The sequence below is a fragment of the Coenobita brevimanus genome, chromosome 20, assembly GCF_032717465.1.
Source record: "Coenobita brevimanus isolate Jiangsu-jjx chromosome 20, ASM3271746v2, whole genome shotgun sequence".
Lineage (NCBI taxonomy): Eukaryota > Metazoa > Arthropoda > Malacostraca > Decapoda > Coenobitidae > Coenobita > Coenobita brevimanus.
Genome location: NC_136973.1, coordinates 11,880,315 through 12,152,619, shown reverse-complemented (window position 1 = coordinate 12,152,619; position 272,305 = coordinate 11,880,315). Strand labels below are relative to the sequence as shown.

Here is a 272,305-nt window from a genome sequence, read left to right as displayed (position 1 = left end):
GATGGTTGGAGACTTCTTGAGCACTCACAATAATAATACCTGTACAGGGGAGGACAGAGATGTGAACAAAATGAGGAGCAGATCTAAGTGGCAATGATGCAGAGACTGAGCTCATTATATAGGTGCTGGCAGAGCTTGATACAACTTGTAAGAGGGACGCGCAAATGAAGCCATGGGGACAGAGAGCTGAAAATCCCGCAAAGTATAACAGAGAGAACGACTTACTCTACTATAACGGTAGAAGGGGGGGACTGAGGCAGAACACGCTCGTGATCAAACATGCAGCAACTGTGCGTTAATATTACACAAAGGATGATGAAATCATAGGCTATGTAACACCTCCCCACAAAGAAAAAAGAAATTTACAAAGGAAATTTCTTATTACTCTAAAACAATCTGTACATGGCATTACAGAACATGCAAATGTCTTTCCTAATGTTACAAAACATGAGATCTCCCTAGCACGTTCAGTCATATGTACTTGCCAGTATCCCTTTAACAAATCAAACTTACTTATGTACCTAGCCTTTCCGATCTTGTCTATGCAATCTTCCACACGAGGGAGAGGGTAAGTGTCTGTTTTGGTTATCTGATTAACACGTCTGTAGTCAAAGCAAAGCCTCTGTGACCCACCTGGCTTAGGGACTAGAGTGACAGGAGAACTCCACTCGCTCTGACAGGGCTCAATCATCTTGTGGTCCAACAGGTAGCCAAGCTCCTTCTGGATGAGAGGAACTTTCACTGGGTTCACACGGTAAGGAGGCAATTTAATTGGCTTTGCGTCTCCAACATCGACATTATGCATCAACACAGTGGTTCTTCCTGGAGTAGCACGGAACACTTGCGGGTACTCCTGCAGTAATGCCGAAAACTCCAGCCTTTCCTTGGGAGGTAGATGAGAAAGCTTAGTCTGGAGATCATTCATGATATCAGGATTCTTCCCCAAACTATCACTCAGGCTCATACTGCATGGGAGAGCTTCACTTGCAGACTCGGGTGGAACAGCTACAGTGCAGACTGGATTATTTTCGTCCCGCCTGTGATATAACTTTAGCATGTTGATGTGACATAGTTGCTTGCTCTTTCTACGATCTGGTGTGGCGATGACATAGTTGACATCACTGAGTTTCTTCTCCACGAAATAAGGGCCACTAAACTTGGCTTGAAGAGGTTGCCCATGAACTGGTAGCAGAATCAAAACCTGATCTCCTGGCTGAAAGTGGCGTAACCTGGACTTCTTATCATACCAAGTCTTCATCTTCTCCTGAGCAGCTCCTAAATTCTCTCTCGCTAGCTGTAAAGCAGTGGACAGCCGTTCTTTGAACTTCATCACATACTCCAGCAGCTTGACGTCATCTTCCTCCGACAGCCAGCATTCCTTGAGTAGCTTAAGGGGTCCTCTTACTTCATGGCCAAACAGTAGTTCAAAAGGTGAGAAGCCCAGTGATTCACTTGGAGATTCTCTTGCAGCAAACACAACGAATGGAAGACCTTTATCCCAGTCTTTCTGATGTTCCAAACAGTATTTCTTGAGCATCGATTTGAGTGTTTGATGATATCTCTCCAACGCTCCTTGGGTCTGGGGATGGTAAGCTGAAGACGTGATCTGGGTGATGCCCAACTCTTTCAGAGACTGCTTGAAAACGTTTGACATCATTATCCTCTAAATCACCAGTAACTTTAGACTTAGCCCTAGTGACAGCACATGCAGGGAACACATCAGGGACATCACAATCCTGGGACGCAGCCACTGGCTCACTAGACAACTGAGGAGCTGGACACACTTGACTTCCACCAATATCATTTCCAAGTAAGAAAGTTACACCTGACATTGGGAGTGTCTCAACCAACCCAACCATAACAGAACCATTAACAAAACCAGACTCTAAATTCACTCTGCACAGAGGAACAGAGAAGTAATTATTCCCTACACCTTGTAAGATTACAGTTTCATCAGAGGAATTAAAATTAGAGCCTAGAACACTGGTCAGCATAAGGGATTGGCAAGCACCTGTATCACGATATATTTGAACTGATTTCCTGTCATTACTGTCCAGAGGACTGACAAAACCATCAGACAGGAAATTAGCACATGAACTCTTGAGAGTGTCACCCACGTTACTGCTCAAAAGAGGAGCTCCATCATGAGAATTTAAGTTACCCCTCAAAGCAGGTTCAGTTAACTCAGTTAAAGAATTCTGGGAACTCTCAAGAGTGGACACTAGATCAATTGACTGAATATTTAAAGACTCCTTTTTGTTCACATCACGTTGTCTCCTGAAACATCTCTCCGTAGTATGACCAAGCTTACTACAATAAGTACATTTACTTTTCTGAAATCTAGAGGTGAAGCTGGTATTTACTTCCTGAGAAACATCATCCTTATTCTCTTTCCTGTTACCTGTACTCTGAGTAGAGGCAACGTACTTACTCTCAGCTTTCCCTTTTGCTCTAGAATATCTCTTGTGAGTGAGAACATACTCATCAGCTAAAACTGCAGCATCAGACAAATTATCTATTCTTTTCTCATCAAGATATAGGCTTACATCTTTACTAATACATCTTTTGAAATCCTCCAGCAAAATCATCTGCTTAAATTTACCAAAATCAGAATCCACATTCTTAGAATTTAACCACTGCTCCAACAAATCTTCTTTGATTTTTGCATACTCAACATGGGATTGCTTATCTTGCTTGTAAGTTGTCCTAAATTTTACTCTATAAGCTTCAGGAACAAGCTCATAGGCCTTAAGAATCAAGCTCTTAACTACATCATAATTATCAGATTGATCCTGAGGCAAAGATGCATAAGTTACTTGAGCTTTACCGGTGAGAACAGTTTGAAGGAGTACTGGCCAATACTCCTTAGGCCAATTAAAACCTGTAGCTACCCTCTCAAACAACTGAAAATACTTTGTTAAATCAGATTCATTAAAAGGAGGGACAAGTTTAACATTTTTAGCCACATCAAAATCATCAGAGCAAGATGATCCAGTTCCACCTTGTTTCATGCGATACTCATGGTCTGCCTGAATCCTAGCAATTTCAACTTGTGCCTCAGCCTCCCTATCACGGGCCTCCTGCAGGGCTAGCTGTAACTTAGCTAATTCAATCTGCGTTTGCTCATTTGGAGGAGTTACATAAAACAAGCTTTCATTAATCATATCAACAATCTGATCTTTAGAATGATGAGAGCGAACAACAATTCCCAATTGTTGAGCAACAATCTTAAGTTCATTCTTTGTTCTGTTTTCTACATCACACACTGTTTGCACATTTGACAAAAAATCTTTGGCTTCATCAAGTGTAGAAATAGTAGCCATCATGAATATATCACAGTCACAAAATATCAAACAATATCCTTATGATAATATCCTGAATATCCTGATGAGAGGTCGCCAAATTTATGTTACGAAACAGAGAAAGATAATGTACACTTTAAGTGAGAATACGAAGAGTCACTACTGTCCCGTAAAGTTCCAGGTTCAAAACAAAAGAGTTAGGTAAAATTACAAGTTAAAGTTTAATGCTTAAATTAACAACAAAATATTCAGGACTCATAAGGATAATGTAATGGCAAATAAACAGGTTAAATATATGGTTAACTGCAATAGCCTCTATTAACACGAAATTAGCAAGAATAAATTTATCTAAGTCAGCCCTGATAAAATGAGATACCAGATAATACTCAGTGAATGCCAGATAAATAATTACAGATACAAACTATTATCAAAAATGACTGACATAAAGAACCCCACACGAATTACAAAAACTTCACTAGGCCTACAAATTAAACTTATGCTATACAGTACAAGAAAAAATGCAACAATTATACTCAAATTACACACAGCTGCTAGATGGTTGGAGACTTCTTGAGCACTCACAATAATAATATCTGTACAGGGGAGGACAGAGATGTGAACAAAATGAGGAGCAGATCTAAGTGGCAATGATGCAGAGACTGAGCTCATTATATAGGGGCTGGCAGAGCTTGATACAACTTGTAAGAGGGACGCGCAAATGAAGCCATGGGGACAGAGAGCTGAAAATCCCGCAAAGTATAACAGAGAGAACGACTTACTCTACTATAACGGTAGAAGGGGGGGACTGAGGCAGAACACGCTCGTGATCAAACATGCAGCAACTGTGCGTTAATATTACACAAAGGATGATGAAATCATAGGCTATGTAACAATATATATATATATATATATATATATATATATATATATATATATATATATATATATATATACAGGGTGGGCCAAAAGTTATTTTCCCGCAATGTTATTTGACTAACACAGTTATATTACAACTAAAACTCAGTTATATTTCAGCCTTCATATGCATTTGAGCTTTATTTAATTTGGATGCAAGATGGTGCACCTCCTCACTATGGTAGGAATGTGCGAGAATTTCTCGGTAACACTTTGGACCCATGGGATGGAAGAAGGGTACCGTTGACCTCCTAGGTCACCTGACCTAACACCATGTGACTTAGTCTGGGGGATGATCAAAGAGGAAGTTCACAAGACAAAAGCCTACAAGTCTTGAAGAACTGAAAGAAAGAATAAGAGCAGAGTTTGTCAACTTGAAAAATAATCCTGAGCTGAGAAGAATTTGTCACTCTGTTGAGGTGCCAATTCTGTTTAAGGGAAGAAGGGGGTAAATTTGAACATTTAACTTGATTTTTAACTTAATTGATGAACACTTCATTTAGCTGAAATATAATTGGTGTAAACTTTATTTAGTTGAAATATAGCTGTGTTAAAATATTATGGTAAAATAATTTTTGGCCCACTCTCTCTCTCTCTCTCTCTCTCTCTCTCTCTCTCTCTCTCTCTATATATATATATATATATATATATATATATATATATATATATGTATATATATATTAATCCCTCCAATATCTGACGTAATAGGGCCATCGGCAGGTCCGGATAGTGGTCCTGTCCGGATATTGGGCCCCAGCTTATGGACTTGTACTTATGGACCCTAACTCAGAGAAACACCTATACAACTCCCTCTGGACATGCATAGCACCTATTTAAGACCCAAATCACACCAATAAGGCACATAAAAGACTGAAATAAATGCAAAAGAAGCATAAAATGAGGGTTTTGAGGTAGGTTCATACAATATTAAACATTCTGGGTACTTACAAGTGCCTGGCTCCTGGACTGGTACTTATGGACTCTAACCTAGCCTAACTCAGAAAAACACCTTCCTACTGCACATGCATAGCTCCTAACACCCTATTCACACCAATAAAGGACATTTTAGAGTGAAATAAGGTGTTTGAGTTAAGTATAGTATGGAAAAAAGTACAGTATGAAACATTCTGCCTACTTACAGCAAGTCCATGGCCATCTCGATGAATAACCGCCTCCTCTCGGACTCTGACAGTAAGACGGATTTCCTGAAGCACTTCCAGTACACTGTTCATGAAGTCTTGCACTGAACTTAGTCAATCGCACTCAGAAGTCCGTTCTCTTCACAGTGCGCACTCTTGTCTAACTTATGCTCCATTGTAACTTACTAAGTGTTGCACTCTGCACTTTAACTTTTCCCACTCTTCTAACCATTTTCTAAAGCAAAAACAAACAAGTCTATTTACGTTAAATTTTGTCCCAAAATTGTATTCTCACTCACAACTGTAAATACTTAACAAAACACACTGTTTTTTTCACTGCACAACACTGTAAATTCCCGTGTGGTCTAGTGGAAAAGTTCTTGCTGTTTAATCACTGTCAGAGTCTCAGAGTATCACTGGCAGGTGACCTAGGGGTGCGTCGCTGGGTCATGGTGATGGTGTACCCACTGCAGACGACTCTGAAGACAGATGCAAACTCATGTCGAGCGGTGACTCCACCGTGGCTGATGTGCTTGGCTGTGGCTCGGAGCATGAGGGCCTGTCTTGGGGAGGCAACGGAGTGGAGCCAGGGCTGGGCACAGCGGGGGTCATGGGCCTGAGAAAACTGTCAGTGGTTGATTGACACAAGGACCGACAATTCTGACGATTGATGATGCGCTGCCTGAAAGCTCGCACTTCCTCCACAAGTCCCAAGGGCCCCATCTCTCTGTCACAGTCCAGGTGTTCCAGGTAGTCGAGAACGAACTCTAGGTGTTCCCGGAGTGCGCTCAGCTTGGGGATGGCTGGAGTAGTGTCATGCTGAGAGGAGTCCACATCATCGTCACCGTCCTCGTCGGAATCTTCAAGCTGGGTACTGACACCTGCAACTGAAGATGTGATCTAGATATCAGACAATGTCTGATACCCAGGATCGCCCTCGTCATCATCCAACCACTCACGCACATCGTCCACATCAACATCGTCGCCATGCGTACGTAGCCGTGCATGGAAGTCATCCACGTCAAACCCTAGAAAACTGTACTCCACATACGTTCCGAGAAGCAGACGAGACCAACCATTTTCTAGAGTCTTGACAGAGACTTCCTTCCATGCACTGGCCCAGTTGTAGATTGCAGACTTGATGTTGTAGCGGCGAAGGTTTTCCAAAGTCCGTTGGCCTCGCGTGTCCCGTCCCTCCCTGCGCTTGTCCTCGTCCTCGAGAACAACCATCACCTTGTCCAGGAAGTTCCGTCAGTATAGGCGCTTTGTTGCCACGATCACTCCTTGGTCCATTGGTTGGATGAAAGCAGTCGTATTAGGTGGCAGAAACATGCACCTAATCCAGCCATTCTCAGCCACCAAGTCCTTATCGCATGGGTGGGCAGGTGCATTGTCGAGGAGGAGGGCCTTTATCTGGTCACGCGGGATTCCCAGTGTCTTCGTCTGGTAAGGTATGACCTCCTTGACGAAGTGGCGGTGGAACCAACCTTTGAAGATCTGGGCTGTAAACCATGCCTTCAAAGAATGGTACCAGACGACAGGAAGGACATCCATCACCCCACGAAGACACCAAGGCTGCTTTCCACGGCCAACGATAACGGGCTTAAGCCGGTGCATGCCGTTAGCATTGGCACAACACAAAGCAGATATCCGTTGCTTGGAGAGCTCGCGGCCAGGTACACGCTTCTCCGTCTCCTCGGCTAGAGTGTTCGTTGGCAAAGAGCGATAGAATAAACCAGTTTCGTCACCATTGTAGACTTGACCGAGAGTGAGGCCCTCCCTGTTGATCAAGCCCTTCACCTTGTGCCGAAACTCGTCAACTCCATCCTCGTTAGCGTCCAAAGCTTAGCCATGAGCTTTATGGTTGGTAAGGCCATGCCGTAACTTGAATGCGAAGAGCCAACCCTTGGATGCCTTGAAGTCTAGGGCATCGTGAAGCCTGGCAAACTTAGCAGCAGCCTTCAGCTCCGTACCATGTACCATCACACCAGCAGCACGTTGCTGTCAATACCAAATCAATGTGGAGCGGTCGATTTCAGCAAACTTGGGAGTAAACATCACCTCCCTCTCCACGTTGCGTTTGCTTCTCGATGAGAAGTCAGCCATGTACTGCATGAGTTTATCTCGGGATCTCTTGATATCGAACAAAGTAGATTGGGCCAGGTTGAATTCGTGGAGGATGCGGGAAGAAGACCACCCCGATTCTACTTTCTCCAATATCTCCCGTTTCTTCTCCAGAGTCAACACCACTCTCTTCCTCTTCTCAGGCGGCAGGGCCATCATCACACACACTAAGAGGCACAAGAGCAGCAGGAGTGCCTGCAGCGGGTAAGGAACCACCACAAAAGTGAGCACATGGGCAGCCATGATGACGAGCGTGCACTCGCGGCGAGAGACAGTCGGAAAGTGGGAAGGATGCAGGGGCGCTCTATCGGACGTCGTAGGAATGACGCACCACAACAAAGCTGTCCGTGCCACATGCGCCAAGTTCAAATTAAGGGCAGGAAAAATTAGTTTTTTTTTTAATTTTTTGCGGATTTCGGACCATTTTGGGAATATTGGATCCTGGTACGATTATGTCCGGTTAGTGGAGGATGTTCGGATATTAGAGGGATTACTATATATTGTTACATAGCCTATGATTTCATCATCCTTTGTGTAATTTTAACGCACAGTATGCTGCATGTTTGATCACGAGCGTGTTCTGCCTCAGTCCCCCCCTTCTACCGTTATAGTAGAGTAAGTCGTCCTTTCTGTTATTCAGTGCGGGATTGTCGACCGTTTGTCCCCATCGCTTCATTTGCGCGTCCTTATTACAAGTTGTATCAGGCTCTGCTGGCCCCTATATAATGAGCTCAGTCTCTGCATCATTGCCACTTAGATCTGCTCCTCATTTTGTTCATATCTCTGTCCTCCCCTGTACAGATGTTATTATTGTGAGTGCTCAAGAAATCTCCAAACATCTAGCAGCTGTGTGTAATTTGAGTATAACTGTTGTATTTTTTCTTGTACTGTATAGCATAAGTTTAATTTGTAGGCCTAGTGAAGTTTTTGTAATTTATGTGGGGTTCTTTGTCAGTCATTTTGGATAATAGTTTGTATCTGTAATTATTTATCTGGCATTCACTGAGTATTATCTGGTATCTCATTTTATCAGGGCTGACTTAGATAAATTTACTCTTGCTAATTTCGTGTTAATAGAGGCTATTGCAGTTAACCATATATTTAACCTGTTTATTTGCCATTACATTATCCTTATGAGTTCTGAATGTTTTGTTGTTAGTTTGTGCATTAAACTTTAACTTGTAATTTTACCTAACTCTTTTGTTTTGAACCTGGAACTTTACGGGACAGTAGTGACTCTTCGTATTCTCACTTAAAGTGTACATTATCTTTCTCTGTTCCGTAACATAAATTTGGCGACCTCATATCAGGATATTCAGGATATTATCATAAGGATATTGTTTGATATTTTGTGACTGTGATATATTCATGATGGCTACAATTTCTACACTTGATGAAGCCAGGGATTTTTTGTCAAATGTGCAAACAGTGTGTGATATAGAAAACAGAACAAAGAATGAACTTAAGATTGTTGCTCAACAATTGGGATTTGTTGTTCGCTCTCATCAGTCTAAAGATCAGATTGTTGCCATGATTAATGAAAGCTTGTTCAATGTAACTCCTCCAAATGAGCAAACGCAGATTGAATTAGCTAAGTTACAGCTAGCTCTGCAGGAGTCTCGTGTGAAGGAAGCTGAATTTCAGGCAAATGCTAAGCAGGCTGAGTCTCAGGCTAAGGAGGCGGAATCTCAGGCACGGATTCAGGAGGCACAGATACAGGCACAAGTTGAACTTGCCAGGATTCAGGCAGACCATGAGTATCGCATGAAACAAGGTGGAACTGGATCATCTAGCTCTGATGGTTTTGATGTGGCTAAAAATGTTAAACTTGTCCCTCCTTTTAATGAATCTGATTTAACAAAGTATTTTCAGTTGTTTGAGAGGGTAGCTACAGGTTTTAATTGGCCTAAGGAGTATTGGCCAGTACTCCTTCAAACTGTTCTCACCGGTAAAGCTCAAGTAACTTATGCATCTTTGCCTCAGGATCAGTCTGATAATTATGATGTAGTTAAGAGCTTGATTCTTAAGGCCTATGAGCTTGTTCCTGTAGCCTATAGAGTAAAATTTAGGACAACTTACAAGCAAGATAAGCAATCCCATGTTGAGTATGCAAAAATCAAAGAAGATTTGTTAGAGCAGTGGTTAAATTCTAAGAATGTGGATTCTGATTTTGGTAAATTTAAGCAGATGATTTTGCTGGAGGATTTCAAAAGGTGTATTAGTAAAGATGTAAGCCTATATCTTGATGAGAAAAGGATAGATAATTTGTCTGATGCTGCAGTTTTAGCTGATGAGTATGTTCTCACTCACAAGAGATATTCTAGAGAAAAAGGGAAAGCTGAGAGTAAGTACGTTGCCTCTACTCAGAGTATAGGTAACAGGAAAGAGAATAAGGATGATGTTTCTCAGGAAGTAAATACCAGCTTCACCTCTAGATTTCAGAAAAGTAAATGTACTTATTGTAGTAAGCTTGGTCACACTACGGAGAGATGTTTTAGGAGGCAGCGTGATGTGAACAAAAAGGAGTCTTTATATATTCAGTCAATTGGTCTAGTGTCCACTCTTGAGAGTTCCCAGAATTCTTTAACTGAGTTAACTGAACCTGCTTTGAGGGGTAACTTAAATTCTCATGATGGAGCTCCTCTTTTGAGCAGTAACGTGGGTGACACTCTCAAGAGTTCATGTGCTAATTTCCTGTCTGATGGTTTTGTCAGTCCTCTGGACAGTAATGACAGGAAATCAGTTCAAATATATCGTGATACAGGTGCTTGCCAATCCCTTATGCTGACCAGTGTTCTAGGCTCTAATTTTAATTCCTCTGATGAAACTGTAATCTTACAAGGTGTAGGGAATAATTACTTCTCTGTTCCTCTGTGCAGAGTGAATTTAGAGTCTGGTTTTGTTAATGGTTCTGTTATGGTTGGGTTGGTTGAGACACTCCCAATGTCAGGTGTAACTTTCTTACTTGGAAATGATATTGGTGGAAGTCAAGTGTGTCCAGCTCCTCAGTTGTCTAGTGAGCCAGTGGCTGCGACCCAGGATTGTGATGTCCCTGATGTGTTCCCTGCATGTGCTGTCACTAGGGCTAAGTCTAAAGTTACTGGTGATTTAGAGGATAATGATGATGATGATGTTATCCTAGCTGACACTTTTCTTGCTAATTTGGACCACTCACCAGATGAGGCAGTACCCCGTAGTGTTGATAATTTGTCTCGTCAAGAGTTGGTTGAGTTGCAGGTTGCTGACCCTGAGTTGAAAGGTCTAGCTAACTCTGCTTGCAGTGAGGAAGAGTCAGCCGGTGCTTCTACTTGTTATTATGTAAAGTCAGGAGTACTTATGAGGAAGTGGAGACCCCCAACAGCATCAGCCGACTGTGAATGGGAGGTTGTACATCAAGTTGTCATCCCTCGTGTTTGTAGGCAGGATATCATTAGAGTGGCTCATGATTCCAGTTTGGCAGGACACCTTGGAGTGAGGAAGACTGTGGCACGCATTTTGAAACACTTCTACTGGCCAGGTATCTTCAGGGATGTTTCCTGGTATTGTAAGTCTTGTCACACCTGTCAAGTTGTGGGGAAGTGTAATCAGACCAAAAAGGTTGCACCTCTAGTTCCCATTCCTCCTTTTGAGGCGCCTTTCACCCGTGTGTTGGTGGATATTGTGGGCCCTCTTCCTAAGACTTCTTCAGGATTTTCTTATGTGTTGACCATGATTGATATGGCTACTCGTTATCCTGAAGCCATTCTACTTAGAAACATCTCAGCAAAGAACGTGGTTAAGGAAATGCTGGGGTTCTTCACAAAGTTTGGTCTGCCTAAGGAGGTACAGTCAGACCGGGGAAGTAATTTCATGTCAAACGTTTTCAAGCAGTCTCTGAAAGAGTTGGGCATCACCCAGATCACGTCTTCAGCTTACCATCCCCAGACCCAAGGAGCGTTGGAGAGATATCATCAAACACTCAAATCGATGCTCAAGAAATACTGTTTGGAACATCAGAAAGACTGGGATAAAGGTCTTCCATTCGTTGTGTTTGCTGCAAGAGAATCTCCAAATGAATCACTGGGCTTCTCACCTTTGAACTACTGTTTGGCCATGAAGTAAGAGGACCCCTTAAGTTACTCAAGGAATGCTGGCTGTCGGAGGAAGATGACGTCAACCTGCTGGAGTATGTGATGAATTTCAAAGAACGGCTGTCCACTGCTTTACAGCTGGCGAGAGAGAATTTAGGAGCTGCTCAGGAGAAGATGAAGACTTGGTATGACAAGAAGTCCAGGTTACGCCACTTTCAGCCAGGAGATCAGGTTTTGATTCTGCTACCAGTTCATGGGCAACCTCTTCAAGCCAAGTTTAGTGGTCCTTATTTCGTGGAGAAGAAACTCAGTGATGTCAGCTATGTCATCGCCACACCAGATCGTAGAAAGAGCAAGCAACTATGTCACATCAACATGCTAAAGTTATATCACAGGCGGGACGAAAATAATCCAGTCTGCACTGTAGCTGCTCCACCCGAGTCTGCAAGTGAAGCTCTCCCATGCAGTATGAGCCTGAGTGATAGTTTGGGGAAGAATCCTGATATCATGAATGATCTCCAGACTAAGCTTTCTCATCTACCACCCAAGGAAAGGCAGGAGTTTTCGGCATTACTGCAGGAGTACCCGCAAGTGTTCCGTGCGACTCCAGGAAGAACCACTGTCTTGATGCATGATGTCGATGTTGGAGACGCAAAGCCAATTAAATTGCCTCCTTACCGTGTGAACCCAGTGAAAGTTCCTCTCATCCAGAAGGAGCTTGGCTACCTGTTGGACCACAAGATGATTGAGCCCTGTCAGAGCGAGTGGAGTTCTCCTGTCACTCTAGTCCCTAAGCCAGGTGGGTCACAGAGGCTTTGCTTTGACTACAGACGTGTTAATCAGATAACCAAAACAGACACTTACCCTCTCCCTCGTGTGGAAGATTGCATAGACAAGATCGGAAAGGCTAGGTACATAAGTAAGTTTGATTTGTTAAAGGGATACTGGCAAGTACCTATGACTGAACGTGCTAGGGATATCTCATGTTTTGTAACACTAGGAAAGGCTTTTGCATGTTCTGTAATGCCGTATGGTATGAAGAATGCACCAGCCACATTTCAGAAGCTCATGAATGTTGTAACAGAGGGTTTGGCAGGGTGTGTTGTTTATGTTGATGATGTATTAATCTTCAGTGACAACTGGAAAGATCACCTATGCCATGTCAGTAAATTTCTTGACCGTTTAGTTCATGCTAATCTTGTAGCTAATTTATCAAAGTGTGAGTTTGGTCAAGCTAAAGTTCAGTACCTTGGGTATGTAATTGGTGATGGACATGTTGCACCACCAGGAGCTAAGGTTCAGGTTATAAGTGATCTTCCCAGACCTAAAAGTAGGAAAGAGCTACAAAGATTTTTGGGAATGGTAGGTTATTACAGGAGATTTGTTCTTAACTTTTCTATTCTTGTATCACCACTTACAGACCTACTGAAAAAGGGAGTTAAATTTGTCTGGACCGATAACTGTGAATCCTCTTTCAACAGACTTAAAGCTATTCTATTAAGTCAGCCAGTGCTCGCTACTCCAAATTTTGCTAAGCCTTTTAAGATGGCTGTTGATGCAAGTGATACAGGAGCTGGGGCTGTTTTGCTGCAAGAGGATGATCAGGGTATTGAACACCCTGTATCTTACTACAGTAAGAAGTTCACTCCACCTCAAAAGAACTACTCCACTATTGAGAAAGAGCTTTTGGCCTTGATTTTGGGTTTACAGCATTTTTCATTTTATTTGTGTTCTGGTTTTGACCCCATAGTCATTTATACCGATCACAACCCACTGAAATTCCTTAGTAAGTTTAAAGATAAAAATCAGAGATTGACAAGATGGGGTCTACTTCTTCAGGAGTATTCATTAGACATACAACATGTCAAGGGGAAAGAAAATGTTATTGCAGATTGCTTATCTAGACTTTAGACAGATTGTTTTAGAGTAATAAGAAATTTCCTTTGTAAATTTCTTTTTCTTTGTGGGGAGGTGTTACATAGCCTATGATTTCATCATCCTTTGTGTAATTTTAACGCACAGTATGCTGCATGTTTGATCACGAGCGTGTTCTGCCTCAGTCCCCCCCTTCTACCGTTATAGTAGAGTAAGTCGTCCTTTCTGTTATTCAGTGCGGGATTGTCGACCGTTTGTCCCCATCGCTTCATTTGCGCGTCCTTATTACAAGTTGTATCAGTCTCTGCTGGCCCCTATATAATGAGCTCAGTCTCTGCATCATTGCCACTTAGATCTGCTCCTCATTTTGTTCATATCTCTGTCCTCCCCTGTACAGATATTATTATTGTGAGTGCTCAAGAAATCTCCAAACATCTAGCAGCTGTGTGTAATTTGAGTATAACTGTTGTATTTTTTCTTGTACTGTATAGCATAAGTTTAATTTGTAGGCCTAGTGAAGTTTTTGTAATTTATGTGGGGTTCTTTGTCAGTCATTTTGGATAATAGTTTGTATCTGTAATTATTTATCTGGCATTCACTGAGTATTATCTGGTATCTCATTTTATCAGGGCTGACTTAGATAAATTTACTCTTGCTAATTTCGTGTTAATAGAGGCTATTGCAGTTAACCATATATTTAACCTGTTTATTTGCCATTACATTATCCTTATGAGTTCTGAATGTTTTGTTGTTAGTTTGTGCATTAAACTTTAACTTGTAATTTTACCTAACTCTTTTGTTTTGAACCTGGAACTTTACGGGACAGTAGTGACTCTTCGTATTCTCACTTAAAGTGTACATTATCTTTCTCTGTTCCGTAACAATATATATATATATATATATATATATATATATATATATATATATATATATATATATATATATATATATATATATATATAAGTGAATTTGTGTAACCAGTGATTTTATGAAATCCCTAGCCAATTCGTGAAACGAGTGTGAATTGGGATGAATTAATTTAGATTGCAGGTAGGTTAGGCTGGGATAACAAGCTAGGTTAGGTTAGATTAGGCCATTTGGCGTCCATTTGAATTATCCAAACTAGAACATTGATTATCCCAGCCTAACTTAACCGTAGCCTTCATTAACCTAGCCTAAATTAATCCAACCCAATTCATACTATGGATTTCATGATATATATATATATATATATATATGACTAGGAAGTTTTGCTGATAATAAAAATAATTACTGAAAACTTAGAGTTGGCAAAGTTGACTGTACATTTTCCCACTTGCTAATCACAGAAAATTACATTAAAACAATAAACAGTGTCAGACAGGTCAGGTGGGAATATCAACATTTTCTGTCCATGGCCTACTTAGCCTAACCGGTAGTTATGCGTTAAGAATATGAACAGCAGGACACCGATCCCTTGCCGGGGGATTTGAAAGTATACGTGGAGCACCGGCCGTCCCCCGTTGGTCTGCATTGCGGCCGGCGTCTCTCCTGGAAAAGAAAAAGAACTGTAATGCCCACACTGCATCATATAAGCAGCATGCAAGGGAGGATGCTGGGTAAATGGAAGACATAACAGGATGAAAGTAACGACATAGAGGAAAGATGAGGTGAAACAATGTGTGGAAGGATAGAAGATAAAGTTACAGGATGGGAATTCGAGCAATGGAGGATATGGAGGGACAGACAAGACAGTTGCGAGATTAGAACTGTAAAGAAAAGATATCGATCAGAGAGACTAAGAAATAATCAGTGAGGAGCTTGGAAGAAGGCTGGGTGTAAACTGAAAGGAATGTAAGATTCTGTTTTGGAAGGGGGTCAAGAAAGTAAGAGGGTGTGATAAGGGTGGTAATAGGAATACGAAAAATAATAATGGTATAATGCTGGTGAAAATAAAAATTGAATATAGAGAATGAAAAGAGTAAAAGTGGTTGTCGAATGAATAGGAGGGGGGACAACATGAGATGAGCAGTGCCATAGAAAAAATGAGTTGGGCACCAAAGAAAGTTTAATTGAGGAGTGCACCAAGACCGAGGATGAGGTGGAGGGATGAAGTTGAGAGGTATATGAGGGAGGGGGGGTGAGTTGGGGGGAGGGTAGTCAAATGGTGGGTTACAGAGCGACTTGGAGGCGTTTTGTCTGCTGCCACCCTTTGCGGGATTACGGCGTTGGGCTATAGATAGATAGATAGATAGATAGACCAAGAATCGTAAAAGTGCGTGCCAATATACTGAGAGAGAGAGAGAGAGAGAGAGAGAGAGAAGGCAAAAGATGCGCACATTGGTCTGGGCGAAGTGCACTGTGCTGTTGCGATTGAGGATCCCTTCCTGCAGAGATATCTATAACCTGTAGATATGTCAAAGAACCACACGTTCCATGTTTTATTATCGCACACCTTTAGCAGGTGGGACGACAATCTTTTTGCCTTCCTCTGTGTGTCTGTCGGTGTGTTTATCTTCGTAATAATTTTTTTCTTTTGAAACACTGCCTTTGCATGGAACAAAAATATCCCAAAAATTGAAGAAAAAATGAATAATACATGGTGAATGAAGGGATGCCGTGGGAATTGAGCCACTTGGAGTGTAAGGGCAGAGCTGTCGTCTTGTTTAGTTTTGAATCTCACCGGAAGGTAACGAGGCAACCAACCATAGAGCTGCACACACACCTACCTTAGTTTTCATTGGCTGAATCCATAGAAACCGTGAACGCTGTCGTCTTCTACGAGAGTGTAGTTAGCATCTGTATGGTTGGCAACTAAAACCGAGACCTGTGCTGTTTGTCGATGCTTGGATCTGAGGTAATTTTCCCACATGATTTTCTACCCTATTTGCTGTGTCTATTTGTTGTTATATCCACTGCTAGCTATTACAGGATCATTCACATTAGTGGTAGGTTATCCATCACGTAACGTAGTTTGGCCTCGACGACGTTTGCCGTTGTTTGAATGGCTGACTCCTTATACATACATACATTCATATATATATATATACACAGGTATATATATCATTCATTGTCTAATCCAGTGTTGCCCTATGGGCAGCGTACGAGCCCGGGGCTAGGCAAGTTGGTCCTGACCTTTAAGATCAGTGACCAGCCTCACTCATTCCTGAGTGGCATTAAGTGAGCAATAAACCCCAACCACCACATGGATGTAAACCTTCACCGGCTCAATCCGACTGAAGCGCCTTCATTGCCCACTAAACCACCAGGCACCTTAATTTGGTTATATGGTTACCATCCAGCGTAATAAATGGTTTCCTGGTGTACAGGAAACCATTTTGCTTGTCACTCAGTATTAAGTCACCAGTAGACAGAAGGAAGAGGAAAGAATGAAAGAAAGAGAGACAGATGAGGAAGGATGGAAAGAAGGAAGGAAGAGTGGAAAGGGTAGGCACCCGTTGGCAGCACTACGTCGTGTGAGTGGATGGTGAGTGCCCCCACCTACCTTATCCATCTATATCTATCTATCTATTTATCTATCCATCTATCTATTATATATATGAGCGAGAGAGAGAGAGAGAGAGAGAGAGAGAGAGAGAGAGAGAGAGCACCTTCTTTGGTTGTATAATTATGTACTCCGTATACCCTTACAACAATAAATATTTCAATCAATCATTCGTTAAAGAAATACAGAATAGTGCCGCGGTGGCTGGGTGACCAGCGTCCTTGCCTGCGAAGCTGCCGGCCTGTTAACACCATGATTCGAGTCCTGGGGTCAGGTACTTGAAAGAATTTACGTTCAAGTTTCTCCCCAAGTTCCACGTATGCGAGTTCTTAAAGGCTATAATCAAAATATGGAGGGCACCATGTGTGGCTGTAATTACCTGCTGTGTCTTATAAGGGGTTTTACAACCCATACTCATAACAAAAGCGCCGCCATTTTGGCCCGTGGCTCATGACTGTACATTCCTGCAGGGTAGGACTGCTGTAAGTCCATTTATGTGCAGGACCAGTCCCTCCTCGGCCTTATTTAAGCCCTTTTATGCCGAATACAGGTGTCCGCTGACGACGACTGCTGGACTTAAATTCCTAGGATAAAATCCCCCTTGAACAAAAGTCCATTAGCTCATTCTACACAAAACCTAATCTAATATTACCGTACCGTGTCGTACCCTGCCCTACCTTGAACACTGCCCACCCTTCCCTAACTTGCCAAGCCTAGCCTAGCACAACCTAACCTAACCAAACCCAACCTCACTTAACCTAAAAGGGGACTTTGTTATAAGTTATGTTTAAGAGGCTTTTGTCCGAACCTGAGATGCCTGAAATTTCTTCTTGAAGCACTCCATATTCATTTCTGCTATATTTGTGGCTTTACCTCTAACTTTCTCTATGTCCAGCACCACCTCTCCTCCATTAAACTCACCACCTCTTCTTCACCGAGACTCAGCTGTCTGAGGCGACCGACAGCAAACCCTTCTCGGGTAGGCTATCCTCCTAATTTCTCAACATTCACTTCAAAGTCAGAGGTGGCTGTTGTGAACTTGAATTTTCTGGTTTCTCTGCTTTCTGGCTTCGGCTATTCTGTCATTCTCGAACTAAATCTATCTGTGTTGTGTTCTCCCTAAATATACTGAGTTTCAAAAATTCTTTGACTATCTTACTTCTAAAATGGAACATCCTTTCAGTTCCTGTTTTCCCTGAAATCTCCATTCTAGGTGAATTCAATGTTCACCATCACCTTTGGCTCTCCTCTCCTTTTACTGATCCACCTGGTGAAAAGCCTACCTCTTTTCTATACTTAATGACCCATAACAGCTTGTATAGCTGACTGCCTTCGAGAGAGTTCTAACATACTTGACCTCTTCCTTACAACCATTTTTTCTGCTTACGCTGTTAATCTTTCCCCTCCACTGGGCTTCTCCGATCACAGCTTTATCTCCTTCTCCCGTCCTAATGCTCCTGTAAGGCCTGTGGATCCTCCAAAGAAGAGGCGGCTGTGGCACTTTGGAGCTACTGATAAGGAGGCCCTCAGGCAGTGCTTCTTTGATTTTTCCTGGAATTTTTATTGCCTCCATGGACGAGAGCCATCTGAGCAGGCACCTTGCATTACAGAGGGCATGAGAGCATACATTCCTTCCCCCAATCTTGTGAGTATTAAAAAAAAAAAAAAGTTTAATCACACTTGTTTTAAGGATGTTCACAACAAAAAGCTCACAAAAGGTATATACTGCAGTCAGTCTAAATATGAACATCATTTCTTTAATGTTTCTGCCCGAATTGTGGTAAGTCTATTTTTCGTGCTGCTAAATTAATTTCATCCATACTAAATGCTCTGATGTCTCAAACTCAAGTTGTCCCTGCTCCCTCTGGCACCTTGCCAAAAACCTTTCTAAAACCTTTACATCATCCTTCTCTCCTCTTTTCTGCTCTCATTGCTCTATAGCCATTTCTTTTACAAGTAAAGCAGAACTCCTTGCTCAGACTTTCTCCTCCCATTTCACCTTTGACGATTCTGATGCTGTTCCCCCATCACTTCCTACCTTTGATTTCCTAACGGCTGACCTTAAAATTCATTCAGCTGATGTATTTTCTGCCATCACTGGCCTCAATATTAACAAGGTATATGGGCCTGTTGGGGTCCCTGCTTTTGTCCTCAAGAACTGTGCTTCTGTGCTTACACCCTGCCTAGGTAATCTCTTTCACCTTTATATTTCAACTTCTATCTTTCCTCCTGGCTGGAAGTTTGCTTTCATTCAGCCTATCCCAAAGAAAGGTGACCATTCCCAAGTTTCTCACTATCGCCCAGTTGTTGTAACATTCTGTATTTCTAAACTTTTAAAATCTGTTCTTAAAAAAAAAAAAAATAAGTGAAGTACCTTTCCCTTCACAACCTTCTTTCTGATCGTCAGTATGGGTTCCACCAGGGACGCTCCACTGGCGATCTTCTCACCTACCTTTCAGACTCCTCGTATCATCCTCATTTCGGGACTTTGGCGAACGCTTTGCCGTTGTATTTGGCATCTCAAAGACTTTCATAGATCGTTAATTTCCACACTGCCCTCTTATGGTTTCTATCCTTCTATCTGTCCTTCATCTTTAGCTTCCTTCCTGGTCGTTCTATAGCTAATTTTGTAGACTATCATTCTTCTAGAACTATCAATGGTGGTGTTCTTCAGGGCTCTGTTTTATCACCAACTCTCTTACTTCTGCTCATCAATGACTTTCTATTCTGTACATCTAACAACATCCATTCATTCACTGATGACTCTACCCTTCACCTTTACACTGGCTTCTTGCAACGTCCATCTCAGAAGTTACTTCAGCAAACAAAGGATGAGGTTATGGTACACCTAATGTCTGACTTGGGGTATATTGATGTTTGGGGTAAAAGTAATCGTCCTTAATGCATCAAAAATGCACCAAAAACTCAGTTCTTACATCTTTCAACACGCAAAACTTTTCTGCAGGAGTATCCTCTGATTTTCAATAGTATCCATCTCAATTCTGCATTATCTTTCAACAACCTTGGAGTTTCATTCTCTCGGGATTTATCTTGGAAATATCATATTACCTCTCTTGTAAAATATGCTCCCAAGAGATTAAATGCTAAGCTGCCTTTTTGCCTCCTTTACCCTTGCACAGTTATTGACTTCATAGTTTTATATACCGATATATATATATATATATATATATATATATATATATATATATATATATATATATATATATATACACACATATTGCTAGACGCCTCAATCCCGTACAGGGCGGCCACAAACAAATCGCCTCCACGTTGCCCTGTCCCCCGCCATTTCACTGCCCTGCTCCAAACCCACACCCCCCTTCTCTGATATACCTTTCCATTTACATATATATATATATATATATATATATATATATATTGCGAGACGCCTCAATCCAGTGCGGGGTGGCCACAAACAAATCGCCTCCACGTCACCCTGTCCCCGACCATTTCACTGTCCTGCTCCAGCCCCAGACTACCCCTCTCTCATATACCTCTCCACCCCATCCCTCCATCTCATCCTCGGCCTCCCCCTCCCTCTCCCCCCCTCCACCTCACTCACATACACACTCATCGTCAGTCTCTCACCCTCCATCCTCTCCACATGGCCAAACCATCTCAGTGTGTTCCTCCTAATGCTTCCTATCACATCCACATCCACACCACAACGCTCCTTTATGTCCTCATTTGTCAGCCTGTTTCTCCATGTGACTCCACAGGCTCCTCTTAAATAACTCATTTCCACTGCTCTCACTCTTGACTTGTGTCCTTCCAACAACGTCCAAGCTTCACTTCTATAGGTTAGAGTTGGTATCACAATACTGTCATGTAGTAACTTTTTCACTTCCATGTTCACTACCTTGTTTCTTCTAACTGCTTTCAAGGAACCAGCAACCTTTCTTCCTTGTTGTACCCTTTCAAGCACTTCACTCTCCAAACTTCCAACCTTACTCATCACACTACCCAAATAACTTAAACGTACTCACATTTTCCATTTCCTCACCATCCAACCTCACTGTACATTCACTGACTTCACCTCTCTCAAAGACCATCACTTTACTCTTCCCTGCATTCACCTTTAGATTCCGTTTCTTATGCACTATGCCAAACTCATCCACCAGGCCTTGCAGCTCCCCCTCGTTTTCACTCAACAACACAATATCATCTGCAAACAACAGTACAGGGAGTTTCCAAACACTATCCTTTCTCACCAGGGCCACTCCAACATCCACTGCCCTACCTTGTATCCCTTTTATAACCCCATCCACATACAGATTGAACAATCATGGAGACATGACACATCCCTGTTTCAACCCAATCTTCAAATAGAAAAATTCACTCAGTTCACCAACCATATGCACTGCAGCCTTAGCACCATCATACGTACTCTTCACAGCATTCAACAACTTGCCATCTACTCCATATATTCTTAATACTTTCCACAATCCTTGTCTATCCACCCTGACATATGCTTTCTCCAAATCCATGAAAGCCGCATACAATTTCTTCCCCTTCTCTAGAAACTTTTCCACTAAAGATCTAAGAATTAATATCTGCTCTACACAACCTCTCCCCTTCCTAAATCCTCCCTGTTCTTCTCCAACTAATTCCTCTGTTCTTTCCCTAACTCTGTCAATAAGTATCCTACCATACACTTTTCCTATTACTCTAAGAAGACAAATGCCCCTATGATTACCACACACTTCTTTTTCCCCTTTTCCTTTGTACAAGGGAATAATTATACCTGACTTCCAATCCTCCGGGACTCTACCTTCCTGCCAGGCCAATCTGCACATCTTCCACATCCATTCTACTACTATATCTCCCCCATGCTTCAGCATTTCACCACACACTCCATCAGTTCCTGGGGCTTTCCCCAAATTTGACTTTCTTCATTGCTTCCACAACTTCAATCCTACTGATTTCTTCCTGTCTTCTCACCTCCCTCTATCTCCCAGCAATTCCCCAGCCACTTATACTCGCATTACTTCCATCCTGTATGTTCAACAATTCCTTAAAGTGTTCCCTCCATCTGCTCACTTTTTCTCCCTTCTCCACTAGTAATCTACCATTTTTATCTTTCACTCCCCTGCTAACTTCAATGCCACCCTGTCTTACTCTCTTCTCCTCTTTCCAGAACATTTTCTTACATTCCCTCCACTTTACACTCAAATTCCTTCCGAATTCCTCATCGTCTCTCTTCTTACTCTCTCTTACTAATCTTTTCACCTCTCTCTTCCTCCTCTCAACTTCTTCCACTCCCCTATTTCTCATCAATTCATTGTATGCTTTCTGTTTTTGTGCCACAGCCTGTCTCACCTCTCCATTCCACCATGCTGTTCCTTTCACCCCCCCTCCGTCTTCTCTTCACCCTACACACCACATCACATGCTGCAGATATTTCTTCTGTGAATATCCAGCACACACCTTCCATGTCCCCCATCTGCTCCAATTCATATTTACCCAATCATTCTGCTACTTCTCTCTTATACTCTACCTTTTTCTCATCCACGCTCCTTGCCACTACTCCTTCTTCACGCCCTTCCCTTCTTCTATTTCTCCATCTTGCTTGGATCTTGATACTGGGCACCACCAAGTAGTGGTTAGAAAGTCCACTCCCCCAACCTCTATAAGCTCTTGCATCCATTACACATTTTCGCATCCTTTCATCCACACACACAATCATTCATTGCCTTCCTTTCATTCAGTTCACCACCCACCCTTCTCATCACTCGCCATGTATACCTGTGGATCATTTTGTGCCTGAAGAGGGTATTGGCTATCACTAACCCCCTCCCAGCACTAATGTCCACTAACGCACTCCCATTCTCATCTATCTCAGCAGGCACACCCCAATCACCAACTATTCCATCCACATTCACATTCCCTACTTTACCATTCAAATTCTCCAATCAAAAACACTCTCTCAATCCTTCCAAACTTTTCCATGCACACTTCCACATTTGTCCAGAACTCTTCTCTCACTCTGCTTGCATGATCTTGCGTTGGTGCATACACGCAGACAATCGCCCACATTTGTATTCCAACTTTCAATCTTACCCACACAATCCTTGACCCAACTGACCCATACTCTCATATGGTCTTCCATCTTTTACTCACAACAATAGACACTCCTTCTTTTGCCCTCTCATTCCAACCTACTCCTGCACATATACCCCATCCATACTCCCATTCTCTCACACTCTCTCCTCTCCATTTAGTTTCAGTTACTCCACGTACATCCACTTTCGCACCCTCAAGCACCTGGACAATCTCTCTCACTTTCACCTCATCATTTGCACCCCTTACATTCCATGTTGCGATCCGTACCATGTCCATTGTCCGGTCTTTGGTCATCATCTTTTGGTCAGTCCTTGTCCGAGGCTTCTTGTTCGTCCTTTTAGTTAGCTGTTTTTTTCCAGGAAGGGTCACTAACCCTCCACCGACCCTTCTAGTTGCCTCGTACGACAAGCAGGGATACTGGGGGAGTATTCTTGAAAACCCCTCTACCCCCAGGGGGGTAGGGGTTTTTCAAGATATATATATATATATATATATATATATATATATATATATATATATATATATATATATATATATATATATATATATATATATATATATTCGCCCGTGTGGAGTACAACGCTCATGTTTCTCAACAAGGTGGAGTAAAAGGCTTTTCTGATTAACTCTTACTCGTTCCCCAGAACCCTGTCACTTCGCTGCACTACTGCATCTTTATCACTTTCCTATTGCCATGGCCTCTGTTCTTCTTAACTGTCTGCTTGCATCCCTGCACCACTAGGGTGGGCTTCTGGCATCTATCTAACATCAAACTCTCATCTCTTTTCTGACCAACTGTCTATTGCGAGAGTTAACCGTTACTGTCAGTCCATCATGTATGCCACAGATCAGCTCAGGAACTGTCTTCCTCTGTTTCTGTATTTCCTACACCCTACCATCTTCAGTCTTTCAAACGCAGTTTGTCCATGCATCTTGAACTGAGTCGATCTTACATTTACCTCTCTGCTTTCTTGTTTTTGTTTTTCCTCGGAGGGAACAAGCTTGAGGGTTTCTAGCCATTGGTTCCTTCTTCCTTGCGTTAAAAAAACACCAGAAATTCCATGACCAACCCTTGCTATGTTTCACAGTTAAGAGTAAGACTATTCAAACTCCTGGGTTTAGAGATATATATATCCTTTATTAACCCATTCACTATGAGCGGTCTTCCTTGATTTAAGTATAATGCAAAGCATATGTGATAATTTAATTCCAATATTAAATCAGTGCCGTGCAATTTTTTCTCTTAATTTCATGCAGAGGTAATAAGAACGGACGACGATGTTTAAAATATTCGTTTCGAACTGCCTTTATAGTAATTTTATTTAGCTTAAATTCTATTCTTTTAAATTACGAAACATAAAAAGAAAGAAAGGACATTTTATTAAACTGGTAACACGTGTCTTACTTTCCGACAAGAGAAGAAACCAATGGGCAAAATCATAATTCATGCTTCACAGCCTGCTCCCTGGGCTAAGTAGTCCTCATACATACCATAAACCTCTACATGTCACCACTTCGGCGTTAACACCCACCGTCCATATTGAATACATGCTAGAGCTGTCTCATACAGGACTGGTGTATTGGTATTAGCAGGGGTATTTGTACGACATGTCGGTGTGTCTTCTGGTAGCTCAGTAAAGTCTGATTTAATGAAATTCAAATCCTCAAACTGTTCCCTGCCCCAGCGGGGATTGGAACCTGGGTCCGGCAGGACTGCAGGCCACCTCTCTACCGACTGAGCCACCGCCTCAAGAAGGGTGGCCATTTTCAACCCTCTAACTATCGCCCAATTGCTTTAACATCCTGTGTCTCAAAAGGTTTCGAGTCTATTCTTAACAGAAATATTTTAAAGCATCTTTCCTATCACAACCTTCTTTCTGATCGTCAGTATGCGTTCCATCAGGGACGCTCCACTAGTGATCTTCTTACCTACCTTTCAGACTCCTGGTCATCCTCCTTTCGGGACTTTGGCGAAAGCTTTGCCAATGCACTTGACATCTCAAAGGCTTTCGATCGAGTCTAGCATAAATCTTGAATTTCCAAACTGCCCTCTTACGGTGTCTATCCTTCTATCTGTGCCTGCATCTATAGCTTCCTTTCTGGTCGTTCTATAGCTGCTCTTGTAGACGGCCACCATTCTTCTAGATCTATCAACAGTGGTGCTCCTCAGAGCTCTGTCCTATCACCAACTCTCTTCCTTTTATTCATCAATGACCTTCTAAGCTGTACATCTAACCCTATCGACTCATATGCTGTTGATTCCACCCTTCACCTTTCCATTCGGTTCCCACAACATCAATCTCAGCAGTAACTTCAACCAACAAGGGATGAGGCTATGGCACACCTAATTTCTGACTTGGCTCGTATCTCTGACTGGGGTAAGAATAATCTTGTTGTTTTTAATGCATCAAAGACTCACGTCTTACACCTATTAACCCGACAAAATCTTCCATAGGAGTACCCACTAATGTTTAATAATATCCAGATCAAACCTGCATCATCCTCAAACATACTTGGGGTTTCATTCTCTCCGGGCTTATCTTGGAAAGATCATATTACATCTCTTGTAAAATCTGCTTCCAAGAGATTAGGTGTGCTAAGCTAACTCTGTACCTTCTTTACCTCTGCTCAGTTGTTGACTTTATACACGGGTTTTATTTGCCCCTGGGTAGAGTACAACTCTCATGTGTGGGCAGGCTTTCCACATAGGGCTCTTCTCAATAGGGTGGAGTCAAAGGCTTTTTGTCTCATTAACTCTCTTCTTACTGGCTACCTTCAATCTTTGTCTCTATGCTTTACTGTTGCATCTTTATCTCTTTTCTATCGCTACTTCACTGGTCACTGCTCCTCTGAACTGTCTGCTCGCATCCCTCCCCGTCTACAACAGGTGCATAGCACCCGTCTAGCAACAAACTCTCATCCCTTTTCTGTCCACCTCTCTAATGCAAGAGTTAACTGTTACTCCCAGTCCTTCATTTATGCAACAGGTCAGCTATGGCACTGTCTCCCTCTGTTTGTATTTCCTGCTTCCTATGATCTCCAGTCTCTCAAATGCAGTGTGTCAAGGCATCTGAAATTGAACAGATCTTGAATTTGGCACTCTTTTCTGTTGTTTTTGTTTTTTTCTTGGAAGGAATGGTTTGTAGGCTCCTGGCCTTTCGTTCCTTCTTCTTTGCATTAAAAAAAAAAAAATGCCTTAATTACTTGTTTCATCCCCCCTGTCAGGTGTGACACTGTTCTGCTACTGGCAACATGTCACGTAATGTGGTACGACCTGTTTCATGGTCGGTTTGTTGGTGCCTAATCCAGCAACCTCACTGATCTAGGCCAGCGAGAAAGGAAATTAGACACCCCACAGTACTGCGAACAAAACCTGTGAAAGGGCAGATGAAATACTTAAGCCAATAGCCATCTAAGAGGGTCAGCGGAGCTCGTTAGCCTTGGTTGGCAGTCCTCCTAGGAAAGGAAAACTCTTAATATAACCTGGATAGCCCTTGTAAGGGATTTCACGTCCCTGCCCAAAGGTTTGTGGCCAGTCCTCCCTTGACTTGAGAGGTTTGGGTAGGCTTTGCGTCTTTTCTCGGGAAAAACTTACATCTTCCATAACTTAAGAAGTAGAAGAATGATCAAAGTCAGAACAGATTGCCTGACCCAGACCCAGTTTTGCTGGGGGATCCCTCCTTGTATACCAGCCTGACAGGGCTTTTGAGGCTGTCTTTCTGGCACCAATTATGGTGGCTGCTAGGTAAAGCTTAGAGGATGTAAGCAGCTGGATGATGAGGGAGAGGGGACTCTCAAGCACCTATCTTGTGTTTGACTTTCACCATGGTGGTGCAGAGGACACACAGCCCCAAAGAATCCCGATTGGGTTTACCCTTTGGAAGGCACTCCAAGTGGGGGCCTGGATCGTTCAAGCCTTTTGAAGGATGATTGACCGAGTTTGTTGTCATGAGATTTGGTGTGATCCTGGGTTGGCATCCAGTAGCTGCCCTGTCTGAAGTGAGGCGGCCTAGTCACGGCAAGATAAATAACAATGGTTATACATACTACTGGTGATGAGATAACTGTGTCCAGCTTAGAGGTGTTTCTGTTGCAGATGCTGCTCGTTTTGTCTCTTGTGTCGACAGGGTTGCTCTGGTTGCTCAGCCTATGATGCTGATGAGTTGCATCACCCATAGGGCTTCATCTCACTTATTGCCATGCATGCTCCAACTGAGATGAGTGATCTTGAAGAGAAGGAGCTGTTATTTGCCAAATCTGACTCAGCTGTGGAACATTGCCCCTTGCGGTATACACTCTTGGTTCTGGGTGAGTTCAGTGTGGTTACTAGCACTGACATGGAAGGCTTCGAGAAAAGTACACATCCCCATGGCTCTGGAACCAAGGAATACAGTAGTTCTAATTTTCTCAATTTTGCAAAGTTTTTTAAGTTGAGAATTGCTGGATCTTGGTTCCATTGGCCAGATCTTCACTACCGCACTTGATATTCCAATACCAGACAGGCGGCAAAGGAGACTGAAGGAAGACACAAAGAACCAGTCCCTTGAGGATACGAGTTCTCGACTTTCTATACAAAGTACAGCAATGCCATAGACCCGAATTGAGTGAATTCACAACCCTGTAGGCCAGACCAATGTAAAGAGAAATCTGAACGTCCGACGTATCGTTGTTATTTAACCACACTACCAAGATGACTGAATTATTCCAAGACGTACACATTCTCATGCATGCTAGGAGAGAATGAACTGCTTGATCCAACAACCCACCAAATGCCTAGACCTTGGTCTTGGCCCAAGAGACCTTTAATTGGCTTTAGATTCTCATGAAATATCTCAATGGGACTCAGTACTCTGCTAACTTCACCATCAGCAAAGTCATGGCCAGTAACACTGAAGTTGTCAACTGATACTCTACTGTACAGTGACTTCAGCTCACAGTGTGACAAAGTACCCTGTCCTTCCACGTGTTGAAAAGCATGGAAGCAGGGATACATCCCTATCTTACTCCAGTACTTACTAGAATGAAAGCAAATGTTCCTCCTCCATACTTGACAGCAATTTTGGTGTTTGAATACAGGCCAGTGGTCAGTCAGATTATTCCTGTGGCGAAGTTCCCATAGTACCTCCAGATTTACTGTGTTAAACGCCTTCTTGAGATCCTCGTAGTTGTAGGCAGACCTTGTTGATACTCAAGGCGGCATTCCGTGAGAACTCGAATAGCTAGGATGTGGTCAATTATGGACTACCTGAGTGTGATTTCGGATTGTTCAGGCCTCTGAAACTCTAGCAAATGGTCCCAGATTTGCATCAGGAGAATATGAGTAAGAACCTTGGCCGGTACACTGGGCACTGTAATACCATGTTGGTTACTAGTGTTGCATTAGCCTTCTTTCTCTATCCAAACAGGGATGACAAAACCCTTTGTCCAGTCAGGAGGAATGATACCAGTCCACCAAATGTCTTTTATGGCTCCTTGTAATGTCCTGATCATGGCTTCATTCCCAGCTTTGATCAGTTCTGCTGGGATGCCACAAACATCATCTGCTCTGTCACTTTTCAACCCAACCGCTGATTTCCTCTTCAGATGACACAGTATCATCAATTGGTGGGAGTGAGTCATTGGTTGTACAGCAGCTCATGGAAGCTGTCCACTGGGAGGTTCAGCCATATACAGCTGCTCAAAGTATTTAGCACAACGAGCCCCATGCTCACTCACCCCCAACACAAGCCGTCCATCTGGTTTCCGAACAGAGTTAACCTGAGTGGCAGATTTAGAGTAGAGCTTCTTCAGGGTTCGGTAAGTAGGTCATAGGTTATTCATATGAAAATGGCCTTCCACCTCCTCAGTTATTTCCTGACATATTTCTCCTTGTCCCTTCTCAGCAAAACCCATGCCTGTCGAGACAAAAGTCTGTGCTGCTCCTGATGCCCAGCCAGTCTGGCAGCACAGCTCTCCTTAGCTGTGGCCAGTGTTCCCAGTGAGACAAAACCCCTACTTAAATTCAGGGGGTTTCCAGTGCACTCACCAGCTACTGCCAGCAGAGAATATTGAAGGTATTCCATCGCTCAAAAGGGTCCTCAACAGTACTGAGCACTTCAAACTGATCTGAGACTGCCACTGCATACTCTGCAGTACACTTTTGATTCTTGAGTTTTTTAAGATGGAACAAATTTTTGGTTGGATATTGAGCTTCTCTTAGTTTTAATTTGTAGTCTTAGAGTGGCAACAACAAATCTGTGATCACTAGCAAAGACCTTTGCACTCCTAAAACCCTCGCGTTTCTGAAGGATCCTCCAACGAGTACTAGCAAGGATGTGGTCTATGGCTGTGAGACATGGAAACAAAACATTGATCTGAAGTGGTGATTTGACTCTATTTGTACTAGGTGCCTTCCCAGAATCATGGGATATTGCTGGTGCGGCCAGGTACGTAAAGAGCAACAACTCCCTGACAGTGAGTCGTGGCCTATAACTCATATAATACGCCTGAGTCATATCCAATTATATGAACACGTGGCCTGCTTTCTTGAGGCTGACCCTGACCACAGGGCGATCTCTGAGAGAGTTAACCCAGAGTGGAAACGACGCAGAAGGTAGCGAAACTTAAGGATGGAGCAGGGTGATTATTCACGTCTGGGTATAATTACAGAGGGGGGAGTGGCTGCCTGGAAGACTGCACGCAATGATTTGTGGGTGGAGTCGGAGGGTAAGAGTGCCCCACCACGTACCCCACCACCATGATGATGATGATGATGATGATGATGATGATGATGATGTCTTTCCAGGTTAAATATAGTTCTATATCAACTTATCTCCTGATGGTGAAAACTGCATTTTTTCCTCTTTTCTCCACTGCTTTAGAGAGTTACCTTTGAATACTGTTGCTGCATTAACATAACATCAATATATTGCCTTATTCGCATTTTATCAGGATTCAAAAGCGAAAACACACACACACACACACACACACACACACACACACACACACACACACACACACACACACACACACACACACACACACACACACACAACAGCAATGACAGCCTAATAAATGTAGGGCACAGTTACTTGATTTTTTTTTTTTACGTGAAAGTGAAATTTGTGTCTGGTGATATTTTAGTGAGCCCTGAAGGTTCTCACATACTTGGACAGTTACTTTTCAATAAATAATGAACACAGCCATGGTCAGGACTGCACTAGTACTCTGTTCCATCTGGCCCCAGACGATTTTGTTCAACCGTTTCCTGGTCGAAACAACTCCAGTATTCTGTTCCAGCTAATGCCAGATGATTTAACTCAGTTGAGAGTGTGTCGTAAGAACCTGGCAGCGGTGCATGGCAGTGTTTCATATTAACACTTGTGATCCAGACATCTTATGTAGTACTGTATGCCACCCACCAAAAGCTATTCCATTTGCTAAATGAGTCACAGGAATTTGAAAATTGATGCTGCTCTGCATATACCTTGATGGCATGATTTGATTGTATGCCGTGGCTCAGTGGGTTAGAGCGCTCTGATCGAAGGGTCGGAGGTTCGGTCCACCCAAGGATCATTGGTAGACATCAGGAAGGGCATAAAGTGCTACACGTTCCAAAACCAAAGTCCTCTACCCAGGGGCAACGCCTTAGCCCTTACCGAAAAAGAGGACACAATGTAAAACTTAAAAAAAAAAAAAAAGCCAATCAGCCTTTTTTATGAATAGTCCTGTTAAGGACATTTTTAGCATTCTCTCACAACTAACACACTAGACAATTTTGTTAATGCCAGAAAGAGTCATAGTAGCCTAAGGCCCTAATGCAAGAATGAGGCTTGAGCCGGACTTGGGGCTTGAGTCGGTCTTAAGTCAGACTTGAGAGGCGCCCGCCAAAAACCGTCATGCAGAAACAAGACTTCGATCTCGCACAGGTGGAGCCAAAGCTCTTGAGTCCATACCACCTCTGAGTGGCCTTGAGACGGACTTAAACGTTGAGAATCTGTTACTTAACGATTATGTAGGGAAGATTTACTTTTAAAACGATGATTAATTTATCAACAAGCCCCAGTACAAGAATAAACGGTGGCTGTGAGGCCGTTGGCAAAATATATTTGATTTTTTTTTTTTTTTAAATAAAAATGTTGGTTCCACTTTTTATACTTATAAAAATTTCACTAGAATAATCTTCCATCGGTTGATATTGCATAGAAGTGTTGTTGGCAACGCCTTATGATATTCATATTTGTATTACGATGGCATCAATACTGATGTACATTACCGAGTAAGTTTGGGTGTTATGTCAACTATATTGTAGATATTATTATACAACTGCAATTAGTATTCAGGTTATAATAGCTTTAATGTCTAGTATAGTTCGTATCATGAAGACAATGAAGTACCACTTGGTTAAGAGTTCCCTGAGTTTCATCATTTCTTATTAAACATGTTGCCTGCCCTGGTTTGTACAGTAAACTGATGAATAATTTTGATGGTCAATTCATTTCATTATACTGTAGGTCCTGTTTTGCAGTTCTTATTCGACGCATTGTAACTTGTATTGCGGTAGCAATGTAGGTTTTACTATACACTTCTTGTATACACTGCCCATGACGGTTGCAATTTGCACAACACAAATGGAATTGGCATAAAATATGTCATGTAAATTTTTGCTTTTCTTTCAAGGGGGTAGGGATGGCTTCCACAAGCAGTCGCTGTAGTGCTGCTGGTGTACATAGATTTGTTATTATTGGTGGGTAAATGAATCACACATTATGGCTGCTTGCCGGAAGATGCTGTAGAGGCAGTTGTCAGCTATTAAGGCGAAAAGCTCTAATGATGCTATCGCTACAGCTGTTGGTCAGAAAGTGGTGGTGGTACCGCCTTTGCAACTAAGCACGGATGGCATAAACTTTAAGGGGGCATGGCCAAAGAAGATTTCCAGTTGGAATGGACTGTACACAACAGTTATGTAACGTGTTTATAGTCTCTGTTCATCTTTCCTACCTTACTAAATTTATTAATCAAAAGTAGGCTCTATGACGGGCCACTTTGAAAGTAGTCGAAGGTTTGCCGAATATTCTCGACTTCAGCCCTACTTTGTGAAGTCTGACTTGAGCCTCGATTCAGCATATGGCTGACTCAAGCTGGCTGAGCCCGACTTGTGTAAGCCATGAGCCTGGTCTTGGAAGCATCCCAGGACAGACTCAGAAGTCCGAATCAAGCCTCGTCTACCATGTGGGCCTTAGAGAGTTAGTATTGGTTCTTCATAGACCAAAGCAGCTTAAGTTAAATGTATATTTCAAAGCTAATCTTTCATATGGTTGGGACAGAGCCAATATTCTACTCCATTTAACACTAGTGTGTGTGTGTGTGTGTGTGTGTGTGTGTGTGTGTGTGTGTGTGTGTGTGTGTGTGTGTGTGTGTGTGTGTGTGTGTGTGTGTGTGTGTGTGTCCAAAAGCAGAAAAAAGGATTTGATGAAACTAAGTAGGATGTTTGGAACTGAGTCCCAGATGAGCCAGTGTAAATTTCATGTCAGTTGCTAAGTTTAGAAGGAGTATTTTGTACCCTAATAACTTTCCTCATTGGTATTACGCACGTGGAGGAGACAATGGGAAAATTGTGTAGTTTCATGTGTTTTTGGAGAGAGAGAGAGAGAGAGAGAGAGAGAGAGAGAGAGAGAGAGAGAGAGAGAGAGAGAGAGAGAGAGAGAGAGAGAGAGAGAGAGAATGTTGTACAACTACAGTCCAAAGGCTAATTCTTTACTGATGCCAAGAACAGGCAATGTTACACTGCAAAATAAGGCCACAGATATGGTGGTGGTTGCTATGATGATGATGATGATGGTGGTGGTGGTGGTAGTGGTGGTATCTCTTGTTGTTGTTGCTGATGTGGTAGTGGTGGTGATGGGGGTGGAGGTGGTGATAGCTGTGATGATGATGGTGGTGGTGGTGATTGTGGTGGTGGCGGCGGTAGCTTTGGTGGTGAAGGTGGTAGTGGTAATTGTGGTTGTGGTAGTGGCGGTAGTGGTGGTGGTGGTAGCCGTGATGGTGGTGGTGGTGGTGGTGGTGGTGGAGATGTTGCTGATGGTTGATGTGTTGATGATGGTGTGATGGTAACTGTGGTAGTGGTGCTGCTGGTAGGTGTGGTGGTGGTGGTCCAATCGGGCCACAAAGCACTTGCTTCAAAGCGAAGCATGGTTTAGAGATGGCTCTAATTTGGAAAAGTGTTGAGCGACCGGATAAGGCCACGAAGCTCATGTATTTACCCACAATGGGTAGTTACGCTAATGATTCTTCTGAAGTCACTAGATCTATTTGTTCATATGAACACGCGATGTCTTTGTTTCTCCTGAAATTAAAAATAATGTATATTTGTCCACATTGCACGCTCCCTTCTTTCTGAAATGGTGGTAAGCCCACAAGATCTTTTAGGTGATTTCCTTCTCATTTGTGTTCCATGTATCACTACGCATTTTCCTACATTCTTGGGTATGAACTGACTGGCCAGTTCATTTTTCTCGTTCTAGTCATATATCTTGTTTCGTAGGCTATTTGTCTTTTTCCTTGCTCGTTAAGGGACTGAAGCGGTGCCATGCTTTTCTTTTCAAGCTTTGGATGAGTCACTAGTCTGCTTCTTTCGTATGTTCTTTTATCTTCATATAATGATCATCCCAAGTTTCTGTCAGTTTCATGTCCCCAACTCCTGCTTCCTTCTCTCTGCATCCTGCACTTCCCTCTCCCAAACAGAGATTGCGGAAATGAATGATTAACCTTTCCTTCAATTTTTCCTTTCCTTATTTCTCTCATTCTTCTAACTTTTCTCAACTTTCATCCTAAACTTCCCTCTCCTAAAATAACAGCCACTAAGATGAACTTTCTTGCAAACGCTCCTCTCTTTGTTCTCAGCTGTTTCCCTGCACCGCTGTTCCTACTGTCATCCTTCGAATTTTCTGTTTAAAAACGTTTATTTTTTTATTCCATTATGCACGTCGATCCCTTTCCTACCACTCTGCCTCTTGTGGTTCCCGTCCGGATATGTACACAGGTTGTTCATCCCTCGCTACCCTTACCCTTTCCTATTTCCTATACATGCTTTCATTCTCCAGAGTTCATATCACCTTCAGTCGTATTTTCGCAGGTTTGGGAACCTTACAATGGTCAGACTTATATCACCTGACGAGACCGGTGAATCCCACAACTTGAATATTAACCCATTTCCGCCTAGTGTAGTCAGTATAGGACGGAACTGAGCATATTCAAAAGTAATAAAGTAAGGAATCCCGGGATGGGAACCTCTGAACGTCGAAGCTGTGAGCCGATAGGTAGAGGGCAGTAAGCTCAGTGCCCTCTCGGCACAGTCCCTCACACAGGGACCCTGGGAACTAATGGGTTAAATTGCCTATCTATCTATCTATTGTCAGACGCCTCAATCCCATTTGGGGTGGCCACAAACAAATCGCCTCCACGTCGCCTTGCCTCCAGCCATGTCACTGCCCTGCTCCCAGTTCACACCCCCCCTCTCTCATATACCTCTCCACATCATCCTTCCATCTAATTCCTTGGCCTCCCCCTCTCTCTCTCCCCCTCCACCTCACTCACATACACACTCCTCGTCAGTCTCTCACTCTCCATCCTTTCCACATGGCAAAACCACCACACTGTGTTTCTCCTAACGCTTCCTATCACACCCACATCCACACCACAACGCTCCTTCATTTCCTCATTTGTCAGCCTGTCTCTCCATGTGACTCCACATTCTCATCTCAAATTACTTATTTCCACTGCTCTCACTCTTGACTTGTGTCCCTTCAACAACGTCCAAGCTTCACTTCCGTAAGTTAGAGTTGGTATCACAATACTGTCATGTAGTAACCTTTTCACTTCCATGCTCATTTCCCTGTTTCTTATCACTGCTTTCAAGGAACCAGCAACCTTTCTTCCTTGTTGTACCCTTTCAAGCACTTCACCCTCCAAACCTCCATCCTTACTCATCACACTACCCAAGTACTTAAAGGTACTCACATTTTCCATTTCCTCATCATCCAACCTCATTGTACATTCACTTCTTTCGAAGACCATCACTTTACTCTTCCCTAAATTCACCTTTAGAATCCGTTTCTTACATATTCTCCCAAACTCATCCACCAGGCCTTGCAGCTCCCTTTTGTCTTCACTTAACAACACAGTAACCTCTGCAAACAACAGACAGGGAGTTTCCAAACACTGCCTTCTCTCATTAGGGCCACTCCAACATCCACCACCCTACCTTGTAACTCTTTTATAACCCCATCCATATACAGATTGAACAACCATGGAGACATGACACATCGCTGTTTCAACCCAACCTTCAAATAGAAAAACTCACTCAGTTCACTATCCACACGCACTGCAGCCTTAGCACCCTCATACATATTCTTCACAGCATTCAACAACTTCCTGTCTACTCCATATATTCTTAATACATTCCACATTCCCTGTCTATCCACCCTGTCATATGCTTTCTCCAAATCCATGAAGGCCGCATACAACTTCTTTCCCTTCTCTAGAAACTTTTCCACTAAAGATCTGAGAATGAATATCTGATCTACACAATCTCTTCCCTTCCTAAAACCTCCCTGTTCTTCTCCACCTAATTCCTCTGTTATTTCCCTAACTCTGTCAATAAGTATCCTACCATATACTTTTCCTATTACACTACGAAGACAAATGCCCCTATAATTAACCCACACTTCTCTTTCCCTTTTTCCTATGTACAAGGGAATAATTATACCTGACTTTCAATCCTCCGGGACTCGACCTTCCTCTCAGACCAATCTGTACGTCCATTCTACTACTGTACTATCTCTCCCCCATGCTTCAGCGTTTCACCACACACTCCATCAATTCCTTTGGCTTTCCCAATCTTGACTTTCTTCATTGCTTCCACAACTTCCATCCTACTATTTTCTTCCTGTCTTCTCACCTCCCTCTATCTCCCAGCCATTCCCCAGCCACTTATACTTGCATTACTTTCATTCTCTATGTTCAACAATTCCTTAAAGTGATCTCTCCATCTGCTCACTTTTTCTCCCTTCTCCACTAGTAATCTACCATTTTTATCTTTCACTCTCCTACTAACTTCAATGCCACCCTGTCTAACTCTCTTTACCTCTTTCCAGAACATTTTCTTACATTCTTTTCACTTTACACTCAAATTCCTTCCAAATTCCTCATCCACTCTCTTCTTACTGTCTTACTAATCTTTACACTTCTCTCTCCCTTTCGACATATAACTCTCTCTTCCGTCTCTCAACTTCTTCCATGCCTCTATTTCTCATCCATTCATTATATGTTTTCTTCTTTTGTGCCACAGCCTGTCTCACCTCTACATTCCACCATGTTGTTCCTTGCACCCCCTTTCATCTTCTTTTCATCCCACACACCACAGCACATGCTGCACATATTTTCTTCTGTGAATATCTTGCACACATCTTCCACGTCCCCCATCTGCTCCAATTCATATTTACCCAATCGTTCCTCCACTTCTCTCTTATATTTTGCCTTTTTGTCATTCTCTTGTAACCTTTCCACTCTCCTTGTATCTACTTCCTCCCGTCCTTCCCCTCTTCTATTTTTCCATTTTACTTGAACCTTGATTCTGACCACCACCAAGTGGTGATCAGAAATTCCACTCTCCCAGCCTCTCTATGCTCTTGCATCTGTTACACATCTTTGCATCCTTTCATCCATGCACATGTAATCAATCACTGCCTTCCTTTCATTCAGTTCACCACCAACCCTTCTCATCACACGCCATGTATACCTGTGGATCATTTTGTGCCTGACGAGAGTATTGGCAATCACCAACCCCCTCCCGGCGCAAATGTCCAGTAAAGCACTACCATTCTCATCTATCTCAGCAGGCACACCCCACTCACCAACTACTCCATCCACCTTCACATTCCCTACTTTACCATTCATATCACCAATCAAAAACACTCTCTCATTCCTTTTCAAAGTTTTCCATGCACACTTCCACATTTGTCCAGAACTCATCTGTCACTCTGCTTGCACAATCTTGCTTTGGCACATACACACACACAATCGCCCACATTTGTATTCCAACTTTCAGTCTTACCAACACATTCATTGAGCCAACTGATCCATACTCTCTTATATTCCCCTTCCATCTGTTACTAACAACAATACACACTCCTTCTTTTGCCCTCTCATTCTCACCTACTCCTGCACATATTGTATATCCCATCCATACTCCCATTCTCTAACACTCTCTCCTCTCTATTTAGTTTCAGTTAATCCACATACATCCACTTTTGTCCTCTCAAGTACCTGGACAATCTCTCTCTCTCTCTTTCACCTCATCATTTGCACTCCTTACATTCCAGGTTGCCATCTGTTTCATGTCCTTTGTTCGATGAATGAATCTCCTTGGGTTACTAATCGAATCAGCCCTCCATTCTGATGGCACTTGGCCAAGAACTAATTTAAAATGGGTTTAAGTCCTTCTCCAGGTTGGAACAAACGCATTATGACACCTCTTTCCTGATGTATTGTATTTTAGTGGTAGGTGGGGGCGCTCACCACCCACTCAGTCGATATAGTGCTGCTCTCGGGTGACAGCACTTTCCTCTCTTCCTTCCTTCTTTCCTTCCTTCCTCTTCTGCCTTTCTTTCCTTCATTCTTCCCTCTTCATTCTGTCTATGAGTGATTCTACACTGATTGACAAGCCAAATGGTTTCCTGTACACCAGGAAATCATTTACCACGTTGGGTGGTAACCATATAACCAAATTATGGCGCCTGGTGGTTTAGTGGATAATTAAGGCGCTCCAATTGGACTGAGCCGGTGCAGGTTTATGGCCAATGGGTGGTTGGGGTTTATTGCTCACGTAATGCCACTCAAGGATGAGTTAGGCTGGTCACTTTCATCTTAAATGTCATCACCAACTTGCCTAGCCCTGGGCTCCTAGGCTCCTCATTTGACAACAATGGATTGGATGATGTATGAGTGTATGAAACACCTTGATGTTCTCAACAATACGTACCGGGTATCAAAGCCTTTCCATATCGTGAGTGAATCTGAGTCATGGGCGAAGATATTACGGTGCTGTGCCCTATGCAGTAATGTGATGGTAAGGAAGAGGTGGTAGACAGACTCCAATGCTCACTATAGCACATTAGTTATCTGAAAAAGATCTCAATCTCCTTTCCCTCAGTTGATGACCAAGTGTAGTTAGATGGGAGGGGCGATCTGACCAGTGACAAGACACATTCCTCCCTCAAAACTAAGTTTCATCGAATTTTATACAACCAAGACATTATATTGAAGTTATAGGAGAGACCCAGTTCTTGCAGCTGAAAACAAAGTGCGTGATAAAGCCCGTTATCTCATTTTCTTTATTTTCTTCCTGCCACATTTGTTATCAGTTTATATATATATATATATATATATATATATATATATATATATATATATATATATATATATATATATATATATATATATATACTATTTTCATGGAAGATGACGAGAGGAACAAAAATATAATTATGTAGAGAGAGAGAGGAAAAAAAAAAAAAAAAAAACAATACAGGTGTCCTTTTTTCTTCAACCAACTGTGAAAGTTGGACTTCAACTGCTGTGGATTGTAGTTTATGGGGAAGCTAATCTGGGGAAGCGAGATCCACATACAAGCGGTTAGAGGAATAGACCACTTCTCTTAGGCAGCATTTCTGCAATATGGCAACGTGACAGTCATCATGAACGCTTTCAGATGCCAGTGTAGCTTGGGGGAAGGCGTGGAGGGGTGGCAAATGGATACAACTTATCAAAGCATTTGCCATAAATCTATCTATCTATTGCCAGACGCCTCAATCCCGTTTGGGGTGGCCACAAACAAATCGCCTCCAAGTCGCCCTGTCCCCCGCCATTTCACTACCCTGCTCCCAACTCACACCCCCCTCTCTCATATACCTCTCCACCCCATCCCTCCATCTCATCCTCGGTCTCCCCCTCCCTCTTCCACCCTCCACCTCACTCACATACACTCTCTTCGTCAGTCTTTCACCCTCCATCCTCTCCACATGGCCAAACCACCTCAGTGTGTTCCTCACAACGCTTCCTATCACATCCACATCAGCACCACAACGCTCCTTTATATCCTCATTCGTCAGCCTGTCTCTCCACGTGACTCCACAAGCTCCTCTTAAATAACTCATTTCCACTGCTCTCACTCTTGACTTGTGTCCTTCCAACAACGTCCAAGCTTCACTTCCGTACGTTAGAGTTGGTATCACAATACTGTCATGTAGTAACTTTTTTACTTCCATGCTCACTTCCCTGTTTCTTATCACTGCTTTCAAGGAACCAGCAACCTTTCTTCCCTGCTGTACCCTTTCAAGCACTTCACCCTCCAAACCTCCATCCTTACTCATCACACTACCCAAATACTTAAACGTACTCACATTTTCCAATTCCTCACCATCCAACCTCGCTATACATTCACTGACTTCACCTCTCTCAAAGACCATCACTTTACTCTTCCCTACATTCACCTTTAGGTTCCGTTTCTTACACACTCTCTCAAACTCATCCACCAAGCCTTGCAGCTCCCCTTCATCTTCACTCAACAACACAGTATCATCTGCAAACAACAGTACAGGGAGTTTCCAAACACTATCCTCTCTCACCAGGGCCACTCCAACATCCACTACCCTACCTTGTACCTCTTTTATTACCCCATCCATGTACAGATTGAACAACCATGGAGACATGACACATCCCTGTTTCAAACCAACTTTCAAAGAGAAAAATTCACTTAGTTCACCATCCACACGCACTGCAGCCTTAGCACCATCATACATACTCTTCACAGCATTCAACAACTTCCCATCTACTCCATATATTCTTAACACTTTCCACAATCCTTGTCTATCCACCCTGTCATATGCTTTCTCCAAATCCATGAAAGCCGCATACAACTTCTTTCCCTTCTCTAGAAACTTTTCCACTAAAGATCTAAGAATGAATATCTGATCTACACAACCTCTTCCCTTCCTAAAGCCTCCCTGTTCTTCTCCAACTAATTTCTCTGTTCTTTCTCTAACTCTGTCTATAAGTATCCTACCATACACTTTTCCTATTATACTAAGAAGACAAATGCCCCTATGATTACCACACACTTCTTTTTCCCCTTTTCCTTTGTACAAGGGAATAATTATACCTGACTTCCAATCCTCCGGGACTCTACCTTCCTCCCAGGCCAATCTGCACATCTTCCACATCCATTCTACTACTATCTCTCCCCCATGCTTCAGCATCTCACCACACACTCCATCAATTCCTGGGGCTTTCCCCGATTTAACTTTCTTCATTGCTTCCACAACCTCTATCCTACTGATTTCTACCTGTCTTCTCACCTCCCTCCTTCTCCCAGCCATTCCCCAGCCACTTATACTCGCATTACTTCCATCCTCTACGTTCAACAATTCCTTAAAGTGTTCTCTCCATCTGCTCACTTTTTCTCCCTTCTCCACTAGTAATCTACCATGTTTATCTTTCACTCCCCTGCTAACTTCACTTCCACCCTGTCTTACTCTTTTCACTTCTCTCCAGAACATTTTCTTACAGTCCCTCCACTTTACACTCAAATTCCTTCCAAATTCCTCATCCACTCTCTTCTTACTCTCTCTTACTAATCTTTTCACCTCTCTCTTCCTTTCCACATATAACTCTCTCTTCTGCCTCTCAACTTCTTCCACGCCCCTACTTCTCATCCATTCATTGTATGCTTTCTTCTTTTGTGCCACAGCCTGTTTCACCTCTTCAGTCCACCACGCTGTTCCTTGCACCCCCCTCCGTCTTCTCTTCCTTCCACACACCACATCACATGCTGCACATATTTCTTCTGTAAATATCTTACACACACCTTCCACGTCTCCCATCTGCTCCAATTCATATTTGCCCAATCGTTCCTCCACTTCTCTCTTATACTCTGCCTTTTTCTCATCCTCTTGTAACCTTTCCACTCTCCTTGCAACTACTCCTTCCTCTCGTCTTTCCCTTCTTCTATTCCTCCATCTTACTTGCATCCTAATTCTGGCCACCACCAAGTAGTGGTCAGAAAGGCCACTCCCCCAACCTCTATAAACTCTTGCATCCAATATACATCTTCGCATCCTTTCATCCACACACATAATCAATCATTGCCTTCCTTTCATTCAGTTCACCACCCACCCTTCTCATCACTCGCCATGTATACCTGTGGATCATTTTATGCCTGAAGAGGGTATTGGCTATTACCAACCCCCTCCCAGCACAGATGTCCACTAACGCACTCCCATTCTCATCTATCTCAGCAGGCACACCCCACTCACCAACTATTCCATCCACCTTCACATTACCAACTTTACCATTCATATCACCGATCAAAAACACTCTCTCATTCCTTCCAAACTTTTCCATGCACACTTCCACATTTGTCCAGAACTCTTCTCTCACTCTTCTAGCACGATCTTGCGTTGGCGCATACACACACACAATCGCCCACATTTGTATTCCAACTTTCAACTTTACCCACACAATCCTTGACCCAACTGATCCATACTGTCTTATGCTCTTCTTCAATCTTTTACTCACAACTATACACACTCCTTCCTTTGCCCTCTCATTCTCATCTACTCCTGCACATATACCCCATCCATACTCCCATTCTCTCACACTTTCTCCTCTCCATTTTGTTTCAGTTATTCCACATACATCCACTTTCGCATCCTCAAGCACCTGGACAATCTCTCTCTCTTTCACCTCATCATTCGCTCCTCTTACATTCCATGTACACATTACCAAGTCCTTTGTCCGGTCCTGGGTCGTCAACGTTTGGTCAGTCCTTGTCCGAGGCTTCTTGTTTGTTTTTTTAGTTAGTTGTTTTCCGGGGAGGGGCACTAACCCTCCGCCAACCCTTTTAGTCGCCTTTTACGACAAGCAGGGATACTGGGGGAGTATTCTTGAAAACCCCCTACCCCCTACCCCCAGGGGAGGTAGTTATTATTCCTGGCTTATTAATTACTCTAAAAGCTTTGTTCTGAATTTGCCCAATTGTTTTAGTGCAACCAAACCACATTCATTCCACAAGGGTGAGCAATATTTCAGATGAGAGTGCACATGACTTGTAAATTATAGCTAAGTTCTCTTCATTGGAGAAGTTATGGACTCTGTACAATAATTCAAGTTTCTCTGAGGCGATATTAACAAGTGATCTAACGTGAGATGTCCAACTGACGGTACTGGTAATAGAAACACCGAGATTTTAAATGTTGTTAAAGATTGGAATATTGGATGCAATCAAGGCATTACAAGAATCAGACAATACGTCTTCATTAGTAAACCTAATGTGTTTGGGTTTCCTGGCATTAAGAGAGAGAGAGAGAGAGAGAGAGAGAGAGAGAGAGAGAGAGAGAGAGAGAGAGAGAGAGAGAGAATGAAGCTGGTTTACTCGATATTATCACTGTGATAAACAACTAGAAAGCGCTCAGAGATCACATACCTCTGCCAACGTCATTGCCATTAAAGAGGACCCAGATCCGTGGATATAAGATCCGGATCTGGAATCGGATCCGCCGTCAAATTAAATTAAGTCTTTCTTGGTCCATGGCCCACCTGTCCACGAAATTTAATTGACGTCCATTGAGAACTTTTGGACATTTTCCGGGATACTCCGGATCCGGATCCTGACCCGGCTCAAAATTTAATAATTTCTTCATTCGCCCATGGCCCACTCTTCCACAAAATTTCATCAAAATTCGTTCATAACTTTTAGAGTAATCCTGCTGACAGACAGAGAGACAGACAGACAAACAAAACAACGCGCGGTAAAACATAACCACCTTGGCGGAGGTAATAGAATTCGGAGTAAGATGGCAATTCTCTAAGTTTCCTTCATTATTGCCGCTTCCCTCCGTCTTCTCTCCTTTTATTAACTTGTTTTCTTCGTTTTTCCTCCTACTTTATCCCCTTCTCTCTCTCTCTCTCTCTCTCTCTCTCTCTCTCGTTTTTTTTCCCATTTCCTCTTCCCCAAATCCCTCTTTCTTCCTCCATTTATTTATTCGCACGTCCTCTTTCTGAATCTCCCTTTCCCCATTGTTTTTATTCGCATTTTATTTTCCATTTTATTCCACTTACTGCCTAAACATGTCTGACTGTGCAGCAAAAAGCAATGGACCGTCAACTGGACTAACTCTTTTCTTTCCCTTATATTCCTCTCTTTCTTCTCTATCCCACCCTCCTCTCCATTTTCATTACCCTTTTGACTGCTACGACTTTAAGACCCAAAGAAATCGTCTACATTAAATTACATTAAGAAGATTAGGGCAGGGTAACGTTTTACCCCAGGAATATTCCCTAGAAGAGCCAATATCAGAAAATAAATGAATAATATAAAAAACTAGTGGCCCCCTAAGGAGGGAATCACACCGGCCGCAAGCCGATACATATCTACTGCGGTTCGGAGTATGACCTTGGCCTTGACCTACCTTCATCAATTTCGAACTCGCATGAGATTTTCATCCCTACTACACACCTGTAAAATTATGTGATGTTATCTTGAGCGGTTGTGAAATTATCGTGGTAACAGACACACACAGACCTTGACCTACTCGAACTCGTGATCGATTTTTTTTCCCTACTGCACATCTCTAAAATTTTGTGACGATACCTTGTGTTACTGCGAAGCTATCATGCTAACAGACAGACAGACAAAGTGAAAACAATACCAGCTTCTTTATCGCAGCTGGTAATAAAATAGATAAAAATAAGACAAAAAAAAAACGAGTTTATCGGCCACAGCGAAAGGGTCAATCTCATCCCCACTTATTCTCATTTTTCCCTGGGTAACACTGTCCTCAGCTTAAAACACTGCTTAGCATTTCCTCTTTTGCATTTTCTTTAAAAATCCATCTTATATCTTTCCTATTCTCCGGTACAGTATAAACATCATGTTCTTATATCGATATGTTTTGCATAACTTGCAGCAATTTGTTAACTTGTCATATACAGAATTACGCTGTCAGGAAAGAGTTGATGTGAAGCCTCCAGACCATACAGTCAGGGGACATTTCGTGTTACGTGTATTTTTGTTATCCACAGACGGTTTTATCGAGGTTACAAGAGACATTTCGAACTGGAGAGTTTAGATATATACTTAATAAACCCCTTCAAGATAGAAGGTCTTTTCCAAATGATGAATGAGAAAGAACACTTTACACAGTGCAACTCGCACACTCACCGAGTGGTCGACCGGCCGAATACTTGACTTTGCTCTGTGGCTCTGGCCTCCGACAGATTACTTTCGAAGTAAAATTACTTCATTCTTCCCGAAACCTTTAACCTTCCACCAACTCTGATTCATATCAGATCAAAATTGTTGGAGCTGACTTTGCCAAGTAATCTTTACCTTGGCTTTCTCCACGACGTTCATCTTCGACTGATTGTTCTCAAACTCATCTATCCTTGTCCTACTGTTATATGAACACATCCAGCATTAGTCAATATCGCATAAAAACTGCTTAAGCTGGACTTCCATTGTGACCTTGACCTTTGACCTATTGTTAAAAAAATCAACAGATAATCTTCTTTGGTGATCCTCAGCGCATCCACCATGTGTGATACAAATCATATCAAAACCATTTTCGTTATTTTCTTCACACACAGACACACATGTCGTACCTTGCACTGGACCGTTGACCTTTGCCTAATTGTTCTCAAAAGTGAGTGCCTTCATTCTTGTCTGATTCTTAACAGTTTGGTTCAAATCATACCGAAGCTGAGCTACCCTGTGTACGTGCCTTTTGACTTTTTCAACTGACATTAGATTTAACTAACATTTTTGCCTTATCAACAACGCTTTCACAATGTTTGTTGTAAATTGGATTGCTTAAGTTTATCTTGATCTTTGACCAATTGACCCCAGACAAAGAAAGAAAAAAGAAAATCTGTCTGATCCTAAAATATTCCACCAAGTTTGGGTAAAATCGGATAAAAAATTATTTCGTTAACAATCCTAGTAATCCTGATCTCTGACCCACTTCATTCTCGTCTTACACTCAACTCTCTTGCCACTCAGCCACATCCTTCGCCCCTTTGCTCCCTCTGTCCCACCCTGTGTTCTCACCTCACTCACCATTGAGGACGTGTACCCTTAGCGTTGCTAGCGCTGTATTGGACGGAACACAAGAGTAGTTACCCGTGTCCGAGGCCTTAGCGTCCTGTACGGGAGAGACATCAGGCTCATATTAGTAACGTAAGAAGCATGATAATTATTTTCCTTAAACTAGTGCCGTCATTATCACCATCATCATCATCAAGTACAGGTAATTTTCGTGTTCCATATAGAAGAGAGAGATCAAACTAAATATGATCTCAAAAGAAAGTAATCAGTGTATGCTTAGGTGTTCTCGTTGTTAGACAAAGTTGTATTTCTTTGTGTTGTCATCGGCCTGTAGATTACTCCCTCAATATGAAGGGGGTAAAAAACAGTGACGACTACAACAACTTAGAGGAAAACACCAAAAGCACAGAACCCACGTAAAATTTCACGTTTCAACTCCATCAGCTTTCAAAGAGGAAAGACGGGAGAATTGTTACAACATTTACAGGTAATGTTTCAAAGTATATTCACAGAGCAGGAGCTGAAATTCCAGGACCAGAAAGAGTCACTGATGATTTGGTAAACTTAAGGCTGGAGTGTACAGAAATCCTTGACTGGAATGTGGACAAGGCTATGTTGAGAGACGCTTCTTCATGAATAACGGAAGGATAACTAAGCACCAGTATCACATGAGGAAATTCAGTCTATACGTTTATATATGTCGTCACTTTACAGAATTTGTAATCCTACTTCGGAAAAAGGGAAAGGGGAATGAAGTGGGATATCTTAATAACAAGAGATGATGGGGGAATACAAATTGAATGATTAGGAAAAGGAAACAGTAAGTTGATCATATAATTAATCTTTCAGGAAGTTGGATTCGTTATCAAGAGAAACGTTCGGTAGCCCCAAGAAGTGATGGCAGAGTATCCAGAAGGTTTCGATCAGTGATACTGCACAAACATTTCCTTACATCATCGAATGTGAAACTGAGATTCCAAAACTCTAACAGGAAACAATAATTAAGACGCCAAAATACTTATGTACAGTATTTCAATCTGTAGGAAGTTATTAGTTAATTACGATGTTATGAAATTCTCTAAAGAAACTACTTGAAATTTTAAAAGTATCGTTCTGGGACCGTCAGGCATAAGTTGCGGAGTTTAAATCTATAGTATGGTAACAAACACATACAGTAATTCTTTAACATCGTAAAACTTGAGAGAGCACATCTTCAATAATTAATTTAAATAATGTTTAACGTTAATTAAACCTTATCTGCTGGGGCATTTATTTAAAACCATACATATGCGTTTCTGCTTTCTCCATGGACGACGGTGAGAAGCAGGAAAGAAAGTATAGTTTTTTTTTTTTAATGGCTCATCAAAAAGCATGCAGCAAGGCAAGTGTGGCCCTTTAACAAGCAGTTATTAGCTTACGCTGCATCTAACCAGTTTTCCAGTAAGATAGATATCTGAATAAAATACCATGAAGAAAGAACCTCCTGAACTGGCCTAGAGTCGGAGATCCTTGGAGGGTGTCAAACTTGTCACAGACTAGCAGCTTCAGTGCCTAACCTATTACAAAAGCAAAAGAATGCAGGAATTCATTTACAAGTTACCGAGTTCAAAATTTACACATACAAATTTTCAATTAAGCAGGAAATAACTGGATAAAGTGAAGGAATAAAACTGTGATAAGAACAAAATACAGAGAAAACGTATGGGCTTTTCCGTTGCAAGGATTTGTAAATTCATGCTGAGATTCTCTGCTGTCCAGAGTATACGAGTAAAATGTAAATTCTGAAATACCTACTTTTTTTTTTTTCTAACCATCGGTGAGGAATAAAGTAACGATAATTTTGATCAACATAAATGAGTGGAAGACAAGGACTAAACGTGAAACATCTAGCAGTAACCTCATGGAAGCTATTTCCTCACAACTACAGTATTTTCCACACTATGAGATCCATAAAGTACTTATGTCATGGCCATAGAATTTAAAAACGAGCGAATATAATGCGATTAGTAAGACTTTTTCTCAATTGGCTTTCGAAACTAGACCAGTTGTGTTTGGAAGCCTAAGACGTACAAACGCTAATAACGTCAAGGTGTAAACTGGCTGGAGTAATGCATTACACATTCAGCTTTGGAAAACTGATTTAACAATGTTAACTTCTGATATATTACTGTCTTCTGTTAATGATTTAACATAATACTGAGCGTGAAAAAAAAATAATAACTTTATCTACGACATGGCCTGAAGGCATACTTTTTTTTTTTTTTTTCAAATATCATTAAAAGTATAGCAATGAGAATGAATGAAACACTACGAAACTCTGCCAGCACTCCTTGTGCCGACTGAAAAATTCTTTATCACCTAAAGCCGAATTCACTACAAGTCAAACAACAAACCAATCTTAAATGTACCAAGAACAGATGCAACACAGCCCAAAGACAAACCAATGAGCCAATTCCCCGACAGTAGTCTAAATACCGTGACTATCGCTTAAAAAAAAAAAAAAAAAAAAATCATTACTTATATGACTTTCGATAGCTTTGACAACACATGCACACAATGAGATATTGGTAGACGCACATTACTACAGTGTAGCTAACTTTGTGCTTCCCCCCATGGGCAGCCACCTTGTCGTGGTGGGGGGGCTTGCGTGTCCCTGTGATCCCACAAACCTGCCCGCAGATGTAACGACATCTGGCAGGGTCTCCCATCCGGGTAGGGTTGTGGGTCTGACTAAGGGCTGTCCGAAACCTAGGTTACCCATATGGGTCATCGGTGTTGCCCTCCAGAGGGATCACCTCGGTGCTCTCCTGAGTTGGTTGGTAGGGTGTCTGGGCTGGGGGGTGTTGGGGAATGAGGTCTTTGCACTGGTGGGAGCGAACTTTCGCATCACAGGGTGTCCTTTTTGGGTCACCCTCTGGGGACGAGGTACCCCGCTCCCATCAGACCACACTTGGTCCCCTCACTTCTGGTAGGCCGTTTCCCTTGGCTCCTGGTGCCATTTTATCTCTCACTAATGTATATATGGATACTTCAAACAATTCTTCAACCACTTGTGTGGTCAGTGACAAGCTACACCAGTTGGCATCACCTGGTCACTCCCTTGGCGATGACATTGTATCCTCCAGGTCATCTGCCAAAACTGCGAATCCAGATGTCCCTTCTATCGAGCTGTTACCTGGTGTCTTTGTGAAATGCTCGTATACAAAATACATAGTACTAAAAAAAGATGATGGTACTTCCTTCCGGAACCTGAATTGTTTTCAGATTGACAGTGGTCTAGTTATGGCATGTGGATTTACCCCCAAGGTCCTCTTGCAGGGTGATGGTTCTCTTTTGCTAGAAGCCAGGAATGAAGAGGAAAGTTCACATATCCAGTCTCTTATTATGGTTGCTGGAATCCAGTATCTGCTTCTCGCCACTTGGTCCTAAATCAGTCCCATGGGGTTGTGTATTCTCGGGATTTGGTCTCCTATTCTGATTCTTCCCTCTTGGAGGGGCTGGCTCCTCAGGGAGTCGTAGGAGTCCAGAGAATTATGAAGAAAGTTGATGAGGTTTTAACCCCTACGCCCACTCTTATCTTGATGTTTGATCGCCTGGAGGTTGTCACTGCTGTGTGGTATAAACTTAAGGTTAAACCTTATGTTCCCCAACCCAGAAGGTGCTATTATTGTCAAAGGTCTGGTCATATTAGTCGTTCTTGCAGGCAGGAAGCATCTGGCCTTCCTGAGGTTTGTGGAAATTTTGGTGGAGTCTCTCATGGAATGGTAGATTGTTCTCAACCCTCTAAATGTTTGAACTATGGAGGAGCGCATGCAGCCTCCTCAAGGGATTGCGATGTATACAAGTTTAAGTATGAGACTACTTCCGTCTGAATGAAGGAGAAAATTTCCTTTTCTGGGGCAAAGGCCAGGGTAAGGGAGAGGTTCATTCACCCTGGGGTTACCTTTGCTGCTGCCTTGTCTCACTCTAAAGGTACCTGGCAGGTGTCCCTGCCATCACACAATGCCCCATCAAATTTTTTGGGTTCTACTTCCCAGCCTTCTCGGCCGGGGGTTTCCACCGAGAGAGTGCAGCCTGGAAGCGGCTGTGATTCCTCTGGGAAGGCGCCTCCTGTCTCTGGGGGTGTCCCCTCTGAGGTGGTGCTTCCAGCATCTGGGAATGCCTCCCCATCCCAGTTCCTCCGGTCCCTCCTGTGACAAACACCCGTGACGATGCTACACCTTGCTTTGACACATTCAAAACTCACAATGTCCTTCCTGTGCATGGTAAGCATCACCGTGGCTCCTCTGAGTACTCAGAGAGTGAAACACTACTACCAAAGATCTCCACAGTGGAGCTCACTACTCCTCCTTGGGATGCTCAGGGGTCGAGGCAAGTGCAGGCTGGGGATGGCATCTCACCGACGACCCAGCCACCACCAAACAATGGTGGTACTCAGGTCATCGATGCACTTGCTCAGCTGCTTGAGTCCTTGCCCTCTCAGAGTTCCAGTACTGTGGGATGCGCTACTGATCATGCTCCTTCTCGTGGTGGCACTGCCTGCTCTCTTCTGGCTAGGGCAGCTTGAGGACCCCTTGCCAAAACATCTCATACCCCACCACAGAAGAAGACCATTGTCTGGCCCTCCTCTTCTTCCTCCAGGTTATCTTCAGCTGGGCACACAATGTACACCATAATGGTGCCAGGCAGTCTCTTTCTAAGGGAAGTTCTAAACAGCAATCTAAATCTGGTTGCTTATCAGGGGCGAGGTTATCTCGCCCCTCAACCTAATTCTTCCTTCGCTGTGGGTACTATGGCATTCTCAGCCAGTATATTATAATGGAATTGTCAAGGAATGTGTGGTAATTGGGAAGAGCTGCAGACCCTCCTGGTTTATTCCCCTTTGTGTGTGTGTGTCTCCAGGAAACTCTTGTAGGGTCTGCCACTCCTCATGCAACACCTGAACACAATGCATTTTACTCAACACCAACCCAGAGTCCTGATGGGGTGGTTCTGTTTTGGTGAGGGCTGACATCCCTCATTGGCCAGTCCACTTCCAGTCTGACCTCCAGTGTGTTGCTGTGCAATTATATGCCCACCGCTGGTATACAGTTTGTTCCATTTATTTACCGCCCAACATAGCAGTCAGTAGGGTGGAACTTGAGAACCTGCTTGGTGAGTTACCTACGTTCTTTCTTCTCTTGGGGGACTTTGATGGACGCCACTCTTTGTGAGGTGACTGTCTTGTCAACCAACGTGGAAGTTTGTTGGCATCCTTATTGGAAGATGAGGATCTTGCCCTTTTCAATATTGGGGCACTTACACATTTTCACCCCTAAATGTAATCGACTTCTCTGTCTGCTCTCCTGACTGTCTCTTGGACTTTACCTGGGAGGTTATGGAAGATCTCCATGGAAGTGATCATTTTCCCATCCTCCTTACTGCAGCAGTATCTAGTCCCTGTTCCCGGCTACCGAGGTGGAGGTTGTATAAGCCAGACTGGTCCCTTTTCTCTTCTCAGATTTCTATTAATGTCTCAGTTGAAGACTTTCCGAATATTGATGAGGCTGTTTCATTCTTTACCTCCATTCTACATTCTGCTGCCCTTCATGCTGTTCCTAAAACCTCTGGCACGTATTGCTGTCGACCTGTCCCGTGGTGGAATGAGGATTGCAGTGTTGCTGTACATGTTAAGTTAGCTTTCTCCTATTATCGTAGATACAGGACAGATCATTATCTTGTTGAGTTCAGAAGGGCACAGGCCAAGGCTCGTCGGGTACTCGAACAAGCTAGACGTGACTCTTGCATGGCTTATGTGTCATCTGTACACTCAAAGACGCCAGTGTCTCAGGTGTGGAAGAGGGTGTGAAAGATCTCAGGAAAATTTACTCAAGGCAGGTCCCCTGTGCTGATGTCTAATGGTGAACCTGTTGGTGACCCTGCAGCTATAGCCGATATTTTTGCATCCACCTTTGCAGCGGTCAGTCATAGGGATACTAGCTCACCAATTTTTGTCAGACAACAGAAGATAGAGGAGGCAAGGGTACTGGACTTCCATTCAGGAAATGTGGAGTCCTACAACCTCCCTTTCTCTTGTCACGAACTCCAATCTGCCCTTTCCCTCTACCGTGACACCTCACCAGGGCCGGATGATATTCCCTATGCAATGCTTTGCCACCTGAATGATGATGCTCTGTCCTTTCTCCTCATCTGGAGGGAATCCTCTCTTCCCACCTCTTGGCATGAAGCCATTGTCTTGCCATTCCAGAAGCCAGGGAAGGCAGGTTACAGTCCCCTGGAGTATCGGCCAATTGCCTTAACATCCTGCATGTGCAACTTATTGGAGAAAATGGTCAACATGTGCCTAATGTATTTCCTAGAAAGGAATGAAAGCCTTTCTCAGTGTCAGTCTGGTTTTTGAAAATGTTGCTCAGCAACATGTGCACTTGTCCGTTTTGAGGCTGCAGCATGTGATGCTTTTGCTAGACAGCAGCATCTGGTGTGCATTTTCTTTGACCTAGAAAAGTGATATGATACTATATGGTGGTCTGGTAATTTCCAACAACTCCATTCTTTTGGTTTAGGTGGCAGGCTACCCCTCTTTATATTAAATTTTCTGCGTGACTCTTCATTCAGAGTTAGGGTTGGTGTCACCCTGTCTTCTTCGTACCCTCAGGAGGAAGGGGTGCCTCAGGGAAGTGTCCTGGACCCTTTTTGCAATAGCATTGGATGGTATTGTGTCCTCTATTCCAGAAGGGGTGTCAGCCTCACTGTATGTTGATGATTTGGCTCTATGCTATGCTGCTTCGCGAATGTCCATGGCTGAACGTCGCATGCAGCTTGGCCAGAACAGGGTCTCTCTGCGGGCCACAATGCATGGCTTCCGTTTCTCCCCAACAAAGATGGTGGCCTTGCACTTCTTCTGCTTGAGAGGAGTTCACCCCACGACATCTCCAGTTATATGGCCACAGGGTGCGGTGTGTCAATGAAACAAGGTTTCTCGGACTTGTCTTTGACAGGAGACTGACGTGGGTACCTCATATCCGTTCATTACGACTCTCATGCCTCCGTGCCCTGTCTCTCTTAAGGACCCTATCTCATTTGTCTTGGGGTGCTGACAGAACCATCCTGCTCTGACTTTACCGTGCCTTAGTTAGGAACAAATTGGACTATGGGTGTGTGGTGTACTCCTCTGCTACTGAGGCACGGTTGCAGCCACTAAATTCTGTCCATCATGCTGGGATTCGTTTGTCAACTGGGGCTTTCCAGTCCTCCCCAACTGAGAGCCTGTTGGTTTATGCGAACGAACCACCACTGGATTTCCGCCGGCAGTCCTTAATGGTGCAGTGTTGGCACCGCCTTCATCATCTTCCAGCCTCACTGAGTTGTAAGGCCATCTCTGAGGTCGCTTTTCTCCCCTTTTATGACACCCACCCTCGCTATCCACACCCGTTTGGGTACAGAGTGAGGGCTGCCATGTGGGAGTTGGGTGTCCAGTCCTCTCCTGTTTGCCCTGTGCATGTCCCCCGAGTGGCTCCCTGACTTCTTCCAGAGGTACAACCTTCCTTCAGAGGAAGGCCTCTCTTTCCTCACAGGCAGCTTTGCCTTATTTTTTAGCACATGCCTCTGCTCACAATGACTCGATCCCTGTATATACTGATGGCTCTAAACCCCGTGTGTGGACAGGCTTTGGTGTCATTTTTCGTTATTTTAGCCATGGTGGGAGTCTCCCTCCTTCTGAATCTGTTTTTACTGCTGAACTTACTGCCATTTTAGTTGTGGTTGAATTGATTTTTAGCTTTCCTCCTGCTTCTTTTACCATTTTTAGTGACTCAGCCAGTGTCCTAGAAGCTTTGTCTCATGGCTTCCTATCACATCCCCTAATCTTGTCTGTCTTGGAGTGGCTCTTCTTATTATGTAGGCGAGGATACTCTGTGCAACTGTGTTGGGTATCTGCACGCGTGGGGCTTTTGGGCAATGAGAGTGCTGACTCTTTGGCAAGAGCTGCTGCCTCTCGCTTTTACGCTCCTCAATATCGTGTCCCATCCGAGGATGTATGTGGAGTCACTGTAGAGGCTGTCCGTTTCTGCTTGCAGAGGTGGTGGGATGCAGCAGGGGCAAACAAACTCTGGGGCATTCGTAGCAACCTAGGCGATGGGGGGTATTTGGGACTGTCCCAACAGTGGGAAACAGCTTTAGCCTGTCTCTGGATCAGACATACTAGGCTGAGGCATGGCTTTTCTATGGAGAGGGAGCTCCCTCCCTATTGTGATGACTGTTTGGCTCCTTTGACTGTGCGGCATCTCCTTGTCAAATGCCCCAGTCTTGGGGACCTTCGTCGGCAGTACCTTTCCTGGTGCCGAGCTGGTGACAGATCGTACTTTCTTTCCTTGGTTCTTGGGGAAGAGGCTTGTGCTATGGGGGGAGGCACCTTCTCTTTTGTGTTGAGATCTAGCCTTCTCCACAATTTGTAGGGCTTTTCCATATTTTAGTTTGTGTTTTCATGATAATGTCCTAATTGTAACCCATATCTTTCCACCATGTTTTTTAGCTTTGGGGGTTTCTTTTATTCTTTTATATTGTTCGTGTGTTATATGTATTGTTTATCTCTTTGCTTTTATCGTTTTCTATATATTTTGACTATCCTTTAATTTTATATTCGGCGGCATATAACCTCTGCTGTTGCGCCGCCATGTCACATTCTCTTTCATTCGTTCATTCATTAACTTTGTGCTGTACTGAGAGAGAGAGAGAGAGAGAGAGAGAGAGAGAGAGAGAGAGAGAGAAATAGGGACATTCCATTTCCCCAGTACTGAAATTCTTTGTGTTTTGCTTTACATCATCCCCAGTTGGACCTCTCAAGTTACACCACTTCCTAAAACAGCTTTAAAGGATCCTGAATTACTGTACAGAATCCATAATTTCTTCACTGACGTGCAGCTAGCTATAATTTACAAGAATTGTGTAAGCTTTTAGTTCGAATATTGCTCACCCTTGTGGAGGGGATGTGGAGAGTTTATACTAAAACAACTGGATAAAATTTAGAACAAAGCTATAATAATATTTAATAACTCAGTAATTTCAGCTGAGCTACCTACCTTACTATTAAGAAGGAATGTGGCCTCCCTTACATTATTTTACAGATTAATTTATGTTTAAATGTAAGATGAAGCTGCATCCACTGCACCATCTCATCGCGCCTTCCACCACGCTACACGGGCATCTGCTAGCACTTGTAAGTTGACCATCACACTCCACACTGCAAAACTGTTTATTAGATTTTTAAAATTCCCCAAACCCCTTCTCTTTGGAATTAGGATCTCCATATTAATTTGTCCCCAAACTTCAACCCACAGCACTTAAAGTCTAACTGTTTCCCCCCAAAATATGAATAGAGGATACCTGTAGTCTGGTGCATGACTTTTTTGTCCGTGTTTTTGCCTTGTTCTGTTCGTTAAAAAAGGAAAAGAAAATGAGAAAAGATCTTTCATTCACATACTGTCGAAATAATCGCTCTTACCTCACGAATCTATTAGGCCTTTTCAATTATATACTGAACATGTACAACAAGACTAAATCTGATATCTACCTCGATTTTTAAAAGGTTTTTGACAAAGTTCCACACAAAAGACTCCATCAGAAGCTAACGGCACATGGTTTCAGTGGCAGTGTTCTCGGGTGGGTAGAAGATTGACTCACCAGACGAAAGCAAAGAGTTGTAATAAATGGAAAAGAGTCAGACTGGAAAAACGTTACAAGTGGAGTGCCCAGGGTTCAATGTTAGGCCCTATTCTTCTCTTTTTTTTAATAAATAAAAGATATTACGAAGGATTATGCTGTAAGATTTCAAAATTTGCTGACGATACTAAAACAGGTAACAGAGCAGATACAGCACTGCAAAGACAGGCCAGTCAGAGAGATCTTCATCAACTGTTTAACTGGGCCCAAGCATGGCAACTGGAATTCAATATCAATAAATGTAAAGTGCTAAACATTAGCAGAAAAATGTAAGAGCTAGGTATGACATGAATAATGTCCAGCTTGACAGGGCAAACCATGAAAAAGACTTGGGAGTTATAATATCAAAAGATATGAAACCAAGCAAACAATGTACAGAAGCTGTGAAAAAAGCCAATGAATTGATTGGATTCATAGGTAGAACATTTGAATATAAATCCGATAGTATCGTCCTCACTCTGTAGAATTCCTTAGTATACCCGCACCTAAAGTATTGCGTTCAATTTTAGTTACCGTATTATGAAAAGGATATGGAGAAACTTGAAAATGCACAATGAAGGATGACAAAGATGATACCAAGATTGAGAAATAAAACATATAAGGAACGTTTAGAAGCCCTGAATCTCTTTACCCTGACTAAACGGAGATTACATGGAGATTTAATTCAAGTATTCAAAATATTCAAAGGCCATGATAACATGGCTGTCGATAATACTACACAGTTCATCACTCGAATTATAGTAGAGGCAACGGGCATAAATAATTGGCAAACAATTCCAGTCGCATGAAGCTAAATATTTCTTCTTTAACAAAGTTGTAAATATATGGAACAAACCGCCCTCCAGTGTAGTAAATTGTAATACAGTACTAACCTTTAAAGGTAGCTTGGATAAGTATCTGTCGTCTAACCCCACCTTAATATGTTTACTCCTGAATAAAACACGTAGGTGTGTGTGTGTGTGTGTATATATATATATATATATATATATATATATATATATATATATATATATATAAATATATATATATATATATATATATATATATATATATATATATATATATATATACAGTGCTGGGCAGGTGTGCAAACACTTGCACAAAGCGCAATTGCGCACCCTTGCGCTCCGGTGAATATCATTTGCGCATTTCGCAACGCACGAGACCATGCGAGACCATGCGCAATATTGCACTTGCGCACATGAAAAGGCAGATGCGCAAGCGCAAACTTGGTTGCACTTGCACAACTAAATTTGTGCTTGTGCACCTGCCTTGCGCACCTGCTCTGTGGATAACATGTGGTCTTCCAAGGGACACATGTCTTGGGAGCTTCCCGCATGGCTGGACAATGGATGGGGGAGGCTTGGGAGGGTCGTGAGGGTGGGTTGGTGGGGGGAGGCGGGAGGGAAGGAGGGTGGTAGGATTTCTTAAAATGCTTCAACAGAGATAATGTATTTTAATATTTTTTAAATTATTATTAGTAGTAAATAATAATAAATATACATTATTTATTAAGAGTTCCATATGCAATTCCTTACAAAAATCATGAAAACATATCATTTAACCCATCACGTCCCGAGGTTTTCCCACCTCCGACATCCCCCAATCCCGAGGTATTTTCGAAAAATTTTTGTTTGGCTAAAAACTTCGCTTTTGGTGAGAAACATCGAAAATTCATAGAGAAATCGCTCACCTGAGGTTTAAAATACTTAATCCAGGTAGGAGTTCCTCCTTACCTGACTGGGTTTTCTAACATGCTGGCACCAAAGAAAACGAGTTCTATGGGAGGGTATCTATTTTATCCACTCATAAACAGTATTTATTTATTTACTTTGTACGAATTTATATGTAGTACAAGAGTATATTGGTTTTTAAACAGTAATATAGGCATTATAAGCATTGTTTCACTCACTAACTCATCACCATTCATGACCTTTTTTTCCCACATTACCTGATCATCATTTCTGACTGTTTCTTCCTCTAATGCTATGTTTACATTGTCCTCCACATTGTCATCGATTGGGGAATCACTCTGGTCCTGAATATCTTTACAAGCCAGGTCACTGGTAACAGGTGAATTGCAGAGACAATGGCGTGAGGGGGGAGGTTATGCGGTGTAAGGCATTGTCCCTGCTTGGCATCTTGTAGAGGAATAGAGGAAGGTGTCCCGTGTATACGTACGAAAAATCACGTGTGAAAATTGAAAATTGTGCAAATTAGGGACCTTGCATTGCTCGACGTACCGGTACGTCGCCAGGACTGGCAAATGCAAATCGTTGCAATGTACCCATACGTCGACGGGACAGGGTAGGTTAAATCAAATATCCACAGCCTAATAATTTATTAGGCTGTGGATATTTGATTTAAATAATATGTTTTCATGATTTTTTATTTTTTGTTAGGAATTACATATGCTATTGTATATCTATAATGAAATATTAAATAAATTGTCTTGCGGAAATGCAGATAAAAGTAAAACTGGCAACATCACAGCCTTTGTTTCCTTGTCCCGCTCTGCACCTCGTTCACTCTGTTTGAACTTCCACGAGTTAACAAGTAACGACGCCTTGCTCCAGTCCTATCGCCTTAGTCACTTAAGCGTGCAGAGTGAATCATTTTATTACACTAAATGTGCACAGTCGAGGTCTGAGTTACAGGAAAATGAAAATAAAAATAATAATAAAAATAAAAAATAATAGAATATAATAATAATAAATCTGAAGGTGAATGTAGGGAAGAGTAATGTTATGCTCTTGGAAAGAAGTGAAGCCAGTGATTGTACAGTAAGGCTGGATGAGGAGGGAATGGAAAATGTGTGTTAAGTGCTAGGGTAGTGTGATGAGTTGATGACTGATGAGTAAGGATGGAAGTTTAGGGGATGAAGTGCCTGAAAGGGTACAACAAGGAAGAAAGGTTGCTGGTTCCCTGAAAACAGTGATAAGAAACAGGGAAGTGAGCATGGAAGTGAAAAAGTTACTACATGACAGTAATGTGAGATACCAGCTCTAATGTATGGAAGTGAAGCTTGTTGGAGGGACAGAAGTCAAGAGTGAGAGCTGTGGAAACAACTGAGTTCTCTGAGAGGAGCATGTGGAGTTACATGGAGAGACAGACAAATGAAATGAAGAAGGGAAGGATCGTTGTAGTGTGGCTATGGATGTGAGGAAGCGTTAGAAGAAACACATTGAGGTGGTTTGGCCATGTGGAGAGGATGGAGAGTGAGAGACTGATGAGGAGAGTGTACAGTATGTGAGTGAAGTGGAGGGGGGGAGAGGGAGGGGGAGGCCAAGGATGAGATGGAAGGATGGAGTGGAGAAGTATATGAGACAGGGGGGTGTGAGTTGGGAGCAGGGCAGTGAAATGGCGGAGGACAGGGTGACATGGAGGCGATTTGTTGCTTGTTTGTGTCCAGTGGCCACCCCTTACGGGATTAAGGCGTCTGGCACTGGAAATAGATAGAATAATCCGTTGGGTCTGGTTAGTACTTGGATGGGTGACCGCCTGGGAACACCAGATGCTGTTGGCATCCCTACGTGTCAAGTGGGGTTGGTGGAGGATTAGTGCCCCTCCCTGTAAAACAATTAACTCTAAGCCCTTGGCCACCCCGTTTGGGTTACATGGCGTCTGGCAATGAATGAATGAATGAATAATAAATAAAAGTAAGTATGCTATTTTATTTAAATATCCCAATATATATTTTACAGTAATTCCCACAAATATATGCAAATGATTTGCGCTAGCACTTTAGGACATTCTGCAAGCTAAATATTAGATTGCGTACTTGCGCAAATTACAAATAATAGAAAATAATCATAATAAATAAAAGTAAGTATGCTATTTTCTTTAAATATCTCAATATTTTACAGTAATTCCCACAAATATATGCAAATGGTTTGCACTTGTGCTTTGTGACATTGCGCAAGCTAAATATTTGTCAGATTGCACACTTGCGCTTGCGCAAGGTAGTAAACTGTGGATTGCGCATTGCGCTTGCGCAAGGTCCTTCTTCGTTTGCACTGCCCACCACTATATATATATATATATATATATATATATTTTCAGATCCTGGATCAATTTATCAAAGGCAAATATAGTATATGCACAGACTAGAATATGCAGAGATAGTCCTGAGTTAATGGTCATACTCTTATTTTCGACCTGTAACGGGCTGTGGATCACTGAGGGTCCCTGTTAGTTAAATGACCACCATCGGGATTTTTCTAATGTACCAGGGGTCGTTGCTTCAGGAGGCAACTCGTGTACTTGTCCCGCTTGGGAAAGTTCCTTGTCAGTGGAGTGAACGGAAGTGGGGCCTGATTGACTGCTGCTTACCTTTAAAGCGCCAGGCAAGGCGGCCACACCACTCCTAAACATCCACACTGTGCAAATTCCACGCTGTGTCTACAGTCGCCCCGTTAACTCAACGTACCCGTGCGTAATGTCATGTGTTATTTATTTATCTATTTGATTATTAATTTTACTTCACTACTTTTTCTTTGAGGTTATTCAAACCGGTAGCTTATAGATAAAGTATTACAGAGTGTAACTTTTCCTTTTCAGTCTTTCCTATGAAATTTCGATGTCAGTTTTTCCATGCCGCATGGTGTTTTTTTCTCACTTTTTCCTGCCAGTTTTAACTGGAGGGTTTGGAGGGGGGGGGGCTTCTTGCTTTACTATCCTTATCCTTCTGCCCATAGAATCAGATTTCGCAGTCATAGTCTACTCTGTAACAAACAACCTCGAAAGGATCAAACTGTCTGTTGCTGTTTGCTTTCATTTGTACTCCTTTGAACAAGAAAGCCGCCAGCCCAACGTTCTGCCAGGGCTGACGAGTTACAGATTAGACTTTTTCAGAACTAATGTCTGCGAGTGTGTGATAGCAGTCATTGTCTTGAAAAAGTCAATATTCGCATGTAAAATGGGGTGTTGCAAATTAGGGGATGGCTTCTTTTTTCCCCTGTCTAGAAGAACTGTTGTGTTACGTTACCTGGATTATTTTAAAAATACAAATATATGTTTAAATTGAAACTTTTATATGGATTTATGTACCCATCAGCAAAGGATGTGCATTTAGTTGTGATCTTATTATCCAGACAATTATATTCATGTAGAGCCCGCAACTAGTGAAGTGATTAATTAAGACAGTATTTTCTGTAACAGTTTCGGTTCAATCTGACTCTTAGACCCTAAGAAGTCTGTAAATATATATATATATATATATATATATATATATATATATATATATATATATATATATATATATATATATATATATATATTGTTACGGAACAGAGAAATATAATGTACACTTTAGGTGAGAATACTAATAATCACTACTGTCCCGTAAAGGTCCAGGTTCAAAATAAAAGAGTTAGGTAAAATTACAAGTTAAAGTTTAATGCTCAAACTAACAACAAAACATTCAGGACTCATAAGGATAATGTAATGGCAAAAAACAGGTTAAATATATGGTTAACTGCAATAGCCTCTATTAACACGAAATTAGCATGAGTAAATTTATCTAAGTCAGCCCTGATAAAATGAAAATGCACTGGGTAATGCTCAGTTAATGCAAGATAAATTATTACAGATACAAAATATTATTAAAAATGACTGACAAAAAGAACCCCACATGAATCACAAAAACCTCACTAGGCCCACAAATCAACACCTTACGCTACACAGTACAAGGAAAAAATGCAACAACAGTTATACTCAAATTACACAGCTGCTAGATGGTTGGAGACTTCCTGAGCACTCACAATAATAACTGTACAGGGGAGGACAGAGATGTGAACAAAATGAGGAGTAGATCTAAGTGGCAATTAATGTAGAGACTGAGCTCATTATATAGGGGCCGGCAGAGCTTGATACAACCTGTAAGAAGGACGCGCAAATGAAGCCATGGGGACAAAGAGTTGACAATCCCGCTCTGAACAACAGAAAGAACGACTTACTCTACTATAACGGTAGAAGGGGGTGACTGAGGCAGAACACGCTCGTGATCAAACATGCAGCATACTGTGCGTTAAAATTACACAAAGGATGATGAAATCATAGGCTATGTAACACCTCCCCACAAAGAAAAAGAAATTTACAAAGGAAATTTCTTATTACTCTAAAACAATGTGTCTAAAGTCTAGATAAGCAATCTGCAATAACATTTTCTTTCCCCTTGACATGTTGTATGTCTAATGAATACTCCTGAAGAAGTAGACTTCATCTTGTCAATCTCTGATTTTTATCTTTAAACTTACTAAGGAATTTCAGTGGGTTATGATCGGTATAAATGACTATGGGGTCAAAACCAGAACACAAATAAAATGAAAAATGCTGTAAACCCAAAATCAAGGCCAAAAGCTCTTTCTCAATAGTTGAGTAGTTCTTTTGAGGTGGAGTGAACTTCTTACTGTAATAAGATACAGGGTGTTCAATACCCTGATCATCCTCTTGCAGCAAAACAGCCCCAGCTCCTGTATCACTTGCATCAACAGCCATCTTAAAAGGCTTAGCAAAATTTGGAGTAGCGAGCACTGGCTGACTTAATAGGATAGCTTTAAGTTTGTTGAAAGAGGATTCACAGTTATCGGTCCAGACAAATTTAACTCCCTTTTTCAGTAGGTCTGTAAGTGGTGATACAAGAATTGAAAAGTTAAGAACAAATCTCCTGTAATAACCTACCATTCCCTAAAATCTTTGTAGCTCTTTCCTACTTTTAGGTCTGGGAAGATCACTTATAACCTGAACCTTAGCTCCTGGTGGTGCAACATGTCCATCACCAATTACATACCCAAGGTACTGAACTTTAGCTTGACCAAACTCACACTTTGATAAATTAGCTACAAGATTAGAATGAACCAAACGCTCAAGAAATTTACTGACATGGCATAGGTGATCTTTCCAGCTGTCACTGAAGATTAATACATCATCAATATAAACAACACACCCTGCCAAACCCTCTGTTACAACATGCATGAGCTTCTGAAATGTGGATGGTGCATTCTTCATACCATATGGCATTACAGAACATGCAAAAGTCTTTCCTAGTGTTACAAAACATGAGATCTCCCTAGCACGTTCAGTCATAGGTACTTGCCAGTATCCCTTTAACAAATCAAACTTACTTATGTACCTAGCCTTTCCGATCTTGTCTATGCAATCTTCCACGCGAGGGAGAGGGTGTCTGTTTTGGTTATCTGATTAACATGTCTGTAGTCGATGAAAAGCCGCTGTGACCCACCTGGCTTAGGGACTAGAGTGACAGGAGAACTCCACTCGCTCTGACAGGGCTCAATCATCTTGTGGTCCAACAGGTAGCCAAGCTCCTTCTGGATGAGAGGAACTTTCACTGGGTTCACATGGTAAGGAGGCAGTTTAATTGGCTTTGTGTCTCCAACATCGACATCATGCATCAACACAGTGGTTCTTCCTGGAGTGGCACGGAACACTTGCGGGTACTCCTACAGTAATGCCGAAAACTCCTGCCTTTCCTCGGGAGGTAGATGAGAAAGCTTAGTCTGGAGATCATTCATGATATCAGGATTCTTCCCCAAACTATCACTCAGGCTCATACTGCATGGGAGAGCTTCACTTGCAGACTCGGGTGGAACAGCTACAGTGCAGACTGGATTATTTTCGTCCCACCTGTGATATAACTTTAGCATGTTGATGTGACATAGTTGCTTGTTCTTTCTACTATCTGGTGTGGCGATGACATAGTTGACATCACTGAGTTTCTTTTCCACGAAATAAGGACCACTAAACTTGGCTTGAAGAGGTTGCCCATGAACCGGTAGCAGAATCAAAACCTGATCTCCTGGCTGAAAGTGGCGTAACCTGGACTTCTTATCATACCAAGTCTTCATCTTCTCCTGAGCAGCTCCTAAATTCTCTCGCGCCAGTTGTAAAGCAGTGGACAGCCGTTCTTTGAACTTCATCACATACTCCAGCAGGTTGACGTCATCTTCCTCCGACAGCCAGCATTCCTTGAGTAGCTTAAGGGGTCCTCTTACTTCATGGCCAAACAGTAGTTCAAAAGGTGAGAAGCCCAGTGATTCATTTGGAGATTCTCTTGCGGCAAATACAACAAATGGAAGACCTTTATCCCAGTCTTTCTGATGTTCCAAACAGTATTTCTTGAGCATCGATTTAAGTGTTTGATGATATCTCTCCAACGCTCCCTGGGTCTGGGGATGGTAAGCTGAAGACGTGATCTGGGTGATGCCCAACTCTTTCAGAGACTGCTTGAAAACATTTGACATGAAATTACTTCCCCGGTCTGACTGTACCTCCTTGGGCAGACCAAACTTTGTGAAGAACCCTAGCATTTCCTTAACCACGTTCTTTGCTGAGATATTTCTAAGTGGAATGGCTTCAGGATAACGAGTAGCCATATCAATCAGGGTCAACACATAAGAAAATCCTGAAGAAGTCTTAGGAAGAGGGCCCACAATATCCACCAACACACGGGTGAATGGCGCCTCAAAAGGAGGAATGGGAACTAGAGGTGCAACCTTTTCGGTCTGATTACACTTCCCCACAACTTGACAGGTGTGACAAGACTTACAATACCAGGAAACATCCCTAAAGATCCCTGGCCAGTAGAAGTGTTTCAAAATGCGTGCCACAGTCGTCCTCACTCCAAGGTGTCCTGCCAAACTGGAATCATGAGCCACTCTAATGATATCCTGCCTACAAACACGAGGGATGACAACTTGATGTACAACCTCCCATTCACAGTCGGCTGATGCTGTTGGGGGTCTCCACTTCCTCAAAAGTACACCTGACTTTACATAATAACAAGTAGAAGCACCGGCTGACTCTTCTTCACTGTAAGCAGAGTTAGCTAGACCTTTCAACTCAGGGTCAGCAACCTGCAACTCAACCAACTCTTGACGAGACAAATTATCAACACTACGGGGTACTGCCTCATCTGGTGAGTGGTCCAAATTAGCAAGAAAAGTGTCAGCTAGGATAACATCATCATCATCATTATCCTCTAAATCACCAGTAACTTTAGACTTAGCCCTAGTGACAGCACATGTAGGGAACACATCAGGGACATCACAATCCTGGGACGCAGCCACTGGCTCACTAGACAACCGAGGAGCTGGACACACTTGACTTCCACCAATATCATTTCCAAGTAAGAAAGTTACACCTGACATTGGGAGTGTCTCAACCAACCCAACCATAACGGAACCATTAACAAAACCAGACTCTAAATTCACTCCGCACAGAGGGACAGAGAAGTAATTATTCCCTACACCTTGTAAGATTAGAGTTTCATCAGAGGAATTAACATTAGAGCCTAGAACACTGGTCAGCATAAGGGATTGGCAAAAACCTGTGTCACGATATATTTTAACTGATTTCCTGTCATTACTGTCCAGAGGACTGACAAAACCATCAGACAGGAAATTAGCACATGAACTCTTGAGAGTGTCACCCACGTTACTGCTCAAAAGAGGAGCTTCATCATTAGGATTTAATATACCCCTCAAAGCAGGTTCAGTTAACTCAGTTAAAGAAATCTGGGAACTCTCAAGGGTGGACACTAGACCAATTGACTGAATATTTAAAGACTCCTTTTTGTTCACATCACGCTGTCTCCTGAAACATTTCTCCGTAGTATGACCAAGCTTACTACAGTAAGTACATTTACTTTTCTGAAATCTAGAGGTGAAGCTGGTATTTACTTCCTGAGAAACATCATCTTTATTCTCTTTCCTGTTACCTGTACTCTGAGTAGAGGCAACGTACTTACTCTCAGCTTTCCCTTTTTCTCTAGAATATCTCTTGTGAGTGAGAACATATTCATCAGCTAAAACTGCAGCATCAGACAAATTATCTATTCTTCTCTCATCAAGATATAGGCTTACATCTTTATAAATACACCTCTTGAAGTCCTCCAGCAAAATCATCTGCTTAAATTTGTCAAAATCAGAACCCACATTCTTGGAATTTAACCACTGCTCTAACAGATCTTCTTTGATTTTTGCATACTCAACATGGGATTGCTTATCTTGCTTATAAGTTGTCCTAAATTTTACTCTATAGGCTTCAGGAACAAGCTCATATGCCTTAATAATCAAGCTCTTAACTACATCATAATTATCAGATTGATCCTGAGGCAAAGATGCATAAGTTACTTGAGCTTTACCGGTGAGAACAGTTTGAAGGAGTACTAGCTACAGGTTTTAATTGGGCCAATTAAAACCTGTAGCTACCCTCTCAAACAACTGAAAATACTTTGTTAAATCAGATTCATTAAAAGGAGAGACAAGTTTAACATTTTTAGCCACATCAAAATCATCAGAGCTAGATGATCCAGTTCCACATTGTTTCATGCGATACTCATGGTCTGCCTGAATCCTAGCTAGTTCAATTTGTGCCTGAGCCTGTATCTGTGCCTCCTGAATCCGAGCCTGAGATTCAGCCTCCTTAGCATTTGCTTGAAATTCAGCCTCCTTAACACAAGCCTCCTTAGCCTGAGACTCAGCCTCCTTAGCACGTGCTTGAAATTCAGCTTCCTTCACACGAGCCTCCGGCAGGGCTAGCTGTAACTTAGCTAATTCAATCTGCGTTTGCTCATTTGGAGGAGTTACATTAAACAAGTTTTCATTAATCATGTCAACAATTTGATCTTTAGAATGATGAGAACGAACAGCAATTCCCAATTGTTGAGCAACAAGCTTAAGTTCATTCTTTGTTCTGTTTTCTACATCACACACTGTTTGCACATTTGACAAAAAATCTTTGGCTTCATCAAGTGTAGTAATAGTAGACATCATGAATAAATCACAGTCACAAAATATCAAACAATATCCTTATGATAATATTCTGAATATCCTGATATGAGGTCGCCAAATTTATGTTACGGAACAGAGAAAGATAATGTACACTTTAGGTGAGAATACTAATAATCACTACTGTCCCGTAAAGGTCCAGGTTCAAAATAAAAGAGTTAGGTAAAATTACAAGTTAAAGTTTAATGCTCAAACTAACAACAAAACATTCAGGACTCATAAGGATAATGTAATGGCAAAAAACAGGTTAAATATATGGTTAACTGCAATAGCCTCTATTAACACGAAATTAGCATGAGTAAATTTATCTAAGTCAGCCCTGATAAAATGAAAATACACTGGGTAATGCTCAGTTAATGCAAGATAAATTATTACAGATACAAAATATTATTAAAAATGACTGACAAAAAGAACCCCACATGAATCACAAAAACCTCACTAGGCCCACAAATCAACACCTTACGCTACACAGTACAAGGAAAAATGCAATAACAGTTATACTCAAATTACACAGCTGCTAGATGGTTGGAGACTTCCTGAGCGCTCACAATAATAACTGTACAGGGGAGGACAGAGATGTGAACAAAATGAGGAGTAGATCTAAGTGGCAATTAATGTAGAGACTGAGCTCATTATATAGGGGCCGGCAGAGCTTGATACAACTTGTAAGAAGGACGCGCAAATGAAGCCATGGGGACAAAGAGTTGACAATCCCGCTCTGAACAACAGAAAGAACGACTTACTCTACTATAACGGTAGAAGGGGGTGACTGAGGCAGAACACGCTCGTGATCAAACATGCAGCATACTGTGCGTTAAAATTACACAAAGGATGATGAAATCATAGGCTATGTAACAATATATATATATATATATATATATATATATATATATATAGATATATATATATATATATATATATATATATATATATATATATATATATATATTAAAAATAAGTCAGCAAAGTGAAGCAATTAAGTTGTTTATGTCAGTGTTGTGTCAAGTCTAAATATTCTTCCCTATGTCTTACTACCCGCCATATTCATACATTCTTTAGTTTTATGACCTTTTGTAATTTGTCTCAGGAAATCATGGCAGGACTAATTACATTTCTATAAGTTAAATATAGGCCTTAATATCGGTGGCTGGGGATGTACCAGACTGATTTCCAGATTCCATGAAGAGAAAAACAGAAGAGGCCATTGGACTCATAACTTGCAGTGCATCTCCCTGAGCGTCCTCCCAGTCTCATGAAATATGAGAGTCAAGTGGCGCTATGATAATGGCCTGTAGGTCGTTTGTCCTGATAACAGAAGGTACTAAAGAGATTGTATTTTTAATACTCGTACAAAGAAAAATGAACAAGACGTTAACACCACAAACTAAGTTGTTCTTTGCAGGGAAAATGAACAACACAGTCAGAATCAAGATCTGTTGATTCACTGTTGCCTGGACACTTTGCGTTTAAAAGACTAGGGCTCAAAGATAGAGCGTAATATATATCGAATGAGGAAGGAAGTTCTATAGCAGACGAAATCTGTTGCAGATAACAAATCAAGAAGAAAACAAGGAAGAGGCATCTTTGGTGTCAGGGAGAGGTAGTAGCTTAAATATTTGTAAGGTTCCATATCTGCAGTGTTTTTCCACTTTCATCATTAGCAACAAGAGCGTTAAAAGTGGCTTCCTTCTGCCAAGAGAAAGCTTCATTTTAGACTGCTATACCACCCATGTGTGTTCTGTGGGCCCTTGAAGAATCCCTCTTCCTTTTCTCCTCGAGAGAGAGAGAGAGAGAGAGAGAGAGAGAGAGAGAGAGAGAGAGAGAGAGAGAGCAACGGAATGACGCACAAAATAAGACATCAGTAAAGGTTATCAAAAGTGAGTCGAGATACGTTATATATAAAAGTCCTTTGTAAGGAAGGAGTTGCTCAACAGTCGATTCAACCTTTTACAGCGTGATGTCTTTTCTGATTTTTCCTTGCTGCCTCCAAACGATTTTATTCAACAATAGTATGATGTCCCATAATCCTCTGGAGGGAACAAAAATACAATAAAAACCGCATCACTGTCTGGAGACATTACCAGTGTGAAGTAAATTAACCTGAATAACAACCAGAGACCCTTTTCATCATCACCATCAGGAGCAGTAGCAACTTTCCAGTGAACATGGGGTGGGAGGGACCCGTATACCAGGATAAAAGAAAACACAAAATAAAATTATAAAATGTCCACAAAAAAATCTGCCACGAATCCATTCACTTGTTACTTCATTCTTAACAGTTAGTGGCACATGAAGCCGTGTTTGGCTATACTCTCCACCCGCCCATTTCCCCCTCCCCCTCCAAGACCTGTTCACACAGTGACAAAATTTCCCCATGATTCAGTTTATTGCATGGAGACCTATGTTCCTTAATGGATCTTTTTCCCGCATGGACATATAATTTCGAATGGACCTATTTTTTCCCATGTGGACTTGTTCTCTCCAGACTTTCCCTTTGGGCCCAGCATCTCCCATGGATCAATTTTGCTCCATGGAACTATTATCCACCATGTACCAGTCTGGCGCCACGGATCTATTTTTACCATGGCACTCGTTCCCTCCATACACATATTTTCCCCCTGTGACCAATCTTTATCATGGACCTGCTTTCTCTCATGATCCAATTATCTACCAAAGGGGAAACACCGAATGCCCAGAGTAAATAATTTCCGTCCATGGCCCTGCTTCACCCACGAACCTATTTTACCCACGTCAATCTTGCTTCCACTTGCGCTCATTTCCTCCGAGCACAAAGTAAACATAAACCTGCTTTCCCACATGAACCTATCTAATCACACGACCAATCATCCTGTGGTGCTATTCCCTAATGAATGCATTTTCTCCCATCGAACCACCAACCTTCCACTCACGCTGTGCACTTTGTCTCAGTAGGAGCACGACGACTCACCAAGATCCCTCCTCTTAAGACACAGAGTCGCAGCAAATTTAATAGTTTACATTAATCCCCCTCCCTTCTCTCTCTCTCTCTCTCTCTCTCTCTCTCTCTCACACACACACACACACACACACACACACACACACACACACACACACACACACACACACACACACACACACACACACACGCACACGCACACACACCTACCTGAATAAGCAGGTATCCGCTGGTCGTATTGCCCCTTTCTGTAACCACCGTAATACCTCCTCTAGGAGAGTCATAGTTCACCGGCTGTGGGGATGAATAGCGAGAAAGATTAGTCAATCAATCAGTCATTTCCTGTGGCACCCTCGGGGATGCATAAGGCCTCGATGAACTCACACCACCACATCCTATCTTGTGCTAACTCCTCAAGATCTCCCCAACACTCATCTCCAGCTTCCCGTCTCATTGTCCTCACCCACGTCTCTTTTGGCCTTCCTCTACCTCTCCTACCAAGTGCCACCCACCCTGGTGTACCTCGTACTATTTCCTGTCTCCTATACACATGTCCTAGCCACTTCCATCGTGAGAATCTAACATATTCATCGATCGGCTGCACTCCCGTTATTTCTCTAATTCTACTATTTGGTATCCTTTCCCACCACTTAACTCCTAATATTCTTCTAAGTGCTTTATTTTCAAACACCAAGAATTTATTTTCCATAGTCACTGTGCTGTACTAAGACTCGTGTCCATAAATTAAGATACTCCTAACCATTACCTTATAAAGTTTGATTTTTGTATGCACAGAGAAATTGTTATTATTCCAAATATTTTTAAGCATTCCCATTGCCTGATTAGCCTTCTTTAACCTTTCCTCGAATTCAAAGTTCAAAGAACCATCCTTGGCTAAATAAGTACCTAAATATTTAAACCTATCAACTTGCTTTACAACCATACCTCCAATTACACATTCCTGCGCATTTTCCATATTCATATTGATTATTTCAGTTTTTCCACAATTAATAACCAAACCCACCTTGCGACCTTCACTCACCAAACAGTCCAACACTCTCTGCATCTCTTCTGGCCCATCACAAATCAAAACTATATCATCTGCATAATCTAAATCCAAAAGTTTCCTGTTCTCTCCCCAAAGTATACCTGCACCGGTTTCTGTTCCAACGCGTTTCATAATGTAATCAATGACCAATATAAATAGTAAAGGCGATAGAACACCACCTTGAATTACTCCGGACTTGACTTCAAACGAATCACTCAGACAACCATCAACCATCACTTTACAAAATGTGTCCTCATGCATGTTCATAATGACCCTCACAAACTCCTCTGGTATTCCATAATGTCTCATGATCTTCCCCATAGTCTCTCTCGAAACACTATCAAAAGCCTTTTCAAAATCAACAAAACAAAGACTTAACGGTACTCTCATTTCATTAACTTGCTGCATCAAATGCCTAACTATAAAGATCTGATCATTGCAACCACGTCCCTTTCTAAAACCAGCCTGTTCATCCCTCAGAATACCCTCAACCACCGGCTCCAACCTATTTAACAACACTCTACTGAAAACTTTCAAAGCTATCGGTGACAAAGAGATTCCCCTCCAATTACCACATTCACTCAGGTCTCCCTTCTTCGGAACTTTAACAATTACACCATTCTTCCAAACTGACGGTAGTAACCCCGTCACCCATATCTTATTGAATAGCTTGGTCAAGATCATTATTAATCTATCCCCCTCCACTTTAAACATTTCCGGAAATAAACCATCCTCCCCTGGTGCCTTATTATTCTTTAACTGTTTTACTGCTTTCTCCACTTCTGCAAGCCTCAACTCTCCTGTTTCTATATTTAAATCTTCCTGAGCAGACGGTATATCCTCTTCTGGTGGTATTGGTCTATTAAGAACTGTCTCAAAATGCTCTTTCCATCTGTTTTTAATATCTCCATCTTTGGTCAATAAATTTCCTTCCCTGTCTCTAACTGGTATTTCCTTGCGTTTACCTGCATTACCACTCAGTTCTCTAATCGATTCATATGCTATTCTTTGACTCTGTCCATCATTTTTGTTTATTAAGATTTCAGTCTCTGCAACCTTTTCATCCACACATCTTCTTTTATCTCTCCTAGCTAACCTTCTTACTTCTGAATTCAAACTCCAGTACGCAGCTCTTGCTAATTCAATCTCTCGTTCATCAACGCATTGCATCTCACTCCTCAATTTAGCCTCACCTCTCTTTTTTATTATTGTCCGTCCCCTCCCTGGAGGGGCTCGGGGATGGGTATTGTTTTCACTCGGTTTGTCTGTCTGTCTGTTTGTCTGTCTGTCTGTCTGTCTGTCTCTCTGTCTGTCTGTTAACAACTTTACGCGAAAACTACTGGTGCGATTTTGACTAAAATTACAGGGATGATGGGCTATGACCTTCTTATCACCTGAGTAATTTTGGGGCCAAACTATGCCAAGGCCCAGGCTGTAGGCCCCCCAAAAATGGTAAAAGAAAACAAATCGTTTCTTCGCCATAACTCCTTTCAAATTCGCCATATCGACATGAAACCTCCCAGTTAGCGGTAGGGAGGTCAGTGTCAGGTGCGTCGTGCCTAAAATTTCAAACGGGCACAAATCGTCAGTTTTCACCTGATTTACTCCAAATCTGATATGTGACATCTTTGACTAGATATCCTGTTGTGTTTACACGCCAGCACTAAAATGACTGCCGGGGACGGGTTTGCTGTGTCTTGGAACCACTTGTTTTTTCATTGTCCGCCTACCAGTATATACAGAGAGAGAGAGAGAGAGAGAGAGAGAGAGAGAGAGAGAGAGAGAGAGAGAAAGAAAGAGCTTCTGTGGTACAGTGGTAAAGTGGGAGTTTTCGTACACTGAAGAACGAGGGTTCGCTCCCCGCCAGGGTAATAAACTTTGAGAACGTTCTTCTGGCCACGTACTGCATTGGTGGACATCAGGGGTGCTGTGGTTGAACCAGTGTCGCATACTATAAAGTATGCTTGCACCCAGTCGGCTTGCGCGGGCCGATTACACTTGGTTCACAGACTACAACACATTCAAAGCCACTCCAACACTACAATACACTTACAAGCACTTCTCACCCTACATACAATCTCAACCAGACAGCCTAAGCCACTTGGTAGAGATACACTGGCTGTATCGTCCCTACATCGGTTGGGATAGGCCGGTCCTGCAGTGGACACTCAAACGGCTGATAAGGTGAGATGATTTTATATATATATATATATATATATATATATATATATATGTGGTAGGCGGGGGCGCTCACCATCCACTCACTCGATGTAGTGCTGCTCTCGGGTGTCTGCCCTTTCCTCTCCTCCATCCTTCTTTTCTTCCATCCTCTTCTGTCTTTCTTTCCTTCAGTCTTTCCTTGTCCTTCTGCCTACGGGTTACTTTAAACTCCCTCTTACGCTTTCTTTCCTTCATTCTTTCCTCTTCCTTCTGCTTGTGGGTGACTCGACACAGTGACAAGCCAGATGGTTCCCTGTACACCAGGAAACCATTTACTACGCTGGGTGGTAACCATATAACCAAGTTTGGGAGTCTGGTGGTTTAGTGGGTAATTATTGCGCTCTAGTCGGATTGAGCCTATGAAGGTTTACATCCAAGGGGTGGTTGGGGTTTATTGCTCACGTAATGCCCCTCAGGGATGAGTGAGGCTGGTCACTCTCATCTTAAATGTCAGCACCAACTGCCTAGCCCATGGTTCCTACGCTCCTCATGGGGCAAAGTAGGATTGGATGATGAATGGATATATATATATATATATATATATATATATATATATATATATATATATATATATATATATATATATATATATATATATATATATATATATATATATATATATATATGTGTGTGTGTGTGAGTGTGTGTGTGTGTGCATACCTCGCAAGGCGATAGGCTGCAATGCTCATCTCCGCCATATATGCCTTTGAGCCTGTGGTCGCTTAATTATCTAATATCCTGAAATACAATGCACTGCATCATCCAGGTCACCACAGGTCCCTCCCCTAAGTGCTCCTACCTTCGGTACTTACTTTATCTACCGACCCACAAAGGGTGGATGGACACGTAGGTCGAGTGAAGTCAGCTGCCATCTGAAAGTTTTCCTAGGATTATGGGTGACTTTTTGAACTGAGTATGCCTTATATAAATCTTCCATTATCTTCAGTAACAGATGTCAGCAATTTGCAATGACTTGCAAAATTTTCTTGGAAAAAAAGGTAAATGGATATAAAGTGTTTATTAGCTGAAGGAGATAACATCGGTTTTGCTGTTACTATGGCAAATAGTCTCAGTGCTAAGCAACGTATAAGAGTATCAAAGTGTACTATGGAGCATAGTCACTGACGATGAAGTGTCACCAAACATTTTTGATTTATGAAACTGTGGCTTTGTATCCTGACGGTCCCTTCCTCTCACGTCATTCTTACTTCTACCACTCCGTCGCAGTGGCGCTGCTCCCATTCACCATCTTCCACCCACCCTATTTCCATTGTTCTACTTAAATAATGTTCAACTTTTCACCACTACCACATGCATGTCTCCAAGACCACACTTTTTATTTCTACAACCATTTCCTCTTCACTCTCAACGTTTCCTTATTCTTCTGCGTCCAGTAGAACTCCGCCCTCATCAACTTCACTTCATGGAATTTTACATCTTTCTCCTTCATTGAAACATATTCTCCTCCTCCTCCTCCTCCTCATCATCATCATCATCATCATCATCATCATCATTATCTTCTTCATCATCATCACACTCTTTTGTAGTATGTGCATCCCGGTACCCGCCATCAAGTCCTTTGTTGAGGTATGAGATAATGTGATTGGGTGGCCCCCCTTCACTGAAATCGCAGCGTCCCTCATGCCTTTCTTCTGTCTGCTTCTCTCTCTCTCTCTCTCTCTCTCTCTCTCTCTCTCTCTCTCTCTCTCTCTCTCTCTCTCCTGCTTGCTTCCCATCCCTTTTTTTTTTCTGTATTCTCTTTTCATTGCTATCTTCCTTCGTGTTATTTTTCCTGCACATACATTCTTTCAGACTCTTTCCTTTTCCTCCATTCTCTCTCTTCCTTACCATCTTCGATCTTTTTGTTTCTTTTAGTTGTTCCATCACTTTATCTTTCCATCATTTCGTTTTATTTTTTTCCTTGGGGCTTCCTATTTTATTCCTGTTTTTAATTATTTTCCCCTTCTAGATTTTTTTTTTTTTCTGTCCGTTGATCCTGCCTTTATTTTACATTTCCTTATCTGCGCTCTCAACTATTTCTCTTGTCCCAACCCTTCCATTATTTACGCATTTCATTGCTCATTACTTCCATCCATCCTTATGACCATGACTCGCGAAGAGACAGTAGGGGGTCATGATTTCGTCAACTTTTGTGTGTGTGTGTGTGTTCAACAAAATAGTGAACAGTTTATATATATATATATATATATATATATATATATATATATATATATATATATATATATATATATATATATATATATATATATATGCGAGGAAGAAGGAACCAAAGGCCATAAGCCCGCAGTAACAGTTCCCTCCAAGAGAAAAACAAAATACAATAGAGAGCCAAATTAAAGATCCGATCATTTTGAGATGTCTGGACACACTGTGTTTGAAAGACTGGAGATCATAGGCAGCAGGAAATACAGACAGAGGGAGACAGTTCCAGAGTTGACCTGTTGCATAAATGAAAGACTGGGAGTAACGGTCAGCTCTTGCATTAGAGAGTTGGACAGAAAAGGGATGAGAGTTTGCTGCCAGACGGGTGCTACACGCCCGTCGTAGAGGTGGAGGAATGCAAGCAGACAGTTCAGAGGAGCAGTGACCATTAAAGTAGCGATAGAAAAGAGATAAAGATGCAAAAGTGCTGCGAAGAGACAGAGGTTGAAGGGAGTCAGTAAGAGGAGGAGAGTTAATGAGACGAAAAGTCTTTGACTCCACCCTATTGAGAAGAGCTGTATGTGGGGAGCCTCCCCACACATGAGAGTTGTACTCCACACAGGGGCGGATAAAATCCCTGTATAGAGTCAACAATTGTGCAGGGGTAAAGAAAGAGCGGAGACGGCTTAGCACACCCAGTCTCTTGGAAGCAGATTTTACAAGAGATGTAATATGATCTTTCCAAGATAAGTCCCGAGTAAATGAAACCCCAAGCATGTTCAAAGATGATGCAGGATTAAGCTGAATATTATTAAACATTAGTGGGTATACCTGTGGAAGATTTTGTCGGGTTGATAGGTGTAAGACCTGAGTCTTAGATGCATTAAAAACAACCATATTATTTTTACCCCAGTCAGAGATACGAGCCAAGTCAGACATTAGGTGTGCCATAGCCTCATCCCTTGTTTGTTGAAGTAACTGTTGAGATGGGCGTTGCGGGAACCGAATGGAAAGGTGAAGGTTGGAGTCATCAGCATACGAGTGGATAGGGTTAGATGTACAGCTTAGAAGATCATTGATGAATAAAAGGAAGAGAGTTGGTGATAGGACAGAGCCCTGAGGAACACCACTGTTGATAGATCTAGGAGAAGAACGATGGCCGTCTACAACAGCGGCTATTGAACAACCAGAAAGGAAGCTAGCGATGAAGGCACAGATAGAAGGATAGAAACCATAGGAGGGCAGTTTGGAAATTAAAGATTTATGCCAGACTCGATCGAAAGCCTTTGAGATATCAAGTGCAATGGCAAAGCTTTCGCCAAAGTCCCGAAAGGAGGATGACCAGGAGTCTGAAAGGTAGGTGAGAAGATCGCCAGTGGAGCGTCCCTGACGGAACCCGTACTGACGATCGGAAAGAAGGTTATGATAGGAAAGATGCCTTAAAATTTTTCTATTGAGAATTGACTCGAAAACTTTTGAAATACAGGACGTTAAAGCAATTGGACGATAGTTGGAGGGTTGGGAGTGGTCACCCTTCTTTGGGACTGGCTGAATGAGAGCAAACTTCCACCAAGAAGGAAAGGTACAAGTTGACAGACAAAGGCGAAAGAGTTTGCCTAGGCAGGGTGTAAGCACAGAAGAGCAGTTCTTGAGAACAACAGGAGGGACCCCATCAGGCCTGTATATATACAGTATATATATATATATATGTCTATCAATCAATCTCTCTCTCTCTCTCTCTCTCTCTCTCTTTCTATTCGTTTGAGCTTCCCCTTCCATTTTCTTTTCAAGTTTCCTCTATAAAAATCATTTATCTTTCTCTTTTACTCAGTTTAATATAGTTTCGCCGTCTTTAGAAGGAAAATCCTCCCTCCCCCTCTCTCATTCCCAAATATCCTCTTTCTTTTCGTCTGCAGTTCACCTAATGCCTCCTGCCCGGTCCCACAGCATATGCCATCTCAGAACTCATCTCTTTTATCGCATCCTTGGATCTCACATTATTCTCCCACTCCTTCATTTTTTCCCTTCTCACCCCAGTTATTCTTTACGTTTCTCTTTTAGTATATTATCACCTCTAATAATTTTTCTTTTTTAACCATTCTCCTTATAGTTTTCATTTATTTATCTATTTTTTGTCTTACTCCATTTTTCATCAGTAATTTTTTAAAACAATTGTTTAAATATAGCCCCTCATTTATTTCTTTTTCTGATACCTTTCTCTTAAAATGATCTTTGCTTTCTTTACTCAATTTTTTCTTTGTATTTTTCTAGCATAATATTCATCCAAACCATACTCCTATTTTCCTCCTATTTCTTGGTATTTTTCATATTTTCTCTGACCGTTCATTTTGCTCTTGCTTTATATCATCATACAGTCAGCTACACTATCCTGTTAGACAGACTCCTCTCACATATTCGCCTTTCAAAATAATTCCTTCCTAGCTCCCTTTTATCTAGCTTTATCATACATTTACCTAAAAATGCTTCCTTGTATCTCTTGCCTCCCCACCTTTCCCACTTTCATACATTCCCCACTCTTTCCTCGGTTCGTCTTATACGTTTTCTCGTTTCCTCCATTATATTTTACCTCCACCAGGAGGTATATGTTTTATCACGCGTTGGTTTGTTTGTTTGTTACTCTCTCTCTCTCTCTGTTGGCAGGATTACTAAAAAAAGCTACGAACGGATTTTGATGAAATTTTTTGGAGGGATAGGGTATGTCCCAGTGAACATTCGATTAGATTTTGGTTGTTATCTGGACTTTTTTGTTTGTTGTTCGCACCACATGTCCAAAAGTTCCCAGTGAATTTCAGTGAAATTTTGTGGACGGGTGGGCATGGGCCAAGAAAGAATTCTTTAAATTTCGGGGCGGATCCGGGTCAGGATTCGGTATTGGAGGAGGTATGCGCTCTCTGACTGCCCCTCTAGTTTCTATTTGTTTATTTCAGCATGCATTTAAGCCTAACTATCTGATCTGAATCTTTCTGGTCTTTCCCATTCGCCTCCCCCCCCCGCTTTTCTTCCCCAACTAATTTTGTCTTTGCATTTTAGCAGCCCTACTCACTTATCTGCGCCTTCACTCGTCATCCCCTCCGTCTCGCATTTTTATTCCGTCCACATTTCGTCACTTTCATCAGCATATTTTCTTCTTGTCCCTTCCTCTCTTTCTCTCTCTCCTTCACTCCCCACATATACCTGTCAGTCCTTTTACTCAGTTATATTAATATCAAAATACTCGCCCTGCCCTTCCATGCAACACTGTGTGAACACTGATTACTTCGAAACCAATTTGCCAATTTATCCTTACTGGTCATGTATTCATTACCGCTTGGCCTTCAGTGGTGTTGTTCCCTAGAGTATTGAAGGTTAAGCTGAATTGTAATTAAGATATAATTAAATAAAAAATCATTACTGCCTATATTCTCTCTCTCTCTCTCTCTCTCACACACACACACACACACACACACACACACACACACACACACACACACACACACATACAGTACACACACACACACACACACACACACACACACACACACACACACACACACACACGGTTTCTCCTCATTTCCCCTCTCATTTTTTTCCTTTGTTCTCTCACATTTTTCCTTTTCCTTTTTTCACAATTATTTTTATCTCAATGCACCTACTGTATATATGATCATATAACCTACCATCATCCACATCCATCCCACATCATACGTTATACTTTCGTCATTTTCTGTTGCTTATTTTCAACATTACTTCCTCCAGACCGAACGCATTTCTCGTGCTTTATCAGCCTCTCTCCGTAGAATTTTCTTTATACAATTGTCCTCTGTTTACTGTTGCTCAACCAGTTCTAAACCCCTTTTCTTCCTTCATCTCTCTCTCTCTCTCTCTCTTGCATCAATATGGGTGCCAAGTAGTGGCATTCGCCCACTTACATCCTCAGTGAGTTACTACACCTTTTAGAAGAATGAGGTCCAAGCTGAATGAGGAGGGACTGTGGGTTGCTATACCTGGGAAGGTGAAATTTTGCAGAGCAGTAGGCCTCTGCCTGGTTCAGATAAGACCCCTGGGGATGGCGGCCAGCACTGGTATGCACGGCCATATTTTTTTCTTTTGCTTACGCTCATGACATTGCACAACGGTTCCACCCCAGACTAGGATTTAGCTAGGGTGACACCCATGGGAGTCCCCTCCAACGCCGGTACACATAGCCTTGGAAAACGAAATGTTGCACACTGATACACATCCACCCGAACCAAGTTTTAGGCAGGCTGGATCCCCTTAAGGCTGTCCCCACAATGAGGGGCAGTCCCCAAGAGTGCCGCCCAGTGCCGGTATTCAGTTCTAGAGTTTTTTCCCTGAATTTTGCACAGCGGTGTAACTCATGGTGGTCCCTTCAAATAGGGAGGGTGTGGGGGTGACACCAGTATGAATGGTAGATAATTTTTACCTAAGAAAACAAAATTTTGCCCAGTGACATACTTTCACTGCACCCTGGGTCACGCTACGGTGGGAATCGCTTAGGATCTTTAGTAATGCTGAAATACACTGTCTTTCTTCTCTACTCAGGAACATAACATTTTGTACAATGATACCCCTTCCACTCAGTGTAAATTTTTGTCCAGCCGACATCCCCTGCGGGTTCCGGCCATTGCTGACATCTGGTAACAGTATTTTTTATACACCTATGAACAAGAATAATTTTTTGTAAAATAATGTACCTCAATCCGGCGCAGGAATTCGGCAGGCCGAGACCCCTGACACCATGGGGAGAAGGGGTGAGGTCTCGGTCAATGCCGGTAAGTATTCCCTAAGGAAAAAAAAAACAATCACTGAGATCAAGCTCAGAATGTGGCTCCACTGTTGTTCCCTCCCGTGCCCATGTAACCTCTGGAGGAAACCACGCCAGTATGAAGGGTTATTATTTTTCCCTAGGGCAACGAAAGTGATCACTGTAGTAGACTTCCATTTGGACTAGCCTCTGGTCAGGGAGGGGTTTCCAAGCACCACTCCCCCTGGAGTGGGCACTCCCTGGAGATCCTGGTCAAAGCCACATGCAACACTCTCTCTCTCTCTCTCTCTCTCTCTCTCTCTCTCACGCAGACGTATGAACGCTCTGGAATTGTGACGCAACGTGATAAAGTAATTGTGACTGATATTCCCATTTCTGTCCACCTAAATGGAAGGATTTAAGAATCTATTTTCTTTACGGTAATTAAAGACCAGATTTTGCAAGAAGAACAGGAGGCGTGGGAAGCTTTTCTCTCTCTCTCTCTCTCTCTCTCTCTCTCTCTCTCTCTCTCTCTCTCTCTTTTCCTTGATGTTCATGTAATAACAAATTCTGGTTACGACATGGGACTCCTCACACAAATGCAACAAATTTAACGTAAGTGACCATTCATCCATCACTGAGTGGTATAATGAGAACACTAAACTTTCATTATTCTTGGGATGTAAACCACTGTAAGTCACATTCGATTTAAGGGCTTTAAACCACTACACCACTAGGCCCTCATTTGGTTCTTTGCTTACCTCCCAGCGTACCCCACAAACCCACTACAAGGAAGCTGCAGTGGTACAGAGGATGGATTCTGTGAGGCTTGGGTGTCAAAAATATGCCTGGATACCATGAACTCTTTTATCTTCTTTCTAATGTCTGCATTCATTTTCATGGTAGTTGTAAATTGGACTGTTCACTATGTTACATTCCTCATTGTTCTCCTCATTTTTCTCTTCAGCGTTCGTCTTTGTTTGTTTGCTCACGCCCACAACAGTTTATAGCACTTGTCAATATTCTCTTTATTCCTCTAACAAGGCTCCTCTTCATTTCCCTCACTTCTACATCAGTTCTTAAGACTCCCACTCTCATTGCAGCCGCGCTGGCTTCCTTCTCACTGTGAGACCCACATTTTTCCTCTCCTGCCTAAAAATTTTTAAATTGCACAGCGTACAGATGTTGTTCTCTCTTTTGTCTATCTCTTTTCTTCCCCTAATGTCAAACTCGTCTTCTATTACATCTGCTAAATTCATGCCCTTGACTCAACATTATTTCCAGCTGCAATTTTCTGGTCGTTTTTCCACTGCCGTCGCTAATGTCGCTTAGTTCCACTTATTTCATCTTTATACCCTCAAAGTTCCCTTTTTTTTTTTTTTTTTTGCACGTTTCACTGTCTATAATCAGTGTTTGATAAATGTCCAACCGTCATCATCAATCTGTTTTTTTTCCCACTCAACGCCGAGGGATATAAGATGAAGTCACACATATTACTCTTGTTCAGTCAATTTTCGGTAATGTTCCTTTAGTCTTTAATCTTAGTCCCAGCATCATAATGCTCTTTACTTCAGCTTCCCTCAACCTTACATACTTACTATTCCTCGTTTGCACAAGCCTCTCTTCACCTTTCAACTGAATATCCCCATACCACCTTACTGTATATGTGATACTACGTCCCTCTTCCCTCTCTGCTACAACTTCTGCGTACATACTTAATTCCGTAATGACCCATCCTCATCTGATAAGACTAACTACTGGGAGTAATCTTTCTTTTTTATAAAATTTTACCTCTTTCTCAGATACTTTGCCCTGATTGGAGATGAGGGAGAATAATGTCGTCTTACCTATTGAAGCATATACCAGTACGCAGGAATATACAGAGTTTATATTTTCAAACTGAATATAAGTTAGCAAGAAAAAGCAATGCAATGAACACATATTACTTACAAGAAGGTACGCATCATCAACCTCGACTCTCCCAACACAAGTGGTTTATTATTGTATCATCTGCATTTCTCTACGACTATTGGGGATGCCGAATACTACTTCGCCCACACTGAATACACTCAGTAATAGTGCTGTAGAAATTTTACCATTAGCTTTGGAATCCCTGCATTAGCAACCAGTGTCTGATGTATTTGTCACTTCAATATCTATGAAACCCACATTTTTAACTGTCCCTCTCTCCCCTCACTTCCCACACTCGGCCCTCTGTGCTGTTTCACTAAGGTGCCGTATAATCTTATACAGCTACACCCGTGTGTCACGGGTTTTTTAAAATAAATGCAATATTAAATGATAATTCTCAATAATAGTGAAGAGCAGGGACAATGAATTGTCTTGCTAAATCAAGCAATGATTACTTTATGTCGGATTGCTTCGCTGATTCTCTCAGAACGAGAATTTTTAAACTTTCTCAACAGTACACAGCAGAGACCAATCACTCACAATTGCTGTTTATTAGTACTGTTAGCCTCTGGAGAAAGTGACTTCACCCCTGACAATAAATAACTAATTCTATTAATAATATCAGATTCTTCCTGAGGCGTTAACTCCTAGAAGGCACAATGGATTTTAAGCTTAATATAACAAGACTGGCCTAAGTACCAGTTATGAATAACAAAGCGTTTATGCAAGCTAGGAGCTATAAGGGAAATAAGCTTAATTATGGAGAAATGAAACACGAGTTTACATTACATTAAGCTCAAAGAAATAGAACTGTTAAATTTATTGATTACAAAGAAATAAATTTAACATTACATTTCATGAATTCAAAATAATGAGATCGCACTCACTCGCTCACTCAGAAGCTAACCTCTTAAACCTAGAAAAATACGAAAAGGAAATACTGGTCAATGTAGCGTATCACCAAGGAAGGGTGGGAGCCTGGAGAACTGTAGTCTAGTGGAGTCTGGGTGCTAGATGACCTCTCTCACTCTCACTACTGCAGCACAGAACCACACTCTGTCGCAACAGACAAAAGACCAGTGGAAGAAGGCGTGGCCAACGGTTGAGGCAAGCAGGGGCGAACAATAAAGAAACAATAATATCGCTCAGTAAAGCACTTAATGATGTGGATTAGATCGGTCACTTTTGAAACAGTGACGAATGTTTTGAAAAAAGTATACCACCGAAATGGAGAGAGAAACGGTTAACTGAACGATACACAGTGAGTTTTCCACTAATAGTTCGTAGTTTCTCACAAAAGGAAAATGTCGCGAATTTGATTCGTGACATTACGCCCCTTCAAAATGAAATTTTTTCCTTATGGGAAAAAATTTGTGGATATATATATATATATATATGTACACATCCTAACTCAGTCACACAAGATTCACACTGTGGTGTGTGTGCTATCCCACTACAGGAGAAAATCACTATCGCCATTGAGCGTAAAAACCTCGTATTTACGTTAATAGAGGCAAGCTTGAGGGAAAAAACTCCGTGACGATGGTGAAAATCCTGTACTCAGGTCAAACTGAGCGAAAGTTCGCTACATTTACGCTGACAACTAATTGTTGTGTAGCGTGGTGTATGTGATACACAGTGTAGGTGTGACAGTTGTAGTGTAACTGTACCTACGTGTAAAATGACACAGTAAATATTAATAATATGGTGATGATGAAGGCAGAGGAGAAGAGGCGGCAGCGTGCGGCAGACGATCAGCTGGCCAGCACAGCAAAACTGCTACATCCGTCGCTGTACCTGCAAAATCAATTAAGGTGGAGCATCAAAAGTGTCAATGAGACAAAAATTCTTATTACATTACAATTACTCTCTCTGCCTAGCAATCAGTACATGCTACAAAAGGTACGCTTTAGCTGAAAAATACGAGTGACAGCCTAAGCTTCGTACATTCGAGGTCTCCATTAATTTACTAGGTACATTATTAACCAGGAAATGTAGTCCCTGGACGCTGTTGGTCTCGAGGACTCATGTAGTTTACTGGTTAAACTTAATTCTACACTTATGATTAGTGTCGGCAAGTTGAGAATCCCTATGCAAACTCAGGCTCGTGTGTCCTCAGACACAGCCTCGGACTGCACACGGGTCCTCAACCTCTGCCTTAAACTAGTGCCTATATTAATATTCGGGAGCTGAGAATGCCTGTGCAAACTCAGGCTTGTGTGTCCACAGACACAGCCTCGGGTCGCCTCTGCGGGGTTCTCTCTCGAACTTCCCCCTTAACCTACAGTACTTATATTAATATCAGGGAGCTGAGAATGCCTGTGCAAACTCGGGCTCATGTGTCAGCAGACACAGTCTCAGGTCGCCTCTGCGGGGTTCTCTCTCGAACTTCCCCCTTAACCTACAGTACTTATATTAATATCGGGGAGCTGAGAATCCTTGTGCAAACTCGGGCTCGTGTGTCCGCAGACACAGCCTTGGACTGCACACAGGTCCTCAAACTTTCCCGCTTTAGCCTAGAGTACACATGTAAATACAATATTGGGGCGCTGAGAATCCTTACGCAAACTCGGGCTCGTGTGTCCGCAGACACAGCCTCGGGTCGCCTCTGCGGGTTCTCAAACTTTCCCCCCTTAAACTTACGGTACATATGTATGTACAGGCCCTGGACATACTGTGTCCTGTGGGGCCAATGGGCGAAACGTCAGGTCTGCACCCACTTGACCACTACCCTATCTCTCAACTGACTCAGAGATTACAGGTGTGGTTACAAACGGCACAGGAAGGACATGTCCCTGATTGGTGTTACATGGACACACATTACAGGAATGCACAAAACTATCTATGTCTCGTCCCACCTCTGGCCAGAAAAAGTCAGCTCGGATACGGCCCTGGGTCTTCCTTTTGCCCATGTGACCTCCTAAGGCCGAACAATGACCCCATTCTAACACTGCTAGGCGGTACTCGGCGGGAACAACAAACTGCAGTCGAACCTCACCCTTGGGTGTTCGTGACTCACGGTAGAGCCGTCCTTGTTTACGAAGGAACTTGGCTCGACCTCCCCGTGAATACTTTATCACTCGACCCTTTTGTTTGTTCCACACGGCAGCAAGTGTCGGGTCATAATGTTGTTCTTGAACAACAAGTTGGCTACACATCAGATCTTGCGGCGATTCAATGGTCACTGGGGTGACACAGTCTGGAGCCTCAGCCATGGCTCGGGTTACTGCAGCCAAAATCTGAATAGCGTCATCATCGGTGCAACTATCCTTGACACAGGGAATGTTGCCTATAATAAGGTCAAATAAAGGTTCTGGCATGACAACTGCGAGTGTCGTACCAGTATAAAATGGAGATGCTACCTGGATACATGCCTCAGGGAACAATCTCACTGATCCATCAATAAGGTTTGCATGGATCTGTTGACCTGTGTACTGCTCAGGCCGAACTAGACTCAGCTTGACAGAGCAACCTGAGGATCAATTATCTCTCATGAGCTTCACAGGGATGCCTCCCACAAACCCTGGCTGAACAAGGAAGGTACTGTCACCTGTGGGAGGCCTGTGGAGGAAGCAGCTACCCGCTCATGAGGCTGCTGAATAAATTATGTGGCAAACATGGTGCCTTGAGAATTAGATACTTGAGGGATCGTACTCACTGCCTGTGGAGATGGAACATTGGCCATCTGTGGAAGGGTGTTCACTGTCGCTGTGGGACTAGTGAACTGTGGGGGAGTACCTGTACTGGTAGGGACGTCACCACCATGCTGCTGCCATTGAGGAATGAAAGCTGCGTTTGCCTCCTGCCTCCTTTGAGCTGGTGGTGAAAAAGACAGTCCCGACGGTCGGTTGCGTGGCTGATACTGCTGCTGGTTAGAGTACCTGTTGTACTGCTTCCACTCAGGTTTCTGAGTGTTTTGCCCCTGGTCCTTCCTCTGTGGTTTTGGACCTTGGCCATTATTCTGAGAATGGCCTTGGTGCTGGGATTCAGTCTGAGACGGCTTCCCAGACTTGGCAGTATCTTTACTGCTGTTCCAGGTGTTTTGCTTACGAGTTTGGTTCCCGTAAGCAGTGAAATATGCGTCAGCCTTTTCCACCATTTGGCTGGCATCTTTCACCTGGCAGATCTTAAGCTGTGCTATGAGCTCAGCAGGCCACGACCTCTCTAGCTGTGTACGCAGCATAAGGTCAATTATCCCCTCACGCGTGGAAGTAGTTTCATCTTTCTCCATCCACTCATTTAAGTAAGCAGTGAGACGGTCGAGGAATTGAACAGCTGTCTCCTTGTCTTGGAGACGAGCTCGCATGAACTGAACTTTGGCGTTGTCTACTGTGAGACCATACGCCTTAATGAGTGCAGCTTTCATCATCTCATACGTGAGATTGTCTCCACGAATTCTGTGGAGAATATCGAGGGCAGGGCCCTCAAGTAAACTAAGAAATTGGAGCCGCTTAGCTGCCTCATCCAGTTGATACATGTCTGCAATGTCCTCAAAACGAGCTATGTACGGCTCGATTCGCTCGCCTTCCTTGTATGAAGGAAGCTTGATGCGTGGGGTCGCCAGGACATGTGTAGGACGCGGCGCTAGTGGAGCTTGGGTTGGCTGCAGCAGATGTGCCTGAAGCCAAGGAATCTCGCTTGAGCTTCAAAACCTCAAGCTCATGCTTTTCTCGTGCCTCACGTTCGGCACGTTCATGTTCATGTTGTTCCCGCTCGTATTCGCGTTGTTCTCGCTATTGTACTAGCTCGAGTTCACGTTGTTTTTGCTCGTGTTCGCGTTGTTGTCGCTCTTGTTCTAACTCGAGTTCGTGTTGTTTCTGCTCGTGTTCGCGCTGTTTCTGCTCGTGTTTGCGCTGTTCTCGCTCGTATTTGCGCTCCTTTTTGCGTTCCTCACGCTGAATTCAACGCTCGTCAAGAGCATCACTCTCGCGCTGCTGTTCGTAATTAAACCGAGAGAGGACGAACTCCTTAATTTCAGTTGGGTCCGTAAGACCCATATCTTTTGCTTCCTGTACATAGATACTGGTCGACATGATGCTAACTCAATCTAAGTACTAGCGACTCAGTACTGACTGTGATTTTTTTTTTCCCCAGAGAGATGCGAATATTCAAAAATAAAGAATATAGGCACAGGTTAGTGGTGACCAGTTTTATCTAATTAAAATGGTAAAGAATAAAGCAAAAATGCGAATGACTGGGAAGACTCAATAATCAACGCAATGGGTACGGCAACTTCCCAGGAGCAAATAAAATCGTCTGGCGTTAACAAGAATAAATTACTAAATAGAGTTAAGTACTCTATGGATTAAAAAAGCAGAAATTCACTTGCTAAACTAACGATAAACACCAGTAAGCTTGTGCTTATAAACTTTAATGATAAATACCTAAATATGAACGAGTGAGTATTATCTCGTGAATAGCTTTAGAGCTAGGAGTTAATATCCTGGAATGAGGTCGCCAATTGTCACGGGATTTTTAAAATAAATTTAATATTAAAAGATAATTCTCAATAATAGTGAAGAGCAGGGACAATGAATTGTCTTGCTAAATCAAGCAATGATTACTTTATGTCGGATTGCTTCGCCGATTCTCTCAGAATGAGAATTTATAAACTTACTCAACAGTACACAGCAGAGACCAATTACTCACAATTGCTGTTTATTAGTACTGTTAGCCTCTGGAGAAAGTGACTTCACCCCTGACAATAAATAACTAATTCTATTAATAATATCAGATTCTTCCTGAGGCGTTAACTCCTAGAAGGCACAATGGATTTTAAGCTTAATATAACAAGACTGGCCTAAGTACCAGTTATGAATAACAAAGCGTTTATGCAAGCTAGGAGCTATAAGGGAAATAAGCTTAATTATGGAGAAATGAAACACGAGTTTACATTACATTAAGCTCAAAGAAATAGAACTGTTAAATTTATTGATTACAAAGAAATAAATTTAACATTACATTTCATGAATTCAAAATAATGAGATCGCACTCACTCGCTCACTCAGAAGCTAACCTCTTAAACCTAGAAAAATACGAAAAGGAAATGCTGGTCAATGTAGCGTATCACCAAGGAAGGGTGGGAGCCTGGAGAACTGTAGTCTAGTGGAGTCTGGGTGCTAGATGACCTCTCTCACTCTCACTACTGGAGCACAGAACCACATTCCGTCACGACAGACAAAAGACTCATTCAAAAACGATGCATGGGGTAATGCACAGGCCAGTGGAAGAAGGCGTGGCCAACGGTTGAGGCAAGCAGGGGCGAACAATAAACAAACAATAATATTGCTCAGTCGAGCACTTAATGACATGCATTAGATCGGTCACTTTTGAAACAGTGACGAATGTTTTGAAAAAAGTATACCACCGAAATGGAGAGAGAAACGGTTAACTGAACGATACACAGTGAGTTTTCCACTAATAGTTCGTGGTTTCTCACAAAAGGAAAATGTCGCGAATTTGATTCGTGACACCGTGCTCATGCAGGAAGTGTGGGTGTTGTTTTTTTATTATGTGTATCTGTGTGTGTGTGTGTGTGTGTGTGTGTGTGTGTGTGTGTGTGTGTGTGTGTGTGTGTGTGTGTGTGTAAACAAAATAAGTAAAGGTTCTGATCTCATTTTAACCACACTTGGTGGAATCGTTGACGGTCGGCCAAGAAGTAAGCCTTTTGTTTTTACAAAATAGGTCAATGACCAGTGTCACAGAGCAAGGGCAACGTCAACAGTTTTTATCAGATTCAGACCAAACTTTGGGCAAAAGTCGCAGATAAGTGAAACCTAAAAGGCTTCTATTTTGAGGAAAACAGTCAAAGGTCATGATTACACGGAATTGTCAAAGACCAAGGTCATCTCAAATAGTATGGATCGGACTGAAACAAATTGGTGGATCGGTAAAGGGTCAGGCTGAAATGGAGGGAATCACTTTTCAGAACAATCAGCAAACAGTCAAGTCACAGAGCTAGGTCGATCGGTGTTTCTGTATGTGAACAAAATAAGAAAAACAAATTTGATCTGATTTGGATCAAACTTTCAGGATAAGTTGGGACTTGCTTTTTTGTCTTAAAACAATAATTCAGTGACCAAGGTCCCATGACTGGGTGTGTTTCAACAGTTTTTACCCAGTGAACAAAAAATTTTTTGGAAAGGATCAGAACAGACAAAATGGTAACAAAGAGATCGAATTTTGACAGCAATCAGTCAAATATCAAGGTCGTATGGAATGGTCTAATGTCAAGGCCACTGGGCAAATCAGCTCAGAGAGTATTGATCCTGTCTGTACGTAAGCTGGTTGAAGGGTTAAAGGGTTAGGCCAGAATAAAGCATATTGATTTAACGAGTAGGTCGTCACAGGTCAGGGACACAGGGCAAAATCAAATGTTTGGTCTTTAGATCACGTGGTCGTCGCAGGTGTTGCACTCTCTGCGTGCTCTTTCCTTCTGCTATTTAAAATGCTCCCATTCATAATTCAAGAGATTTTTTGAACTGGATGAACAAGGCAAATTCTTCAATAATTTGTTCAGTACGAGGGATCTGTACTAAGTTAAATAAACTCGTCTGAAAATATAAGAATTGTATTTGAAAATTTTAAAAAGGCATTTATTTCGAGGAGACAACAGTTTCGTTTCAGTACCTCATTTAATGTATTTATCTTTGAATCTTACCTCATATTCTCAAATTAAATTCTTACCCTGTCACTCTATTATCCGTTTTCCATTTGCTTCTCATATTTCACGAATTTAATCCTTATACTTCACACCCAGCCAGTCACACAAGCAACATCTTTTTTCATCCTTACAACCCACTCTTAGCTCTCTCTGCTTCCCATCTAACACAGAATAATTTCCAAAATCATCCACTCTGCCATTATCACGGCACCTTCCCTAAAACCACAGAAGACTTACCCATATCACTTCACACACACAAACCTCACTTCCTCCACCTCGCTTTCGCAACACACCCATCAGTCCTCACTCTCAATATACACTCATCCCTTGTACCTCATTCTCATGATATATTTACCTCACACTTACCTTATACATCTCACTGGCACAAAACGCACTTGCCTCATGTACCTCACTCTAATAGCACTGACATTCCTTCAATATCATTTTAAAAATATACTTCTAAGACCGTCGCGGTTTCTTCTTTCTATCTCGACTTCTTACTTTTTTTTTTTATAATTCAGCAGCCATGACAACAACCACCACCACCACAAGAACAACTACGAATACAGCCTCCCAGGTTATACATTACTCCATATTTTTAGACCTGACTCCTATCTTTTTCACCTCACCCCTCAATCTGCAACCACACACCACACTCTTCATTCCATAAGCGATCACTCACATCATGCCATCCCTCGCGTCTCATTCCTTGCTCAACCCTCATATTCTCACTTCTCAGTCTTCCCATCTCACTTGATCGACTAAAGCCTTCCTGTCTCCCGCCCCTCATATTAATCCCTCAGATCACACCCTGATCCTCACATCTAACCTCTCATCCCGCTTCAATCTCACCCCATCGCAGTTTCACACTTCACTTGTATGCCATCATACTTTTCACCCCTCACCTCTCACCCCGCTTATCTCATCTTGGTAGCAGACGATGTAGACAGGTAACTCAGGTGTGACCAATGAAGCAGGTGAAGTTGATGGTACATCCCATGTGTAACACACCCGTCATCACTCACATCTCTCTATTTATCTTTCGCCTCTCACATCTACCCTCTACAGTCGCAAGGGCCATTTTCTGGGGTAAGAATTCACACCTTTCACCTTCCAGATTCCGACCATTGTTAACACTTCCTGTATTAAATATTTCATACATCACCGCTCCGTCTCACCTCGTCATTGTGGTACCATATAATATACGCTGGTGGTTCTGGTGTGTGGCTAATTAGGCAGGTGAGGTTGATGGTGGAGCCCATGTCCACGTGCATGTCAGGGGCACCGATGATTGCTGCTTGCGGCGCCGCTGTGGAGGAGAAAGAGGGAGAGAGAGATGAGAGTGAGGTGGCGGAGAAGGTGAACTAAGCTGGGAAAGTGTTTGAGTGAGAGAAGGGGCAGAAGATTACCGGAGAGAAAGATTAAACAAGTTGTGCCAGGCACAACAAATCTCGTCCGACAGCAATTATTTTATTGCAGTAAAATGCTGACTCGTTTCTGCAATTTACTGTCAGTGCACAACTTAAGTCTAAGGTAATGGCGCAAATGTTTTCAAGTTATATCCTCTGAAAATCCATGATCTTGCGTTTGACCATTCAAGGTCACTCAAGGTCAAAGGTCATGCTGCCAAATGAAAGCCCATATGAGACTTCCTACATGTTGGTAATAGTAAATAGCTCTGTCTTCAACGAGTTTCGAGTTATAACCCCCTGAATATCCATGATTCTGAATCTGACCTTTCAAGCTCACTTATGGACAAAGGTCAAGATACCAATTATAAAACCCACATGGGATTTCCTGTATGTTGATAACAGCAAATATCTTTCTATCTTCAACCAGTTTCGATTTATATCCCCTGAATATCCGGGACCTTGAGTTTGACCTTTCAAGGTCATTCAAGGTCAAAGGTCTTCGTGCCAAATGAAAGCCCATATTACGAGTTCCTGTATGTTGATAATATTAAATATCTCTGTCTTCAACTGGTTTCAGGTTATAGCCCTATGAAAATCCGTGACCTTGATTATGACCTTTCAGGGCACTCGATTACCCCTAAAATTTAACAACTTTCTTTGGGGACCAGTGCCCACACTTCCTGAAAGTTTCATGTAATTTCATTCAGCCGTTCTTCCGTAATGTTGCCAACAAACAAAGAAACAAACAAACTCGACCAAAAAACAATAACGCTTCGGACTCCGTCCGCGCGAGGTAAAAACTCAGAGTAGGTGGGATAGAGGTGAGAGATTATAGTAAGATGGGGTACCGTGTGGTTGAGAGAGGAGAGACAGGAGTGGGCCCAGAGGAGTGTACTGTAGTATTGTGCTATACCCTATTTGCCCCATGCATCTGAGATCTATAGCGCGAGCAGAGTCTGTGTGATACTTGCGGCTGTTGATTGACCGCCAGTAACGTCATCGCAACTGACGCCAGATGATAGATAATATTTATCTTTAATTACTTTCCAATGTGTAGGTGGGGATGCTCACCATCCACTCACTCGATGTAGTGCTGCTCTGGGTGTCTGCCCTTTCCTCTCTTCCTTCCCTCCTCGTCTGTCTTTCTTTCCTTCGTTCTTTCCTCTTCCTTCTACCTACGTGTGACTTTACACTCCCTCTTCTGTCCTTCTTTCCTTCATTCTTTCCTCTTCCTGCTGCCTATGGGAGACTCTACGCTGAGTGACAAGCCAAATGATTTCCTGTACACCAGGAAACCATTTACTACGCTGTGTGTTAACCATATATCCAAGTTATGGTGCACGTTTATATCCATGAGATGGTTGGGGTTTATTGCTCACGTAATGCTACTCAGTGACGAGTGAGGCCGGTAACTCTCATCTTAAACGTCAGGACCAACTTGCCTAGGCCCGGGCTCCTACGCTCCTCATGGGGCAACATAGGACTGGATGATGAATTACTTTCCTCATGTGTTCCAGAGAATAAAATATTCGGCTGTTCATCAAAAACACGAAGAATATATTTAATCTGTTCTACTGTTAACCAAGATAACGGTCTGTATGCTTTAATTACTATAATAACGCAAAGGGCACCTGCCGTGATGAATAAATGCACACATCTTTACGTCAATGACAACACTCAGATGCACAGAGCGGGAAGCCATGAACACGACTCTCTCTCTCTCTCTCTCTCTCTCTCTCTCTCCTTTTTACCAGTTGCGATAGCGAAGCTGATATTGTTTTCAGTTTGTGTGTGTGTGTGTGTGTGTGTGTGTGTGTGTGTGTGTGTGTGTGTGTGTGTGTGTGTGTGTGTGTGTGTGTGTGTGTGTGTGTGTGTGTGTGTGTGTGTGTGCTAGCACGATAACTTCACAACCGGTCAAGGTATCATCACAAAATTTTACAGGTGTATAGTAGGGATGAAAATCTTCGACTATTGCTTTCAGTTTGTCTGCCTGTCTGTGGGTCTGTTAACACGATAACTTCGCAACAGCTCAAGATGTGATCACAAAATATTCAAGTGTATATTAGGGATGAAAATCTCCTACGAGTTCGAAACTGGTGAAAGTAGGTCAAGGTCAAGGTATGTATCGGCTCGCGGCTGGTGTGGTTTCCTCCTGAGGGGCCGCTAGTTATGCTATTTCTAATATTAATTCTTGGTTATTGTTTTTTTTTTTTTTTTTTTTAATGACACGTCCAAAGGCTCCTTGTTGTCCCGCGCTAGTTGGAGAATTTACCTCCCCCCCTCCCCTATCCCTTCTCTCTCACTCTCTCTGAGAAGCGTTTGGCAGTACGGCAAGAATATTATGAAAACAGTAAAAGAAGAAATGTGCCCCAGGGTGTGGGAAACAAATGGAATGTGATTATCGCTGTAGCAAGGGAAAGTCACGTAGGTAGGCTATAAAGGAGAGCAGCTGAAATAAGAGAAACAATTTTTATTGAATTTGGCAGAAAGCATCACAACCTTAAGAGTAGGCCATATACTAGAGGATATTATCAGTCTTTCCACTATTGTAGTTATTAAAACTCCATATTTCACTGCCTGTACTGTCATCGCTGCTGTTTTTTTTTTACAAATTCTTCAGTAAGGTGTTCCTCTCCCATAACTTTTTTTTTTTTTTTTCCTGTAGCCAACGTTGTCCGTTTCGTCTCTACTTGGAACCAGTAATTATAATCTCTTTTGTCGACTAAAAGTTTGCCTTTCATGCAAGAAATTGAAAGGATGGTTTATGTTTCTTCCTATGCAAAAGGAAATCCTGCAACGTACTTTTCTAATGATTAACATACATAATAAGTTCGTTCCATTGTTGCAAAAACATTTTCGTGCATGGGGTAACCACTCATTTCGCTTTGGTCAGTGTAGCGTTATATCAACCTTCGCAGTTAATACAAGCATTGCCACATGAACAAAACAAACATTTCGTGATACAATGATAAGTTAACAAAATAAAAGTATTTTGAATACTCCTCGGCGAGTGTTGCCAACGACACAGATCTATCAATCTATCCATTGCTAGACACCCTAATCCCGTAAGAGTGGCAACAGACAAATCGCCTCCATGTCTCCCGGTCCCCCGCCATTTCACTGCCCTGCTCCCAGCTCACATCCCCCTCTCTCAAATACCACTCCACTACATCCCTCCATCTCATCTCTGCCCTTCCTTTCTCTCTCCCCCCCTCCACCTCACTTATATACACTCCTCGTTAGTCTCTCGCTCTCCATCCTCTCCATATGGCCAAACCACCTTAACGTGTTTCTCCTAACGCTTCCTGTCACATCCACATCCACACCACAACGCTTCTTCACTTCCCCATTTGTCAGTCTTTCTCTCCATTAACTCCACATGATCCTCTCAAGTAACTCATTTCCACTGCTCTCACTCTTGACTTGTGTCCTTCCAACAAGGTCCAAGATTCACTTCCATACGTTAGAGCTGGTATCACAATTCTGTCATACAGCGACTTTTTTTTTTTTTTTTTTTTTTTTTTTTACTTCCATGCTCACTTCTCTGTTTCTTATCATTGCTCTCAAGGAACCAGCAACCCTTCTTCCTTGTTGTACCCTTTCAAGCACTGCTCCCTCCAAAACTCCATCCTAACTCATCACACTACCCAAGTACTTAAATGCACTCACATTTTCCATTTCCTCATCATCCAACCTCACTGTATAACCAGTGACTTCATTTCTCTCGAAGACCATAACTTTACTCTTCCCTACAATCACCTTTATATTCCGTTTCTTACACATACTTTCAAACTCATTCACCAAACCTTGCAGTTCCCCTTCGTCTTCACTTAAGTATACAGTATCGTCTGCAAACAACAGTACAGGGAGACTCCAAACACTGCCTTCATTCATTAGGGTAACTCCAACATCCACTGCCCTACCTTGTATCTCTTTTATAACCCCATCCATATACAGATTGAACAACCATGAAGACATGACACATCCCTGTTTCAATCCAACCTTCAAACAGAAAAATTCACTCAGTTCACTATCCACACGCACTGCAGCCTTAGCACCCTCATACATACTCTTCACGGCATTCAACAACTTCCCATTTACTCCATATATTCTTAATATTTTCCACATTCCTTGCCTGTCCACCCTGTCATATGCTTTCTCCAAATCCATGAAGGCTGCATACAACTTTTTTCCCTTCTCTAGAAACTTTTCCACAAAAGACCTAAGTATGAATATCTGATCTATGCAACCTCTTCCCTTCCTAAAACCTCCCTGTTCTTCTCCAACTTATTTCTCTGTAATTTCCCTAACTCTGTAAATAAGTATCGACATAAATGTGAGCATTTATTCGTCACGCCAAGTACTCTTTGCTTATTTATAGTACACAGACCGTTATCTTGTTTAACAGAAGAACAGATTAAATGTATTCTTCGTGTTTTTTATGAACAGCTGAGTATTTTGTTCCCAGCAGCACAATAAAAAAGTATTTAAAAATAAACAAGACTACTCGTCATCTGTGAGCCAGGTAGACTTTAATAATACTGTTAGATGAAAACTTGACGATTATGTATCCATCCTGGATGACCCCAATGCTGGCTGAGTGACATGTGAACTCAGGTTGTGACTCAAAACAACTTTTATTGTAACTTTTTCCCTCTACAATCAATACTTTCTGAAATTTGAGTTTTCGACACAGACACAAATACATTTCTTACAAAAAATAATGACAATCGACTTCGTCTGCATGGCTCAATATTATCGATAATCTGGCATCTGTTGCGATGATATCTTCGTTGGCCAATCAATCAGCAGCCCTGAATCACACACCCCTACTCGCCGCTTAGATCTCAGGTGCGTAAGTCAATCAAATAGGTTATAGAAATATAAGTGTAGTTCAGTGGAGTTATGATCTGAGAATGGTAGGCGAGGTGGGTGGATGTGGGAGAGTGTTGGAGGAATAAGAATGTGTAAATAGTAAACAATGGGGCTGGGGGACAGTGTGGGAGATGGGGGTGTGCTGAGTAAATCTGAAAAGTGTGGAGAGTGTTGGAAAGGTAAAGAAAGCTAGAAGCAGCCTTTGTTAGACAGTCACCTAGTGCTAGTGTGGAAATTAGACGGGGGAGAAAGGAGAAGCGGGAGTAAGCTGCAGCTAAATGAATGAGAAAACAGTGGAGATCTTACAGTGATAAGACTGACCTAGAGAGGGGAGGTTGAAGTAAGGTGAAGCAAGAAAAGGAAGGTGAGAGACTGAAAGAATACACCTGGAAACTGTGTACTACATAAAGATAAGACATAAAGAAAAAGGGACGGTTGAGGAAAACATGATGCTCAGAATAAGCTGAAAAGAACGTCATTTTTATTTTCATAATATCTCTCTGCGAATGACTTCATCAAGATATAGAGAGACTTTTCAATCATGAATGATTAGAGATATCATTCACTGACCCTTTGTGCATGAGAAGTTTTCCTAAATACAGAAATAACTTGGAAGCAGCAACACTCTTCTTTAAGAAGATGTTCAACAAAGTAAAAGTTAGTATATTAGGTCAGTACTTGGAAATATCGTTCCCTATGCACAAACTACTTAGATATGATGTTGAAAAGTCTCATCTACAGTCGAAAGCAACAATCGGTACCCCCCCCCCCTCCGCCAAGCAGGTGAAGCCATGGTCAGTGGAGAGTGGGCGAGCAAACAATCCCTCCCCCTCTCAGCCAAGCTTCGAATAATTACACTGGTCAACAGCCATAATAGTTCTCATACATATGTGTCCCTGACTAATTTGATAGCACTGATTTCAAATCTGATATTCATTTTGCGCTATCAGACCAGATTTCTTGAATATCAGACTGAAAACATATTCAATGTGGCATAACTCGTCTCAACCTTGTAACAGATGTTGAGGCACACACAGATAATACTGTGATGATTTATGGTACAAAAATATGGAAATCCAACGCACATTTTATTAGTAAGCGATGATGTTCTAAAAATACTTCTGCACTTTGCTTTTCCGTTTGTTCAGCCGACTCTCTACACGTTGTAGCATCCAGCAGTAGTCACCCATCATGTTGGGACTGAATCGGCCTTGATACCTGTTCTCCATTATAGCAGTGTCTTGGTGAAACCTTTCACCGTGCTCATCACTCATGTCTCCGAGGTTATCTGGGAAGAAATCGAGATGGGAGTGAAAGAAATGAATCCCCAAGGACATCTGTGTGCCCAGAGCTTGATAACTCCGTAACATGCCAGCCACAATTTCTTCGTAGTTGTCTGCACGATGGTTTCCAAGGTAGTTCTGTGAGACATTCACGAATGACTCCCATGCGTCCCTCTCCAGCGGGTTTAATGCCTTGATGAAGTCACCATCATTAACCAGCATGCGGATCTGAGGACCATTCAAGACCCCTGCTTTCAACTTGGCTTCGGATACCACGCCACCGAGCTTCATGGACAAGTATTGAAACCTAGTACCCGTTTGATCCCTGGCTTTTACGAAATTTTTCGCCAAGCCCAGCTTGAGATGCAGTGGAGGCAAGAATATGTTTTCTGCATCCACAAGGGGTTTGTGAAGACAGCTGAACCTTCCGGGTGCATCTTTTGGCCTTGCCGGCCATTCCTTTCTTACATAATGCTTGGCATTAGTTCTACTGTTCCACAAGCAGAGGAAGCACATGTGCTTTGTGTAACCGTTCTGAAGGCTCGGCAGTAGACTGATCACTTTGAGGTCCCCACATATTTTTCACTGATGCATCTTATATTCGACAGCGGAAAGCACAATCTTCATAGTTTCATAGCTCTTGGTCATCTTCTCCACGTGTGCTATTGGCACGGATGGATGCCGATTACCGTTGTGTAGGAGGACTGCTTTCAGAGTGTCTTCCTGAATCTATAAACAGCCTCCTATCGTTCGGCTTGTATGGATCAGACTTGCAGAGTTGTTGCATGAGAGACACTGCGTCATCGCAATAGCAAAGGTTGTTTGCCATTTTGAAAAACGCAGACAGCTGTCTATGCCGATGACGCGCCAGCAGCGCCATAGTGATGTGCACTCCATCTTCCAGGAGGTTACGCTGCTTCATTCGTGATCTCAGGAGCTCTGCCTTTTCTTTAGACAAATCAAGGTCCCTTATAAGATCATGAAGGGCTCCCTGGTTGAATGGTTTGGGCCCACTGGTTCATGAGTCGTCCTGGTAGTCATCATCCATGGAGCTATGACTGGAATAGAAATTTCTGCAAGAATAAAAGTGGAAGCAATATATGTAACCTGCAACAAAAACACAAATTTAATCGATAGAACTAAACAAACAAAATGTATGTCACATTCTGTGAGCAAGAGACACCGATATACTGGTTTTGAAGAACCAGACCTGATACGTCCATACTGATGCCATATTCGAGTTCAGCAACTTCGATTACCCTAGAATCAAACCATTTCAATTCAGAACCATGAAGTATTTTTTTGTTGTTTTTTGTGGACCAGTGTTATCAACAAGTACTGATAGAAAGCAGGCCTTAGGGTTTCAGCATCCTCAGGACGTAAAATGAGAGAATTAGTTAAATCAATAGTGAATAAAACGAAAAAAGAAAACAATGTTATCTTCAGCATACCGTGCAGTGGATACTCGAAATCGTACATAGGAGTAACAGAACACAAAACAGATACAAGGATGGCAGAACACAAAGCTGACGTGCGGCGTCACAGAGTATCATATTTCCTTGTGCTGCACATAAATCAGCACAATCTTTCGCCCAAGTGGGAAGAAGCTGCATTCACTGAGAAAGATCTGCATAAACAAATGAAAATGGTGGACTCTGGTCTTATTTGTGTGTAAACTGTAACTGACCATAGCGAGGGATTTCTCATCCTGTTGAGGTATACAAGGATAGCCCTAATGGCGCAATCATGGGTGAGGTAAGACGACAGAGTTTTCTTAGAGGTAGCCAATTAGGCTGCAACAAGAGAAGACGGAGGGGATTTCTAGGGGTATAAATGTCTCAGGTCCATCACTTCTTGTTTAGTTTTTTCGAAGACTGCTTCTGTGTAGCCTCAAACGTAAAAAAAAAATAAAAAATAAAAAATAAAGAATTCAAGCTTTAATCTGTGCATCTATCCCACCTGACAGACGTTATGTGTCGGTAGGGAAAAAATTCATGTGCAATAGAAGAGAAGCTGGGAGATAAGATGAAAAGCTGAGGAGATTAATGGGAGGAGATAATAGCCTACAACGAGGTGTTCGGATATAAGCGGGCTCAAGATGGTGGTGATGCTTTTATCCCACGCTAACCTAATGACTAAATTGTAGTCGATTAATTAAATAACTACCACGTCCATGTCCAAGGGTACTTCTTTACGAACTAAGTACAGTCTTTGCCTTGTTACATACCATGATTAGGCCACTGGAGCCTAAATATAATAGTTCCATGCATTCTTTTTTTTTTTTTTTTTTTTTTAATAACAGAACAGTGTTGAGACGAGCAGGTTTTCATGACGTAGCATACTACCATGTTCAAAGTGGTATAGCGTCAGTAAGAGAAGAAAACCTTGAGCTTCATCTCGACAAATGTTTCTGAAACAAAGCATATGAAGAGGCGAAACATTCATCTGGATAATTACTCTTATCTTTTGTCACAAGGTTAATTTTGAATTCCGGTGATTACGAACATAGTCATAGGGCTTATAACGGTACAAATTTCTGCAATCATTGTTGCTATGAATAATGTTAATGACCATTTTTAATGTACGAAATTACGTATGGAATGACATTAATGAGTATATTTTGCATTATATACTTTTTTTTTACAATTTAGCAACTACCGTCGTTTATGTTTCATTCTGTTTGTTGCAGCACTGACCGGTCGTGGAGCGATTGTATCCGAAATGCGATAAGTCACTGCATTTGAATGTTTTCCATATTTTCCTGAAAAAGAAATATGACACAGTTACAACAGACTTCATATTTATCTTATATAAATAAATAAATATATATATTGTTACGGAACAGAGAAAGATAATGTACACTTTAAGTGAGAATACTAAAAAAAATCACTACTGTCCCGTAAAGTTCCAGGTTCAAAACAAAAGAGTTAGGTAAAATTACAAGTTAAAGTTTAATGCTCAAACTAACAACAAAACATTCAGGACTCATAAGGATAATGTAATGGCAAAAACAGGTTAAATATATGGTTAGCTGCAATAGCCTCTATTAACACGAAATTAGCATGAGTAAATTTATCTAAGTCAGCCCTGATGAAATGAAAAACACTGGGTAATGCTCAGTTAATGCAAGACAAATAATTACAGATACAAACTATTATTACCACTGGCTGACAAAATGAATTCTACACAATTTACAAAAACTTTCCAGGCCTAAGAATTAACCTTATGCTACACAGTACAAGAACAAAATGCAATAACACTTATACTCAAATCACACAGCTGCTAGATGGTTGGAGACTTCCTGAGAAATTCACAATAATAATAACTGTACAGGGGAGGACAGAGATGCGAGCAAAATGAGGAGTAGATCTAAGTGGCCATGATGCAGAGACTGAGCTCATTATATAGGGGCCAGCAGAGCTTGATACAACTTGTAAGAAGGACGCGCAAATGAAGCCATGGGGACAAAGAGATGAAAATCCCGCACTGAACAACAGAAAGGACGACTTACTCTACTATAACGGCAGAAGGGGGGGACTGAGGCAGAACACGCTCGTGATCAAACATGCAGCATACTGTGTGTTAAAATTACACAAAGGATGATGAAATCATAGGCTATGTAACACCTCCCCACAAAGAAAAAGAAATTTACAAAGGAAATTTCTTATTACTCTAAAACAATCTGTATATGGCATTACAGAACATGCAAAAGTCTTTCCTAATGTTACAAAACATGAGATCTCCCTAGCACGTTCAGTCATAGGTACTTGCCAGTATCCCTTTAACAAATCAAACTTACTTATGTACCTAGCCTTTCCGATCTTGTCTATGCAATCTTCCACGCGAGGGAGAGGGTAAGTGTCTGTTTTGGTTATCTGATTAACACGTCTGTAGTCAATGCAAAGCCGCTGTGACCCACCTGGCTTAGGGACTAGAGTGACAGGAGAACTCCACTCGCTCTGACAGGGCTCAATCATCATGTGGTCCAACAGGTAGCCAAGCTCCTTCTTGATGAGAGGAACTTTCACTGGGTTCACACGGTAAGGAGGCAGTTTAATTGGCTTTGCGTCTCCAACATCGACATCGTGCATCAACACAGTAGTTCTTCCTGGAGTGGCACGGAACACTTGCGGGTACTCCTGCAGTAATGCCGAAAACTCCTGCCTTTCCTCGGGAGGTAGATGAGAAAGCTTAGTCTGGAGATCATTCATGATATCAGGATTCTTCCCCAAACTATCACTCAGGCTCATGCTGCATGGGAGAGCTTCACTTGCAGACTCGGGTGGAACAGCTACAGTGCAGACTGGATTATTTTCGTCCCGCCTGTGATATAACTTTAGCATGTTGATGTGACATAGTTGCTTGTTCTTTCTACGATCTGGTGTGGCGATGACATAGTTGACATCACTGAGTTTCTTCTCCACGAAATAAGGACCACTAAACTTGGCTTGAAGAGGTTGCCCATGAACTGGTAGCAGAATCAAAACCTGATCTCCTGGCTGAAAGTGGCGTAACCTGGACTTCTTATCATACCAAGTCTTCATCTTCTCCTGAGCAGCTCCTAAATTCTCTCTCGCCAGCTGTAAAGCAGTGGACAGCCGTTCTTTGAACTTCATCACATACTCCAGCAGGTTGACGTCATCTTCCTCTGACAGCCAGCATTCCTTGAGTAGCTTAAGGGGTCCTCTTACTTCATGGCCAAACAGTAGTTCAAAAGGTGAGAAGCCCAGTGATTCATTTGGAGATTCTCTTGCAGCAAATACAACGAATGGAAGACCTTTATCCCAGTCTTTCTGATGTTCCAAACAGTATTTCTTGAGCATCGATTTGAGTGTTTGATGATATCTCTCCAACGCTCCTTGGGTCTGGGGATGGTAAGCTGAAGACGTGATCTGGGTGATGCCCAACTCTTTCAGAGACTGCTTGAAAACATTCGACATGAAATTACTTCCCCGGTCTGACTGTACCTCCTTGGGCAGACCAAACTTTGTGAAGAACCCTAGCATTTCCTTAACCACGTTCTTTGCTGAGGTATTTCTAAGTGGAATGGCTTCAGGATAACGAGTAGCCATATCAATCAGGGTCAACACATAAGAAAATCCTGAAGAAGTCTTAGGAAGAGGGCCCACAATATCCACCAACACACGGGTGAAAGGCGCCTCAAAAGGAGGAATGGGAACTAGAGGTGCAACCTTTTCGGTCTGATTACACTTCCCCACAACTTGACAGGTGTGACAAGACTTACAATACCAGGAAACATCCCTGAAGATACCTGGCCAGTAGAAGTGTTTCAAAATGCGTGCCACAGTCTTCCTCACTCCAAGGTGTCCTGCCAAACTGGAATCATGAGCCACTCTAATGATATCCTGCCTACAAACACGAGGGATGACAACTTGATGTACAACCTCCCATTCACAGTCGGCTGATGCTGTTGGGGGTCTCCACTTCCTCATAAGTACTCCTGACTTTACATAATAACAAGTAGAAGCACCGGCTGACTCTTCTTCACTGTAAGCAGAGTTAGCTAGACCTTTCAACTCAGGGTCAGCAACCTGCAACTCAACCAACTCTTGACGAGACAAATTATCAACACTACGGGGTACTGCCTCATCTGGTGAGTGGTCCAAATTAGCAAGAAAAGTGTCAGCTAGGATAACATCATCATCATCATCATCATCATCCTCTAAATCACCAGTAACTTTAGACTTAGCCCTAGTGACAGCACATGCAGGGAACACATCAGGGACATCACAATCCTGGGTCGCAGCCACTGGCTCACTAGACAACTGAGGAGCTGGACACACTTGACTTCCACCAATATCATTTCCAAGTAAGAAAGTTACACCTGACATTGGGAGTGTCTCAACCAACCCAACCATAACGGAACCATTAACAAAACCAGACTCTAAATTCACTCTGCTCAGAGGGACAGAGAAGTAATTATTCCCTACACCTTGCAAGATTACAGTTTCATCAGAGGAATTAACATTAGAGCCTAGAACACTGGTCAGCATAAGGGATTGGCAAGCACCTGTATCACGATATATTTTAACTGATTTCCTGTCATTACTGTCCAGAGGACTGACAAAACCATCAGACAGGAAATTAACACATGAACTCTTGAGAGTGTCACCCACGTTACTGCTCAAAAGAGGAGCTCCATCATGAGAATTTAAGTTACCCCTCAAAGCAGGTTCAGTTAACTCAGTTAAAGAATTCTGGGAACTCTCAAGGGTGGACACTAGACCAATTGACTGAATTTTTAAAGACTCCTTTTTGTTCACATCACGCTGTCTCCTGAAACATTTCTCCGTAGTATGACCAAGCTTACTACAATAAGTACATTTACTTTTCTGAAATCTAGAGGTGAAGCTGGTATTTACTTCCTGAGAAACATCTCCTTTATTCTCTTTCCTGTTACCTGTACTCTGAGTAGAGGCAACGTACTTACTCTCAACTTTCCCTTTTTCTTTAGAATATCTCTTGTGAGTGAGAACATATTCATCAGCTAAAACTGCAGCATCAGACAAATTATCTATTCTTTTCTCATCAAGATATAGGCTTACATCTTTATAAATACACCTCTTGAAGTCCTCCAGCAAAATCATCTGCTTAAATTTACCAAAATCAGAATCCACATTCTTAGAATTTAACCACTGCTCTAACAGATCTTCTTTGATTTTTGCATACTCAACATGGGATTGCTTATCTTGCTTGTAAGTTGTCCTAAATTTTACTCTATAGGCTTCAGGAACAAGCTCATAGGCCTTAAGAATCAAGCTCTTAACTACATCATAATTATCATATTGATCCTGAGGCAAAGATGCATAAGTTACTTGAGCTTTACCGGTGAGAACAGTTTGAAGGAGTACTGGCCAATACTTTTTGGGCCAATTAAAACCTGTAGCTACCCTCTCAAACAACTGAAAATACTTAGTTAAATCAGATTCATTAAAAGGAGGGACAAGTTTAACATTTTTAGCCACATCAAAATCATCAAAGCTAGATGATCCAGTTCCACCTTGTTTCATGCGATACTCATGGTCTGCCTGAATCCTAGCAAGTTCAATTTGTGCCTGAGCCTGTACCTGTGCCTCTTGAATACGAGCATTTGCCTCCTTAACATCAGCCTTCTTAGCACGTGCTTGAAATTCAGCTTCCTTCACACGAGCCTCCTACAGGGCTAGCTGTAACTTAGCTAATTCAATCTGCGTTTGCTCATTTGGAGGAGTTACATTAAAGAAGCTTTCATTAATCATGTCAACAATTTGATTTTTAGAATGATGAGAGCGAACAGCAATTCCCAATTGTTGAGCAACGAGCTTAAGTTCATTCTTTGTTCTGTTTTCTATATCACACACTGTTTGCACATTTGACAAAAAATCTTTGGCTTCATCAAGTGTAGAAATAGTAGACATCATGAATAAGTCACAGTCACAAAATATCAAGCAATATCCTTATGAAAATGTCCTGAATATCCTGATATGAGGTCAACAAATTTATGTTACGGAACAGAGAAAGATAATGTACACTTTAAGTGAGAATACTAAAAAAAAATCACTACTGTCCCGTAAAGTTCCAGGTTCAAAACAAAAGAGTTAGGTAAAATTACAAGTTAAAGTTTAATGCTCAAACTAACAACAAAACATTCAGGACTCATAAGGATAATGTAATGGCAAAAACAGGTTAAATATATGGTTAGCTGCAATAGCCTCTATTAACACGAAATTAGCATGAGTAAATTTATCTAAGTCAGCCCTGATGAAATGAAAAACACTGGGTAATGCTCAGTTAATGCAAGACAAATAATTACAGATACAAACTATTATTACCACTGGCTGACAAAATGAATTCTACACAATTTACAAAAACTTTCCAGGCCTAAGAATTAACCTTATGCTACACAGTACAAGAACAAAATGCAATAACACTTATACTCAAATCACACAGCTGCTAGATGGTTGGAGACTTCCTGAGAAATTCACAATAATAATAACTGTACAGGGGAGGACAGAGATGCGAGCAAAATGAGGAGTAGATCTAAGTGGCCATGATGCAGAGACTAAGCTCATTATATAGGGGCCAGCAGAGCTTGATACAACTTGTAAGAAGGATGCGCAAATGAAGCCATGGGGACAAAGAGATGAAAATCCCGCACTGAACAACAGAAAGGACGACTTACTCTACTATAACGGTAGAAGGGGGGGACTGAGGCAGAACACGCTCGTGATCAAACATGCAGCATACTGTGCGTTAAAATTACACAAAGGATGATGAAATCATAGGCTATGTAACAATATATATATATATATATATATATATATATATATATATATATATATATATATATATATATATATAAGAAGAACTTTATCTTACGCTTACAGTATTTCTGTTGCTCAAAAACTAAGGTCGGGGTAATTTCAAATTTCACAAAGAAAATATAAACCTTGAGACGTGAAGGTCTTGGCCGAGTACAACGTTGAGGTCTACTAAGTTTTGCCAAGTTATTTAATAAGTAAATCAGTAAAGAAAACGTTGTTGCACGATCAAGACCAAAGTAGAAGACGTGGTTTTACCTATTTTGTCAGCAGTATCTTCCACATAATTTTCGGATTTTATATTAGCCTAACTGTTGTGCGGAAGAAACATATGAAAGGGCCAAAACCTCAAGTGGTGAGCGTCACTTTTTGTTTGCAGTGGGTATGTTCACAGAAACTGAAGACGTCGCTTGTCATCAGTCTTCAGCATAAACAAATAAATAAATATAGATGAACATTATCGATGCTGGTCTGTCTTGTTACATTGGTACATGCTATGAATAACACTGCGGCAATTTTAAATAAAGTGACACGTATATGGTACTGAAAATAATGGCGGCACCTAACGTTAATAAATAAATAAATATAAAGCACTTCCTTCATGTCTGTGTGCCTTCTAATATTGGTAGAGTAACCCCAGTTTGGTTGGTCAAGCAGACCCATCAACCGCAGGCAAGCAATCGCCCCAGCAGAGGTATCTTGTGCAGCAACCTGATGTTCCCTTTCAGTGGACTGAGACTTGGCACAGCAAGGAGTGGGGAAGAGTGCAGTGGTTTGGTTCCTGGATAGACGCTTCATTTGCGTCTTTCCACACCGTTAACAGCAGCATCATAGTAACCTCCACATCACACAATTATTTGATTATATGGTTACCACCCAGCGATGTAATTGGCTTCCTCAGTTACAGGAAACCATTAGGCTCGTCACTTAGTATAAAGACACCTTAGGATGATGTAGGTAGCACAGCATCAGCGAGGGGATAATGATCGCCATCACCTTCCACTTTTGAAATGGACAAATCTTATGAACAACACTACACTAGATTACTATAAAATAACTTATGTAAGTTTCTAGAAAATGCCAAAAGGTAAGTAAATCAAAGGATAAATAAATAAATAAATCCATCCATCCATCCATCATCCAATCCTATGTTGCCTCATGTGAAGCGGAGGAGTCCGAGGTTAGGCAAATTGGTCCTGACATCTGAGTGACCAACCTCACTCATCCCTGAGTGGCATTACGTGAGCAGTAAACCCCAACCACCCTTTGGATATAATCCAAAACAGGCTCAATCCGATTAGAGAGCCTTAGTTACCCACTAAACCACCAGGCGCCATAATTTGGCTATGTGGTTACCACCCAGCTTAGTAAATGGTTTCTTGGTGTACAGGAAACCATTTGGCTTGTCACTCAGTGTAGAGTCATCCCTAGGCAGAAGGAAGGGGAAAGAATGAAGAAAGAAAGACAGAAGAGGGAGTGTAAAGTCACCCGTAGGCAGAAGGACGAGGGAAGAATGAAGGAAAGAAAGAAGAGGAAGGAAGGACGAGAGGAAAAGGCAGACACCCAAAGCAGTGAGTGGATGGCAAGCGCCCCCACCTACCATCAATAAATTAATTAATAAATAAACAATGAACAAAAAACAAAGATGTCAGGAAATTAATAAGAAGGAGCACTCAGAAAGTGAAACACCAACGCTCACCAAAACGTCCAGGGGCCTAATATTTGACTTTGCCTGTGACCGTGGCCTTTGACAGATTATTCACAAGCCCGGATTACTATACAGTAGTCTTGCCCAATCTTAGCCCTTCTACCAGCTTTGGCTCACAACAGATAAAAACTGTTTGAGTTGACTTTCCCAAGTGACTTTGACATCTGACCTTTCCCTGTGACGTTAACCTTTTACTGAATATTCTCAAAGTCGAATCCCAGTATCCATGTTGTCATGCACCCTTCTGCAAACTGCTGGCTACATAACCATTGACTTATTCTTTTCAAAAACAAAACTTGAGCCTCTTAGGTGATCCTCAATTCAACCACCCCATCTGATCTAAATAAAACATAACGGTTTTAGTCGTTTTGTCCACACAGAGGCACAGGGATAGAATGTTGACCTTGCTCTCTGTCTTGACCTTTCACTCGTACAAAAAATGAAGAACTTCGTTCTTGCCTGAACTTAACACTTCCACGTACCGTACTTAATTCGTCATATCAAACTGACCTTCTTCATGACCTTGGAATCAAATATTTTCCTGTGACCTTGATCTATGACTAGTTTCTTTCAAATTCGAACCTGTTTATTCTTTTCTTATTGACAAGCATTATATAAAGTTTGGTCTCTCCAGGATAAAAACTGTAAAAAAAAAAAAAAAAAATCATGGTTCTCAATCATTCCACTTAAAATCGGATCAAAGTGGTTTGATTTATTTTGACACACACACACACACACACACACACACACACACACACACACACACACACACACACACACACACACAGCTCGAAATTTGCCCTTGCCGTGTGACCTTCACTTTTGATTGTGTTCAAAACTGCATCAGTTCAGTCGTGCCTTACTCTGAACTGTACCCCAAACTTTTGTCAAATTTGGTGCATAATTGTTTGTGCAAAATTTGTTGGGTCAAATTCTGACCAAGCCCTGATACCTTGAGTTTGACCTTTTGTCCTCAAAACCAGGTGGCTTTTTCAGGGGCTGTCCTACAACCCTTCCGCCAAATTTGGTAAAAATTGGATAAAATTATCTGTTTTGTTAACACACACACACACACACACACACATACACACACACACACACACACACACACACACACCTAAGCTACGAAGAAAGACTAAATAAACTGAATCTACCAACACTACAGGAGAGAAGGAAAGAGGTGACATGATAATGCTATATAAGTGCATATCAGGAAAGGAGAAAATAGACATAAATGATTGCTTAACATATGGAGAAGCATCAGCAAGAGGACACTGCAAAAAACTGCGTAAGAAGAGAGGTGATAAAGACGTAAGGAAATTCAGTTTCCCAAACGGAGCAATTGATCAATGGAATGCACTACCGAATGAAATAGTGTGTGCCAAAACAATTCACAAATTTAAGGATATGTACGATAAATATGGTTTAAGACACGGGACAGTACGAGCTTGACTTATTCCTGTAAAGATACAATTAGGTAAGAACAATTAGGTAAGAACACACACACACACACACACACACACACACACACACACACACACACACACACACACACACACACCAATTAAAACATAATACTGCGCTTGGCGCAAGTGAAAGAAATGCTGTCACCTAAAATATGTCAATAAATATGAAAATGCGTACTCATTATGACGGTTATGTGGTATCGTAAAATAATACATCCCACGAATAATACAGCCTTAGTTTAGGATTCAGTAGTCCATATAAAAGGGTGCAATTAAATTCAGTACGTATAATAGTGAAACCCCCCTACCCCAGGAAGCACCCATACTAAATAATCGTTAAAATACTAAAGAGAAAATGTAAATGCTTCAGACCATTTCAAGTGTGCTTTCCTTGTCTGTCACTACTGCAACTGGTAGTACGTGCGTATTATATTTAGTTCATTGTCATCCTAGTTTACTCAGCCGAGGGTAAAACCGGCAACCAAGAGAAGCTTTTCGTTTAACCTTTACTCGTTCATAGATCATCCGGTATGATATTTAAGTTGATACCCGACGATTCAGTTGAGCATTTTATTTAATATGTACTGATGCTTCCTCAAATGATTTTTTTCCTCCTTGATGACAGTGTTCTCGCTCTTCTTAACAACGCTCCTTGCCTTGCCGTAACGAAGTGAAACTTGGAATGATTGACCTGAAAATGCGATGCATAGACCTGATACAGGTATCTCGGGACACCATTGGCAGATCTATTGTTTAAGCCTTTAACATGATTTTGTCGTTCAAAAACAACGAGCGCTGAGCCAATAAACAGGGGTGTGAAACCATCAGCCACAACAATAACCATTCCAACGAAGACACGAGTTGCATTCTGTTTCAAACACGACTGTGGTGATGGATGAATTCGATTTCATCGTGCCCTTTGCCCTGTTCGATAAGCGTGAGAGAAAACGGACGAGGTTAGTCTATAAGTGAAAACTATACCAGAAGTACACTCTCGGAAGTGTCATGCTTCGTTTCGGTAATTTTGCCTCTTTAGTGGTTTTTATAATTATTAGTATGTTGAATACATTCCTGGTACTTAAAATCTTGCTATGATGTGGAAAAAATCTAAGTGTACATGCAAATCTAAATAAAAAAAAAATAAATAAATAAAATAAAAAATGCTGAAAAGGTAGTAGACGAGTGGATTTCACGGTGTGCTGAGGTTAAACTAAGGCGAATGTGGGTACATGTAAGAGACGTGGGGTGGGGTGGGAAGCACAGTTTGTAAACTTGTGGAGGGCGAGCCAGTAAGATGGAAGAGAGGTCAAAGTTAACGCGGAGGATATTCACAGGGGGATACGTTGGAGAGAGAGAGAGAGAGAGAGAGAGAGAGAGAGAGAGAGAGAGAGAGCACATGTTGGGAACAAAGAAGTTACCTCCAACAGAAAAAAAAAAAAAAATGGTTGGGAAAATGATTTTCAGAGACCTATAATCTGCGATGTTAAAATTTAGTGTAATATCGTTTTGTATGAATTAGTTCATAGTGATTAGAAAAAGACAGCTTGAGGTGTTTATTAGAGGCCCGATAAGTCAATGAAGAAGGCGTTTGGGGAAAGAATTCACCCGAGACTGTACTTGATATAAGATACTGTACACCTACAGGTAATTGGTCGAGGATACTTGAGATGAATTTAATATTATACATTTAATGAAAATTTTAGCTCAGACTGCAGATCCTACAAACCTTCACTCCATGTGCCCGACCAGAATTCCCCCCCCCAAAAAAAAAAAATAATAATAATAATAACAATACTACTACTACTACTACTACTACTACTAATATAATAATAATACTAATAATAATAATAATATAATAATAATAATAGTAATAATAATAATAATAATAATAATAATCCCTTGCAAATTAAAAGTAGTGGTGGGCATAACCAGTTCTATCTATCTATTACCAGATGCCTTAATCCAGTAAGGGGTGGCCACAAACAAATCGTCTCCATGTCGCCCTGTCCCAAGCCATTTCACTGTCCTGCTCCCAGCTCACACCTCCCTCTTTTAATTACCTCTCCATTCCATCCCTCCATCTCATCCTTGGCCTCCCCCTCCCTCCACCTCACTCATATAACACTCTCCTCGTCAGTCTCTCGCTCTCCATCCTCTTCCTCATGGCCAAACCACCTCAGTGTGTTTCTCCTAATGCGTCAGTTCCCAGGTAACATTTCTCACCAATCGATTATATATCTCAATAATCGATTATCAACCGATTACTTTTAACTTTCGCTGTGAAATACATTATTCCACAAATAATAGTGACGTATGCATTTCAGTGAATTCTGGATAATAATCGGTCAACTATTTTTATATTATTTGTATTAATTTACTTGTACAGACTTCTTTAAAAAAGTAGTTAGCAACGCATGGTTAATATGTGCGAATGGAAAATGATGGTTCCTCAGTCCATTTGTATAATAAAGAAAGAAAAAAGAAAAGTCATCACGCACTAGTGTTCCCCCACATCCATTTCTTGAGTCTGGAAATTGTACTGTAAGAATGTAACTAGTAAAATTTTTGCATCATACAATAAGAACCTTTTCTAAACTTTTTTTTTTTTTTTTTTACGAAACTCGTGTTTTCTGCGAGTTACCTGGATGTCTTAATTCTCTACTTTATCTCCTTTATTATTATCATATACAGTAGTTTTGTAAAGGGAAAAGTAATCGAAAGAGTAATCGATTGCAAATCAATAACTGACCTCAAAAGCCGTACAAATAATCGATTACGGAAAATAATCAAGTATCCCCCGTCTCTAATGGCTGTTAAAGCTAGTTGGCACTAGTTATATACTTGTTCATTGGGCGGGAAAGTAAGTTATGCAAGGGGTCATAATATGTTTTAAATATTATTTCCTATATCACTAGAAAAGTGCAAGGGAGGCTGTGTGCAACAGAAATAAATAGGCATCATTTTTGTGTTCAGCATAACTGAGTTAGGAGACAACACCTTTATCTTTTCAGACCCCCGAAGCAATGTAGACCGTCGATTTACTCACAATGGACGTACAGTTTAATATCTGCGTGACGACATAAATCATTCTGCTTTTCTTCACATCCCTTCACTTTCTTTTCTCTCAGTTTTCTAACATTTTTCCGTATTTTCTTTCTTCCTTCATCATTACAAAGCTTCACTGTTACTGTCCTTCCCTTCGTACTTGTCTGATGCCAGGTTTCTAATTTCTTTTCTATCATTCTCCGAAATTTTTATATCTTTGTATGTCAGCATCTCACCTTGTTACATGTTCTCATTTTTTTTTTTTTTTATTCGCCTGACCACTCCACTTTTTTTCCTTTTGCCTCTTTCTTTGTCATTATTACCTTGTCTTCCTTTAATTTTCAGTCCCATATGCCCAAACATCTTGAAACGAGCACATTGTAACTACAGATATTCTTTTGCTCAGCTCTGTTTAGAAGGAACAGTATCGGAGAGAGAGAGAGAGAGAGAGAGAGAGAGAGAGAGAGAGAGAGAGAGAGAGAGAGAGACAGACAGACAGACAGACAGACAGACACAGAGACAGACAGACAGACAGACTGACAGACAGACAGACAGACGAGTGCAAGAAGGGCCAATGACAGGAAATGGCTGCTTTGACTTGAGCGCCAATGAACTGGAATATCTACCTTTTTTTCAGTGATATAAAGTCCAGTGGCATCAGGTAATTGTGTCAGCAACAACAAACAAATGTTCTAGGCCAAGGTCAGTCATAAAACGGTGCAAGAAGGGCCCAAGTAGACACTGAACCATTCTAGCATTCAGGCTTCCTTCTACTCCTGGAGGCCGTTGAAAGTCAGTGTCAACACTGGACTTTCCTGGACATAACGATACTGATAAAACCATCGACTTTACAGTTCAAAACACTGGTTTATGTGTGTTTTGCTGTTATACAGTTAATTGTAGTATTTGCAGAGAAAGTAGTTTGTCATAACATATGAGAAACGACTTTCGCATGCTTCTGAACACAATCAATGAAGGCCATAAACATGTGTAGCTACTTTTGGCATTACACTAAAAAAAAGCTAAGACAACTGCAAAGAAGATATGACACTCAAGAAGAAGAGTTACCGTACTTGATGGAAGAGGGATGTAAAAGAAATACGAAGATATCCCCAGAAACTGCTTAACATGATTAAAGGCCATATAAACTGATTTTCTGCATACGAGGGTCACTGTGTCAGGTAGGATTCGGAGAGGAAGTATTTAAATTCAAAACTTTCGTTAGCCCGGGTGTGTCGCATATACAACAGACTCACAAGTGATTGGTGTGTTGCCAGAAAATTAATCTGTGTACAGAAAAGTATCCACCACATGGACTGTGGCAGGCGGTTTGCAAAACTGGCCCTGTGGTGCGGTACGATGGAAAATTTAGCAACCATTGAAAATGAATTCAAATGACTATCAGCGTCTGAGGAATGATATGACACATTTCCCCATGAAATATATTTGCTCAACTTACTATACTTACGGGGTTATTGCGGTCGGATATTTCCCAGTTGGCAGGAATCTGGCTACTACAAGACCGAGATTTTCTCATGTCAAACCTGACTGAGTTATCAGCTTGTCAAATAAGCCATAACCTGAGCATGACGTGCTAATATCTAAATTTCTTCATTCCCCCTTCCCTTAATCACTGTCAGCCTATTGCATTCGTTTTTAGCATCAAGAACCAGATGTTCAGATAGGCCTGAGCCAGGGCCGTGCACACGGGCGGGGGTTTGGGGGTTTAACCCCCCATTTGAAAAGAATGAAAAATTCGAAAGAAAATAATACGAGAAACGCAGCTCATTAAATTACTTAAATCCTGTTAAGAATGTTATGATACAAAAATAATAGAAAAAGGGTTAAAAGTTGTATAAAAAAAAAAAAAAGAACGAACGAATTAAGAAGTTTAGCGAAGGTCCTGGAGTGTTTTGTTACCGAAGAGAATAAATGGAAGGTCATGAAAGGCTACTGGAAAAAAATGGAAGTTTGTAGAATGTAGTGTAAATTTCTAGAACGTTTCATAAGGGTACATAAACGACACTTGTGTGCAGAGTGAGTTAGTGTACGGTCAGAAATCAGAGAGTGAAGAAGTGCTATTTTATTTTATTTTATTTCATTTTTTTTTTTTTTTAGTGAAAGATGTCAGGCGAACGACCGAATTCATAGTTTCACTTCCGAGGATCTGTAGTGTTCAGTATGTAAATTGCCATGAGTTTGTACTCCTTCAGTACTTTAGTTAGCTACAGTACTTCAGTTTACCGTATTGCATTACTTAGTTTAGTGGGTAATTAAGGCGCTCCAATCGGATTGAGCCTGTGCAGGTTTAAATCCAAGGAATGGTTCGGTTTATTGCTCACGTAATGCCACTCGGGGATGAGTGAGGCTGGTCACTCTCATCTGAAATGTCAGGACCAACACACCTAGCCCCGGCCTCCTACGCTCCTCATGGGGCAACACAGGATTAATTAAATAAAGTGAATAATCTATGTTGATATATATATATATATATATATATATATATATATATATATATATATATATATATATATATATATATATATATATATGTTAACTTTCCTCCCCTCCCTCTCAAAAATCCAGCACACGGCCCTGGCTTGGGCCTTCCTCTAGCAATAACACAATAGTAAATGGATAAAGAAGTGCATGAATTTAGTCCATCGTTGCTACTGTTCCTTTTTTTCTTGGCTAATTATTTTGAGATGGTAAATAGCGTAATATTCTAATAATCATAATATAGATAGCTCAAGACCCTTATATCCGATAAGAAACTTCCTGGTGTATTGTAAGAAAACCCACTTATCATTATGAAGTAAGCCACGGCCCCTCCAGCAAGCTGACTCGTTATGAAGTAAGTCATACACCACGAGTTATTGGACGCTTAAATCTTGACTTTCATAATCGAGCTCAGGCTACTTGCGAAAAATGTGAAACTGTTAACCTCTGCATTCAAGACAACTGGTAAAGATAAGAAAGTACACATGGAAAAAAAAAAAGCAAAGCACCATGAGGTGGAAGAGATGGTTCATTAGCAATAGAAAGTAATAAGTTCCATTGCTGGAAAGAATACGTAGCTGTCAATGCGCTGGTTAACCTCCTGAATGTACTTCCATGCCTAATATTTCAAACAGCTGTTTACTGCAAGAGACAACCTGTGGTCCAATATCTCCCTCAGCCCATGTCCCGAAACTGCTCTGCTTAAGATACAGACTAGACTCGCAAGTTCCATTCTAAGCAATTTCCCACCCAACAAAGCTCCAGGTCCAGATGGAATTCCTCCAATTGTTTTGAAAAAGTGTTCCCCAGAACTTGCTCCTGTTAAAGATAAATTATTTAGGCTATGCATACGTGCTTCTTAAATCCCAAATTCTTGGAAAGAAGCCAGTATCCACCCAATTCGGAAGTTCCTCTGACCCCTCTGATTACAGATCAATAGCCATCACTTTTCTCTTGGTAAAATATTTAAGATTGGAATTAATAAGTACATTATTAAACATCTTGAATCCAACAGCTTAACATGTGACGGACAGAATGATTTTCGCCACGAAAGATCCAGTCTTGAAATACTCCACCTCCTGACACATACCATCATTCAACTGACCTATGGAGAACCCAGCGCAAAAGCCCGTGATATTTCTAATGCTTTTGATAGAGTGTGGAACCGATCCCTGCCATCCAAACTCCCTTGCTATGGCCTATCATCTTTTGTTCCACTGATTTCCTTATATCTCAGTGATAGAAAGATAAAAGTTGTTGATTCCAATTTCCATTTGATTAATACCGGCGTGCCAAAAGGATCAGTCCTGGCTCCAACCCTATTCCAAATTCATATTAATGATTTATTTAATCTGTCTTTCATAACCCAATTCACTCACATGCAGATGACTTAACACTTCACAGTCTATTCACACTTACACACCCATTCACAAAGTTTAATATGTCTAACTAACAACTCAATCCAACTATCTCAATCAATCATGACTTATCCAAGATCACTGAATGTGGACAAAATAGCACTGTCTCATTTAACACTAAGAAAACCAAATATATATAATTTTCTAACAGACAGATATTGCCTGATACCTATATTACCTTTAATGCAACTATTATTCCCGTCTCTAAAAGTATTGAAATTCTCGTTGTTTCACTTAACAGTGCACTTAGTTGGACCTGTCATGTTAGATCACTTGCTAAAACCGCTTCAAAGAAACTTGAATTATTGTATAGAGTCCGTAACTTCTTCACTGACGAGCAGGCAGCTAAAATTTACAAGTCATGTGCATTCTTAGCTGGAATATTACTCACCCTTGTGGCATGCATTTAGACAGTTTGCATTAAAGCAACTAGACAAAATTCAGAACAAAACTGTTGGAATTATTAATAACCCTGCTATTACAAATAAACTACCTCTCCTACAAGTATGAAGGATTGTTGCCTCCCTTGCATTATTTTACTTTTATGGCAAATGCTCAGACGAAGTTGCATCTATTGTGCCACCTCTCCATGCCTTCCCCGTACTACATGGGCATCTGGTAGAGCTCATGACTGGACTGTCACACTGCCATATTGCAGAGCTTCTGCCTATCAGAAATGTTTTATTCCCTGAACCGCATCTCTTTGGACCTTGCTTCCCCAGAGTGGAGTCCCCCCAAACTTCAACACGAGGCTTTTGAAGTCCAACTGTTACAGATCATTTATGAATGGAGGGCACCTGTAATTTGGTGTAGAATTTTTAAATTTTTGTTCCTTCCTTTGGCCATCTTCTTCTATCTATCTATTGCCAGACGCCTCAATCCCGTTTGGGGTGGCCACAAACAAATCGCCTCCAAGTCGCCCTGTCCCCAGCCATTTCACTGCCCTGCTCCCAACTCACACACCCCTCTCTCATATACCTCTCCACCCCATCCCTCCATCTCATCCTCGGCCTCCCCCTCCCTCTTCCCCCCTCCACCTCACTCACATACACTCTCTTCGTAAGTCTTTCACCCTCCATTCTCTCCACATGGCCAAACCACCTCAGTGTGTTTCTCATAACGCTTCCTATCACATCCACATCCACACCACAACGCTCCTTTATATCCTCATTCGTCAGCTAGTCTCTCCATGTGACTCCACAGGGCCCTCTTAAATAAATCATTTCCACTGCTCTCACTCTTGACTTGTGTCCTTCCAACAACGTCCAAGCTTCACTTCCATACGTTAGAGTTGGTATCACAATACTGTCATATAGTAACTTTTTCACTTCCATGCTCACTTCCCTGTTTCTTATCACTGCTTTCAAAGAACCAGCAACCTTTCTTCCCTGCTGTACCCTTTCAAGCACTTCACCCTCCAAACCTCCATCCTTACTCATCACACTACCCAAGTACTTAAACGTACTCACATTTTCCAATTCCTCACCATCCAACCTCGCTGTACATTCACTGACTTCACCCCTCTCAAAGACCATCACTTTACACTTCCCTAAATTCACCTTTAGATTCCGTTTCTTACACACTCTCCCAAACTCATCCACCAAGCCTTGCAGCTCCCCTTCGTCTTCACTCAACAACACAGTATCATCTGGAACCAACAGTACAGGGAGTTTCCAAACACTATCCTCTCTCACCAGGGCCACTCCAACATCCACTACCCTAACTTGTACCTCTTTTATTACCCCATCCATGTACAAATTGAACAACCATGGAGACATGACACATCCCTGTTTCAACCCAACTTTCAAATAGAAAAATTCACTTAGTTCACCATCCACACGCACTGCAGCCTTCGCACCATCGTACATACTCTTCACAGCATTCAACAACTTCCCATCTACTCCATATATTCTTAACACTTTCCACAATCCTTGTCTATCCATCCTGTCATATGCTTTCTCCGCATACAACTTCTTTCCCTTCTCTAGAAAGTTTTCCACTAAAGATCTAAGAATGAATATCTGATCTACACAACCTCTTCCCTTCCTAAAGCCTCCCTGTTCTCCTCCAACTAATTTCTCTGTTCTTTCTCTAACTCTGTCAGTAAGTATCCTACCATACACTTTTCCTATTATACTAAGAAGACAAATGCCCCTATGATTACCACACACTTCTTTTTCCCCTTTTCCTTTGTACAAGGGAATAATTATACCTGTCTTCCAATACTCCGGGACTCTACCTTCCTCCCAGGCCAATCTCCACATCTTCCACATCCATTCTACTACTATCTCTCCCCCACTCTTCAGCATTTCACCACACACTCCATCAATTCCTGGGGCTTTCCCCGATTTAACTTTCTTCATTGGTTCCACAACTTCTATCCTACTGATTTCTTCCTGTCTTCTCACCTCCCTCCTTCTCCCAGCCATTCCCCAGCCACTTATACTCTCATTACTTCCATCCTCTATGTTCAACAATTCTTTAAAGTGTTCTCTCCATCTGCTCACTTTTTCTCCCTTCTCCACTAGTAATCTACCATTTTTATCTTTCACTCCCCTCCTAACTTCACTTCCACCCTGTCTTACTCTTTTCACCTCTTTCCAGAACATTTTCGTACAGTCCCTCCACTTTACACTCAAATTCCTTCCAAATTCCTCATCCACTCTCTTCTTACTCTGTCTTACTAATCTTTTCACCTCTCTCTTCCTTTCTACATATAACTCTCTCTTCCGCCTCTCAACTTCTTCCACGCCCCTATTTCTCATCCATTCATTGTATGCTTTCTTCTTTTGTGCCACAGCCTGTCTCACTTCTTCAGTCCACCATGCTGTTCCTTGCACCTCCCTTCGTCTTCTCTTCCTTCCACACACCACGTCACATGCTGCACATATTTCTTCTGTAAATATCCTACACAAACCATCCACGTCTCCCCTCTGCTCCAATTCATATTTGCCCAATCGTTCCTCCACTTCTCTCTTATATTCTGCCTTTTTCTCATCCTCTTGTAACCTTTCCACTCTCCTTGCAACTACTCCTTCCTCTCGTCTTTCCCTTCTTCTATTCCTCCATCTTACTTGAATCCTAATTCTGGCCACCACCCAGTAGTGGTCAGAAAGTCCACTCCCCCAACCTCTATAAGCTCTTGCATCCATTACACATCTTCGCATCCTTTCATCCACACACACATAATCAATCACCACCCACCATTCTCATCACTCGGCATGTATACCTGTGGATCAATTTATGCCTGAAGAGGGTATTGGCTATCACCAACCCTCTCCCAGCACAAATGTCCACTAACGCACTCCCATTCTCATCTATCTCAGCAGGCACACCCCACTCACCAACTATTCCATCCATCTTCACATTCCCAACTTTACCATTCATATCACCGATCAAAAACACTTTCTCATTCCTTCCAAACTTTTCCATGCACACTTCTACATTTGTCCAGAACTCTTCTCTCACTCTTCTAGCATGATATTGTGTTGGCGCATACACACACACAATCGCCCACGTTTGTATTCCAACTTTCTTTACCCATCTTCTTTAAAAAAAAAAAAAAAAATATATATATATATATATATATATATATATATATATATATATATATATATATAAATATATTCCCCATGGACCCACTGCTATGATGGATGTATTTAGTACATGGACATATTCCTCATGGACCAAGTTTCCCATTAACCACCCATCTACACTGCCCCGCTAAGGTGTCAATTAGAAGATAAGAACAGAAGGAGAGAAGGCAACTGCAGTAGGCCCGTGCTAGGCAGCTCCTACATAGGTAACTTAACTACTGCAGTGAGGTAAGGGTAGTAAAGAAGAATGCTCTCCCCCGGCGTCCAAATCTTCCAGCCGAAGCTGGCTGGAAAAAGTCGGAACACCACGCAGTATGGTAAAACTGGCGTGGACATTTTATAGGGAAGTGCGAACGGAGAAAAGAGACTATCATAGTGTAACCTGGAAAGCGAAAAGAGTGAATTAGTACTGGCTATTGGTTTTTTTTTAATATCCATCCCTTACTTGTCATATTCATATCCAGGCTACACTTGAAACTCCCAATGGAAAGGGCCGCAACTACCTCACGCTGGAGCTCATTCCATTCCTCGATTACTCAGTTTCCAAACCAGTTGCTACCTACTTCCTTACTAAAACGGACTTTATCTAGTTTGAAACCATTACTTCTAGGTCTATCCTGTACGTTTACCTGATGTACGTTGCTAATATCTCCCTTATTTATGCCAGCTGAAGTAGATGGGAATGGTAGTGCTTTGGTGGACGTCTGTGCTGGTAAGGGGTTGGCAATAGCCAACACCTACTTTCGGCATAAGATGATCCACAGGTATACATGGAGAGTTATGAGGTGGATGGATGGTGAACTTGTGGAACGAAAGGCAATGTGTATGGAAGAGCGAATGAGAACACAAGTGTTGGATGCAAGAGTGTGGAGAGGGTGGGGGAATGGAATCTCGGACCATCACTTAGTGATGGCCAAGGTAGAGCTGCAAAGAAAGTGGATGAGGAGACGAAGGGGAAGACAGGAGGAAACAGCTCCAGTGAGAAGAGTGGAGAAGTTGCAAGATAATGAGAAAATGGCAGAGTATAAGAGCATAGTGGAAGAAAGATTGGGAAGGTATGAGTTAGAGCTGATGGAAGGGGTGGAAGATGTACGTAAGATATTCACGGAAGAGATAGGTGCAGCGTGTGAGGTGGTTTGTGGAGTAAGGAGGAGATGCAGGGGTGTGCAAGGGACAGAACGGTGGAATGATGAGGTGAAACGAGCTGTGGAACATAAGAAGGCATTTAGTGAATGGTTAGCGAGTAAAGGTAAGGGAGAAGATGGGAGAGAGAAGAGAGAGGTATATGTGAGCAGGAGAAGGGAGGTGAAGAGATTGGTGAAGGAGAGTAAGAAGAAAGTGGATGAACAGTTTGGTAGGAATTTGAGTGTGAAATGGAGGGAGAGTAAGAAATTGTTTTGGAAGGAGGTAAAGAAAGTAAGGCAATGTGAAAGGGGAAATAGTAGGGGAGTAAAAGATAGGAATAATAGATTGTTGGTGGAGAAGAGAGAGAAATTGAGGAGGTGGAAGGAGCACTTTGACGATCTGTTGAATGTAGAGAGTGACAGCAGTGCGAGTATACGTGGTTAGGGAATAGCTGGGAGAAGAAGATATAAGAGAAGGCAGGAAGAGATCAGTAGGACGGAAGTAGTGGAAGCAATGAAGAAGATCGAGATGGGAAAGGCCCCAGAAATTGATGGAGTGTGTGGTGAAATGCTTAGGTATGGGGGTGAGATTGTTGTGGAGTGGATATGGAAGTTGTGTAGATTGGCTTGGGAAGAGGGAAGGGTTCCAGAGGATTAGAAATCAGGTACAACTGTTCCTTTATACACAGGAAAAGGGGAGAGAGAAGTATGTGGTAACCATAGGGGTATTTGCCTTCTTAGTGTGACTGGAAAAATATATGGTAGAATACTCATTGATAGGGTTAGGCATATGACAGAGGAGCTAGCTGGAGGGTTTAAGAAGGGAAAAGGGTGTGTAGATCAGATATTGTTCTAAGATGTTTAGTGAAGAAGTATCTAGAGAAGGGAAAGAAAGTGTATGCTGCCTTCATGGACTTGGAGAAAGCTTATGACAGAACAGATAGGCAAGGTATGTGGAAGGTACCTGTATTAAGAATACATGGAGTGGAGGGGAAATTGTTGAGTGCTGTGAAGGTATGTACGAAGGAGCTAGGGCTACGGTGCGAATGGATGGTGAACTGAGTGAGTTCTTTGATCTCAATGTGGAACTGAAACAGGGCTGTGTGATGTCTCCATGGCTGCTTAATATATGCATGGATAGGGTTGTAAAGGAGGTGCAAAAGTAGGGTAATGGATGTGAGAGTGGCTCTAATGAATGAGGGTGAGATTTGGAAGATTCCGGTGTTGCTGTCTGCTGATGATACAGTATTGTTGAGTGAAGATGAATGGGAGTTGCAAGGTTTGGTGAATGAATCTGAGAGAGTGTGCAGGAGAAGGAAGCTGAAAGTTAATGTAAACAAAAGTAAAGTTATGGTGTTTGAGAGGAATGAAGTCACAGAATGTACAGTGAGATTGGATGGTGAGGATATGGAGAGTGTGAGTGCATTCAAGTATATACTTGGGTAGTGTAATGAGTAAGGCTGGAACTTTTGGGGATGAAGTGCTTGAAAGGGTACAGCAGGGAAGGAAGGTTGTTGGTTCACTGAAAGGGAGGTGAGTATGGAAGTTAAGAAGTCACTGCATGATAGTATTGTGATCCCTACCCTGAAGTATGGAAGTGAGGCATGGACCTTGCAAGAGGGGAACAAGTCAAGAGTGAGAGCGGTGGAAATGAGTTATTTGAGAGGAGCATGTGGAGTGACATGGAGGGACAGGTTGACGAATGAAGAAGTAGAAGGAACGTTGTGGGGTGGATGTGGTTGAGAAGATTAGGAGAAATACTCTGTTGTGGTTTGGACAAGTGGAGAGAATGGTGAATGAAAGACTGACTAAGAGGGTGTACAGTATGTAGGTGAGGTGGAGGGAGGAAGAGGGAGGGGAAGACCGAGGATGAGGTGGAGGGATGGAGTTGAGAGGTATATGAGGGAGGGGGGGTGAGTTGGGGGGAAGGTTTTCAAATGGTGGGTGACAGAGCGACTTGGAGGCGTTTTGTCTGCGGCCACCCTTTGCGGGATTAGGGCGTCGGGCTATAGATAGATAGATAGATAGATCCCTTTAAACACCTCAGGTAAGTCTCCCCTTACTCTATGCCCTTTCTTGTAAATGCAAATTTAGTTTTTTCAGTCAATTTTCAAATGAAAGGTAACGAACATCATGTATCATTTTTGTCAGTCTTCTCTGTACATTTTCTAACGAACTGATGTCTATTCTGTAGTATGGACACCAAAACTGCACGGCAGAGTCATTTATGGGATTAAATCTTTCTAGGTCCTCTCTAATTTTATTTGTTAAACTGACTAGCATATTACCGACTATTGATGTTGGACTTATCGGTCGATAATTCGACACAGCTGATTTATACCCCTTTTTGAAAATGGGTCCTATGGTCTCTCCTCCACGCCTCTGGAACTTCTGAGCTTAAAGAATTCCTAAATATCGTTGCAGGTGGTTGACACAATTCTTCCTTGGTTTCCTTTAAAAATTTTGCATTTATATTGTCCGGACCTGGCGATGTATGAGGCTTTAACAAGTAAATTTCTTTCGATACTTCGTCTTTAATAATGGTATTTTACTAAGAAATTGTCCACATTACCATCGCGAATAACTGTTGCATGAGGGATAAGATCTGGATTTTCCTCGGTAAATACTGATGCGAAATAAATAATTACGATAGAGCACATTTCTTTATCGTCATTGGTAATGTTAACTAATTCTGTTTTAAGAGGTCTTATCCTATCTATATTTTTCGTATGATAAAACTGATAAAAACCCTTGGGGTTTTCTTTCGATTCTTGATGAAGTTTAATTTCATAACCTTCCTTTGCTTTCCATATCTCCCTCTTTACTTCCCCATTCAAAATCGCCTACTGGTTACGTAGGTGTTCCTTTTCTCTTTATAATTTTCTATATATTCATTTTCTTTGGTTTATGAGAAATTTTAATCTGTTGTTTAACCATCTCGGCTGTGAACTGTTTGTTCTAAACGCTTCTGAAGAGATATATGCATCCTGGCCTCTGTTTATTATATTTATATATCAAATTATCATATTTCTTACTTTCTGAACGGTCATATGATACCTACCCTGAATTTTTCTCCGTGAACTGCGCTACACTCCCACTTACATCCTTTCCCTCACCTCCAACCTGAGCTTCCCTAGTGATCACATTGACCTCCCCAACTAAATTCTGTCCCTCACCTATGACCTCAGTTTCCCCACTGACCTGACTTTCCCTAAAGGAATCAGTCTCCCCATGGGATACAGTTCTAAAATAAGCTTTTAATCCATCATATCACCAAGACGAAAATTAGGGACTATCGATCAGTTTTCAGTACAAAGGTGAATTCAAATATATTTGTAATAATTTCTTCATGGTCACTTTTCCCAAATCGTCCGTCAACTTTTATTTCACAAATAATGTTTTCTCAATTAGATAAAAGCAAAGTTAGTATACTGTTACCTCTAGTGGGCTCCCTGATATACTGATTAAGGAAATTATCCTACACTATTTCTAGAATTTCTTCTGAATCTACATCCCTGTCTGATTCTCCCAATCTATCCTGGGCAAGTCAAAGTCTCCTACGATAATTACTGAGCTGGACTGTGCTGCTTTCTTAATCTCCTTCCAGAGATATTTGCTATCTTCTCGGCTTAATTTGGAGGTTTGTACACAGCACCTGAGACTAATTTCTCTTTGTTATTATTAATTTTAGTCCAAACACTTTCAGTATTCCGTCAGACTTTAATATTTGCTTTACTGAAACAGTTTAAAGAATCTTTTACATAATTAGCCACCCCGCCCCCCTTTCTTCCCAAGCGGTTAGACTGAAAAATATTTTATTCATGAATATGAGAATCCGCCAAAAATTGGCGAGTCTCATGTATTCATCCACGATTCAATAATAATGGCAATATATATTCTCTCCGTACTTTAGTTCGTCCATTTTGTTGCCTAAGCTGCTACTGTTGGTATAATACTGTACACTTGTAAATTATTACTTAATTTATTACACTGGGAAGCACTTCTCTCGCATGTTTGTATCTGAGGTGCTCGAGTGGATGTAGCTACGCTAATGGTTGTGTTTTCATTGTTGTATATATCTAAACATGATGCTAATGACCAACATTCTTCAGATCACTTTTGTTAGTGAAAATACTGTCTTTTCATATCAAAACTTGAAACTCGCCAACCAAAATGAAATAAAATAACCCTTACCTATATAGTTTTACCTTAAGTTTTAGAAAATTACTCTTCCGTTAACTAATAAGACAAAGGTTGATGAAACATTTCATCTGTCGCAGAATTATCCCACTGGTCGCATATGGAGCATTTTCAAGGCCATGCAGTTGTCAAATGTACAAGTCGGAACACGAACAGAACTGTCCATCACGCTCAATTCTCAGTTGCCTATGTCGCAAACGGCGGTGTGCTGTTACTTCTTATCTACTTACTTCATAGCTATCATCCTAAGCAGATACTACAGTTTCAGCGTAAATAAGGGATACTGATTATTACTGCTTTATATTATTAACATATTCTTCCTTTTAGTTATGTTGTAATCCCATGATTATTTTCTTTTTATTTTAGAGCACCAATTTACCTAGCTCTGAAACATCATAAATGACACGGAATACTGATTTTGTTTTTTTTCTCAGGCATACCTATAATAAAAAAAAAAAATGAAGACATGAGGTAAATCACTGGCACTTGACCTTACCAGTTGGTACAAGCCAGGAGCTTCCAGTATTTGAGCCACCAACAGTGCGAGACATGCTGAGACTAGGATTACTCCTCACCTTCACACTGATTGTCGCTGTCCTCGTGAAAAGAAGATCCCTGGTTTGGAGCCCGCTTTCATTAAGACAGAGAAAACAAAGGCAGGAGGTCAAGGAGGTATGCAGATTGGTTCGGCCGATTATTCAGAAATGAGGAAACTGATTATTACTGTTAAGAAAAATAAGAAAACCCGAGATGGAAGGGAAAAAAAAAAACGAAGAGTGAAGAAGCCACCCAGAGACATGAAAAATTCTATCAAGAGGTTTCTCATTTCTTTGACTGCTTCAAAATGCCATCTGAACCGTTGCCAAAAAAGGATGAAATACAACACTAAAGACCTCCCGAACATTGCCCTTGTCAGTATTTGCCATCATATGGGGCTGCGAGGACTACGGAGAATGCCACTGCCACTTGGATTGATGCAGGATTCATCAATCGAGAGGATACATCCTTAGTGATAGATCATAATAAGCTAAGAAGAGAAACAAGAAAAATAATGAAGGGAGTATCTGATCACCATGAATAAGCTTGAAGAAAGAAGATCTCTCTTGCCTTTTGTTTGATGGAAGAGATGACCCGAAGTTCAATTGGGAGTGGTGGGAATGAACACAAAGTTTTCTGGTCTCATCAGAGAAGAACATTTCCGTGTGTTGTGAACTTAATGGTCGTTATTTGGTACGCGTCCCCGCCCCGGAGGGGCTAGAGGACGGGTATTGTTTTCGCTCGGTTTGTCTGTTTGTTTGTCTGTCTGTCTGTCTGTTTGTCTGTCTGTCTGTTAAGAACTTTACGCGAAAACTACAGGTACGATTTTGAATAAAATTATGGAGATGATGGGCTATGACCTTCTGATCACCTGATTAAATCTGGGGCCAAATTGGATTAAGGCGCAGGCTGTAGGCCCAAAATTTGATAAAAAGGTAAACAATTTTTTTTTTCCCATAACTCCTTTCTAATTCGTCATATCGACCTGAAACCCAAACGCAAACGTGCATCTTTCAAATCTGCATCCTATAACATGCCTCATTACATCAGGGGGGTCACACCCTAGTTAGTGGTAATGTGGTCAATGTCAGGTGGGTCGGGCCTAATATTTCAATTGGGATTAAAATCACAAATTTTCACCCGATTTACTCAAAAGTTGATATGTTACATCTTTGACTAGATATCCTGTTGTATTTAGAGGTGTGTGGTACGTAGGAGGACTACTGGGCCTTGAAAGCAGGCTGTGAAGCCTATGCCCAGAGTCGGTCACATAAAAAAAAAAAAAAAAATTTACACATCAGCACTATAATGGCTGCAGGGGACGGGTTCGCTGTGCCTTTGCATCGTTTCTTGTTTTGCTCTGTTCCTGAAGCAGTACAGGGCAAGAAACATGCAGAAGCAACTGCTAATCAAATGAAAGAAAAGCATTCAGGAACAGAGAGCTAATCACCCTCCAGAATATGCTGTTGGCCAAGTTACAAGCGCGGCCTCCAGGGGAGGGCGGCCGGGGAGGGTGGGAACCCTGTGAGGGAGGCCTGGTCCCCCCCGGGAAGATCAGGAACAGCGCCTCCACGGGGGGGGGGGGCGGCACCCTCCCGGGAGGCCGGACAGAGAAGCCCCTACCTGGGGGGCCTGGGGAATTACCCCCAAGGGGGACCAGGGGCCGCCCCCCTTAGGGAGGGGCCAGAAGATTTTTTGATATCCTGAAGGTTTCATGTTGATAGCTCACGCCGTTCATGAGATATAATGGAGTTAAAGGCGGGTGATCAAAACTAGTTGACCTTTGGCAGCCATTTTGGTGACCATGACCTTGACCCCGACGCCCCATTTTCGAACTCGTCCGAGATTTTGGCCATATCTTGATATCCCGAAGGTTTCATGTTGAACGCTCAAGCCGTTCACAATATAACCGGAAAACACACACACACACACACACACACACACACACACACACACACACACACACACACACACACACACACACACACACACACACACACACACGGGGAAACTACCTTTCCATCCTCTGATCCAGGAGCTTGATGGTCCAACAAAGAGCAACAACAAGTGATCAGGTCTCCTTGGCAACGTGCTAAGTGAAGCAAGGGAGATAGAAATCAATACATGCTATTCACGGGTCAAAGTAGGCCCTCCCCTTCCAATGCTGTCTTTGAATTTTATCAAAAACCTCAGCACGGACTAGTCTTATGTTTCTTGTATTCTTCAAGCAACTATATCAGGAGCATTGCCCCCAGATCTGGCCCGTTAGGAGACTGGACCCGTTAGTCACAGTCGTTGGCTAACTACAGCTACAGTATTCGTTTCTGCAGGATCTGTGTTCCCAGACTTTCAGTGACAGGCAAAATGCTATAAAATTTGATGTTGTTAAATTTGATTTTGGGGTTTATCTTCCCTACTGGTTCAATGTAAAACATAATTCAATATGGACAGAGGGGCTCAATCACATCTTTAATTACAGTTTCTGAGAACTCAAATGAAAGTAATGGTGGACATCATGTCACCTCTAGTGTGAAGGTTTGCTTGGTCTGCTAAGCTTGAGGCAGTTTTGTAAGCAAGCCTCTATGGTCACTGTACCGAAGAGTGAGCTAAGGTTGTGGATATCATTCTAAAACTTAAAGGGACATCATTTGAGGATGTCCAGCTTGGGAACTGCTCAGTTCAGACAAGGAAGATACCTCCGATTAACGCCGGTGCCACAAAACTGTTAGAATTAATTAGTCTGAGCTCGGATGTTTGGGGGCCACCAATGACAACACGTCAAACAATCAATTAGCACAACTTTTAAAAGCCTCAAATGACTCTCTCACCCTCAGAGTATGAAAAGACGTGGAAAATGGTAACAGAAGAAGCTAGTCAAGTTTACACTCACGAGGCGAGAAGGATACATCAAAGTGCAAGTAGCAAGCCGAATGCCCAAGTTAACAAGGAACCGCAGCAAAAAGGACACGATTGCATCGGTTACTTTCAAATATGGACTGTGAAATATATCTGACTACCACTTTAAAGGTTGATGAGACATTTCCACACATTCGTTATTTTACCAAGAAGAAAAATGGGGTCTATACGTGAAACTGATGAAGGCAGCAGTTATATTTTATTGTTTCTGAAGCAAAGATAATATTCTGTATGCCAAATGATTACAGTAAACTGCTAGCATATCATATGATTTTCAGTTTAGCCATTTCGCCCCAAAACTGACACACCCTACTGCCCCATCCTGCACCACCATGCCCACTCGCCCACACAACCCTGCAATCCCATCCACCTACCCTGCTCACATATCCACCCATCCTGCCTACACCCTCACACAACCACGTTGTTCCATCTGGCCCCGCCCAACCCTGTCCACTTGCCCCGTTCACCCTGCCCATCCACAAACCCTATGCCATAATACTGTCTTTTTTTCTTTTTTTTTAATAATGAATGGAGGAACGAAAAACAAACGAAAACAAAGGAAAAAAAAAAGTCCGTGTGCCTAAAGGCATCCTCCATTCATAAAATATTTATAACAACTGGATTTGAATTGAAGTGGATTAATGTTTGTGGGAAACAACTCCCAGGAAGTGAATTCCAGAGAGTAGTAGTTCTGGGGATAAATGAATTTTGATAAGCAGAGGTTCTGCACTGCGGGAGAGAGTGTGTGAATTCATGGGCACTCCCAGCTGCCCGAGAATTTCGGGAGAAAATGTGAAGGGGAGGCACAATTAAAGCCAGTTCGTCAGAGCACTTACGGTAAAAATATCGATAAAATAATGCTAAAGAAGCAACACTCTATGTACTGATAATGGAGGAAGGTCCTGTGTAATGGCAGGATTATTGATTAATCTAATGGCTTTATTTTGAACTTTGTCCAACTGCCTCAATGCAACCGCTCCACATCCACTCCACAGTGGTGAACAGTATTCGATCTGAGAACGCACATGACTTTTGTATACTGTGGCGATCTGCTCGTCAGTGAAGAACTCATGAACTCTGTACATAAGTCCCAGTTTTTGGAAGCATTTTTAGCAAGGGATTTAACATAAGCCGTCCAGCCTAGGTTAGGGTTTAGAGTAACACCTAGGATATAAATTGTAGTGGATATGGAAATACTGACATCATTTAAAATTACGTGAGAGTCTCAAGTATTCGTTCTGTTCGAGAAATTGGTGTATTTAGTTTTCTGAGCATTAAATGAGACCAGATTTGTTTGTCCCTATTGATTAATTTTAGAAAGGTCCTGGTTCAGAGAAATTGCTGTGTTTATTTAGGAATTTTTAATATCAAATTGTGTAAAGGAGGTACTAAATGTGAAAGAACTATGAAGGGTCGAGTCATCAGCATAAGAGTGTATTGGGTTGTGAGTGACAGATAGGAGGTCATTTATATGAATGAGAAAGAGAGCTGGCACCAAAACTGATCCCTGAGGTACGCCAGCATTTATGGAATGAAAATGAGAATAAATTCCATCTACCATGACCCATATTTTTCTATTATGAAGGTAAGAAAAAATTAGAGGAACCAGTGATGCAAGGCCATAGTGTGACATCTTAGACAATAAGGCCTGGTGCCATACTCTGTCCAATGCTTTTGATATATCAAGTACTATTGTGTGTGTTTCACCGTGTTGGTCTATTGTTTTGTTAATCTGATGGGTAAGAAGGCAAAGAATGTCTACAGTTGAACGTTCTTGTCTAAATCCATACTGCCGATCATTGATTAATTTATTGATTTCTAGATGCTTGGTTATGTGTTTGTTAGTGTCTCAAAAACTTTACCGAGAATGGAATTTATTGCAATTGGTCTATAGTTTGATGGATCAGAAGTTGTCCCTTTTTTTAGGAACAGGATGGATATTTCCTTCTTTCGAAGAAGCTGGAAAAGTTGTGGTACGGATGCATAAGCAGAAAAATTTTGCCAATACAGGAGCCAACATTGAGGAGCAATTTTTAAGAAATATTGAAGGAATTTCATCTGGAGCAGTATCTTTGTCTGCTGAGAGATTCTGTAATACAGCTTGTACATATCTGGTGTGAATCATGAAAGGAGGTATTTGAGGGGAATCAAAATCAAGTACAGGAATGTTGTGATTTTCTGTGTTTAGGGTTGAGTTTGTTGAAAAAACGTCAACAAGAAGTTTGGCTTTTCCACGTGGGTCACTTACTAGATTTCCATTGGGGGACTGTAAAGGTGGAATGGAAGAAGTGGTAATAAAGTTAGTTTTGAATGAATTAAGGGTTGCCCAGAATTTTTTATTATCATTTGAGTTGTTTAGTAGTTTGTTAGCCTGTCTATGTAGAAAGTTTGATTTAGAAAGATTGATAATAGTTTTGGCATGGTTTTGATATTTCTATAATAGTTAAAGGCTTCTTTGGTTTTGGTCCTTGTATAAGTGTTATAGGCCATTGTTTTATGTTCTGTTACAGTAGCACAATTGTGGTCAAACCATTTAGGAGAATTACATCTTTTTCTGTAACTACGATGAGGAATAAATGTTTCCATGCCGACTTTAATGAAATCCTGTATATGGCCCAATGTGGAATATGCATCTTGGGAGAAAAAGGAGGTCCAAGGAACATCCATGAAAAAATTATGGAGTCCTTCCCAGTCTGCCCTGTCATAGTGCCATTTAGTCACCACGACAGGTTCAGAGCAGGAGGGTGTGGTAGGTGTTAAAGTGGTGGCTGGATTCAGCCAGTGATCCGAGGATCCGAGAGGGGACTTCACTTTGACATTATAATTATCTGAATTGGTTGTTAGAAACAAGTCCAATAGGTGGGGATTTTGATCGGTGTTGTCTGGTACACGGGTGGGTTGACTGACTAACTGGGTGAGATTAAATGACTCTGCAAATAGCTCACATTCAAGACCAGAGTCATCAGTTCTGGCTGAATAAGTGAGCCATTCAACATTATGGACATTAAAATCACCCAGAATAGTAATTTCTGATGCAGTATTAATGTTGAGGACACTTAGTTGTGAAGACAGAGAGTCAAATAAACTCGGCTCTGGAGGGGCATTAGGGGAACGATAAACACAACAGAAATACTTAACTTTACCAAAAGAATTTAATTTGTATATGGAATAGTCGAAATAAGGACAATTAAATTTAGTAATCTCGTCCAAAGCAATTTCTGATTTAGCAAGGCAACATACACCTCCTTTGGGTCTGAAATTTTGAATCAGGGTACAACCAGGAAAATTCAATCTAGCTAAATCAGAGGTGGAGCTTACTTGTGTCTCTGTGAAAAATAGCAGATCAGGGGATTCAAACTGGAGGAAATTTTGAAGAGAGTTGATGTTGAAGTCCCCTAATATTGCAAAAGAAAATTTTACTGCACTGACGAGCAGATTTAGGGTGCCTCTACACTGGAGGTGGCACCGTCGCTTGATGACGACCGGGAGGGCCCTGTGCAGAAGACCCAGCCCTGCCGGTGGTGGTCACCCAAGAAACCAGCGCACTAATTCCCAGTATAGCAGCAGCCATGGTTCTTTCTATGGGGGGAAAGAGCAGGGATGTGTTGTGAAATGTGTATGATATGTAATGACAAGATTGGTGTTTTATGGAGAGAGGATAGCAGGTTTAAGGCAATGTGATATAATGTGGATGTGTGTGTTGTGTACAGAGGGCAGCCTGATGCCCTCTGATGTTTGAGGCAGAAAGATGTGTAACCAGCTACCAAGGCCTAGGAGAGAAAATGGAATCCAGGCTATTCCTTGAGTTTCCCGTTACCTTGGCGGTAGTACTTCCCTGGGCGGGGCTGCATACCCCTACTACTCTAAAATGAGGTTGCATGAGGAAATTAATTCTCCTACCGTAGTTGCCCACAATGTCCACCAAGTTCACTAGAATAATGACTCAGACAGTTCTAAATTTGTCATCAGGGGCGTCTTCTTAGCAACATTAAATCACAGAAATAAGTTCCTGGTAAAAAGTTACCCCATTTTCAAGATCTTTCACTTTTGTCCTCAGCAACCATCCTTTAGTTTTCTGCTTATGCAACCCAGAAATGCCGCATCCAGCCTTTGTCCTTGACCAGTATGTTTATCCTCTAATCAATCGGCAGAAATGCGAGTCATTTCTTCCCGGAAATACACCAAAAATTTGTCTCTTTTGAACTAAATCAGAAAAGACATCTATGAGATACTTTGTTAACATAAGTCTATACACACATAAATACACAGAAAATGACCCTACTAAAGTAAATATACACTCGGTGTAGATAAAAAATAGATTCAACAACTAAATACTCAACAGTCTCTTGGTCACGTCGTCCCGATACAGCTTTCCAAGCTTCGATGTGTAACACTGGAAAAATAATAATAATAATAATAATAATAATAATATATATATATATATATATATATATATAATATATATATATATACTGTATACACACACACACACACACACACACATACACACACACACACACACACACACAGAATCATTCAACGGCCCAGAAACCTTATCAGTCATTTTTATTACTCTTTTGCTCAGTCTGTGCACCTGTCTGTCAGAACTCTCAAATTTGAAAGCTTAACGTAGAAACTTTGACCATAAATACACTTGCTCGAGTTTATATACGAAAGTAACGGGCTAACGATAAAGGTCACTATAGTAAAAGGAAAGTCACTTCAATCGAGTGGTTGGCTCCCGTCTTGCATGTGTACTAACCATTTGTTTTTGTGGTTTTGATTTCCCAGGCACTCTCAATTTTTCCGCACCATCTTTTTTTCTTCCACTGTTACCACCTCTCTCCAGTCTTATAAATTCCCATCTCTCTTTCTCCTGTCTCCCATTCAATATTGCTCCCCTTCCATTTCCCCGACATAGCCTCTCCACCCCCTCATTTCCTCCATCAGTCCTTTATTCCATACCCATTCTCCGCCAATCCTCCCTCCCAGCTTTCGATCTCTTCATTTAGTCAGAATCCTGACTCACTCTCTTCGTCCCGCCGTGCAGTTTCTTTGTTTTCATTTACTAATTATAATCCATTTCTTACTTAAGTTCTGTGTGTGTGTGTGTGTGTGTGTGTGTGTGTGTGTGTGTGTGTGTGTGTGTGTGTGTGTGTGTGTGTGTGTGTGTGTGTGTGTGTGTGTGTGTGTGTGTGTGCGCTTGTATATATTAGTTATTTTTTTTTATCATATCCCTTTCTCTGTTCCTTTATATCATTTCTGGATGGGCAATATCCTTTTTTTTTATATATATATATTTTCTTCCTTAAACAAAATTGCAGATTTTCGTTATATCTTATTCTGGATGTTTTTCCCTTTTCCAATGACCAAAAAAAATTACAATAGGGAAAAAAGGTCAGTCAAGTTACCATTCTACTAATAATGTTGCTATGTGGCGAAAAATACTGCCACCGTATTCTCTGCGTGTCGTAAAAGGCGACTAAAAGGGAGGGGGTGAGGGGACTAGGGACCCCCTCCTCTGTTTTTTGGTTCCTAAAAAGAGACAGGCCAGAGAAAGGGATGAGGGATTGTGTTATCCCCGTACCCTGAAGATTGGGTCTATGAATGTGCGTGGATGTAGTACGATTGAGGCTAAATGGGAGGAGATTGGGAGAAAGTTTGTGAGAAGAAAGTTGGACGTGTTAGCTTTGAGTGAAACGAAGAGGAAAGGGAAGGGTGAGTCTATGTTTGGAAGTGTGAATGGAAGATTGTCAGGTGTTGATAGATGAAGAGCAAGAGGAGGTGTGGCCTTGTCAGTGAGTCCGGAAGTACAGCAGTGTGTGACTGAATGAAAGGAGGTGTCATTGAGACTGATGTGGGTGAAAGCGAAATTTGGCCGTGAATTGCGGGCGTTTGTGAGTGCATATGGGCCTGGTAGCGAAAGGGATGAAGAAGAGAGGGAGTCTTTCTGGAATGATGTTGATGAGTGTCTGCAAAGTTTTGGAGCGAATGTGAATGTGGTAATGATGGGAGATCTGAATGCTAGAGTGGGAAATATAGCAGTTGAAGGTGTAGTTGGTATGCATGGTGTGCCTGAAAGAAATGAAAATGGGGAACGAATGATAGCGATGTGTGTTGAGCGAGAGATGGTGATTGGAAATACCTTGTTTGAGAAGAAAGATATTTATAAGTATACATGGGTGAGACAGGAGGGTGGAAGGGTTGTTGATAGAGCATTGATGGACTATGTGGTTGTGTCCTGGAATGTTATAGGAAGATTGTTGGATGCGAGAGTTCTGAGAGGGAAGGGTGAAGGTATGTCTGACCACTACCTGGTGGAGGGAAAGTTAAGAGTAGGTAAGAGATGAGTGAGAGCTAGGAGAGTTAGGTGTGGCAGGGAGGTTTTGAAAGTGAGTGAGTTGGATAAAAGAGAGAAAATGATAGAGTATCAGGAGAAATTGAACGATGAGTAGAACGCAGTGAAAGATCAGCAAAATGGCAGTGTGGAGGCGGAATGGCAGTTGTTTAAGAGTGCTGTGGTGGGGCATGCGGAAGAGGTGTGTGGTGTGAGACGAATGGGTGGTGGTGTGAGAAAAGGAAATGAGTGGTGGTGCGAGGAAGTATGGCTGTGGTTGAGAAGAGACATGCATATGAAGTGTAGCTGCAGAGGAAGGATGAGGTGTCATATGAGAGATATGAGGAAAAGAGGAATAGGATGAGAAGGGCTGTGCGTGATGGTAAAGTGGCAGCAGATGAGAGGTGGGGTAGGCGGTTGATTGAGAATTTTCAACAGAATAAGAAAATGTTTTGGAAAGAGGTGAAATGGGTGCGAAAAGGAGTCTGGGAAGGAAGAGCGAGTAAAAGCAGAGGATGGAAGGATGCTAATTGAGATGGATGCAGTAAGGAAGAGATGGGCAGAGTATTTTGAAAGATTGTTAAATGTAGAGGAGGAAAGGGAGGCTGAGATTGTGGCGGATGGAACGGTGCAAGGAATAAATGGGTTGGAAGAGTTGCATGATTCTTTGATCACGAAGGAGGAAGTGCAGGAGGCAGTAAAGGAGATGAAAACAGGGAAAGCTGCAGGTATGGATGGGTGTGCTGTGGAATGCCTGAAAGGTGATGGAGTGACTATTGTTGACTGGTTAGTAGGATTGTTGAATGTGTGATATGTGAAAGGTATGGTGCCAATTGACTGGGCAAATGCTTGTGTGGTCCCGTTGTATAAAGGTAAAGGTGATAAGTGTGAATATACTAGTTTTAGGGGTATAAGTCTGTTGAGTGTTGTAGGTAAGGCGTATGGCAGAGTGTTAATTAAGAGAGTTAGAGAGGGTACAGAGGGGGGTGATTGGTGTGGAGCAGTGTGGCTTTAGGAGAAGGAGGGGATGTGTGGATCAGATGTTTGCTGTGAGACAGGTGTGTGGAAAGTATTTAGTGAAAGGTAAGGATGTGTTTTGAGCATTCATGGATTTAGAGAAAGCGTATGATAGAATTGATACGGAGGCTTTGTGGACTGTTTTAAGATTGTATGGACTTGATGGTAGGTTACTAAAAGGAGTGAAAAGTTTTTATGTAAATAGTAGAGCGTGTGTAAGAGTGGGAAGTACTCTGAGTGATTGGTTTCTGGTAAGAGTGGGGCTGCAGTAGGGATGTGTGATGTCGCCTTGGTTGTTTAATATTTATATGGATGGTGTTGTAAGGGAGGTGAATGCAAGAGTGTTAGGTTGAGGTCTGAGTCTGGTCAATGTTGATGGCAGAGAGAGGAATCTGAAGCAGCGGCTGTTTGCAGATGATACTGCACTGGTGGTTGATTCAGAGGAGAGATTGAGACAGTTGGTAGAGGAGTTTGGAATGGTGTGTGAAAGGAGAAAACTGAAAATAAATAAGAGTAAGAGTAAAGTGATGAAGTGTACGAGGTTGGTAGATGGTAGGAGGATGAATATAGTTTTGAATGGTGAGTTGCTTGAGGAGGTAGAGTGTTTTAATTATTTAGGGTCACATGTTGCTGTGGATGGAAGAATAGATGCAGAAATGAAGTTTAGAATGAATGAAGTAGGAAAGGTGATGAAAGGAATGAAAAAGTGTTCAGATGTCGTTCGCTTAGAATGGATGTAAAGAGAAGGCTGTATGAGGGTGTTGTGGTACCAACTGCGTTATATGGGGCTGAAACATGGGATATGGGTGTAGCAGAGAGGAAAAGTTTGAATGTAATGGAGATGAAGTGTCTGAGGAGTATGTGTGGAGTGACACGTATGGATCGTGTGAGAAATGATGAAGTGCGAAGGAGAACTGGAGTTGTTCGGGAGATGGCTGATCGAGTTGAGTAGAGGGTGTTGTGATGGTTTGGGCACATGGAGAGAATGGATAAAGAGCGACTGGTGAAAAAGATAACTAGATCTGATGTGAGAGGTGTAAGGCTGAGTAGAAGACCACGAATAGGATGGATGGACAGTGTGAATAGAGTGTTGGATGCGAGGGCGATGTCTGTTGATCAAGGAAGAGTGGCTGTGCATGATAGAAAGGAACGGAGAGAAATTGTGAATGAATAAATGATGACGCAGCCCTGGGGGGATATTCTCCCTCATTTGTCTGATCAGCTGAGCAGGCCAGGTGCGGGTAAGGGGATGGATCTATTATGATGTGGTAGGGGTAAACCACCTCTGCTGTCGGGCCCTGCTGCGGCTGTCACTGACTGCACTGGCAGTTGACCCTTGTGCGGTGTTGTGCGGTGAGGATCTGTCCCTTCTCCCCTTTGGGGCTAAGATGCGAATGAATGTGTTTGAGTGGATGAGTAAATTGGGAGTGTGTCGACCTGTCCCAGCTACCTCCCTTTCCTTTGGGGGAAGCAGCATAGGTATATAGATAGATAGATGTGGCGAAAGTTGCTGAACCAGTGACTTCATACTGCATAAAATTTTATTTACTTGGGTGTAGTTAAAAATAAATCATGCGAGTTTGGTGAAAGTCATTTGACACTGGTGATTAATTTTTCGACATTGATTTTTAATCAGTGTAATTAATTAATTCACTCTGGTGCAAGTGGCTACATAATTGTAAACTTTATCATTCATATGATTCTATCTGTTTGGCTTTTATTTTTTTTATTTTTTGTATAGATTTGCGATGGCTGCCAGTTTTGCTAAGAAGTGGAAGTACAATGATGAATACATTAACCACGGATTTACATCAATCACTGCTGATGACATTGACTAACCTCAGTGTGTGCTGTGTTTCAAAGTGCTGGGGAATGATTCTATGAGACCTAGTAAGCTGAAGCATCATCTGACGATAATCCATCCTCAGTATGCGGAGAAAACCCCCAGTTTCTTCAAGCGCCATGAACAGAGTTAGGGAAAACAGAGACTGGATGGGAGTGGTGCTTTCCTGGAACAGAACTTAAGTGTACATTAGTAGAGGCATCATATGAGATTTCCCTTGAAACAGCAAGGAAGAAAAAGGCCACACGATTGGCGAAACTTTAATCACGCTGATGGTCAGGTGGGTTCTTGGTGAGTCAAGTATACATAAGATTCATCAGATTTCCTTGTCAAACGACACAGTGTAACGGAAAATTAGTGAAATGTCAGCTGATATCATGGAACAAGTGATACAGGAGATTAAACTGTCTCGAATTGGATTGTACGCAGTACAGTTGAATGAGTCAACGGATGTGAGTTCTTGTGCACAGCTACTCGTGTTTGTTATTGCCCACCTTTAGAAGGAGGAATGATATTGTTTTTGCCTGCTTGTGTGTGTGTGTGTGTGTGTGTGTGTGTGTGTGTGTGTGTGTGTGTGTGTGTGTGTGTGTGTGTGTGTGTGTGTGTGTGTGTGTGTGTGTGTGTTTTCCCATTATATCTCATGGATGGCTTGAGCTATCAACATGAAACCTTCAGGTTATCAAGATACGGCCAAAAGCTTGGACGAGTTCGAAAATGGGCACTGGCGGTCAAGGTCAAGGTAACCAAAATGACTGCCAAAAGTCAACTAGTTTTTATCGCCTTCCTTTAGCACCATTATATCTCATGAACGGCTTGAGCTATCAACATGAAACCTTCAGGGTATCAAGATATGGCCCAAATCTTGGACTTGGCCAACAGCATATTCTGGCGGGGGATTAGCAGTCAGCTTCCTAATGTTTTTCTTTCATTATGTATGTATTCATGGATGACATTAAAGATGAATGTCTGTTCTGTACACAGCTTGAAAAAGCTACAATATCTTTAGATGTGATGGAAAAGTTTATTCTTTATTCACAGCTAACGGAATAGCCTGGTAAAATTGCAGTGGAGTCTGTAGTGATGGGACTCTGGCGATGCTGGGATCAAAATCGGGGCTACAGAAGCATGTCAAGGATGTAGCTCCAATGAGAAAATAGTTCACTGTATGATCCATCGCTTTACGCTGGCGACAAAAACCCTCTCTGATGTCTTTTACAAGATCCTGGAGGCAGTGGTAAAATGTGTCAACTTTGTGAAATTAGGAAATTTTTACTCACAATTTCCGGAAACTCTGTGAAGACTTGGATTCAGAAAGTGCGATAGCTGTCCAAGAGAAATATTGTGATCAGAGTATTTGAGCTTCGGAGAGAGCTTAAGCATTACCTGGAACCGAAAGGTAAGGATGATCTATTAACTCTCTTCAGCCAGGCGTTGTGGGAGTTACGTCTTGCATACCTGGCTAACATTTTTGAGCAGCTAAACAGGCTGAATCTCAAGCTACAAGGTAAGGAAAGAAATGTATTTCACCTCATGGACTGTATACGAGCATTTCCTGCTAAACTCCAGAACTGATAAAGGCAAGAGTGAAAAAAACTTTTGCCATGTTTGAAAATCTTCCAACTGTTCTTGACGAGTTTGAAGAGGATCACCTACTTGACCCATTACTCAAAAGAGAAATCATTCAGCACTTGAATTCCATGGAAATTGAGCTCAAAATATGCTTCTCAGAATTCACTGAGGAAGAAGGGAAACTGGTGAGCAATCCTTTCTCTGATACTCTTGATATTGCTGCCACTGCCGATGATGTTCAGGACGAATTCCTTGATATCAAGAATGGTTCTCCTCCCAGAGACCTTTATGACAAAAAATCTCTGACTGTGTTCTGGTGCTCCATGCAGTAGTCATATCCAAAATTTAGTGAAATAGCACTTAGAGTCCTCTTACCATTTTCCGCAACATATTTATGTGAATCTGGTTTCTCCTTCCTTCTACACATAAAAAGTAAAAGCCGAAACCGGTTGGATGTGGACCCAGATATGAGACGTGCGTTACCAGTGACTCAACCTCGAATCAGTCGACTGACTGAAAGCAAACAGTGTCATCCATCCCATTGATATGTAATAAAATATGCTTCCTCATTGATAGTTGTAAGGAATAATATAAATGGAAAGCACCAAATTTTTTTTTTTTTTGTCAGTATTTATTAGGGGCTTGAGAGAAAACTGAAGGGGGGCCAAGAGGATGTTAAGAAGCTCAAAGTGGGGAATGAAGTGAAAAAGTTTGAGAAGCACTGATCTATGCAATTATTCATAATACTGTAGATGAAGTCAGAGTCTGTATAACTGTTGGAAAGGTAGTGTATAATACTGACTATGGAACACTGTGCTTGAAAAATCAGTTCATCCTGCCGATTTTTTGTAATACACTCACTTTAATAAGTTCCAGTGTTTGGGTTAGTTAAGCAAATTCGTGTATACCTCCATATCCACCAACTGTCTTCCTTTAGTCTTCTGCAATTTATGACAGCTTTTTTTTTTTATAATTCTTTACTTCCTAATCTTACCTCTGTCATTTTGCATCTTTCGCACCGCACTTCTTGCTACTTTATTTTCTGCTCTCTCTCTCTCTCTCTCTCTCTCTGACTGGTGATACAGTTTTGGTGGGAAATACAATTATGCGGTATGACTAGTGGTGGTATAGGCATTAATACCACAATATTTATTAGTTATAGACATCATATAATTCAAGCACAACATGTAACACTAGCACAATATGTAACAGGCAGGTAGGTATGTCTAGTGCATCAGGAACAGAAACATACACATCCTCTAGCCCACACTATCAAGAATCTCAGGATGTATATAAAAAATATGATGTTGTCAAACACACTCACGAAAGGCAGTCAGTTCACATGATGGAAGCGTGCCAGGCGCTATACACACACACATACGCACAGACGTCAGCAAGCCGGAAGCCAGACTGCAATATATACCTAGTATCATGTGTAAAGAGTCAGATAGAAATTGGAAGGGATTAGAGAAGGAGGTTGAGTAGAGATGACGACGTAGGAGACTGGGGAGAGTAGGATTAGATGTCACTCTCACAATTCTGGTCACGTCACTGTCCATCACACGAACGATATAACTGTGTCACAATAAAACCCCTTAACCCCCGAGTGACTCACTTAGGATACAAGACAGACAGAGTGGGCAGTGAGACAGAGAAAAGACCTGCCTCGAAAATATACAATCTCCACGCTACCCACTGCCTCACGATTTTACATTGGCAGCAGCAGTAATCTACGATCTTCTACGATACCCAACAATGGTTGCAACGATTTTCTATAATATCCACATTATCTACGCTGGTGGTACATACGGTACCCACCTACCTACCTACCTCCCTGTCCACCTATCGACAGTGGTTCCCTTTGCTCCTTCCCTCTTATATTCTTTTTTGTTTTCATGTTTTTTTTTCAGTCGTATATTACCCCTCCTTATTTTTCATTATTCTCTTATTTATATCTTCTCCCTTCTTTTAATTTTTTATATATTATCCTTCGGTCTTATTTCCCTCCTGTTGTCAAGTTCCTTCTTTTTTTTCTTCATTTCATCTCTTTATTCATTCTTTTCTCTTTAGTCATTTATCTGTAGTCTCAAAAGTGTCACATTTCACTCCTATAACCACATTTCTCTTCTATTTTCGTATTTTTCCCCTCTGTTTTACACTCTCCTATTCTCCAGTTTTTATAGCTACATCTTATGTAATTAATTCGGTTTTTCTGTTTGTTTGTTTGTATGTCTGTCTATCTATGTATGTATGTATTTATGCATGCTTGTCTGCCCATTTGCTAGCAATACAAGGAAAGAATTTGTTGGTAGACGTTGTACTAAATTTGTCACAATAGTTGAGGGCGATCAGAGTAACAAGTGGACTCTCAAAGGAACGTGTTGTTATCGCCCGCCTTTACCAAGGCGGAGCGATAATGTTTTTGCCCACCTCTGTGTGTGTGTGTGTGTGTGTGTGTGTGTGTGCACATTCTATCTCAAGAAAGGCTTGAGCTATCAACATGAAACCTTCAGGGTATCAAGATACGGCCAAAATCTTCCGCCGCACCCACCTCAGCCCCCCAGGGGTGGCACCGTCCACGGGCTCCCTCCGGTGTGACGCAGCCTCCTGGCCCCCCTCCGGGGGTAGCGCCGCCCCCGGGCCCTTCCCGAGAGTTGCGCTCCTCGCCCCCCCCCCCCCAGAGAAGGGAGTCGCCATCTGCTCCCCTCCCCCCAGGGAGGAGCGCCGTCCCTTGACCCCCCGGAGGATCTCCGCCCCTTGGAGCCCCTCGGAGGGCCCCACCTCCCTGACCCTCTGGAGGGCGGTAGGCGCTGGCCCCCGGCCCTCCTCGGAGGGCCGCGCTTATACATGGCCAACAACATATTCTGGAAGGCGATTAGGCTAGCACTCGGCCCCCGAATGCTTTTCTTTCATTAAATTATGGAAGTAATGCCGTAGCTAAAAGGACCAAATCAAAGTCAATAAAAACGTGGAGTGTTCAGGTGGGTATGTCTTGGTGGAGGTATGCGCTCTTTGGGTCTTTATGTTTCTTCTTTTGCTTCTTTTCACCATTCAGCATAAATTTTTCGTGCAATAGTGATCTTGTTGTTTTCCTCCAGTATTGTTCCCTCTCACCGTTCGTTCATTTTGCTTTCTCTCTTTATTAAAAAAAAAAAATATGAGAGTGAATGACTGAATGAGACATGAAGGTGAGGGCGAAGGATGGATAAGATGTAGCATTATCTTGAAATCCTTTGCTAACTTCAGACGATTCTTTTCTTCAGTGGAAAGTTTCTCTTAAATGGGCTAAATAATGCTACAGGCAACTTCTGCATTGCTTTAAGGGGAAATTAAAAAAAAAACTCTAAACCTAACTACAAAGCACTCAGAGAGCGCATACCTTCGCCAATGTGATCCGGATCCACCCCTAAATTTAATTAACTCTTTCCTGGCCCATGGACCAACCTTCCACAAAATTTCAATGAAATTCATTGAGAACTATTGGAGATATCGCGTGGACAAACAAACAGACAAAAAAGCTGAATACATATCCTCCTCCAACTTCGCTGGCGGAAGTAATTAAAATAATTAGAAGGAACGAGGATAATTTAGAATGAAGACAGTCACAGCAAATAGGTCAAAGACAATAAGAGAGAGAGAGAGAGAGAGAGAGAGTGAAGAACAAGGTAAAATACTCAAATTCACCAACTCGGCAATATGAGTAAATAGTACAGGAGAGAATGAGAGGAATTCAAGCTGATTGATACTGAGTCAGATAATAAATTTTATCAAGTGGCGGTCTTCCTTTAAAATATGATACTGAAAAGTTTACTAAATATCAAGATTCCCGACTGATAGAGAAATGGAATGACGAAAATTAAGGCCAGCAGTCGGAGGACGTATATTTTAATAGCGTTATCTTGGGACACTATGTTCAGCTTAGAATATTTGCTTACCTGAAGGGTTAACTTGTCCTTTGTAATGCTTTGACATGAGAGGACTCGTCTTACCTAAATTTACTAGCCGAGTTGAAGCCTGATGAACATAACAGATCATCGCGAGGGTTAATTTTACAATACTGTGACATAAAGTACATTTTAAGCTGAAAAAAAAAATGTGAGTAGGATGACGGAGTGGGGTAAATGGCAGGAAACTACATCAGTAAAACGAAAAAGAAATTATTATGGGACGAAGAGGTTCATATACTACCCTTTGCACCAAGTTTCCTCTTCTCTTCCATCTAATCTGCATTCTACATACAGTTACCTCCATAAATGCACACCCACATCTACACCCCCCTAAGAGAGAGAGAGAGAGAGAGAGAGAGAGAGAGAGAGAGAGAGAGAGAGAGTTGCAGTTGAAAAGTGACCACGGCAAAGTGTAGACAAGAGGTGATAGACGGAAAGGTAATAAAACGAATGAAGGACTGGTAACAGCAGGAAAAACAGTAAGGTCCAAATGCTTTCCTTGATTCCTAGCTGTCTTACAACGTATGCTAGGAAAATAAAGGGATGAGATGCAATGATGTGTATATTTTTGCTTTATCCTTTGGTACCACCAGGCGATTATATTGAACTTAGGGTACACCTTAGTAGTGGAGGGGTTAATGACGGTCATATATAACTTCTCCGGTTCAAAACGTCTCTCTTCATCTTAATACAATCGTTTAGTTGTAAAATGAACAAGGTACAAAGCCTGTCATCGCAGTGAAAGGAGAGAAAATCAGAATTTAGATGTAACGAAAAAAAATCAAAGTCAAATACTTACTTTCCACCATGTCCTGTCTCTTCTCTGTAAGTTGCCTTTTCCCCACAATCACCACAGCCTGCCATAAGAGAATAACTGAAAGAAGATATGAAAACATAATGGGGAAAATCTACCAAAGCTCCCTCTCAAAACTGTTTAAACGTTCTTAACAATGACTGATTTTTATGAAATTACGTCTCTTTTCTGGCATTCACATTATTCGAATGTAACAGGATTTTTCACGAATAGGGAAATTTCTCAAAGTCATACAAATCCAGCCACAGACATAAATAATTCCTTTGGAATAATAAAGTATTGCCACAAATCTTCAAGTTTATAATTTATTTTCCACTTAAGTAACAATAAGCAAAAATATTAATTTTACACAGATTATCTGAACGCTGCCAGGTAAGTTGCTGTACTTCCTTACAGCTAAAAAAAAAAAAAAAAAAAAAACACTGACAGACGAAAAAGATGTTTTTCAAAACAGTTTCGGCGACAGATGTCGCCCTCTTCAGTGGATCTACAGACCAAGAATAGACTGTAGCAACAGTCGAACAGGGTGGTACTCCCGAGGTGGATGGCAAGCTGGTGACAAGGAAAGCTGGAACTCCGGTTTCACCAGCCCTCAGGACCTCATCCTGACCATCTCTTTTTGCTTAACATTTTCAGTGCTTTCACTTACACAAACAGAAGGCCAGCATACTCTCATTAATACCTCTACCTTCGACTGTCTACACCATACTACATGCACATAAGATATCACACCTTCTATTTCCATTCCCCCTTAGCAATGGCCGCTGCATTAACATCAGCAAACGCGGTGGTAGCTTGGACTGCCACCACCAGCAGGGTAGGGCTGACGGCACAGGATTCTCCCGGTCGCTATCAAGCAACTACTGCAAGCACAGTTCATGCTCATCAGTGAAGAAGCACAGGTTCGGCCCTATACTTGACCAATATCCGTGGTCTCAGTACCAGTTTGAATTCAGTTCATTTTTTCCTACAGTCCTTATTCCCTGTAGCCCTGCTTCTCACAGAATCCCAAATTTCACCCTCTACTGAAATATCTCCATTTTCTTTTCCTGGTTACCATCTCCTCACAAACTTCCGTAACAAGGATGGCACCTGTTGTTATATCAAATCTGAATTAGCAGTTGACACTGTTTTGAACTTCACACCAACTAATTTTGATTATTCACTGTATAAACAAAACTATCTAAATATTACCAAATATATCTGAGTAGTCTATCGCTCCCCCAATGCTTCTTCAGAACCCAGTGTATTTGACTCCATATCCACATAGTTGTGTTGCCTTAACTTTACCCTTAGAACCAAAATTACCATTTTGAGTGATTTTAACTTACATAATGTTGAATGGTTATTACATTCTGCCAGGACCGACGATACTGGTCTATATGCGAGCTGTTTGCATGATCATTTAATCTCACATAGTTGGTAAAGCAACAAACCAGAATTCCAGATAACCCTGACCATAGCGCCTATCTCTTGGATCTATTTCTGACAAATAATCCAGAACAATACGAGATAGAAGTACTGTCACCACTTGGATCCTCCGACCACAAGCTCATCCAAGCCTCATTAGTCAATTACCCCAAACCTCTCTGTTCTGAACCTGTCAGAGTGACCCGATGGCACTTTGATAGAGTAGACTAGGATGGATTCAGAAATTATCTTGCTGACATTCCATGGCAGTCTTTCTTCTTTAGTGACATCAGTTATACCCTGTCCTACATCAGTGACTTAATACAAGCTGGTATGGAATTGTTCATACCAAGTCAACAGTTCACTAAAAGATCGAACTCCCCAAAATGGTTTGATAGCAACTATGCCAGAGCAACAGCCAATATAACTCTTACTTAAAAAACATCTGAATCACTCAGTGAAATTAAAACTACTAGAAACCATGCAAAAACAATAATAAATCTCGCTATTCAAACTTTCTTCACAACCAAGCATCCAAACTACTAAATAATCCTAATGACAATAGAATATTCTGGTCGACTCTCAGTTCTTTCAATAATAACTTTAACAAGTTATTATCCATTCCCCCACTAAAATCTTCTGATAGTAACATTACAAATGACCTGCGTGGTAAAGTGAATATCATTGCCAGTACATTTGCCAAAAATTTTACCCTAGAGGAAGTCAGCCAGAACGTCCCAGTACTAGAACTTGACTCTCCAGAAATTGCTTTACTTAAAATCCAGACCACTTACGTAAAATCCATCCTAGACAATTCACCAACAAACAAAGCTCCAAAACCAGGTGGAATTCATCCAATTGTTTTGGAAAAATGCTTCCCAGAAGTTGCTTCTGTTCTAGCCAAATTATTCATACTATCCATACATACTTCTTCAGTCCCTAATTCTTGGAAAGAAGCCAATATCCACTCAACTCCAGAGAAAGGAAGTTCCTCTGACCCCTCTGATTACAAACTAATAGCTGTCACATCTTCTCTTGATAAAGTATTTGAAATCGTAGTGAATATGCAGATAGTTAAACATCCTGAATCCAATAACTTAACTAGTGATAGACAATATGGTTTTTGCCACGAAAGACCCACCACTGATATGCTTATTCTCCTGACTCACACCATCCATCAATCAATTGACCAACATGGAGAAACTCATGCAATATCCCTTGATATTTCTAAAACTTCTGACTGAGCGTGGCAACGTTCCCTGCTGTCCAAACTCCCTTGCTATGGACTAACGTCTGTCGTTCCTCTGATCTCTTTGTATTTCAGCGACAGAGACTGAGAAGAATAAAAGTAGATCATATACATATTCCAATTTCCACTCAAAGCATGCCACAAGGATCAGTTCTGGTTCCAATCCTATTCCTAATTCATACTAATGATTACCTTCCTTCACCCATAATCCCATCCATTCATATGCAGAGGACTCAACACTTGACAGTTCATTAATACTTAAACACCCATTCACAAAGTTTAACATCTCTAACTCAGAACTCAGTACAGCCATTTCCATAAATCAAGACTCAACTAGCTTCACTGAATGGGGACAAAACAACCTTGTCTCCTTTAATGCTAGTAAAACCAATTTTATACAATTTACTAACAGACAGATATTGCCAGATTCGTATATTACCTTCAATGCTACTAATATTCCTGTCTCCAAAAGGACTGAAATTCTCTGTATTTCACTTAACAATGACCTGAACTGGACCTCTCATGTCAGATCACTTGCCAAAACCGCCTCAAAGAAACTTGGATTATTGTACAGAGTTCGTAGCTTCTTCACTGATGAGCATTTGGCTGTAGTTTATAAGAGTCATGTGCGGTCTCAGCTGGAATATTGCTCACCCTTGTGGAATGGATGTGGGGAGGTTGCACTAAAACAACTAGACAAAATTCAGAACAACGCTGTGAGAATTATTAGTAACCCTACTATTACAAATAAACTACCTCCCCTACAGGTGAAAAGGAATGCTGCCTCCCCTGCATTATTTTACAGATACTTTTATGGCAAATGCTCAGACGAAGTTGCATCCATTGTACCACCTCTCCATGCCTTTCCCTGTGCTACATGGTCATCTGGTAACCCTCATGACTGGAATATTACAGTGCCATATTGCAGAATTTCTGCCTATCAGAAATCTTTTATTCCCCGAAATGCATCTCTTTGGAACTCGAATCCCAAGAGTTGTTTCTCCTTAACCTTCGATCTACGGCTGTTCAAGTCCAACTGTTACAGATTCTTTATGAATAGAGGACACCAGTAATCTTGTGTATGGATTATTTTTTTTTTATTAATTTGTTTTTCCTTCCTCTGTTCTACTATTAAAAATAAAATAAAAAAACATATAGTTACCGAGATGCTACTTGTATGGAGGGTAACCACACCTGTTTTTTTTTTTTTTTTTTCCCCAAGAGCACCAGATGTGACCTCACCTGACACTCCCTCTACACTATCCACGACCTGAGTGAGGGATTACAAGGGGCGGCAAGGACCTGACCACTATCCCTCTCATTACTGGATCTAATTTATACATTCCTTCACTGTTGTTAAAATTATTATATCTCTATACATACAGCTTCTGCTATCCTACGTTCATAATTAGTACATTTGTACAAAATTCTGTTAGACTTCCAGTCGATTCTATGGTCGTTTTCTGAAGAGTGAACGTACACTGCGTTATTTATGTTGCCTATCATACAAGCACACTTGTGTTCCTTAATGCAAGTGTCCAAATCCCTTCCAGTTTCACCAATATAAACTAGGTCACAGTCTCTACATGAAATTTTGTCCACCCCTGCAGTTTCGTGGGTTTATTCTTTACTAACATTGATCTTAAAGTGGAAGTATATCTAAATGCAATGTTTACATCCAAATCATGACACAGACTTCACCAAGCTAAGATTTGACACATATAGTATTGTGATGTGTGGCTTATTTTGTTGACTTTGTGGTGTTGGTCTGGGTACAAAAAAGGCTTTCCTGGCTTTAAAATATGCTTTTCTAATAAACCAATTGGGATATTTTAGATCTAAAAATATTTTCCATACCTTAGCGATTTCCATGTCCAGCTGTTGGGGACTACTAATTCTGAGTGCCTTAAGGAACTTAGACGATACAACTGGCATTTTGGTGGAACTGTTGTGATATGAATAATAATGTATATACAAATTGCACTGAGTTGGTTTCCTGTAGACCGAAAAGCTGAGTGTCCCCTGTTCATCCCTGTGCATAAATACATCTAGAAATGGATGGTCTTTGGTCATCCATCAATAAGTTTCCCAATGCTTTGACACGGGAATCACTGACGCGTTTAGTCGGAGCGATGGTTGGTAAACAACGCGGCCAGTCGGAGAGATCGTCGGTAAACGCTGCCGCGGGCGACCTGGACGCTTCCTTAAATACCCCCAAAATAGGTGTATTAGGTCTTTTTCCAAACACTTCTTGCAGTCACAATGGAACATTTAACTAGCTGTGTTGTTTATTTACCAAAGTTACTCGTTAGGTAAAGAGAGAGAGAGAGAGAGAGAGAGAGAGAGAGAGAGAGAGAGAGAGAGAGAGAGAGAGAGAGAGAGAGAGAGAATTTTGTAGAAGTAGAAAGAAGTCGTGTAGGTAACTATTATATAATGAACAAATGTGAAGACCAGAAAAAAAAAAAAAAGAATGGCAACATCTGAGGGCAAATGCGTAATACTTTCAAGTTTGCCCCTTATTATCTAAATACAGATCAAGTATTTGCTTCCATTTGTAAATTGTATGAAACAACACACACACACACACACACACACACACACACACACACACACACACACACAGGCTGCAAGACAGAGTCAAAACAAATGTGCTTATTTCATGTGTTTTCCAAACTGAATAAAACTCTTACTCACATTAGGGGGGTTGTTTGGTGTGCTGCCGAGCAGATTCCTTTGAAATTAGTCACGAGTCTAATGAATAATTAATGGCAGAAATAAACACCCACATCCATCCCCCCCCCTCGATATATATATATATATATATATATATATATATATATATATATATATATATATATATATATATATATATATATATCCAACCATGAACCAATGAGGAGCGGAGGAACCCGGGGCTAGGCAAGCTGGTCCTGACATTTAAGATGAGAGTGACCAGCCTCACTCATCCTTGAGTGGCATTACGTGAGCAATAACCCAAACCATCCCTTGGATATAAACCTTCACCGGCTCAATCCGAATGGAGCGCCGCAATTACCCACTAAACAGCTACGCGCCACAATTTGGTTATATGGTTACCATCCAGCGTAGTAAATGGTTTCCTGGTGTACAGCAAACTATTTAGCTTGTCACTCAGTGCAGAGTCACCCATAGGAAGAAGGAACTGGAAAGAATGTGTGTCTATATATATATATATATATATATATATATATATATATATATATATATATATATAGCCCGACGCCCTAATCCTGCAAAGGGTGGCCGCAGACAAAACGCCTCCAAGTCACTCTGTCACCCACCATTTGACTCCCCTCCCCCCAACTCACCCCCCCTCCCTCATATACCTCTCAACTCCATCCCTCCACCTCATCCTCGGTCTACCCCTCCCTCTCCCTCCCTCCACCTCACCTACATACACCCTCTTAGTCAGTCTTTCATTCTCCATCCTCTCCACATGTCCAAACCACCTCAGTGTATTTCTCCTATATATATATATTGTGTGTGTGTGTGTGTAATTCACTGGGTTGGTCAGGATCACTTGATGGTCGTGATCGTCAGCTTTTACCCTCCCGGAAGGGAGCTGAGAGCTCATATAGTCCGATCTAAGGGCAAAGCTGTGACCTTCACACACGCACACACCCGTCCCCTTGCTCAAGGGGGACAGTAACCACCCACTTCGTCAGTGAAACTTTTCGCAACCTGAGCGAGGCGCGAACTCCCGTCCACCAGTTGGCAAGCGAGAACGTTACCACTGCACCAGCGAGCGGTGTGTGTGTGTGTGTGTGTGTGTGTGTGTGTGTGTGTGTGTGTGTGTGTGTGTATCATCATCATCATCAGCCATTGCATGTCCACGACTGGACAAGGTCTCCCCCAACGTTTTCCATGAATTCCTTGAATGAGCCAGTCTCTGCTACATTCTGCATGCAAACCTTTCTACCTCATTTCTCCACCTCCTGTCTGGCTTTTTACTGCTACGGTTGCAGTCTCTCGGCGCCTAGTCAGCCAGTCTCTTGCTCCATCGGTTATCCTTTTTTCCTGCTACATGATATGACAACCTCCATTTGTTCTTTTTTAACTTCTATAATGTCTTCAACTTAAGTCTGCTCTCTCAAAGATATTCCCAACACTGACCTTTCCATTGCTCTTTGAGAATGGATTAGTTGATTTTGTATCGATTTTGTCAATTTCCAGGTCTCACAACCGTACATCATAGCTGTGATTGTACATTTGTTATATACTTTTCGTTTCATACATACTGGCAAGTTACTTTTCATGATGTCTCTATGTTTACCAAAAACTTTGTATCCAATTGTAATGCGTCTTTTTACTTCGTTATTATGGTCTTTCGTTAGTTTTAGTATTTGCCATAATCAGTTGTAATTCCTCAAGAAATTTTTAGCGTATTCTGATGACGCTCTTTGGTGTACTTGGATTAAATAATAGTTTTACTCAGGTTCATCTTTAGCCCTACTTCGACTTTCGCTGTTTGGGTCATTTAACATTTCTTGCAATGTTTCTGCTGTTTCTGAGATTAAGAAAAAGTCAACTCCAAATCTTTAATGGTTTAGCTTTTTTCCATCTACGTTTACTCCTTTGTTCTTCCAATCTAACTTTCTGAAAATTCTTTCCAGGCATGCTGTAAAAAATTTTGATGAAATTTTATCTCCCTGATGCACGCCCTTCAAAATCTATTCTCTTTTTTCTGAGTATTTATGCGATTTAACTGTAGCAGTTCCCTTGTATATATATTTTCGAGCAGTTTTACAATGTTCTCATTTACTCCTTGTTTCCGCAATGAATTCATATTTGCTATGTGCTTCATTAAGCAGAAATCTTTTTCGTAATCAACAAAACCTAGGCACAATGGTTTATTATTTTCTGTAGCTTTCTCTATTAGCTGATTTTTTGTGTGCAAATGATCAGCAGCCGAATACCCGCTTCGGAATCCAGTCTGTTCATAAGGCTGGTTTTCTTCGAAATTTATTTTTATTCCCTTCGTAAGGGCCTTCGTCATGAGTGTAATAAGCTAATGGGTCGATAGTTACTAAGATTCATCGAGTCACCTTTTTCGTAAAGCAAAAAAAAGAAAAAGAAAAATTGCATTACATCATGTTTGGGAATTTTCTGCTTTTTACACTTTATTCAGACTATGTATACGTACTTCTTCATTCCTTAATTCATGGAAAGAAGCCAATATCCACCCAGTTTCAAAGAAAGGAAGTTCCTCTGACACCTCTGATTACAGACCAATAGCTGTCACATCTTCTCTTGGTCAAGTATTTGAAGCTTTAATTAATAAGTACATAGTTAAACATCTTGAATCCAACAACTTAATTAGTGATAGACAATATAATTTTCGCCACGAAAGATCCACCACTGACATACTCAATCTCCTGACTCATACCACTGATCAATCAATCGATCAACATGGAGAAACTCATGCAGTAGCCCTTGTTATTTCTAAAGCTTTCAACAGAGTGTGGCACCGTTCCTTGCTGTCCAAACTCCCTTGCTATGGACTAACGTCTTTTGTTCCTCAGTTTTCCTCATATCTCAGCGACAGAAAAATAAGAGTAAAAATACATGGTGTATATTCCAATTTCCACTCAATTAATGCTGGCGTGCCACAGAGATCAGTTCTGCCACCAACCCTGTTCCTAGTTCATAATGATCTCTTATCTGTCACCCATAATCCCATCCATTCATATGCAGATGACTCAACACTTCACAGTTCATTCACATTCAAACTCCCATTTACAAAGTCTAATACCTCTAACTCTCAGCTCAGTACAGCCATCTCCGTAAATTAAGACTTATCTACGATCAATGAATGGGGACAAAACAACCCTGTCTCATTTAATGCTAGTAAAACCAAATATAAACAATTTTCTAATGGACAGATATTGCTAGATTCGTATATTACCTTCAGTGCTACTAATAGTCCCATCTCCAGAAGTACTGAAATTCTCAGTGTCTCATTAACAATGCCCTCAGCTGGACCTCTCATGTCAGATCACTTGCTAAAACTGCCTCAAAGAAACTTGGCTTATTGTACAGAATCTGTAACTTCACTGACGAGCAGTTAGTTATAATTTTAAAGAGTCGTGTGCTCTCAGCTTGAATCACCCTTGTGGAATGGATGTGGAGAGGTTGCATTAAAACAACTAGACAAAATTCAGAACAAAGCTGTTGGAATTATTAATAACCCAGCTATTATAAATAAACTACCTCCCCTACAAGTAAGAAGGAATGTTGCCTCCCTTACATTATTTTACAGATATTTTTATGGCAAATGCTCAGACGAAGTTGAGTCCATTGTGCCACCTCTCCATGCCTTCTCTCGTGCTACACAGGTATCTGGTGGCGCTCATGACTGGAATATCACACAGCCACATTGCAGAACTTCTGCTTATCAGAATTATTTTATTCCCCGAACTGCATCTCTCTGGAACTCGCTTTCCCGGAGTTGTTTCCCCCCACTCTTCAACCTACAGTTGTTCAAATCCAACTGTTACAGATATTTTACGAATGCAGGATGCCAGTAATCTGGTGTATGGATCATTTTTTTAATTCATTTGTTTTTCCTTACTCTGTTCTGCTATTTACAAAAAAAATAAGTGGGCGAGCCTGTTTTGTACTTCTACTCCCGCATCCGACTGAAAATCTGCTTCCATTTCATCTTCTGGGGCCTTTCTTCTTTTCAAACATTAAAGAAGAATGTTTACTTCGACTGGTGTTACCATAGGTATTTTACTTGTGTCAGCTGAAATGTTAGCTTTCAATACTATTATCTTTGACACACACACACACACACACACACACACACACACACACACACACACACACACACACACACACACACACACATGTCCACATCTCAAAAAACACATACATAAGATTGAAAAAGTATAAAGGGCAGCCACAATGGGTATCAAGCTTAAGTGATCGAAGGTATGAAGAAATTCTAGAAATACTGAACCTACCAACATTACAAGACAGAAGGAAAAGAGGAGACATGATTATGTTGTATAAATGCATCACAGGGAAAGAAGAAACAGACATCAATGAATATATAACCTATAGGGAAGCATCAGGAAAAGGACACTGCAAAAAATGCATAAAAAGAGGGGTGATGAAGACGTAAGGAAATTCAGTTTCCCAAATAAGGCATCTGATCAGTGGAATGCATTACCGAATGAAATAGTGTGTGCCAAAATTATTCATAAATTTAGAGGTATGTATGATAAAAACAGTTCAATACACGGGACAGTACGAGCTTGACTCATTCCTGAAAGATACAATTAGGTAAGAACAGCTAGGTACTTTGGGCATTATCATAATATTTCAAAGGCTTTAATCTGTAATCTGGAACAGATGCCTCGACACTCTGGGTTCTGGTAAATTAAAGGTAAATTTCGGAGAAATCTACATATGTATAGTCATGAGTCTTTTGAAATGTGATTTGGTAGGAAGAACGAAAACGGAAAAAAAAAACAAAAAAAACAAACAAAAACAGAAGCAACATTTGTAAGTAATGTGTTGATATATTGCCTAATTGTGATTCCAGTATGCAAATACATATTATATGTTTGTCTTCATAAAACAGAAAATGAATCAATCATGGAGCAAGCCGTGCTCGAGGTACCATTCAACTGAAACTCACTCTGCACCATTAAAGATTTTGAAGCTTTTACCTGAATGGCTGTATTGGTTTCCGGTGTTATTTCGACTGTCTTTTAATGGTTACTCGACCATTTTACACTTTTAGGGCATTACTGTCAATTATAAGGCCTTTATCGAAATCCTACTGAGGGTGTACGCAGATACCAGTCGCTGGTTATTGCACTGTAACTCGAGACCATTGACCCAAAAGAATAGGTGTGAGGGTGTTGGCATAAGCCGTCAGTAGGACGAACGAAAACACCAGGACCAACCCCAGGAAGAAATTGAGAAACATGTCCTTTCCATTACTGTAACTGAGTGATGCAAAAGACGTAATAGTTACAGTCAGAATGTGATACTGGTGAAAGTACAGAGGAAGTACAGACCCAGTTTCTCTCTCTCCCCGATCTCTTTTCTTCCTAAAGCTTTTTCCTATCTGGCAGCACAACAAACCAGAAAGGAAAGTCCACTTGAGTGCCCGTCCAACATTCCCTACACATTAGTCTAGTGGAAAGTAAACACTTCACCCAGGCAAGTTCAGGCTGTTCTGTTTTTGTGTCCTTAATCCCTAACGCTTGGCTGATGGATACAACTGTCATGAAGCAGGTGTCAGGGGTGGCTTGGATGATGGACATAGCCTTTGTGAATTCCCACCACTGTTTAAAGTCCTGCCCATTTTCTATGGTGCCCAGTGCATGACGTAGGCATACAGGAGGTGGTTGACGTGATGTAGGCATATAGGAGGTGGTTGACGTGATGTAGGCATATAGGAGGTGGTTGACGTGATGTAGGCATATAGGAGGTGGTTGACGTGATGTAGGCATATAGGAGGTGGTTGACGTGATGTAGGCATATAGGAGGTGGTTGACGTGATGTAGGCATATAGGAGGTGGTTGACGTGATGTAGGCATATAGGAGGTGGTTGAGCTACACTGCCAGTCTTCCACGGGAAGCGAGAGGAGTAGGAAAAATCATTTCTGCTTCCTCATAATTCGATCCACTTGCCATTGCTGGCAGCCGCTCATTCCCTGCCACCTCCACCCCTGCCCTACCTCCCACTTGCACAGGGAAGGGGTGGAGTGAGAGCGCATTTGGAAGAGTTCTAGAGATGACAGTCTTCATTATCAAGAGACGACGTCTGAGAGCGACAGATGCGACATAAGAGTTTAAAGTGAGGTGCCCTGGCCATCCTTCACAGATTCCAACCTTCCTTCATATCTCTTTCACAGTGCTAATGCATCACCACCAACCACTATCCATTACGCTCAAACCTAACACTTTCCGGATATGTGTGGGGAAGCGTAGCATACAGCATAAATCTGTACATTAAAACAGAACATATAAATCAATAAGTGATATAGACAAATAAAGAAAAATTCAGTGTGGAAAAACAATGTTTACAAAGGTACGGACTGATATTCGTTTAGTAAAGTAAAACTCATTTGATGAAGTAATTTAGTAATCTGTAGAAGATAAAACTACGGTACTGGAAAGAAGTGTTATGACCAAACGTGTACAGTGACATTGTATCATCCATTAATAAAAAAAAGTTATTGTGAAAAGTGAAAGTGATCTTTTTGGACAAGAACTATACCTACACAGTGGTTCTATATCGTACGAAAGACAGACAAGTCCTGGAGTCAAAGCGAAGGTGATGCTAGAAGGCAAGGAAGACTACTGGTATAAAAGAAAAATGTGCTGAGTAAAAATGAAAGTGACCTTTCGTGGCATATGTAAAGAAGACGTGCTCAGGTGAAAGTGAATGTAATCTTCCGCAGAAAGTACTTTGCATCACGATTACGAGCGAGCGAGAGCAGCAAGCAAAGGGATGTCTACTCGACGTCCAGCTGAGAAATTGGTAGCCCATCACAAGCCGGCCCAGCCTGACACGACACGGCCCCACTGTGATGGTTTTCAGAAGCTAATAACGTTTCTATTATGTGAGATAGAGAAGAGATTCTTTCAGGAAGTAGTACATTCAATAAATTTTAAGCTATATATTTATTCATGAGACCAAAGAAACCTCTTGGAATCCCAGCTTTCCAAAGTAATGTACCGAGGGCTTCAACTGACATGCTCCACTATGAAATTAAATTTAAAATGATTTCCTGTTGTAACACTTTTTTCTTGCACGAATTCTAATAATTAAATATCGGATATTATGCTCATGATTGTACATTAACTTTTTTTCTATGTTTAGGGGGTGAAATCAGCAAGGGTAATCACCCCATTTCTGGGTTTTATCATTCGATCGATTGCCAATCGTTTACCAATGCAATTCGTTGACACAGCAAGTCAGGAGCAGAGAACTGGGAATTGCACGGGTGATAAATGCTACGGCATGTCGCTATATGCACATCAAGAGAGAAAACATGAGAGAGAAAACGTGAGAAGGTAAATATTCTATCTCAAGTATTCTTCTGTTAATGTTCAACTGCCTCACCAGAAAAATACCAAGATTAAACTATGATGATAGGTGTACCTGTATGTGCAAACTCTTGCTCGCTCATCACGCGCTCACAAAGCACACTTTATTGGTGTATAATCCTTGGTATTCTCCCCACCCACATTCCATATAACACAGTGTCACTTTAGAGCAGTTGGAAGGACTGGGCGAATAAGATGAGCAAGCTGCACATTCAGTGTGTGAGAGATTAACTCATGGGGCAGTGACAGGGACAGGTGAAGAGCTTTGGGAAGATCTAGTGGGACAATGAGGAATGCGAGTGAATGTGAGTGGCGCCAGGGTAGCCCGTCTGGTCCCCAGGCCGGAGCTCAACCAGACCACATTAGCCATCGGTTCAACAGCTCATACTGATGCGGCTTGCTGCGCCCCCAAAGTTAACTTCATTCATTAACTCCTACCTCCACGACACCTCAACCTAGAGACCTGAGGATTCTTACAATTGAAACATGAAGGACTGATGAGTATTTTGATCTTTAATTGGAAGTTCTATGTACTGTAGTTACTAAGATGGGTTGAAAACAGGCAACTTTGGGAAGGAAAAAAATCATAAGGGAAGGGCTCATCTTGCTATGCCCTGGGCTTTAAGGGTTAAGTTTACTGATGCCAGAGATCGGTTCTTTTTACAAGTTTACATGCATTAACTATTTTTACCCGCCCCGATAGCGAAGCTGGTATTGTTTTCAATTTGTCTGGGTGTCTGCCTGTATGTGTGTCTGTTGGCACGATAACTTCACAACCACTCAAGCATCATCAAAAAATTTTACAGGTGTGTAGAAGGGGCAAAAATGGATCACGAGCTCAAAACTGGTGAATGTAGGTCAAGATCTGTGAGTTTGTTACCATGATAATTTTGCAACCGCTCAAAATATCATCATAATATAGGACAAGTGCGTAGCAGGGATGAAAATCTACGAGTTCGAAATTGGTGAAAGTAGGTCAAGGTCAAGATCATATTCCGAGCCGTGCTAGATATGAATCGGCTCGCAGCTGGTGTGATTCCTCCGTTGGGAGGGCCTCTAGTTATTTCTCTCTCTCTCTCAGCTAACGTTACCATGCTTTTTCTACTGTGTTTAGATTACTTCATCCTGTTACCCACCTGTTCATGTATTAAATAATAATATTAATATTGATAATAATGGTAATAATAATAGGAACTAAGTTAATAATAATAATTATTATTATTATTATAATTATAATAATAATTAGTAACAGTAAAATAATATTGATAACAGTAATATTGATGATGATGATGATGATGATGGGTTCACAACCACCTGCATTACATTAACCCGCCCCGTCCCGTCGACATATGGGTACGTTGCAACAGTATGTAACTCCCAGTCCTGACGATGTAGGCCTATTGGTACGTCGTGCAATTGCAAGGTTCATAATTTGCACAATTTTCATATTTTGTGCTTGATTTTTGGTACATAGGGTCGCTCGACCTTCCCCTACCTGCCACCAGGCGGGGACACTCGGTGACCCCATGTGACCCGCGCTCACCCTCGGCTCGGTCACTCATCTGTTAGCAGCAGTCCTGCTCAGACATGGAGCATAGAGGTCTCTCGGAGGAGGAAATCCAAGCCGCCCTGGTCGCCTTCACAGGCGATAGTGATTTGCCACTTGATGATGAGGTGGTGGACAAAGATTAAGTCCAACCAGAGGAGGAGGAAACAAGCAGCAGTGATGAGGAGGTCCCGTCCCCCAGGAAGCGGCGCTACATAATGTATATTGCTGCTAGAGAGGGGCAGCCTGCACCAAAGCAGCATTCAACCACCTCCAGGCAGCCCCTATGTGACGTGGAGCCCAATTTCGAGGACGAGGACGAGGATGAGGACAGAGCCGAGGGATGTGCTGCCACGTGGTACGGCCGTGAGGTAAACACTCATCGCGGCCTTGAGCGCACACCACGTCGTACATGCAGCTATGGGCCTAGTGTTTTGTTTGGGGATGGTGGAAGTGGCGTGGAGGGGGTTGGGAGTGAAATGGAAAGTGCAGGGGCGAGTATAGAAAGTGAGAGTGGCGGGAGTGAGTCATCGCTCTCTCTCTCGTGGTGGTGTGAGGCGGCAGGGCGTATCACGTGGGACAGTGAGGGTGCGTGATGAATCACGTAGTGTGGTGATGGAGGGGGAAGGTGAGGAGGAGCCACTCCCCAGCACATCTTATGCTCCCCAATATTCCCAGACTTCCTCCCCACAGCCCCCTGATGTTCCCCAAGGCCGTAAGGGTAAGGGAAAGGGTAAAGGTAAAGGCCGAGGGAAGAGGAGTGCGAGTGGGGAAGCCCTCCGCACTCCTCCCCAACCTCCCCCACCAGCATCTCCTCCCCACCCCAATGAAGGCGACGATGAGGATGATGGGGGCGAGGGTTATGTGATTTGGAATAGGGAGGATGGCAGTGATTTTTTTTCCCCTCATCCACCCCTTCACTGGGCAGGGGCGCGCTGGCTGCACGGCTCCAGGAATTCACCATAATCCCACCAGGCTGGATTTTTTCACCTGTTTTTCAGTGAGGGTTTTGTGGAGCAAATAGTGGATCAAACAAACCATTTCTCTAGGAGCCAGTGCCGTGAGAATGAAAGACTGGGCACAAGGAGCAGGCATTCAGTCATATATGATTACCTTGTCTCCCTTACAGAAATGTGTTTATTTTTTGCCCTGGTACTTTTGATGGGTATTTTACGTAAAAACAGAATTCCTGCATGCTGGACAAGGGACCCTATCATGTTCACATCAATATTTGGCCAAATCATGAGCCGTAATAGATTTCAGCAAATTCTAAGCCGGCTCCACTTTTACGATGCTGATGATCCTGCCAATGCTAATGACACTGATAAGATGAGGCGAATTAGGTTGGTTTTGATCACCTACATCAAATATTGCGTTCCTCATTTTATCCCTATAGAGACCTTGTCATAGACGAGAGTCTCGTGTTGTGGAAAGGCAATATTTCCTTTGGGCAGTACATACCCAGCAAAAGGCACCGTTTTGGGTTCAAGATCTTTGTTATGTGTGACTGTAGGACTGGTTATGTGCAAGACATATTCTTGTACACCGGTGCACAGACAGACATAATAGACGATCGGAGTATTGGACTGTCTGGAGCAGTGGTAAACACATTGATTGAAGACTACTTTCATCGTGGTCACGTCCTTTACCTGGACAACTGGTACACTAGCCCTCTTCTTGCTCGTTATCTACACAGGCATGACACCGGAATCTGTGGTACCGTCAAGGTGAACCGGCGTCACATGGTCAATCTGGGGCGGAAACTAGAAAGAAATGAGATGGTCTTCTTCCAGGCTAACAATATACTAGCAACAGTGTGGAACCACAACAGAGAAGTCAGCCTTTTGTCCACGGTTTACCGCCCCTTGGTGCGCCGTACTGAGTCCGTGGATTACCGCAGCGAGAGGAGGCGCCAGATTTGGAAATCTGAGTGTATCCTTGATTACAACATCAACATGTGCCTGGTGGACCAGTCAGACTCCATGATATCCACTGTCGAGTGTGCCAGGACCATGATGAAGTGGTACAAGAAGCTCTTCTTTCACCTGCTAGATATAACTGTCCTGAATTGCCACCACCTGCAGGCCATGACAACAGGAGTGCAGGAAACCTTTGAAGGGTTTGTCAGGGAGCTTACACGTTAGGTTTTTGCACGGTATGCGGTCGAGAGGCCCCAACACCGCACACGCACTGCCACTATCGCCCAAAGTCCCCTGAGATTATCTGCCAGCCATTTCCCAACTCCTATACCTCCCTAGCCAAATAGACCTAGGCCCCAATGTAGGTGTCACGTGTGCAGTAATTCCCGTGTGAGACCCAACACTCAGAGAAAAAACACCCGGTAAGAGTGCGTTGAGTGTGACGTGGGTCTCTGCATTCACCCTTGTTTTAGTGAGTATCACACCTTGCAGCAATTCTGATATGGTGTGAAAGCGATATGACGCTCATCCTCATGAAGAAATGTGACAAACAGACGCTCAGTGTAATTATAAGGCCCATAAATCTGTAAATAGTAGTATGGAAGTGGAAACGGGTGTAATATAAGTGGAAAATGATTATGTAAGTGTATGAATATTATCTAAGTGGACACATACCTAGCGAGGGTATTTTGATGCGATATTCTGACGCTCAGTGGAATAAATAAGGCCTGTAAACATGTAAATAGTTGTATAAAGTGGAAACGGGTGTAATGTAAGTGGAAAATTAGTATGTAAGTGTATAAATAATATCAAAGTCGAAACATTCCGAGCGAGGGTATTTTGATGCAATATTTTGACGCTCAGTGGAATAAATACGGCCCGTCAATATGTAAATAGTTTTATAAGGTGGAAAAGGGTGTAATGTAATTGGGGAAGTATACTGGGAGTGAAGAAATAAAGTAGGAGTTGAAACACGAGTGGTAACAAGTGTGCTTGCTACGTGAATATGCACTAGCATTTCTCTAAATACCCTTGTTATGAATGTAAATAATTAAAAACATTTACACTGATTGAGGAATGGTTCAATGTAAAAAAAACAATACTATGAAAGTGAAAAAATAATATGGTATGTTGGGATGAGAGTCATAGCGAGTGCGCTGAGTAAGCAGATGTGAGCTATAGTTATGCTACATGTCATCGTAATGAATGAAAACATCTGAAAACATTTACATACGGTAAAAATTGGTAAAATGGCATTGAAACAGTATTATACAAGTAGAAAAAATGATATGTATAATGAAACAAGAAACATAGCAACTAGCATGTGACCGAAATGACCAAACTTGCTATGCTCACGATATGGAACAATGCATATTTTTCTTATATATATCATTGAATACCATTATATTGTTTTTGTGATTGTTTATTAGTTCAATATCAATAAATGTAGAGGTGTTCTTTGTTGTTTCTCCCAAAATTACCTACCATAGAAAATGTGAGAGCCTCGCACGTCAGTGACAGAATATGATACCTGGCGCGGGGGACCTCACTTGTTCCGACCACTTATGGACCCCGGTAAGCCCTTTCTTGGTGATTTTCCTTTGTTTCTCAACAAAAGCGGAGTTTTGAGCCAAAGAAAAATAATCCAAAATACCTCGGGATTGGGGGAGATCGGGGATGCGAAATCAATCGGGACGTGACGGGTTAATCATCAACTTATATTCTGACGTTGCAACTGATGTATACTACCAAAATGACATGTGATTATGTACTAGAAGGCTCATCACGTAACGGAATATTGCTTGTGATTTTTGTTTGTATTGCCACCTGTATTCCTGTATTCCGTGAGTGTGACTTACAGATGATGGCTGGTGATGTTAATGATGATGATAATAATAATAATAATAATAATAATAATAACTAGAACTCTGTAACTTTCCTACGGACAGTCACTAGCCTCCATCTAATGTTTCTTACAGTGACCTTGAACCCACTGGGGAGATTTGGATTTTTTCTCTATCAGCAATGGTTCATGCCAGGACACATAACCTGCACCCTTCAGATTCCTTGTGCAGTCTCTGGTTCTCCTGGAATCGTTGCGAGACTCTCAAGCTGGAATAATAATAATAATACCGGCAAATACAGTAGTCTCCACCCATGTAGTATGTCAGAGGTCGACAACCACTGATGGCTTGGGGGCCATATTTGCTGTGTTAGCTGGTGGGCCAGACGTTTTTAGCGCGCCACCTTGTAACAACAACTTAAATAAATGCATTCCTTTAAAATAGTCATTAGTTATTTAACATATCACACAGGCTTAAATTATCGCACTGGGCCATAATTTTTGCACATCTGCCAGTGATGGATCACTGATCGCTGGGTACAGCATGTCATAGCCACCTAATCTGAGCTCGTCGTATACACACTTTTACAATTAAACTAACTCTAACTAGTGTTTGTCATGGTGATGAACCGCCAGTAAGACTCAGTGATATTTAACCTACTGGGTAAGTGAAAAAGGTAATATTTTTGGGAATTTGTGGAGTATAAAGGCGAGCCAGTCAGATTAGGTTTAAGGGCCGGGTCAGGCCCGCGGGCTGTAGGTTGCTGACCCCTGTAGTAGGTGGAGACTAATAATACCAGTGAAAACAACAGTCTCCATCTATGTAGTAGATGGCGACAAATAATAAAAGGAAGTAAACTCTTAGGAATTGGACCGCCAAGTTTCATATACTGTTCTCCGGACAGTCGTTTCTTACATTGACCTTGACCCCAGTGGGGAGCTTTGGATTTTTTTTTTTCTATCAGCAATGGCCCATGTCAGGACGCATAAACTGGGCCCTTCAGATTCCTTGCACAGTCTCCGGTTCTCCTTGAATCGTTCCAAGACTCGGAGGCAGTAATAGTAATACTATCAGTGAAAACAAGTCTCCATCTGGGTAGTAGGTGGATAATAATAATAATAATAATAGTAATAATAATAATAAATAATAATAATAATAATTATGATAATAACAATAATAATAATAATAAGTTGTGGTGAACAGTTACATCTCGAAGTCATGTGTATTATTAGCACTCTTACTGGATGGATGCACCAATGAATGCTCAGTAGTAGTAGTAATTGTAACAGTAGTAAAAGTACACTGCTGGAGAGTTGGGGAGATATCAATGGCTATAATTTCAAGCAAAAATTAAAACATGGGAGGGGTGACAGTGGTGTAGCTGGAAAAACTCTCACCTCTTTGGGCCAACCAGGGGACCTGAGTACATGGTCTCCTATGCACAAGATTGTTCGTTACCTAGGACTTGAAAAATGGACCAGGATACAAATCGACGGTTGTGTGTCATATTCTGAGGGAACGTTTGAGTGCTTTCTCTGCTAGGTATATTTGTATCTGTTTGTAATTGTTCCCTGTTTACAAAATACTTACCTGGCAATAGGACGTGTACATGGAACAGCTTGATGGGAGATAAAGAGGGTGTTGATAATCAGAGATATGAATGTAAAGGTGGGAATGTCAAGGTAGATGAGGTGACTGGTGAGTGGGGTGTACCCCTGAAGTGGATAAGAATAGTAATGCTTTTGTGGACAATTGTGCAGGGAAGAGCTTGCCAAAACAATACCTTCATCAGGAACAATGATCCACAGGAATACATGGCAAGTGACAGGGAGGATGAGTATTGAGCTGAATGAAGAGAAGGCAATGGCTGTGTGTGTGTGTGTGTGTGTGTGTGTGTGTGTGTGTGTGTGTGTGTGTGTGTGTGTGTGTGTGTTTGCCATGTTAGGTATATTTGTATTTGTTTGTGATTGTTTCCTGTTCACAAATACTTCCCCCATAATCGCATGTGTACTTGGAAAAGTTTGATAGGAGTGAGAGGATTTTTTTTTTTTTTTATGTGAGGAACAAGGAACCAAAGGCCATGAGCCCACAAAACCGTTCCTTCCAAAAGAAAAACAAAATACAAAAGAGAGCCAAATTCAAGATCCGATCATTTCGAGATCCCAGGACACTGCGTTTGAAAGACTGGAGATCATAGGAAGCAGGAAATACAGACAGAGGGAGACAGTTCCAGAGTTGACCTGTTGCATAAATGAAGGACTGGAAGTAACGGTTAACTCTTGCTTTAGAGAGTTGGACAGAAAAGGGATGAGAGTTTGCTGCTAGATGGGTGCTACACGCTCGTCGTAGAGGTGGAGGAATGCAAGCAGACAGTTCAGAGGAGCAGTGACCAATAAGTAGCGATAAAAAAGAGATAAAGATGCAACAGTGCGGTGAAGAGACAGAGGTTGAAGGGAGTCAGTACGAGGAGGAGAGTTAATGAGACGAAAAGCCTCTGACTCCACTCTATTGAGAAGAGCTGTATGTGGGGAGCCTCCTCACCATTGCGAGTTGTACTCTACACAGGGGCGGATAAAACCCGTGTTTAGAATCAACAATTGTGCAGGGGTAAAGAAGGTACGGAGGTGCCTTAGCACACCTAATCTCTTGGAAGCAGATTTTACAAGAGATGTAATATGATCTTTCCAAGATAAGTCCTGAGTGAATGAAACCCCAAGCATGTTCAAGGATGATGCAGGATTAAGCTGAATATTATTAAACATTAGTGGGTACTCCTGTGGAAGATTTTGTCGGGTTGATAGGTGTAAGAACTAAGTCTATGATGCATTAAAAACAACAAGATTATTTTTACCCCAGTCAGAGATACAAGCCAAGTCAGACATCAGGTATGCCATAGCCTCATCCCTTGTTTGTTGTAGTAACTTCTGAGATGGACGTTGTGGGAACCAAATGGAAAGGTGAAGGGTGGAGTCATCAGCATACTAGTGGATAGAATTAGATGTACAGCTTAGAAGGTCATTGATGAATAAAAGGAAGAGAGTTGGTGAGAGGACAGAGCCCTGAGGAACATCACTGTTGATAGATCTAGAAGAACGATGACCGTCTACAACAGCAACTATAGAACGACCAGAAAGGAAGCTATAGATGAAGGCACAGATAGAAGGATAGAAACCGTAAGAAGGCAGTTTGGAAATTAATAATTTAGGCCAGACTCGATCGAAAGCCTTTGAGATGTCAAGTGCAATGGCAAAGCTTTCGCCAAAGTCCCGAAAGGAGGATGACCAGGACTCTGAAAGGTAGGTGAGAAGCTCGCCAGTGGAGCGTCCCTGACGGAACCCATACTGACGATCAGAAAGAAGGTTATGATAGGAAAGATGCTTTAATATTTTTCTATTAAGAACTGACTCAAAAACTTTTGAGATACAGGATGTTAAAGCAATTGGACGATAGTTAGAGGGTTGGGAACAGTCACCTTTTATTGGGACTGGCTGAATGAGGCAAACTTCCAGCATGAAGGAAAGGTACGAGTTGATAGACAAAGGCGAAAGAGTTTGCCAAGGCAGGGTGTAAGCACAGAAGTACTGTTCTTGAGAACAACAGGAGGGACTCCACCAGGCCCATATGCCTTGTTAGTATTTAGGCCTGTGATGGCAGAAAATACATCAGCTGAAGAAATTTTCATGTCAGCCATGAGGAAGTCAGAGGGAGGAAGTGATGGACGAACAGCACCAGAATCGTCTATGGTGGAATTGGAGGAGAAAGTCTGAGCGAAGAGATCTGCTTTATCAGTAGAAGAAATAGCTCCAGAACCATCAAAATAGAAAAGAGGAGGGAAGGATGATGAAGTAAAGTTGTTAGAAAGGTTTTTGGCAAGGTGCCAGAAGGAGTGGGAAGAATTCCAGTTGGAGAGTTGAGAACATTTAGTATGGATGAAATTATTTTTAGCGGAGTGAAGAACGGACTTAGCACGATTCCAGGCAGAAATATAAAAAAGATGTGATTCAGGGGTGGGTTGACTCTGGTACCTTTTATACAGCCTCTCCTCGTTGCGGACAGCATTAGAACAAGCGTGATTAAACCAAGGCTTGCTTGCACTAGTCAAAGGATATGAGAAATGAATGTATGCTTCCATACCTGAGAGAATAACCTCCGTAATGCGCAATGCACACTCAGATGGCTCCCGGCCATGGAAGCAATAATCATTCCAGGGAAAGTCAAAGAAGTACTGCCTGAGGGCCTCCCAATCTGCAGCTCTAAAGTGCCACAGTCGACGTTTCTTTGAAGGGTCCACAGGCAGTACCGGAGCGATAGGACAGGTTAATGTGATAAGGTTGTGATCGGAGGAGCCCAACAGAGAGAACAAATTAACAGTGTACGCAGAAGGATTAGTTGATGAGAGAAAAGAATGTAAAAATGGGGAATGTTAAGGTAGATAGGTGAGTGGTGAATATGGTGTACCCCTGAAGTGGATGAATATAGTAATGCTTTTGTGGAAAATTGTGCAGGGAAGAGTACTCGTAATGCTTTTGTTGACAATCGTGCAGGGACGAGTAATGCCTTTGTGGACCGTTGTTCAGGGAAGAGCTTGCCAAAACAATACCTTCATCAGGCACAATGATCCACAGGTATTCACGGCGAGTGACAAGGAGGATGAGTGTTGAGTTGGATGAGCGGAAAGCAATGACTGCGTGTGTGTGTGTGTGTGTGTGTGTGTGTGTGTGTGTCCTTACCTAATTGTTCTTACCTAATTGTATCTTTACATGAATGAGTCAAGCTCGTACTGTCCCGTGTCTTAAACCATATTTATCGTACATATCCTTAAATTTGTGAATTGTTTTGGCACACACTATTTCATTCGGTAGTGCATTCCATTGATCAATTGCTCTGTTTGGGAAACTGAATTTCCTTACGTCTTTATCACCTCTCTTCTTATGCAGTTTTTTGCAGTGTCCTCTTGCTGATCCTTCTCCATATGTTAAGTAATCATTTATGTCTATTTTCTCCTTCCCTGATATGCACTTATATAGCATTATCATGTCACCTCTTTTCCTTCTCTCCTGTAGTGTTGGTAGATTCAGTTTATTTAGTCTTTCTTCGTAGCTTAGGTCCCTTAAGCTTGGTATCCATCTTGTAGCGGCCCTTTGAACTTTTTCAATCTTGTCTATGTGCTTTTTGAGATGTGGACTCCAGACCACTAATGCATATTCCAGGGTTGGTCTAATGAATGGTGTTATTATCCTTCTTAGCATGTCTTCATTTATGTATGTGAATGCTATTCTCATATTTGCAAGCAGTGTATACATGTTCCGTACCTTCTCGCTGATGTGGTCACCCAGAGATAGTCTGTTATTGATAATAACACCTAGGTCTTTCTCTCTTTCTGATGTGTATAGGGTTTTATTTCCTAACTTATGATCCCAATCAGGTCTTTTTCCACTTTTACCAAACTTGATTCCATGACACTTGTCCACATTGAATTCCATTTGCCATGTACTACTCCATTCATGAAGTTTATTTAATTCTTCTTGTAGCTCTTTACAAGAGTCTGTGTTAGTAATTCTCCTTTGTATTTTTGCATCATCTGCAAACATATTCAGATAGCTCTCATTTCCAGTGTTACTGTTTATTTCATTTCTGTACACTAAAAACATGATTGGTGCCAGCACTGAACCCTGTGGTACTCCACTAGTCACTTCTTTCCATGATGAGTAGTTTCCTCTTAGTACTGTTCTCATTTCTCTTTTTATGAGAAAGTCTTGCATCCAACAAAACAGTTTGCCTCGAATTCCTCCTTGATGGTACAGTTTCCATAAAAGTCTTTGGTGTGGTACTGTGTCAAAAGCTTTCTTGAATTCTAAATAGATACTGTCCACCCATCCTTCTCTTTCCTGTATTGTGTTTGTTACTCTGTCATAGTAGCTCAACAGATTAGTAACACATGATTTTCCTTTTCTGAAACCAAACTGTCTTTCTGTTATCATACTGTGTTCTTCTAGATGATTTACCCAAGCTTTTCTTATAAGCTTTTCTAATACCTTGCTTACAAGTGATACTGGTCGGTAGTTGAGTGGATTTTTTCTATTTCCTTTCTTGAATAAGGGGACAATATTTACTTTTTTCCAAATATCGAGTAGTTTACCTTGACTCAAAGATTTCTTGATAATTAAAAAAAAATGGTTTACTTAACTCCTTTGCACATTCTCGTAGTACCCAACATGAAACTTCATCAGGACCACTTGCTTTTCCTCTGTCTAATCTACTTAACTCCTCCTGTATTACTTTTTCTGCTATTTGTATATCTGGTAGTATGTGTGGACATGCATGTTCCACATAGTCCCTCTCAAAATTTTTTTCTTCTGTAAAAACTAATTGGAAATTCTTATTTAGTGCCTCACAAATATCTTTCTCTTGTGTATAAGTGATTCCTTCGTCCGTATTGCATTGTATTATATCTTTTACTTTGGTTTTGCTTCTGACGTAGCTGTAAAACAGCTTTGGTTGATCACTACTTTTATTTATTATATCCTCCTCAAACTGTTTTTGTGCTTCCCTCCTTATTCTTGTATAATCGTTTTTTACCTGTTTGTAATTATTATACGCTCTTTCACTATTGTGTCTTCTGTATCTATTCCACAACAAATCTCTTCTTTCTTTTGATTTTTTACATTTTGTATTGAACCATTTCTGTATTTTCTTATCTGCTTCTTTGTGCTGTGGGATGTACTTCTGGACTCCTATTTCATAAAATTCACAGAATTTTTTATATACAGCATTTAAATCTTGTCCTCTAAGCTCATTTTCCCAATCAACTTCTAAGAAATACTTCTTTAGGTCTTGATAATTTCCCTTTTTATAGTTTAGGCTCCTTTTGTAACTGTCATTGCTGTTAAGTATGTCATATGCTATCCTGAAGTTATAATTTAGTACTGCATGATCGCTTTTGCCGAGTGGAGTGTGATATATTAAACTGGCAATATCATTTTCTTGCCTAGTAAATATTAGATCTAGCACTGAAGGTACATCAAGTCCTCTTTTTCTGGTGGTTTCCCTCACATGTTGCATTAGGAAAAACTCTTGCACGAGATACAGGAGCTTTTGGTCCCAACAGCTTTCTTGGTCAATTATATCTAGAGTATTCCAATTTATATTTGTATTAAAATCTCCAGTTAGTATAAATCTTTCCGATTTCTCTTCCATTTTATGTAGTAATGATCTTAAACTCTGAATTGTACTCTCTGCCAGGTCCTCATATTCATCTCTTTCCCATGTGTTTGATCTGGGTGGCATGTACAAATTGGCTACAATTACTTTCTCTTCAGATGTGTTGATCTCTACTGCAATCAGTTCTACTTGTGATGGTATATGTAGTTTTATTTCATTGACTTTTAGATTTTTCTTAGTTAATATTATAATTCCTCCTCCTTTTTTTAAATTTCTGTCTCTTCTCCATATATTGTATTCCTCTAAGTTTAGTATGTCATTGGATATCCTTGGTGTTAATTTTGTTTGTTAGGCATATTATTTGTGGTTCATTTTCTCTGACATAATCATTCATTTCTAATAATTTAGATACCATTCCATCCACATTTGAGTACATCAACTTTATCATCTTGTTTATATACTTGTCATGACATGGTTTTACTACCTTCCTCCTTTTTTTTCCATCCTGTTTGTGTACCACTTTCGTACCTGCAATCCTATTACAGTACTTTGTAAAAAAAATTTCTTCTTCTCCTCTTCTGATCTTCCGTCATTTTTTGTTTTTGCTTCCTCCCTTTTCTCTTTCAGTAATTCCAGTTCCTCTTGTGTTAGGCATCTTTTTATCCATACATTTTTGAACTCCTCTTTTTCCATAAGATTCTTTGCATTTTTTAGTATCTCTTCCACTGTGTTTACACTCTGGAAAGTCACCTTTAGAGGTCTTGTCCCGCTTTTCTCGTATTTCCCTAAACTTTTTTGTTCCTCTATGTCTTTACTACAGATTTCCTCTGATACTTCTTTCAGTAAGCTCATTACATTTGCCATCTCCTTTTTGTCTCTTGTGATCTTGTTTTTTACTTCTTCCTCTTCTATACCAGTGATTACTTTAGATTTGTTTATATCTACTGAATCTCTGACTAACTTTGGATTGTTTTGGATTATTCTTTTCACCTCCTGTTTAATGCTTTTTTCCTCCACCCTTGTTTCTAAGTCTTTCTTTACTTTCACCATTTCAGCATACGTGGTTTCCACATCATTTTTGTAGCTTTGCATAGCTTCATTCACCAGTGTTATCTTCTCCTCAATATCACTGCTCTGGTCTATAAGACTGCTCACTTGCCTAATTGTCTATGTGTCATTTTTGAACTCTTCCATAACACTCTCGTGGTTGACTACTGTACTTGCCATTTCACTCATTTTCTTCCTAAGTGTACTCAATTCCACTGTTAGTTTACTGATGGTTGTGTCTTTCTTGTTGGCCTCCCTTCCTCGTTTTTCTATTTCTTCCTTTTGCAAGTGCATCTGCTTCTTTATTTCATCAATTTCATTTTTGAAAGCCATTTCTAGTTTGTGTACACGTTCAACCAGTCTATTGTGAGTCTCCACTTCAACCAGTTCTTGGTAGAAATCATCATTTTGCTTTCTACCTTTATCCCTTTTCTTTTCCAAATTTGCTTTACTAAAGTGTGTATCCATTTTGCAATACTAAAAGTACAGAGTATGTACTTACATTCCCCGTGCTGCTGTAGTCTAAACAAACCTCAGATGACTGAGCGCATTCTTTCGTCTTGGTTCTCTTTTCTGTTTGAACAAGTCTTGTTTAAACTTATTTTTTTTTCTTTTAATAATGAAAAATCATTTAGTCTAACCTGGTACAGAGCTTGACTCATACAAAGATACTAATTTAGGTAATGCCACTGGCCGTGTTGGTTCGGTACGGAGCTCCGATGTCGCACACCTTCCTCGATTGGCTCCCTCTGTGTGTGTTTGTGTGTGTGTGTGTGTGTACGCTAATTTGAAGATCTGTGCTGGACACGAACGTATAGAGGCTGAAGTAGTGGAGTATCTGATAGAGATGTACCGATACCAAAATTTTGACCGATACCGATATTGATACCGATACCACAAAATTGGACCGACACCGATACTACTACCGATACCAATACCAGTGCATTGGAGACCAATCTGTTAGGCTGTTGCAAATACTCATGCGACTTTCTTTTTTTCAAGTTTGTCATTAAACTACTATGCACCATGTACTCAAAATAATGTTACTAAATAACTGGATGTTACCAATTATTTATTTTTCATCCCTATAAAACATCCAAATTCTGTTCAACAAAATAAATTTCAGCGAGTGTTATGCTACGCACTAAATTCCTTGTAAATATCGGTAGTATCGGTAGAATATCAGCTGATACCGATTCCGATACCGATATTCTAAAAATGGGCCGATACCACCGATACCGATACATCGGTACATCTCTAGTGTCCGATGACTACATCGCAGTGTCCATGACAGGGGTGCAAAAGATTTGGGTTAACGGAGGAAACAACATACAGGAGGAAGCCGTTATTGCAGAGATCAGAAAGGCTGCAGGAGAGAAAAGAGCGGAATACAAGAGAGAAACGGAGTAACAACTGGGTTGATATGATTTGGAGCCGATGGTAAAGGTCAAAGGCATGGTTAAGATCTTCTCAGAAGACATTTGCGCAGCATGTGAAATAGTATGTTGGATGAAGAGGATAAGTATGAGGGTGCAAGTAACAGCATGGTGGAATGAAGCGGTCAATCGAGATGTGACAGAGGAGAAAGTATAAAAGCGTCTGGATGGGAAGTAGAGGAATGGATGATGTGGAGACAGAAAAGAGAGTTATAGGTAGAGAAAAGGATAGAAGTGAAAAGACTATTGAGAAGAAATAAGAAATGAAGGGATGAGGGGTTTGAAGAAGTACGAATGTAAATTGGGAGGATATAAGAAACAATTTTGGAGGGAGTTCAAGTGGGCAAGAGAGGATGGTGCGGGAAGCAGTAGAGGAGTGAAAGATAAAAGTGGCAGAATGTTGCTGGAGAAGGAAGAATAAGTTAGCAGATAAGCATTGTTTTAAGGAACTGTTAGATACAGAATGAAAGTAGCGGAAGTATAAGTGGTTAGGGAATGGCTGAGGGAAGATGACTGACGAGCAGGGAGGAAGAGATCAGTATATGATCAGAAGCACCGCAGAAGGTGAAAATGGGGAACTGATAGATAATGCTGCGAAATACTGAAATACAGGCGAGAATTAGTGGTAGAATCGATAAGGAAGAGGTGTAGATTGGCTTCAAAGGAAGTTTTGGCACCGGAGGATTCTAAGATGGGTATAATTCTTCCCTTATATAGTACACAGAAACAGGGGAGAGGGATGTGTTTGCCAGTTACTGGGGTGCTTCTCTTACCAGAGTTATATGAAAAATATATGGTATTGTACTTGTCGTATCGACAGATTTAGGAAAATAAGCGAGGAATTATCTGGCGAAGAACACGAGGGCTTTTAGGAAGAAAAAAGATTGCATGTATCAGATATTTGTTCTAGAATGTTTAATGGAAAAGTGTCTGCAGAAGGGAAAGAAGTTGTATATTGCCTTCATGGAATGGAGAAAGACTAAGACAGCGTAGATACACAAGGAATGAGGAGTTACGGTATTAAATATATAAAGAGCAAATGGCATGTTACTGAATTCTGTGAAGAGAATGTATCAGCGAGCTGGGGTCGCAGTGCATGTGGACAGTGATCTAGGTGAACTCTTTCATCTGAATCTTAGGTTGAAACAAGGATGTGTCATGTCTCCGGGGTTGTTCAGTTTATATATGGATGCAGTTATAAAAGAAATACTGAGTGTATGTGAGTGGAAAGAGGGAGGGGGGGAGACCAAGGATGAAATTCAGAGATAGCGGAGATATATATGAGCGGGCTGTCAGTTGGAGGGAGGGCAGCCAAATGGCAGAGGGGAGGGCGACATGGAGGGGTTTTGTGTGTGGCCACCACTTACAGGATTAGGGTGCTTGGGAACAGATAGATAAATAACAAACTAGGCTAGACCTCGACACTTGTTTCTTCAAATGAAACTCACTTCCTCGGCAACTTTTTTCTTTCTTGCTTTCCTACTCTTCCGGTTATCGATACAGTAGGTTTCTGTATCTATGTACAGAATTTTCTTTTGTTTTCTCGCATTTGGAGGGTTCTCCCCCTCCCCACACACACTAATCTTTTTGGAGTGAGAATTAACAGACTTGGCCTCCCAAGAATGGTTTGAGTATGTGATCTCAGGCTTAGCTATCCCGCTCATAGTTAATCCATTTGGCTGCTTGAGAGACTACCGGCTTCAAACTCGAGCCACACTAAGTTTCAGTAAAAACAATGCATCGTTTGTAATTTTACATGCTGTCATTTGTACTCCCTGTGTCAGCCTCATTCCTTTCATTATCAAGAAGTTCATCGAAGGCTATTACAAAACAAGTGGAAATCTTCTAGTAAAAACTATCAACTCATCTCCGGTCAAAGACTTACCTGAAGTGCGTATGTTTCAGTGATATGTTGAGCCTAGGATCCCCCATGCTATGAATTCCCCCAAGGGTGTCATCACTTGCAGAGACCCCGCGGCCATGGATGAGGTGAGCATCGTACGTGAACTTGCTCAGCAAGATGTCATTGATGCAAGATTTAAAACTAGTCTCTCAAAAGGTACAAGGACGAAGACCATGACCATTGCCTCAACTTTTTACGAAGTTTCAGTCTCTGAATATGCCAAAGTTAGATGTGATACTAGTAATAAAACGTCTTAGATTCCCAGCACACTTCACTCTCAAATGTCAGTTTTAATTCCTGTAGTGTTGATTTTTTGTAAGTTATTTTACTTTCCAAGAGTCATAGTTTTATAACCATTATAAACTGTACCAAAAATAAGGCTTGAAGCTTGGCCCGAGCAGACTTTTGTTGTGCCTCATTTCAGGCCTGCAGCTTGGCAAGGGTTAAGGACATAATGAACAGACGTGCTGGGCAAAACACTCAGCATGTGACAAGTGCGTGGTTCTGAGTCATGACGAATGACACTGTACATCCGAGACTGAAAGTTGTTTTCACTGCAACAGTACTCACTCCACTTCCTCATAGAGTTGCCTCTATTGTTCTAAAAAGAATGAGGAGTAAGAAATCTGCTCAATGAAGGATATCGAAGGCATTTCCTACTACAATGCTAGAATGACAGTGAGGGAGTAACATGCAGCTTTCAAAGCGAGTGTCTCCTATTCAGCAGTGGTTGTATCCCGTCTCGTGATATGCACAGTGCAGACATAAACTAACCCTGTCACCAGCACTCTCTCTGGCTGCTCTGCTACTATGTCTACTCTCACACCAACCCGAACAGTACATTTCAACTCTCTCATTGGCATCCCTGCAATTATTCCCTCTTCTGAAGTTGCTGCTTCTTCTTCTACTGAGTAAATACAAAAGTTTGACATGTATGATGGTGCAAATTTCACCCATTCCCCGCACCACCAATTCCCATCATCTTTTCTTACGTCCTCCCGCTGCAGTGAGGAGACGAGGTAGCTTTTCCTCAGTGGAGTCTAGAAGCCTACTTTTGGATGAAGCCACGGAGGTTAACTGGGATGGGTACTGCTGTGGTTGCTTGCCTGAGGGTGGCTGACACAAAACAACAGCACCCTGGCCCAACTTGTAAATCTTAAACCATCATATTCTGTCTTCTACAGTGGAATTGTAGAAATCTTGAAAATACGCTACATTATATAGTAAGTTTCGTATCTTTCCATAAGTCAGAAACTATTTGTTTACAGGATACATGTGAAGACGATCACCCAGATATTCCACAGTTCAGAGACTACTACTCATAAAGAAGATAAGACGGTCACACTATGGTCATATACAAACATAAGTCACACCCACAGACAAAAGTGATTCCAAATTCTACTCGGGAAGTAGTCGCTTACACAATAAAATTTAATAACACATACCTGTCCATTTGCTCTCTCAACTGTCCTCCACATGGCTTCATCGACTGCAGCTCATTATATTCACTTTTTGCTTAGCTTTCTTGCAGTAAATGAGTTATGAGCAATTTTAATGCACATGATTGTCAGTAGGGTATTAATGGTCTTGGGGAGCAAGTAACTGACATAATATTACGTGCCAGCCTCCGTCTTCTTAATGATGGTAGAGTGACAGCTGTACTGTAGATGATCTTACTGGCAGATTTTTAGCTACAGATTTACCTCTGGCCTCCTCAAATTTGGAAGATTTTTCCTAGGATCCTGATGATAAGTCTTTGAGAAGTAATAATTTTCTCATCATTCTTTTTCACGTGACTTTTTCTTTGTCTACTCCTACCTATATTTAAATTTACAAAATGAGACTGGGAATACTTCTTGACGACAGCTAATTTATATATATTTGGGAAGACCAGGGATATGAAAGCCCAAAATTCAACTTTTTCCATATTACAAGCAGCTGAGGCTGCTGTTCCTTAAACTTCACCAGTCGTGCGAAGCACAGAGTTCACTGTTGGACACCAGATTACCAACAAGCATTAAGAGAGCACCTCAGGGGATTCAGGATTATTTTTTTTGCCATGGCCCCACTGAGGAAAATGATACTGATTACAAAGAAGCACGAGATGAGACAAAAAGAGGTATTTGAGGGGTCAAGTGTAACTTCTGGCATTCGTGTGTGTTCATGGTTAATCACTATACCCCATGAGAAAAGCCTGGTTTACCATTAGAATATTAAGAAAAAAAAAACCCACACACATTCCCGTTAAAACATTGCAGGTGAATAAACCCATTTTTGTCGGTCCCCCTGGCGTACCTAATAACAATGCCGTGAGAGTCTGCTTGGCCAGTTACGACCCGCGTTTTCAGATCGTAAAATCACTGAGAAACAATTATTTGACTTTGCCACAGAAAATGTAGATTTCAAGTGCAACGCAGTGTTTATGATGAATAGGCATGACTACACAGCATATCAATGAAGCTCTATGGTTATGGTTTACATGGTAAGTCTTCTTCTTGAGAGAGAGAGAGAGAGAGAGAGAGAGAGAGAGAGAGAGAGAGAGAGAGAGAGAGAGAGAGAGAGAGAGAATTCTCCGTCAAACTGCATCGAATGCACCTGTCCAAGAAGCGAGTGACTCAGGGCAGCATGCCAAGCCCAACTTTATTTAATATTATGATAAATGACATTTTGTCTTCAGCTCCTATCTCAAGGAATTTTAAGTAGTCTTTCTATGCTGATGATTGATCAGTATGGAACTCTTATTATAATGTACAATTTTCACCTATATTTATTTCAGCAGCCCTTGATTCTGTCTACCAGTGGGCCTTGCAGTGGGGATATGTCTTCCGTCCCTAAGTGTGCAAGCGTGATCTTTTCCACCAGTAATGTCCATAGCTTTTATATGAGACTGAATAGCCAGTTGGAACTTTTTCAGAATTCTGCTGTATTTTTATGTTTTCATTTTGATACAAGGTTTTTCCTAAACTTCACGTTAATAATTTGACTGCTACTTGCGATCAAGCATCGAATGCCTTTAAGTACTTTTGAATGCTACGTGGGGAACAAAATTGTGTTACAAGTGCACATTATTATTAGGTCTGAAGTTAACTGTGGCTCGCAGGTGTATAGGTCGACATCTGATGTTGAGTTGACCAGGTTGGAAGTGCTGCAGAAGAAATGGTTGTAAATGTATTTTAGAGTCTTAACCTCTTTTGGAAGTGGAGGTAAATGTACTGCCATCCCGTATTCACCAGGATCACTTTCTTTCCTAAAGCATGAAGACCACACGAAAATATGAAATCGTTAATACGGCATATACCCACCTGCAACAACACCGTCTAGTGTGGGAGGTTTGTCAGCTGCTTCCTGTCCTGGGAGCCTGGGGTGGACCTGAATGACTGTGAGAAGTTCGTGCTTTGAATTATATTGCCTTAGGATCCACCTGGGTTCACTGTTGGCGGCTCATGGCTGTATGTATCTAAGATCAATTTTCTGGAAGTGAAGGTTCAACACGTCTTTTATATTATATGGCGGCTGTCTACCACTTCTTTTCCGATATCTTTAATAATATTTGGGATCCCACCCGTTACACTGATGGCTCCAGGTCGAGTGAATGTGTGAGTACTAGTGTGTGCTTCATTGAATGTGCCTCATATATCAGCGACCAATCTATTTATCTGTATTTACTTCTGAACTTTTTCCTGTTGGCAACCTCGTATCTTATACTTTAGTTCTCAACATTATTCAGTAAATATATTTTCATATTCTTAAGTTAGGCTTTCAGGCAACTGCTTCTTGTAAATGTGACTGGTATAAGATTCAGAGCCGTATCATTAATAAACTGCCATTGTGCACTTATAAGTCCTTTGCATTGTTTTGTGCATCTTGTCATTGTTGTATCAATGACAATGAGCAGTCTGACTTAGTTGCATAATTGTCTGTGGAACTCTGGGGGACTTGGGATGTTCCTCATGTTCTGCAGTCAAGTGTCTGCCTCGGAAGGAAATCATTAAAGCATTTCTGGCAAGAGCAGTGGATCTCACTAAAAGTACCAATAAGCAAACCTCTCATTGGTGACTGTGCAACTGTTCTATATTCTTTCTACATACCTAGGCTGGTTTCCCCAAACAAGGGAGGTAGCCGAGTCAGGACGACTTACCCAATTTACTCATCCACACACACACACACATTTATTCGTATCTTAGCCCTAAGGGGAGAAGCAACAGATCCTCACCGCACCACACCAAACGAGAGTCAACTGCGCAGTGTAATCAGCGACATCCGCAACAGGGCCCGACAGCAAAGGTGTTTTTTTTTTTTTTTTATGTGGGGAAGAAGGAACCAAAGGCAATGAGCCCGCAAAACTGTTCCTTCCAAGAGAAAAACAAAATACAAGAGAGAGCCAAATTCAAGATCCATTCATTTCGAGATGCCTTGACAAACTGCGTTTGAAAGACTGGAGATCATAGGAAGCAGGAAATACAGACAGAGGGAGACAGTTCCAGAGTTGACCTGTTGCATAAATGAAGGACTGGGAGTAACGGTTAACTCTTGCATTAGAGAGTTGGACAGAAAAAGGGTGAGAGTTTGCTGCTGGACGGGTGCTACGCGCCCGTCGTAGAAGTGGAGGAATGCATGCAGACAGTTCAGAGGAACAGTGACCACTGAAGTAGCGATAGAAAAGAGATAAACATGCAACACTGCGGCGAAGAGACAGAGGTTGAAGGGAGTCAGTAACAGGGGGAGAGTTAATAAGACGAAAAGCCTTCGACTCCACCCTATTGAGAAAAGCTGTATGTGGGGACCCTCCCCACACATGAGAGTTGTACTCCACACAGGGGCGGATAAAACCCCTGTATAGAGTCAACAATTGTGCAGGGGCAAAGAAGGAACGAAGTCGGCTTAGCACACCCAATCTCTTGGAGGCAGATTTTACAAGAGATGTTATATGATCTTTCCAAGACAAGTCCCGAGCAAATGAAACCTCAAGCATGTTCAACGACGATGCAGGATAAAGTTAAGTATTATTAAACATAAGTGGGTATACCTGTGGAAGATTTTGTCGGGTTGATAGGTGGAAAAACTGAGTCTTGGATGCATTAAAAACAACCAGATTATTTTTACCCCAGTCAGAAATACGAGCCAAGTCAGACATTAGGTGTGCCATAGCCTCATCCCTTGCCTGTTGAAGTAACTGCTGAGATGGACGTTGTGGGAATCGAATGGAAAGGTGCAGGGTGGAGTCATCAGCGTATGAGTGGATAGGGTTAGATGTACAGCTTAGAAGGTCATTGATGAATAAAAGGAAGAGAGTTGGTGATAGGACAGAGCCCTGAGGAACACCACTGTTAATAGATCTAGGAGAAGAACGATAGCCGTCTACAAAAGCGGCTATAGAACGACCAGAAAGGACTCTATAGATGAAGGCACAGATAGAAGGATAGAAACCGTAAGAGGGCAGTTTGGAAATTAAAGATTTATGCTAGACTCGATCGAAAGCCTTTGAGATGTCAAGTGCAATGGCAAAGCTTTCGCCAAAGTCCCGAAAGGAGGATGACCAGGAGTCTGAAAGGTAGGTGAGAAGATCGCCAGTGGAGCGTCCCTGATGGAACCCATACTGACGATCAGAAAGAAGGTTGTTATAGGAAAGATGCTTTAAAATTTTTCTATTAAGAATAGACTCAAAAACTTTTGAGATACAGGATGTTAAAGCAATTGGACGATAGTTAGAGGGTTGGGAATGGTCACCCTTCTTTGGGACCGGCTGAATGAGAGCAAACTTCCAGCAAGAAGGAAAGGTACAAGTTGACAGACAAAGGTGAAAGAGTTTCCCTAGGCAGGGTGTAAGCACAGAAGCACAGTTCTTGAGAACAACAGGAGGGACTCCATCAGGCCCATATGCCTTATTAGTACTGAGGCCAGCAATGGCAGAAAATACATCGGCTGAAGAAATTTTAATGTTAGCCAGGAGGAAGTCAGAGGGGGGAAGTGATGGAGGAACAGCACCGGAATCGTCTAAGGTGGAATTGGAGGAGAAAGTCTGAGCGAAGAGATCTGCTTTATCAGTAGAAGAAATAGCTACAGAGCCATCAGAGTAGAAAAGAGGAGGGAAGGATGATGAGGTAAAGTTGTTAGAAAGGTTTTTGGCAAGGTGCCAGAAGGAGCGGGAAGAGTTCTAGTTAGAGAGTTGAGAGCATTTTGTACGGATGAAATTATTTTTAGCAGAGCGAAGAACAGACTTAGAACAATTCCGGGCAGAAATGTATAAAAGATGGAATTCAGAGGTGGGTTGGCTCCAGTACCGTTTATAGGCCCTCTCCTTGTTGTGGACAGCATTAGAACAAGCGTGATTAAACAAGGCTTTCGTGCATTAGTCAAAGGATATGAGAAAGGAATATATGCTTCCATGCCCAAGAGAATAACCTCCGTAATGAGCAAGGCACACCCAGATGGCTTCCGGCCATGGAAGCAATAATCATTCCAGGGAAAATCAAAGAAGTACTGCCTGAGGGCCTCCCAATCCGCAGCTCCAAAGTGCCAGAGACGACGTTTTTTTTGGAGGGTCCGCAGGCCGTACCAGAGCGATAGGACAGGTTAAGGTGATAAGGTTGTGATTGGAGAAGCCCAACGGAGAGAAAAGATTAACAGTGTAAGCAGAAAGATTAGTTGTAAGGAAGAGATCAAGTATGTTGGAGGACTCTCCAAGGCGGTCAGGGATACGGGTAGGGTGCTGTACAAGTTGCTCTAGGTCATTAAGGATAGAAAAGGTGTAGGCTTGTTCACCAGGTGGATCAGTGAAAGGAGAGGAGAGCCAAAGGTGGTGGTGAACATTGAAATCTCCAAGAATGGAGATTTCAGAGAAAGGAGAAATGGATAGAATGTGTTCCATCGTAGAAGTAAGATAGTCAAAGAATTTTTGATAGTCAGTAGAATTAGGAGATAAGTAAACAGCACAGATATATTTAGTCACAGAATGACAGGAAAGCCGAAGCCGGAGTGTAGAAAATTCAGAAGAATTAAGTTCAGGAACATGAGAGCAAGATAAGTTGTTGCGTATATATACACAACAGCCACCTTTGGCTTTTAAATGAGTATAGAGAAAGTAGGAAGATACAGAAAAGGGTTTGCTGTCAGTTGCCTCAGACAGCTGAGTCTCAGTTAGGAAAAGAAGATGAGGTTTAGAGATGGAGAGGTGGTGCTCAACAGAGCGAAAGTTAGAGGAAAGGCCACGAATGTTGCAGAAATGAAGAAGAAGAGAGTCAGACAGTGGTTCCAGGCACCTTGAGTTGTCACCGGGAGAGGGGCTGAAGGTGGGGGCATTTATGGTCCCCCCTCCCCTGGGGACTCCGAGGCTATGTTATTCGATGCCATTTTTTTTGAAAATTTTGAAAAGGAAGTGTGGTGTGTACTGTGCATGTAGTTTGGTGTTGATAGTTGGAGAAACTTGTATTGGAGAGCATGCTGGTCTACTCTCTGTGTTTACCCCTACCACATCATAATGGACTCACCCCCTTACCCGCACCTGACCTGATCAGCTGATCAGACCTAATGTGGGAAAAACCATTCAGGGCCACGTCATCACTTATTCATTCATAATTTCTCTCCATTTATTTCTGTCACGCACAGCCACTCTTCCTTGCTCAACAGACATCCCTCTCGCATCCAGTGCTCTCTTCACACTGTCCATCCATCCTATTCGTGGTCTTCCTCTCAGCCTTACACCTCTCACATCAGATCTAGTTATCTTTTTCACCAATCGCTCATTATCCATTCTCTCCATATGCCCAAACCATCGCAACACCCTCTGCTCAACTCTACCAGCCATCTCCCGAACAACTCCAGTTCTCCTTCGCACTTCATCATTTCTCATTCAATCCATATGCGTCACTCCACACACACTCCTCAGACACCTCATCTCCATTACATTCAAACTTTTCCTTTCTGCTACACCCATATTCCATGTTTTAGCCCCATATAACACAGTCGGTACCACAACACCCTCATACAGCCTTCTCTTTACATCCATTCTAAGTGAACGACATCTAAACACTTTTTTAATTCCTCCCAGCACCTTTCCTACTTCACTCATTCTAAACTTCACTTCTACATCTATTCTTCCATCCACAGAAACATGTGACCCTAAATACTTATAACACTCTACTTCCTCAAGCAACTCACCATTCAAAACTATATTCATCCTCCTACCACCCACCAACCTCGTACACTTCATCATTTTACTCTTATTCTCATTTACTCTCAATTTCATCTTTTCACACACCCTTCCAAACTCCTCTATCAACGGTCTCAATCTCTCCGACTCAGCCACCTGTGCAGTATCACTGGTCATTAATTGTCAATAATGCCTTAATAAGAGAGTACTGGAACGTCTGCGTATGAACTGTGTTGTCACACACATATTGCCATGTATTTAAAATTATTTCTCCTGCACTGTGATATATGTGATGCCGAATTATCTCTCTGTCATATAGTGCAGCGTTGTTGGCGATTTATTCGTGAACACATTTCACTTAGAAAGTACAACGACATAACAAACATTCCTTTCATCCTTTCCAATGACTTGCGTGATGGTGATCTTAATGCAAATGATACGCTTATGGCTTTCTTTTGGAACATTGGATTCATCAGGGTGTTGTGACATTGTAATGTATTGTTATGGTTTTGTTCATTGAAAATATGTATCTTCTACAGTATTTATGTATGGGAAGCATATTACAGATTTCGGTTCAATCTTGGCTGCAGTACTCTTTTTTCATACACTGATGTCCTCTACATTAAAATCTGTGCCTCGCTTGACGGACAGCAGTTGACGATTGAATGTGTACAGTGTACTCTGGTACTGGACATTTACAGATGATGGTGTTCTGTTGGTCAATGTATTTCACTGTCTGTACATATTTCTTCTTGTTTATCCTGCAAATATAAATATTTCCTTAACTAGGGGCGACAGCTGAGTTTATGAAGTAGGTCCTGTTTCAGATGTTCCATCTCAAATTTTTATTACCCATGTAATAGCCATGTATCTCAACTAACAGTCAGCAGATATTAAGTTCAAATGTTCAATATGCAGAGGTAATACAATTCTGCAGTCGATGATGTTTCACAGAGTTATTTCACTTTTTGTACATATGTAAAATCTTACTTCCATCTGTGTACGTTTTTCTTGGTTAACATCAACATTTCAGGTATGTGGAAACGATCCTTCTTCCAAAGCTTCTTTGTTCTATGTTGATATCCCTTATAATAAACCACGATCCTCGCCTGATGGTCAGCAAGTGGTGAGTGCAATTTTGATATGCAAAGAAATTTTGAACCTTTCCAGTCAATGGTGTTCTCTTGCTTGTGTAAACGCACAGTACGACACGGTTTATGTTTAGCTATTGGTCTTAGTTAAGCTTAGTGCAGAATGTTATTTTTGCGTTGGATAGCATTTTTTAATAAGAATCATTTGCTAAAAACAACCCCGGTCTACTCGTAGACCTACGTCCGCATATTGTACTACATTCACCCTCGGTGTACACCTACGTCCGCATGTTGCACTACATCCACGCACAGTGTACACCTACGTCCTTATGTTGCATTACATCCACCCAAGGCGTACACCTACATCCGCATGTTGCACTATATTACAAGCCTGCATTTACTTCAGTGACATCATAGGCAGCCAATCAACATCCGCGAGTCAAACACACCCTACTCGCCCGATGTATCTCAGGTGCACAGGTCAATCACATAGGATATAGTTGCAGTTTGGTCACTATAAGGTTATGGTCTGTTGTGCCCTCGGCACCTGTCATAGCTCGAGTTATAAGAACTTCTCTTCGATCTTGCTGCCTTAAAATGTACTAGTCAAATGGGTGCCAATGTCTAGATTGTGGGTGCATCCATGTGGTCTTGTGTTTATTCTTAAGTTGAAAAATGGTGTTGGTGATGACCAGACTGTGTTCCCAGCATAAGGAAGGCAGTCTAAAGCCATTGTTGTTCATGTTACCAACATCGTGGCAGCCTATAATGCCTTGCCAAAGGTGATTATCTTTTCATACTCTGGTATTATAATCTAAAAGCAGGATCAGTTTGTCATTAGAAAGTACTAAGTGAATGGGAGCATCAAAGAGTCATAAAAGGAATCTTTGATCGTGTCCTCAGAATAAAGCGTTGGGGCATAGGCACTGATTAGTGTTGCATATTGACCTTTGGAGAGTGGTGTGCATCAAGACATCAGCCTCTCTGATATACCCACAGGTGTTTCTCGGATATTCTGTAGTTGGTTGCTTTAAACTGCAAAGCCATCATGGTTTCTTACACTGTTTGGGTATCCCCTCTAGAAATAAATGTACCTTTCTGCTTCCATTAGTTTGCGCTTTCCAAAGAGGCGAGTCTCAGACAAGGCAGCAATGTCAGTTTTACACAGGGTTGGCATTAATTAAATCAAACTGATTTAATCATGTGATTAAATCATTGATTTTTTTGCTAAAAATAAATCATGATTTTTTATTTATTTATTTATTTATTTTTCAATCTAAGAGTTAACAAAAAAAAAAATCTAAAGGTTTATAAAAGTTGTGTATAACTTTGTGCTGCTATTCATTTATTCAGATACTTAAGCATTAAGTCAGCAGATTTTGGAAAATGGTTCCATTAGAAATTGCTACATTGTATCACAGAAATAATATTTTTACATTTGTGTAACTAAGTATCGAAATTATTTGTACATCTGAAATAACAAGCCATAAATCAAAAACCAAAGCCATAAGACTAGGTAGGCTATGCTTGGTCACTGAAAGCCACGTCATAATAATATCGGCTTAATATTTTTCTGTGTTGTAATATAATCAGCTTTGGAATATGCTGTTTTGATTACCACTGCCAACTCAACCTTAACCAGTAGTGTACAGACAAGACTTGAAAAGGTATGTATCAGGATTCTGGGCAGTGGCTTTCAGCCTGAACCATCAGTAGACAGACAGGACATTAAGTTAACAGTATTCAGTGTATTGGTTTTGAAATATTAGCTATATAATAAACAGAAAAATTAAATAAAAAATCAAATAAATCGAATAAATAAAAAAATCATTGACTTTTTATTTTAAAAAAATCACCAACCCTGGTTTTACATCTTTTCAGTTCACAAGAAAAAACGGCAGTTATATGGCGTGGTTGTGTCACGGTCAGTATCAAGCAAGGTTCGTATATTCCAGATTGTAGGAGTCGGGGATTTTTTCGGTTTCTCGACCACAGTGTGGGATGCCTTGACAGACACAGTTATCTGCCAAGGTGGTGAGGAACAGCGAATGTTTTGGTTACCTTTTCTAAGCCCCTCCCCATCAAGGGTATGAGGTTCGCCATCCGCTTCTGGCTGCTTGGTTGCACTGGATTATGCCAAAGACATGAACTGCTTCTATGCCATCATGCCAGCAACTACTGGGCCAATGCAGCCAGTCTGCAGGAGTCGACCTAGTGATTTCTAGCCACACCGATGGCCTGTTACTTTCATCCTATCCTGTCGACGTAAGTCTTCTGATTCAGAAGAAAGATGAAATGGGAGGTGAGTTTAGCAGAGGCTTGCAAAATGAATGGATTTGGTGTGATAGTGAGGGTGCGCATTCCTTACCACAATGTGACTTGGTCCTTTTCAGCCTGTGATGGTGGCAAGAAAATTCACGATGACAATCTGCAGACTCTGCAGGAGTCTGCTGGGAGCTCTGTCTGTCGAGTACCGCCTTCCATGGGACTCCACTCATGGATTTCTCGTTTGCGGTTAACTCCTGTAGCCTTAACCCACAGAAAGGGCAATTCACAAGGCAGTGGACCCCTCACTGACGACCCCTCAAGCATGGGTAACCCTGTCCTCCTACTGAGCATGGGGGGTGGGGGAATCTCTCCCCACTGGTACAGCCCACCAGAATTACAGGGCATGCAAGCCCTCCACCACGACAAGGTGGTTCCCGTGGACATACACACACAGTGTACACCTACGTCTGCATGTTGCACTACATCCACGCACAGTGTACACCTACGTCCTTATGTTGCATTACATCCATCCAAGGTGTACACCTACGTCCACATGTTGCACTATATTACAAGCCTGCATTTACTTCAGTGACATCATAGGCAGCCAATCAACATCCGCGAGTCAAACACACCCTACTCGCCCGATATATCTCAGGTGCACAGGTCAATCAAATAGGATATAGTTGCAGTTTGGTCACTATAAGGTTATGGTCTGTTGTGCCCTTGGCACCTGTCATAGCTCGAGTTATAAGAACTTATAACTCGAGAGAGAGAGCAAGCGAGACAGGGAGGTAGCTCGCGGGTCTCTACTTATACTTCACTCGTGTGTAAGAGACTTTGTTAATATTTCCAAGACAAATAAAAATAGTCCCATACTATTCTTTACCTCTCCTGACAAATGGGAACGAAGATTAACAACTTACAAAACTATTCAAGTATAACAACCGCTCGTCCACAAGTCTAATATATATATAACTTCTCTACAAGTTACTACAAAGTCTTTTTATGACATTTGGTGGCAGCGGTGGGATTCGAACCCACGCCTCCGAAGAGACTGTCTCTCTCTTCCACCCTCTCGACCATATTGCTAGGCTCGTTCTCCCTACTACCTGCTGGTTCTATGGCCTGTCTCCTTCTGAGCTCTGCTTCCTAAATTCTGGTGTAGCAGGGGTCGTGTCACGTGTGTTACACTGTGGTTGGAAAGTTCTAGAAACCTGCGTGTGAGTATGTGTGTATGTCACTAGGCTTTGTTCGTATGCTATCTCGCTGAAACACTACCTATATCATCCCCTGACTTGCTACTTCCTGTGTATTGTCAACATTTCCTCAGTTAACTTGCAAGATCATTTCCCTTTCCCAGGCTTGCCTGGAGCTGTCTATCTATCTATTTATTATGATTTGTAATTATAATATGGAGTCCTGACACACACACACACACACACACACACACACACACACACACACACACACACACACACACACACACACACACACACACACACAGACGGATACTACATTTTCACGTTCATTGCCTCCTCTTTTCATCCATGTGATTATTATAATAATGGACTAAGTCTATGCAAAATATCGCCGAAATATGAAAAGACCTAAATTCATCTACTGGTGTTTTATATATCCACTGACGTCATTCCATACTTTCAAGAGTATAGATAACCCGAAGACAGTTTGTTGGCAGCTCAGAGAGAGAGAGAGAGAGAGAGAGAGAGAGAGAGAGAGAGAGAGAGAGAGAGAGAGAGAGAGAGAGATGCATTAGGGAATACTTAGCCACAGGTAAACAGTATCTATGCATTACATCTCCAACATTCAACAATTCACGATTCACAATTAGTCCATAATCAATCATATCATATTTGACTGTTGAAATACTGTAGTCAGGTATTCAGTTGGATACTAACAAAAAAAATCATGCACATTATAGTACAACGATGAATAATGACATTCACATTCATTATTCAGTTGATAAGAGTATTTTGCCCCTGAACGCATTAACGAGAATCAAGTTACAGTAAACATAAAAACAATAATTTTAAACTATTCACTAACTAGCTGAGTGCTTTCCTTCCTTTCTATCCGTTTGCCCTCACCATTTTTCACCATTTCTCTGCGCAACTTAGATATGTTACGTTTATATAAACATTGAGCTGTTAAAAAGACGGAACTGAATGAAATCACAATGAAAATTCTACTGTAATATGTACTCAGAACTCAATACATTTAGGTAATCGAGTGACCATGGAAATTTAACTGCAATGCCTCTGTTTTCATTGTGGATTACATTTCTGTTGCTTCTACTTCTTCCTTCTTTTTTTAGTGTATCTGTTCTTTCGTTAATGTTTAGTCTCTTCTTTCTGGGGGAAGCTGAACTATTTTGTGCTTAGACTCCTTTTTTACACCCGTGCACGAGGAGCTAGAGCGAATGTTAACTACAGTAATGATGACAATGACAATAATAATAATAATAATAATAAAATAATAGCAAAAAGAATTTTTTAAAATAAATAGAAGCAGATAAATGCTGAAATTATAAATAGAAATGCAGTTAATACAATTTAACATTACCATTTTCATTTACAGTAATATGAAGTAAAAGTGTACAGTATATGGAGAAAATAATTAAATGTGATATAGCTAGGACGTGATCGCCTGGTAAATTACATAAATATAATGAAAGAATAGCATTCGGGAGCCGAATGCTCATCGACCGCCAGAGTATGCTGTTGGCCAAGTCCAAGATTTTGCCAACAGCTTGATACCCTGAAGCTCAAGCTGTTCATGGATATAATGGTGCTATAGGCGGGCGATAAAAACTAGTTAACCTTTGGCAGCCATTTTGATGACCTTGAACTTGACCCCGAGTCCCCATTTTCAAACTCGCCCAAGATTTTGGCCATACCTTGATACCCTGAAGGTTTCATGTTGATAGCTCAAGCCGTTCATGAGATATAATGGGAACACACACACACACACACACACACACACACACACACACACACACACACACACACACACACACACACAGAGGCGGGAAAAACATTATCGTCCCGCCTTGCTAAAAGGCGGGATGATAAAAACTATGGCGTGATCTGCTGGTAAATAATACATAGATATAACAGCATGGACGTACTCTGCTGGTATATACTGTAATTACACAGATATAGAGGCTAGTTGCTAAGGAAGATAACTAAGTTATGTTTTGAGTGTGTGTGTGTGTGTGTGTGTGTGTGTGTGTGTGTGCGCTCGTACATATCTCAAACAGTCTTCACTCGATTTTAGCCTCACATGATGGACGTGTTGAGGGGTAACAAATAAAGAAACCAATTGTTTTTACGAACAATGCATGACAGGACTAGGTCACAGGGCTAGAGTAAATGTTGGCCTAACATAATGAGCTTCAGCAGTTTTCATCCAACCTAGAAGAAATCTAAGAAAGGTTCAGGGAAAGGCAAGCATGAAGATTTCAGCCTTGACAACATCGGTCTAAGGCCAGGGTCACGTGGTACAATCAACATTCGACCCGTGTTTATGACTTATAAGAAAACCATTCTGATTTGATCCGATTTTAGCCAAACTTGGTGAAATGGCTTAAGGTTGGCTAAGGAGTAAAGATACTTTTTTTTTTAAACATTACGTCATAGCCTGGGTCACAAAACAAGGTCAACTTAACAGTTTTTATCAAATTTGACCAAAGATTGTGACAGGTTCCTGATAAGGCTGGAATAAAGAGGACGATTTGGAGAACTATCAGTCAGATGTCAAGGTCACAAGGAAAGGTCAGATGCAAAGGTCACAGGACAATATACAGCTCAAATAGCTCAGATCTGACTTGAACCAAACTTGATGGAAGGCTTATTAGTTCGGCAAAAAAGAAGGGATTCACTTTTCTGCATAGTCCGTCATAGGTCAAGGCCACACTAAAGCAGTTTTAATATGATTTGGATCAAACTTGGTGGATGAGTGGACGATCAACCTAGAGACTGATTTAGTAATCTTTAGAATGAAAAAGTTTTGATCTTAATTGAACCAAACTAGGGTGAAGGGTTGAGATATGCGAAAATGAAGTAATTCGATTTTGAGATGAATCTGTTGAAATATCTGGCCTTTAGACTGGTTCATAAATGAGAGTATTATACTCGGCCAATGATCTTATATAACATACAGTAGTCTGTTCATCACCTAACGTGAATTTATTTTTGCCAAGTTTATATTACCTTATAATTCTCACTTTTCCTCCATGTTTATGTTTCCAATTTTTCTTCTTTCTCTTCTTGTATCGTTTGTAGTGTTTATAAATAAAGGCTCCAGGATGTTTGCATATGTCGGCCTTGGCCACCTTATGGCAGCTCTCCAGGTTGCTCGATCTCTGGCAGCATCCCTATTCGGTCCCTTAACCCTGAGATCACAATATATGACCACATCACAGGTCTTCTGGGGTTTGCCTCTCCCATCCCTACCCTCAACATTTGCATTTCTCACCTTCCGCACGCCAATTGTCATCTTCCATCCTCTGAACATGCCCAAACCATCTCATTCTACCCCTCCTCGTCAAAACACAAATACATTCTAGTCCCATCCTTCCTATGAACTCTTCAATTGGAATCCAACCCCACCCCCACCCCCGACCTGACCCGCATTCAAGGATGCACTACACATTCATCTAATCATTGTTATTCTTCGATGTTTCACCCTACGAATATCCTCATCCTTTACTGACCAGGTCTCACTACCGTACAGCGTAACATTCCTAACATATGCCGTATACAAAGGCCCTTTTGCATGAAGGGAGAGTCCTCTCATAGTTAGGACAGGCAACAGATCCCTGAACTTACTCCAACCACTCCTTTCCCTTGCCACAGAGCTTGCTCCCCCTCATCTCCAGCACATAACATGTCCCTACCCCTGCACAAAAAAAAAAAAAAAAAAAAAATCCTCAACACACTCAAGAGACTTTCCAGCATTATCAATCCTTTCACACCTGACAATCTCTACATGCTCTCCCTGATGAACTACACACACGAAATCAACATTATTTTGCAGTCTGTCTGATACCACTACATCTCTTATGCATCCAGTTATTATTATTATTATTATTATTATTATTATTATTAAGAAAAAGAAGAAGAAAAAGAGACTGGATAAGGCATTTGGAAGAAATTTGCGTACGAAGTGTAGGGACTGTAAGAAAATGTTCTGGAAGGAAATGAAGAGGGTTAGACAGGGCGATAATGAGAGTACTAGGAGTGCAAAAGATAAAAATGGTTGATCGTTAGTGAAGAAGGGGGAAAAAAGTGAACAGATGGAGAGAACACTTTAAGGAACTGTAAAACATAAAGACTGAAAGTAATGTGAGAATAAATAGCTGGGAAATAGCTGGGAGGAGAAGGGAGATGAGAAATAAGGGAGATCAGTGAAATGGAAGTAGTGGAAGGAATGAAGAAAGTCAAAATGGGGAAAGCCCCAGGAATTGACAGTGTGTGTGGTGAAAATCTGAAGCATAGGATAGAGATAGTAGTAGAATGAACGTGGAAGATGTGCAGTTTGGCCTGGAAGGAAGGTAGAGTCCAAGAGAATTGGAAGTCTATCTATCTATCTATTGTCAGACGCCTTAATCTCTTACGGGGTGGCCACAAACAAATCGCCTCCACGTCGCCCTGTCCCCGGCCATTTCACTGCCCTGCTCCCAACTCACACCCTCCTCTCTCACGTACCTCTCCACTCCATCCCTCCACCTCATCCTCGGCCTCCCCATCCCTCTCCCCCCCTCCACCTCACTCACATACACTCTCCTCGTCAGTCTCTCACCCTCCATCCTCTCCACATGACCAAACCACCTCAGCGTGTTTCTCCGAACGCTTCCTATCACATCCACATCCACACCACAACGCTCCTTTATATCCTTATTTGTCAGCCTGTCTCTCCATGTGACTTCACAGGCTTCTCTTAAATAACTCATTTCTACTGCTCTCACTCTTGACTTCATTCCTTCCAACAACGTCAAAGCTTCACTTCCATAAGTTAGAGTTGGTATCACAATACTATCATCTGGTAACTTTTTCACTTCCATGCTCACTTCCCTGTTCCTTATCACTGTTTTCAAGGAACCAGCACCTTTCTCCCTTGTTGTACCCTTTCAAGCACTTCACCCTCCAAACTTCCATCCTTGCTCATCACACTCCCCAAGTACTTAAACATACTCACATTTTCCATTTCCTCACCATCCAACCTCATTGTACATTCACTGACTTCACCTCTCTCAAAGACCATCACTTTACTCCTTTACTTTCCCTACATTCACCTTTAGATTCCGTTTCTTACACACTCTCCCAAACTCATCCACCAAGCCTTGCAGCTCCCCTTCGTCTTCTCTTAACAACACAGTATCATCTGCAAACAATAGTACAGGGAGTTTCCAAACACTACCCTCTCTCACTAGGGCCACTCCAACATCCACTGCTCTACCTTGTATCTCTTTTATTACCCCATCCATATACAGACTGAACAACCATGGGGACATGGCACATCCCTCTTTCAACCCAACCTTCAAAGAGAAAAATTCACTCAGTTCACCATCCACACGCACTGCAGCCATAGCACCATCATACATAGTCTTCACAGCATTCAACAACTTCTCATCTACTCCATATATTCTTAATATTTTCCACAATCCTTGTCTATCCACTCTATCATATGCTTTCTCCAAATCCATGAAGCCCGCATACAACTTCTTTCCCTTCTCTAGAAACTTTTCCACTAAAGATCTAAGAATGAATATCTGATCTACACAACCTCTTCCCTTCCTAAAACCTCCCTGTTCTTCTCCAACTAATTCCTCTGTAACTTCCCTAACTCTGTCAATAAGTATCCTACCATACACTTTTCCTATTATACTAAGAAGACAAATGTCCCTGTGATTACCACACACTTCTTTTTCCCTTTTTCCTTTGTACAAGGGAATAATGATACCTGACTTCCAATCCTCCGGGACTCTACCTTCCTCCCAGGCCAAGCTGCACATCTTCCACATCCATTCTACTATTATCTCTCCCCCATGCTTCAGCATTTCACCATACACTCCATCAATTCCTGGGGCTTTCCCCAATTTGACTTTCTTCATTGCTTCCACAACTTCTATCCTACTAATTTCTTCCTGTCTTCTCACCTCCATCCTTCTCCCAGCCATTCCCCAGCCACTTATACTTGCATTACTTCCATTCTCTATGTTCAACAATTCCTTAAAGTGTTCTCTCCATCTGCTCACTTTTCTCCCTTCTCCACTAGTAATCTACCATTTTTATCTTTCACTCCCCTACTAACTTCACTGCCACCCTGCCTTACGCTCTTCACCTCTTTCCAGAACATTTTCTTACAGTCCCTCCACATTACACTCAAATTCCTTCCAAATTCCTCATCCACTCTCTTCTTACTCTCTCTTACTAATCTTTTCACCTCTTTCTTCCTTTCTACATATAACTCTCTCTTCCGCCTCTCAACTTCTTCCACGCCCCTATTTCTCATCCATTCATTGTCTGCTTTCTTCTGTGCCACAGCCTGTCTCACCTCTTCATTCCACCATGCTGTTCCTTGCACCCCCTTCTGTCTTCTCTTCACCCCACATACCACATCACATGCTGCACATATTCCTTCTGTGAATATCTTGCACACACCTTCCACATCCCCCATCTGCTCCAATTCATATTTACGCAATCGTTCCTCCACTTCTCTCTTATATTCTTCCTTTTTCTCATCCTCTTGTAACCTTTCCACTCTCCTTGCAACTACTCCTTCCTCCCGTCCTTCCCTTCTTCTATTTCTCCATCTTACTTGGGTCTTGATTCTGGCCACCACCAAGTAGTGGTCAGAAAGTCCACTCCCCCAACCTCTATAAGCTCTTGCATCCATTACACATCCTTGCATCCTTTCATCCACACACACATAATCAATCACTGCCTTCCTTTCATTCAGTTCACCACCCACCCTTCTCATCACTTGCCATGTATACTTGTGGATTATTTTGTGCCTGAAGAGGGTATTGGCTATCACCCCCCCCCCCCAACACAAACGTCCACTAACGCACTGCCATTCTCAATCTACCTCAGCAGGCACACCCCACTCACCAACTATTCCATCCACCTTCACATTCCCAACTTTACCATTCATATCACCAATCAAAAACACTCTCTCATTCCTTCCAAACTTTTCCATGCACACTTCCACATTTGTCCAGAACTCTTCTCTCAGTCTGCTTGCATGATCTTGTGTTGGCGCATACACGCACACAATCGCCCACATTTGTAGTCCAACTTTCAATCTTACCCACACAATCTTCGAGCCAACTGATCCATACTCTCTTATGTTCTTCTTCCATCTTTTACTCACAACAGTACACACTCCTTCTTTTGCCCTTTCATTCTCACCTACTCCTATACATATACCCCATCCATACTCCCATTCTCTCACACTCTCCTCTCCATTTAGTTTCAGAATTGGAAGTCAGGTATAATTATTCCCCTGTACTATGGAAAAGGGGAAAAGAAGTGTGTGGTAATTATAAGGGTATTTGTCTCCTTAATGTAACTTGAAATGTATATGATAGGATACTTACTGACAGAGTTAGAAAAATAACAGAGGAATTAGTTGACGAAGAATGCAGAGGTTTTAGGAAGGGAAGAGGTTGTGTGGATCAGATATTCATCAAAAGGACTTAACTGGTAAAGTTTCTAGAAAAGGGAAAAAGGTTGTATGTTGTCACCATGGATTTGGAGAAAGCATACGACAGAGTGGATAGACAAGTGGAAAATATTAAGAACAAGCCGGTAGGTGACAATGACCAGCTGTAAGCAGACAAAGCTTTGGCATATTAAAGGTACAAAATATAGGTGGCACTGCCAGCGACCGAAAGTGAGTTTCAACACTAAAAGTCATTTCTATATGGAGGTACTCCAGTGCAATATTCCACCCATGAATCATGGCCCTGGCTTAATAATCATTGGAGCCTTAGCATTTCCAATGAGCAAGGTTGTAGTTTTGGCACTTTTCATATTTTTTTAACTTGATGACCTTTGACCCTGACCTGGTGGATATAGACCATACACATATGATGCACACTTGTAATACCCATTAACGTCTATGAGCATGCAAAGTTTCATTCGATTCCATCCACTCACTGGGGAGCTAGGGAACCTGAAATTCACGGAATGGCCCATCAGAGGTACAGTTTCTAGGTGGCACTGCTAGTGACTGGAAGTGAGCTTTGACACTAAATGTCATTTTCATATGGAGGTACTTCCGTCCAACATTCCAACCACGAATCATGGTCCTGGCTTAATGATCTTCGGAGCCTTTGCATTTCACCATTTTCTCATATGATGACCTTTGACCCCTGACCTGGGCAATGTAGCACATAGGTGAACCATAGAAAGTTGTTGCACTAGTCAATATCTACAAGTGTGTAAACTTTCATTCAATTCCATGGAACCACTGGGGAAATATTGGGGCATTTTTGAAAACCGGTACTGGTTGCTAAGGACGCTTTGCAGGGTTGCCACTATAAATCTAGAGGAGAGAGGGGAAATATAGATGGTAAACTTCCGATAGGGAATGACCTCAATATTACGCCTAAAGAAATTAGTGCCTTCTACGCCCATTAGTAATGATCCAACAGTTCAAATCATGAGAAGTACAAAAAAACTGTTTTTCAGCCACTGTTAGGTATCGAGTAGCTGCCTAGCAAGCAAAACCTTGCAGACACAACTAGGTCATAGGCTGGTCATTGTGTTTAAGTTTGGTTTGAATTGGTTAATTCTGAAAGGTAGAAGTGCCCACCACAACTAAAATGTGACTAACAATACGGGCAGCATGAGCTGGTCAACATATGGAGTAAACAGGAAGCTGCTGAATGCCAAGAACAGTAGGTATGAGGGTGCTAACGCTGCAGTTTGTGTGGATGGTGAACTGACTGAATTTTTCTATCTGTATGTTGGATTGAAACAAGGATGTGTCATGTCTCCATGGTTCTTCAATTTGTATATGGATGGAGTTATAAAAGAAATACAAGTTAGGACAGTGGATGATTGAGTGGCCCTATTGAGAGTGGGCAGCATTTAGAAACTTCCAGTTCTGTTGTTTGCAGATGATGCAGTGTTGTTAAGTGAGGACGAAGTGGACCTGAAAGGCCTGGTGACTGAGTGTGGGAGAGTGTAAAAGAAACGGAATCAAAAGGTGAATGTTGGGAAGAGTAAAATTATAGTTTTCAAGGGAAATGGAAGTCACTGAATGCACAGTGAGGTTACATGGTTAGGAAATGGAAAATGTGAGTGCATTTAAGTACTTGGGTAGTGTGACGGGTAAGGATGGAAGTTTAGAGGATGAAGTGCTTGAAAGGGTACAGCAGGGAAGAAAGGGTGCTGGTTCCTTGAAAACGGTGAAAAGTAATAGGGATGTGAGTATGAAAAAAAAAAAAAAATCCGCTGCATGATAGTGTCGTGATACCAACTCTAACGTATGGATGCGAAGATTGGACCTTGTTGGAAGGATACAAGTCAAGAGTGAGAGCAGAGAAAATGAGTTATTTGAGTGGAGCATTTAGAGTAAATGGAGAGACAGACTGACAAATGAGGAAGTGAAGGAGCTTTGTGGTGTGGTTATGGATCAGATAGGAAGCGTTAGAAGAAATACAATGATGTGGTTTGGTCATGTGGAGAGCATGGAGAATGAGAGACTAACCAGGAGAGTGTATGAGTGAGGAGGAGGGGGGGAGAGGGAGGGGGAGACCAAGGATTTGATGGAAGGATGGAGTGGAGAGGTATATGAGAGATGTGAGAGATAGGAGTGTGTGCTGGAGGGAGGGCAACGAAACGGCAGGAGACAGGGCAACATGGAGGCGATTTATTTCTGGTCATACTTTACAGGATTGAGGGGTCTGGTAACAGATAGACAGATAGAGTATTATTGTTATACCAAGGGCCTGCGTGAGTTTTAATCGACGTGTGTGTGTGTGTGTGTGTGTGTGTGTGTGTGTGTGTGTGTGTGTGTGTGTGTGTGTGTGTGTGCGTATTTACCTATTTGTATTTACCTATTTGTAGTATACAGGAACTGAGCAATGCTCGTGTTGTCCTGTCTCCAAATCCACATTTATCAAGTCTACCTATACACACATGAATGTTTTTCTCATGCACCACCTCTTCGTCTAAGTCGTTCCAAATATTTATGTATTTACTTAATATACCTAATTGTGATATACACGGAATGTGCTATGCTCGTGGGTTTCTGTCGCTGTTTCTCAATAAGTCAAATTTAGCTTTAAACTCGTTTAAGCTTTTAGACTGGACGATCTCTTTGTCCAGGCTATTCCATAAGTCTATACTTCTGTAAGGAAAGCTATATTTCTTGATATCCTTCAAGCAGCTTGACTTTTTCAATTTCATTCCGTGTCCTCTTGTTACTCTCTTATCCCATACAAACAGATCTTCTTTGTCAATTTTATCTACTCCCACCATGGTCCTGAACACTGCAATCATGCCTCCCCTCTTTCTCCTTTCCTCTAAGGAAGGCAAATCCAGCTTTTCCAGACTCTCTCTGTATGACAGGTCTGCCAGACTGGGGACCATCTTGGTTGCTGTTCTTTGTATTCTCTCTGTCTTGTTTATATCTTTCTTTTTGTGTGGGGACCACACTACCACTGCATATTCTAGCCTGGGGCGGATCATGGCCACTGTCAATTTTTTCATCATCTCCTCATCCATGTAATGAAATGCTACTCTTATGTTAGTCAAGAGTTTATACATCTCTCCAACTATCTTGTTAATGTGCTTTTCTGGTGACAAGTTATCTTGGACCAGCACTCCCAAAGCTTTCTCTTCTCTCATTTTTGTGATTAATTCATTACCCAACAAATAATTCAGTGATGGCCTCCTGGTACTTTTACCCATTTCCAATATTTTACATTTCTTTACATTAAATTTCATTTCCCACGTCCGGCTCCAATCATGTATCCTATCCAAATCCTACTGCAGCATTTTACATTCCTCCTCAACCTCTACCTTCCTCAATATCTTTACATCATCAGCAAACAGACTTGCATAACTGTTCACTCCGTCTACCATATCATTTATGTAAATCAGAAACATTACTGGCGCCAACACCGAGCCTTGAGGGACTCCACCTGTTACTTCCCTCCATCCAGACATCCTATCCTTTATTACTGTCCTCATTTGTCTGTCTCTCAAAAAGTCTCTCATCCATTCCAGATGTTTCCCCTTCAGTCCTCCTATATATTCTAGTTTCCATTAGTCTCTTATGAGGTACCTTGTCAAAGGCCTTCTCTAAGTCTAGGTACACACAATCCACTCAACCATCTCTCTCCTGTACCACGTCAATCGCTCTTGAGTAAAAGCTCAATAAGTTAGAAACACATGACCTTCCACTTCTGAATCCAAACTGACATTCAGCCAAAATATTCATCTCTTCTAGATATTTTATCCATCTGTCTTTCAGGATTCTCTCACACAATTTTGCGACCATGCTGGTTAGAGATACTGGTCTATAATTCAGGGGTTCTTCCCTGTTTCCTCCCTTATAAATTGGTACCACATTTGCCCTCTTCCATTCTTGTGGCACTTTCCCCTCTTCCAGAGAACACACGATTAAACTGTGAATTTTATCCGCCAGTTGTTCTCTGCATTCCTTCAGTACCTAATTAGAAACTCCATCAGGTCCTGGGGCTTTCCTTACATCTTGAGTTTCCAGTAATTTATACACTTCCTGTACCTCCACTTTTATTCTTTTATCACCGGTACATTTCTAATCACTCCCTCCCCTTCCACAAACTCTTTTTCATTAATGAAAACCGATTGGAAACATTTGTTCATTATTTCAGCTTGCATTGCTGCATATTTATAGACCTCTCCTTTTACTTTCAGTTTGGTGATTCCTTCCTTTTGTTTCAGATTGCCATTAACAAATTTATAAAACAGTTCGGGTTCATCCTTGCATTTGTCTATTATACATTTTTCAAAATTCCTTTCTTCTTCTCTACTTATTCTTGTGTATTCATTTCTAATTCTTTTATATTCTTCCTTTGTTCTGTTGTTACCTCTCTTTATCCATTTGTTCCACACCTTATCTCTCTCTTTTTTTGCTATCATACACCTTCTATTAAACCACTCCTTTTTCCTGTTTTCTTTCCCTCTTACTCTTGGTACAAATTTTTCCACTCCCAAATTATAGAGGTCTAGAAAGATATCCCACTTCCTCTGTATCTCTCTTGTTTCTCTGAATTTTCTCCAATCCGCATTTTCAAAAAAGTTTCTCAATCCTGTGAAATTCGCTTTCCCAAAGTTGTATCTTCCCTGTCTATGAAGCTCGTCTCTTGGCTCGACGTTCCCTATTATCATCTGGAACTCAATGACCACATGATCACTTTTTCCTAAAGGACAGAGATATTTCAATGATTCTATTACATCGGGTTCTTTGGTAAACAGTAAATCTAACCTTACTGGTGTGTCTCACCTCGAAACCGTGTCTCTTCTTTGACCCATTGCGTCATCACATTATTCATTATTATATTTAATAACATAGTGCCCCACGAATACTCGCCGCCTCCCGAGTACCATTCCTCCCAGTTCACCTCTTTACAGTTAAAGTCACCCACCAAAATTATATTATTGCTTTTCTCAATTATTTTTTGTAAATAGCTAGCCATATCTGACAACATCTCCTGGTATTCGTCATCATTCCATGCTCTCATCTTAGGGGGAACATACACTACCGCCATATCTCTCTTAACATTCTCTCCAGTTTCTAATTTCATATATATCACTTCAGCCCTGCCTTCTCCCATTTCCACGGTATCTACATTTATGTTGTTCGTCACTGCTATCACCACTCCTCCTCCCGTTTTTTCTTTTCTGTCTTTTCTCCACAGTTTGTATTTACCATTTCCCAAATAAAAATCAATATCTTCTCTTAATTTGGTCTCTACAAAGCACGACATCAGGTTCATGTTCTCTAGAGAAATCGTTAATTTCGAGCCTTGCCAATATTAAACCATCAACATTAGTATATATCACCTTCAAAATATTTTTGATGTTTTTTATACCCTCTTCTCTCCTACTCTCCGTCAGTACCACTTCCTCAATTTCTGATCTTTCACAGCCATCCCCCTTAGTTTCCTTCACTTCTACAGTAAAACCTCACTATATCGGATTAATTGGGGCCTAAGCCAGTCCGAAAAAAGCGAAAGTCCGATAAAAGCGACATCAGGATTCCCCCCTTGACTTCTCCTTTTGTTATGCACAGAGGTTTGCTTGCCATTCATGCATTTATTCTCTCTCTCTCTCTCTCTCTCTCTCTCTCTCTCTCTCTCCGCACTGGGCACTTATATTTTTCTTCACATATTTTTGACTTCGTCGTCACCTTCATCTTCACCTTCCCATTCATTTTTACCTTCTCTTTCAGTTCACTCTGACATTCACATTCACTTTCAGATTCTCTTCCATGCTCATTTCACATTCCCCTTCCCCTTCACACTCACTTGCACTATCACTCATTTAGAATTTCCCTTTCACCTTCACTTGCAACCTTACTTTCACATTTTCACATTTACCTTTACAATTGTTCACTCACCTTCACTTTTGCCCTCCCTTCTTTTACTGTCACATTCACCTCCACCTACACTCACACTATCACCTTCACTTTCACCTTCACTTTCACTTTCGACTTTTCTTTCACCTTCATCTTCACTTTCACCTTCACTTTCACTTTCAACTTTTCTTTCACCTTCGTCTTCACTTTTGCATTCATTTTCACCTTCACTTTCACCATCATTTTCACCTTCATTTTTTCCTTGGCCTTTACTTTCACCTTCACTTTCACCACCTTCACTTTTACATTCATTTTCACCTTCACTTTCATTCATTTTTACCTTCGCTTTTACCTTCACTTTCACCTTAACTTTCACCCTCACTTTCACCTTCACAGTCACCCTCACTTTCATCTTCATTTTCATTTTTGACTTTATTTTCACCTTCACCTTCGCTTTCACCTTCATTTTCATCTTCACTTTCACCCTCACTTTCACCTTCACATTCACCCTCACTTTCAACTCACCTTCACTTTCACTTTCGACTTCATTTTCACACCTTCACTTTCACATTCACGTTTACTTTCACCTTCACCTTCACTTTCACCCTCACTTTCACCTTCCTTCTTCACCTTCACTTTTGACTTCATTTTTGCCTTCACTTTAACTTTCACCTTCACTTTCACCCTCACTTTCACCTTCCACTTTCACTTTCACTTTTGACTTCACTTTCACCTTCACCTTCACTTTTACCTTCACTTTCACTTCTACTTTTGCCTTCACTTTCACTTTTACAATGCCTTCACTAACCTTCACTTCTTCATTCACTTTCACCTCTCCCGGAGAGAGAGAGAGAGAGAGAGAGAGAGAGAGAGAGAGAGAGAGAGAGAGAGGAGGGACCAAGGTAATGCCTATCTCCCTCATTTGTTTATGCCAAGGGGACGCCACTTGTCATTTCTGTATTTATTCTCTCTCTCTCTCTCTCTCTCTCTGTTGACTTTGACATTCCATATTTACTTGTGTGCTCTCTTTCACCCTCACTTTTACTCTCCTTTTCACAGTTATTTTCATTTTCAATTTTACCTTCTCTCTCTCTCTCTCTCTCTCTCTCTCTCTCTCTCACTGGAGAGGGACGGGGATGAAGGGAAGGTATGGAGGAGGAGAGTGGAGGAACCGATGTTATGGTATCTCCTCCGTTTGTTTGTTTATTCGTTTATTCCAAGAGAGGACTGCTTCTGGCTTTATTGGACTTTTCCTGACGCAAAAGAATTTAGTCCACTTGGCTCCTCGAGTCCGTTAAATGCGAATCCGCTACATTGAAGTCCGTTATATCGAGGTTTTACTGTATTTCCTTAAATACCACTTCCATACTTTCATATCCATTACTCTCCAAAAAAAAGTATTACATTCTTCCTCTGTCCTCTTATCATTTTTTTCCTTTACTTCTTCCTTCAGTGATTTTAAAACTTCTCTTTCTTCTTCATTCAAATCTTTTCTTATTATAATATTTTCCATCCCTGCCTCTTTGCTTAATTTCCAGGTCACTTTAAGTATATCGTCTACTACATTTTCTGCTGACAACTTGACTCATTTGTCTTGTTTCCCCTTTCTTATAAGGCCCTATTCTCCTTACTTCTTCAATTTCTTTTACCCATTTGTCTCCTTCGGGATCAATCTTGCCTAATATTCCTCTTACCAGGTTCTTGTCTTTCTCGAGTCTTGCGGATCTAACCTTCTCTTCCTCCTCCCTGTTTCAAAATATTACCACGCATCTGTTCCTTTCTACAGTTTCTCTCACTATTTTCTCTTTTTTCTTCATTTTCACTACATTTTCTTCCAATTTTATCTTGTTCATTTCTCTTTCTTCCTGGATGATTTCTCTTAAGCTGACCACTTCTTTCTGTTCCTCTATGTGTGCCCACTTTGCCTTATGCTTTTCCAATACACTGCTCACCTTCTCTGTTTTATTAGTACTCTCTTCTAGTTTTCTCCTCAATTCAATATTTTCATGTTTCAAATTTCTTTTCTCTTCATTCGCCGTCTCATTAGACTGGATCAGATTCTGTATAGTAATCTCCATATTCTCAGACACATCTTTTAACACTAAATTTTCCACTTTCTTTTCAAGTTCACTATTCCCCATGATCAATGTTTTAACCAGATCCATGACATTAGTATTTCTATCAAATCCTGGAAATTCGAGGCCCTCAGTGTTTACAATTTCGGCCATGATTGAGGTTGGTTACAACTTACAGTACAAAAACAGCTGTTACCGAAAATACTACAAACACTCATGTATACTCTTGCCAATAAATCTTTACATTTTTGGTAGTCTATATTAACTTACAGTACTTTAAACTGAAAACAAGACCATAGGAGACAGGACAAACATAACTCCTGAAAACTACTTAAGGTTTGCAGCGGTGTCTGAGCCTTGGCCTGGGAGCAGTCAAGACACGTCCGTTCACTGTGGCTGTTCGCTCGTGTGTGTGTGTGTGTGTGTGTGTGTGAACAAAATACCAAGCACGTAGATTTTTATCTGTGGTAAAGAGAAAAACTGCATATAAAGGAAGGGTTTTGCACGTAAGGTACTCTGTGTTAGTCAGGGCACCCTATATTGTGGGGTAGGATAATGCAATACTGGTATATTAGGGTTAATGAAATCTGAAGTACAAACAATCAAAAGCTCTTACACTATTACGAGATGAGCTCCTTAGATATTTGAAATTTCGCGCTTAAGACGAACTTCATATTCAATACAACGTCCCCTCAGTACTGGATATATATACCGGTATATGCGATATATATATATATATATATATATATATATATATATATATATATATATATATATATATATATATATATATATATAGTATATATATATGTATATATATATATATATATATATATATATATATATATATATATATACAGTATATATATATATATATATATATATATATATATATATATATATATATATATTCGGAGCCTCTGTGATACAGTGGTACAGTGTGCGTTTTCATACACTTAAGAATGAGGGTTCGCGCCCCGCCAGGGTAATAAACTTTGGGAGCGTTCTTCAGGCCACGTACTGCATTGGCGGACACAAGGGGCGCTGTGGTTGAACCAATGTCGCAAACTGTAAAGTATGTTTGCACCCAGTTGGCTTGCGCGGGCCGATTTCACTTGGTTCACAGAATACACACACATCCAAAGCCACTCCAACACTACAAATACACTTACAAGCGCTTCTCACCCTACATACAATCTCTACTAGAAAGCCTATGCCACTTGGTAGAGACACATTGGCTGTATCGTCCCCAGTTCGGTTGGGATAGGCCGGTCCTGCAGTGGATACTCAAATGGCTGATGAGATGAGATGAGATATATATATATATTCAGGAGTGTTAAGTAGGTATATCCCAAACAAATATGGAGGAATATATATATATATATATATATATATATATATATATATATATATATATATATATATTCAGGAGTGTTAACCCTTTAATCGCGGGCTTGTTTTGCTTTTTCTTGCGGCACCCGCGGGCATACTCGCGCTCCGACAGACTCTCTAAAAATATTTGCCAAAAATCAGTTATTAGCCCTAGAATATTAAAATCACATATGCTTATGGCACGTACCTTCAGCTTTCTCCTGGGGTGTTTGTTGAGCCTTCGTCGAGTACCATAGGACTTGTGGAGACCTCTGAAGTTGGGTAACGAAGTCTCCACTTTACACTTCCCGACAACCCGTAATATGATTACCACAGCCTGATATTATCACTAGAAATACTATTCTATGATTCTCAAATAGTTTGGAATCCATATTAAAAAAAAAAAAAAACACTGTGAAAGCAATTAAAATTACGCGGGCGTATGACCTTCCCACTTGCGCTAGTTCGCCGCTGGTGTTGTCATTTATTATTCATAAAAACACTCACAGTTTATATTTCTATTACTATATAACACTTATATATATCTACAGTCTTTATCCATAAGTTTCCTTCAGTAGTAGTTTATTGTCACTGTATGGATTCAATATCTTTCAGTAAAATACGTAGCATTCACTTTCTCGTCCTGTATACTAGCATTGAGAGTGAATGTCACTTTCACCTTCACTCTCATAACTCATAGTATTCATACATGCTAGAGTGAAACTTTCACTTTCATTACTCCTAGTATATATACTCGTATTCTTATATTACTACTCATTTACATTTCTATTAACATTCTCTATTTTATTTACATTATTTACATTTATATTTTATTTACACTGTGTTATGCACTGTCACTTGAAGTAACTCATAAAACTATTTTCCACTGTTCACTTACATTTACATTTATTGCTTTCACTTGCTGTTTACACATTATTTACACATTATTTACAATTCCACTTGCACTGTTTTACCCAACAGAAAGATCATAGTCACTCTCTTTCAATTGTCAGCCCTTTACCTCTTTCCACATGAGGTTTAGTAGGGGGTAGAGGTCACAGGGCCCTTTGCATGGGGCTAAAAAGCGGCGGAAGTTAGCAGGAGCGAACAGACGTACTTTCACTTTGGAAGATGACAGTGAACTGAGAGGGGTGGGCCGGGGTGGCCTACCTAGGGAAATGCATTACTGCCAACGTCAGCCTCTTGACAGCTGCTAACATATAGCAGTGAAATGATTGGCAGGAAATCTAGACAATACATTATAAATTATGTAGTTCCAGGTGAATGTAAATATCACTTAGGCTTCTCCCTTCCCTCCTTATATATATTTTTAGTACGAGAATAGATTATACGGCATATTTCAAGGGGAAATAAACAGCGAAAATTAGCGAACGAGTCCACGTGAGGTGTTGTCAGGTGATAATTAGCCAATTCCAGGTGTATGGCACTCTCACTTACCTTATTTCTTTTTGGTGTATATTATTTGGTATAAGAATAGGGCATAGGGTTTATTTCAATGGATGAAATCAGTGGAAAATTCCAGGGAAGATTTACTTAGCGTAGCACAGCCTGGCAGGCGAGAGGAGAGGGTAATGGAGGGAAGGCAGGGAGGGGAGTCAAGAACGGGGAGAAATGGCTAAATTGTCAACAATGGATGGGAATACAGATGATATTAGGAGTGCTGACTAGTGTTGGACATTGGCAGTACTGATAGATGATACAAGCTACCACTTGAAAGCCCGGGTGAATTCAAAATAACACAGAATCGCAAAAGTGACGCCCCGCGGTATGATCCCTTGCTCCCAAGCGTCATGAAAGTGACGCCCCGCGGTTAAGGGGTTAAGTAGGTATATCCCTAACAAATATGGAGGAACATATTTTGGGTTGTTATCTTCCTGAGCAAAATATTAACCAGTGTTGCAGTTAAACGTGCACCATAACCATTATCTACAATGTATGTACTTTTAAAAATATTCTGTAAAGAAGATCTATAGAGCACTAATCTTGTATGCTGGATGATGAAACTGAAAAAAAAAAAAATTGTCTCCAAACCTTAGAATGTTGCCTTGAGAAAAATATAGAAGCTGATCATTGTCTTTATGAATCATTAGATATGAGAAAGAAAGCTGATTATTCACTTCGGTTATTAGTGCCAAGGAATATTATTCTGTGCTGCTTGTGTAGATACTCTAAGAACTTCAACGGATGTTCTTTTGCCTTAAAATTAATTTATGTCATCCACAGTCCTTAAATCTTTTGGACAGTTTTCCAGCCACGTTTTCTAATGACAGCATAAATAAAAAGTTCGCTAGGATGGATCCTAATGATGAACCTGTTATTATCCCCTCAGACTGTTTGTATAAATGTTCAGTTTGATAAAAAAGGACATCTTTATCACAAAGTGACAATTGCTCTATGAAAAGACATTTACTTATACCGTTAAAAAAGCTTCCATACCAGAGATGAACGAGTGTACCACTGTAGTCATCTGACTGAAAAGTCTATGAGGTTATAAAATAATGGTAATGGAGATAAATTCTGGTACACCACCTCGCTCGACCCTTCAGCCCAAAATGAATGATGCTGCTATACCACAGCCAATGAAGTGGCGTTTATATTCACCCAAGACACATGGCGCCATTCCACAGACAACTTCGGCACTCCATTGCTGAACAGTGCTCCATGACAATGAGCTCTTAAGGTCAACTGTTATTCACTACCAGTCTCCTTGAAGTCTACATCGACTAAACTCATCATTTGCACCCTGAATCACGTGACACATTTTACTGACTTATTTCTGCTACACCTGTTTAATTTTCTTAAACTCCACAGGAACCATCGTCAGTGAATAACTAGAGACAGCTGGCGAGATGAAGTGTAAGAAAGGAAGGAGATGCAGGTATTTATCTCTTGCACTCCCTATTATGATAAAAAAAAAAAATCTGAGAACACCAGTATGATATGAATATGTTATATTGTCCCATCATAGAAGAAGCACTCGAATACCAAAAAAATGAGAAAGAGTTAAAAAAGAAAAAAAAAAGAGATATACTTACCATACACTCTGAGCCGCACAATGTATGCCATGACGGGCTTGGTAGACACTTGACATTCATAGTTGCCAGAGTCTCGAACCTGTGAGTACTTGATCTTCAGTATCCAGTCCTTGGAACTGGGGGAGTGTAACACCTTGTACCGCTCGTCAGAGGTGTAGGTGTACCGGCCCACTGTAATGATACGCAGGTCACGTTGTCTGATCCACGAGACCTGAGAGAGAGAAAGGGTGTCAACCATCTACTCACCCGATGCTATCCTGCCTTCAGGTGACTGCATGGAGGGACAAGCCATATGCATATCATTAACAGTGAAAACCATTTATTACATGAAGTGGCAGCCATTACGTCAAGAGACGTCACATGTTCTAGTAGGAAAATGTGCTTCATCAGGATGGGGCCTGTAAAGAATTAATCCGAGGGACGGTTATGACTAACAGCCACTTAACGGGCTGGGGAGACTAGACATACAGGCTTTACATGCTAGGACTGGATAACTTGACCCTGAGCCTCTATAATCCTGATGGTGCAAAACTGGAGTGGACGATGGTGATGGTGATGATTAAAGAAACAGCCAAAATACATCTGAAAAATGAAAGAGAGTGTAACCTTGCCTGGCTCAGTCGAGGTTTAGATCATGATGCCAAGGTCTCACTGTCTGGTCCATAACGCCTGAGAGAGGAATCGATAATGGGAAAATAAACCTGACAAGAATAAAAACCATAAAAATAATATGCAACAAAAATAAACGATCTTGTAGACACAAACATTTACAGACAGACAGACAAACGGGTGGGGGGGGGAGGTAATGGATTTGAGGTTGTGGGAGACTGATTGTGGTCTATTTCCCTCAATGTGTGTGTGTGTGTGTGTGTGTGTGTGTGTGTGTGTGTGTGTGTGTGTGTGTGTGTGTGTGTGTGTGTGAGAGAGAGAGAGAGAGAGAGAGAGAGAGAGAGAGAGAGAGAGAGAGAGAGAGAGGCTACAGGCAAATTGAAAGTACAGTATAAACGAATTAATAAAAATCGCATAAAGTTACTCACACTTCTATTTCCAAGGTGGTGCACAAGACAGTGAAGGTACGCGGCCATCCCAGTCAGGCCAGATACATTCCTAGGAGCTGCCTCGTCGAACACTGGTCGTAGGGGCTTAAGTGGCGTACCCCCCTCGCCCAGAGAACTGGGCTGGATGGGCTGAGCTGGATTCAGAATGTAGCTAGGGTTGAAGAACTGCCCTTGGGACGTCGTCGGACTTGGGTGACCTCCCCTTCTGGTTCTTTGGTTCGGGTCAATACTGTTTCTGTTTGCCTCACTACCGCCAGCATTACTGCTCTCCAGTAGTTTTTCCCTGTCTAAAAGCCGGAATCGGTGTGCTCCCAACCCATCAATTCTAGTTATCAGTTCATTCTTTTCCTCCCTAAACTCCACATCACTACTAGATCTCTTTACTCTGGTCTGTTGGTCACTTCTGCTGATTACTTTGTCTTGCTTCACGCGTCCACGATCCCTGCTCACTCCTAGCACGGGGACTATGCTGTGGGCCGATGATATCGAGGTCCACCACATCACACACACACCTGCAAGAAGCAAAGAAAAAGAGGGAAAGTTATCTCATGTTTAATGAAACAACACTGAGAACTAAAAACAACGGGAGTTTGCTTACCGCAGACAGACAGACAGACAGATGAATACACAGACAAGTAGACAGACAGAGATAAAAGGATGAATACCTATGTATCTATCAGTTTATCTATATCTGTATATAATATCGAGAGAGAGAGAAAGAGAGAGAGAGAGAGAGAGAGAGAGAGAGAGACTGTGTTCTTATCTAATTGTTCTTACCTAATTGTATCTTTACGGGAATGAGTCAAGCTCGTACTGTCCCGTGTCTTAAACCATATTTATCGTACATATCCTTAAATTTGTGAATTGTTTTGGCACACACTATTTTATTCGGTAGTGTATTCCATTAATCAATTGCTCTGTTTGGGAAACTGAATTTCCTTACGTCTTTATCACCTCTCTTCTTATGCAGTTTTTTGCAGTGTCCTCTTGCTGATCCTTCTCCATATGTTAAGTAATCATTTATGTCTATTTTCTCCTTCCCTGATATGCACTTATATAGCATTATCATGTCACCTCTTTTCCTTCTCTCCTGTAGTGTTGGTAGATTCAGTTTATTTAGTCTTTCTTCGTAGTTTAGGTCCCTTAAGCATGGTATCCATCTTGTAGCGGCCCTTTGAACTTTTTCAATCTTGTCTATGTGCTTTTTCAGATGAGGACTCCAGACCACTAATGCATATTCCAGGGTTGGTCTAATGAATGATGTTATTATCCTTCTTAGCATGTCTTCATTTATGTATGTGAATGCTATTCTCATATTTGCAAGCAGTGTATACATGTTCCGTACCTTCTCGCTGATGTGGTCAGCCGGAGATAGTCTGTTATTGATAATCACACCTAGGTCTTTCTCTCTCTCTGATGTGTATAGGGTTTTATTTCCTAACTTATAATCCCAATCAGGTCTTTTTCCACTTTTACCAAACTTTATTACATGACACTTGTCCACATTGAATTCCATTTGCCATGTACTACTCCATTCATGAAGTTTATTTAATTCTTCTTGTAGCTCTTTACAAGAGTCTGTGTTAGTAATTCTCCATTGTATTTTTGCATCATCTGCAAACATATTCAGATAGCTCTCATTTCCAGTGTTACTGTTTATATCATTTATATACACTAAAAACATGATTGGTGCCAGCACTGAACCCTGTGGTACTCCACTAGTCACTTCTTTCCATGATGAATAGTTTCCTCTTAGTACTGTCCTCATTTCTCTTTTTATGAGAAAGTCTTGCATCCAACAAAACAGCTTGCCTCGAATTCCTCCTTGATGGTACAGTTTCCATAAAAGTCTTTGGTGTGGTACTGTGTCAAAAGCTTTCTTGAAATCTAAATAGATACTGTCCACCCATCCTTCCCTTTCCTGTATTGTGTTTGTTACTCTGTCATAGTAGCTCAACAGATTAGTAACACATGATTTTCCTTTTCTGAAACCAAACTGTCTTTCTGTTATCATACTGTGTTCTTCTAGATGATTTACCCAAGCTTTTCTTATAAGCTTTTCTAATACCTTGCTTACAACACTGGTCAGTGATACTGGTCGGTAGTTGAGTGGATTTTGTCTATTTCCTCTCTTGAATAAGGGGACAATATTTGCTTTTTTCCAAATATCAGGTAGTTTACCTTGACTCAAGGATTTCTTGAAAATTAAAAATAATGGTTTACTTAACTCCTTTGCACATTCTCGTAGTACCCAACATGAAATTTCATCAGGACCACTTGCTTTTCCTCTGTCTAATCTACTTAACTCCTCCTGTATTACTTTTTCTGCTATTTGTATATCTGGTAGTATGTGTGGACATGCATGTTCCACATAGTCCCTCTCAAATTTTTTTTCTTCTGTAAAAACTAATTAGAAATTCTTATTTAGTGCTTCACAAATATCTTTCCCTTGTGTATAAGTGATTCCCTCGTTCGTAATGGATTGTATTATATCTTTTACTTTGGTTTTGCTTCTGGTATAGCTGTAAAACAGCTTTGGTTGATCACTACTTTTATTTATTATATCCTCCTCAAACTGTTTTTGGGCTTCCTTCCTTATTCTTGTATAATCGTTTCTTGCCTGTTTGTAATTATTATATGCCCTTGCACTATTGTGTCTTCTGTATCTATTCCACAACAAATCTCTCTTCTTCCTTTTGATTTTTTACATTCTGTATTGAACCATTTCAGTATTTTCTTATCTGCTTCTTTGTGCTGTGGGATGTACTTCTGGACTCCTATTTCATAAAATTCACAGAATTTTTTATATACAGCATTTAAATCTTGTCCTCTAAGCTCATTTTCCCAATCAACTTCTAAGAAATACTTCTTTAGGTCTTGATAATTTCCCTTTTTATAGTTTAGACTCTTTTTGTAACTATCATTGCTGTTTACTATGTCGTATGCTATCCTGAAGTTATAATTTAGTACTGCATGATCGCTTTTGCAGAGTGGAGGGTGATATATTAAACTGGCAATATCATTTTCTTGCCTAGTAAATATTAGATCTAGCACTAAGGGTACATCAAGTCCTCTTTTTCTGGTGGTTTCCCTCACATGTTGCATTAGGAAAAACTCTTGCACGAGATACAGGAGCTTTTGGTCCCAACAGCTTTCTTGGCTAATTATATCTAGAGTATTCCAATTTATATTTGTATCAAAATCCCCAGTTAGTATAATTCTTTCCGATTTCTCTTCCATTTTATGTAGTAATGATCTTAAACTCTGAATTGTACTCTCTGCCAGGTCCTCATATTCATCTCTTTCCCATGTGTTTGATCTGGGTAGCATGTACAAATTGGCTACAATTACTTTACCTTCAGATGTGTTGATCTCTACTGCAATCAGTTCTACTTGTGATGGTATATCTAGTATTATTTCATTGACTTTTAGATTTTTCTTAGTTAATATTATTATTCCTCCTCCTTTTTTTGAATTTCTGTCTCTTCTCCATATATTGTATTCCTCTAAGTTTAGTATGTCATTGGATATCCTTGGTGTTAATTTTGTTTCAGTTAGGCATATTATTTGTGGTTCATTTTCTCTGATATTATCATTCATCTCTAGTAATTTAGATACCAATCCATCCACATTTGAGTACATCAACTTTATCATCTTGTTTATATACTTGTCATGACATGGTTCTACTACCTTCCTCCTTTTTATTCCATCCTGTTTGTGTACCACTTTCGTACCTGCAATCCTATTACTTTGTAAAAAAAAATTCTTCTCTTCTGATCTTCCCTTATTTTTTGTTTTTGCTTCCTCCCTTTTCTCTTTCAGTAATTCCAGTTCCTCTTGTGTTAGGCATCTTTTTATCCATACATTTTTGAACTCCTCTTTTTCCATAAGATTCTTTGCATTTTTTTATATCTCTTCCACAGTGTTTACACTCTGGAAAGTCACCTTTAGAGGTCTTGTCTTGCTTTTCTCGTACTTCCCTAACCTTTTGTGTTCCTCTATGTCATTACTACAGATTTCCTCTGATACGTCTTTCAGTAAGCTCATTACATTTGCCATCTCCTTTTTGTCTCTTGTGATCTTGTTTTTTACTTCTTCCTCTTCTATACCAGTGATTAATATAGATTTGTTTATATCTACTGAATCTCTGACTAACTTTGGATTGTTTTGGATGATTCTTTTCACTTCCTTTTTAATGCTTTTTTCCTGCACCCTTGTTTCTAAGTCTTTCTTTATTTTCACCATTTCAGCATACGTGGTTTCCACATCATTTTTATAGCTTTGCACAGCTTCATTCACCTGTGTTATCTTCTCAATATCACTGCTCTGGTCTATAAGACTGCTTACTTGCCTAATTGTCTCTGTGTCATTTTTGAACTCTTCCATAACACTCTTGTGACTGACTACTGTACTTGCCATTTCACTCGTTTTCTTCCTAAGTGTACTCAATTCCACTGTTAGTTCACTGATGGTTGTGTCTTTCTTGTTGGCCTCCCTTCCTAGTTTTTCTATTTCTTCCTTTTGCAAGTGCATCTGCTTCTTTATTTCATCAATTTCATTTTTGAAAGCCATATCTAGTTTGTGTACACGTTCAACCAGTCTATTGTGAGTCTCCACTTCAACCAGTTCTTGGTAGAAATCATCATTTTGCTTTTTACCTTTATCTCTTTTCTTTTCCAAATTTGCTTTACTTAAGTATGTATCCATTTTGTAATAATAAAAGTACAGAGTATGTACTTACTTTCCCCGTGTTGCTGTAGTCTAAATAAACCTCAGCTGACTCAGCGCGTTCTTTCATCTTGGTTCACTTTTCTGTTTGAGCAAGTCTTGTTTAAACTTATTATTTTTTTCCTTTTAATAATGAAAAATCATTTAGTCTAACCTGGTACAGAGCCTGACTCATACAAAGATACTAATTTAGGTAATGCCACTGGCCGTGTTGGTTCGGTATGAAGCGCCGATGTCGCACGTCCGCCTTGATTGACTCCCTGTATGTGTGTGTGTGTGTGTGTGTGTGTGTGTGTGTGTGTGTGTGTGTGTGTGTGTGTGTGTGTGTGTGTGTGTGTGTGTGAGTCACTTCCATTAAACATGCAAATCAAGTAAAGTAATCTTCGATATCCAGCTAATTTTAAAAGGTACCTGTATTCTGATGGAGTTTCCTAAGTGCTCGAAGGAAAGGTCAGTGATGTTCTGTTTCTTGATCGTACATGTTACACAATTACATATATGTATTTAAATATGCAACCACTACTTTCTAATCAGTAACTCATTTTAATGGCAGGTGATGTAATCAGTCTAAATACACGGCAACAGATTAAGTATGCAGGCGTTTGAATAACCTGACTCTGAAAAACTATACGATATCTGTCTTCTCCAATTACCAAGAGTGGACTGGCAGTGACGAGATGCAGAGGAAGATAGTGGAGAGACGGAGGGGGGAAGAGGGAAGGTAGATGGAGGCATTGGCGAAGGGGAGAGGAGGGGAGGAGAGGAGTCATTGATGATAAGGAAGTGCAAAGGATTCAAAGGAATGAAAGCAGCGAGAGTCCTACTGGTCCTTCCGAGGCTGTTTGTTACACGTAAATATTGAGATATGCAGAAATATATTTATATCAAATATTCAGATATGCAAAAAATATATTTACATTATATCAAAACACACACACACACACACACACACACACACACACACACACAACTTTACACTTTCACCCAGCATGCAAGGCCAAGCAATGCGTTCACGGATATTCATCTCTCTCTCTCTCTCTCTCTCTCTCCATGCTTGCCAGGGTGGGTGTATTGTCGGTTAGTTTTCCGGTACTGCCAATATTTTCCATCTGGGTCCTCAACACAGGAATAGCAGGTGGGACACTCGAGGTGTAGCAGGTCAGTGGACGGACGGGAGAGCAGGAAATGGGTAAATGGATGGGTCAGGAAATAGAGTGATGAATGGATGAATATGCAGCAGGAGATGAACAGATGAACGTGCAGGAAGACTTGAACAGATATTGATGAAAATTATGAAAGGAATTAATGGATTGTGGTAGGTGGGGCGCTCACCATCCACTTACTCGATATAGTGCTGCTCTCGGGTGTCTGCCCTTTCCTCTCCTCCATCCTACTTTCTTTCCATCCTCTTCTGTCTTTCCTTCATTCTTTCCCCGTCCTTCTGCCTACGGGTTACTTTACTATCCCTCTTCTGTCTTTCCTTCATTCTTTCCTCATCCATCTGGCTGTGGGTGGCTCTACACTGAGTGACAAGCCAAATGGTTTCCTGTACACCAGGAAACCATTTACTACGCTGGGTGGTAACCATATAACCAAATTTTTGCGCCTGGTGGTTTTATGGGTATTTAAGGCGCTCCAATCAGATTGAGCCGGTGAAGGTTTATATCCAAGGGATGGTTGGGGTTTATTGCTCACATAATGCCACTCAGGGATGAGTAAGACTGGTCACTCTCATCTTAAATGGCAGGACAACTTGCCTAGCCTCGGGCTCCTACGCTCCTCATGGAGCAACGTAGGACTGGATGATGGATGGATGGATGAATTAACGGATGGATGGATGACAAAGTATTGGGTAAATGGACTGATCAAGAGTTGGAGAGAGGATGGATAAGCAAATAATGTGTGAATGGATGAAAGAATAATAGGAGGTTCAATGGATGTTTATTGTTTATATAGTGTAGCGATGGAAAGTATGTACAGAGGTAAGTAATTAGTGGATGGAGTAGTGAATGAGCAGTGTCGACTGAATGGGTAACTATTGAAGTAATGCATTAGCTGATTACTGAGTTCAGGTGTGATGGATACTTGAATTTTGGTAAATGGATGAATGTGTAAGGGAATAAATGGACGGACGGACGCATGAATGAACAGAAAGAAGCTGATGGATGAATGAATGAGTGGTACCACCTGAGTAAATGAGCAATGAAGGTTGAATGACTAAATGTATTCGTTTTGAATGGACTGAGAAAGAAATTAACGAATAAAGATATTGGTTAAGTGGATGATTGGTGTGTGTGTGTGTGTTCTTACCTAATTGTTCTTACCTAATTGTATCTTTACAGGAATGAGTCAAGCTCGTACTGTCCCGTGTCTTAAACCATATTTATCGTACATATCCTTAAATTTGTGAATTGTTTTGGCGCACACTATTTCATTCGGTAGTGCATTCCATTGATCAATTGCTCTGTTTGGGAAACTGAATTTCCTTACGTCTTTATCACCTCTCTTCTTATGCAGTTTTTTGCAGTGTCCTCTTGCTGATGCTTCTCCATATGATAAGTAATCATTTATGTCTATTTTCTCCTTTCCTGATATGCACTTATATAGCATTATCATGTCACCTCTTTTCCTTCACTCCTGTAGTGTTGGTAGATTCAGTTTATTTAGTCTTTCTTCGTAGTTTAGGTCCCTTAAGCTTGGTATCCATCTTGTAGCGGCCCTTTGAACTTTTTCGATCTTGTCTATATGCTTTTTGAGATGAGGACTCCAGACTACTGATGCATATTCCAGGGTTGGTCTAATGAATGATGTTATTATCCTTCTTAGCATATCTTCAGTTATGTATGTGAATGCTATTCTCATATTTGCAAGCAGTGTATACATGTTCCGTACCTTCTCGCTGATGTGGTCAGCCGGAGATAGTCTGTTATTGATAATCACACCTAGGTCTTTCTCTCTTTCTGATGTGTATAGGGTTTTATTTCCTAACTTATAATCCCCATCAGGTCTTTTTCCACTTTTACCAAACTTGATTACATGACACTTGTCCACATTGAATTCCATTTGCCATGTACTACTCCATTCATGAAGTTTATTTAATTCTTCTTGTAGCTCTTTACAAGAGTCTGTGTTAGTAATTCTCCTCTGTATTTTTGCATCATCTGCAAACATATTCAGATAGCTCTCATTTCCAGTGTTACTGTTTATATCATTTATATACACTAAAAACATGATTGGTGCCAGCACTGAACCCTGTGGTACTCCACTAGTCACTTCTTTCCATGATGAATAGTTTCCTCTTAGTACTGTCCTCATTTCTCTTTTTATGAGAAAGTCTTGCATCCAACAAAACAGTTTGCCTCGAATTCCTCCTTGATGGTACAGTTTCCATAAAAGTCTTTGGTGTGGTACTGTGTCAAAAGCTTTCTTGAAATCTAAATAGATACTGTCCACCCATCCTTCCCTTTCCTGTATTGTGTTTGTTACTCTGTCATAGTAGCTCAACAGATTAGTAACACATGATTTTCCTTTTCTGAAACCAAACTGTCTTTCTGTTATCATACTGTGTTCTTCTAGATGATTTACCCAAGCTTTTCTTATAAGTTTTTCTAATACCTTGCTCACAACACTGGTCAGTGATACTGGTCGGTAGTTGAGTGGATTTTGTCTATTTCCTTTCTTGAATAAGGGGACAATATTTGCTTTTTTCCAAATATCAGGTAGTTTACCTTGACTCAAGGATTTCTTGAAAATTAAAAACAATGGTTTACTTAACTCCTTTGCACATTCTCGTAATACCCAACATGAAATTTCATCAGGACCACTTGCTTTTCCTCTGTCTAATCTACTTAACTCCTCCTGTATTACTTTTTCTGCTATTTGTATATCTGGTAGTATGTGTGGACATGCGTGTTCCACATAGTCCCTCTCAAAAATTTTTTCTTCTGAAAAAACTGATTGGAAATTCTTATTTAGTGCTTCACAAATATCTTTCTCTTGTGTATAAGTGTGTGTGTGTGTGTGTGTGTGTGTGTGTGTGTGTGTGTGTGTGTGTGTGTGTGTGTGTGTGTGTGTGTGTGTGTGTGTGTGTGTGTGTGTGTGTGTGTGTGTGTGTGTGTGTGTGTGTGAGAGAGAGAGAGAGAGAGAGAGAGAGAGTTTAGTGAATATATGCATATTTGGAAGGATGTGGGTGGATGAAAGAGCGGTGACTAGTGACTGGGTAAAGGAGGAGTAATGGGTGAATAATTGAGTGGACAGAATTTTGCTTTTCTGAATAAAAAGATATGCATACAGATTAGGATGGGAATGACTGAAGGAAAAAGTTAGTGGCAGTGACTTAATGCTTCAGCTGCGAGTGAGTGAATTGATGAACGAGTAACATTCTCTGGAGAGTAGTGGTCTGATGGATATATACGTACTAGGTGAATGGATGTGAAAGCAGTGTAGGGGAGGAACGGATAGCTGATTGAGTGGTGACCCATTAGACTGTACAAATATTCTCCAGTAAATGTGCTTATATGTACCAGTAACATTTGAACTGGGTCAGTTTCTGTGGTGAAATAAACTGTCTCGTCATGATTAAATGATTTTTTTGTTTTTACTTTACGAAACTTATTCTATGAGTGTATTTTTGCTATGTGGTGGGTTTTATTTGTGTACATCTGCAAATCATATTGGGGGCATTTATTCTTTCAGTATATATATGGTGTTTTATGATGTGGTTGAAAATTAGGGTACCCCATATGGCAAAAAAAGGGATGCTTCCCAATTGATCATATCATCATGTCTATATCGTGAATACCGATTCTTCGTTATGTCTAAAATCAGCATCAATTGTTTCTCTTGAGTTAACTCTCTTAGGGTACGGTATATTGTTTACGTTTTAAGTATGCTCAGCAATAGTTCAATGTGCAGTATGTCACGTGTGTGTGTGTGTGTGTGTGTGTGTGTGTGTGTGTGTGTGTGTGTGATATTACTGTCCAGTTGTCGTCACTAAAGAGATGGGTCGGTTTGGTGAGCGACTATATGGAAGCACAAAATTATGTCTTTCATTCTTTATGGACAGATGAGTGAATGGACAGGTGGATAAATGAATGGATCAGGGAATGAATGGCTGGCTTACTGGATAAGTGAATCGGTCATAGAATGGATAGGCTAAGTAAAAGACTGGTCAGAAAAATGCCTGGGTGGATGAAGTGATACCTGATGGATGACCGGCACCATGGGAAGCAAAAGCTAAATAGATGAATGGGTAGAGATCTGCACTGGTCCATAAATGGTGGGATGTACAACAATGATTGACTGATCAAAAGGATGAAAATGTCAGCGCTACTAAATTGATAGTATGAGCAGTAGGAGACACACACACACACACACACACACACACACACACACAGAAATATATAAAATATATAAAAAAGAGAAACATGGATCAGATCACCGAAACATCCAAAATGGAAATACTCTGAAACAAGTCCAAAGTAAAATGGCGCTAGGAATGCACCCGATTTATATCACTGAAAAAAAAAAACGATGGAGTCATTAAATGCAGATAGGATGGTGAAGAGAGTCGAAGAATTTTACAAAGAACTGTATGCATCAAAGACAGTAGTACCAATAGCTAACTTTTCAGTTGACACAAGTGAAATACCTGAGGTACAGTAACACCAGACGATGTAAACATTTCTCTCAAATGTATGAAAAGAGGGAAGGCTCCGGAAGAAGATGGAATAGTAGCAGATTTACTGTTGGATGCAGGAGTGGAAGTTGAAAACAGGCTTGGTCATTTATTAACTCAGTGTATAATGAAACAGAAAACTCCCAAAACATGGTGTAATGCAGTAGTTATTTTGCTTTGCGAGAAAGGCGACTCAAAATATCTTAGTAACTACTCAACCCAATAGCTTTATACCAGTTATATACAAACTCTTCACTAAAGTCCTTACGAACAGAATACCAACAAATCTGGAAGCAAACCAACCTCGTGAACAGGCAGGATTCCGAGGCGGATATTCGACTACTGATCATCTACACACAATGATTCACCCAACTGAGAAAACTACAGAATATAATAAACCACTATGCTTAGGTTTTGTTGATTACGAAAAGGCTTTTAATTCAGTGGAGCACACAGAAATTATAAGTTCATTGCGAGAACAAGGAGTAAATAAGAAAACTGTAAAACTACTAGAAAAAATATTAAAAGAGGAAACTGTGACAGTTAAATCACATATAGGCTAGGAAAAAGTTTAGATAAAGAAAGGTGTGCGTCAGGAAGAGTTTCGCCAAAATTATTTGCAGCATGCCTATTATGTATTTTCAGAAAGCTAGACTAAGAAAATAAAGGAGTAAACATGGACAGAGAAAACATAAACCATTTAAGATTTGCAGATGACATTGTCCTAACCTCTGAAACAGCAGAGACATTACAAGAAATGTTAAATGACCTAAATAGAGAATTTCTCGATGCAGGGATAAAGATGAACCGGAGTAGGACAAAAGCAATGTTTAATCCAAATCCACACTAATGCGCCAGCAGAATAAGCAAAGAAGTTCTTGACGAAGTCGTGGTGTACTGTCATTTGGGGCAAATACTAAAAGTAACGAAAGACCATGACAGCGAAAAAAAAAAAAAAAAATACAAATGAATGGAAAGCTTTTGGTAAACATAAAGACATGATAAAAAGTAACTTGCCAGTAGGTTGTGTGTGAAACGAAAAGTATATAACGAATGTATAGTCCCAGCTATGATGTAAGGTTGTTAGCACTGGAAACTGATAAAATCGATGGAAAATCAACTAACCCTTTCTGAAAGAGCAAAGGAAAGTCCATTGTTATGTGTTATGTGAGGCTGTGCATTAATTTGAAGCTGATATTAGTAAGAATCAGAAATATGTTGAGTATGATTACAATTTCGTCGTGCAGAAGTGCATATGGCTATCAATGCTATAATGACGTGGGCAGCCAGGCATACTCCATTGTTTATGGGGTTTCATGTTGTCTTACCTCGAGTATATAATTCTTACGATATAATCAGTCTGTTTGAAACAATATTTGGTTTATGGTCTTGACAGAAGAGCCTATAGAAAGTTATGCCCTAAATTCGCATCTAGAGAGGTGGTATGCTGTTTTAAAAGAACGCTAGTATGTTTCATGGCTGGGAAAGGAAGCGGTCTGATGGTCTGAAATTAATTTAAACGCAGTCTTACCTTATACTCCACAAGACTACCCGACAGGTCACAAACACTCAAGTACAAAGAAGTCTAATACCACGACCTATCAAATTCATGACCAAAATCTTACACCTAAAATACATAAATTGGTACAGATAGATAGACAGACAGACAGAGGTATATAGGAAGGTAGATAGACAGATAGATACCCGAGAAGTAGAGAAGTAAAGGTAATTAGAACCAACTAGACACAAAAACAAGGTAGAATTCCTAAAATAAAGGCCGATTTAATTTCCCTCCTTATTTAGACACCACATATACCGGTAACTGTTCAAGTCTTTCATACGGTAATCAAGACGATGGTTATTATACCGGAGGTAATTTTACGCCAGAGGTATAATTACAAAGGTGTTTGGAGGAAGAAATAATGATATGGGAGGACTCGTGACGCCAGAGCTCTGTTATTCTTAATACCTTGTGTGTGTGTGTGAGAGAGAGAGAGAGAGAGAGAGAGAGAGAGAGAGAGAGAGAGAGAGAGAGAGAGAGAGAGAGAGAGATAAGCACATGTTTATGGGAGCTGTCGACCATGAAGGGAGCGGAATGAGGAAGTGAAGGTAACAAAGTTGCTAAGGATAAAGAGAATGTATAGTATAATTATGCATGCAAGGAGAACGAAAAAAGTAAAACATGGAAGATATAATAAAGCAAACACATCATGCAGGGGGCGAGACGAGGAAGTGGAAAGTGAAGGAGTAAAGAGGAGAACTGATGGAGCAAATATTAAGGCCACAGAAAAGTTAGAGAAACACGAAAAAGGAGAAAAGCCTCCTCTTGTATGACCTAGACCATAAACAGTCTGATATTCAACTACAAACGTAAAGAACACGCATTATTCTACCACATAAATGTGTGTCATCATCATCATCATCATCATCATTTCCATCTCAGGTTCCAAAATCTAGAACTCATTACAACGGCATCCAAACCGTGCCGCCCCAGTACACAACAACCTAAGGAACCTACGTCACAGCAAACAGAAGCAATTCCATAATTAGAACTATTTTCTGCAACAATACCATAGTTAGCGTTAAAGTATTTTTTGTAATGCTTCAGGTTGCTATAAAAACTCTTCTTATTCGACTCTCCTCTGCATGGAGAATTCTGTGCCTTGCTCACTCCAAACAGTGGAAAAAAAGGGGGGTTGCTAATGATACATGACTCAGGATAGCGCACACCCATGTCAGCACCAGTCTGAGACAAACAGCTGCACATCAATGTCAGCCGAATTATAATGTTCAATCAACTGCATACACATCAGTGTCAGCACTTATATAAGATACAGTCGACTACATAACAATGTCAGCACCGGTAATAGGGACAAACAACACCATATCATTGTAAATAGCTACAGTAGGTCACATTTGTCTGTGCCCTTCAGTCTCAGCAAGGAGTCAATCGGACCAATGGAAAACAAGTGCAGAAATAATGTATTAATGGGATAACAAAGTAAAATGTAGAGCCTTATTCTCTTGAGAGAGGGAGGCTCACTGACATCTCCTTATATTCAAGTTTAATATGCAGAATGTCCCGTTAACCCCTCCAGCCCCCATTGAGATCAGATCAGAACTAACTGACATGACCTTTTCCTGTGACTGACTTACGATCTTTGTCTCCATTAATAAACTATTTGCAGAACTAAATACCGTTGCCCAAACCTTATCCTGAACCCTTACAATGCTTGTTCTATGTATCCATTGCCAGACGCCTTAATCACGTTAGGGGTGGCCACAAACAAGTCGCATCCATGTCACCCTGTCCCCCTGTCCCCCGACATTTCACTGCTCTGCTCCCAGTTAACACCCCCCTCTCTCATATACCTCTTCACTCCATCCCTCCATCTCATCCTTGGCCTCCCCCTCCCTCTCCCACCTCCACCTCACTCACATACATTTTCCTCGTCAGTCTCTCGCTCTCCATCCTCTCCATATGGCCAAACCACCTCAGTGTATTTCTCCTAACACTTTCTATCACATCCACATCCACACCACAATGCTCCTTCACTTCCTTATCTGTCAGTCTCTCTCTCCATGTGACTCCACATGCTCCTGTCAAATAACTCATTTCCACTGCTCTCACACTTATGTCCCTTTAACAAGGTCCAGGCTTCATTTCCATACATTAGCGTTGGTATCACAATACTGTCATGCAGCAACTTTTTTCTTTTTCCATGCTTATTTCCCAGTTTCTTATCACTGCTTTCAAAGAACGGCAACCTTTCTTCCTTGTTGTACCTCTTCAAGCACTTCACCTTCTAAACTTCCATCCTTACTCATAACATTACCCAAGTACTGTACTTAAACGCACTCACATTTTCCATTTCCTCATCATCCAACCTCACTGTACATTCAGTGACTTCGTTTCTCTCGAAGTCCATAACTTTACTTTTCCCTCCGTTCACCTTTAGATTCCGTTTCTTACACACTCTCTCAAACTCATTCACTAAGCCTTGCAGCTCCTCTTTGACTTCACTGAACAATACAGTATCATCTGCAAACAACAGTACAGGGAGTTTCCGTACGCTGCCCTCTCTCATTAGGGCCGCTCCAGCATCATCTGCCCTACCTTGTATCTTCTTTATAACCCCATCCATATAGAGATTGAACAACCATGGAGACATGACACAGCGCTTGTTGTAAATCTTAAAAACTGATTAAAATGACTTGTCCATGCGACCTTCGCCTTTGGCCTAATGATCTAAAACACAATAGGTATATCTCTTGGTGGATCCTCCACCTTTTCACCAAGTATAATTCACGTCAACTTATGACAGCTTAAGTTATTTGTTCACACACAGACACGGATTATAGTGTTACACTTTGCCATGACTGATTGTTCTCAAAATCGATACCGGTACCATTTGTTCATTCATTACCCTCAACAAATAGACCAAGTTTGGACTAAATAGGAAAAAACTATTTCACCTGATCTTGGTAGGGCACGCGTTGATCTGGCCCTGTGACCTTGACCTTAGTATTACTGTCTAAAAATAAATGACCAACATGGAGACTATTCCTACGCAATGCCCCAGATTAGTCCAAATTGGATGAACACACACACACACACACACACACACACACACACACACACACACACACACACACACACACACACACACACATTTAACGAAAGTGTATAATAAGTCGGAATATGATACCAAAAAAATAAAAGGAGAATCGACTCCTCAGTAACAGTGTAACACCACATTTGGACAAGGGATGCAAGAGAAAAGGACTCTGTAGCAACAAAACGGCCCACTAAAAGAGTGCAGTACCCAAGCCCACGAACTGGTGTATAAGCCGAACATTTTACTTTGCCTTGTGAACTCGACCTTTGACCGATTGCTCTCAAAATCGAATTACTACATTCTTGGCTAACCCTGAACCCTTCCACCAAGCTTGGTCCAAACTGGATCAAGGTTGGGTTGATTCTTACATGTGAACTTGCTTTAGTCCTGCTGCTGTGACCCTGACTGTTGGCTGATTGTGCTAAAAATGGAATCCTTTTGGATCATTGACCTATTACCGATACTAAAAAAAAAAAAAAAAAAATGGTCATCCTCTTGGGGAATCATTAACCGGTTTACCAACTGTGACCTAAATTAGATCAAAGTGGTTTTACTGATTAAGTTCACACACAGACAGCATACACGGGTCGAACACTGACACTGTCCTGCGACCGTGTCCACTGATTCATTTTTGATAAAGTGAATCACGTCGTTCTAGCGTTACCCTCAACTCTTCCCCAAAGTATGGTCTAAAACAGATAAAAAAATGCTTATACTGATTTTAACAGGTCATATTTTGACCCTGTTCAGAAATGACCCTCGACCTTATTGTTCTAAAAAATCAAAGTATGCTTACTCATTCGCTGACCCCGATCTATCCACGTAATTTGGAGCTAATTTGTTTAAACACACACACACACACACACACACACACACACACACACACACACACACACACACACAATTGCATCCCTTTTCATTTAACTGTTACAATTTGTGTCTGCTAAACGAAATCAACTGCCGGAAAACTATGTGTACCAAAAGAAGGTAAAGGATTACCGTATTCATTTTTTTAGCCTTAGGACAGACAGAACTCCTCTCAGCTGAAGAAAATCATCTAAGGTAGATTTGAGTACATTATATATAAATGCACAAACCACAGAGGAAGAAACATGAGGAAGACATTTTGTGTTTAGTAGTACTGCTGTCTTCATTGTCATTTTTGTGTTACAATGTAGTTCTCAGATAATATTGTTTTAGCTTAGGTCGGCACTTTTTATGACGTTTTATTAACATTTTGCAGGTATGGATATGTATCTTTTCCTTAGATCTCTCTTCCTTAATCCCCTCCTACCCTGCAGCACTCGGTCAATGCCCATTGGGTTACCAGTCACGTCCTCATTGCTCTGTACACAATCTGGCGTGGAATTACCATTGACGGGCTTTTTTTTTTTTTTTTTTTTTTTTTGCCGTATAAAGGTTCTTTTTCGTAAACTTTGCAGGGAATTATCATAATGCTCTGCAGAATATGATAAAGTAGTTTGATCTTTGCTATAGCAAGTTCCATTAAATGTTGTCATGTTTAAAGGTTAGTTGGTTACTTTAAGACTAGTATTTTTGGTGAGTATGTATTATAGCTTTCACTCAGACTTCAGATAGTGTGAATATTATTTGCTTTAATTATCTCCTCACTCTCTTCTCACTCTATTATTTCATCAATACTTACTCGATAACGATAGCATCCTGGCTGCACTGAACACTAGCTCACGCCCTCATTGATGGCTACTACATATCAGTCAAGCCTTTGTTCCAACGTGTACTACCTTACTCAAAATGACCCTTGGTTGAAAAATTTTATTCAAAATATCTCAGTAATACACGAGATATAACTGTGGCAAACTTGATGATGGGGATTATAAACAACTTTTACATTAACCCTTTTGTGCACGGATAAGTTAATAAGTTATGTGGGACATGACGCGCCTGCTTTTCTCCCCTTCCCCTCCGCCCACCGTGCACTTCAAATATGTGTATTCTCAGCTTATTTTCACCACCCAAGCATATTCATTTTGCCACAAAACCCACATATGCCTATTCGTCAATGTTTGTTCTACACGATAAGCAAAATAAAAACACACAAAAAAACGCTATACATACTTTAGGGCTGTGTGAATAAACATTCAAGAGCATACATTTCACTTCCCGGCATCATAAGTCGAATGTTTACTACTCAATCTCTACATGTTATATGATCACATGAAAGAGAATTTTATTAGCTTTCGAATGCCGGAGGTCCCAGTTTGATGCGAGGTATGGTGTTCGAGTAATAAGTGAAAAAGTAAAACCCATTTCCGACAGACAACAGATTTTTTTATTCGGGGAGCTCTAGTGAAAAACTTTTCACGCCACTGTCATGTTTTTAGTTTATCATCCTATGCAGAATTTAATTGGCTTTCATTTGAGCCCACAATGGTGATCCTGGGCCTCATAGTTCTCGAGAAAAATGCAAAAAACTACGGTGCACCCATGCCGTGTTGTGACTGTAGGGCAGTTTCCTGCCTTCCTCTAAGCTACTGCACGTATTTCACCAATTCTTTGTACACTAGATATGCACACTATATTCACATGATTCACTGTCTCTATTATTATAGCTGAATACTCAATTTGGTGCACAGTAGAGGCAGTGTAGTTGATTAGAAACAGTAGCATAATCTTTGTTGGGCCAGCGGTTGATAACGACCAGGATTGCTTCACAAACAGCAAATATCCTATTGCAAACACCAAATCTAATCACAACAGTGCCCAAACACTATACACAAGCACTACTGGTATAGTGAAATGTGTTGCACGGCCGGGACGGGAGTAAGAGTGGAAATTTAAAGGGACAGAGCCTTGTGGTACCTTCCCCACTCACAGCTCATTTGGTACTGAATAACCTGTCTGCTCTCTTGCTGGTATTGGGACCCACAGTTGCCAACTCATTACTTTTGACAAGGAGCAGGAAAGCTATGACGTCTCCAAAAATGACGCCGACTGGCCAAAAACTTTTCCCCTGGCGAAAGTTTTTATGCTTTAATTATGCCAAATGTGTCAACGAGTATAGTCGCAGCCACACCCATGTGACGACAAACGCGTCATCGTGTATGAAGGGGTTAACTCCTATGTGTCTATATAATTAATACCCTAATCAACTCTCTCTCATCAATGCCCACTCATTTCTAATAATGTCTGCATTACATCCGGCACAATCCCCACTGTGTTTATCTTGAACTTTGAGGGACATTATTTTAAAACAATTTTACTGCAATAATGTTGCTTTTTTTCTATTTTGGTTCCTTTAAAACAATAATACTCAGCTTTCAAAAGACTTTTCGAATGAGAAGTCTCCCTTAAGTCACCTAAAATTATCTGATAGTATAGCAGAAACAAATTCAAAATGACTTTCCCTGGTATAAGGCGTGTATAAGACATTAATAGTACTGAGGTATAGGTGATAAGTCTTTGTGTTATTTAGTCTTCCATGTACTACTCTGTTTCCAATGATTAGTGCACTGTTTCTTAATAACCGATCCACAAGAAATCTCTCTAAAAGCTAGACACAGTCTTCTGGCGGTAATCAGAATTTAATACCAAGACTGAAACGTGTTTCAGTAGGATATATTGAAAGACTATATGTAGGCGTATTGCTTGTTCCCAATACTACCAAAAAGAGAAAACTTAAAATCACTGCCTATCCATTACATACTGGGTAAGATTAATTAAGGCGGCAAATACTTGCATAATGTGTCAGTGGATCATTATAGTAAGAAAGAGTAAGAAGAGAGTGGATGAGGAATTTGGAAGGAATTTGAGTGTAAAGTGGAGGAACTGTAAGAAAATGTTCTGGAAAGAGGTGAAGAAAGTAAGACAGGGTGGAAGTGAGGTTAGCAGGGGAGTGAAAGATAAAAATGGTAGATTACTAATGGAGAAGGGAGAAAAAGTGAGCAGATAGAGAGAACACTTTAAGGAATTGTTGAACATACATGATGGAAGTAATGCGAGTATAAGTGGCTGGGGAATGGCTGGGAGAAGGAGGGAGGTGAGAAGAAAGGAAGAAATCAGTAGGATAGAAGTTGTGGAAGCAATAAAGAAAGTTAAATTGGGGAAAGCCCCAGGAATTGATGGAGTGTGTGGTGAAATGCTGAACCATGGGGGAGAGATAGTAGTAGAATGGATGTGGAAGATGTGCAGATTGGCCTGGGAGGAAGGTAGAGTCCCAGAAGATTGGAAGTCAGGTATAATTATTCCCTTGTACGAAGGAAAAGGGAAAAAAGAAGTGTGTGGTAATCATAGGGGCATTTGTCTTCTTAGTATAATAGGAAAAGTGTATGGTAGGATACATATTGACAGAGTTAGAGAAAGAACAAAGGAATTAGTTGGAGAAGAACAGGGAGGCTTTAGGAAGGGAAGAGGTTGTGTAGATCAGATATTCATTCTTAGATCTTTAGTGGAAAAGTTTCTAGAGAAGGAAAAGAAGTTGTATGTGGCTTTCATGGATTTGGAGAAAGCATATGACAGGGTGGATAGACAAGGATTGTGGAAAGTATTAAGAATATATGGAGTAGATGGGAAGTTGTTGAATGCTGTGAAGAGTATGTATGATGGTGCTAAGGCTGCAGTGAGTGTGGATGGTGAACTAAGTGAATTTTTCTCTTTGAAGGTTGGGTTGAAACAGGGATGTGTCATGTCTCCATGGTTGTTCAATCTGTACATGGATGGGGTAATAAAAGAGGTACAAGGCAGGGTAGTGGATGTTGGAGTGGCCCTGGTGAGAGAGGATAGTGTTTGGAAACTCCCTGTACTGTTGTTTGCAGATGATACTGTGTTGTTGAATGAAGACGAAGGGGAGCTGCAAGGCTTGGTGGATGAGTTTGGGAGATTGTGTAAGAAACGGAATCTAAAGGTGAATGTAGGGAAGAGTAAAGTGATGGTCGTTGAGAGAGGTGAAGTCAGTGAATGTACAACGAGGTTGGATGGTGAGGAATTGGAAAATGTATGTACGTTTAAGTACTTGGGTAGTGTGATGAGTAAGGATGGAGGTTTGGAGGGTGAAGTGCTTGAAAGGGTACAGCAGGGAAGAAAGGTTGCTGGTTCTTTGAAAGCAGTGATAAGAAACAGGGAAGTGAGCATGGAAGTGAAAAAGTTACTCCATGACAGTATTGTGATACCAACTCTAACGTATGGAAGTGAGGCTTGGACGTTGTTGGAAGGACACAAGTCAAGAGTGAGAGCAGTGGAAATGAGTTATTTAAGAGGAGCCTGTATAGTCATATGGAGAGACAGGCTGACGAATGAGGATATAAAGGAGTGTTGTGGTGTGGATCTGGATGTGATAGGAAGCGTTATGAGGAACACACTGAGGTGGTTTGGCCATGTGGAGAGGATGGAGGGTGAGAGACTGACGAAGAGAGTGTACATGAGTGAGGTGGAGGGGGGAAGAGGGAGGGGGAGGCCGAGGATGAGATGGAGGGATGAGGTGGAAAGGTATATGAGAGAGGGGGGTGTGAGTTTGGAGTAGGGCAGTGAAATGGCGGGGGACAGGGCGACGTGGAGGCGATTTGTTTGTGGTCACCCCAAACGGGATTGAGGCGTCTGACAATAGATAAATAGGATCATTATAAAACAAGCAACCAACAAATACATGGCCAGGTTTTAAAGTACTGTTATAATGGATAAACTGGAGCAATAGGAAAACATACTTTGTCAAACACTCTGACTGTCCAGAGACTCAACATTAAGGACTTCACATAAGAGCTGGATATACTACCACAGTCGTGGCTTTACCAATGACTTCACTTGCAAGCTGGTTGTGGTATCACTGTTGCAGCTTCACCAATGACTTCATGTACGAGTTGCATATGTGACCACTGTCGCGGGTTCACCAATAACACCATCAGTTCAAGAATTCTTTCATCTGTCTGTATTACCCCTTAGGCGCTGCAGGCTATGTTTTCGTTTGAATTTTTGTTCTGACAAAAGTGTTTTATTCACTTATGTAATAAAAAAAAAAAAAGGCGATCTAAGTGAGATACGCATTTGTACAGAGGGTCCAAGACCAAGGTTTCTAAACATATCATCATCACCATCAGCATTCTCATCATCAACCTAACCTAGTTTTCCCCCCATAAATCCCATGAGAAACTGCAAAAGTCTTCATTAGCATTCCATTTCCGTCACAATCATCATTATCATCAAGACGTTTACCTCTTATCAAAATTCCAGTAAACCACTGCCCACACACCTCGCCTGTATCTGTCCCACAAAGTCGCATCATCTAGCTACGTAATGTACATGACCTAATGCTGATTTTTCCATTTGTGTGTGTGTGTGTGTGTGTGTGTGTGTGTGTGTGTGTGTGTGTGTGTGTGTGTATGTATGTGTGTGTGTGTGTGTGTGTGTGTGTGTGTGTGTGTGTGTTCTTTTTTATCTACTTTAAGATGGATAATGCGGCTATATTTTAGTTAGCTAGATATTTCTGCTGAGTTGTCATACAAAGAGTCTTTTACGTGGTTTTTGCTTTATATTTATATTGAGAGAGAGAGAGAGAGAGAGAGAGAGAGAGAGAGAGAGAGAGAGAGAGAGAGAGAGAGACTCTGAATCGGCTTTCTCGACACAGTGTGGACAATCCTCCCTCCCTCCCTTTTCATCCTTCTCCTCTCCTGTCTCTCTCTCTCTCTCTCTCTCTCTCTCTCTCTCCATCTTTCTCTTCCCTTTTCCTCTGCTCCCTCATTTGCTTTAGAGTAATAAATTTCTTCATCATAGTCATTATCATCCTGTTTTCCTCAGCATACTGTCATTATCTTGTCACGTACAGGCCTTCTCATTACACCAGCATCCTCATACTGACACTGCTACCACCATTATGACCGCAACTATTATATTCCACTGACACTACCATCACTGACATCGCCATAGCTCAATTTCGCACACTATGCCACCACCGCCATCATCGTCATCATATTTACGATATTCTACACCATCTATATCCTATTCCCTTCAAAAAGTAATTACCACCACAATCACCATCATTATAATTAGCATCCTAACATTCTTACTAACAAAATATTACCATTATTACCACCATAACCCCACAAATACGAAAAGTGTGGCAAGCACCCAGAAACAACTACGCAAATCTAAAGTCTTGAGACACAAAAGTACTCTGTAAAAAGAACAACACATCCCTTCTCTTAACGTTCAAGCCTTCGAAATGTCCCAAACAGGCTCACATATTACTTTAACCAGTACCATACCAGCCATTTTTGCAATTTTATACCCACCCAATCCCAGACCAAAAACGGAAAAAAAAAATATTGCATAAAACAATCCAAAAGGACATATAAATCATGGAAAAGCAAAAAAAAACTACTCCTTATAGGAGAAATAAGTGCAGGATGGCCGTCCATTGTGTTTCTAGCCCAGTTTCCCAAGCCGTGAGCTACGTTTTCCTACCCAGCTGGGCGGGATGAGAGAGAACGGGGGAGGAGAATGGGGGAATCATCATTCTCAATATCCTTCTCCACTGGCTTATATTCCTCCCCAAAAGAGTCATCCAGGTCTTCCTCTTCTATCGAATCACTAAATGAAGGGACAGAGGGTCCATGTGACAGTTTCAACCGCCTCCTCCAGCCCAGTGAGGCGGAAAAATGGTGTGACTTCCGCAACATTCTAACAATGACGGACAGTGGCACACTGATGTTACCCAGCCATGCAGAACCAAACTCAGTGCTACAAGTGCTTGTGCACAATGTTGCCAATACATTAAGCTACTCCTTAGCAAAAAATTAGCTAGATTGAAGCAGTTAGAGACGAGCTACAATGCTCGAATTTTGCTGTCAGCACCATCACGTCACTGGGATTACTTGAGACGTTTTGTACTGTCGGCACCATGCCGACGGCGGGATTGTGCGGGTTAAAGGCTATAAGAGCAACAATATGATCTCTCGAGTCTAATGGCTGTTGCTGAGCGGGTAAGTCGTAGGCTAATCTCTCTGGCATTGGAAAACTTCATAGCGTTCCTTTCCAGTGACTTATTATTTTACACATGACTTTTCAATACTGTCTTGGACGTTACATAAATCCTACTAAGATTCCAACACAGCGTTCCTCATTAACATACGAGAGGACAATATGGAGTCGTTATTGCTGAGTAACCCCGATCTGTTTAGCGAAGCAGACACATCAACTACAGGCAAGCGGTCATCCCTGCATGGTCGCCCCATGCAGAGACCCGATGTTCCCTCACAGCACAGTGCTTCATCACAGCAAGGCAGAAGGAAGTGGGTGGAGGTTTGGTTCCCGATGTATGTCGCATGTGTGTTTCTCCACCATAGTAGACTCCACATCACACGGTTATTTAATTATATGGTTACTACCTAATTATATTGTTACTACCCAGCATTATAGTTCTGTGGGTCACAAGAAACCACTGGACGTGCCAATAAGTGCATAGCTAAATAAGAGTAAATAGTAGTGATAAAAGTGTCACAAAGAATGAGACTAATATAAATGATGAAGGTAGACGCAGAAAAGAAAGATAAAGGTTATTGAAGAAATAGACATGACTACATCGTGAGTGGATAATGGTCACCACCACTGACCGGTATCATAACAGTATGGTGTAATGGACATAATTATATCGCTAAGAAAGAAGGGATTATCGAAGTCTTCTGTATAACTGACATAAGGGTGGGTAAACATTTCTCTGCTTTTGGCATAAGTAGGAATCAGTATTTAAGCTGACACCAAACTAACTCGAATTCTTCACGCTCCTTCTGGCACCTTGCCAAAAACCTTTCTAACAACTTTACCTCATCATCCTTCCCTCCTCTTTTCTACTCTGATGGCTCTGTAGCTATTTCTTCTACTGATAAAGCAGATCTCTTCGCTCAGACTTTCTCCTCCAATTCCACCTTAGACGATTCCGGTGCTGTTCCTCCATCACTTCCCGCCTCTGACTTCTTCATGGCTGACATTAAAATGTCTTCAGCTGATGTATTTTCTGCTGTCACAGGCCTCAATACTAATAAGGCATATGGGCCTGATGGAGTCCCTTCTGTTGTTCTCAAGAACTGTGCTTCTGTGCTTACACCCTGCCTAGGCAAACTCTTTTGCCTTTGTCTGTCAACTTGTACCTTTCCTTCTTGCTGGAAGTTTGCTCTCATTCAGCCAATCCCAAAGAAGGGTGACCACTACCAACCCTCTAACTATCGTCCAATTGCTTTAACATCCTGTATCTCAAAAGTTTTCGAGTCTGTTCTTAATAGAAAAATTTTAAAGCATCTTTCCTATCACAACCTTCCTTCTGATCATCAGTATGGGTTCCGTCAGGGACGCTCTACCGGCGATCTTCTTACCTACCGTTCAGACTCCTGGTCATCCTCCTTTTGGGACTTTGGCGAAAGCTTTGCCATTGCACTTGACATCTCAAAGGCTTTCGATCGAGTCTGGCCTAAATTTTTAATTTCCAAACTGCCCTCTTACGGTTTCTATCCTTCTATCTGTGCCTTCATCTATAACTTCGATTCTGGTCATTCTATAGCCGCTGTTGTAGACGGCCATCGTTCTTCTCCTAGATCTATTAACAGTGGTGTTCCTCAGGGCACTGTCCTATCACCAACTCTCTTCCTTTTATTCATCAATGACCTTCTAAGCTGTACATCTAACCCTATCCACTCATACGCTGATGACTCCACCCTTCACCTTTCCATTCGATTCCCGCAACGTCCATCTCAGCAGTTACTTCAACAAACAAGGGATGAGGCTATGGCACACCTAATGTCTGACTTGGCTCATATCTCTAACTGGGGTAAAAATGATCTTGTTTTTAATGCATCAAAGACTCAGTTTTTGCACCTATCAACCCGACAAAATCTTCCACAGGTATACCCACTAATGTTTGATAATATTCAGCTTAATCCTGCATCATCCTTGAACATGCTTGAGGTTTCATTTACTAGGGACTTGTCTTGGAAAGATCGTATTACATCTCTTGTAAAATCTGCTTCCAAGAGATTGGGTGTGCTAAGCCGACTCCGTTCCTTCTTTACCCCTGCACAATTGTTGACTCTATACAGGGGTTTTATCTGCCCCTGTTTGGAGTACAACTCTCATGTGTGAGGAGGCTCCCCACATACAGCTCTTCTCAATAGGGTGGAGTCAAAGGCTTTTCACCTCATTAACTCTCCTCCTCTTACTGACTCCCTTCAACCTTTGTCTCTTCGCCGCACTGTTGCATCTTTTTCTCTTTTCTATCACTACTTCAATGGTCACTGCTCCTCTGAACTGTCTGCATGCATTCCTCCACCCCTACGACGGACGCGTAGCACCCGTCTAGCAGCAAACTCTCATCCCTTTTCTGTCCAACTCTCTAATGCAAGAGTTAACCGTTACTCCCAGTCCTTCATTTATGCAACAGGTCAACTCTGGAACTGTCTCCCTCTGTCTGTATTTCCTACTTCCTATGATCTCCAGTTTTTCAAACGCAGTGTGTCCAGGCATCTGGAAATGATCGGATCTTGAATTTGGCTCTCTCTTATATTTTGTTTTTCTTGGAAGGAATAGTTTTGCAGGTTCGTTGCCTTTAGTTCCTTCTTCCTCACATAAAAAAAAAAAGTCAAGAGATTCTCTCTCTCTCTCTCTCTCTCCACCAACAAAAACTTGTGGTTATGCATTCGCCCACGTTTGTTTGTTCACAATATATCTCAAAAAGCTATTAATTAACTCTTTTTTTGATATGTGCGTCGTAGACCAAGGAAGAGTAGGATAAAATTTGTTGGTGATCTGAGTTCTCTGTTGTAGATGCTAGCGGAGGTATGTGCTCTGTGTGTCACATTTTTCTCGTTTTGTGTCTAACTCTGGACACAGTTCATTTCATGAGGTCCAACCACCCTATACTACTTCACTTACATATTTCCTTTTGGCTATTTTTTAATGCAGAGAAGGACCAACAAGCTAGAAACTCTCAAAGTTTTCCCCACAACGAAAGGAACAAACTTGAAACAGCCAAATTCAAGATCCATTCATTTTGAGAACAAATAACGCTTAAACCGCCCTGTCCTGGAGACGTGAATTCACGTCCTCACATGATGTGCACTCATATCCCGGAGACGTAAATTAACGCTGCAACATTGCAAGGACATTGCAAGGTCCCTAATTTTCACAATTTTCAATTTTTGCGAGTGATTTTTGGCATATATACACGGGACACCTTCCTCTACAAGATGCCAGGCAAGGACAATGCCTTACCCAGCATGACCTCCTCCCCCCCCGCATGACCTTTTCTCAGCAATTCACCTGTTATCAGTGACCTGGCCAGTAAAGCCATGTCATGCCACGGTATGAAATTCAGGGCCAGAGTGATTCCCCAATCGATGACAATGTGGAGGACAAACATTAGAGGAAGAAACAGTCAGAAATGATGATCAGGTAATGTGGCAAAAAAAGGTCAGGAATGGTGATGAGTTAGTCAGTGAAACAATGCTGATAATGCCTATATTACCGTTTGAAAACCAATATACTCTCGTACTACACATAAATTCGTACCAAATAAATATATAAATACCGTTTATGAGTGGTGTAGAATAGTTATCCTCCCATAGAACTCGTTTTCTTTCCAGCCAGCCTGATAGAAAACCCTGTAAGGTAAGGAGTTACTCCTACCTGGATCTAGTATTTTAAACCTCAGGTGAGCGATTTCTCTATGAATTTTCGATGTTTCTCACCAAAAGTGGATGTTTGAGCCAAAAAAAAAAAAGGTCCAAAAATGTCGGGACTGGGGCGTGCCACTGCCCAGAAAACGTTGGGATGGGGCAGGTTAACACTTTCGAGGTCAGGGACAGAGAATATACCTTAAGTGGATGATACCTTAACTGGATGATTTCACACACATAATGTTGAATGGTTATTGCATTCTGCCTGGACTGACGATGCTGTTCTATGGTACAAGTTGTTTGCAGATTAATTTAATCTCACGCAGTTGGTAAAGCAACCAACCAGAATACCAGACAATCCTGACCATAATGCCCATCTCCTGGATATATTCCTGACAAATAATCCAGATCAATACAGGATAGAGGTATTGTCTCCACTTGGATCCTCTGACCACAATCTCATCAAAGCCTCAATAGTTTACCCCCCCAGACCTCCCCGTTCTGAACCTGTCAGGATGACCTGATGGCACTCTGATGGGGCAAACTGGGATGGATTTAGAAATTATCGTGCTGACATTCCATGGCAGTCTTTCTTATCTAGTGATCCCAATTCTACCCAATCCCACATTTGCGACTTAATACTAACTGGTATGGATTTATTCAAACCAAGTCAACAGTTCAATAAAAGACTGAACACTCCAAAATGGTTTGATAGCAAGTGTGCCAGAGCAACGGCCCAAAAGGCGTTTGCATATAACTCTTACTTAAACTTTAAAACATCTAAATTACTCTGTCAATTTAAAGTTGCTAGAAACCATGCAAAAACTGTAATCTATCTATCTATCTATCTATTGCCAGACGCCTTAATCCCATACGGGGTGCCCACAAACAAATCGCCTCCACGTCGCCCTGTCCCCCGCCATTTCACTGCCCTGCTCCCAACTCACACCCCCTCTCTCATATACCTCTCCACTTCATCCCTCCATTTCATCCTCGGCCTCCCCCTCCATCTCCCCCCCTCCATCTCATCTTCGGCCTCCCCCTCCATCTCTCCCCCTCCACCTCACTCACATACATTCTTCTCGTCAGTCTTTCACCCTCCATCCTCTCCACATGGCCAAACCACCTCAGTGTGTTCCTCCTAACACTTCCTATCACATTCACATCCACACCACAACGCTCCTTTATATCCTCATTCGTCAGCCTGTCTCTCCATGTGACTCCACAGGCTCCTCTTAAATAACTTATTTCCACTGCTCTCACTCTTGACTTGTGTCCTTCTAACAACGTCCAAGCTTCACTTCCATACGTTAGAGTTGGTACCAGAATACTGTCATGTAGTAACTTTTTCACTTCCATGCTCACTTCCCTGTTTCTTATCACTGCTTTCAAGGAACCAGCAACCTTTCAAGGAACCAGCAACCTTTCTTCCTTGTTGTACCCTTTCAAACACTTCACCCTCCAAACTTCCATCCTTACTCATCACACTCCCTAAGTACTTAAACGTACTCACAAACTTCCTTCAAAATCAAGCATCAAAACTACTTAATAATCCCAATGACAACAGACTATTCTGGTCAACTCTCAATTTTTTCATTAATAACTTCAACAAGTCAGCATCCATTCCCCCATTAAAATCTTCACATGGGAACATTACAGATGACCCACGTGGGAAAGCCAATATATTTGCCAGTACATTTGCCAGAAATTCTACCACAGAGGAAGCCAGCCAGAACGTCCCAGTTGCTAGAACTTAACTCTCCAGAAATTATTCCACTTAAAATACAGACAAGATACGTAAAATCCATTCTACACAATTTACTAACCAACAAAACTCCACGCCCGGATGAAATTCCTTCAATTGTTTTAAAAAAGCGTTCACCAGAACTTGCATCTGTTCTAGCTAAACTATTCACATACTTCTTCATCCCCTAAATCAGGGAAAGAAGCCAATATCCACCGAATTCCAAAGAAAAGAAGTTCCTCTGACACCTCTGATTACAGACTAATAGCTGTCACATCATCTTTTGGTAAAGTTTTTCAAATTTTAATTAATATGTACATAGTTGAACATCTTGAATCCAACAACTTAATTAGTGACAGACAATACGGTTTTCGCCACGAACGACCCACCACTGACATACTCAGTCTCCTGACTCATACCATCCATCAATCAATTGACCAACATGAAGAAACTCGTGCAGTATCCCTTGATATTTCTAAAGCTTTCGACAGAGAGTGGCACCGTTCCCTGCTGTCCAAACTCCTTTGCTATGGACTAACGTCTTTTGTTCATCTGCTTTCCTCATATCTCAGCGACAGAAAAATAAGAGTAAAAGTAGATAATGATGTATATTCCAATTTCCACCCAATTAACGCCGGTGTGCCATATTGATCAGTTCTGGCGCCAACCCAATTCCTGGTTAATATTAATGATCTCTTATCTGTTACCAGCAACCCCATCCATCCATATGCAGATGACAACACTTCACAGTTCATTCATACTCAAACGCCCATTTACAAAGTCTAAAATAATCTAACTCTCAACTCGCCCTCTCCATAAATCAAGACTTATCTATGATCAGTGAATGGGGACAAAACAATCTTGTCTCTTTTAAAGCTAGTAAAACCAAATATATACAATTTACTGATATACAAATATTGCCAGATTCGTATATTACCTTCAATGCTACTAATATTCCTATCTCCAAAAGTATCGAAATTCTATGTCTCACTTAACAATGCTCTCAGCTGGACCTCTCATGTCAGATTACTTGCTAAAACCGCCTCAAAGAAACTTGGATTATTGTGCAGAATCCGTAACTTCTTCACTGATGAGCAGTTGTCTCTAATTTATAAGAGTCTTGTGTGCTCTCAGCTTGAATATTGCTCACCCTTGTGGAATGGACGTGGAGAGGTTGCACTAAAACAACTAGACAAAATTCAGAACAAAGTTGTTGGAATTATTAATAACCCCACTATTATAAATAAACTACCTCCACCACAAGTAATAAGGAATGTTGCCTCCCTTGCATTACTTTACAGGTATTTTTATGGCAAATGCTCAGACGAAGTTGTGTCCACTGTCCCACTTCTCCATGTCTTCCCTTGTGCAACACAGGGATCTGGTAGCGGTCATGACTGGAATGTCACACAGCCATATTGCAGAACTTCTGCCTATCTGAATTCCTTTATTCTCCGAATTGCATCTATCTGGAACTCGCTTCCCCAAAGTTGTTTCCCCCTAAACTTCAACCTACAGCTGTTCAAATCCAACTGTTACAGATATTTTATGAATGGAAGACGCCACTAACCCGGTGTATGGATTTATTTTTTTAATTCAATTGTTTTTCCTTTCTCTGTTCTGTTATTTAAAAAAAAAAAAAAAAAAAAAGACTGATAAAGTTCCAGAGCTGTCCTGTTGCCCCTTAGAGAACTGGACACAAAACGGGTGAAAGTGTGCCGCTAGATGAATGCTACACACCAGGCATAATGGAGGAGGGATTCATGTAGCTACAAAGTTGAGAAACGTAGAGACCACTGAATTAGCAACAGTAAAAAGATACTAAAGTAGCAATAGTAAAGAGATTAAGATACAACAATGGAGCAAACAGAGGGAGGCTGAAGGAAGCCAGTAAGAAGAGGATATTTAATGAGATGAAAAGCCTCAGATTCCCAGCAATTTAGAAGAACTGTGTCTAGGAAGTTCTTTTGACATGATATTCGTACGCCACAAAATGACAAAAATAATCTACAAAGTCAACAGCTTTGCGGGTTTGAAGAAGGCACAGAGGTGGCTTTACATACCAATCCCTTAGAAACATACGTTGCAAGTGACGTAATATGATCATTCAATGATGATCCCGGGAAAAAGAAGCCCATAGAATATTAAGAGAAGATGAAGAATTGATCTGTATACTGCTGAATATTAAAGGGTACACCTGCCTAAGTTTTTGGCAGGCCAAAAGATGTAAGAAATGAATGTTTGATGCATTAAAAACAACAAGAATTCTTTTACCACAGTCAGAAATAGGAGCTTGGTCACAAATTAGACTGCAGAAGTAACTGCTGGACTGGACTCCATGAGAAGCAGATGAAGAGGTGAGGGGTGGTTGACAGTGTAGAAGTGGATGCAGTCAGATGTGCAGCTCAAGAAATTACTGAAGGAAAAAAAAAGTTAATGACAGAACAGAGGACTACGAAACACCACTACCGATAACCCTGGAAAAGAGTGGCTGTTTACAGCAGCAACTAAAGAACGACCAGAAAGGAAGCTAGAGGTGAAGGAAAACACAAAATGATAAAATCCCCATGAATGCAGTTTGGAAAACAATGATTATGCCCAGCTCAGACCAATGCATTTGAGATGTCAAGGGCAGCGGCAAAGCTTTCATCAAAGTCCCGAAAGGAGGGTGACAGGGAGTCATAAAGAAAGGTGAGACTACCGATGAACCGTCCCTGATGGAACCTATTCTGGTAACTGGAATAAAAAACAAGTTCCAGGAGGAAAGATACCGGCACTTTTGTTTAAGAAAAGATTAGAATATTTCATTTAAAAATGTATACGGTAGCTGTTACAGCAACTGGACGATAATCAGAGCACTGTGAGCACCTTCTTCAGGATAGGCTGAATAACAGCAAACTTCCTGCAAGAGGGAAAGGTAAATAACGTCAGACAAGGGCGAAAGTGCTTACTGAGGCAGGTCATCACACTGGAAGCACAGTTCTGAAGTGCAACAGAAGGGATCCCACCAGGTCATAAAGTCTTATTACTACTGGGACTAGTGAGGACAGAGAGTACTGTACATAGTTTGAGAAAAGTAACATAATGGCAATCACAAGAAAGTCCGGTGGGAAAGAATATGAAGGAACAGCATTTAATCATCCGAAATGGAATAGGAGAGGAATGTCTGGGTGAAGATTTCTGGCTTTTCAGAAGTAGAAACAGATAGCCTTCATAACAATTACCATACAGTGTGAAAGAGGGGAGAAGGAGGATGACTTGGAGTTGTTAGGAAGGCTTTTGGCAAAATGCCAAATGGAGGACGAGGGATCTGAGTAAAAGGTTTCAAAGCATTTAGTGCGAATTAAATTATTCTTAGGCAAGGAAGAGTTTTGGGACAGTAAAAGGCAAAAATATGAAACAAACGAGATTAAGCATTTGTTGGTGCCACAGCCTTTTGTAGACCTCTTTATTGTTGTGGACAATAACAGGATAATCGTTATTAAGCCAGGGCATTTTTGCATTAGCCAAAGTGTGACAGAAGGGAATAAAAGCTTCCATGCCCAAGAGAATATCCCCCATTTTGCGCGAAGCACACTCAGACGGCTATCTGCCGTAGACACAATAATCAATCTGGTGAAATTCAAAGAAGTTATGCCTGACAACCTTCCAGTCAGCAGTTCCAAAGTGCCTCTTGGTAGGGCTCAGTATTTACTGCAGTGATAGGACAGGCTAAGGTGATAAGTCTGTGTTATAAGAAGCCCAATGGAGAAAGTAGTTTAACAGAATAGCCTAAGCTGAAGGAAAAGGTCATGTACAGTAGGCTATGTTGAAATTCCCTCCACGGCTGTCAGGGATATGGGTAGAATGCTGTACAAGCTGCTGTAGGTTGAGGTACAGACTTGTTCACTAGGTAGATCAGTGAACGGGAAAAAGCCAAAGCCAATGATGAACATTGAAATCAACCACAATGGAAAAAAGGAAATAATGTGTTCAGTCAGAGAAAGAAGGCATTAACAGTATACCTGTACTATACAGTATAATCGGTAGAATTGCTGGAAAAGTAAACAACATAGATATACTTAGCGAATGACAGGACAACTAAAGCCAGTATGTACAGAACTCAGAGGCTTCGAGCTAAGGAAAACAAGAGCAACCTGTATGCTGTTGTGTACATGCACATAACAATTGTCTTTTCACTGAAGTGAATATGGAGAAAGTACAAAGATAAAGCGAAGATTTTGCTATTAGTCGTCTTTTGAGTCTCAGCGAGGAATTGAATGTGATGTGCAGACGAAAAGAGGTGGCGTTCAGTAGAGGATGTCAAAGGAAAGGCCGCAAATGTGGCGGAAATGGAGAGAGAGAGAGAGAGAGAGAGAGAGAGAGATTCAGACAATGGTTTACTGTTACTACAAGTATCAATTAATCAATCAATCATTTCCTGTGGCACCCCCCGGGATGCATAGGGCCTCGATGAACTCTCTCCACCAATATTTGTCTCTTGCCATCTCCTTCAGGTCCCACCAACACTCCTCTCCTGCTTCTCTTTTCATTGTCCTCAACCAGGTTTCCCTCGGCCTACCTCTACCTCTTCCTCCTCTAGCAGTCCTCTCTGGCACATCCTGTATTAAACTGCCTTCTTTTCTATATATGTGCCGCAGCCATATCCAGCGAGACAGTCTCACATATTCATCAACTGGTTCCATTCTCGTAATATCCCTTACTCTTTCATTTGTAACTTTACCCCAAGAATCCTTCTCAGTATTTTATTCTCAAATCCTAATACTTTCTGATCTGTTGCAATTGTACTGTACCATGACTCATGCCTATAAATTAAAATTGGTCTAACCATGAACTTGTAAATTTTCACTTTAGTATGCACCGAAAGCATATTATTATTCCAAACAGATTTCAACATTCCAACAGCTCGCCAAGCCTGTCTAATCCTCTCCTCAATTTCATTGTTTAATGATCCATTAGATGATACAATCGTTCCCAGACATTTAAAATTTTCTACGTTCTTCACCACATTATTCCCTATTACACGATCGATTTGGTTCTTCACATTCATATTAATAATTTCAGTCTTTCCACAATTTATTACCAATCCCACTTTTCTCCTTCCTCCACCAGACAACCAAGCACCCTCTGCATCTCGTAAACACTTCCGCAAATCAGTACAATATCATCAGCATAGTCCAAATCGATCAGCCTCTTTTTTTTTTCTTTTTTTCCAGTTCATTCCTGCACCTGTTCTCCTTATATATACTTTATCATTAACACTATTCATTGAGAAAGAAATTCAAGACTGGCGTGATAGTGTTAGTGGGGTATTTTTATATCAGGTCGGTGGATTTTGTGGAAGATTGTTTTCGCGATATTCACATTTCCAACCTGTACTGGAGTCTGTGTCATTTTAGACAGCAGGTTATTAAAAGGAAAGACCACCACCATCCAAAAGCTAAGAGTAAGAGGGTTAAAATTCGATACCTGAAAGAAGCAAAAATAGAGTGAAGATCAATAATTTTAAGATAATGTTTAAATATCGTTCAGCACTTAATCTTTTTTGTCCCCCCCCCCCCTCTCTCTCTCTCTCATCAAGTATACCCTTGGTATGCAATAGGTTTTTCCTGTGCACAAGAATTCTTTAAAATATACCCTCATAATTGGTCTAATGTAATCATTACCCTGGTTACGTAAACGATAGTTTTGTCTTCCACTGGCCTTCCATCCGCCCATCTCTGACCTATTATACTTGGAGCATTATTTATAATTTTTGCTAAGCAGATTATAATATGTTATCGCAAGGTAAAATTGCAGGAATTAAAATTAAGCCTCAGTAAGATGACTACATTCATAATTTTACAATGGTCAGACGTTTAAATTCAGGACCTTAATAGACTCCAATCGTAGTGATCGAGATAGAAGCAGACTCCCTTAACTCCGTCAATACAAGAGGCATCCCTTTAGCTGAATGCAATTGTTTGTCGTTATAGGTAAAGGAAGTGGAGGGGAACTCACAGGGACTGGCTTAAATTCTTTCCTTCACTAGTGTTGCGGACTACACATATTCCGTTTATAACGGTAAACTGTTCGTGGCAAGAAAATACAAAGAAATAACGAACTGATGTTCACCCATCTCGTTTCCCTCCCACTGCCTTTTTATCTCCATGTCACTGATCAAGTCACCAGGTATTAAAGTCATAAGAGGGTAATCTGTTTGCATAACGTCGAAGAAACTGGTTTCATCATCATCATCATCGTCATCATGAACTAGCTATGACTTTATAATGTGTGAATGTGAGAGTGCATTTGTGTACTTTTGTATTTACCTAAATGTATTTTTTTTTACAAATATTTATTTACCAGATATGTGCCTGCATGAATGCATAAGCTTGTGTGTACTTTTCTTTTCACCGTCACTTATGAGGACCTTTTTTCCCAGACAAGAGACTCTTTACACATCATTTTCCTCCTGAATTATACTTCGTTTTCAGTAAATTACCTTAATAAGAATCTTAAACAGATCCACGTTCGAGAGAAAATGGACATCTCACCAAACGTCTGGTTTTTATTTTCAGTGTTGAGGAAGGCCTTGGTAAGATCTTCCTACAGTGAATGGTGTTTAACCTTTGGTTGTTACTTAAGTACCGGTAATGAGTGAAACGCCAGCTTCTTCCATGGTGATATCACAAAATTATTCAAACATTGCAAAATTAAAGTAATTGATTTTTTCCTTCTCTCGTTTAAGTCAACGAAGTGAGCAACAGTTTTGTCGCTACCCTGTTGTTTCAGATTCAGTTTATTTTGCTGGATAGAAACATCGACAAAGTGTGACAACCTTTGCTCCCACGGTGGTAAATTTAAAAACAGTTCATGCTTGAGGTGACTTTCCAAGAATACTTTCAGTTTTTGTCTTCTAAGTTCTAACACTCTGCTGACAACAGTGCTTTTTGAAGACCATCGAACTTTACGGTAAAAGAGAAGAGATTAAATTCTTTGAAGTCATGCCAGCGAAATTCACGTCAAATCAAAATCACGTCTATTTCACGTGACATGAATGGTCGGCCAACGACTTTGCATAATTCTCGCTTTATACGGTTCTTTTCAATATCGCTTACAGATCGCGGGGGGGGGGGGGGTTCTGGGTGCAAGTGCTTAACGGCGAGCCATACATCATTGCAACACTGGGTGTAACCTCATTTACTCTCGACTGAATAATCGATTTTGATCTCTGCATTGCTGACTCACTGTCAGTGCAGGTTGCTACCATATATATTTTCCCAGGGCAAGCCCTTCTCCTTTACATAATTAGCTCTGTTCTCTATTAAAGCTTCACATTTAGTGGTATCGAAGTTTCAAGAGGGCGAGGCACAAAAAAGGCAGCTCTTCTTTAAATTTTCTTAAATGATCATAGTGAAGAAATACAATAAATAAATAAATAAATAATGACAAGAGGAAACATGTTGGTGCATCTGACTGTTGAGAAAGCAACTTGACTGAGACAGAACTGATTTCATTACTCACTTCTTTTATAACCAAAGATATCTCTGACATCAGTTTTTACTGTACCAAGAGAGGGCAATCATTTTCTTTTCTGTCCTCTTCCAAAACAGGGTAAATGATCTTCAAAGCACAAAGATACAAAGTCTAGCCGACTGAATGTATTTTTATAAGCAATTTTAAGTGACATTAAACATGAAACTTTCAGTATGTGTTATTTTGCTGTTGAAAGGATCCGTCACAATCTAAAATTAAAGGCTTCAAGCATACTCCCTAGCGCTGTAAGTCCATATAAGTGAAATTGTGTTTTCGATGGTCCTTTTTATAAGAATTATTACTCCAATAAAATGGTCTCAGGAAATCGTTTCCAACCACTCTTCGATTCAAAACAAATAATTCCTGTACAGCTGTGTTATCAGATAAAAATGGAAAGCCCGAACTTATGTTATCTTCACTCAAACCCACTGTCTTTTTAGAAGTTATCGAATTTAATCTGAGAGAGAGAGAGAGAGAGAGAGAGAGAGAGAGAGAGAGATGCACACATACACAGACACGAATAAACAGACAGGGTACTTTTTTATATATAGTGAGATGAGAAAATCATAATAGCAGCATAACAATTTTGCACATCACAAAGTTACTTGGATATATCACGTGCAGAGGAAGTAAGCATGAGCTCATGACGAAAAAGAAAACATGGTTTAATCATCATCATCATCATCATCATCATCATCATCCGGACCTCCTTTCCCACCCAAGGGCAAGGTGAGGGGTAGCAATGTCCAGACAGCACAAACTTGCCCAATCCAATTGGCCACGCTTCCATTCACTCATCATTCAAGCCCCTGGAATTCTGGTTCTACCGGATACGCCAAAAACATTCACCACAGTCTGCAGCTTCACACGCACGTATCCGATTGAGTCAATCCAGACGCTGCCATGTTCACAAGGGGTGCCAAAATCCCTGATCATACACTTCCCACAACGTTCATGGTTTAAGCTAGAAAAAATTCTCGTCCATTTGTTACATCCACTTAGGAGTTGTAATAAAACAATTCTTACGAGTTGACCACGTCCTTGTTTTACTGCCGGTGTCAGTCATATATACTGTATACTGCAATCTTTATCTATCTATCTATCTATCCATCTATATCTATATCTATCTCTCTATCTATCTATATCTATACCTATCTATCTATCTATCTATATCTATACCTATCTATCTATCTATCTATCTATCTGTATATATATATATATATATATATATAATATAATATAATATATATAATATATATATATATATATATATATATATATATATATATATATATATTAATATAATATAATATATATATATATATATATATATATATATATATATATATATATATATATATTGGTACAGATTTTTTTTTTTTGTAGTTTCGATATTACAGTTCTTTAACAGTCTGCCACTAGACGAAACATAAGCATCTGTCTGTCCTTAATATATCAGGGTATAGATATTTTTAATGATATGATTAAGTCCGTTTCAAAAGTTTTCCTTATTTTTTATGAAAACTTGTACAAACAAGTTGACGGATTAGGAATGGTTTCATCAGGACCCACACTAGCTGACAATTTTATGCTATCACAAGACATGGCCGGAAAGATGTCCGCGTAAATTCAGGCCCATTTTATAAATGAGGTGTGTGGATGATACACCAGTATTTTTGAAGCTATAGAACACACTTGGAGGACTTTAAAGTACGATACCTCAATAAACAGCATACCGGTATCTATAAATATTTCCTTCACCACAGAACCAGATGTAAACAATAGACTCTTTTTTTAAAAAACACCATTATTGCATGGTGGACAGACAAGGAATGTGGAAAATATTACGAATATATTGAGTAGGCTACATGAGAAGTTGTTGAATGCCGTGAAGAGTATGTATGAGGTTGCTAAAGTTGCAGTGCGTGAGGATGGTGATCTGAGTGAATTTTTCCACTTGAAGGTTGGATTGAAACAGGGATGTGTCATGTCTCCATGGTTGTCCAATCTGCAGCTATATGTATGGGGTTATAAAACAGATACGGTACCATACAAGGTAGGGCAGTGGATGCTGGAGCGGCCCTAATGAGGGACGGTAGAGTCTTGAAACTTCCTGTTCAGTTGTTTGCAGATGATACCGTATTAAGTGAAGACGAAGGCAAACTGCAAGGTTTGGTGAATGAGTTTGTGTGTGTGTGTGTGTGTGTGTGTGTGTGTGTGTGTGTGTGTGTGTGTGTGTGTGTGTGTGTGTGTGAAACAAAATCTGAAGGTGAATATAGGGAAAAGTAAAGTTATGGTCTCCGAGTGAAATGAAGTCACTGAATGTACAGTGAGGTTGAATGATGAGGAAATGGAGAATGTGAGTGCATTTAAGTACTTGGGTAGTGTGATGGTAAGGATGGAAGTTTGGAGGATGAACTGCTTGAAAAGGTACAACAAGGAAGAAAAGGTTGCCGTTCTATGAAAGCAGTGATAAGAAACAAGGAAGTGAGCATGGAAGTAAAAAAGTCACTGTATGACAGTACTGTGATACCAATTCTAACGTATGGAAGTGAAGCTTGGATCTTGTTAGAAGGACACAAGTCAGGAGTGAGAGCAGTGGAAATGAGTTACTTGAGAGGAGCATGTGGTTACATGGAGAATCAAACTGACAAATGAGGAAGTGAAGGAGCATTGTGTTGTGGATGTGGAGGTGATAGAATGCATTAGTAGAAATAAACTGAGGTGGTTTGGCCATGTGGAGAGGATGGAGAATAAGAGACTAACGAGGAAAGTATATGTGAGTGAGGTGGAGGGGAGAAGAGGGTGGGAGAAGCCGGTATCCAGACAAGTGCCCCCTGGACAAGTGCCCCCTGGACAATCGCGCCAGTAGGACAACTGCCCCCCCGGGTAATTACCTCCGGCTAAAGATTAGGTTAGGTTAGGTTAGGTTAGGTTAGGTCAGGTTAAGTTAGGTTAGGTTAGGATAGGTCTGGCCTAGATAGGTAATGTGGGGTCTCAGAAACCCCAGTCCCTGAAATTTGATTTTTAAAAATATGAGCATAAGGTCTACAGATCTGTCCGTCTCATTACCTTCCTGCCTAGTGATGCTCTTCATGGGGATGATGGGGTCATAGCTGTACCTGGCTCTGATTTTGCTCTATAGAGCCATTGAGGTATGTTAGACCCCCAGATTACCTATAATTTAACCTAGTTGAGCCCTCTTGTGATTTTTCTTATATCAATTTGCTGTCTTTCTCCTTCTGTATACAGAAGGTCCCAACATCGGTCTACTGCAGGCCACCCAAGGAATCATTATATTACTTTTCAATTTTGCAAGATTTAATTTTAAAATTTGCATACCTGAAATTTAATCATTTTTGTATAAACTTAAAAAAAAATATATATTTTTTCAATTAAACTTTATTTTTTCTAGCCCTATTTAAAGATAAAGGGTTGAATTATTTGTGTATTGAAGCACTTTGAAATATCTCAAACGGAAGCATTTTTTTTTTTTTTTCTGTGGGGTCCGTCAGACCCCACGTTACCTAATATGTAACAAAATGAAGATTACCTATCTAGGGCGTTAGATTAGGCATTTGCAACCATTTGTACAGTGAATCAGGTGATATTTTGTGGAGACAATTGTCGGGGGGCAGTCGTCCAGGAGGAGGTTGTCCTACAGGGGCGATTGTCCAGGGGGCAGTTGTCCAGGGGGCAATTGTCCAGGGGACAGTTGTCCTATAACTGAGAAGCCATGGATAGGATGCAAAGCCCATATAGCCTAATAACATGTCGGGACATTTGCTGACAAAAACGCACCCATCCTGTGCATCAAGTGTTATGACATCACGTGGCGGTTTTCAGCTCAGTTGCTCACTTGCCACGGGTAAGTGTGCGTGAAATTTGAACTGACGTCATGATCTTGACTCCCTTGCCTAGCTCTGTTACCGACGGTGTACTGTTCTCGCAATGCCCAATACTTGTGCGGTGGAGTAGACTGTAGCACCAGTCGAGCAGGGCAGTACTCCCAAGGTGGATGGAAAGCTGATGACAGGGAGAGCTGGAGCTCCCGTTTCATCAGCCCTCGGGACTAGGTCCCGACCATCCCCCTTTGCTGAACTTTTTCAGTGTCTCAGTAACACAGAGAGTAGACCAGCATGCTCTCCAATTCAAGTTTCTCCAACTATCAACACCAAACTACATGCACAATACACACCACACTTCCTTTTCAAAATTTTCAAAATGGCGTCGAATAACATAGCCTCGGAGTCCCCAAAGGGGGGGGACCATAAATGCCCCCACCTTCAGCCCCTCTCCCGATGACGACTCAAGGTGCCTGGAACCACTGTCTGACTCTCTTCTTCTTCATTTCTGCAACATTCGTGGCCTTTCCTCTAACTTTCGCTCTGTTGAGCACCACCTCTCCTTTTCTAAACCTCACCTTCTTTTCCTAACTGAGGCTCAGCTGTCTGAGGCAACTGACAGCAAACCCTTTTCTGTATCCTCCTACTTTCTCTATACTCATTTCAAAGCCAAAGGTGGCTGTTGTGTATATATACGCAACAACATATATTGCTCTCGTGTTCCTGAACTCGATTCTTCAGAATTCTCTACACTCTGGCTTCGGCTTTCCTGTCATTCTCTGACTAAATATATCTGTGCTGTTTACTTATCTCCTAATTCTACTACCAAAAATTCTTTGACTATCTTACTTCTACGATGGAACACATTCTATCCGTCTCTCCTTTCTCTGAAATCTCCATTCTTGGAGATTTCAATGTTCACCACCACCTTTGGCTCTCCTCTCCTTTCACTGATCCACCTGGTGAACAAGCCTACACCTTTTCTATCCTTAATGACCTAGAGCAGCTTGTACAGCACCCTATCCATATCCCTGACCGCCTTGGAGAGAGCTCCAACATACTTGATCTCTTCCTTACAACTAATCCTTCTGCTTACACTGTTAACCTTTTCTCTCCATTGGGCTCCTCCGATCATAACCTTATCACCTTAACCTGTCCTATCGCTCCAGTACGGCCTGCAGACCCTCCAAAAAAACGTCGTCTCTGGCACTTTGGAGCTGCGGATTGGGAGGCCCTCAGGCAGTACTTCTTTGATTTTCCCTGGAATGATTATTGCTTTCATGGCCGGGAGCCATCTGGGTGTGCCTTGCGCATTACAGAGGTTATTCTCTCGGGCATGGAAGCATACATTCCTTTCTCATATCGCAAGAAAGCCTTGGTTTAATCATGCTTGTTCGAATGCTGTCTGCAACAAGGAGAGGGCCTATAAAAGGTACTGGAGCCAACCCACCCCTGAATCACATCTTTTATACATATCTGCCCGGAATCGTACTAAGTCTGTTCTTCGCTCAGCTAAAAATAATTTCGTCTATACAAAATGCTCTCAACTCTCCAACTCGAACACTTCCTGCTCCTTCTGGCAACTTGCCAAAAACCTTTCTAACAACTTTACCTCATCATCCTTCCCTCCTCTTTTCTACTCTGATGGCTCTGTAGCTATTTATTCTACTGAATAAATTCCACCTTAGACGATTCCGGTGCTGTTCCTCCATCACTTCCCCCCTCAGACTTCCTCATGGCTGACATTAAAATTTCTTCAGCTGATGTATTTTCTGCCATTGCTGGCTCAGTACTAATAAGGCATACTCTGCCTAGGCAAACTCTTTCGCCTTTGTCTGTCAACTTGTACCTTTCCTTCTTGCTGGAAGTTTGCTCTCATTTAGCCAGTACCAAAGAAGAGTGACCATTCCCAACCCTCTAAATATCGCCCAATTGCTTTTACATCCTGTATCTCAAAAGTTTTTGAGTCTATTCTTAATAGAAAAATTTTAAGGCATCTTTCCTATCACAACCTTCTTTCTGATCGTCAGTATGGGTTCTGTCAGGGACGCTCCACAGGCGACCTTCTCACCTACATTTCAGACTCCTGGTCATCCTCCTTTCGGGACTTTGGCGAAAGCTTTGCCATTGCACTTGACATCTCAAAGGCTTTTGATCGAGTCTGGCCTAAATTTTTAATTTCCAAACTGCCCTCTTACGGTTTCTATCCTTCTTTCTGTGCCTTCATCTCTAGCTTCCTTTCTGGTCGTTCTATAGCGCTGTTGTAGACGGCTATCGTTCTTCTCCTAGATCTATTAACAGTGGTGTTCCTCAGGGCACTGTCCTATCACCAACTCTCTTCCTTTTATTCATCAATGACCTTCTAAGCTGCACATCTAACCCTATCCACTCATACGCTGATGACTCCACCCTTCACCTTTCCATTCGATTCCCACAACGTCCATCTCAGCAGTTACTTCAACAGGCAAGGGATGAGACAATGGCACACCTAATGTCTGACTTGGCTCATTTCTCTGACGGGTAAAAATAATCTGGTTGTTTTTAATGCATCAAAGACTCAGTTTTTGCACCTATCAACCCGACAAAATCTTCCACAGGTATACCCACTTATGTTTAATAATACTCAACTTAATCCTGCATCACCCTTGAACATGCTTGGGGTTTCATTTGCTCGGGACTTGTCTTTGAAAGATCATATTACATCTCTTGTAAAATCTGCTTCCAAGCAATTGGGTGTGCTAAGCCGACTCCGTTCCTTCTTTGCCCCTGCACAATTGTTGATTCTATACAGAGGTTTTATTCGCCCCTGTGTGGAGTACAACTCTCACGTGTGGGGAGGCTCCCCACATACAGCTCTTCTCAATAGGGTGGAGTCAAAGGCTTTTTGTCTCATTAACTCTCCCCCTCTTACTGACTCCCTTCAACCTCTGTCTCTTTGCCGCAATGTTGCATCTTTATCTCTTTTCTATCGCTACTTCAATGGTCACTGTTCCTCTGAACTGTCTGCATGCATTCCTCCACTTCTATGACGGGCGCATAGCACCCGTCTAGCAGCAAACTCTCACCCCTTTTCTGTCCAACTCTCTAATGCAAGAGTTAACCGTTACTCCCAGTCCTTCATTTATGCAACAGGTCAACTCTGGAACTGTCTCCCTCTGTCTGCATTTCCTGCTTCCTATGATCTCCAGTCTTTCAAACGCAGTGTGTCCAGGCATCTCGAAATGAATAGATCTTGAATTTGGCTCTCTCTTGTATTTTGTTTTTCTCTTGGAAGGAACAGTTTTGCGGGCTTATGGCCTTTGGTTCCTTCTTCTTCACATAAAAAAAAAAAAGTTAGGGATTGTTCTGAGAGGGAACCTGGAGTAATTTTTCATCGGTTTCCAAAAGATGAACATCAAAGGCAGAAGTGGGTGGACCTTTGCAAACGGACGAAGACCATCTCTGCTAATGCAAGAATATGCTCCTTGCATTTCAGGCATTCTGATTACCGTACGAAAGGAATATGATGTACGAATTGCTAGGGAAACCAGCGCCTAAAAATCAACTGAAGCTGAAGAATGGAGTCCTACCAACACTACAATTGCCAGGATCAGAAGGTTAGGGTCAAATTCTCATCAAGGATTGTCTTAAAACATTTGCCTATAAACGTAGACGTTGTCGTAACCTGTTACGTCGTTTTAGCACAATTTTATTGTGGGTGGACTGTTCATTCAGATTCTAGACTGTAAGTAGGATTGGAAGACTGATTTTTAATTCGATTTTTTGAAGTTGCACTCACATAGCCATGGTTCAAGGTTACTGACAGCACCCATTCATTGTAATCTGCAACACTGATTTTTGAGTTTCGGCAAGACTGCCTGATCACTAATACAAGTCTAATAGGTTATAGTACACTGTCAGTGCAACAGAAAGACATGACCATTTCCTCAGTTTAATTGCTATTTTTAAGTTGCACTCATGTTGCCTATCAATTCTAGAGTTACATGATAACTGGGAGGACTTACTGGAACTGTGACCTTTGACGGTGTTCAGTGACAATGATAGGTAGGTCATGATATGGATTTTGGTTACTTTAAAGACATCCTTAGGTCCTCCAAAAGCAGATTCTTAAAGTCGCAACACGGTTCTACACATTTTTAAAGCTGTCAATAATGGTTAAAAACGTTAAGGCTTGTTCATATTTAAATGACCAGCAGCTGATCTGCATTGTGTAACATCATACTAATTACAAATCAGTACTATAATTGCATTTATTTTCTTTTTTAGTGAAGGTAGTGTATAGAGTTGGAAGTACGGTATACACTGGTGACCAAAACAGAAAAATTCCTATTTTTCTTCCATATAATTTCTGCAAGGATTTATTAGCATGCCATTGAAGAGAAATAGAATAGTAGGAAGCACTGGATAACGATACCGAAATAATCCCGGAAAATTATGAACTGAAACAGCAGCAATACAAAATTTTCCTTCTGTTCATGTTTTATGGGTAATGTTTTTTTTTTTTGTCCTTATTTATTTCTCAGACTCTGCTGTGCAGGGCCAACAATTTCCCAGAGTCAGAGAGTCAACAGCAACCCAGACAGAATTGTTACATAGCTTTGATGATGGTGGTATCACTGCGATACTAATCATAAACCAATTGCTCCTGATATATTGTGATAAAAGCATTAATTTCATTTGACGTTATCTATGATCTTGAGTACTGTACTCTAATTCTGAAGGTTCTTTGTGGTCCCTCACAGAAAACATACCTCATATATTCAGTCAGTCCTCTTTCCCCTATTGATGGAACAGCTGCTGCCAATGCAAGTGATAAAGTCATGCTTTTTGGCACACTTTTTACTCTGTGAGGAAGGCTTTATTAGCTTGCCACAGAAGAAAAATATCTTAGAATGGTCAACAGCACTGGAAAACCAAACCGAAATAATCCCGGGAAATTATGAACTGAAACTGCAGCAACACAAAATTTTCCTTTTCTATTCATGTTTTATGGATGCTGTGATTTTTGTATCTGCTTATTAATTTAATATTATTATTTTATTTTTCAGATTCTGCTGTGCAGGGCCAACAGCTTCCCAGAGTCAGAGAGTCAAAAGCAACCCACACAAAACTGCTGCAGAGCTTTGGTGCTGGTAAATATCACTGCTAATAATAAACCAATTGCTGCTGATATATTGTGATAAAGGCATTAATTTCATTTGAAATTATTTATTGTCTTGAGAACCGTACTCTGATTCTGAAGGTTCTCTGTGGTCCCTGACAGAAAACGTACCTCATATATTTAGTCATTCTGCCTTTCCTCCTCTTTTCTGAATTGATGGAACAGTAGTAGTCAGTTCAAGTGATAAAGCCATGCTTTTTGGCACACTGTTTCCTTCTAATTCCACTATCGATCATGAAAGAATGGTTGCTGGTTCTTTGTGGGCAGAAACAAACATACCAATTTCAAAAAGGCCTACTCATTTCTTGTAAGTCATTACCAGATTTGTACAATATGTTGAGAGAAAAGTACATTTCCTTCTTATTGACATATAAACTAAATCAGAATGTTCTTGAGCACTTTTTTGCATACCTGCGTCAATTAGGAGGCAGGTGTGACCATCCATCACCTGCTGCAGTTAAGTACCAAATTACATCATACCTCCTTGTAAAAGACAGTGAACTAATGAGAGAAAAAAAGAACGTTGAGGAAAACAAGGAAAACAAGGAAAACAGATTGTCAGAATATTCGCTCGTTCATGGGACCAAAAGGAAAGGGAAGAAGAATGACGAAGATTTACAGCTGGAACTCTGCTTAACGTCACTATGTTTAGTGCTTGTGTAGATGACAAAGTGCCAGAGAATTATAGCACTGAGGACAAGGATCTTGATGTGGGTTTAGACCTAGAATGTGCCACAGACTCAGACGGACTATTTTGGAGGTTATATTGCTAAAAAATTACCCCAATACCAGCTTGGATCTAAGTTTCAAAAGGGAGATGAAGCAACTTGGCTTGGTGAGATCAGTAGGCAAAGACAGAGAGGCTAATAACACCAAGTCCTGAATTTCTTAAACACCTGCAGTTGATGGGTGACCTATTCAACTCTTTCCACGGAGAGAAAGGATTAAAGCCAGGAAAGGGGACAGTAAACATACTGGCATCGCTTATCGAGGAATATAGGCGTTTTTTGTAGCATTCGGAAAGTCAAAGGGGTTTGGGTTTCCGCTGTTGGAGTTTACAGAACGCTAAGCAATAGCACAGCCAGACGAAAGAGCACTGTGAGCCTCGGAAGAACTGTCGTACATAGCCAGTCTGCAAGGAAATGAGATGACAACTTTTTCATAATGACATTTTATGCTCCTCAGATAAACGTAGGAGCATTACTTACAATTTTCGTTCCATTCCGAAGCAGAAATAAAGGCCAGTAGGAACCGTTAACTCTCCTGCTGTTTTCAAGTAAGACCAACCTTGCAGTGGATTTGTAAACTTGTTTCAATGGCTGCAGTTCTTGCGGTAGGACATATGATAAACTCGAAAATTTAGGGATCCAAGCACCTTTCATGGTTTGGAAATGCATCTCTATCCCTCACAAAAACACATAACATGAAAATACTTTTGACTAGCTGAAACATTATGTAAGAATTTTGTAATTTTGTACTTTCGTTGGAACGAAGCCAAAACCACAGTCAATTCATCGGATGCGTCGGCCATTTTGGGGCTGCAGGTGCGAGATGGTGCGAGACGGAACATTTAAATTGATTTATTTTCGTAATAAAGTACATTGTTAGAATTCCTTAATGCCATAGAGTCATTAACTTTATTATTTATCCATTATAAAATAAAAAAATGAATGGTTATCTTCTGATACTGCGAATTAAACAGAATGCTAAACTCCCTAACTGGCTACATTTCGCTACACAACACGCTGATTGGTAGTTTGGATATGCACCACTGCAGAGGCAAACTCCTTGGTGAGGAGTTTGACTTTCCAACAGTGGAATCTCAAACCCCTTTGACTTTCCGAGGTGCTACAAAAAACGCCTTATGTGAATTTGCCTACTGATGTCATAACATTTTATCTTCGATGCCGTACATTTTTCCGTATCAGGATTCTAAACAGGAATATTAAAAAAGAACGCATGCAGAGTAAGAAAATGCTCAAAATTGTACATTAAGTGTGGCTATTTAATAGCCCTGAAAGTTCACAGAGGTTGTACTGTAATTTACCTACTGTATTTTCTGGTCTCATTAACCTGTGAGGGTGATTTATTTTGGCTTAGTTTCCAAATGGGCAAAGTTGATCAGGATATTGTTCATTCAAGTGATACAGATGTTGTCCCCTGTATTTATTATGCATCCACCATGTTGAAAGATCTTCCTGAACTTTGGGTCAAGACAGGAACAGGGAAGTACCTTCCCATACATGGCATTGCCGAAGCACTGCAGCCACACCGATGCCTCTAACTTCCATTTGTTCTCAGTCTTAAGTGGCAGGGATATCACCAGCAGTCTTTTTTACCAGCAAAAAAGATGGTTAGCAGCAAGTGAGAAAATTCAACTGGATGCTTTCGAAGACTTTGGCAGTGACGGTGATGCTATCATAACTGAAGATGTTATGTCAGGCTAGGAAGTTATTTGTTACTGTACCGGGTATTCTGAAAGAATGCCGTGATGTCTCATATCTCTTTGAGCGAGATTCGCATTCTTATTTTTCTAGCCAACTTAACCACTCTTCTCAATCTCCTTCCACCTACTGAGGATACTGAAATGCAGCATCTGAAACGTTCTGCCTTGGCAACAATCACTGATCAGACAGCACACACTGCAAAGCCAAGCATTCCTTAGTTGGATGAATAGGGATGAACAGTAACACAAACAGAACTTGTGCCAGTTTCAGTGACTGCAGAATTGTGACCACCCGAGATATCTACATCTCTTTATTATGGTTGCAGAGGAGGTTTTAAAAAATTGTTCATGTGCCAAGTGGAATCTTCCATGTTATCTTGCCTGCAGATGCTATGGAACTCCAGAGAGCTGTTCCTGAGCACAGTACTTCCAGGAAATTGAGAACTGCACTGCCTCTGATGAGATTTTCTTTAAATACTATATACTGGTATCCTTTTTCTCAGTTTGAACAGGATTATCTCTGTTGGACTAAATCTCAGTGGTAGTTATTTTAGCAGTTATAACGGTTGCGTTTGGCTATATCTCATTCACAAAAAAAATGTACTATGGTGTGAGGATGAAATGTTCAACTGAATATTATAAAAGATGATATAAGAGCCTATATTCATGACATGTTCAGTTTTTGACAACCCTCAGATGTCTGCTGTTTATATACCCAGTAATTATATTACTGATAATTTTTCAACCCTAGGTTGTGCTCCTGGATATTGTCCCTGATGATCCAAGGAGTAAAATGGTGTCATAACCTTTTATAACAACCCATTTCTGGTTGAACAGAAAAAGCAGCTTTTTGCCCCCTGGGTAGTATTTATTTTACAGTAAATTATTTACAGTAATTTATTAATTTTTTTTCCTCCAGTTACACCTTTCTTCTCTCCATACTCCATAAAGTCCATATAATAACCTCCTCCTCTTAACTGCATATAGTTATCATATATATATATATATATATATATATATATATATATATATATATATATTGTTACATAGCCTATGATTTCATCATCCTTTGTGTAATTCTAACGTACAGTATGCTGCATGTTTGATCACGAGCGTGTTCTACCTCAGTCCCCCCTTTCTACCGTTATAGTAGAGTAAGTCGTTCTTTCTGTTGTTCAGAGCAGGATTGTCAACTCTTTGTCCCATGGCTTCATTTGCACGTCCTTCTTACAAGTTGTATCAAGCTCTGCCGGCCCCTATATAATGAGCTCAGTCTCTACATTAATTGCCACTTAGATCTACTCCTCATTTTGTTCACATCTCTGTCCTCCCCTGTACGGTTATTATTGTGAGTGCTCAGGAAGTCTCCAACCATCTAGCAGCTGTGTAATTTGAGTATAAGTGTTATTACGTTTTTTCCTTGTATGTATAGCATAAGGTGTTGATTTGTAGGCCTAGTGAGGTTTTTGTGATTCATATGTTTTTTATGTCAGTCATTTTTAATAATATATTGTATCTGTAATAATATATCTTGCATTCACTGAGTATTATCCGGTATTCTCATTTAACAGGGCTGACTTAGATAAATTTACTCTTGCTAATTGTGTTAATAGAGGCTATTGCAGTTAACCATATATTTAACCTGTTTTTTGCCATTACATTATCCTTATGAGTCCTGAATGTTTTGTTGTTAGTTTGAGCATTAAACTTTAACTTGTAATTTTACCTAACTCTTTGTTTTGAACCTGGAACTTTGCGGGACAGTTTTCTCTGTTCCGTAACAATATATATATATATATATATATATATACAGTATATTATATTGTTACGTCCTCACCCCACACTGTCACAGGCTCCAACAGCAGTAGATCAGTACAGGAAGGACGTTGCCCGGTGAGTTGTTCTTCCTCTGGTCAGCCTTTAGGTGTGCAGCACACAAGATCACCTAAGGCGAAAATAAACACTGGATCCTTAAAGTTCACTGTCTTTATTTTCCAAATAATTCCACTTAATTCTTTCCAACTTCACTGTTCTCACAAGCACTGGAACTATACACACTTTACTAACTGCTATTACACTTAACCCGCGGAGTCCCGTCGATGTTCTTTAATGTCCACACGTTTTGTCACTGCCTATCCCGTCGATGTACAGCCTCCTCCACTGCCGCGTTCATCACTCAGCGTTGTCAATGTCTGTATCCCACAAGGTGTGAACCACCAACACAGTTTCGACTCTCTTATCCGAAACAGGGATGGGTGCTGGGGGATCTGGGGTGTAGGGTGGGGGATGGGAGGGGTTCGGTGGTGTAGGGAGGCAGAGTAGGGGGGGGGGATTGTAGAGAGGGGAGGGAAGTGAAAGCAAGAATAAACTAACATATAAACCCACGGTATAAATACTACTGCAAAACCAACATGAAATATTTTACCATAACATTGTGGTGGAAAGGGAAATCCATTGTTGTTTTTTAATATGTTATCAATACTATGCACTCTTACGGCAACTGTCACGTTACCTAGTTACCTATTGGGTAGATAACTCTTCTCTTTTATTGTTGACATCATAATAGAGATGAAACAGTGGCCTTGGAAGCCTAGAGCATTAGCGCACTACACAACATGTGTAGGCAGGCAGCCCTCACAGTAACGAGAGAACAATCAAGTAACTTATTAACAACTCCAATTAACTACCAGTGCTCCCGTTAGGGCCTACTTGTTTTCATTGGCATCTGGACGAATCTACAGTTGCCACGTGACTTATAGACAGCCCAAGTTAACATGGGGATCTCCAGATCATATACGGTCATTCTGACCTTCCACCATCATGAACCAGCACGACACCCGAGTATCCCAGCGTGGCGGCATCATCGCCCTGCATGAGGAGGGACTCAGCTCACGGGCTATTGCTCAGCGACTGGGGATTTCTCAGCGCATAGTGCTCAAGTGGGTTCATCGCTGGCAGGAGACTGGACGCTTGACTGATTTGGGTATGTAGATGGCATATGATATATATAGACATATATAGATATATCTACATTTCTCTCTCTCTCTCTCTCTCTCTCTCCTCTCTCTCGTTTGTTCGTTTGTTTGTTTCTGGTGGTGCTGGCGGTGGCAGTGTCTGTGGTGGTGGTGGTGGTGGCAGTGTCTGGTGGTGGTGGTGGTGGTGGTGGTAGTGGCAGTGTGTAAGGAAATCGACTTTAAGCCACATACGAAGTCTAGCACCATGGTATCATAGGGAATAATGCCGATTTTGGAAAATTAGGTCAGTGATAGGTTTTTCATCAAACACTACTGAGACTAAAAAAAAATCTTATCACTAAGCTATCTTACCCTAACCTGAAAATTACCTACGGTGGCAGTTACATGGCTAAAACATTATCTATTTTTTTATGAATAGATAGGAGACCTCGGCCCCGAGTGACTACTGTGGTTGAGGACGAAGAACTCCTGCAGGCAGCAGAACGCATGCCCTTCAAACCAGCCACGGAAGTCAGAGAGGCTGTAGGTCTGCAGGTGTCCATGACCACAGTGCGGCGGCGATTACACGCAGCAGGGATTCACCACCGGGCACCTGCGAAGAAAGAGCGCCTCACCGATGCCCATCGTGCTGCCAGACTTGCCTTCGCTCAGGAATATGCGGCCAAGGATATGGAGTTTTGGGAACGGACGGTGTTCACCGACGAGAAGACCTTCAGCTCCTGCTGCCATGGTCGCATTCATTTATGGAGAGGAAATAACACAAGGTAAGAGGCCTACCCCATCGTTTTACTGTAATCTGGATACCGACTTTATTAAAGGTTCTATTCCTATTGTAATACTACTGTTTTTCGTTATCATGAAGCATGATTTTGTGAGCGTAAATTATGCACAGCACAAAAAAAGGCACTTATATCCGATCCCACCTGCTCCACTTGGTTACAAGCAACTATAACAGAAGGGGGAAATGACTTCATAAAAATTCATTTCACATTTGTCTCGTATAACCTCTCTCGTTTCATTTTATCTCCAGTCTCTGATCCCTCGTCACTTAGTCTCTAGTATTGTTCATATTCGTTATGTATAGGCTACAGAATCGAAGGTTTTGCATAAGTGTTCTTATTTATGTTGTTTTCTTACGATGCTGTGGTATTGGGTTTGCAGATATGATCGTAGGAACATCTACGAGGAAGCACGTAGTGGCAGGGTGAGCGTTAATGTCTGGGGCTACATGACGCTCCATGGTGTGGGTGACATCCTTCAAATCAACGGTCGCTTCACTGCCGACAAATATGTCGACATTTTACAGAACTTTTTCCTCCCCTCACTAGAGAATAATGAGTTCCCATTCCCACCTGGCCCCATTAATTTTGTCCACGATCGTGGTCCAGTTCATATGGCCAGGGTAGTTCAGCAGTGGTTAGGCCATCAAAATAATTTGGAGGTGCTACCCTGGCCTAGTAAGGGTTGCGACATGAACCCCATAGAGAATCTATGGGGTTCAGTAGTCAATACATGGGAGCCAGAGTGGGAGAGGACACCAGAGCAGCTTATGGACCACACCAGAGCACAGTGGGAGCTGTTCAGGGGCAACCCGGACCTGGTGAGAGGGTATGGTGCGTCCATGCCAGACCGGCTGCAAGATGTTATTGAGAAGGAGGGTGGCTGGACGCGCTACTAGTTTCGAAAATACTGCTCTCAGTAAGGAAATCATATTAATATTTTGAGCTCGTAACTGTGAACACATTGACTTTAGTTTACATTATATTTTGAAACTGACGCTTGTAAGAACATAATTGTATTCCATGAGTTGTTTGAAAGTCAATGAGTACAGAGAAATTATATTTAATTAACACTTATACAGTAACCTCTACCACAGGAACACACATAGTTTGTATACAGGCTAACCTCTAGGCTGAGGTCTTCCATGGCATGGTGTTAGTCGTGATTACTGAGGGATCAAACTACTGCTAATAATATTCATTTCATTTTTACAGGGATCTCACCGCAGCCATGGGGGTAGTGCTTGATGGCAAGACCCGCAGCAAGACCGTTTGAGTCAATAATCCCCTTTATGTCATACCAAAGGTGTATCATTAAAGGATAATACATATTCAGTAATATTTAACGTTTTACTTTCATTAAATATCATTCAACTGTGTATAGATCATGCAACTGACTGGCGCTGATATTAATGTGGCTATGAAAAATTCGTTAGCTTTAAACAACATAAAGCGTGTCACATAGATGTAATGATGCGTATCCCCAATACTATATTCACATCAAGTGGCAGAAGGTAGATCAAGGGCTGATGCTGGTCACTTCGTATTTAGTTCATCATTGTAACTATGATGTTAACAATAAAAGAGAAGAGTTATCTACCCAATAGGTTGTCCAGCATTTACCAGCCACTTGGTGAAGGGAAGATGTGAGACGGGGACGACGGAGGAATCGGCAGGGTGGATGTGGAGGAATGGGTGGATGGGAGGGTGGGATGTGTTCGGTATAGACAAGACGGCCTCCTGGTTTTTAATATTTCTTCCTATACTCTCCTCGCAAAGGAAAGCAAAATTTCCAATAAAATGTTCGTGCAAACTAGTTATATAGATTGCAATATTCTGATATGCATATTTTGCTGTTACGGCCCCTGTTTTCACTCGTTGCATCTTGGTTACTACTGTCGATCCATGCATTTCGAAAAGTTAACTGACAACAGTTACATTAGCTCGTTATGATGATTAGCGACACATAGAACAAAGAGAGTCAAGATATAGATAGGTTGATATTCTCATATATAACATTGATACAGATTGACTTACACCCAATATATGTTCGAAATATCCAGACTTGCAAAAGTTGACCTATTTCAATTGTAACAGCTATTCGGCCATACAGATATAATACTTACGATAAGCTGATAAGCCACATCCATGAGTAAAGCTCGCTTAGCGAATCCTATGACTGTGCAGGGGCCAGAGGGCAATAAAGGTGTGTGTGTGTGCGCGTCTGTGTGTGTGTGTGCGTGTGTGTGCGTGTGTGCGCGTGTGCGTGTGTGCGCGTGTGCGTGTGTGTGCGTGTGCGTGTGTGAGGGATAGCCCCCAACAAACTCGCTACTTATGATAGTTTATGTTGCCATCCCAGCTGAATCTGTCTGTGACCACATATATAATACTGGAATGTGAACACTCTAGCCTGTGAAAGTTCACTATAAAATGATTACTGTAGTTTACAGGCTATTCTATTACCCTTGGTCGGATGTGATTGGAAACTAATATTGATTATCGATACACAACAACCACCGTTCATCATGCTGAACTTGTAATAATAATAATAACTCTACGATGTGTAGGTTTTCACTGGCCGATGCTGAGCATTCATAAAGACGGACAGCAGCGGACGCTAACAGCTGCCTCGCTAACTAGGTAACGTGACTGTTGCCGTAAGAGTGCATAGTATTGATAACATATTGCAAAACAACAATGGATTTCCCTTTCCACCACAATGTTATGGTAAAATATTTCATGTTGGTTTTGCAGTAGTATTTATACCGTGGGTTTATATGTTAGTTTATTCTTGCTTTCACTTCCCTCCCCTCTCTACAATCCCCCCCCTCCTCCTCTGCCTCCCTACACCACCGAACCCCTCCCATCCCCCACCCTACACCCCAGATCCCGCAGCACCCATCCCTGTTTCGGATAAGAGAGTCGAAACTGTGTTGGTGGTTCACACCTTGTGGGATACAGACATTGACAACGCTGAGTAATGAACGCGGCAGTGGAGGAGGCTGTACATAAACGCGTATCAATTGCAAGGTCCCTAATTTGCACAATTTTCAATTTTCGCAAGTGATTTTTGGTACGTATACACGTGACACCTTCCTCTACAAGATGCCAGGCAGGGACAATGCCTTACCCAGCATGACCTCCTCCCCCCCCTGCACGCCATTGTCTCAGCAATTCGCCTGTTATCAGTGACCTGGCCAGTAAAGCCATGTCATGCCACAGTACGAAATTCAGGGCCAGAGTGATTCCCCAATCAATGACAATGTGGAGGACAAACTTTACATAGCATTAGATGAAGAAACAGTCAGAAATGATGATCAGGTAATGTGGCAAAAAAAGGTCAGGTATAGTGATGAGTTAGTGAGTGAAACAATGCTTATAATGCCTATATTACTGCTTGAAAACCAATATACTCTCGTACTACATATAAATTCGTACCAAGTAAATAAATAAATACCGTTTATGAGTGGTGTGAAATAGTTATCCTCCCACAGAACTCGTTTTCTTTGGTGCCAGTCTGTTAGAAAACTCAGTAAGGTAAGGAGGTACTCCTACCTGTATCGAGTATTTTAAACCTCAGGTGAGCGATTTCTCTATGAATTTTCGGTGTTTCTCTCGAAAAGCGGAGGTTTGAGCCAAACAAAAAAAAAAATCCAAAAATGGTCAGGATTGGGGGGAGTCAGTGGTGGAAAAGTGGTCGGGATGGGGCCGGTTAATGCTTAACAACACTTCACTGATAGTACACTTAATGCTTGCCAATACTTCACTTAATACACAAGTACCGAAAATAATCTTCACTGACAGTAATTACACTCAATGCTTGACACTTCACTGTTTTCTCAAGTTCCAATGATATACAAACTTCAATAACCCGTCACTGTTTGCCACTGTTTTCAGAAGTACCAAAAATATACAATCTTCACTGACACTGCACTTCACACAAACTGACCTGAAACCTGACTGAACGCCAAACCGACCGACTAACTAACTAAGCTCTTCCCCATCCTAATATAAACTTGCATTGTTCTAGAAACGTCTACATTCCACTAGTATACCGATACTCTCGACGGGCAACAGTTGCCAACTCGGAAACAGCCCAAAACATGCCATTGTTGTCTTACATTACATAACTCTCTAAATCATTTACCATACGAACTTAACCCGCCCCATCCCGAAGTTTTTGGACTTTTTTTTTGTGGCTCAAACATCCGCTTTTGGTGAGAAACATCGAAAATTCGTAGAGAAATCGCTCACCTGAGGTTTAAAATACACGATTTAGGTACGAGTACTTCCTTACCTGACTGGGTTTTCTAACAGGCTGGCACCAAAGAAAACGAGTTCTATGGGAGGGTAACTATTTTATCCACTCATAAATAGTATTTATTTATTTACTTGGTACGAATTTATATGTAGTACAAGAGTATATTGGTTTTCAAACAGTAATATAGGCATTATAAGCATTGTTTCACTCACTAACTCATCACCATTCATGACCTTTTTTTTCCCACATTACCTGATCATCATTTCTGACTGTTTCTTCCTCTAATGCTATGTAAACTTTGTCCTCCACATTGTCATCGATTGGGGAATCACTCTGGCCCTGAATGTCTTTATTGGCCAGGTCACTGGTAACAGGTGAATTGCCGAGACAATGGCATGCAGGGGGGAGGAGAGATTATGTGGTGTATGGCATTGTTCCTGCTTGGCATCTTGTAGAGGAATAGAGGAAGGTGTCCCGTGTATACATGCCAAAAATCACTCGCGAAATCACTCGCGAAAATTGAAAATTGTGCAAATTAGGGACCTTGCAATGTTGCCGCGTTAATTCACGTCACCGGGACGGTGCGGGTTAAACTACATAATTCAACAAGCAATTAACTTAAATAAGACATTATGAAGAAAAAGATCACAAAAATTCATAACTTACGAAATAACTATGCTCACAAACAGCAGGCAAACTGGCAACTCTGACTCGTACCAGAACTTACGGTACGAGAAACGTCTCGAAGGTGCGAGACTACCTAACTGGCAAATCCCCCTTCATAACAATATATATATATATATATATATATATATATATATATATATATATATATATAATATCCGAGACAGGAAAAGATCGGCTTGGGTGAGAGAGCAGACTATCATAGTCAAAGACATTACAGAAGTTATAAAAGAACAGAAATGGGGTGGGCAGGCCATGTAGCAAGAATAAGGAATAACCGATGGAGCAAGAGGCTGACTGACTGGACACCAAGAGATTGTAAGCGTATCAGAAAAAGGCCAGACAGGAGGTGGAGAGATGAGATAGAGAAATTGGCAGGGAAAGCTTGGCAGAGATTGGCCCAATCAAGGAATTCATGAAGGTTGGGGGAGGCCTTTGTTCGGCAGTGTACTATTAGAGTAATGATGGCTGATGATGATGATATGTAGATAGACAGATAGGTAGGTAGACAGATAGATATAGATATAAGTATTCAGCATAGAAATCTGATCATGCATTTAATTATATTCACACATAAAATAAACGAGTGGATGCATTTTTTTTTCTTTAATTCCTAACTTTTCCTTATATTTACTGACTTAAATAGCCCGTGTCACAGTCAGAAAGAAAACCCTTCATCAAACCATTACGTACCTTAAGGCAGCTCATCAACCCTTCACAAACTTCTCAACTCTTCACCATCTCATGAACATCAACCTTTTATCAAACTTAGACCAGCATATTATCTAATCATAGAATTAAATGATATGATAAAAAAATAAAAGAATTTATATGATGCCATGGTATTTTATTATAGGTCCTGTTCAAATATCGTTGGATCGGTTTTCATTGTTATCATTAACGCCAGTGACGTCACAACTGTATCTCCCCTCCCCCACCCCAGACCCGGCATGCGTGTTCCCGACATGTTATTATATGGGCTTTGGATGAGATGGAGGGATGGAGTGGAGAGGTATATGAGAGAGGGGTGTGTGATCTGGAAGCAGGGCAGTGAAATAAGCTAACGGGGGACAGGGCGACATGGAGTCGACTTTTTTGTGACCACTCCTTACGGGATTAAGGGGTCTGGCAGCAGATAGAAAACAGACCATTCTGTTTGTCCCGACTTTGTGTTTGCTTTTACAGCTCAAGATCTAGTTCCCTTGAAACGAGCAAGCATCAGTATATCATATTGTATCAATTATCAATATTTATTTCTATTTCGGTCTATTAACAAAAATATGACTAGGGTACAGAACATAAGATACACACTTTAAAATCTAAAATGACATTTGGAAACAAACAGTTACCAAGCTAGAAGAATAGCCTACACTTTAATATCTGAAATAGCTACATTCATTCAATATCACATGCCACCATAGATTCAGATAATCCATTCGCGTTTGCGTATTATTTACTTGGCGGGACCACCCAGACAAAGAGATGTAGCTCACCAGTTGAAAATGTTCTGGACTCCGGTCTAATGATCCCGTGTTTATCAAAACACTCGTGAGGTATTGTACTGAGAGACGCACACAGTGAGGTTGCAACTGAACATGACTTAATTCTTGTGTATATCTAATAACACGCTCTTACTTCTTGGCGATACGTATGCCAAGTAACAACACCAAAACTGAGATAATTAGGAAGAAAATGGAGGGAAATCAGGCGACAATTTCCACCCATCGTCCTACAGTAGGGATGGCATCAACTTGTCAGATAATGTGGCCTTGGCGCTCAACAGATATCAGCATGTGACGGGCAGCTGTGTTTACGAGCTTGGCAGTCTCTTGCCCACGTATAGTTCTAAGCTCGATTACTCATAATGTATCAGTATCTAATTAAGAAAAAAAAATCGCTGTGCAAAGATTTACCAATATTACCTCCTCGAAGAGGCAAAAAATACTTTTTTCGGGAAAATTACCTACAGTATAATGAATTTGAAAACAATACTGATTTCTTTTAGTAGATTGCATACCCACTTGGAAAATACCAGTACATTAACCAGTACGATTACAGTCTGTCTTTCTTTCTTCCGGTAAAGTAAAATGAGGGCAATAGCAGTCAATACTGGTGTGAGAAGGAGTAGCTAACAGCGGAAAAAGGGGAAAGAACCACTGGTCTAGTGATTTTAAAAAAATAATAATAAAAACAAAGTTATTTTCATAGTTCTGCCTACAAGATGGGGGAGCCGGTATTTGCAACAGTAAGCACTAATAGCCCACGACTAGAAAAACTCAGGTTCGATTATCAGGCCGGTCTGAATCTTGGGCGAAGTTGTTTCCCTAGGTCACTTCACTCGGTAGTACAACGCGGAACCTGGATGAAAACTGGGCTATTTCCTTTTATAAATAAGAACATTGTGAATTTATATTAACTAACGCCTGGTATACTGACCCTCAAGTTGTCTGTTTCTTCTTGGTCACATCTATTTTTGTTACTGGATAATAACAGTATTATTTTCCATTACCTCTGACTGAATATGTGGTTTGTCTTAAAGGTTCTTAATTTTGAGTTATATTTCCCTCTTCGTCCTCACTGCACGTCACATAGGACAACGTAATATAACCTTTGTCACTAAGTACACTCAAACAATAACATTTTTTGTAAAATCATTATCAATATTAAATATCTAACTGCTTCGGTATGATGATGTATTTTGCACTTCTTACTCTCTCCAGACGATTTTGTTTAGCTCGATTGACGTTTCAAATGATGGAGGGCGAAACACTCAAACTTTTAGTATATATATATATATATATATATATATATATATATATATATATATATATATATATATATATATATATATATATATATAAAGTTTTCCCTAAACTACCAGTGTAAAATCTGTCAGGTGGTGGCAGCAAGAAAACGAATAAGACATCACTGGGTTGAAGGTTTTGAAATTTTATACTATACCTCCAGATGATTAATCTCAGTACTGGAGATATTTCTTATTTCAATGGGATATGTTTTTAAACTTTCCAGTGCGAAATTCTTCTAAGCGTTGTAATTTTATGGTGGCAGAATATATATATATATATATATATATATATATATATATATATAAATATATATATATATATATATATATATATATACTGTATATATATATATATAATTCACTGGACTAAAGCGGTTTAAATTCCCAGCTGTCCTCTATGTCTCATACAACTTCGTTCATGAGAGCCCGAATATGGTAATAAATTCGCACATAGAATACCAGAATACAAAATTTCTAGCTAAAATGAAGTTAGTTAAATAATAATCAATAGGTCCTGAATTCAACCCGCATTTCCTACGAATATGTGTGCATCTGGTTGCTGAGTGGTTAGAACTCATATCAGAATGAGGGCCTACAAGGTCCAGCCTCCAGAAGTCACTCGCGACTTTTCGATTAGCAATGTGATGCCGCCAGAAGTGAGCTCATCCTCTACCATTAAATGTATTCAACTACGGCAATTTAAGTCACAAGCACGTACACCTCGCATATGGCAATATGGGATTTATTGTTAGCTACGGTAACGTTTTCGTGAATAAGTCGAAGTGGAATGAAAGAAAATATGAAGGAAAAATTTCACAACGCAAAGTAAGCAAGATGACACGATTCCCAGCTTGAAACACGTAAGGGAAGAACTCATCGCCAGCATCCTAAGCGTCAGTCCCGTCAAATAAATTTGTTGCATAGCTGGCTGATATGCTGAGAATATGGAGGGAAGAACGTGAGCAAACTGAAAATACGCAATACTATACAAATGCAATATTCCAAGCCAGACCAAAGTCAGGTAAAATATTAATCATATGAAAGACAGTAGTGAAACGTGGAAATGTATTGAGAAAACTATTCACAAAAGAGGACACAAAAGTTTAAAAGAAGTCAAAACCAGTGGGGAAGAGAGGGGAAGAGATAGTGGAAAAGGTAACTATATAAAGGTGAATGAGAAAAAGAAACAGTGAGGAAATGGGAGAGAGATGGTGGGACAGAGTGGGAAACGAGGATAAAGACAGTGGAAGCGGGGAGAGAAGTGGAAAAAGGGGGGGGGGGACAGTGAAAGTGACACAACAGGATACGGTACATATGAGAAAATGTGAGAATACTGTAAGGGGCTAGAAATAGTAGGAAACGGCGATAGAGCTTTTGTGAAAATAATAACGAGATTAATGTGAAAAAGGGAAGAAGTGTGAAAAGCGGGTAGAAATAGACGGGGAAAAGGGAGAGGAAAAAATAGGAGATATAATAGGAAAGAGATAATGGGAAAATACTGTAGCAATACTTGGAAAAGTGGACTGAGAAATTGGGAAACAAGGATTGGGGTGGTGAGAAGAGAGTTAAAGGATGGTTGAGGTAGAGAGTTAATAAAAACTGTGACGGGAGGAAACAGGTGACAAAAGTGGTGGGAAATGTGGTGTGAAAAAAGGATAGAAACTGTTACACCGAAATGATCTATAATTCTGTCCACTCATTTCCCACGGCCAATCAGGCTTCCATACTGCTTATCAAATACATGATATTTTTTTAAGTGAGGAGTAGCGCAGATGTGCTTCTTTAACACATTTACGGAGTTGGGTATACCTTGGATAAACAAAATTGTTTACGCGAGTTGCGAGAATGTTAAATGTACGGTACATTCCATCACCATAGCGAGAAGATAAATGGTTGGAATTAGCACGAGCAAACTACCCGACCTGGTTTCCAGTATCATGGTGGAAGTCTTTGAAATATCTCCCCTTTAACCATTATCCTTTTATACTGACTCACGTCAGACGATTTTATTCAGCTGAGGGGCGTGAAAGGCCTCTCAAAAATCAGATCTATCCTTATAAAATAAGCAATGCATACAATAGTACAATTCTCTGTGTATGTAATACTAGAATAGTAAATGAAGCCACAATACTTTGTTCACTCAATATTCTGTCTCTCCATCAAGAGCGCTGAGCTATCACATAAGTTAATCCTTTGGCAGAAAGCAGAGTTGGCAAAAAAATAAATAAATAAATAAAATAAAATAAAGCAAGCCCAACCCACCTGGGTTTTTTCGCTTCTTTTCACAAAATACCTCCCAAAAACGGGCATTTTTTTTTTTTTAAGTTTACCTTAAATTTAAATAAATTAGTTTCCGCTATACATAATTATGAATTGCCCAATAAAAGTTTATTTTTCACACAGTTATTTGAATGAGGGAAATGAACACAATCATGTTTTGACCTGTTTGGCTGTTATCCTTGGGCTGCCTGCTACACAGCAAAACATGCTTCAACATGAGAGGCTTGAAAGCACTGTACAACTCATGAGCTGGCAAGATCAGTCCACACTACGCAATAGTAGGAGTCATTTGCCTTGCTACTCTCCTTTCTTTGGTAATTACATATTTGCATTTCTCAATCTTCTAAATAATTATTATTGAAAATTCTGTTGCATAAGTGATTTCACACATTATCTTGACAGTAATAATAGCAAGACAGAGTTACAAATGCAAGAGTAAGGGATATTACGAGAGTGGAACCAGTTAATGAATATGTGAGACTGTCTCGCTGGAAGTGGCTGGGGCACATATACAGAAAAGAAGGTAGTTTAATACAGGATGTGCCAGAGTGGACTGCTAGAGGAAGAAGAGGTAGAGGTAGGCCGAGGGAAACCTGGTTGAGGACAATGAAAAAAGAAGCAGGAGAGGAGTGTTGGTGGGACCTGAAGGAGATGGCAAGAGACAAATATTGGTGGAGAGAGTTCATTGAGGCCCTATGCATCCCGGGGGGTGCCACAGGAAATGACTGATTGATTGATTGAATAATAGCTTTTGGTAACCGAATATCTAAGCCTGTAAAATACATCTATTTTAAACAGAAAGTAATGTTTATATTTCTATAGAATTATTTATATTTGGTAATGATATGAGACAATATATACCGGTAGTATGAGTTAACTCCAGTAATGATTACTGTTATATAACAAATTAACCCCACTCCTTAATAAAACTAAAAACCATATGAAAAACAATATTATTCTTAATTTTAAAACTTTCAAAATTAGAGACAGGTAGTGCTGGCTGTAAAGTTTGTGTTCACCACATTACATGTGGATGTATAAAACTGAATCTGCTGAGAAGGAAAGTAATGTAAAAATATTCTCATGATGAAGAAAACTTTGACCTGATTTTTTGAAATTGCCGTAAGGAATAATGTTATTATTTTTTTAGGAAATATTATTATTTCATGTTGGTAAGTCATTTAGAAGTGAAGTGTCATTTTTATTTTATCACTGAGGCAAAGAATTGCATTCTTATTTGAAAAAAATTCTTTTGTTTTATTGGTTGGGTAACATGACAAGAACCATAATTTACTGACACAAAAATATTATCATTTCAGAAGAAAAGGATATTGGTTATAGAAGCTATTAGAAAAATAGAAGTATTATAAATAGTTTTGAGAAAATCAAAGAACAACATTCATATTTGCAAAGAGCATGTTTTACTCATGTTGGTGATGAGAAATGTAATAAGATTTTTTTTTCATTTTAGTCATTAAAATTATGCTTCCAATATATTATAAATATTTGGCGATGTTGTTTTTTTCAACCAGTGAAATAGAATATGATTAAGTAGCTGTTATTTCCATCAATCCTTTCATCATCCAATCCTACGTTGCCCCATGAGAAGCATATGAGCCCGGGGCTAGGCATTTGGTCCTGACATTAAGATGAGAGTGACCAGCCTCACTCATCCCTGAGTGGCATTACGTGAGCAAAAAACCTCAACCACCCTTTGGATATAAACCTTCACCGGCTCAATCCGATTGTAGCGCAATAATTACCCACTAAACCACCAGGCGCCAAAATTTGGTTATATGGTTACCACTCAGCGTAGTAAATGGTTTCCTGGTGTACAGGAAATCATTTGGCTTGTCACTCAGTGCAGAGTCAGCCACACGAAGAAGGAAGAGGAATGAATGAAGGAAAGATGGAAGAGGGAGTATAAGGTCACCTGTAGGCAGAAGGACGAGGGAAGAGTGAAGGAAAGAAAGGCAGAAGAGGATGGAAAGAAAGAAGGATGGGGAAAAAGAAAGGGCAGACACCCGACAGCAGCACTACATCGAGTGAGTGGATGGTAAGCGCCCCCACCTACCACAAAGCTATTATTTACTTCTGATAGTGTGTGCAAAAATATAACCATTTATTCAAATAAAACTGAATTTATTATTAAATACTTAAAAAAAAAAAAACAGTAAAGTGGGTAAAAGTTTTTTTTTTTTTTATGTGGGTTTTACTGAAAGAACCCAGGTGGATAAAACAGAGTTACCCACTTTGGTGCTAACCCTGGTAGAAAGTAAATGTACAGTCGTGGTCATAAATAATCACCTATCCTCTAGTACCCCGTGCCTCAGGCTGCCTCGTTTATGCGCAGCAAGTCACAGTGGAGCAAGAGGGGCTGGGAGGGAGGGGCCAGAGGGAGAAGGGAAGGTGGGTGGGGGGACGAGAGATGGTGCGGGGGTGGAGTGAGGGAGGGGAGGGAGGGGAGGGAGAATGAATGCAAAGTGGTGGTCATATTTTTTGTCTCAATTTTTTTTTCTTTTTTTTTCATTCAGGGCATGATATAAATGAGTTAATGTTCGATAGATAAGGATGCACTACACCTTATTACCGACGTCAGAAAGCAAACTTTAGATAGGTGGTGATATCAACAGCTGGCTCGTGAGAGAAATATACTGACTTGACAGATCAAAATTAATATTAATGCAGAGCCAGATATTTCTGTTTATCAATATATTTTGACTTCGGACGCAGAATGGAGTCTGGATGGCTTTCACTTACGTAATGTTTAAGAAACCTCCTTTACCCTTACATGTATTTAATTTTGAAACTAAATATCATATGCAACCTGTGACATGGCTGTGTCCTCAGTAAATATGATCATCCTCTCGGTATACACTCCCTCTATACAGTCACCATCATGTCAACTATTTTATGGCATCTCATATGGAAAGGCTGTTTCAACTAACTGTGAATAAAACGTAAATAAATTTGATGTCTGTGCACATGGGTGGATATAAAAACGATATCTCCCATAAAATGTTTGAAGGAAAATGAAACAAAATCCTACCCAAACTCCCAAAATATATTATTTATGTCAATGTTTCCTGACATTGGTAAAGCCAAAGCAACCAGGAAGGGAAGGTGGGTGGGGGGACGAGTGATGGTGAAAGGGTGGAGGGGGGGAGGGGAGGTAGGGGAGGGAGACTGAAATGCGAAGTGGTGGTCACATTATTTGTCTGTTTTCTTTCATTCAGGGCATGATATACAGGAGTTCATATTCGGTAGATAATGCTGCATTACATCTTGTATAGCGGCGTAAGACAATACTCTTTAGACAGGTGATGATATCAAGGGCTGGCTTGTGACAGACCAAACATCAGTGCAGAGCCATCGAGACTGTGTGGGCCCAGATTGTCAACGTGTGGGTGCCAGAGAACGAGATGACACAGGCCCGCCTCCTCCAGCACACCAAGGACGAGTGGGAGCTGTTCAGACGAAACCAGCAAACCATCAACAACATTGTTTCCTCGGTGCCGTGAACATTGCAAGAGGTTATTGAGGCAGGAGGCCACTGAATTACTTATTAAGGCTTTAATGGTTGCTTTGGCTTGACCAGTGTCAGGAAACATTGACATAAATAATATATTTTGGGAGTTTGGGTAGGATTTTGTTTCATTTTCCTTCAAACATTTTATGGGAGATATCGTGTTTATATCCACCCATATGCACAGACATCAAATTTATCTACGTTTTATTCACAGTTAGTTGAAACAGCCTTTCCATATGAGATGCCATAAAATAGTTGACATGATGGTGACTGTATAGAGGGAGTGTATACCGAGAGGATGATCATATTTACTGAGGACACAGCCATGTCACAGGTTGCATATGATATTTAGTTTCAAAATTAAATACATGTAAGGGTAAAGGAGGTTTCTTAAACATTACGTAAGTGAAAGCCATCCAGACTCCATTCTGCGTCCGAAGTCAAAATATATTGATAAACAGAAATATCTGGCTCTGCATTAATATTAATTTTGATCTGTCAAGTCAGTATATTTCTCTCACGAGCCAGCTGTTGATATCACCACCTATCTAAAGTTTGTTTTCTGACGTCGGTAATAAGGTGTAGTGCATCCTTATCTATCGAACATTAACTCATTTATATCATGCCCTGAATTATATATATATATATATATATATATATATATATATATATATATATATATATATATATATATACTGTATATAGAAATGACCACTTCGCATTCATTCTCCCTCCCCTACCTCCCCTCCCTCAGTCCATCCCCGCACCATCACTCGTCCCCCCTCCCCCCACCTTTCCTTCTCTCTCTGGCCCCTCCCTCCCAGCCCCTCTTGCTCCACTGTGACCTGCTGCGCATAAACGAGGCAGCCTGATGCACGGGGTACTGGAGGATAGGTGATTATTTATGACCACGACTGTACATGAGGCATTTGATTTCTCTTCCATGCTGTAAGTTTACCCAGGCTCTATAGGGTTTACTCAGGCTTTTTAAGTCTTTCACTAGTTCGTAAATTTTTGGCGTTTGGGTAATTAAGAAGAACTATTTTAATATCAATTTCCTGGAACATATTATGCTGGTAAGTTTTAATTTTCTTCATTAATGGACTTCAACTGAGCACTTGTAAATTCTATTGTTGTTACATAAATAATTTTACTATAAAAAATGGTCAATATCCCCTTTACTCACTTGTGGAGGCCAAAGTGAGTGAACAAGCCAGTGCCCACATGAATCCACACTTCATGTCCTTCACAGGCAGAACAGTGATTTACACTCACACGAAAACTTTGTTTAGTGTCACACTACACAGGTGTTTTCTTTGTTTTTTTTTTTTTCCCAGTAGCAAACAAACGCACAAACAATATTAATATCTCCAGCAGATTTTATATTCAGCGAAGTATTTATTGGAATGCACAACGTACTGTAAGCACAACTTCAGGAAATAAGTACACAAATATTTTACACATAAAACTCTCCAACTTGATATTCAAATTTTGATATAGTTTTTCCTGAGAATTTGGAAAATGTTATTAGGCTAAAGTAATTTCGGCGTTAAGTACAAATGGCGTTGTTTTCAATGGATAACTCTGGTAAAAATACACCTAATGTGCTCGTGTGTAGTGCCGCGCGAGATGGGGCGCGGAGCAACGGCGTGCACCCTCACGTCACTGCCTCTGGCGTAGTACTGAAATCGGGGTGGGTCACACTGCGTGACGTGGGTCACTACCGTGGACAGTGGAGAAGCGCGGCAGCCGCGGCTAGTCACTGTACCCCTCCTCTCCCTTCTGCCCTTGTTCCTCTCCTGACTCCTCCTCACAACTCCTCTCCTCCCCTTCCCTGGCTCTCCCTTATTTCCCTTTCTGTTACTTCCTCTTTTTTGCTCTCCATCTTCCACTTTCCTTTAAAGTTCTCTACTTTTTCTTTTTCTTTTGCGCGTTCGATTCTCCTACCTCTCTTCCACCTTCGATCTCTTCAACCCTTTCCCTACTTCTCCCCCTCCCCCTACTTCTCTCCTTACCCCGACCCTCTCGATCATTCATTTTTCTT

General features: G+C 41.1%; 1 protein-coding gene across 1 annotated transcript; it reads right to left on the bottom strand.

Moving 5' to 3' along the window:
• Positions 1 to 45,135: 45,135 nt before the first annotated feature.
• Positions 45,136 to 255,750, bottom strand: LOC145391862 (uncharacterized). Its single transcript, XM_080266349.1, has 6 exons — positions 255,657 to 255,750; positions 205,559 to 206,091; positions 204,522 to 204,732; positions 89,540 to 89,670; positions 68,802 to 68,885; positions 45,136 to 45,228 (listed from the first exon to the last, which is right to left on the bottom strand). The coding sequence occupies exons 1-6, from the start codon at positions 255,748 to 255,750 to the stop codon at positions 45,136 to 45,138; spliced, it is 1,146 nt and encodes a 381-aa protein (XP_080122475.1).
• Between the last annotated feature and the right edge of the window lie 16,555 nt (positions 255,751 to 272,305).

Excerpts from the sequence above, each read along its gene's own strand:
- LOC145391862 (XM_080266349.1), bottom strand. The coding sequence starts at position 255,750 with ATGACCGTATATGATCTGGAGATCCCCATGTTAACTTGGGCTGTCTAT. Across the intron at positions 204,733-205,558 it reads ACCACCTTGGAAATAGAAGT|GTCTCGTGGATCAGACAACG; the intron begins GTGAGTAACTTT and ends TCTCTCTCTCAG. Across the intron at positions 68,886-89,539 it reads TATGGTACCACAATGACGAG|CCGGTGAACTATGACTCTCC; the intron begins GTGAGACGGAGC and ends TCATCCCCACAG.